The sequence below is a fragment of the Balaenoptera ricei genome, chromosome 8, assembly GCF_028023285.1.
Source record: "Balaenoptera ricei isolate mBalRic1 chromosome 8, mBalRic1.hap2, whole genome shotgun sequence".
Classification (NCBI taxonomy): Eukaryota; Metazoa; Chordata; class Mammalia; order Artiodactyla; family Balaenopteridae; genus Balaenoptera; species Balaenoptera ricei.
In genome coordinates this window covers 61,484,058-61,726,989 of record NC_082646.1, presented here as the reverse complement: position 1 = coordinate 61,726,989, position 242,932 = coordinate 61,484,058, and the positions used below count along the sequence as shown (strand labels likewise).

At 42.8% G+C, this 242,932-nt stretch overlaps 2 protein-coding genes across 4 annotated transcripts; one reads left to right on the top strand and one right to left on the bottom strand.

The window, feature by feature from the left end:
- Positions 1 to 9,562: 9,562 nt before the first annotated feature.
- On the top strand, positions 9,563 to 26,488 carry RELT (RELT TNF receptor). 2 transcript variants are annotated; one of them, XM_059929480.1, is made up of 11 exons: positions 9,563 to 9,644; positions 18,175 to 18,335; positions 20,783 to 20,857; positions 20,965 to 21,131; positions 21,341 to 21,420; positions 22,134 to 22,391; positions 23,676 to 23,756; positions 24,030 to 24,111; positions 24,287 to 24,541; positions 24,972 to 25,170; positions 25,313 to 26,488. In XM_059929480.1, the coding sequence occupies exons 2-11, from the start codon at positions 18,291 to 18,293 to the stop codon at positions 25,358 to 25,360; spliced, it is 1,290 nt and encodes a 429-aa protein (XP_059785463.1). In that variant the 5' UTR covers positions 9,563 to 9,644; positions 18,175 to 18,290; the 3' UTR covers positions 25,361 to 26,488. The 2 variants fall into 2 exon arrangements, with proteins under 2 accessions (XP_059785463.1, XP_059785462.1); XM_059929479.1 differs by lacking the exon at positions 9,563 to 9,644 and adding an exon at positions 17,472 to 17,565.
- Positions 26,489 to 35,769: 9,281 nt separating this feature from the next.
- Positions 35,770 to 239,336, bottom strand: FAM168A (family with sequence similarity 168 member A). Of its 2 annotated transcripts, XM_059930844.1 has the most exons (9): positions 239,059 to 239,336; positions 96,772 to 96,859; positions 55,796 to 55,876; positions 51,711 to 51,737; positions 46,468 to 46,593; positions 39,623 to 39,765; positions 38,588 to 38,762; positions 37,141 to 37,271; positions 35,770 to 36,405 (listed from the first exon to the last, which is right to left on the bottom strand). In XM_059930844.1, the coding sequence occupies exons 2-8, from the start codon at positions 96,839 to 96,841 to the stop codon at positions 37,159 to 37,161; spliced, it is 735 nt and encodes a 244-aa protein (XP_059786827.1). In that variant the 5' UTR covers positions 96,842 to 96,859; positions 239,059 to 239,336; the 3' UTR covers positions 35,770 to 36,405; positions 37,141 to 37,158. The 2 variants fall into 2 exon arrangements, with proteins under 2 accessions (XP_059786827.1, XP_059786828.1); XM_059930845.1 differs by lacking the exon at positions 51,711 to 51,737 and having other exon boundaries at positions 239,059 to 239,333.
- Between the last annotated feature and the right edge of the window lie 3,596 nt (positions 239,337 to 242,932).

Here is a 242,932-nt window from a genome sequence, read left to right as displayed (position 1 = left end):
AGTCAGATGCTTTATAACCAGGGCTGCATGTTAGAATCCCTTACAGGTTACATTGTAAACACAAAGCGTAATACATAAATTATACTTACATCTAAATACACATTCCCAGGCTCCCCCTAGCTCCTGAGTCAGTGGGTCTTGGATAAGGCTTGGGAATCTGAAGCTGACACATGCAGTAAGAGAAAAATGAAGCGAAGGTGAGCCTGTCTACAACTCCAGGAATTGGTGCTCTCCAGCAAAGCCTCATGAGGCTCGGAATCTGACGGAGGCCAAGGTGAGCAGGGGTAGAATCCAAGTCTGTCTGATTTCTGGTCATTAAATCAGACACAAGGATGTAAAGGCAAACAACGTGGGGCCATTCTTTGCAGGGGCAGAGAGCCCTTCCCACCAGGGTACACTGGCAAGACGCAAGGGGATGACTTCTAGAAAAGGACAAATTGTGCCTCAGCTCTCCTGAACACGTTTCAACATTTTCCAACCTAAACGATTAAGACTTTACAGAAATCAGTTGCTAAAGGGGAGTGCAGGCTTATGCTTTGCACACTGGTGTACACATATCTCGGGTCTGCCAGGCCCTTGATGCCATGGGACATGCATGAAACATCTCCTTGCAGCATCACTACTGGGACAGTCTGGAGGAAGGGATTACAGAAAACACAGAGTAGAAGGCCACATTCATGTGGTGGAATTTATGAAACAGCATAGAAGGAGCACAGGCTTTGAAGCTAAACAGAAACCTCAACTTTGCCACTAACTAGCCATGGGACTTTGGATGAGCTATATCCCTTCTGAGTCTCCATTTCCTCATCTGTAAATCGGGGCTGACAATCCTTTCCCCCATGGGACTCTTGCTTGGTGTGCACAGGTCTTCGGATTGCAAGGAAGAGATTCATTCTGCCCAGAAATAGAAGGGGAGCTAATTAGTGGAGACGTGAACTGGAAGCACATAGCTCTCAGCATGGTGGCCCAGCTATTGCTGCTCCATCTTGAGACCCCTGGCCTCTCCACCTTGAGTCTCTGGTCCCTGCCTCGCCGCCAGCCAGCTGCTGTTCTCTCTGCTTCCCAGCTTCTGCTGCCTTAGGCCCTCTTCCGCCTCTGGACAGACTTCACTTTCAGCACTGGTTACCCAAGGCTGAATCCTCATCATTTTTCCTCAAGTGCCTTGGTAGGAATGGGCCCGGCCCAGCCCACTCTTCTTAGGAGGTCACATCCCAGGGCATTGGGCAGCCTGTGGGGAGGTGCACAGCCCTGAGCAGGTCAGCTGTGGGCAGGGAGGTCCTGGGATGCACAGCCCAGGGGAGAGCCTGGAAGAACTAGCTTCTGGAAAGCAGTCCTTCTCAATCTTGGCTGTACATTCTAATCACCTGAGGGGCCCAGGCCACATTCCAGACCAATTAAATCAGAATGCTGAGAGTGGGACCCAGGTGTCAGTAATTTTTTTCAGGAAAACTTAATTGAAGTATAACATTTGTACAGAAAGGTATTCAAGTCATTAGTGGGCAGCTAGGTAAGTTTTCATAAACACACCCAGATCAAGAGAGAGAACCTTCTGGGACTTCCCTGGCAGTCGAGCATTTAAGACTCCACGCTTCCATTGCAGGAGGGGGCGCGGATTCAATCCCTGGTCAGGGAACTAAAATCCCACATGCCGCGCGGTGCGGCCAAAAAAAAAAGAACGTTCCACCGTGCAGAAGCTCCCTGCATGCCCCTTCCCAGTCTCCCCTTCTAGGGTAACTACCACCCTGGCTTCTGACACCATGGTTTAGTTTTGCTAGTGAGGTGGAGAACACTGCTTTAAAGGGCACGGCCAGGGACTTCACCAGCGGTCCAGTGGTTAGGACTCTGCACTTTCACAGCTGCGGGCCCGGGTTCAGTCCCTGATAGGGGAACTAAGATCCCGCTGGGTTTGATGTGAGAGGGAAGGAACAGCTTGAATCAAGGCAAGGAGGGGTGGGGGAGCCTGGAGCGAGGGGTCTGAGGTGTAGGCCCAGCTGGAGCAGAGGGGAAAGAGGAAAAGGCAGGGAAGCCAGAATGTGAGCTCCAGGAGGGGGCCATTTTGTTCATTGCTCCATCCCCAGGCCACCTGCAGTGCCTGACGCACAGCAGGTGCTCAATAAGTATTTAATTAAATCTAGAGAATTCAGTTGGGATCCCCCTCCAGGTCTTGAATGTCACAAAACAATAGCCCCAGCTCCCATTTATTGTTTGCTGCAAGCCAGGAGCATGGATCATCCGGTTTAATCCTCAGTGGTCCTGGGAGGTTGGTACCATTATTATCATCCTTTTCAGATGAGGAAACTGAGGTACAGAGAGGTTAAAAGCCTTCCTCAAGGTCACCTGCCTACTAAGCAGTAGAGCCTGGATTCACATGTGATCTGTCTACTCAGGTCTCTGTGCCTCATAGAAGAGAGGCAGGGCAGTCACGTGGGGTGGCTGAAGGACAGGACACAGAGTCTGAGCAGCCAGAGACACATCCAGTCACTCTTGAGGTATCTGGCTCACGTTCCTCAGACCAGTCCTGGGAAGGATGTCCTGACTTCAGAAGAGAGAGTCAGGGCCAAAAGCCATCTCCTCTCCAAGGGGGTTCTCCAGGTGTTTCCTTGGGCTAGGGACAAACAGCAGGGTTTAGGTAGACGTCTACCTCACAAGGAAGATGAGGCACAGAAAGGGATAGAGACTTACCTAATATCACACAGCAAGGCAGCATTGAGGCTGGGGTGGGTGTACAGGAGAACCAGGCAGGAAGATTTCCTGTGGTCAGAAAAGTAAGAAAGTTTACCCAGGTGACCTCTGAGAGCTCTTCACATCTTTTGCATGCCTGCCAAACACCAAGTCTCTCTTCTGTCCTCACAGACCTTAAGCCACAGGCCAGGTTGCAGGAAGCGGCAAGGGGAAGTGCTATTTTGGGCCCATTATGGCCAATGAGGAGCCCTGCCTGGAAAAGGCAAGTGAAGGGGCTGGGTCAGGGGCAGGATGCAGGGCTGAACGGGGAGGGGACACCGTGCAGGCCTCAGGGAGAAATGGGGGCAGAGCCCAGATGCTGGGCTGTGGAGAGACACAGGGCAAACACTTGAGGGTGGGGGACCAGAGGGAGCAGATGGGGGTTCTGAGCCCAGCAGCCTAGAATAAGCTGGTATCCCCCAAACGGAGTCTCAGCAGATCCTCACAACACCCTGGGCAGGTGAGCTTGCACTCAGAGAGGTGAAGTCACTAGCTTAAGGCCATACAACCTGACAATTGCAGAACTAGGACTTGACCTCTAACTGTGTGACACCAAAGCCCAACCCCAGTGAGATTCCAGACCCAAGCCAGGGTCTGGACCTAAATGTGGACAGAACCCAGCTCTCAGGCCTAGCAGCCCCAGCTCAGCTCCTGCCCCAAGCTGAGCCCCACCCTGGCCTCCCAACCCCAGTTTTTCCTTAAACCAAGCCCACCCTCCCCCTGGAGCTAAGGCACAAACACAGGAGGACAGCCCACCTTCTGAGGTAGAACTTGGCCAGTTGGGGGGTTAGCCAAGTGCAGAGTTTTGAAATTTAAATCTGAGCTGGGACATTTCCTCTTGCTTTGGACGTCCACGTTGGAATTTAAGGGTAGCCAGCAGAGGGCACCACCATTTCTGGTCCATAACCCCAGAGGCTGCCATCTGCTCAGATCCCCTGCAGACACCCCCCTTCCTCTAATCCTGTGGCCCAGGATCCCCACCCCACCTCGGGGAGAGTCTCAGTGGGACATGGAGTCCATGTCCCTGCCTCTGGATCACCACAGCTCATCCCAGCTTATTGTGCTGTGCCACCTAGGATGAGGTGTGGGCCTTCTCTGGGCTCACTTCTCTGGCTGCACTATGAGAGGTTCAATGAGATCGTCTCTGAGGTCCTTGAGCTCAGGGCTTGTAATGCTAAGATTCCGTAGATCCATCTGAGATGCCAGGAGTTTTAAAAGCCTGTGATTCTGAGAGTCCTTTGTTCTCGAGCCTGTGGTTCTCCAACCTCCATAAAAAGCTGATCTAAATCTCTCCCGCAGCCTCCACAACCCCTTCCCTGTCTCCTCACTGTAACGGCTAAATGTTCCCAGACTCTTGGGCAGGGTCCCAGCTGCAGCTTGCTGTGGTTCAGAGGACAGAAGGGACTGCCTCGGCCCCTCCATCCCTGGTCATTTCTTCTGTCTCTGGTGGCTGCTCACCCTTCCCACTTGGCCACGTCAGGCAGATCGCCTCCTCCCACAGAGAACTGGAATGACCTCCAGGCAACAAGTTTGGCAGCCTAATTTTCAGATGGGGAAGCTGAGTTGGGGAAGGATTTGAGAGCTGGTAGTAGAGACAGGCCTGGACCCTCTATAGGATGTCTGATTAATAGCCAGTGCTCCTTGACCAAAAAGCATATCCCCATTTGGTCTACTGGGTGCATGTGAAATGCCACCATTTGAACTCCAGTACTTGGAACTGGGGCATAGAAGGTCCCCTTACAAAGAAAACATTTGCAGGGATAGAGAGCATCCTGGCTGCTCTAGCCCCCTCAGCAGGTCCCCAGCATGGATCTTCTCTGGACTCCTTCTGTGGGCTCGGATGTGGGATATGTGACCCTGGGATCACCCCTGACCTAGCCCTGGGGGTGTCCGTTGACATACAAGGGGCCTGGCTGGTGCTATGATCCCAACATCAGTGACCTGGAGCTCTTTCTGCCCTTCCCGCACAACCTGGGCCTGGCCCAAGGAAATGGAAACTCTTCCCCTTTCCCCCTCCCTCTGCAGGTGTCCAGTTCTCCTGCTGGGATCTCCTGGACCCTGGAGACCTGACCTTTCCCACCCCCTCACCCCATGGCTCAGATGCTATGACAGTTTATTTAGAATTTTTCACCTCCCCTCATAATGTATCCCTAACAACTTATTTACCTTCCTCCACCTCTGCCATGAGCTGTGATTATCCTGATCCCAGCCAGGCCTCTGCCCCCCCAAGCATAAGGCCCTCCCTACTGTCTGCATCTCCTCCCAGCCCTGCTGTCCTGGGAGGGCCACCTGGGATCCCCTGAATGGTACTGAGTGGGGGAAACCCTGGCTCTTGAGCTGCTGCCTCCAGTTCTGGCCCACCATATGGCACAGCTCCAAGGGGCACGATTCACAGAGCTGGGAATACAATATGAATAGTGCCCTGGGGTCCTTAGTCACACCCTGCTGGGCACCCTGATGGCTGGCATTGGGAATCAGCAGGGTGGGACAGCTGGTGGTAGGGAAGGGACAGCAGTGTATCATCTGTCCTGCTGGAAGGAGGGACTAACTATCCTGGCAGAGAGGGGAGGGGCGGGGAATGGAGACAGGAAAGGCCTCCTGGAGGAAGGAGGTTTGGGCTGGGCCCTGAAGAATGGGCAGGAGACCACCAAGTGGGCCTCCATTATAGATTCACTTTCACCAGGCCTTTCTCAACAACTAGGTGGGGTTTCTGCGGGTGGACCTGGGCCTCTTCAACAAGGCAAAGTGAGGTCGTTGTCCCTGGCTGCCAATTTCCAGGAGGAAAACGAGACCCAGGGAGGGACAGTGGTGGCCCCGTTAGCACTGGCAATGGTGACAGGTCTCAGAGTAGCATCCAAGTCTCCAGTCTATCTTGCATCTTGCAACCCCTTCTTTATTGGTTTGGAGCCCAGAAGGGGCTGATCCGAGAGACCTTGTCCGGCGCAGCCACCTGCAGTTCCAGGGGAGCGCGAGAGATGGCGACACAGAGCAGCACGGCCTGGCTGCAGAGCGCCAGCCCCATGGCGGTCTCCAGGGGCAGGGGGCGGGGGTCGCGAACCTGGGCTCTGACGTTGGAGGCGGGGCCGGCGGCCGTGACGCGCGGGGGCGGGGCTGCGCGCCTTCCCGGACCAGGCGGCGATTCATTCAAAAGGCGCGCAAGCTGCGCGGCCGCCAGTGCGCTCGCCGAGCCGGGCTCGGGCACCGCGTCGGCCTGGGAGCTGGGCTGCTGGAGCTGCCTCGGGGCGGCCAGGTAAGGAGCACGCGCGGAGTCCCAGCCCGGAGTCCAATCCCGGAGGCCGGGGCCAGAGGGATGCGGGCCCGAGCGGCGCCCCCTGCCTCCCAGCGTCTCTGAGGAAGTTCGCCGGCGCGGCGGATGCCGCAGCCCGGGCCCCGCGCCCCCCCCGCCCCCGCGTCTTGTCCCGGCGCCTTCCGCGCACGGACCCCCGCCCGTCTCTGAGCCCCCTGCCCGGGGACCTGTGCGTCCTCCGGCCGCGGCTCCAGGCCCGGCCGTGCGTGAGGGGGAGGCGGCGGCGGAACTTGCAGTTTGAGGAGCCGGCGGGCCCCGGAGACGCCCCGGCCTGGGATACTTGGACTGAGACCAGGACGGGGTGCGGGGCGGGACGGCGGCTCCTCAGTGTGGCTGCGGCGCGGGGAGGCCGGAGGGGGGGTTCTAAACGGTGTCAGCCCGTGACTGTGGGTGACACGGCGCGTGAGGCGGCCCAGCCAGGGCGAACGTGTGGCCCGGACACTGGGCGGTGACGTCGGGCCGAGGGGGAGACACCGAGGGGCTGTGTGTGTCTGTGACAGGCAGAGTGTGTGCGTGTGACTGTGTGAGAGAGACACCCCGGGTCACTAAGGGTGACCGTGACCCCAGCCCACTGTGAGTGAGACCCCGGGTTACTGGGGTCACTGAGTGTGTGTGTAGCCTGGGGTGTGACCAGGGCAGGGTCAGGGCCCTCATGAACGTGAGTGAACATGGTATAGAGGAAGAGGAACCCCAAGTGACTGTGAGAACCAGCCCCTGAAGCACTGGAGTCATAGTGTGCTGTGGGGTCAAGTAGTGCAGTGTGTGTGTGTGTCCGCCCGTGTCCGCGTCTGCACCTCAGGGAAATGAGTAAGAGGCGGAAAGAGGAGGGACCTCAAACACCTACTAGCAGATGGGGGCTGGAAGGAGAGGGGCCAGGGAGGGGACAAAGGTCTCTCCAGGACTGTCCCCAAGAGGGCGTCCCTCAGGAGCTCAATTTAGTGAGGGGGGTGGACCCTGAGTGACTTGCCCTGGCAGAGGGAGAGGGGCCAAGGCTGAGGGGCATCTGGTGGGGTGATACGTCTGGCAGCAGCTGAGGGCCCCTGAGGTAACCTCAGGCTACACACACACACACACACACACACACACACACACACACACACACACACACACACACACACACACACACACACACACACATACTCCGAGAGGCCTGGCTAAGCTCTGTTCCTGGTAACCTGTATTCTCACTGGGCCCAGGCATATTCTTGCTCTCAGATCCCGCCCGCCCTCGCTGGGCCTCAGTTTCCCTGTTTGCACACTGAGGTGTTGGGCTGTGAATGGACTGTGAATCATCACTTCGGGATCCTGTGTTGTTTTGGGGTCAACTGTCTCTGTTCTCCCCTACCTCCCTTCAGGCAGAAAGACTGCAGTAGGGGGTGGGGGCAGGCTGTCTGCTGGGGACAAAGTGGCCCAGGGGCTGTGCCCAGGTGCTGGTGACAGGGTTGGAAGCACAGCTCCTCAGATCAAGCCGAAAATTCTGACCCATAGACATTGACTTCTCTGGTCCCCATCTCCTTTCTTCAGTTCCCTTCTTGGGGGGAGCGGGGGCATGTTCCTGGGGGCATGAGTCGTCTCTGCTTTGGAGAGCTGGAGCAGGGCCTCTTCACCATCTGGGCTAGACCCTCCTGAGGCCTCCACCCACACAAAAGGGTCTCTTGGGTTCATGCAAAGTGGAATGGAAATCAGGCTCCCTAGCCCAGGAGAGGTGAGGAGACACCTGCTAAAGGATCTGGAAGTTCTCTCCTGTCACCCTCTGAAAACGTTGATTGTATTCTGGGTCGGGGAGAGAGTTGGGGAGACAGTGCCAGGTGCTATGCTGAATGCTTTATGGTGTGCTCTTGTTGAATCCTCACAGTAGTTCTGGGATGTGATGACTGTTTTTCAGAGAAGGAAACAGAACCTCAGAGAAGCAAGGTGACTTGCCCAAGGTCACACAGAGTCAGGACAGTGCCAGGACTGGAATTCAGGTCTCCTGTGCCTGAAGCCCTGTAAAATGCTTGGAGAGGGCCACTCCCCTTCCTAATATCTGCTCATGGCTTATCTGGGCTTCCTTCTCTCAAATGCAGGCTGGCAACATGGCCTCGGCAGGGTGTGCCATTGTGAGTTCTGAGTATGGTGTATATATGTCTAGAACATTAGGGGTGGCTGGGTTACGTGGTCTTCCTGTTCCTCCTCCTCCTCCCTCCCCCTAGCTCTCACCTCCTAGACAGAGGTCACCAGAAAGTCCTGTCTCCTGCCTTCTAGAGCATGTAACTGGTTTTGGGAGCATCCATGTGGCTCTGAAGAATGTTGGGAGTCAGCAGCATAGCCCAGGCTCCAAGAGTGGCAGGAGAATTGAGAGTCCCACTTGACCTTCACCATAACTGAGAGGCCCTATGCCCCTGCTCAGAGTTGTTCTAGGGGTACTTTCCCCAATCCACCCACACACTGCAGGGGTCGAGGGACAGGCTAGGAGTGACCTTGAGCTTGTGCCTACCCTCTCAGGGCCTCAGTGTCCCCATTCTTCCCTGAGGCCCCTGCTAGCTCTGCCCACAGCTGCTGCTTTGCCGAGAGCTGGAGCTGGGGGTCCGGGTGTCCCTCTGTCCTCTCTGGAATGACTAGAGTTGTGCTTCTTTTTTTTTTTTTTTTTTTTAAAGGAGGCAATCTTAAACTTTTTTGCGGGGGGGGGGTTATTTATTTATTTATTTATTTATGGCTGTGTTGGGTCTTCGTTTCTGTGCGAGGGCTTTCTCTAATTGCGGCAAGTGGGGGCCACTCTTCATCGCGGTGCGCGGGCCTCTCATCATCGAGACCTCTCTTGTTGCGGAGCACAGGCTCCAGACGCGCAGGCTCAGTAGTTGTGGCTCACGGGCCTAGTTGCTCCGCGGCATGTGGGATCTTCCCAGACCAGGGCTATAACCCGTGTCCCCTGCATTGGCAGGTAGACTCCCAACCACTGCGCCACCAGGGAAGCCCGAGTTGTGCTTCTTGGGGCTGATCAGAATAGCTGTCTTGGTCTTCTGGGGCTGAGCCTGAGTTATTTCCATCCCCAGCAAAGAGGTGGAAATAGCTCAGGGCCCTGAAAGGGGAGGGAGAGGGGAAGGGTTAACCAAGGGTTAACCTCCTCTTCTGGTCTCAGCCCCACCCTGTGCCCTGCCCAAGCCAAACCTTTTTGGGAACTTGGGCCGCCTGGACCACAGGGATGGTGGTGGGGCCCGGCTGCATTTCCAATGTGGCCCCAGTTGGGACTCGTGTGACAGTTGCTGGAGGCAGGTGCCCATTTCTGGCCAAGGAGGGGAAGCTTTCAGCCCCCTTCCCCTGCTCATAGGGTCAGCCTCATTTTACAGAGGGAGAGACGAGGTTCTGAGAAGTGCTGGGACTTACCAAGGCCCCGCACAACCCTGATATTCTGCCTCTCACCCTCCAGACAGGGAACCTACCTTCTGTCCTGCCACACATCCCCCAGCAGACTGGACGTGGCCCAGGACTGGAAGCAGGCCCAAGACATGCCTTCGCAAAATCAGGGCGCCTCTTAGGTTCCAGCTCGGGCCTTGCTGTCCTTGCCCAGACTCCTGTGTTGGCCTCTCTGCCTCCGTTTCCAGTTCCCTCACACGCGGCGCCAGAGTGGCCTCCCTAAGGTAACTTGTACTGTTTGCCTGCAAAATATAGTCCAGACTCCTCATCCTAGCATCGAGGTTTTCCTTCTAGGACCCTTTTGAACTTTACATTTTCACCCTCATCCCTCCCTACCAGATGCCTTGGTTGTACTCTGCCTTTGCATTTGCTGTCTCCCCTTTCTAGAACCCTCCTGACCATTCAGGGTACAGCCCCAGCCTCACCGCCTCCCCCAGGAAGCCCTCCCAGCCCAGCGTTAGTCCTTCTTCATTGTGCGGTCCATGTGCCACATGTCCCCCCTCACCTCTGGGAATAGGCACAGGGGTGGGGTCCTCATGGGCACCGCACGCCCAGCTGGGTAGGGCCGGCCTGGCCAACAGCCTCTCCTCTCCTGCTGCCATATCTGTGTTGGCCAGGCCTCTTCCTGGGGAAGGGTAGCCATCGTAGGCTGAGGGCCTACTGTGTGCTAGGATGCACAGGGAGGTTGGTACCCAGGGTCTCCAGTGCTCCTGAGTGTGTGCTGGGGGTTAGGGGCAAAAACTCAAGGCCACTCCTGTGTGTAGGGGCCAGTTTGGTGCTTGCCCTGGGTTCCTCAGGCAAAGCTCTCATTCTGGGCCAGCAGAGGACGCTCCCCCCTGAGGCCCTAATGTGTGTTAGGCCCTGGGTGCAGGGCTCCTTGCAGCAGCACTAGCAGGGCATCCCCTTCTTTCCCAAGCTGCTCAATGGGGAGCCCAGACTCAGCGGGCAGAAGGGTCCAGTCCTAGTCTGAGTCACACAGTCACTGGTGCTGGACTCTGGCACTCAAGCTCGTGCCCAGCCCCCAGCCCCATCTCCGCCTCCCACCTGGTGCCTAGCGAGGGTTGTCTGACAACTCTGGCGTCAGTTTTCAAAGAAGGACCAGGCTGGCTACCTGCAGGGGGAGGAGGAAGTGGTGGTAGGGCTGCTCAGGCCCACTCCCTCCGTTATAGGGCCAGCCCTTCTGCCAGGTTAGGCAGGAGGGCTGGACCAGAGGGGGAGACATTTTGCCTGAGATCAGCCAGCAGCCCCCCACCCCCACCCCAACTCAGGATTGGGACATGACCTCTGGCAGACCTTAGCACCCAGCTGGGGTGGCAGGGAAGACGGAGGTGCCGATGCTGCATCCCTGCTCTGTGTTCAGCCCTGGGTAGGACCATGAGGCTCTCATCCTCAGCCTCATGCCCAGGTCATCAGCAGCCCCATCCAGGTACAGGCATTGAGAAGAGGGCCCAGAGATGGGTCAGGGACTTGCAAGACTCCAGTGTCACTGGGATCCTAACCCAGGTATGTTTGCCTGGAAGGCCAGAGCTTTTTCCCAGGCCACGCTGGGAAAGATGAGTGCTCTATAAATAAACTGCCCATGTGGCTATGAGTGTGTGCCCTGGCTACTTGGCACAGGAGAGGGATGGAGGGGCCTCTGCAGCCAGTTAGAGGCAGGGTCTGAGTGTGTGGGTGGAGAGAGAAGGAAGGAGGGCTTCTAGAAGGAGGGACCTAACTTGGACCTGGACACCCTCACGGTAAGAAGGAGCAGTGAGCGCAGGGATGGAGCCGTGCCCCACCTCCTGCGTGCACTTGCTGCCTCCCTCCCTGAGGGGGACCTCGAACAATGATGGCTGAAGGGGCCAGGAGAGGGGCGGGTCCACCCTGACAGGGAGACTGGGAAGGCTTCCTGCAGGAGGTGGCACCTGGGCTGAGGCCTGATTGTAAGAAGAGTCATTGTTCCCTGATGAACCATGGATCCTCCAGCCATGCCAGGAGGTCAGCTGGACAGGCACAGTTGTCCCAAATCACAGAGGCGGAAACAAGTTCAGGGATGTAGGGCTGGGTCCTGACTGCTCAGCACCCCTCGCCTTCCTGACTGTGGCTTCAGTTGGCGTGGGAGCAGGTGGACACAGGCCTGTGTAAGGGCTGGGGAATGGGCACCCAGGGTCCACCTGGCGAGTCCAAGACTCATCCACCCATGCTGTTGGGACCGATGTTGGGTTCCCCAAGCACTCTTGCCTGCTCCCGAGCCACTGGGTGACCTTGGTTGGATGCTGCTTGGTTCTGAGCTTGGCTCCTCCTCTGGCCCTTGTGGGCTGTTGAGGACTGGTGCTCAGGAGAGGCCTGGTCAGGCCAGGCCCTGACCAGTATTGCTTACAGTGGGCTCCGTTTATCCCCTCAGCATCCCTGGAGACAGGGACCAGAACCCCTGTTTGCAGGGGAGGACCCTGAAGCTCAGGGTGGGTAAGTAACTTGCCCAAGGTCACAGAGCTCCTAAGTGATGACCTAGAGCTTGAACCCAGGTGTGACTGCTCCGGGTCCAGCCTCCCCTTCAGGCTGACCTCCATCCTCAGGCTCTGTTGGTTAGGGCCTGACCTGGGATTGCTGGGGGCAGGGGAGTCTCTTTCCCCCAGCACCTTGAGTCTGGAGGAGTCGGAGAACAGGGCAGGCTGGGCCTGTGATCTCCCCTCAGTCTCTTTCAAAGCCTCCCCAAGTCAGCCTGGTCGGGGCTGAGCAACTCTGGGCGCCCTGGCACAGTGATTGGTACAGATGCACGGCTGGGGCAGGAGGCAAAGGTGGCTTCTCGGAGAAGAAGGTAGCAGTGGTGAGAGCTGGTGGGCAGTGGGGTGTCCTCCAGCCCTCATAGCGCTTTGCCATCCTGTCCTGGGAACTGGCGCAGCCTCCCTGCAGGAAGGCTCTGGTTCTGAGTGCTTGGGTGCTGGGCTGGAGCAGGGCGTGTGGGAGCAGCGGGAATGCCAGGTCTGGGGTGGCAAGAGCAGGGGCTGCCAGCTGCCTGTCCCCACTCTGCATGGGGAAACCTTGTCTCCTTTCAGACCAAGTGGTTACAGGGTACTACTCTGAATCTCAGTTTCCTCATTTGTGAAGCCTGGAACTCTGTCTTTGAGGCCTGGTAAGGGAATGGGCATGTAGTAGGTTCTTAGTGAGGGGTGTTGGGGAGCCCCAGCTCTGCCTCAGAGAGAACTGTCTAGTTTGGGCCCCTGCCACACCCCCCAGCCCCAGGCTTAGGCCAGGGAGGGGGCAGGGATTGCATCTGCACCCAGACTGGGAGGGGCTGGGTGGGCCCTGCCTGGCTGCCTCAGCCCTTTTCTTAGCCTCAAGGGCCAATTAGCCCCCTCAGCCCCACCTGCCCACCTCACACCCCTGAGCCTTCTAAGCCCAGGCCTGGTCGGGCGCCAGGGAGCAGCTGCTGCCTGGTGTGCCTGGAGTCCTCACCCCAGGGTTGTGACCTGGGAGATCTTGGCTGCCTGAGGCTGGGCTGGGGGTGGGAATGGGGGAGCCCTTCTCACTGAGTGGCCCTGAGGCAGCCTCTGCACATCTCTGGGCTCCCAGCCCCGCATTAGTCCCTAGGGAGCTGGGCTCTACCCTGGGATCTTCCTCTTCCTCCTTCCCTGGGCTTCCTGCTTCTCACAGGTCCCAGTGCCTTTTCCTACTGGAGCTGTGGTAGGCTAGGGCACTATGCAAATGAGTATGGATGCAGGAAACCTCAGAGGCCCCAGAGACCCCCATGGCGGCAGTACCTCCTTCCCTGGCGCCTGCCCGCGTGCTTTGTAATAGTTTTTCAGGTGAGCCGCCTCCTGTGTGCCGCCAGCTCCCTAGTCTCTGCCATCAGGTTGGCAAACGCTCAGAACATCTGTTTTGCGCCAGGCCCTGGGCCAGGCTCCTGGGTAGGAGGGGCCAGAGTGAGGTGGGAAGCTGTCAGGTAGGCCTGGGCTCCACCCCCGCTTTACCTCCCCCCCTCCCCCCTTCCCCCCCCCCCCCCCCCCCCCGGCTGGGTGACCTGCCACAACCTCAGTTACCCAAGGGTGAAGCAGGGACGCTCACCTCTCCTGTGAGGAGTGGAGGCAACCCAGGATGAGGGCCTGGCCCGAGGCGATGGGAGTCTGTTCCCTTCCCTGTGAGGGCGGAGGATGAAAAGGAGGCAATGCCTAGCTGTCCTCACTACTGCCCACTGTGGGCACTGCCCTACTTCAGCCCCAGTTGCCAAGGAACCACTGGCTTCCTTGCTAACCTGGATTTCTCTATTGATGGGCGGCCTTTGTCTTCCTGCCTAGGGTGCAGCCACTGCCGAGAAAGGCCTGTGTCCAGCTGTGTTTCCAGGCAACCCTAGCCCCTGGAGGCTGCAGGGAGGTCCCCAGGCCGTCAAGCCACTGGCTGGGAAACAGAAATACCTGCCCCCCACCCCCTGCTCCAGGTGGGTACCTGCTTCCCACCTCCGTCTCCCCAGCCCTGCCTCACTTGGCAGGCAGCCCAGCAAGCCCTCTGAGACAGAAGTTGTTCCTTACCTCTCCCTCCCCCGCTAACCCTTCAAGGCCCTGGGGGAAATGCAGGCTTCTCAGCTTGCAGCCTAAGCTTGGTGTGACCTGGGCTCTGCCCACCAACCTTTCCTCTCCCTTCCTACCCCTCCCACCCCCCAGATTGTCAGTGTGGCTCATCGGGCACCTCTCGTGTACCAGGCTCCACGCCAAGCATTGTACATAAACATAAGAGAATCTCGTTTGTACCTCGTACCTCCCATCGAGTGTGTGCCATAACCCCCTCCACGATTTACACATGGGGAATCTGAGGCACGGTGAATGCTTACTGAGGGCCTGCTCTGTGTCGGGCTCTGTGCTGAGCATTTAATGTGCGTTCTCTCGGCCTCACAACAGCCCTCTGAGGGATGGGGAATGGGGGTGGGGTCCACAGCCACAGAGCCAGTGAAGAGCAGAGCAAGGAAGGCTGGTTCTCCCCAAGTCAGGCAAGGGCTTCAGATCCGGGTTCAATCCCCCACCCCGAGCCCAGCCTCTAGGCTGTTAATCGTCAGCCTGCTCCCTGGCCCTCTTGACCTTGGGAGAAGGTGGACCCTCTCCTGAGTGCCTTTTCTGATCCCCCTGGTTCAGCACATACCTATTCACGTGCTGGGCACCCTGCACGGGGGCAGCACGTCAGTGGGGAAGGGCTGGGTGCGTAGCCTGGTCACACCCAGGGCGAGAACTGCACAAGTGAGGTGCTGGTTGGGGGCTTCCAGGAGGAAGTGACTTCAAGCTAAGCTCTGAAGGAAGGGTAGCTGTCAGTCGGGTGATGGGAGGGGTTTCTGGGCAGAGGAAACAGCAGGTACCAGTGCCAGGTGAGAGAGGCAAGTGTGGGGGACAGAAAGAAGCTCAGAGTGGCTGGAGTTGTGGGGAGGGACAGGGGTCAGATCTGGGTGTTGAGACGCCTAAGCTGCGGGGGGGCTGAAGTGGAGGCCAGGGAGGAGGCCAGGGGGCAGGCGAGGGGTGGGGTGAGCATGGAGCCGTGGGAGACCCTCGGAGGAGGCCACCACGGAGGCGGGTGAGGCTGGAGAGGGAATGCGTGGAGATGGGGCCCCAGGCTGGGGCTGGGTGACCCCATGAGCTTCAGTTCTGGGAAAGGGGAAGCTGCTGAGGCCTGAGGAGGCCCGGGTGGTGACACAGCTTCCTCTTTCTCTGAGGCCTCCGGGGGGGCTGCACCTCCCTGGGGCTCTGGCACCTCCCGCTGGGGCCCTGGTCACAGCTTTGTTAGTTGGCTTTCTTCCAGGGAATTTCTGGTTCTAATTGTTTGGGCAGTTTTTTTGGAGGGTGGGGATGGGCTGAGCGTGAGGAACCCCTCCCCCCACCCCACGCCCCCGTGAACCTGTTTTCTCAGAGGCCTCCTGCTCCAGACACCGGGGCAGGGTTTTGTGGTGGGTGAGACAGACATCCCTGCCCTAGCTGCTGTCTGGTGGAGGGGGGCGGGGGCAAGCAATAAACAAGTAAGCAAACAAACAGTTATAAGCCTTGGTGGGAGGTGGAGAGGGAAAGAAGGGGTGACAGGGAGGAAGTCACATGACCTATGTCAGGCTCGTTACCTCATTTAAACCTCATGACAGCCTTGCTCTGGGACATAAACATCCCCATCTTGCAGGTGAGGAAACTGAGACCCAGCAAGGTGAAGCAGGGTCTCAGGTCCCCCAGGGAGTTGGTGACAGTGGGAACAGGCCCCAGGCTGAGATTTCAGGGAGGAGTGGCCTCTAAGCTAACTTCCTTCTCTGCCCTTGGGGCCTTGAAGGGTGGTTCTCCTCTGCCAGGAGCCCTGAGGCCAGAGAAGACCGCCACCACTGCAGGCTGAGGGTCTGCCCATCTTTGACAGCCCTCCCCCAGGAAGCCCTCAGGAGGTGCCCCGAGGTGCAGGGCTTTGGAAGGTCACTGATTGCCCTGCCTTCTGGAAGGCAGAGGGGTGGGGATGGAGCCTTCTCAGACTCCCCTCCCCCAGCCAAGGGGCTTGATCTGAACTTGCTTTTCAGTCAGGGTTCCAGAGCTCAGAGCATAGGTGCCGGAGGCTGGGTGGGGAGAAGGCGCAGAGGGGAGTCAGAGCAGCAGGGGTCCACGTGCGTGCAGGGGTGTTCTGGGTGGAGGCCAGCGGCTGCCTGACTGGGCAGGTCCTCTGGGGGCTCAGGCTGATTGTGGGGGCCGGGGGAGCTGCTGTAAGCAGAGACTCGGGCAGCCAGACTGGAGTAAGTGCTGGTTTGGGGTAATTAGAAGGCACATAATTAGAAGGCGTCAGGGCGCTAGGCAGCAAGCGTCTGTGAATGTGCCTGAGTGGGCCCTCGCTGGCTTTGAGTCTGGGCCTTTGGACCCCATTTTCCTCCTCGAAGTCTTGAGATCATAGCTCCCTGTCTGTCTGGAGGTGAGCAGCTGCACAGCCCCTCCCTGTGGCCTCAGGTCACCCAGCAGGTGCCAGTCACGGCCAGGGGTGGGACTAGGGGGGAGTCTCTCCTCGGTGGCTGTTGGGTCTCTTACTTTCCACCCCTGCCCCAGCTCTCTGGCCCACCCTGGGGATATGGACGGGTGCTGGATCTGGGGGCTGGACAGGGCTATGGGGCCGGCCTGAGGTCTTGGGGCTCGTGGTCAAGTCTGTGGGTGAGCTCCCATGAAGAACCAAGGAAGGGGCCATGGAGAGATGGGCTTGAGTAGGAACTGGGCCTGGGCAGGGGGGGACACTTGTGACCATGTTGGAGGAGGGACCGGTGGAGGATGGGTCAGAGGATGCCACCTGTTGGGTGCTGACTGCCAGGGTGCAGCCTTCACTCTACTCTGTGGCTGGACCTTCTGTCCCAGGTTTTCCCCTGAGCTGGCCTTGGGCCGAGAGCCACTGCCAGTGACCTGGAGAGTCCCGAGGATAGTGTGACCACTGCCCCAGCCCCTCCCCTGGGTGTAATTCAAACCCCTGGCCCGCCAAGGTCTGTGCCAGGCCAGGCCCACGCGCAGCCGGATCAGTTTCCTCTGGCTCCTTTTCCTGGTGGGAAGTCCGGGCCGCCTGTAGGCCAAGGAGCTCTCGGCTCTTCCGTGACCTGGGGTTTACTTACTGCAGGCAGTGCTTCTCCTGCCAGGCTGGGCATCAGACAGCCCCGGGGTTCTAGGCAGGGCCCCCTCAACATGCTGGGCTTGGCTGCTCAAGGCTGCCCCTTGGGGGTCAGAGGCTGCCTGTGGCCTGTACCTGAGGCCCTCCATATACACCCCTCTCTCACCCTCCTGAGCCTGGAGACAGGCCTCCTGGAAAGAGGTCATTGAACTCCCTTTTTCTGCCACTATCCCTTTTGTGCAATCCAAATTTTTCTTCCTGCTCTTCCAACCTCATCTACTGGCTGGAGACTTTTCTACAGAGGAGGCCACACCCTTGAGCCTGGGGGCTCAGCCTCAGGCCCGTGCCCGTCACCCTCTGTGCCCTCACATGCCTTATTTGGTTTCTTGGCACTTCCCTCCATCTGGCACGGGACGCTCACTGTTTATCTGTTGGTCGTTGGTCTCCCCTGGGGTGTGAGCTCCCTGAGGACAGCGCCTGTCTTGTTCATACCTTTCCCCGTGCTGAGGGCAGTGCCCAGCACACAGCAGGTGCCCAAGAGAAGACAGAAGGCTTGAATGCTGGCTGCCACTCCCACCCCTACAGGTCTGCCCGCGGCTCAAGAGATGCAGTCAGACACATCCCAGATCTCTGGAGAAGTCTGCCGGGTGGGACCGTGGGACCCGTGGGAGGACTAGCACTGTGATGGGGTTGGGGGTGGGGGAGCTTTGGGGAAATGGAAGTCTAGAGAGGCTTCCACAACAAGAGGCCTTTGTGTTGGGCTTTGAAGTGTGACGGAAAAGGCCTTTCTTGGAGCAGAAACAGCAAGAGTGAAGGCAGAGAAGCAGGAGAGGCGGGCATGCTTGTGGGCCCCAAGGAGTTCTGAGAGGCAGGAGCCTGAGAGCTGGGGATGCAAGCGGGGAGGCCGGGCGTGGGGTCGCTGTCAGTGCTCTCGTTCCTCCCACCCTCGGGGCTGAGGCTGTAGGCTTCCTTCCTCCCCTGCTCCCCTGCCTGGGCCTAGGGCAGCTGGCTGTTTATGGAAGAGGCAGGAAGCCCTTCCTCCTCTGGGAAGCTGCCCTGGGAGGCTGGCCCCAGATAGGGTGCCCCCACCTCTGCTAGGACCTGCAGTGGACCAGAGGGCAGGGCCGGTGAGTGTAGGCCAAGCCGCCCCAGCATTCTGCCCGCCTGGTGACACCTCTCGATGTTCCTGTCCAGCCCCGTCCTGGAAGGAGCACTGGGAGGACGGCAGCTGCCTGCCTGCCTGCCTGTCCCGTCTCCGTCTGAGCCTCCCCTCCATCTGCCTGAGGCTGGCGACCCACTGGGGCTTGAGGATGAAGCTGAGCCCACCGCACTGGCCCCTATCCTGCCTCCTTGTGGTGAGTTGGGGATGGGACCGTGGGGAAGGTGAGTCCTGAGCCCTGCGCTCAGGAACCTCTTGCCCCGGTGGGTGCTGGGGTTGGTTACCTGGATCTTCTTTTTTTTTTTTTTTTTAAACATCTTTATTGGAGTATAATTGCTTTACAATGGTGTGTTAGTTTCTGCTTTATAACAAAGTGAATCAGTTATACATATGTTCCCATATCTCTTCCCTCTTGCATCTCCCTCCCTCCCACCCTCCCTATCCCACCCCTCTAGGTGGTCACAAACCACCGAGCTGATCTCCCTGTGCTATGCGACTGCTTCCCACTAGCTATCTGTTTTACATTTGGTAGTGTATATATGTCCATGCCACTCTCTCACCCTGTCACATCTTACCCCTCCCCCTCCCCCTCCCCATATCCTCAAGTCCATTCTCTAGTAGGTCTGTGTCTTTATTCCCGTCTTGCCACTAGGTTCTTCATGACCTTTTTTTTTTTTTTTCCTTAGATTCCATATATATGTGTTAGCATACTGTATTTGTTTTTCTCTTTCTGACTTTCTTCACTCTGTATGACAGACTCTAACTCCATCCACCTCACTACAAATACCTCCATTTCGTTTCTTTTTATGGCTGAGTAATATTCCATTGTATATATGTGCCACATCTTCTTTATCCATTCATCCGATGATGGACACTTAGGTTGCTTCCATGTCCTGGCTATTGTAAATAGAGCTGCAATGAACATTTTGGTACATGACTCTTTTTGAATTATGGTTTTCTCAGGGTATATGCCCAGTAGTGGGATTGCTGGGTCGTATGGTAGTTCTATTTTTAGTTTTTTAAGGAACCTCTATACTGTTCTCCATAGTGGCTGTATCAATTTACATTCCCACCAACAGTGCAAGAGTGTTCCCTTTTCTCCACACCCTCTCCAGCATTTATTGTTTCTAGATTTTTGATGATGGCCATTCTGACCGGTGTGAGATGATATCTCATTGTAGTTTTTTTTTTTTTTTTTAAGATTTTAATTACTTATTTTTATTTTTGGCTGTGTCGGGTCTTCGTTTCTGTGGGAGGGCTTTCTCTAGTTGCGGCGAGCGGGGGCCACTCTTCATCGCGGTGCACGGGCCTCTCACTGTCGCGGCCTCTCTTGTTGCGGAGCACAGGCTCCAGACGCACAGGCTCAGTAGCTGTGGCTCACGGGCCCAGTTGCTCCGCGGCATGTGGGATCCTCCCAGACCAGGGCTCGAACCCGTGTCCCCTGCATTGGCAGGCAGACTCTCAACCACTGCGCCACCAGGGAAGCCCCTCATTGTAGTTTTGATTTGCATTTCTCTAATGATTAATGATGTTGAGCATTCTTTCATGTGTCTGTTGGCAATCTGATATCTTCTTTGGAGAAATGTCTATTTAGGTCTTCTGCCCATTTTTGGACTGGGTTGTTTGTTTTTTTGTTATTGAGCTGCATGAGCTGCTTATAAATCTTGGAGATTAATCCTTTGTCAGTTGCTTCATTTGAAAATATTTTCTCCCATTCTGAGGGTTGTCTTTGTGGCTCTTCTTTTGAAGAATCGAGGCAGTCTGACCCTAGGAAGTGCCTCCTGCCCCACGTGCTCCTGGTGCCGTTGGCCTCTCAGTGTTTGGCACGTGCTGGAGCCGGGTCTAGGGCCTGAGGAGGTCTCTAGCACCTCCCGTGTGACACTCCCTCTGCCCTTCAGGGTAGCTGGCTCTACACTGTGCCTGCCCCAAACTGGGGCCCAACTGGAGGACTGGGGGATCTCCCCTGCGGGCAGGATTCAGGGCAGATAGTTCACACCTGGAATGGGAAGAGAGGGAGCTCCGAGAGGAATAGGGGGAGGACACAAATGGAGAAGATCCTTCCTTTGGGGCCTGTCATGCCCTGTGTGGGTCCCAGGGTGTGAACGGGCTGGCCTTGTGTTGTGGGAAGGTCACGGAGGAGGATGTGGTCCCAGAGACTCAGCCGAGGCCCCGAGGCACCATCTGCAGCCTCGGCCCCAGGGATGATGAACTGAGGCTGGTTAATGACATTTTCAGCTGTGGTGTGGGGACCAAGGCAGCAGGAAGGGGGGCGGAACCTGAGAGAGGAATTCGGAAGAATTTCCTCCTCATCATCCTGGTTAGCTAGAAGGGCGTGACTCACAGACCCAGGGGCTCAAGATCCTGATCTGGCCCTGTCTGAGGCGTTTCAGCACTTTCCAGAAGCAGATGTGGTTCTCCCCTTGCCTAGGCAATGGCAATGCAGCAGGTCTGGGACAGGCAGATTTTACTTGTAGCACAAGGGATTGAGGTTAGAGAGTGTCCCCAAAGCCTGGGGGTGGCCCTGTATATTGGTGGCCCTTGTGCCTGGGGTGACTGAAAGTGGGTGGGGGGTAGGTGGCCCCAGAGATGCCATGTCCCAGTGCTTTCCGCTCCCTCAGTGTGTCCTGCCCTCTTTTCTTCCAGCTGTTGCCCTGGCCTCTGGCCACTGCAACATCAACAACTCCTTGGCCGTGCCCACCTGGCGAGGAGCCCAACCTGGTGAGCTCGCCCTGCCCATCCACCTCTCCTGGGAAGACTGTTGAGGGCCAGGGGCAGGGACCTCAGGCCTGGCTCCTGGCTTTGTTCTCACTCTTTCCCTCCTGCAGGAACCAGGGCAGGGCACATTATGCAGGTCCTGCCCCCCAGGCACCTTCTCAGCTTCCTGGGGCTCTAGCCCTTGCCAGCCACACTCCCGCTGCAGCCCTCGAGGGAGGCTGGAGGCCCAGGTGGGCACGGCAACTCGAGACACACTATGTGGAAACTGCCAGCCTGGGTGAGCCATGGGGTGGGGTGTGGGTGTTCATGACCAGGTGACCAGGACTTGAGATCCTGGGATCCCAGCCTCACTCACCTCTTGAGTGGGCCGCGGTCTTCCCATCTGTGAAATGGGGTGGGTCAGGACCAGTGAGGGTGCCCAGTAGGAAGGTCCAGCCTCTCTTAAGGATAGTTTTTGGGCTTCAGTAACATCTTCCCTCCCTGCAGGTGGTTTGCCCCGTCAGAGGTCCCCCGTGTTCCCTGTCAGCCGTGCTCCTGGACACCCCTGGGTACTCGCGGCTGTTACGGTGAGTGGCAGGTGGTGGCTAGGACTGGCAGGGTATGTGTGGGCAGGGGTCTGGCGAGCTTGAGCCCAAGGGCCCCGCAGTGTCCGTCTGGGGCAGTGGGGTCCTCACTCCCCTAGCCCAGGGGAGGGTGTGCAGCCACAGGGTGTCCAGCAGGTCCACTGGCTGTGTCTTCTCACCCCGCCTTTGAGTGGCAGAGACTGTCCAGCAGGTGGCTGCCACAGCTGGGGGCTCACATCCCAACCGGTCTCCTGTCCTTATCCCCTCGAAACAACCCATGTAGCTGAGTGTGAGCACATACGCTTACACACATGCACCTCCTCTCACCTGTTGAGTTGGTCACCTTCTGAGGCAACTAACTCATGGGTCAGGCTGTGGGGAGGCGGGATCCGGTGTCGCTGTGCCCAGGCATGTGCACCGTTGCCTTTTGTTCACCCCTCTGACCCATCATGAGGGGTGGACAGAGGCCTCAGGGTCTGGCCATCCTGAGGGCTGAGGAGGCCTTGCTCAGGCTGGCTGACTGGTCAGATGGCCAAAAAGGAGGGGGTGAGTTGCCCTTTACTTCCCCACCATGGTGGAGAGTGGGTGCTCTGGACATGCCGGTACCACCCACCGTCCCGACCCCTGCCCACAGTAACCCGGGCCCTGGGCCTCTCTGAGTGTGTTTCTCTCTGCCTCTGTCTTTCCTCCATGCCTCCATCCTCCGTGGTGCTCAGAGCGGGGACGACGGGCCCGACGTGGCGTGGAGGTGGCAGCAGGGGCGAGCGGCGCAGGGGAGACGCGGCAGCCTGGGAACAGCACGCGGGCGGGCAGCCCTGAGGAGACGGCTGCCCAGTACGCGGTTGTTGCCATCGTGCCCATCTTCTGCCTCATGGGGCTGCTAGGCATCCTGGTGTGTAACCTGCTCAAGCGGAAGGGCTACCACTGCACGGCCCACAAGGAGGTCGGGCCTGGCCCTGGAGGCGGAGGCAGCGGTGAGGCCCAGCCTGGGGCTGGGTGGGGAGGCCAGAGGGCGCAGGCTGAGAACCTACTTGGTCTGGAGGGTCTGACGGGGAGGGGCCTGCAGAGGGCTACTCGGGAGAGTTTCCCAGAGGTGCCGCACGTGGGCCGCAGAGGAGACACTGCGGACTGACAAAGTGGAAGGAAGCGTGAGGTGGCCCGAGGTGGCAACTGGGGCGGAGCAGAGGCAGAGCGGAGGTCAAGTGGCTTTAGTGGGATTCCCTCCCTGTGTGAGGCCCTACCCAGGAGTAAGGGCCTGGACTCCTCAGGGGCTGCAGTTGTGTGTGTGGTTCAAGGGTTGGACTGCTTTCTGGGTACTCAGGGTGACCTCCGACCTCTGGCCTGAAGGGCTGGCAGGGCAGCTGTCCTGGACGGGGACCATGAGGGGCTCAGGTTTCAGCTCCAGGCTGTGGTTTGAGTTACGAGCCCTGGAACCAGAGGGAGAGACATGTTCCTCCTGCCCCTACCCCAGGGCCCTGGGTTCCTTTTCTTCTTCCCCTTACCCCACCGCGCTGTCCCCCGAGGGCCAGTAGGGCCAGGATCCCACATGCACATACACTGCTCACAGAACTTGGGGGCCAAGTCAAGATAGAATGGCACCTGCCATGCCAGCGCCATTTTCAACCTCTGACACTGCAGTCTGCAGGGGGCAGGAGGGGGACAGGCGCTTTAGGCAGGCAGGAAAGTGGCAACTCAGGCCATTTTGCCTGGAACTGCACTTGTTTTCCTGGCCTAGGACTCCCTTTAACTGTTGGCTACTGCCTGGGTGCGAGTCCTAGGAGTTCTGTTTGCTGCTGGCCCAGGAATGATTGCATGGCTCATTCTCATGCCCTTGAGGTTCGGGTCCTCAGTTAGTTATACCGACAGGGCGGTGTGCAGGGAGGTGATAGGCCTGGGATGGCAGAGTTTGCCGGGGCTGTCGGAGGTTCTGGGCAGAGAGGCAGCCCACAGCTCCCTGAGGCTAAAGAGAGGAGAGGGCAGGCCCTGAGAGAGGCTGGTTCCCTCATCCCACACACTCTGCAGGGACGGTGGAGTTCAGATGGCCCTGAAACCGCTAAGCCCCTGGTGCTGCTGGGTGCAGGGAGCAATGATGCTAAGTAGTGAAGGTGATAATGGGCTCAGAATCAGAGCTGAGGCCCTTAGGTACGCATACACCCAGGCCAGGGGCGCCCTCTGCTGCCATGTCCTGGTGTAGCCTGTGAGCCCAGAGTGTGCCCCTGCCTCCTTCCCTAGGATCATGGTTCTCTGCTCTTCCCCAGGGGTCAACCCTGCCTACCAGACTGAGGACGCCAATGAGGACACCATTGGGGTCCTGGTGCGCCTGATCACGGAGAAGAAAGGTGAGGGGGGAGGTCTGACCCCATCCCTCCCAGAGCTCTGCTCTGCCCCTCCCGCCGGGATACCTCAGGCCAGCGTGCCCCTCTCTGACCACTGTGGTTCATGAGGCTGCCGCCTCTCTGCCTGCTCTTGCCTGGTGAGAGGTGGAGGAAAAGGCACACAGCCTGGGCCAGCGAGGGGGTGGCGGGTAGGTAGGGGGATTTGTGCTGGGGCAGGAGGTTGGGGGGAGTGTCCCTCACAGCCCAGAGCCGGGTTCTGACTACAGCTGCCCACAGAGAATGCAGCGGCCCTGGAGGAGCTGCTGAAGGAGTATCACAGCAAACAGCTGGCGCAGACCAGCCACAGGCCTCTGCCCAGGTAAGTGGGCAGGTGGGCAAGGAGGGCCCCAAACCACAGGTAATCAGCCTGCCTCCTGGGGACTCACCACTTGGGTATGTTGCCCCTCCTGTCACCCCGCTTCCCCTTCACTACCTCCTGGGGTCTCCTGGGCCTGCCCTGCCCCAGTGACCGCTCCCACCTGTGTCTTCCACAGGCTGCCGCTGGGCCCACCCAGCATGCCGCACGTCTGCCCACATCGCCACCACCTCCACACTGTGCAGGGCCTGGCCTCACTCTCTGGCCCCTGCTGCTCCCGTTGTAGCCAGAAGTGGCCCGAGGTGCTGCTGTCCCCCGAGGCTGCAGCTGCCACCACTCCTACTCCCAGACTCCTGCCCAACCCAGCCAGGGCGCCCAAGGTCGGGGCCAAGGCAGGACGCCAGGGCGAGATCACCATCTTGTCTGTGGGCAGGTGAGGAGGGCATAGACACAGCAGGGTGCCACGACATGACATGACAGCTCTGGGGGAGGCAGGGCCCTAGCCTGATCCATGAACAGTGGTTCAGTGGTGGCCTCACCCTTCCTGGCCTCAGTGGGCCTCTTTGCAGTGGGGGTGGCCAGGGAAAAGCCAAGTCTTCCCAGCTATGCTCTCTCACATGGAGTCCTTGGGCCCCCAGGGCAGGGTCATAGCCCCCATCACACCTGCGCCGCCTCAGGCTAAGAGCCTGTCCACCTGCAGCCTAGTGTCGGGAGGTGTTGGGAGCTTGTCAGTGGGTGGGAAGGCGTGGGGAGGGCTCAGGCTCTGACCCATGAACTTGCTGTGTGACCCTGGCGGGTGCTGCGCCCTCCACACCTGGGGTCCCTCCTCTAATGGAGGATGATCGCACTACCTCTCCTCACAGGTTCCGTGTGGCCCGAATTCCTGAGCAGCGGACGAGTTCAGTGGCCTCGGAGGTGAAGACCATCACGGAGGCCGGGCCCTCAGGGGGTGATCTCCCTGACTCCCCACGATGTGGCCTCTCCAGTGAGCAGCGGGCACTGCTGGGAAGTGGTGGAAGCCACCCTAAATGGCTAAAGCCCCCAGCAGAGAACAAGGCCGAGGTGAGGACCAGAGGGGAAAGGTGTCTGTTGGCACCTGTGCCAACCCCAACTGCAGATGGGGCAGGGGTGGAGGTACAGAGGGCTACTTTCTTGGAGTCCAGAAGCCCCCTGACAGCTCTGACCCCTCACCCCTGCCCCCCAGGAGAACCGCTATGTGGTCCGGCTGAGTGAGAGCAACCTGGTCATCTGAGGGGCTGTCTCGTCTGAGGACACTGCAGCCCTGCCCTGGGAGGTTCCGAAGGCTTCCTGGAGGAGGTAGAGCTGCAGCTGAGCCAGTGAGGATCCAGAATGGCCCAGCAGACAGAACAGCCAAGGCCAAGGCCTGGAGGTGGGAGCGTCCACCCCAGTGAGGAGGCAGGCCAGCCGGCCGGCGGGTGCTGTGTGCAGGAGCCGGTTGAGAGCCCCTCCCGTCCCTGCCGCCCATTTCCTTCCCTGCAGGATGTCCCTGACGCCGTGCCCTGCCCTGGCTGGATCCTAGGAGCCCACAGGGTCCTCTGCACCACCGGGTGGCTAGGCCTCAGTGGTGGGGAGGGGCCCTCTACCTGGCCCCCCTGGCTCCACGCCTTAGTGATGAGCCACCCCTTGCCTCTATAGAGGGGACCTCCCCCTCCTTTCTGACAGGTCCTGCAAAGGGAGGGGTCAACAAAAAGCCATGAGCTAGGAACCGAGTTCCTGGGTTCTAATCCTGGGCAAGCCCCTGGCCATTACTGGGTCCCAATTCTTCTGACTGTGAAGCGGGGAGAGAGTGGCGTCTCGGTGCCTAGGGCCTTCCAGCATCTTGCAGGCTCTGGGCTGGATCGTGTAGATGGAGAGCTTGACCCCTTGCCACCCCTCCCACTAGTAGTTTTATCTGGCCCCGTTTTTGCTGCTTCAGGGCCACCACCTTCAAGGCTCCCATGGGGCTGCCCATCCATGGCTCTGCCTACAGAAGGGGCATAATGCACGTGCCTGCCCCTGCCCCTGCCATTTTTATTGAAATTGAAAAAACAGACTTGACCTGGGCAGGGCTGTGGTACAGAGCCCCAGCCTGCCCAGCCACCCACAAGATCTCAGGCGCTTTGGAGGGTAAGGGGTGAGGCTTCTGGCCTCGGTGGTTTCTGTGTCCCTGTGGTGTTGGTGTGTTCGTCCCCTGGCCTGGGCAGTGCGGGCGACTGCCCAGCCCGCGTCTCCACTGTGGCTCAGCAACCTCGTTATTTATGTGGGGCTGTGCAGGCATGGGCCCACTGCTGTCCGCATTTCTCTTATTTATTGAAACTTTGCTGTTGTCCCACCCTTGTGTCTCCACGCCCATCCATTTGTTGAATAATAAAAGGTGGGAAAGTAGTGTCATGAGGAGCTTCTTTTTCCCTGTGTCTCTTCTCAGGTCTGCCCATTCAGTGAATAGTTCTGTGTCGGGCTCCGTGTGTGGGACAGGCCATCCCTCCCCTGGCAGCGCCTGCTGTTTGGCAGGTGGACACCAGGCAGCAGCTGAAGTGGGGCCGGAGGAGGCCTCTCAGGTCACCTGGTTCTCACTGAAGGCCCTAGAAGCAGTGCTGTCCAACGGAAATAGAGTGTGCGCCACGTATGTAATTAAAATTTTTCTAAGAGCCACATTTTAACAAGTAAAAAGGAACAAGTGAACTTATTTTAAATGACATCGACAATGTATTTTACTTAAACCAGTATATATAAAATACTTTCATTTCAATATAAAATCAGTATAAAAATTATGAATGAACCATTTTTTTGCTTTGAAATGTGGTATGTAAAATACACTTAAAGCACATCTTAATATGAAGTAGCATATTTCAAGGGCTTGATAACCACATGTGGCTAGTGGCTCCTGTATTGGACAGCACACCTCTAGAGGAAGTGGAACCAGGCACATGGATGGGGTAAGTAAGGCATATTGAGGGCTGGAGAATGTGGGAAGGGGAGCTGTGTTCCACAGAGAGGGAACAGCATGTACAAAGGCCGGACGGCAATGAAAATATGAGGAGCTGGAGAAGCTGCAAGTACAGAGTGACTAAGGTGTGAAGGCTGGGCTGTGGGTGGCAGCAGAAGGCAGCCACATGGGCTCTTGGAAGCCACTGGCCCTATGCCAGGGATGCCCAAGAGCCTCTAGAGCATTCAGGAAGGGGAAAAAGTATGACTGGCCAGCTCATTCCTGACCACTGTGGAGGGTGGAGGAGCTGTGGGAGCAGGGATCCACAGGAGGCTGTTGCAGCCATCCAGACGAGACGGAGGAGCAGGGGTTTACGGGGGCGATGGAAAGACTCCTGGGACAGAGGACAGAACTGCTAGGGCTTGGTGCCGGGATGTGGCTCACGGGATTAGGGCCAGCTGGGTGGGGAGCAGTGATGCAGACCCACGGGATGTCCTGAGGCACCTGCATGTGAAGGCCCGCGGCGCTCGAGAGACAGACCTGGGCTACGAGGATACCTGGAAGCACTCAGATGGGCATTTGCACCAGGACTGGACTGGGAGGGAGCACGTTCCAGGGAGAGAGCTCAGGGAAGGCCCAAAAAGGTGGGAAGGAAAGCAAGCAGGAGTGTGCAGCATCCTGGAAGCCAGGGAAGGACGAGAGTGTGGGGAGCAGGGTGGGTCACAAGGCCAGGCGCTGCTGCAGGGTCAGGACTAGCGTCCCCTGGCTAGCCGACACAGGGATGTGGCGAGAGCAGAGCTGAGTCCCAGTGGGCTGAGCTTCCTGCAGAAGCCTGACTGTGCCAGGTACTAGCTGGTGGGCCCTCAGGCTCCAGGGAGAGAGGGATTTTAGTTAATTCCAGGTTCTTTTGGTGTTTTTGGTATGGTTTTAAAAGACAGAGGGTCTTCTCTGGTGGTCCAGTGGTTAAGACTCCACGCATCCACTGCAGGGGGAGCGGGTTCACTCCCTGGTCGAGGAACTAAGATCCCCGCGTGCTGCGTGGTGTGGCCAAAAAAGAAAAAAAAAAAAAAAAAAAAGATGGAAGGAAAGGACATATTTCAACACTAATGGGAAAGAGGCCCAAAGAGAGGCTGAAGAACCAAAAAGTGACGGTTCATGGAACTTGGGGAGGTGTGGAAAGGGACACCCTGCGGGAGGCCCAGGCTTCACACAGGGCAGAAGCCATGGCAAGGGGCCGGCCTAGCAGCTTCAGAGAAAAATCCCCGCCTGAGGGGAGGCTGAGCTTTGAGATTCGACCTCTCCCTTCCTCTCACCTCTCTTAGGGCACAGGCTTCTCTCTGGGGCTTCTCAGGTGGGCAGGAAAGGGAGGGCACCTCTGAGGACCCAGGAGGCAAAGCATCACCTGCTCTAGGAGAGGGGAGGGAAGGAGACAGGCTGGACATCAGGAGGAATTTTCCGGAGCACCAAAGGTTGTCAAAGTCTAGAATAGGGTGTCTGTTGTAGGGGACCAGTGGGCATCACCAGTGCACCCCGGGGAATGTTCCCTGGGGCCGCCGTGGTGCGACTGGTGTCCCTACTTGCCAGCTGTTCAGCTGCACCTCAGGGTGTGGCCTCTCAAATTTGGCTGTCCCCTCAGCCAACCCCACTTCACCGAGGACTTGTGTGACACACTGAGATGATGAGGACGAGACAGTGCCCTGGGGGAAAGGGGTGGGAGGCTGAGCCCTCCCACTCTCTGGCCTCCTTTCCCAGGGGGAAGTTGGACTCTGGTCTCTGGATGTCCTCTTGCCTGGGTGAGGCACATACAGATGCCAGCGATGGTGGAGGCTGAGGCTGGGTCTGGGCTTCCCAGGTTAGGTAACGCACACCCCATCTCAGTGCTGGGCCCTGGGGTAATAAGCACTGCTCCCCTCCAGACCACTCCCACCACCCCAATTTCCTGCTTGCTGGAAGGTAAGAGAAGGGATAGTCTCTTGTCCCTGGAGGATACTGAGGTGAGCTCCCAAAAGAGTGGGATGTGGAGCTGAGGGATCAGGTAGGGGTGTGTCTGATACTCTTGGCTTTTAGGGCCCCTACCCTCACGTGGAAGCTTTCTTGGCTCTAAATCCTGCTCTTGAGCTCAAGGTAGGCCCAGGCTGTTGGCAGGGCTGGGAGCTGGAGGACACGGTGGGGCCCTGGGCCAACCACTGAGGACAGTTCTCAGAGTGCCCTCTCTCACTCCATAACCCCTCCTCCATGGGCCAGAATGGTGGGTGCTGGGGCCCTGGTCTCTGCCTTCCACCTGCTCCTGGCCCCCAGCCCTGCCACTGACCTGGAGCTGAGTCCCTGGGAAAAATCCCCTTCCTGTGCAGGGGAAGAGAGCCCAGCAATGCCCTCCCCTACCACACCCGACAGAGCTTTGTGCCATCACAAGGGAGGGAGAATGAGTTTCATGTCAGGTGAGGACAGGAGAGCAAACTGGGGAAGGCGCTATGGAGGCCCTGGGTACCGTTTGGTAGAAAGGGCTCGAGAGTCAGGAGTCCTGAGTGTTAGCTACAGCCAGGTCACTTAGCCTCTTTGGGCCTCAAGTATTCTCTCCATTTGAGGAAGCTGAATACTTGGAGGCTGGGAGAGCGTGGACTGCAGGGGCCAGGCCCTAGGATGGGATGGTGGCTGTGATAACCAGGGAGAGAAGCCCAGGCCTGGACTAGGGCAGTGGCTTTGCCCAGCAGGGCGACAAGAGAGAGATGTTTAGGATGTAAATAAAACTGACAGCACTTGATGACCATTTGGATGGAGACCATATGACTGCCTTCAACTGTCCTTCTGGGACTACAAACCACACTAAGCCCTTCCCTTGGTTTCCCACCTGACCAATTTACCCTTGAAGTGAGTACAGGCATTGCCTCCTCCAGGGTGGGCAGGAGAACATGGGGCGTGGGGCTTGGGGCTTGGTGCCTGGGCTTTGGAGCCAGACCAAGTGTAAGTTCCAACTCCGCCCCTCACTAGCTCTGTAACCTTGGCCGAGGTACTTACTTAACCCTCCTTAGCTGCCCCCTACCAAGGACAGGGCTAACAACAGGGCTCACCTCCCATCCTGCTGTGAGGATTATGAGTTACGAAGCGTAAAGCACAGTGCCGGCCACATGGTGGGTACTCGGTATCACACACCTTAGTCCAGGTGCCGACGGCCACTTGCCAGGCCCCTCAACTGTGAGTCCCAGGGCCGCCCCGGAGATGCAGCGTAGGTGTTACCTGACTGGTGAAAACAAGTTTAGGATCAACTGGGGAGAAGCCCAGGGGACTCTCACTGGCCCAGGAGGTGTCTGTGTCCCCCTCCCCCAAGAACCACCAGTCTGGTCATCCCAGACTTTTTTTGGAAATTTTTTTAATAGTTATTGAATGTTCTACAGCTTACAGTAAATATCATAGTTACAAATTCTTGGCTTCAATCTTTCAGAGTGATCACTATCTGATCTTCAAAACAAAACGAAACAAAAACCCAAAAGAATCCAAAACAATAAAACAAAACCAGATTTACACTTCATACACACAAGCGAGGCCGTGGGGCTTTCCAATCTTTACACTCCAGGCTGTGTTTTGAAAACACCTATAAGTTCTTTGATCAAACTACTTGGAAGACACTGGTCAAAGGCTTATTATTATTATTTTAAATGTTTTTCTTTTTAAAATGTGAGTTCCAATAAAATTTAAAAATTAGATTCCAACCTGTAGCTTAAAATGAATTAAAAAATACAAAATCATATACAACGCTCTCTCACAGGGATGGTACATGTCACGAGAACAAGTTTTCTCTGTCGTGTGACATGAACAGGGATGCAGATACCTTTTAGTCAGGAGATGGGAACAGGCCCTTGGGCCTTTAAAGGTCACTACAGACAACTCCACATTGCTAGAGGCCTGGCCTTACATCCCCTTGGGTAAGGAAGAGCTGGAGTCCCACCACAGATCCAGATAATCTGGCTGACCCAAGAAGGTGGTCTTTGGGCAGTCCCACTCTTTCCCTGACTCTCAGGCATGAGGAGGAAGGCTGGAGCCTGGAGATGCTGGTCTTGCTGGGGTCAGGCCCAAAGATGACTTCACCCATTTGAGTCCTATGGGCTGGTACTTATCAGCAAAGCTGTTATATCTGTTCTCCTCAGAAAGGAAAATACCCCCTCTACCAGGAGCTGGACTGGGTACAGGGCCTCACTGCCACAGCAAGAATACCCAGGGACTACGCATGCAGCCACAGGGAAGCAAGAGTTCTAGTTTCCCTTTCTGGCTCTGTGACAACCAACCCCAATCACCTGGCCACTGGGCTGGACTCAACAGCACGCAAGATAGAAAATACCCATTGGAGAAAGTGAGGGAGTGAGACCCAAGTCTGGCTCAGGCAAGGTTGGTTATGGAATGTTGAAACTGGCCTGTCAGGAATTTTAAAGGCTGGGCCCTAGAACCATGTAATGCCTAATTTCAGAAACAAGCTGTCTAGGAGACGGGAACATGGACAGGTAAAGGACAAATCCTGCCACCAGCCTGGCACACCCATAGTAGGCTGAGCTCTCAGAGGCTCAGGTGTGGAATTAGATGTTAGCCTGGCTGGGTCTCCTCTGCTGTGATCCTGCTTTTGGAGGTAGGTCTGGCCTGGATTCCCCTGGGGCTGGACACCAGTATGGAGCCGCCTCCTCACCTGCCCCCTCCACTGCCCAACCTGCCCCTTCCGGATTCCCAAGCTTGGCAAGCAGCGGGGGACCACATATCCTATAGTGATGTGGAATACAGGAAAAGCAGAGCTTCCACATACTTTCACTCAACAGCAATTGAGGAGAAAATGCCATGGTGACATCTAAATGACTGCTCCAACCACAGTGCTGGGACCAAGAGCACTCCAAGACCCATGCCCTCTAGGCCCTCCCTCTCTGGCCACAGGGCAGAGCTGAGGATCTGATATGCAGGGCTCCAGGCCTGACTCAGCCAGAGTCCTGTCTGTACAATGAGGACACCAGAACTTGGTGACCAGAGGATCTGCACTACTTTTATGCTCCATGTGATTCATTTCTGAAGCCTACTCAGAACAAAGCCAGCCTCTCCAAAGAAGCACTCCCAGATCTCTGGGAGTGGGATACCTCAAAGTTGGAACACTTTGGGTGCGCAAGGGTAAGAGCTGGGATAAGGAGAAAGGACTGCACAGTGTCTCTCTAGATCCTGGTCCTCACCCATGGGAAAAACAAGCCCAGAAACTTGAGTCAGATGTGCTTTTGGCCATTCAGGGCTACACCAGGTCCCCTGGAAGTGCCACCTCGCCAGGTCTGGACAGTGGGCAGGCTCTCCAGGGTCAGAAAGTAAGGGTACGCAGGCTTCCCAGGGACATGGGTCTTTCAACAGACAGGTGCCTGGGGCTGCCCTTGAACATGTCTTCAGTCCTGGGCCTCATGACCCCAAAATGTTTTGCGCAAGTTAGGCCTTTTCTTGCAAATTCTCATCCTCTGGGTGCTGCCATCTGGATATGCCTCTGGGTTCCCAGGGCTCCTCATAAAAATCTGCTCAGCTGGGAGGACTGAGCTCCCTAGGTTTCCGTGGGGTCTTCCTCTGTTTGGGAGCAGACAGGTAGCCCATCACTTCTGCATGCCTGCCACCCAGACCCAGCAGGTGCCAGCAGAAAGAGCAGAGGATTTGAAGAGTTCAAATCTTGGCTCTTTCTCTTATGAGCTGTGTGACCTTTGGCAAGTCTCTTAAGCCTTCTGAGACTTAGTTTTTCCATCTACAAAATGGGGATTTTTGGCAATCAATGTTGAAGTACTTTGTACACAGACAAAAAACTCTGGACAGGTGCGAGTGTCCTTTTTCAAGATATAGGGATGGGATATGTACTTTTGGGTCACTGCCAGGAGAGAAAGAGGAACAGCAGCAACTGTCCTGTCTCATGGGGAAGAAATTAAATACATTTTTCCAAAACATGGCAGAAAGATAAATTCCAGGCTCTTAACCACTTGGGGGCACTCCAGCTTCCAGACTCCAGCTTCCTAGGCCCCAGGCTAATGAGAAGGAGCCAGGTAGAAGTGGTGGAAGCCAAGAGGGTTGGCTGGTGACTGGAACCACCTGTACCCCTGACCCTGGCCACCAAGCTTGTGGTACTGGGGAGAGGCAGTGGAGTGGGGTGGAGAGAGGGCTTTGCTGGTGCCACGCTGTAGCTTGCTATGTATGTGGGCACACCCCTTGTCCTTTCTGGCTTGCTGGTCTTCCTACAATGGCAGGGCCCTTCCAGCTCTGACCTCTGTCCAACTTGACCATTGGGCCATCCAGTATCTATGGATAACACCCATGGTACCTCCCAACAGACGCCTGTGATCCTACCAGGTGTACTCTCATCCTACCACAGGCACACTACTGCCCCTGTTCTCCTGGGCTCAGTCCCTCTGCAATGACTCCCCAAGCTTGGCCAGGCTTGTGGATCTCTGTCAAAGCAAAAGGGTGAGGCCAGCTGAACTGGGACTCCAGTGCTCAGGCTGAAAAAGGGGCGCTGGGCCTGGGCCCTTCCAGACCACAGCCTTTTCACACCTTGTTTTTGCCTTGGGGTCTGTCTTTGATCTTGAATTACATACTAGGGCTAAGAGAGGGTACTGAGCATCGATGTTTCAGTCCATGAGCCTGTGTGTGGATTCAGACTGGAGGGACAGAGGCCGCAGGCTGGGATTCAAATGGCTCTGCCACTTATGAGCAAGTCACTTTGCTTTTCCAAGTCTCAGTTTCCTCATGGATCAAATGAGAGAATAATCTATTTCACAGGGTTAAACCAGATGATGGATATGAAACTGCTTTGTGAACTGTGAGGTACTAGATGTTAGTTTTTACTTACTGATATAGAATGAACAAAGGTAAAAAGGTCATTCCTAGATCTCCTCCCTTTTTCCTCCTCTCTGTGGTCCTACCCTAGCCCATCTGGAGGCAGCAGGGTTCAGGGAAGCTTGTCAGGATACCAGCATTCTGCTCACTTTGGGCAAGTTCCCTTTCCTTCTAGAACCAGTTTCCTCATTTGTCAAATGGGTGTAATAACTCTGACCCTTTCTCTCAGGGTCAGTAAATTAAAGGCTGGGAAGTGCTCTGAAGTCTATGAGGCACCTGACAAATGCAAAGGTTTCCTATTATTATTATAATCATTATTATTATTTTGGCATTTTCTAAACATGTATGACATAATCTAAAACAACCTTCACCCACCCTTAGAAAACCAGAGAGTAGGAGGAGGTATTTGCAAAAAATGGATTAACACTGGAAAACTTTCTATTGTTTTAAGATGAAACCTCTTCAGCACCCCAGAACAGACCATTTAGGACAGCTGGGCTTCTCCTTACTGGTGCTGCATTTCCCAGGAAAGCCAAGAAGGTGGGCCCCTAACTCCTGGCTCTGGGTTGAGGATGCTGCTGGGCTTTGCCCTCCTGGGAACAGCCAGATAGCCTCTGAGGTCCTTCTGGCCCAAGGGCTTCCTGATTTTCTCCTCCTTTAGGGAGACATGGGAGGTAGGGGTAGGGATTACGTCCAAGTATGCATGAATTTAAAATGAAGAGAGTTATTTAAAAGTTATAAATGTTATCAATGATCCCATTCTGTACAGTAAAATGTTCCTCTCCCCGCATCCCCAAAGGGGCTGCTGGCCCAGCCAAGTGCTGGGTGCAGGGGGACAGTGCTAGACAACCGGGCTCCTGGCTGAGACCAGTGCGTCCCTCTTCTCCCAGGAGAGCCCATGTCTCCTTCTCCTCTCCTCTCAGGATGAGGGGCTACTGTCTTAAAAGCATGGACTCCTTTTCAGCCATCCCTAGGGCTGGAGTCAGGTATAGGATGAGAGTTCCACATGTCTTCACAGAATTTCCAAATGCTATTTCTTCATTTGCAATTTCTGTTCCTGCCATCTGCCCCCATGTGACCTCTGCCCAGTCTTCAATCCCCGCCTTTGGAATCCATGGAGGGAAAGAGCAGAAACAAAAGCCCAGAGACTGTTCCCGAGCTCACCAGGTGCGGGCACTGCTGACTTCATTTTTACAAAACCAAGCCAATCCATCCCTAGGTAAATTTTCATGGGCAACATGCCCCAGGCAGGAAAGCTGCATTTAATGCTAATTTACGGCAAGGTCTAGGGAAGTCCTTTCCGCTTCACTGGGCCTCAGCTTCCTCATCTGTCAAACAGGGGAATGGATGAGATGGTTGCTAAGGTCCCTTCAGTTCCATGAGTCTTATGAAATGTTTATTGCTATTGCTTTTCCTTCACTATCCTGACCTTCAGAGCCGCCAGCACCCGCCTGGAATGTGGTTCCTTCACTGTGGCCGTGAATGGCACAAGGTAACCAAGAACTTGGCCTGTCTGCCAGCGCCATGGACAGACAGGTGAGCCCTGGCAGTGGGAAGGGCAAAGGGAAGGGAGAGAAATGCCATAGGTTTCCACTCTAATCAGGAGCAAGCTCCTCATCAGAGTGGATCCATGAGGGCCCAGGGGCCAAGGTCTGGATTACACAGGGCACCTGGCCTTCCAAGGCTTTGGGAGGCTGGGATCCCACCACCCTGCAGCTGCTTGGTAGGTCTGAGGTCAAAATCACCTTCTGAGGAAGTGCCAGGTCAGTTAACATCACTGTGCAAGTTAGAGGGTCCAGGCCCAGACAATTTGGCCAGAGACCTTACCAACCAAAGCCAGCAGGCAAGTGCCTCTCGACCCTCTTCCCTCTTCCTTTCCATAGTGCCCTCCCTCCCCCCACCCTCCCCCAAGTTCTCCCAAAGAAAGAATCTGGTTTTCCCAGGTTCTGATCTGGGGTATTATTAAGCTGCTATGAACACTCCTACCTAATCAGGTGGTTTTGTTCTTGGTCTGTTGCGATGGTTCTCAGAAGAGATTTCATTTGTGTCAGGACATGGTAATGTCTTAAACTAATCCTGCTTGAGGAAAATCAAAAAAGAAACAATCCCCCAGAGATGTGGCCTGCTCAACAGCTCTGAGTTCCTACCCTGGACCTGAGGATCACATCTCTCATGCTCTTCAAAGGAAATTGCGCCTTCAGCTGAACCACTGCAACAGACCCCACTCTCTGCCTGCTGCTAGACTAGGCTCCCGGGACTGGATTCTTGGGGAAGAAAAGAAGAGCAGAGAGGATGTGCCTGGTCAGGTAGGAGGAGGGCTAGAGCTGGAAGGGCAGTGGCTAAAAGGGGGACAGTGGGGAGAGGCAGGAGATTAGAAAAAGCAGCTTTTACAAAAACCGAAAATAAAAACCAAAACCGTTAAAGATGCATAAAGTGACCCTTGCACTTCCGTTGTCTCTTCTTGCAAATAGAGGTGGTGCTGCTAGGGAGCTGCTCCAGCACCTGTGTAAGACTTGAGTAGTTGCATACAATGTGTGACTCCAGATCTGCGGGAGGAAGGGGAAGGCCGTTAGTGACAGTGATATCCCTGAGGCCACTTCAGGAAGCTCCTGGACCCCCTCCCCTCACGCTGGGAGCCCTAAATGGAGCCCTCTGTGCCTTCCCAGTGGAGCTGCCTGTTTCCCGTCCAGTGCCAAGAGCTCCTGGAGGAGGAGGGCGGGGGAGATGAGGAAGTAGGGCAGAGGATTTTCAAAGTGACATCCCTGGAGCCCTGCAGTTCACTGGCACTGCCTCAGCAGCTGCGGAGGGCAGCAAGGAATCTGGTGGTGGGGATGGCCCAGGGTTTCTGCCTGGCCCCAGTCAGAGCCAACGTCTGACTGAGGTAAAAGTTCATTGGAAGAATGGGGCCCACAGGTAGAAGACGTCTGAAGACTGTATGGTAAAGAGCACAGAATTTACTACTAGAGGATTGGAGTTCAAGTCCCAGCTTAGTTTTTACTGGTTAAGTGATGTTGGACTATGTATTTACCTGTAAAATAGAGCTAATGATCCTTATTTCACAGAGCTACTGTGAGGATCATGAGAGAGCATACGTTCAGTATCTAGAATATATATAAAGTGACAGCTATTATTAAGAGTGATATTACTGAACCTGGAGCAGGAAAGTAACTGGTAACTGTCACCTGCCCCTTGCTGACACCTGTGCTTCAGACCAAGACAGGGGCTTTGAAACAATTCTGCTTTGTGACCCTCCTACCTCTCCCACCCTGGGCCCCACTCACTTGGATGGGCTGCAGGCTTTACCAGTGCGGGGGCACATAGCTGTACGTAGGGGTCCCTTGGGCCCTGTATGCTGGCATGGAGACAGGGTGTGCCCCGATCGCGGTGTGCTGGGGTGCAGTCAGCAGGGTACCTGAGCATCCAGAGAGAGAAGAGTAAACTTGATGAGGCCGTCCCAGAGCGCTGGGATGAAGAGGATGAAGCCACAGTCTTTCACACAGCTGCTGCCCACCCTTCCGCATCTTGCCAGGGGAAGCTTTCCTCATGCTCCGGGACAGTCACTCACTCATCTTCAGTGGCCTCCTTTCACCCTTCTTTGTATGCTCCTCTCATTGCACTAACATCACACTGAGTGGTGATCGCTGGTTCACGTCGTTGTGTTCCCACTAACCTAGCTGTTCCTACGGGTAGGGTTCTGGTCTGATGTATCAGTATTTGGTCCCCAGGACCCAACCAGCAAGGCTGGCACCCAGCAGACATTCAATAGCTTGCTGACCTGATCTGGGGAGTGAGAGGCCTCAACAACGCCTACATTAGGGGGCAGAATAAAATCCCAACTCCCACCTCCTGCCCACTCAACCCCTCGTACTCTCTTCCCCCAGAAGGTGACCTAGCTGATTCTTTGAAAGTTGGATCTCTAAAGGTTATTCAGAGCCCTCTTTTCTTCTCATGCCTTTCTTTATAATGCCAGTTCATCCAAAGACTTCCCTAAACCTGCTCTTCCTCTGGCATCTCTCCCTGCCCCCATTCTCAAGGTTCCTGAAGGGCAGGGTTTCTGGAGTAAGCCAGAAATGAAGAAGGGGTCCTCTTGGACTCCTGCTTCTCCTAAGCCTCACAATTAATTATTGGACAGGTCCTTAAGCTCCTGCCTGCTAAATAACATTGCCCTATGCCCTCCTTTCTGGAACCCTGCTGCTACCAGAGTCCTAGCATCATCATGTCTCCTCTAAACCAGAGCTTCCCCCTGGCTAAGCCTGCCTCCACCTTGCAGCCAGAGAGAATGATTAAACCAAATTCCATCTCTCCTCTGCTTAAACCCCTTTTCTATCTCCCCATTACCTAAAGGTATTCAAGACATTCCACCACTTTATCTCTGACAACTATTCCAGCCACCCTTCCAACTCCATGCCCCTATTTTCTAAGTGATTTAGACCATTTCCATTCTGTGAATGTGCTTTACCCATGTTTTTTACCCCTGGACTGCCCTTCCCTTTTTTGTCTCTCTGGTTAGCCTCTGTTCACCCTTTAAGGCCTAGCTCAATATGTCCTCCTTGGTGAAATCTTCCCCATCCCTGTGGACAGAGTTAGAGGGTCCTCTTCTGTGTTCCTAGAACCCGCAGGCACAGAATTTTTCATGCTATGCTACAATCGATTCCATGACTGTGTTCTCCACTCTGTCGTGAGTTCCTGGAGGAAGGGAATGGACACCGACACAGATGCTGCCCTTACCTGCTGACATCGCCATGGTGGTGCCGGCCACCATGCCCATGGCCACGCCATTGGTCCTGGGAGCAGCGACAGGCGCCGGGTAGATGGCAGAGGGAATGCTGTTGGGCTGGACGACCGTGGTGTGGTGGATGACATGGGGCTGGGCAGCATACACCGGCTGTGTGTAGTAGGCTCCCTGGGGGAAAAGAGGCTGAGGTCACACAGGCTTCTGGAGAGGAGGGGAGAGGGGAGGGGAGCCTGTCCCAAACCCTAAGGGATGGGGTCAGAGAAGCTCTGGCCCAGGGACACAAGGTCTGGGGCTCTGCTTCTGTCTTCTACATGGCTGTGGACAGTTCAGTGCTGGGCTCAGCTTCTGGTCTGAAAAATAAGGCTTGAACCCTGTCCTACCTCGCTCCTAGAGCTGCTATGATGATCTACTATGTTTATCTTATTGCAATGTGCTTCTTCTTAGACTGCTTAAAATATAAAGGTAGGGACCATGATCAATGAGTGAAGAGGGCTGTGGACGAGGCTGGTGAACTTCGGAGCACTGTGCATGTGTACACATGAGGGATTACTGGTGGGAGTATCATACTGGTGTGAATGCTGCCATTTTACATACTGGAAAAATGTCATAAATGCAGAGCACTTCCCCAAATGTCTCTTACTATCTATTTCCCTCTAGGCAAAAAGGCTGAGGATGGAGACAATGGTCTGAGGTGACATCCCACTGCCTGGATCACATGACTGCTTTGTGCTGTCACAGCCCACAGGTCTGCTGACCTTTGGGCAGAGTAGACAGGGCGTCCTGGATCATCTTAATCCAGAGCTTCTCAAATGTTTTTGCTAAATAATAACAAGAGCCTCAGCCTGTGGATTGAGGTAGACTGGGGGAGTGTGTAGTCTGCAAGGTTATTGTTTGAATGACACAACAGTGACAGCTGATCAGAGCCACAAACTCTCTTTTCCTCTCTTCTTCACCTGCCTCCACCCCACCCAGGTTGGTGGCTCCTTTACCTGCAGAAGAAGTGGGCCCGGGCTTCTACATGTACCTACCTGGGCATACAGATTCTGCTGGGGGTAGGCACTTCTGATGGGATACATGGCCGTCTGATAGGGGTTGGGTGATGGGGAGTAGGGGGGCGGAGCAGTATTACTCTGGGTCGGTGGGACCTTGTATGGTGTCCCCGCAGTATATCCTGTACCAAGGCAATAAGAGAGACTTTCAATTAGTTGGCAGAACAGCATTGCTGGAAGGCAGCAGGTCCCAGTCACGACTCCCCAGACAAACATGGGCTGAATCCAGGCTGGAAACACAGATGAGGACAGACAGAGAACAGGGCTCCACCCAGAGAGCCCTGGCCCCAGAGGCAGCTCCCTCAGTGGCTGCATGTGTGGCATCTTTTATTTCTCTGTCTCAGGGCTCTGATCTATAAAATAAGAGGCTGGGACCAGATGATCTCTTAAGGGACCCTTGCAGCTCAGACAGTCTGGGACTCTGAGCCATGTGCCATGAGACAGGCAGGTGTGCACGGACGGGAGACCCTCAACCTGCTCGCTCTATACTGCACTCTCTTCTCGCTTTTCTGTCTCCGTACTCAGCACCTCAGGGCATCCTCTGCTGCTGCTTCTGTCTTGCTTTCTCCTGTACTCTCTCTTTTTCTCCTTGTATCTCTCTCCCTTTTTGGACTGCCCTCCACCATGTTCCCCTTCTTCCCTGCCAAGTTTTAAGGTGGAAACCCCACTGAAAACCCCATTCAGAGACCCTCATCTTCTGGGATGCTGAAAAACTTTGCTCTACACAGCTGGCCTTGCCTCCCCTCCTGGGGTTTGGGGGAGGGCCACCGCTGTCTGAAAGACTGAAGTCAGGGATCAAAAAGGTTCACATCGACCTGGAACCCAGGCCATGTGGGGTCAGCAGGGTGGACTGAAGCTGGGGTAGGGGCTGAGAAGTCAGGCCCCAGGAAGCTCACAATCAGCCATTCAAACATATTGTGCTGCCTTTGAATTTTCTGGAAAAGAGAGTCAGATCCTAAGTTCGCAGGAAAAACCTGAAACATGAATCACTCAGGAACAAGACTGTGTTCTTAGAGAATCACAAAATGGAATGATTCTTTGGAACCCAAGTGATCATCAAGTAGCCCCCACTCTCTTACTCTGTACTAGGGGATCCTGGGGTTCAGAAAGAGCAAGTCTTTTTAGGAACATCACCTTCTTTCTGAGTTGAAGGGACAATGCCAAGGGACCCTGGCTTTGGATCTCCAATGGGGTGCCGCTGGGGCTTCTTCCCTGTCCCCATCCTGGCTTGGTCTGGCTGACACATCATTGAACCTCTCTTGGCCTCAGGTCTTTCGCCTACAAGATGCTCACCGAGGACCCTTTCAGTAACATGGAGCTGTTTTTACAAGAAGGGACTGGGGCCAGAGTGAAAAGCGTGCTTTACTGGAAGAGAAGAGGTCCAGGCTTCAGGCCAGGATTTCCTCCAATTTGCTGTGACCACTGGCAAGTCTCTAGGCCTTAGTTTCCTATTTTGTAAAATTAGAAGGCTAAAAATGAAGATCTCTTCCTGAACTAAAATCCCATTTTTCTAAAGACGCTGGGTCTCTTCTACCCTAACCCCAAGTTAAAGCAAGCTGCCACACAGTCACAAATCTCTCTCAAGTCACACCACAGCTTTGGCATGGCGACCCCCTGCCCCTGATGAGGTACTCAGGATATGAGAGCTGCTATTTAGTCACCACCCAAGGTACCACCGAAAAGCTGTCCTGCCCTCTCCCCTGGAATCATGTCATTTATCTTTCCACCTGCAGACCCATAGTTTGTTCCATGAGAAACTGGAGAAACTGATTTTGTGGTCAAATATGCTTGGGAAATAAGTAGGAATGGGGCTGGAAAAATACATTAATGAGAAGGTAGCACTGATAAGAACTAGAAACTAACTGGAAGTGGAGGTACGAGTCAGTTGAGAAAGAAGTCTAGAGCAGGTTCCTCCAAGTTTCTAGATTGTGCAGCTAATTATGAAATTTGGTCACAGGAGGAGAAGCAGATACTGTGGGGAAGACAGGGAGTCTAGGTTTGCAGACATCTAGAAGGAGCCATTTGAGGTGTACTTCACCTTGGAAAAACAGTTTACTTGTCTGTAAAACAAAGGGGATTCTCAAGATGGGCATGTCCCAAGAGTATACAATGGACTATGATGCCAAGGGATCCTGTTATTTTGCCATCCCCCCCCCAAAAAACATAAGGACAAGGAGAAGGTGGGAGGGAAGGGGGAAGAGGGGGAGAAGGAGGAGAAATATAAAATAAGAGAGAAATAGGTTTTATTCCATGACACTGAGAAGTTTTAAAATGATAGGATGAACTGTGAATCTCCAAGATAGGGATATGCAGGAGACTATTTCCCAATTTGTTTTACCACAGGATCTTTTATTCATCCTATTCACATTTAAAACATGCAAACTACAATTTTTTATGTGTGACTGTAGCTTGTTTTGGTAAATCAAGTTTTACTGTAACACAGCCATGCCCATTCATTTACATACTGACTATGGCTGCTTTACTGGTAGAATGGTAGTTATGGCAGAGATCATAAGGCCCAAAAAGCCTAAGATATTTATTATCTGGCCCTTTACAGGAAAAGCCTGCTAACTCCTGATTTAAAGGAATAAAACAGGGTATGAGGAGTCCTGCCAGAGTGGAGAGCACCTCTCTTCCATGCAGGAGGGCAGGACACCCCTGAATCCTAAGATGCCTGTCTCTGAAAGCTACATAGCACAGGGTTGTGATTATGAGTAGTCTGGAGCCAGACTGACTGCCTGGGTCCAAACCCTAGCCCTCCTACTTAACAGCTGTAGAATACATCCGTCTCCTCATCTATAAAATGGGGATAATAATATCACTTACTTCATAGGCTTACTGTGATGAATACATTAACTAATAAGTGCAAAACCCTTAAAAGAATGCCTGACACATTAAAAGCAGTTCATAAAGGTTAGCTATTATTCTTTTCTCTCTCACTGTATAGAGAGATAGTAAGCTTCCTGTTCTAGGGGGTATACAAGCAGAGACTGGTCTGAAAGATGACAGTACATAGGAGGTTAAACTATTATGACTTCTATGGTGTGATCCAGCTTGGAACACAGACTCCAGGATTCTAAGATTCTAAAATTTTATTAAACCATTAAACTATTAATATTAAGTTAGTAGTTAATATTAATATTAAATTATTAATATTAAGTTAAACTATTAAGGTTAAACTATTATGACTTTCATGGTGATCCAGCTTGGAACATAGACTCCAGGATTCTAAGATTCTAAAATTTTATTCTAAAATTTTAAAATGCCATGATTTTAAGATTCTTTAAAGTTAACAGGCCAACAGTGCTGGTGACTTTCCTTTATGCTCCCGGAGAATGTGTGCTGAAGTTTTATCCCCTGAGGAAGCCTGCACTAACCCTCTCTGTCACAAGGACAACCATCTTACAAAGTGTTGAGATTATCCCTCTGAGGAAAATCAAAAGGTTCCAAGAGACTGCAGTAGAATTTGGTTTCCACATCCAAGAATAACCTTGTCTACAAATGTATCCTTTCTTCATGTTATGAAATGAGACACACACAAACTCAAAATACAAATCAGTAGCCAAAACACACTTGGTGGCCGAAAAGATGATGCTGGAGAAGAAGGCCTTGCCTATTTGTCCAGACAGGTTGAGAAGGGAGAAGCAGAACTGCAGAGCTAGAAAAGACCTTAGAGATCATCAAGATCAACACAAACGTTTCACAGATGAGACGAGAGCAAGTGAGCGACGGCTCATGAGGACCCAGGACTCAGTGCTCCCTCCTCTGACTACAGTGGTCCCAGTCCTGGGCTCTGTCAGTGATTCAGGTCAATTCTTCTCTCAAGGAATACCTTCACTGGACTAGATAATATCAGAGGACCTTTCTAGTGCTGATATTCTACGTTCTGAGTATTTCAGTGGGACTTTTATTAGAAAATCATTGCAGAGGACATTCCACAACTGACTGATGGTCCTGTCCATACCCTTAAGGATCACTGGAAATTCCCCTGGGGCTGTAGCCTGGGCTACCTTGGGTATCACAAAATTCAGGGTTTATTACTTTATGCACCTAAGTTAAAAAAAAAAAAAAAAGCCGTTGGATTTGATGGAAACAAAACCAAGTCAAAACAGAAACTCACTGATTTTGCTCAAATGAACTTAGATTCAACTCACTCACTCAGGGCCTGGGTCTCCTGAAAAGAGTTCTACCTCAGTCTGAAGGTTACAGAATTAGGACTTTGGAATGCTATACCTTAAGGACATTAGAGACTTGAATTCAATCCTCTCCAATTCAGATGAAGAACCTAGAGCCCAGGGGAGCAGCAACTTTCCCAAAACTGCACAGCAAATCAGTGCAGGGCTGGGCCCAGAGTTCAGGGCTTACCATGCCCTGGGCAGAGCTCCTTTCTGAAATTATACGTCTCTGCAGTCCAATCTTGGACATTTGGTATATTGGCCTTTGTGTCCTCATTTCATTAAAGGCAATATTGTGAGAGAAAAAAGGAATTTGATCACTAGCAGTCCCAGCCCTGACTTATGAAAGAGGCTTTGTTTATGGTACCCTATTCTTTCTCTCAGGTTGCTAACCATAACTTTAGACTCCATCAAATAGGGTAATAAAGAGAGTGTGTACATTAGCAAGATAAAACTTTTTCAGCCCTCTCTTCAATCCTTCTGCACTGTCATAAATCTTTTTCAGTTGTAGAGCACCTACCACCTTCAAACACATTGATCCTCACATCAAGGATGCCTTTTAGACTGATCAGTTTATTGACTATCAGATTTATATGTCTGGACAAAGCTCTATGTATGATTCTTGCCTTGACCCCCCAGTCTCCTTGTTGGCAGCTGAACAAGAGAGTGCTGAATAAGTAGGAGGGAGACCTAACTACAAACAGGCTTAGCAAGTGTTAGTGAAATTAAATTGAATTTGTCAAAGTGCCCTGAGTTTTCTGTGGTATTAGAAGCCACAAAATCTGTGTGCTGGGAGGAACTCTGGTGGGACATGGGAGGACCAGTCAATCCCACCTCTACTTACGGATTATAAGAAAGAGGGTACATCTTGGCCCTTTCTAGGGACTGTGATAGCCTGTGAGAGGACAGTGGGATATAGCTACTGGACTTTTCAGTGGAACTTCAGGAAGATGTCAACATAGTGGAAGGCAAGGCCTTCTAATACTCAGACTTTCTCATTGTGGAAAGGGTTGCTTCTGGAGGGAATGAATACTCCATACCTGGAGATGTGTGAGCAAAGGCTAGTTGGCCAACTACTGGTCTGGGCAGCTAGAGAGGAGGCCCCTGAAAGAGTGGAGGATATTGGGTATACAGCACCAAGGCGATAGAATCATGAGCCTAATAGCTAGAGAGAACCTTAAAGATGACCTAGTCCAACCCACTCATTTTACATTTGGAAAAAACAAGGTCCAAAGCACAGACATGAATTATCCAAGGTTACACAGAACCAAGTCTAGAATCCAACTCTTTTGGTTTTCCACTCCAGGCTTCTTTCTGCTACACTACAGCAGGTGTGTCTATATGCACCTACCTCCATATGTGCAGATACAAGACAGAATATGCATGTATATGCCCATTTACATATATAATATCATAGGTACCTAGAAAAATTCCCTACTGCTATCATCCCTCTCTTAAATAACAGTAAAATTAATCTCAAGAAAAAAAGTCAGTAATAGAAACTTAACTTGGGTGATACACTTTTCTAGTTGTGCTGCTTACCAGTTGGATGGCATTGGGCATATTACCTTTCTGAGCCTCAGCTTTCAAACTGGAATAAAAATCCACCCAAATAGGACTATAGTGTAGATTAAATGAGAGGGTGATCATGAAAACATATTCTGCAAAAGGTGAGAGTTATGTTGTATAAACATAAGTTGATGTTGACCTGAAGGGGCAATGATAGCTAAGGAGAAAATAACATTTTAAAGAAAAAATTTAAATACAATGTATTCTTCTAATTTACTTACTTAATAGATTAACACTTCACTGAACCCCAGACCATCGGGCCTAATCTGCAACATCCCTCCGAGGGCCTGTGCAGCCCTTGCTGGCACAACTTAAGAGACTGGCGCTCACCACATCCAAAGCCAGCCACTCCTCTTTTGGACAACTGCAACACGGCACAAAGCTCTTCCTCATACAGAGTCAAAATGCCACTCAGTCATTTCTAAACACTGGTCCTCATTTTACCCAGTGGAGCCATTTTGTGTTAAAAATCAGATGTGAAGGTGAAACCATCAGTCACTCTACTGAGCCTCAAGTGAACGTGACCAATCTGACGGGCCAGATGGTTTCCAACCTTCACGAGGACTTCCTGCACATACCTTGCTCTCACAGTGTAGCCTTCACGAGGGCAGTGTTTCTCAAGCAGGGGGCAATTTTGCCCCCGGGGATATGCACAGGACAGCGCTCCCCCCCCCCCCAACCAAGAATTATCTGCTCCCAATGTCCACAGTGCTGAGGTTGAAAAACCCTGTGGCTAGCTGGAGGAGCCCCCTCTGTCCAAAAGTCCACAAGACTTTAAAGTGCCCTCTGTCCTTCCCTTGAAATGCAGTAACAGTCCTTCCCTCATCAAACTCATTGGCCAGGTGAGTACTTCCTTCTCTCTCCCTCACTGCTTTGTGTCTCCTCAAAGCAGGGTGTGTGATCAAAGAGGATGACCGTTTCTATATGAGGAGGGCCAATTTTTTGGTGGGTAGGAGAGAGAACCTCTTAAAACAGTGTCCTATAAATGTCAGTTTTAAAAGTTCCCTTTCCTTTCTTCCTAAGAGACAAATCAGTCCCAACCAAGGGGAACAAGGAAAGGAGGAGACAGGCTGTATTTACTGAAAGCCGCAGAGGATGCTTGGTAAGTTCGGTTCTCGGTCCCGGTGTCCACTGGGAGGTGGAAGGTGCCTTCAGTGCCACAGGAAGACGAGTTCTGTGGCCAGGCCTGTTTCATCAGCAGAGTTGCTTAAGGGAAGACACAAGAATGGCATTAGGCAGAAATAAGAAGTGGGCACCACCAATCACAGACACAAAGCAAGGATCTTGTGCTGGACGGAAACATATAACCCAAGGGGCCCTGTTCAGACACACAGGATGGTTCAGCTTTCTGAGATGGGTGAGTGGTTGGGAGGAGTGCTGAAGTGACCTTCTAAACGATTTGAAATTGAGGAAACCTAAGCTTATACTAACTAGGAGAGTCAGGATTTTCTACCCACTACCAAACCCATGAAAATGCTTATGAATACTGCCTTCTACTGCCTGACATTCTAGCCTAAGACTCTGGGATACTCCTTAGCCACCTGCTCGTTAACGTGTAGCAACTCGGAGCCTTTGACTATGTACTGGGCCAGATCAACTGAGTACCCCTTTTTATGCCTGAAATCTGGAGGTGTATTTAACAAATTGTTTTCAAAGAGTGAGCCCAAAATACTAATAACCACATGACATGAACCTTGCTGGACTGCCATCTCCTCTAAAGGGACTGAGCTTTGGTGACTTAGAAGGCAAATGCTGTCCAGCGGGACAATCCCTGCAAACTTCTTCTCCTGTAGACCTAGCCAGGGCCAGACAAACCTCTTGCACACCTTTTATGTCTCCTGCTGAGGTGCTACTGGCACTCCACCTGAGATATCGCCTCATGAATTAGAGATGATCTTTTGGGCCACTAAGAAAGCAAATGTCAAACTTGGGGTAGGTGTGAAATAGAGATGAGGCTCAGTTTGAAAGAAATCTGCAGAGACTTCCCAGGCTGACTCAAAGCTCAGCTTGAGAAATTTGAAGGATGATGCTTCCTATGGAATAGAAGTGGGGAGTGACTCAAAAAACTTACCTTCATGTGTCCTGTAGGGAAGGAGAGAGGAAATAGGGTTTCAAAGGGGGGGAGGGGAGGGATTGCCTAACATTTTAGGTATCTCCCTTGATATATTTTCAAACAATAGATGGAAAAAAAATGTTTTTTTTTGGCCACACCGCGTGGCTTTTGGGATCCAAGTTCCCCGACCAGGGATTGACACGGGCCCTCGGCAGTGAAAGCGGGGAGTCCTAACCACAGGACCGCCAGGGAATTCCCGAGGAGAAATATTCTTGACCCAAATTTCTACTTATGGCTAAAGAATGATTTTAACAGTATCTTTTCCATTCAAATAAGGTCTTGGGAGACATGGATATGGGGTGTTTTAAAGTATATTAGCATTGGCAACAGTTGGATATACGTGAAACATTTTAACAAGGGGCTAGGTAAGACAGGGTGGTATGAGAAGCAAGTTTGCCTGTACCCTCTCATTCCATCAGGACAAGGATAGTCCACCTCCAGAGAGATCTCCATAAACCCCTCTGCCTGTCCAGGTAACAGGAAATGCCTCTGGTTCCTTCAGTCATGGAAGTACTGGGGTCAGAGGAGGAGGTTAAAGACTCTACAGTTTTTGCTGAACCAAGGATAGAAGTATCGCTGTTCTGGGCTGACTCTGCGCTTGCAACAATGGCTCGCAATATATACAGCAGATGCTGAGAAATGAGAAGGAAATCATGGGCAGGGAAGTGACACTAAAAGGAGAATTCTGGTAGAAGAAAATGGAGATCCAGCAGAATTCCAATGCAGAGTCCAGGGCCTTTGCTGGACATTACAACATGACTCTGCAGACAACACAGGAGGAGGGCAGTCAATTTAAACAATTATCATGGGTTTCTTTTCCTGGGGGGCGGGGATGGGTGGAGTGGTGGGAATTAATAAAGGACCCAATTAGTGTTGAAAAATCTTATTAAGATAGCTCCAAATTTAGAATCTGCCACTCCACGTGGCTGGAAAGCCCTGGCCACCTAAAACAACTCCCTAAAAAGTGAAACATGTAGCTCTGAGAAGTCAGATAGAGCAAGCCCAGGCCCTCAAGACCCCACAGGAATCCACCAGGGAGCAGGAGGCCTAAATTTGGCTGCTGAGAATTTGAAGGACCTGTTCTGGTCCAGTTTTTAACCCAAGTGGTGCATCTTTACCATAATTTTAATCATAAGCCAAAAGTCTGACATTAGCCTAAAGGACCGTGTGACAATTAAAGTAAGTAAATCAAAATTAACCAAAGAGTGACTGAGGCCTACACCGCACTCAGCACTGAGGGGAGCGCCACGGTGGACAGGAGCACACGTGGGTCATGGTCACCGCACACCAGGTATTTATGGTCTCGCTGGGGATGCAACACAGCCACACGCCAACCAGAGAGTGAACAAGACAGCATTACACACAGTAAAATAATGTTCCAGATTAACCAGGAAAGAAGCAAGTGTGACTGTGCCTTTGATTATGTGTTTCCCAACTGAGCAAGTGAACCAACCTATACATGTTCCTGAAGAAGTGGGTATTTTCTTCTGGTTTCATTATAAAGAAAACAAATACTAATATTTTCTATATTTTTCTGTATATATGAATACATAATAATTTAAATAACTGGATAAATATGAAGACTGAAAACAAAAAACAACAAATAACAGCTGTCGACTTGACTTCCTCATTAGTTAGCTATACGTCCATATACAATTCTAAAGAAACCCATTCTGCTGCTGGTAGTGATTCAGAGCTCAGCTCTGGGATGAAGACAATCCAACTGAAGCTTTTAGAGGCATGGTAATAGAGGACGCTGCTCTGACAGGTATGCCTGTTCTTGGGTGCCATGAAAGGTACCAACTCCTAGAAATGGTCTATATTTTGAATAAATACAAGTGTATATACGTCAAATATTATTGAGGTGTACGTTTGAGACTACGTACTTTTGCACTTTATGTAGTACTATATATGTACTATTCCTCAATTTAAAAAAAGAGAGAGAGAGAACCCATGGCAGTGAAGGGCCACGGCCCAGTCACAGCATGCGGCCCACGTCCAAGTGCTGGGTTGTTCACATCCCTGGACACGGGGCCCTCACGCCCTCTGACACTTGAACAATCTGTTAAGCACACTTACAAGGAGGAGAGGCAGCAAGGGACCATCATCCTGAACAATGTATTAAGTCAGGAAATCTGAGTTCTAGCCTGGGCTGTGCCACTTATTAGCTGTGGGACCTTGGGCAAGTCACTATACCTTTCTAAACTTCAGGTCTGTTGTCTCATAAAATGGCAATAATAACCACTCCTTGATTGCTTCATAGTATTGACTGTGAGGATCAAAAATCAAGTGTCAGCCAGTCTTACAGTTTTTAATTCTGGTGTCTGTCCACTCTTCCATCCCCACAGGTATGGACAGCTACAATGGAAGCTCTCATCAACCTGAATTATTGCAACTGCTTCCTCACTGTTCTGTTTGTTTTTAAACCTGCCAACTCCAATCTCCAAGTTGCAGTCAGAGTGATATTTCTAAGACCTAAACCTAATCACAAGAACTTCTTTCTTAAAAACATTCCATGGTTCTCCATTACCTAACTCCTTGTGTGGCCCTCAAGGCCCCTTGTGATCTACTCCTATGATCTCTCTAGACTCACTGTTCTCACTCTCAAACCCTACCCGACAGCCACACAAACTGTTCACCATTCCCAGACTATGCCAAGAAGCATCGCTTCTCTGTATTTTTGCTCACACTGCTCACTCTTCCTGGCATGTCCTTCCCCAAATGCCACCTGGTAGACATTTATTAATCCATCAACCAGGAGCTGAAGCCTCGCCTCTACTATGAAGTCCTTTCTTTTCCCCACTTCTTGATCACAGCCCCCTCATGTATCCCACTTGGTTCACTATCCCAGTTCCTGGGATTCTTAGAAGCCCCTGTACTTGCTAGTTTGTCCATCTCCCCCGCTAAATTTTGAGCTCCTTGAAAACAGGAACCCTGTCTTACTGAACTTTGTATCTTTAAAGGGCCAGCTTAGGGTCTGGGACAGACCATTTTGTGAAGAGAAGAGCTCCATACATACACTTTAGTATTTCTATTTCAGATGCTATAACAGGAGGGGTGAGGAAGCAGGAGAGCTTCCCTCACTTTTTATGGAGTCTTCTGTTCAAGTTCATATATCCTGAGGCAAACAAACACGACTCCTCATAAACAATAAGAGAAACGGGTCTGTGACTAGCAAAATTGAAAGAATAAGATAATAAGAGGGCAAGCTGTTAGCATTTAAAGGGACCTCAGAGATCATCTGGAATAAAACACTTTATCTATGGCCTGGAGACATTAGCAAATTGCCCAAGATCACGCAGCCCACAGCAGCAGCAAGAAGAGATTTTCACAGCTCATCTCCTAAAAGATGTGCCACACACAAATTCAATTTTCAACATCCAAATAATTCAAGGTTAAAAGTTGAGAAAGTGTGCAGAGACTTTACAAAAACATTGTCCTGAGCAGCCCAGGTGAGGGTGGTGAAAGCAGCAAGTCCCTCCTATGGTCCCTTCCTGTCTATGACAAAAAAGGACCTAGTCAAGTTACACTGCTGGGACCCTCACAGGTGCCCAGAAGTTCCCGTGGTGCCTTGGGCCTGGAGTCCACACTGCCCAGAGAATCCAGCTCTGGACCCTGGCTTATTAGCACACTTGACCCTCACCTCTCACCATCCAGGAAAATGCCCCCAAAATGAGCCAGAGCTCAAGATCTGGGCTAAGGGAATAGATTGTATCTAAAGTTAACCAGGTCTTCAAACATGTGAGACTGCCAATGGAGATGGAAAATCTGATCGTGGGGCAGACTGGTGTTTGGCATTCTTACAGGCATAATCCAGGTACTCCTCCGCAGGGGCTGCCATAAAGCCAACAGAGGAGCCATAGAGACCCAGGAATTTTTGTTCACTTGTTTGTTTGAATTCAGCAGCCATGTGAGGGTAAAGGTTTCCGACCTAGGTCAGATGGGACCCAGAGGTGAGGAAGGGGAGAGACGCCTTTTAGTGCCATGATCCTTCACTGCTGCCCTAGGGGACGGTTCATGTGTGTCTCCAACCCATGATTTTGCACCATCAGACATGTTCCTGCATGCTTCAGGAACTGCTGCTGAGCCACCTGGGGGAGCCCAAGCCTAGGGGATGGGATTTGGGGAGGGAAGGAGAGGGGATCTACTGTTGTTACGAGATAACACATTCATAGGCCATAATACAGATGAGGAAAAATAGCTCTCCTACCATAAGCTGAATGCAGGAACTGAAACTCTGTTGGATAGAAATGTTAGTTGAAATTACCACTAAGAATCTGTGCAAAGTAGTACATATTGCAGTTACAAAAACAAACTTTGTCTTAAAAAAGCAGTTTCCCCCAGGCTACACAAGAAACAGTGAACGCAGAGGGTGCAAAGTACCTCTACCCTGGAGAGGGTGACAGACTTGCCATCAGGAAAGCCCATTCATTGAGGAAGGGTACGTCCTTGGATGCCATGACATCTTCCAGGCAGCTGACCCAGAAGCTGCCTGGAAGTATGTCAGTCCAAGTTCCTGCTCTTTGCTTGTCCATGCTAAGAATAAATTTCAAGTCTCCCAAGCATTGCAAAGGGACTTCACACATGACAGAGGCTTTATGTGCTAGAGGAGGTAAAGTTTCAGGGACAAAACCATCATCTTTGGCCTCTGAAGAGCTCTGTTTAAAGTCCTAGAGGGCCAGGACCAATGCAGAGGCACTTAATTCCCTGAGACCTCTGGGAGAGCGTGGTGCTGTACAAGGGGCACAGACTGTGGGCAGACAGCTTGGCTTTGAATCTGAGCTCCACTGCTTTTTAGCTGTGCAACTTTGGACACGTTATTTAACCTCTCTGAGCAAAACTGAAGGCAAGAAGCTCTAACTCACAAGATTACGGGAAAAAAATTAACATTTGTGACAAGACTTGCATAGTGTCTGGAACACGGCAGGTGTTCCGAAAACTCAAATTCCTTTTCCCTCCCCTTCCCCAGGTTCATCATATGCAAAATGGGAGTAATTGTGCTTTACAATGCTGCTATGAAATCACGTGAGACAACAGATGACAATGACTGATAAACAGATTTTTTTTGTGAGGAGGTATTTCATTTTTATCTATATTAGTTATCCTGTTTATCCTTTCCCTTCATTTTCAAGTCAGATTACCATTAATATGACCCATCCTTTGGTCTCCAGATTTTGAAAACAAGTCTATTGGCTCTGCCTCCTGCGGGGCCAAACAGTTCTTAAGTAAGATCCCTGAAGTCGCTAAGAGCTTGGAAGAAAGCTTCAAGTACCCACATTGCTTTCAGAACCAATAAAGGAGTGAAATATTTCCTTGCATCCTGGATAGAGGACATCTTTGGGTATTCAGAGCTGCTAAAAATAGCTCTTTCTGAAGCAACTTCTTGGTCTTCTTGAAAAAGCTGAGAGGAATTTAAACCTGAGAGCCTGGCTCCTTTGCAGGCTTCTATCCCGCGGGCATCTCTCAGCATCACAAACGGCCAGCTCTGGCAGGAAGCTGAGAGTACGTACACTGTCCTCTCTGACCTTGAGTCAGGTCCTCCACTGCAGTCAGGAGACCTGGTAAAAGCAGAGGCCAGCCTCCCAACATATGACACAGACCAGCTGTGTGTATGTGTAACTCCAAAGGGAAAAGGATCTGCCCAAAGTCACATCAAAATCAGTAGCAGAGTTAGTGCTATAACTCCGGTCTTCCAACTCCCAGTTTGGGGCTTTCTGACACATGTGCTAATACCACCCTGTCTAGTGGACTGTGTGAGAAAATGGTCTGGGTTGGTTTAGCCACAGCTTAGAAATATGTTGACTTTTCAAAATGTAAAATTGGGGAAAATCAAGTTAGACGTGGGTTGATATTTTGTGTGCTTTAAAATTAAAACTTAATCAGTACTTTACACATGCCAGGAGCCTTCCAATCTCTCCCTTCCCCGTGTCCCCACAATCTCAGGCTCTTCCTGTCTGCTCTCTCTTTCCTCTCTAATCTGACTGCTCTAGTCTAACACCTCAATTTCTCTCTAGCCGACTTCAACTATAACGTTGTGGTTAAGAATGCATGCGGGGGGGCTTCCCTGGTGGCGCAGTGGTTAAGAATCCGCCTGCCAACGAAGGGGACACGGGTTCAAGCCCTGGTCTGGGAAGATCCCACATGCCGTGGAGCAACTAAGCCCGTGTGCCACAACTACTGAGCCTGTGCTCTAGAGGCCATGAGACACAACTACTGAAGCCTGCGCGCCTAGAGCCCTTGCCCCGCAACAAGAGAAGCCACCGCAATGGGAAGCCCGAACACCGCAACGAAGAGTAGCCCCCGCTCACTGCAACTAGAGAAAGCCTGCGCGCAGCAACAAAGACCCAACACAGCCAAATATAAAAATAAATTAAATAAATTTTTAAAAAAGGACCCAATGCAGCCAAAAATAAATAAATAAGTAAATAAATTAAAAAAAAAGAATGCATGCAGGGACTTCCCTGTTGGCACAGTGGTTAAGAATCCACCTGCCGATGCAGGGGACATGGGTTCGATACCTGGTGCGGGAAGAACCCACGTGCCGTGGAGCAACTAAGCCCATGTACCACAACTACTGAGCCTGCGCTCTAGAGCCCGCGAGCCACAACTACTGAGGCCACGCACCACAACTACTGTAGCCTGCACACCTAGAGCCCGTGCTCCACAACTAGAGAAGCCACCGCAATGAGAAGCACGCGCACGGCAACAAAGAGTAGCCCCCACTCGCTGCAACTACAGAAAGCCTGCGCAGCAACTAAGACCCAAAGCAGCCAAAAATAAATAAGATATAAATAAATTTATTTTAAAAAGTCACAATTGCCAAATAAAACAAATGGTATTTAAAAAAAAATTACTAAACAAGAAAATGAGGGTGTTATCGTGACATTCAAGGCCTTTCCAAATCTGGCCCTCGCACATCTGTAGTCCAGATTCCTTTATTACGCCGCCACCCTAGAGCCTATGCTTCAACCATTCTCACTACTTCAAGGTTCTTCAGTGTCATTCCTCACATCTCCATGCCTTTGCCCGGGCTCTACTCTGCCTGGAATGCCCAACTCTTCCTTTGTATGTTTAAAAGAATGCCTCTTAACAGCAACAACAAAAAAACAACCAACCAAACAAAAAAGAATGCCTCTTACTTCTCCCTCAAGTCTCCACTGCTAGGTCCTCTGTGAAGCCTCCCCTACACCCTCAACCCCAGGCAGAGGTTGCTCCCTCCTCCATTTCCTCTCCTCTTGTACGTATTCCTTTTACAATATTCATCACACCGTACAGCCATGAATTTGTTCACACGTCAGCTTCCAAATGGACTGTAAGCTACTTCAGGCAAAGACAGCATCCTTCCTTTTTTCTGTTCTAGTGTGGAGGACATTCAGCAAATAAATACTTGTTGAGTAAATGAAGAGGAACTTACATAAAACCATCTACAACCATGAGGTAGGTAGCACATTTCTCAGAGAGGTGAGGTAACTTGTCTAAGGACTCACAACTAGTGAGTTGAGTAATCAGGATTCAAACCCAGGACTTACTAACTGCAGAGCCCACACTCTTTCTCCTGCCCCTTGAGTATTAAAGCACCAGCTGAGAGTGGCTTGTTTTTTTGAGCGTGGGGGTCAAGATGGTGGTAAAACCTCTGCATTGCTCCCAAACTGAAACAAACTTCGATACTTTCAAATCTATTTCAACCTCTATCCAAGGAGTGTTGGGCCTTTATTATTTTTGAAAAACAAGTTCCTCGCTGCAGCTTGAAAATGTGGCAAGTCTCTCACTCTTTTCCAAATCCACGTCCAGGAAGGGGTGGGTGGGTGGGTGGTGTGTGTGTGTGTATATGTGTCAATGGCAGCCTCAGGGGAAACCGAGGATGTGTGTATGTGCGTGTGTGTGTGTGTGTGTGTGTCAATGGCAGCCTCAGGGGAAACTAAGGGGGTGTGTGTGTGTGTGTGTGTGTGTGTGTGTGTGTGTGTGTACGGCAGCCTCAGGGGAAACCGAGCAAAAACTGAGTGTGGATACTGGGAGAGCAGAAAAGGTTCTGTGAGGAGGATACACGTCTCAGATATTCCAGCAGAAGAGAGATGGGCCAACTTTAAGTCCCAAGGAGAATGGAAGAAATTCTATTCCCGGAGGCTGAACTGTCCCAGTTCCCAGAGGGGACTCCCTGGACAATCAAGCATGGACAGGCTGAGCCCAGAGCAATTAAGGACATGGAAAGGCCAGCAAGTGTTTCGGGCTTTTTTTTCCCAAATAGAGCCTCACCTCCCACTCCACTCACCACTGCTGTCTTCACTTTCTCCTTACCTGGAGCATAACTGGGGCTATTGGTGGGGTACAGGCTGGGATTGTAGGCAGGGGCTGCAGCTGGATAGGCTGTAGGGTAACCTATGAAGAGACAAAAAAGTTCCATTTAGTTGGGCAAGAAGAAAGCAGATTTCTGAGGAAATGGAATCCAAGTCCCAAGCTTGGCCTTCAGCCTCTTCATGGGCCACTTCAGGTAGTATATGTGACTGGTTTTAGCCTCTCAAGAAAAATCACCAATACCACAGTCCCAACATATACACATTTTTCTGTCTGTTTTTTAAAAGCAGTACAAGAAATATATGTCTATATGCTCACTGTAAAAAACCTTGAAACACTATGGAAGTATATATGGTAGAAAGTGTAAGTTTACTTTCACATTCCTGCCATAATACTACTCTCCTCCGCAGAGATAATAGCAGTTTGGCATCTATGTCTCCAGATAGTTTTCTATGCATTTTTATACACATATATTCAGTGGTGAGCTAGTAAATATTTAACGACTGGCTCAAGGGGATTGGGGTGGAGCCCTATTTGTAGCATTTGCTAAGTTCCATGGTGTAAGCACTCTCAACCATGGCCAATTTCAAGCTACCAACATCACTGAATAAGTAGTTGAGAAGCTCACAACTGGCTCTAGAGAGCCCACACAAGCCTGATCCAGCCCACCACTGCATATTATACACAGGGATTTAAAAAAATTTTTTTAATTGTGACAAAATATATATAAGATAAAATTTGTGATTTTAACCATTTAAGTGTACAATTCAGTGGCACTAATTACATCCACAATGTTGTGCAACCATCCCCACTATGTATTTCTAAAAGTTTTTAACCACCCCAAACAGAACTCTGTACCCATTAAGCAATAACACTCCATTCCCTCTTCCCATAACCCGTCTTAACTTTTTTTTTTTTAAATATCTTTATTGGAGTATAATTGCTTTACAATGGTGTGTTAGTTTCTGCTTTATAATAAAATTAATTAGCTATACATATACATATATCCCCATATCTCTTCCCTCTTGCGTCTCCCTCCCTCCCACCCTCCCTATCCCACCCCTCTAGGTGGTCACAAAGCACCGAGCTGATCTCCCTGTGCTATGTGGCTGCTTCCCACTAGCTATCTATTTTACGTTTGGTAGTGTATATATGTCCATGCCATTCTCTCACTTTGTCCCAGCTTACCCTTCCCCCTCCCCATGTCCTCAAGTCCATTCTCTAGTAGGTCTGCATCTTTATTCCTGTCCTGCCCCTAGGTTCTTCATGATTAACTTCTAATCTATTTTCTGTCTCTATGAATTTGCCTATTCTAGATATTTTATGTATTCTAACACATGGAATCAAACACTATTTATCCTTTTGTGCCTGGCTTCTTAGCATAATTTTTTCAGAGTTCATTCATGCATGTATCAGAACTTCGTTCCTTTTTATGACTAATATTCCACTGTATGTGTGTGTGTATATATATATATATATATATATATATATATATATATATATATATATATATATATATATATATATATACACACACACACACACACATACATACCACATTTTGTTTATCCATTCATCTGTTGATGGACACTTGGGTTGTTTCCACCTTTTGGATATTGTGAATAATGCTGCTGTGAACACTGATATACAAGTATCAGTTTGAGTCCCTGTTTTCAATTTTGGGGGGTATATACTGAGGAGCAGAATTGCTGGGTTATATGGTAATTTTATCTTTAGCTTTTTGAGGAACCACCAAACTGTTTTTCACAGTGGCTATACCATTTTACACTCCCACCAGCAATGCACGAGGGTTCCAATTTTTACACATCCTCACCAACACTTGTTATTTTCTATTTTTTTAAAATTATAGCCGTCCTAGCAGGTGTGAATCGGTATCTCTTTGTGGTTTTGATGCACATTTCCCTAATGATTAATGATGCTGAACGTCTTTTCATGTGCTTATTGGTCATTTGTACGTTTGTTTGGAGAAATGTCTATTCCAAACATTTGCCCATTTAAAAAGTTGGGTTGTTTTGTTGTTGAATTGTAGGACTTTTTAATATATTCTGGATATTAAACCTTTATCAGATTTGTCATACTGAGTGAAGTAAGCCAGACAAAGACAAATATATGATATCGCTTATATGTGGAATCTAAAAAAAAAAAATGGTACAAATGAACTTATTTACAAAACAGAAATAGAGTCACAGATGTAGAAAACAAACTTATGGTTACTGGGGGGGAAAGTGGGGGGAGGGGGATAAATTGGGAGATTGGGATTGACATATACAACACTACTATATATAAAATAGATAACTAATAAGGACCTACTGTATAGCATAGGTCAGTTCTCTGTAATGAACTATATGGAAGAAGAATCTAAAAACGAGTGGATATATGTATATGTATAACTGATTCACTTTGCTGTTCAGCAGAAACTAACAACATTGTAAATCAACTATACTCCATTAAAAACTAAAAAAAAAAAACTTTATCAGATTTAATTTTGATGAAGTCCAATTTATCTGTTTTTCCTTTGTTGCTCATGTTTTTGGTGTCATATCTTAGAATACACTTGCCAAATCCAAGGTCATGAAGATTTACCCTATATTTTCTTCTAAGAGTTTTAAGGCTTTGACACTCATATTTATATCATTGATCCTTTTTTTTTGGCTGTGCTGCACGGCTTGTAGTGATCTTAGTTCCCTGACCAGGGACTGAACCCGGGCCCTCGGCAGTGAAAGCACGAAGTCCTAACCACTGGACTGCTAGGGAATTCCCATCATTAATTCATTTTTGTATATGGTGTGAGATAAGGGTAAATGTTGTTTTAAATTCTATTTTTTAACTTTAACATTATAAGCATTTTCCCACATAATTTTCTTCAAAACATTTTTTAATATCTTGATAATATTCCATTATGTAGATATATCAAATTATTTACCATAACTCTGTTTTTATAGGTTTAGGTTGTTTGCAAATTTTCATTATTATAAATAAAGGTATGAGAACAACCCAAATAAATCTTTGGCTGCATTTCTGATTATTTTTTCAGGAATGAGTTCTAGAAGTGAGCTTTCTAGGTCAAAAGATAGTGCTATTTTTAAAGCCCATTCATTCAACAAACATTTCAGTATCTACTCTGTGCCAGACACTGTGATCCCTGCCCTTGTGGAGCTTATATTTTAAGAGGGTTGGAGAAGGCAGTGGATAAATAGTAAATATTAAAAAAACAGTCTTAAGTGCTATGGAAAAGAGAAAAAGGGCAGGGTAAAGGGCATCAAGACATGCCACGGTGTTGGGACTGCACTATTAAATAGGGTAACCAGTATAAGACACACTGAGAAAGTAAGGTTTCCACAAAGACTTGAAGGAAATAGAGTTAACCAAGCAAGATGGCTGAAGGAAGAGCATTTCACAGGAAGGAAACAGTCAGTTCAAAGGCCCTAAGTTGGGAGTATATGATATGGGACATGTCTGAGGAATAGCAAAGAGGCCAGTGTAGCTGAAGTGGAACAAGCGAGGGGGAAAGTAGTAGTAGAGCAGTCAGAGAGATAAAAGGCTGGTCAGTTCATGTAGGGCCTTCAGGCTACTGTAAGTACTTCAACTTTTACTCTGAGTGAAATGAGAAGCCATGATGGGGTCTTGAGCAGAATAATAACATGGTCTGACTTATGTTTGAAAAGAGTCACTCTGATTGCTGTGTGGAAAACAGACTATAATGGGGGAAGAGTAGAGAAGCGGAGAGACCAGTTAGGAGGCTACTGCAAACTCCTTGCAATAGATGATGGGGCTCAGATCAGGGAAGTAGCAGCAGAAATGATGAGAAGTGACATGCTAAGAGTCTTCACATACTTTGCCACACTGCTTTCTAGAAAGACTATCAATTTGTACTCACACTAGCAGTGTGTAAATGCCTGTCTCATTGCTCCCTGCAGTTTTTAAATGCTCATTGGTATTTTGACTGACAATGGAAAGCTGATTTTAAAAGTCAAAGATTAAATCCCTAAATCCCTAAAAGCTTCTTTGGGATTTATAAATATTGAGCTTTAATAGTGTATCTTTTTAATATACCTTTCCCTAAATCCTTTCCAATTCCAAAGAAAATGCATCTCTCTTTACTCCCAATCATTTTCTGATTTCAGAACCAAGGCAGCCAACTTGTTGTCACTTAATTAGCAATATGGAGGTCTGCCACTTCTCAAGCAGAAAGTCAAGGGTTTAATCTGGGAAGCGAAGTGACCTGGTCTCATGGCTGAAATCTGTATTCAGCTTCATGTGAGAGATTGTACAGCCAAGGGTAATCATACCCCTATTATGTCATTTCAGATGTCTTTTACTTTAGGGGCAATTACAGGATCTTCCTTCAGTGTTTCTAAGTAGAATTATTTTTCATTCACTTGAATTTGGCAGGTATCAAAGAATGGAAGCATTAGAAAGAGCCCTCTTCATTTTCTAGGTGACATCCTTAGGCTGAGAAAAAGGAAGGGATTAGGGTCACAGATTGCAGAGGTTAGAAGCACCTTCAAGGCCATTTGAGGCTAGGGCTACTCTGCAACACACTCACACATCATTCATCCCAGCTCTTACGCCTCTACTGACCATAATAAACTCTGTCCTTTCCTGAGACTCGGCAGCCCCCTCCACTGTGAAACTGCTCTGACTGTCTGAAAGGGACTTCTCATACTTCACCAAACTCTATCTGTACCTTCTACCCTGTAGAACAGAACAAATTTGAAGACACATGCATCCCCAATGACAGAACTTTTCACAATGTACTTCAATGGTTTGTTTACATTTCCTGTCCTCCCCCCCCCCCCCCGCCCCGTTCCCCAATCTGTAAGCTTCTTGAAGGCATAGCTATGTCTCATTTGCCTGTACACAACAGCTCTTGATCAGTTCCTATTTTCTACTCGCTGAACACACCACCACCTCCTCTTCCCCTCAGCCTGGACAGCAAACATCCAAGCTTCTCAAACACAGGGTGGTGATGAATAGTCTGTGTGGCCAGTAGAGACTATCGCTTCCCGACCATCAACTTCCCCTGTCCAAAAAGGGTATCATATGAAAGCTGGGCTTCCTTCCTACAACTTTTCTGGGTTTGTTTTATTTTGTTTCCTTGTCCCCAACTGATACTACTCATCCTGCTGCCTCTGTTGATGATGCTGGCATCTCTAGTGCCTAGCACAGATAACTGCAGAGAATAGGTACTCAATAAAGAGATTACCCAGGGCATTGTATTCTGGAGCTATGAAAGGTTTAAAAACAAAAGAAACAAATCCAAGAGGGTCCCTGGCTTAGAGAGTGTCACCAAGTAATGAGGGAGAAAAACAGTTGAGTGGACAGTTAGAATGCAGCCCTAAAAGTGCCATGACAAGGATGTAAAGTGAGCAGAGAAGGGGCCTTCATCAACCAACATTTATTTAGTACCTATTGTCTGCCAGGGATTATACTGGGCACTAGGTGTCCCTTGATGTGGACAAAAAAAGGGCAGGAAGAACATTCCAGGCAGAAGGATGAAGGGTAGCATTTTGGGGACATCCATAAGTGGCTTGGCTTGTACCTTCCTTGGCTCTACAAAGCAGGACTGATGGGTTAACCACACCTAAAAGGGTGGGTTGCCTTTTAGGTCTTGATCTCATCATTTTGTCTTCTTGTGACCATAGCTCCCTTTACAGTCATTGACCCTAACTTACCTTTTCAGTTTCATCTGTCCACTACCTATGCCCAAGTCTCATATTGCTAGACTGGACTGCTGTCCTGAACTCCAGACTCACAGTATCTAACTACCTACTTAACATCTCCACTTGGATGTTTGCTAGACATCAAGGCTATATGGGTAGAGTGGCTAAGAGTATGGTCTCTGGAGCTAGATCTAAGCTTAGGTTTGAATTCCAGCAACACCACTAATTATTTGTGTGACCTTGGGCCGCTTACTTAACCTCTCTGTGCTTTAGTTTTCCCATTTGTAAAGTGGGAATAATAATATTATTTACTTAATAGGTTGCTATAAGTATTAAATTAGTAAGACCTCAAAGTATTAGGAGCCAGGCAAACAGTTAAGACTTCAAAAAGTTAGCTATTATTATTTTAAACTTATGACATTCAAAATTAAATATTTACTTTTATCTTCCCATTCCCTTCCAAATCTGTTCTCTAAGCTTTTTCTCCACACCAGTAAATGACAACTCATTCTTCTAGCTCCTCAGGCCAAAAATCATCCTTGACTCTACTCTTTTTCTCCTATCCACATCTAATCCATCAGCAAATCCTTTCAGTTCCACCTTTAGAATATATTTAAAATCTGACCATATCTCATTGCCTACATACTTTCTATCCTAGTCCAAGTCATCATTATTTCTCACCTAGATTACTGCAATAGCTTCTTAACGGGTCTATTCTTCTACCTTTGATCCTATGCAGTCTGTTTACCACAGCAGCCAGAACAGATCCATTAAAACATTAAATCAGATCATGACACTCCTCTCTTTAAGCCCCACAGTAGCTTCCCAAGACAATTATGGTGAAATCCTTTCAGTGACCCACCTGGACTTCAGCTACCTCTCTAACTTCCTCTCCTACTACTTGCCCCCATGCTAATCTACTCCAGCCACAATGGCCTCCTTGCTGTTCTTCAAATGTGTCAAGCACTTTCCCATCTCAGAGCCTTTACCCTGTCTCTTTCTTCCCTTCTGGAACTCTGTTCAAAGGTCACCTTACATTCTTTCTAAAATACTACCTTCAACTTTCATTACTCTCTGTGCTCCTAATCATGCTTTGTTTTCCTTCACAGCAGTTAACAACCTGATATACTATATGTTTATGTATTTATGGGAGACTGCCTATCTCCCACTACTAGAATGTAAGCTTCAGGTCATAGTAACACTTTCTAGACTGTGGCTGTTACCTGCTGAAGTCTCCTCTCAGCACACTCCCAAGACTCTGGATAGGCTCTGCCCCACTAAAGTGAGTGGAGCGCACTCCAAGTCCCAGTTCCCCAAGACTGCCTGGATCTGTTGAAGTGCATTGGGGGTAAAGACATGGAGTTCAAATAATACACCATGGATATTTCACCCACCACTCAGACAAAAGATATTTTCATACATGCTATGTCATTCAAGCCTCAAAACAACACTAATGTTATTTTGCCCATTTTGTAGATAAGGAAATCAAGGCTCACAGAGGTAAAGTGATTTTTTTGGCTGAGATTATTCAGTAAATCAGTGGTGGGAACTGGCCTTTTCCACACTTACCAAATAACTATGACTTGCTCCTTGGAAACAAGTGTGCCCCTTCTGTATTTATATTCTTTGGAGGTCAAGAGTGAAGAGAATAAATGGACACAAATGAGCTTTTCTCCTCTGTACCTCAAAGGCTACAGTAGTGATCAGGTTTCCTGGGATTCTGATGCATACACTTTAACTGCTTTACAGATGTTAATACAGTCTAATCCCTTTTACTTGTTGTTACTAGGATTAGGACTGAAGAAATGTAAAGCTATTTTTTTGATTAATATGGAAATTAGAAATTACTTTCAAGAGAAATCAGAAACTATTTCTGAAACTACTTGATCTTTAGGAAGTAAAAATAGCAGAGTACCAAAAAGGTAGTGGAAGACTAACTCCTTGGGCCAGGAAGACAAAGAGGATTATTCCTTTGTGAGCAGGGGGAACACTTATGCAATGAAGACACTTTAGTTCTGAAGCTCACAATTAAAATGAAGAAAACTGTCCCCCAACCCTGGGGGTGACCAAAAAAACCAAACAAGCAAAACAAAAATCTTTAATTCTCTCAAAATAAAAAAGAAGAGGGCAAGAGGAAGGATATAGTTTTGAATCTGTAACGCATTCTGAGCACTGTGCCAGGCACTTCTTTATCTGACTTAATTTTTACCCTAACTCCATGAAATACATTATTAGTCCCATTTTATAGATGAGGATATTGAATCTTAGACTTATCTTACACAACTACTAAAAAGAGAGTGGAGACAGAACTGGGCCTGCTGAATGAGACAAAGTCCATTCTAACAACCTCCCTCAAAACATGAGTCTACTTCACGTAAACCTCTGGATTTGGCTGCCGTTTTCTTTGCCAACATTCTTTTATTTCAGATTCAAAACCTGAGATAACAGGAAATTACTCAGGAGAATCGATTTGGTCAAAGATGGTTCAGTTATTTAAAAAAAAAAAAAAAAAAAGCTATTCTGTTCCCACTCAGTATCCTAATATAGGTCATGCTCACGTTATTGAAAAGCGTCACACAGGCACTGAATTACACAGCTAGAAGAGGAATTAGAGATGATTGAGTCTAATTTGACACTCAGCACTGTAATATCTTCTATAGTGGTCCACATGGCTGGCCACATGGCCTCTGCCAGCACACTTTCTAATGATGGTGTGTTCAGAATCTCTTGAGGCAGTCAAAGCTCCTGTTGGAGAGCTCTGGAGGTTAAGAAATTCTTTACTCTGCGCTAAAAATCAACCTTGTAAGGAATCTAACCCTGAACAGCTTCTAAACTACTGGTCCTAGTTCCACCCTCACAGAACATGTCTGTTTCCTCTGCTCCAGCACAACTGTCCACAGATATGAAGATATCAGTTATTCTTCCTGAATTTTCTCTTGCTCAAATCCAGACTCAATTCCTTCAACTCTTCCCCATCCTGACTGTCCACCTTTGGTCAGACTTCAATTTACAAATCATCTTCCCTTAAAATAATTCCATTTTCTTCCTGCCTTGCTCACTCTTCTTTTTTTCCCTTGATTTAAAAAAAAAAAAAAAAAAAAGAACTGAATTGACACAACAAGACTGGTAATAAGTGGTCAATGAAGGCCTAAAGTGACTTAATCCAGATTTCTTCATCATTATCCATCAGCATAGTTAGCATCTAGCAGATGCTTACTGTGCCAAGCATCGTGCTAGGTTCTCTACATAGAGCTTACGGTCTAACAGGGAAGTAACATAGGTTATTTATATTAATCTATAGGCAATATATATGATATATAATCAGAGAATGTTGGGGTATTCTTGAAATGCTGAGGAAGGAGTGAAGAACAGGTCTGGGACAGTTGGGAATAGCTTTTCAGAAGAAGAAAGATTTTAGCTGGCCTTGAACAATGAATAAGAGGAGTTTGTCAGAGGTGTGTGAGGGTGGGGACAAAGAAATATATATTCATTTCATGCATGAAGGCATGAAAATGTATTCCATATCAGGCAAATGGCAAATAGTTCAGTGTGGTTGGAGGTTACAGTGAGTAGGGAAGAGTGGCAGGAAATGAAGGTTTAAAAAATACACTGGGGACAGATTGTAAAGAGATCTGAATGCCAGGCTAAGGCATGGAATTTAAGAATCCATTGGAGGATTTTAAACTGGGGAGTTTCAAATTTGTGTTTTATAAAAACGACTACAGTAGCAATGTAGAAAGGGGTTCAGAGTGGGTGAGATCAGAGAAGGAGGGACCAGATGGGAAGTTGGTGCAACAGCCCAAAGGCAAAGCTAAAACAGTAACAATGGGATAAAGAGAGTGGAACTACAAAGATGTTTAGGAGACAGAGCTCACAAAACTTCATCCTGATAGCAAAATCATTTTTATTGCACTGAGCTGAAAGGCTAAAAGTAAAGATGGGAAACATTCTAACGGCAAGGTTTGTGGGCTTTTTTCCCCCTTTTCTTTAAATAGGCAGAAGGAAAGAAAATAAATTAAATGGACCCTTGAATGTGTTCGCTCCAGATAAAAAGCCTAAATCTGAATTCCTCTTACTAGTTGGGAGGCCTGGCTGCTAAGAGAGCTATACTGGTGGGAATGTAGGTCAGCGGAGGCAGGCAGCAGTTCTGCAGTGCTGGCTCTGGACCAGCCCACCAGACCTGAATCTGAGGAAGCCTGTACACTGGATTCAAGGCCCACCCCCCCAGCCTCCCACTAGTGAGCCCCAGGGAAATATAAGGGTGTAAGTGAAGCATTGTTCTTAGTTGGGGCAAGGCAACTCCCCCTGAGGTAACAAGAAAGGGGGCACTATCCTGTAATCAACTGTGCTCTGAGTTATGTTGTTCCATCTTCTGGGAGAACTCATCCATTAGGTGAAAGGCCACCAACCTGCAGGTCATTCACCTTGGCTGGGCCCTAGAAGAGAAAGGCTGCTAAAACCAGAGCAGGCCTAGCTTGGTATGTCTTCAGTGTAAAAACAATATCACAACAAAAAAAGATAAGAAAATAGGCTATGTTAAAGCTGGTAATAAAATTGCTAAGTAAGTGTGTTCTATTCCTCAGGGGGAAACATTAAGGTAAGTGTGTTCTATTCCTCAGGGGGAAACATTCTTTTACAAATCTAAAAATATCGCCAAAGTTCCCTATCTGCCAAAATGGGAGAAATTTTAATGGAAAGCACATGACCTATTCTGTCTCAATCACCACTCCAGGAGCGTGCTGCTGCTACCCCTCCCGCCCCCCCCCCAGCCCCCCCCCCATCTATAAGACAGATGGGAGGTACTCAGCACTTTACAGACTGTTCGGTGAATGATTCCTGCCCTCCCTGCATTTATCTTTTGAAAGAGATAAAAAAGCAAGATGAAATTTTGCAAATTGATGATTTGGTCCATGAATCCCTTTCCCTCCCAGATCAACTCACTCTTTCATTTCATTATTCTGTTTAACAAGATTTGGTAAAGGAGAGAATCTTACTCAGATTCAATAAAATATACTGGGATACTTGGTTTTTCATGTGAAGAAAAAAAATTAGATTCCCACCTCTCACTTCTCCAATTCCAGAAAGACCAAAGACCTAAACTAAACAAAGAAACAAAAATTTTAAAACTATTAGAAAAAAAAAAAAAAAGGAGAATATCAGTTTGACCTTGGGATTAGAAAGTATCAATATTTCTTAGATGAGACCAAAAGGTTGATAAATTTAACTTATCAAAATTTAAATCTGTATGACAAGATGCTATAAACAGAGTTAAAAAGCAAGCCCAGAGTAAGAAAAGATATTTATCACACATTTAAAAAAGAACTAGTATCCAGAATAAAGAACTCATATTAATCAGTAAGAAAATGAAAATAAGGCAAGAGAATCTAATCATGCAATTCATGGAAGAAAAAACTCAAATGACTCGGGAGATGGAGGAGAAAAGAAAAAGATGTTCAACGACACTAGTAATCAGCAAAATGCAAGTAGATGGAATACAATATCATTTCACACCTATCAGACTGACAAATATTTTGAAGTCTGACAATATCAAGTGTTAGGAAGGATCTGAAACAATGGGAATTAGTAAAAGCATTCTGAAAGGCAATTTTGTAATACCAAATAAAGACATACAACCTAGCAGAATCTGTTTCTAAGTATATAAGCTTGGGGAACTGGAATTTGAGCTGGGCCTTGTGGAATAGGCAGGATTCTGACAGGCAAAGATCAAAGAACTGGCATTCCCAAATAAAAAGAACAGTATAAGCAAGGCCATAGACAGGAAACCATTTGAGGAATAGCCAGACTCTTTTCCAAAGTGGCTATACCATTTTTACACTCCTAGCATCAGTATATAAGAGTTTTAATTTCTCCATATCCTTGCCAACACTTGTTATTATCTGCCTTTTTAAATTATAGCCATTCTAAGGGTGTTAAATAGAACCTTACTGTGGTTTTGATCTGCATTTCCCTGATGACTAATTACGTTGAACACCTTCTCATGTGTTTATTAGCCATTTGTATATTTTCTTTGGAGAACTGTCTATTCAGATTTTTTGCATATTTCTTAATTGGGTTGTCTTTTTATTATTGACTTGTAAGAGTTCTTGACATATAAACATTGGTACAAGTCCCTTATCTGCCAGATGATTTGCAAATATTTTATCCCAAATATGTGGGCTGTCTTTTTGTTTTCTTGACGGTGTCCTTTGAAGTACAAAGGTTTTAAATTTTGATTAAGTCCAATTTACCTATTTTTTCTTTGGCTTCTTGTGCTACTGGTATCATATGTAAGAAACACTTGCCAAATCTAAGGTCACACAAAGATTTACCTCCAAGTTTTCTTAAGAGTTTTATAGTTCTAGGTCTTATATTTAGGTCTTTGAACCATTTTGAGTTAATTTTTGCATATGATGTGAAAGAGGGGTCCTATTTCATTCTTTCACATGTAGATATCTAGTTGTCCCAGCACCATATGTTGAAAAGACTGTTCTTTCCCCCAATGAATTGTTTTTGGTACCCTTGTTGAAAATCACTGACTGTAAATACGAGGGTTTATTTCTGGACACTCAATACTATTCCAGTGATCCATATGTCTACCCTTATGCCAAAAACACACTGTCTTGATTCCGTGTAGCTTTCTAATAAGTTTTGGGAAATTGGGAAGTGTGGGTCCTCTGAATTGTTCCTGTTCAAGATTGTTTTGGCCAATATGGGTCCTTTGAATTTCCATGTGAAGTTCAGGAACAGCTTGTCAAAATATGCAAACAAGTCAGCTGGGATTCTGATAGGGACTGTGTTGAATCTGTAGATCAATTTGGGGAGTATTACTATCTTAAAAATATTAAATCTTTCAATCCATGAACATGGGATATTTTTCTAATTATTTGGATCTTTAATTTCTTTCAAGAATGTTTTGTAGTTTTCAGAGTGTATGTTTTTATGCTTCTTTTGTTAAATTTATTCTTATTTTTTTTGTTTTGATGCTATTGTAAACAGAATTGTTTTCATAATTTCATTTTTGGATTATTACAACTGTACAGAAATATGATTGATTTTTATATATTGATCTTATATCCTGCAACCTTGCTGAACTCATTTACTAGTTCTAATAGTTTCTGCATGGATTCCTCAGAATTTTCTATATGCAAGATCGTGTCATCTGCAAAGACAGATCGTTTACTTCTTCCATTCCAATCTGGATGACTTTTATTTCATTTTCTTGCCCAACTGCCCTGGTTAGAACCTCCAGCACAATGTTCAATAGAAGTGGTGAGACCTGAAATCCTTGCCTGTTCACAATGTTATGGGAAAAGCATTTAGTCTTTTTCTATTAAGTATGATGACAGCCATGGGTTTTTCATAAATGTCCTTTATCAGGTTGAGGAAGTTCCTTCTATTCCTAGTTTGTTGGAGTTTTTGTTCATTTCTTTGTTTTTATAAATCATGAAAGGGTATTAAAGTTTGTCAAAAGCTTTTTCTGTGTCTATTGAGATGATTATGTGAGTTCTGTCCTTTAATGTTTTAATATGGTGTGTTGCATTGATTGATTTTCCTATGTTGAATGGATCCTCCCCCCTGGGATAAATCCCACTTGGTCATAGTGTATAATATAATCCTTTCTATACGTTATTGCTCATTTTGCTACTATTTTGTTGAGGACTTTTGCATTTATATTCAAGTGGGATATTAGTCTACAGTTTTCTTATGATGTCTTTGTCTGATTTTGGTATCAGGACAATATTTGCCTTATAGAATAAGTTAGAGAGTATTCCCCCCTCCTCTATTTTTTGGAAGAATCTGTGGAAGGTGAGTGTTAATTCTTATTTAAATATTTGTTAGAACTCACCAATGAAGCTGTCTGTCCTGGGCTTTTCTTTGTAGAAAGTTTGTTTGTTTTTTTACTAATTCTGTATGTTATAGGTCTATTCAGATTTTCTACTTTCACACCATTGCAAAGTTGAAAAATCCTACGTTGAATCATCATAAGTTGCGTACCATCTGTAGTTCGTCCACTTTGCCTAGATATCTGATTTGTTGGCATACAATTGTTCATAATATGCCCTTATAATCCTTTTTATTTCTGTAAAATCAGTAATAATACCCCCTGTATCATTCCTGATTTTAGTAATTTAAGTCTTCTCTCTTTTATTCTTAATCAGTCTAGATAAAAGTTTGTTAATTTTGTTGCTCTTTTCAAAGAACCAACTTTTGATTTACTGATTTTCTCTATTGTTCTTCTGTTTTTTAATTTCATTGATTTCTGCTCTAATCTTTATTATTTCCTTCCCTTTACTTGTTTTAGGTTTAGTTTACTCTTTTTTTCCCCCAGTGTGTTAAGGTGAAAGGTTAGGTTACTGAGTTGAGATCATTCTTCATTTTTTATTTTTATTTATTTTTTTATTTTTTATTTATTTTTATTTTTGGCTGCGTTGGATCTTTGTTGCTGCTCCTGGGCTTTCTCTAGTTGCTGCGAGCGGGGGCTACTCATTGCAGTGGCTTCTCTTGCTGTGGAGCACGGGCTCTAGGCATGCGGGCTTCAGTAGTTGTGGATCGCGGGCTCTAGACTGCAGGCTCAGCAGTTGTGGCGCACGGGCTTAGTTGCTCCGTGGCATGTGGGATCATCCCAGACCAGGGCTTGAACCCATGTCCCCTGCATTGGCAGGTGGATTCTTAACCACTGCACCACCAGGGAAGCCCCATTCTTCATTTTTAATGTTGGCATTTATAGCTATAAATTTCCTTCTAAGTATACTTCAGCTACATCCCATAAATTTTGGTATGGTGTGTTTTACTCATCTCCAAGTATTTTCTAATTTCCCTTGTGATTTCTTCTTTGACCCATTGATTATTCAGGAGTGTGTTATTTAATTTTAACTAAATTGTAAATTTCTCAAATTTCTTTTTATTATTAATTTATAATTTCATTCCATTGTGACTGGAGAACATACTCTGTATGAGTTCAATCCTTTAAATGTACTGAGAGTTGTTTTATGGTCCAGCATATTGACTATCCTGGAGAATGTTTCATGTGTACTGGAGAAAACTAAATTCTGTTGTTGGCATGTCCTACAGATATCCCTTAGGTATAGCTGGTATACAGTGCTGTTTAAGTCTTCTGTTCCTTTGCTGATCTTCTGCCTAGTTGTCCAATCCATTATTGAAAGAGGTAATGAAGTCTCCAACTACTATTGTTGAACTGTGTCTTTTGCCCTTCATTTCTGTCAGTTTTTGTTTCACGTATTTTGGGATTCTATTGCTAGGTGTATATATATTTACAATTGTTATACCTTCATGAATGATTGACTCTTTTATTATTATTATAAAATGTCCCTCTTTAACTCTAGCAACGTTTTTTGTTGTTGTTTTAAAGTCTATTCTGTCTGATAAGAGCATAGCCACCCTAGCTTTCTTAAGGTTGCTGTTACATGATCTTTTCCCATCCTTTTACTTTCAACCTTTTTTAACTTTTATTTTAATTAATTAATTAATTAATTTATTTATTTATTTATTTTGATTTGTATTTGGCTGCTTTGGATCTTCGTTGCTGTGTGCGGGCTTTCTCTACTTGTGGCAAGCAGGGGCTACTCCTCGTTGCAACCTTTTTGTATCTCTGAATCTAAACTGTATCTCCTGTTGATAGTATATAGTTGGATCTTTTTTTAAAAATTGAGCATGACAATATCTGCCTTTTAACTTGATATGGAGTAGATTTAATGAAGGCACTGGAACAGCAGGCTGTGTTAAAACATGAGTAAAGGGGCTTCCCTGGTGGCGCAGTGGTTGAGAATCTGCCTGCCAATGCAGGGGACACGGGTTCGAGCCCTGGTCTGGGAAGATCCCACATGCCACGGAGCGACTAGGCCCGTGAGCCACAGTTGCTGAGCCTGCGCGTCTGGAGCCTGTGCTCCATCCACAACAAGAGAGGCCGCGATAGTGAGAGGCCCGCGCACCGCGATGAAGAGTGGCCCCCACTTGCCGCAACTAGAGAAAGCCCTCGCACAGAAACGAAGACCCAACACAGCCATAAATTAATTAATTAATTAATTAATTAATTAAAAAAAAAACATGAGTAAAAATGTTGATACTAAGGGACTACCCTGGTGGTGCAGTGGTTAAGAATCTGCCTGCCAACGCAGGGGACACGGGTTTGATCCCTGGTCCAGGAAGATCCCACATGCCGTTCAGCAACTAAACCCGTGCACCACAACTACTGAGCCTGCGCTCTAGAGCCCACAAGCCACAACTACTGAGCCCGCGTGCCACAACTACTGAAGCCTGTGCGCCTAGAGCCCACGCTCCGCAACAAGAGAAGCCACCGCAATGAGAAGCCCGCACGCAGCAACGAAGACCCAACGCAGCCAAAAATAAATAAATAAATAAAATTTTTAAAAATGTTGATAGTAAAGGAAAAGAGTGGCTAAGACAGCTTGAGGAAGTAGGAGGATCCAGAGGAATGTTTTTTTTTTAAACAACTTTATTGGAGTATAACTGCTTTACAATGGTGTGTTAGTTTCTGCTTTATAACAAAGTGAATCAGTTATACATATACATATGTTCCCAAATCTCTTCCCTCTTGCATCTCCCTCCCTTCCACCCTCCCTATCCCACCCCTCTAGGTGGTCACAAACCACCGAGCTGATCTCCCTGTGCTATGCAGCTGCTTCCAACTAGCTATCTATTTTACGTTTGGTAGTGTATTTATGTCCATGCCACTCTCTCACTTTGTCTCAGCTTACCCTTCCCCCTCCCCATATCCTCAAGTCCATTCTCTAGTAGGTCTGTGTCTTTATTCCCGTCTTGCCACTAGGTTCTTCATGACCTTTTTTTTTTTTTTCTTAGATTCCATATATATGTGTTAGCATACGGTATTTGTTTTTCTCTTTCTGACTTACTTCACTCTGTATGACAGACTCTAGGTCCATCCACCTCACTACAAAGAACTCAATTTTGTTTCTTTTTATGGCTGAGTCATATTCCATTGTATATATGTGCCACATCTTCTTTATCCATTCATCCAATGATGGACACTTAGGTTGCTTCCATGTCCTGGCTATTGTAAATAGAGCTGCAATGAACATTGTGGTACATGACTCTTTTTGAATTATGGTTTTCTCAGGGTATATGCCCAGTAGTGGGACTGCTGGGTCGTATGGTAGTTCTATTTTTAGTTTTTTAAGGAACCTCCATACTGTTCTCCATAGTGGCTGTATCAATTTACATTCCCACCAACAGTGCAAGAGGGTTCCCTTTTCTCCACACCCTCTCCAGCATTTATTGTTTGTAGATTTTTTGATGAAGGCCATTCTGACTGGTGTGAGATGATATCTCATTGTAGTTTTGATTTGCATTTCTCTAATGATTAATGATGTTGAGCATTCTTTCATGTGATTGTTGGCAATCTGTATATCGTCTTTGGAGAAATGTCTATTTAGGTCTTCTGCCCATTTTTGGATTGGGTTGTTTGTTTTTTTGATATTGAGCTGCATGAGCTGCTTATAAATTTTGGAGATTAATCCTTTGTCAGTTGCTTCATTTGCAAATATTTTCTCCCATTCTGAGTGTTGTCTTTTGTTCTTGTTTATGGTTTCCTTTGCTGTGCAAAAGCTTTTAAGTTTCATTAGGTCCCATTTGTTTATTTTTGTTTTTATTTCCATTTCTCTAGGAGGTGGGTCAAAAAGGATCTTGCTGTGATTTATGTCATAGAGTGTCCTGCCTATGTTTTCCTCTAAGAGTTTTATAGTGTCTGGTCTTACATTTAGGTCTTTAATCCATTTTGAGTTTATTTTTGTGTATGGTATTAGGGAGTGTTCTAATTTCATAGTTTTACACGTACCTGTCCAATTTTCCCAGCATCACTTATTGAACAGTCTGTCTTTTCTCTACTGTATATTCTTGCCTCCTTTATCAAAGATAAGGTGACGATATGTGCGTGGGTTTATCTCTGGGCTTTCTATCCTGTTCCATTGATCTATATTTCTGTTTTTGTGCCAGTACCATACTGTCTTGATTACTGTAGCTTTGTAGGATAGTCTGAAGTCAGGGAGCCTGATTCCTCCAGCTCCATTTTTCGTTTTCAAGATTGCTTTGGCTATTCGGGGTCTTTTGTGTTTCCATACAAGTTGTGAAATTGTTTGTTCTAGTTCTGTGAAAAATGCCAGTGGTAGTTTGATAGGGATTGCACTGAATCTGTAGATTCCTTTGGGTAGTAGAGTCATTTTCACAATGTTGATTCTTCCAATCCAAGAACATGGTATATCTCTCCATCTGTTTGTATCATCTTTAATTTCTTTCATCAGTGTCTTATAATCTTCTGTATACAGGTCTTTTGTTTCCTTAGGTAGCTTTATTCCTAGATATTTTATTCTTTTTGTTGCAATGGTAAATGGGAGTGTTTTCTTTTTTTCTTTTTTTTTTTAAATTAATTAATTAATTTATTTTTGGCTGCGTGGGTCTTTGTTGCTGCATGCGGGCTTTCTCTAGTTGTGGCGAGCGGGGGCTACTCTTCGTTGTGGTGTGCGGGCTTCTCATTGTGGTGGCTTCTCTTGTTGAGGAGCATGGGCTCTAGGTGCGCAGGATTCAGTAGTTGTGGCACGCGGGCTCAGTAGTTGTGGCTCAAGGGCTCTAGAGCACAGGCTCAGTAGTTGTGGCGCACGGGCTTAGTTGCTCTGTGGTATGTGGGATCTTCCCAGACCAGGGCTCGAACCCCGCAGCCAACAATAAATAAATAAATAAATTTTTAAAAAATGTTGATAGTAAAGGAAAGGAGTGGCTATGACAGCTTGAGGAACTAGGACGATCCAGAGGAATTTTTTGTTTTGAATGAAGGAAAGACAGTTTTTTCCCCTTAAAAATGAAGGAAATTAGGGGCATTGATCTAAATGCATCTTTATTTATGCTCAGGCAGTTAACACTCTTACACTCATTTATTTTACCATTCTGAAGCCTGCATCCTTTTAGCCTTTCTCAGCTACCCTTCCCCAGTGCTAGAATTAGTTGTGGGCTGGAAGGCCAGAAATTCAACCTTTCTAGAACTGTGTATATATTAAAAATTAATACCTGAGTGACTGTCTTCAAAAGTGAGCTAATACACAAATGGTGGTCAATTCAATTAAATAAATATTTACTTGAACACTTAATATGTTCTAGGTGCTATAATAAATGCAAAATGAAAACACATAATCTTTGCTCTCTATAAATTCACCATCTAATGGGAAAGACAAACAAACACATAAGTAACCCTGGTATTAGGCATCCTGGAACAAAGGCTGTCAAAGAGGGAAATACAAAGTGCTATAGAACAGGGAAGAAGGACAAAAAGAATTTTAGCATCTAACTGGCTCCCTCTCCCTCCAATCCGGTCTGGCTTCCGGATTGGAGAGGCTGCTGCAACTCCAAGTTAGTTACAAGAGAGACTTTAAGTAGAGTGTTACTTTTGCTCAGGCCATGTACCTTCCCCTACTGTTGAGTCAAACAAGTAACACTGTTGTCGACATTTAGAGCAGGTGTCAAACTGAGACAAACTGTACAGTGTTATAGAAACAGCAGGAGCTTCATTTACAGGCAGACCTAGATTCAAATCCCAGCTCTTTTACTTCTTAGCTCTGTGACTTTGGGCAAATTTCTTCAACTCTCAGAGCCTCAGTTTTGATGTATTTTTAAAAAATAGACACAATAATGAATTTACTTGTTTGACATATATTTTCTGAGTACCTACTCTATGTCGGGACCAGTGCCTCTTTTTCCTTCTCCTGTGTCTGCACATAGGCTGGCTAGGGAAGAAAGCAGGGCAGTCATGAACTTGCTTTGTAGACACCCATCTAAATATTCCTACTGACAGTCAGGAGGAGGAGTTTCCTGCTCTGGCCATCCTATGGGAGCCATCATAGTTCAGTAGGGACAACAGGGGTTCTGAAGGAGGCAAGTGTGGATTCAAAAGTCAGAAGTACAACATACCAGATGTGAAATCTTAGGCAAGTCCCTTTACCTGAGCCTCAGGAGCACAGGAATATCCTATACTATAGATTAGAAAATTAAAGGAGGTAGCATGCAAAATACCTAGCATAAATACTTGGCACAGAGTAGTAAGTGTTTTAATAAATGTTAGTCCCCCACCCCTACCCCTTTCATTAAAAGTTCTCTTTTGGAAATGGTTGTGTTTGCCCGTGGATTTTAAGATTATTAAATGAGAATCTTAAATCTTAATTTTAAATCTTTAATCATATCCCTTACTCCTGCTTTTCCCTTCTCCTTACATGGCTCCAGGTGATTAAGCCTATTGCTATTTGGCCAAGCAGAGGCTGGACAAAAGCAATCTCCTAGTCAGTGTGGCTTTTTGTAGAAACATCGAACCAGTCATTATGCTTTGAATACAGGTAATTTTTTGTGTACTGTTGTGTGTATAATGTGTATTTACAACCTTTTGTGCATTTAAAAGCATTTTTTGTCCTTTCAAAAATGTGTAAATATCAGTGTCCCACACTTTTGCATTTTTATTTCTCAATCATTTTCAGTCTATTACTTTTGTTTTGTGCTACTCGTTAATAGTGAATGTTAAAGCAACCTCAATGTCTACTAACAGGGCATTATCTGAAACAAATCTAAATGACACAACTCATAATTCCTTAAACAAATTGAAGCGTTAGAGGACAGCACATAGCATATAATCTCATTTTAAAGGATCTAGAAAAAAAACAGATACCAAAGTGTTAATAGTGTATTGTCTCTGGATCAGGATTGGGTTTTCAAATAAACTAAAATATAGAACATGTCTTAGGTCAAAGAGCCCCAGAGAATGCTTCCATTTCAACACATTTTTTTTTGACTGCAGTGGGTCTTCGTTGCTGCGCACGGGCTTTCTCTAGTTGCAGCGAGTGGGAGCTACTCTTCGTTGCAGTGCGCGGGCTTCTCACTGCAGTGGCTTCTCTTGTTGAGGAGCACAGGCTCTAGGCGCGCGGGCTTTCAGTAGCTGCAGCACGCGGGCTTGGTAGTTGTGGCTCGGGGGCTCTAGAGCACAGGCTCAGCAGTGTGGCACATGGGCTTAGTTGCTCCGCAGCATGTGGGGTCTTCCTGGACCAGGCCTTGAACCCATGTCCCCTGCATTGGCAGGCAGATTCTTAACCACTGCGCCACCAGGGAAGTCCTCTCAACACATTTTTTGTTTAGAGCTGCCACTAAGTTACTATGTGACCTGGGCAAGACCCTTATAATCCTTATCAAATTCTGAATCTCTTATTGCATATGCAAAATAATAATAACAGCAACTATTAAATGAACATCTCCCATATTTTTACAGGTGAGAAAACTGAGGTTCTACAAAAATAACTGATTTGCTCATGGTAATGTTAGTGACAGTGAAGACTGAAACCAGATCTGATGAAGAATAAGGTGGACTCTTTCTATGAGTTATTTTATTTTTTCCTCTTAACACTAAGGAGGCATCAGTAGAACTTTCTTTTTATAATGCAAATGATACTGTACAGTCTATTGGACTGAATTAGAAGGTGCACTGAATTACGATTAACTCATGGCCTCATTGTAACAGCTGAGTAACTAGATCAATCTAATCTTTTAAAATGCTATGGCTTGTTTTATTTTTATTTATTTATTTTTGGCTGCACTGGGTCTTCATTGCTGTGCGTGGGCTTTCTCTAGTTGCGGCGAGTGGAGGCTATTCTTCGTTGCGTGCACGGGCTTCTCATTGCGGTGGTTTCTCTTGTTGCGGAGCAAGGGCTCTAGGCATGCGGTCTTCAGTAGTTGTGGCACGTGGCTCAGTAGTTGTGGCTCGTGGGCTCTAGAGCTCAGGCTCAGTAGTTGTGGTGCACAGTCTTAGTTGCTCCGCTGCATGTGGGATCTTCCCGGACCAGGGCTCAAACCCGTGTCCTCTGCACTGGCAGGCGGATTCTTAACTACTGCACCACCAGGGAAGTCCAAGTTATTTTATTACGGCCTATAATCAGTTGAAATTACAACGGGAAGTTCAAGAGCCTTACATGCTGTAGAGGAAAGAACATCTCCTAACTCTGAGTAGCTGAATGATCCCAGGCAAGTGAATTAACTACTCTGCACCTCAGTTTCCAAATCTGTAAAATGGGAATAGCATTATATCGCCACATAATCGCCAAGCTGTATTAAATTTAGAAATCCTAGCACTAAAAAAAAAAGTGGATTCCTCAAGTGTTATGAGAAAATTATCTGAGAAACATCTAAAAGGAAAGCTCCCTGACACACACTGGCCTCAGTACTCCCAAGAACTCAGTGAAAAAGGCATAACCATGCAACCTGTCATGTAAGCCAGAGGAAGCCTGAGATAAGTTCAGATTCCTCCTTCTCCCTTACTCCCCAAATCCAACATGCAGTCCTAACTTACTCATTCATATTCCACAAATACTGAATGTCTACTGAATGTCAGACACTGTTCTCTCTAAAAATGTCTCAAAGATGTTCTCTCCTCTCCATCCCAAATACCACTCCTTGTTCACATCTCTTGACTGAATTATTTTAAGGACCTCCTAACTTATCTTCTGACCTTTTTCTCTCTCTCCAATCCATCCTCCTCCATCCAGAGAGACCTTTCAAAATTGCCACTCTGGTGGCCAAGGATAAAGTGCCAAACAAGTATCCAAACAAGGATAAAGATTATTGCCAAGGAGTAAGTTCCAAATTTCTTAGCGCGGCATAAGGACCCTCTGTGTCTGGCTCCCATCCATCTGGATGTCCTATTATTTCCTCTTTTGCCAATCCTGGCCTAGCACTTTACACTACACCAATACCAAACACACAGCTATTCTAGCATACTCCATTCAACTGTTCTGTTTCCATGTCACTGTTCAGGCTATCCCTAATGCTTGGATTGTTCTTCCCTTGCCCTTCACTCATTCCCTTCTTCAGAAAGTTGCCCTTGACCTTACTCTCTCCAGGCCTGATTAGGGGGTCCCTTCTGGCTACTCTTATAACAGGCTATTCTTACAGTTTTTATCAAATTATATTTCCATTTTTCCCAAGCACTCATCCTCAATATGGTGGATCCTAGTATCAGTCCAGTGATGACCCACCCCTTCAGTCATGTTCCTCTTTGTCCTTATATGTCCTGGCCAGGGCTTCTGCTTGTACTCTCACTGTCCAGACCTACTCTTTTCAGTCTCCTTCCCTGCCTAATCATCCAGCCTACGGCTGATGCCATGGGTCTGGCCAACACAGACTCACCAGCTAACCACCATTTCTCTGCTGACTCAACTCCCACTCCAGAAAAAGGAGAATGGACTTTAGGTTCAGATATGGGTTCTAAGCTCAGTTTTGCCATTTCAGAGTATGTGAATTCAGGCAAACTTTTATCTCCACTCACTGAGCTTTGGCTTCCTCTTATGTAAAATGGAATAATAATAATAACTTTGCAGAGTTGAGATGATAATGCTAGCAATAAAGACAATATTACTACTTATTATGCATCAAGTATTAGCTAAGTACTTTACATTGATCTCATTTAATCCTCACAACCTGTTCATGAGGTAGGTTCTACTATTATCTTTATTTTATAGATGAGGAATCAACTAGAGAAGCTAATTTACTCACCCAGGTCATTTTGGTAGACCATGGACTGCCTAACCCAATGCTCATTTCCATCCCCCTCTGCGCTGCTGAGGCTGGAAAAGTTAAATACTCGCTTTCTCAGCCTTCCTAGTACTTAGGACTAGCCAGGTGGCCCAGTTCTGACCAATGAAATATACAAAGAAATCTCCTGGGGGAATTTTGGGAAAGCCTTTGCTTTCCTAGTAAAAGGACAAATATTACCGATGTTCCCCCACACCCCCTTTTTCCTTTCTTGATCACAGACGTGATGCCTACAGCTGTAGCAGTCATCTTAGATCAAGCAGGAAAAGCCAAAAGAGTCAGGGGATACTGGTCTTGAAATCACAGACCTAATAAATCAATGCCACCTGCCACTGACCTCCAGACTTCTTTTTTATATGAGAAAAATACACCTCCTATTTGTTTAAACTACCATTAGTCAAGCCTTCCAGTAGCATCTTCAGGCATTTATAATTGATACAGAGTAATCAAATGATACAGCTAATAAGATTCAAAATTAAGCAGTCTTAACCGCTAAGCTATATGAGAAACACCCAGCACTGGACTTGGTAGGGAATGGGTACTCAAATGATGAAAATGATTATAATAATATCAATCACTCAGCCTTCCTCCTCAAGGCTCCATGTTCCTCTGGAAACTCAGGATTGTCAGTAACCTAAATCACAACGGAGCTGCTCAGGAACACGCCAACCCTATCGGACACTGCCCAGCCCTCTTGTCTGCAGTTCTGAATTCAGTTCTCCCAGCTCAGGGGCCACCCTAAGGAGGGAAAAGGGAAGGAAGGTCTGGAGTCAGGTCTTGGCTGCTCACCCCTGCCTATCTCATGGTACCACAAAGATTCCAGTCCTCCTGCCATGCAGACATAAGACGAAAGAGTTCAAGGAACTCAGCATAAACTTACAATCGTAGCAGCACTTGTCGTGACAGTGATGGCTCAAGCTTCTCTCTCTGGCAGTCAGAGGCCTTTGGAGGTAACAAGAAGTGTGGTTCTGTAGCTTAAACAAGACCAAGGACTACTGATTTTTCTGTCTCTTTTCCTGCTAAGAGCAGTACTGGCAAAAATCTGATTTAGACCCTTAAATTCAAGTACCTTCCCCAACAACTAAGCAATTTTCAAGCAATCACACTTTTGACCTTACCCAACATGAGTCCTTTTAAAGCCAATTTTTTGGGCCAATTATTTAGTTTTCCTAAGATGTAGAGGGAAAAAGGTAGGATTGTTGGCTATCTTCCTAAAAACTGTAGCTTCTACTCCTCTGTCCAGGGTTTAGAACTGCCTGGTCACAGACCTCCCAATCTGTCTGAGAAGGGGCCAGCCACTCCTCTGTCACAGCTGACACGTCTCCAAGCTAACACATGGCCTCTGTTTCTAAAGCCGTTCTGAATCCAAAAGGTATTTCTCAGAGGAATTATGACATTTATGATGGCAAGATTCCTAGACAAGCTCACTGAATTGGGAAAGAAGAAAAAGCCTATTTATTGAACATTTATTAAATGGAAGATATGAGCATCAGAATCACCTGGGGAGCTTGTGAAAACACAGATTGCTGGGGAACCACCTCTGGAGTTTGTAATTCAGTAGATCTGGGGTAGGGCCCAAGAATTTGCATTTCTAACAAATTCCTAGGCCTGGGGACTACCCTTAGAAGCCACTGCTATAAGGTATAAATCAATCCGTCATAGAGACTTTGGAAACTCACAATTGGCCACCTTCAGATGTTGGAAAAGTCTCTCCAAGCCTAAGAAGAGATTCACTGTATCAGGATATTCATCTTGCTTATAGCTCCCCACTTCTTTTAAGCAAAAATAAAACAATCCTCCCCACCCCACCCCACCCCTAAATCCCCCTAAAAGCAAATACTAACAGGCTTCTACAGGTTTCTCTTTAACTAAGGACCAGATTCCAAATGCTTCAGAACACTGGGCAATGCCTGTGGGTTTTTAGAAGAGAAATTCCTCTAGGAGCTCCAAGCAATACACTCTGGAAGAAAGGATAAGTCAGCAGTGGAGGTTCACCAATCTCCCCAAATATGCACAGACTACTCACTACCAGCTGCTATTAAGACAACAACAATAATTTTAAGACAATGACTCTCAAGCTTTGTCCATAACACACCTGTGCTTGATAGTAATGATCAGGGGTGGATGGGTACATAGAAGGAGAAGAGAGAGACTGTGTGTGTGTGTGTGTGTGTGTGTGTGTGTGAGAGAGAGAGAGAGAGAGAGAGAGAGGGAGAGGGAGAGAGGGAGAGAGAGGGAGAGAGAGGGAGAGAGAGGGAGGGAGAGAGAGAGAGAGAGAGAGAGAGAGAGAGAGAGAGAGAGAGGGAGGGAGGGAGAGAGAGAGGGTGTATGGGGGCAGGGGGAGATAAGGAAACAAACAAAAAACCCACATAATTCTGAGATATCCTTCATGGTGGCTTAGGAGCTGTCAGTGAGATACAGGTGAACTGAGGTACCAATTCCTTAAGCTCTGTAGGAATGTCTGGGAAGGAGCTCCTGGGCAACCTTGTTTATCTAGCATTCTCTACAAATATTATTTTCTGTGTAGAAGCATTGGCTTAGCGTTAACTGTGAATCACTGCTTTAGAAGAGAGTCTCAGAACAAAAACACTTATTCCAAACTCTGAGGTCAATCTGCCAGAGACTTATGGATCTCTGAATAGGTTTCATATTGGGACTTGATTAGTCATTTTAGTCATTTATTCATTCAATCAATCAGTATTCACTGAGAGTTTACTTGGTTAGGCACTGTGTTAAACACTGAGGACAGAGTGATTGACTGCAAGAGCAATGAGTGTCACAGAAATATAAACAAGTATAAGGCAGTAAATAATATAGCTCAGTGGTTAAGAGCATGGAGCATCCAAACTTAGACTTGATTCTGGCTCTACCACTTTATGGCTCTGTGACAGGGACAAGTCTTTCCATCTTTCTTGACTTGTATCTACATCTATTAAAACTTAGATAATAAGGATTAAGTAAAATAATGACATAGTTCTCAAACTGGATAAAGGAGCCCCTGTGGGTACTCAATAATACGCTAGAGGGTACATGAAAGCACTGAATAAATCGGATGCACTTTCTTGGAATGTTAATTTTACCAAATACAAAAAAAATACCAAACAATTTAAAATATTTATTTTAAAGAAAACAAGTATGACTATATAAAGGTGACAAGGTAAAATTCATATGAATTTTGAAGATAAACTTCAAACAGACTTCAAATAAAGTTTAACCTTGGAGTACCTGCTCTGGGTTATCTCCAGGCTGAATTTGCTCTCCTCTGATGTCAGGTACATTAGGAAAGTTTCCAAACACTGTGCGTGGCGGATAATGGCTGCGCAACAAACAGCAACCATTACTGTTAATAAGAGATAGCTGTTATTACTAAGCCACCCACAGGAGAAACAACTTAGCTCTATAGTGTTTGAGGCATAAGAGGGTGTCATCTCTACCCAGGTATCTTTTTTCCTAAGCTCTGGACTTCCTCCATTCCTACCCCCAAACCTTATGATTATTTGAGAAGTACAAGTCTGGGAATTAGGCCAATTGTGCCCCCAAATGCCAGGGAGCTATCTTCAAAACACACACAAAAGAATGTTTCAGCACTAGTAAAGTTGCTACTCTCATCAATCTCCTGACCTCTCCTGAGGCCTCAGCCTGCCCAAGCAGTTAACCTCCAGGATAAGAACAGTCAGTGCACTCACTGACCCAGCTCCACTCCTGACTAGCTGTCTCCTCATTTGAAAAGTTCTTAGAGATTAATTATCTCCTTAAAGTCTCACAAACAAGTGACAGATAAGGTAGGCGTTATTTTTCCTACTTTACAGAGGAGGAAACTGAGGCCCTCGAAGTAAAATGAGTTGCAGTTTTTAGTTACAGACAGAGCCAGGATTCAAATTCAAGCCTTCTGACTTCAAACAGGGACTCTCCCCACTATATTAAGCAACAGAAATCATTCCAATGAGAATCTATACAGCATAGGAAAAAGTTCTTCCAGTCCTTTATCAAAGTCCACCCATTTTCAGTTGTATTCAGGGTTAATTATAATTTAAGATAAATACTATACTAAATACCATTCAGGGTTAAGTATAATTCAGTATAAGTACTAAATTATATTTCCATTAACTAAGAATCATAACTAATAGAAAATTAAATTAAATTGCATGAGCTTATTTAGCAGGAAAAGGGAACACACTCACTCGAGGTGGCTATGGCTTATCCCTAACTTTTCATAGGAGGATCCTTGTGAAAAGGTTTTCCATGGTTTCCTATTGATCTTGCCCAAGAATATCAGGAGCCCTAGGGCAAGAAGACCTGGGCTGACAGAAGCTACTGTCACTGTAGGAGAGGGTTCTGAGTAAGGGTACTGAGTTTACCTCACCTTCCTTGTTTCTGAACTTTTCATCAATACCAGGGGTTCCAAGAAGGGGCACAGAAAATTGTGTTCAAGAAGAGGCAAAAGAAATAGATTAAGGGAATGAGTTAGCCAGTAGTTTTATAATGAAAGAAATCTAATGAAAATGTATAGATTAATGCCCAGAATGTTAGAGCTGGAAGGGAAATTGCTAAATAACTCACGTAAGTCCCTCATAGCCTGGATGGGAAGTGAACGCAAGACTTGCCCAGTGTCTTGCAGTTATTAGTAGCAGAACCAGACCTGGAACTGAGAACTCCACCTCATGCTTCAAGACCTAGTTCCATGCTTGACTTCTCAGAACCCTTTCCTGATAACAACCTCTGACAGAGTTATGGCCCCTCCCCTACGCCCACTTTGTTTCCACAGCAATTTGTACATCTATTTATTATGTTAGGCTCTTGGAATATAGTGGCACATCCCTCTGAGACAGCATGTCTCACTGTACTGTAACTGTCTCCTTACATGTCTGTGTCTTTCCCCTTCTTACAGATCTGTGCTGGTTAAGGTAGCGAGTCCACGGAGAGGCAACATACACAAAGGACACAGAGTCATTGCATGTATGTGTCTTCACAAAATTGATAATCTTACAATTTGAAGAATAGAGGATATAAGAAACTGGAAGGTGAGAGCTCATCCTGACCAGTTCATTTAGCTCCCCCTTCCTGTGGCAAGAGAACCCTCTTGTCAAACAAAATCTCACCTGGAAGTTTACATATAAAATCGGCCTGAGCAGACATCTACTGGAGGGGAAGGGAGCACCTATGTTGCTTAACCCCGCCCTTTAATAGCTCCTAAGGCATCTTGAGGAGCAACTTCCTCATTTTTAAAAAATTTATTTATTATTCTTTTATTGAAGTATAGTTGGTGTACAATATTATATGTTACAAGTGTACAATATAGTGAGTCATAATTTTTAAAGGTTATAGTCCATTTATAGTTATTATAAAATATTGGTTATATTCCCCATGTTGTATAATATATCCCTAACCTCCTCATTTTTTGAATGAGCAAGCTGAGCCAAAATAAAGGAACCTTTAAGTTCTAGGCCTTCCCCTCATTCAGAATGGGATAGAAATCAGAGTAGAGTCTTTGGAGCCCAGCAAAACTGTACTGAAATCCTCTTTGACCTTGGAAAAGTCATTTAACCTCCCTGCATCAGTTTTTTCATCTATAAAACTGAATAATAGCATCTATCTTGTGGAATGTTAGGAAGATTAAATGAGATGAACTATATAAAGCACCCAGCTCATATCTGGTATAACTTCTTACTCAATGAATAGTCACTATAGAACTAATATTATTAGATTCAGGGCTGGAACCTGGTGTTCCCCAGTGCTCTGTTCAGCAAACCTGCTGCCTATCCAAGAAAGTATTTCCAGAGGAAAGACATGAGGGCTAGCACCCTGGAGGGTGGCAAAGCAAGTCTGAAATACCTTAAAGCAAAAAACCTTAAATGAAATCTCTTCAGGCATAAAAGCACCTAAATCTTGATTCAAAGCTCTCAGCATGCTAATGAATAAAGATTTTTTTTCACCAGGGTAGAAGACAGGAAACAAAGTGAGCTATAGGACAGTATTTCCATCATTTAATAGAAATATGCCAATGACTGAATACACTGTTGTTACTTCAGCTAATTCTGAAAATCTGTCTGTCACTGTGAACAAATACATGGAAAGCACATGTTTCCTACCATCAAGCAGGATGATAGCTATTCTTTATTTGCAAAAAATATTGGATGTATTAAAACCTTACCTGGAAAAGAAAAAAAAATCCTTGCCTTATATTTTCTTTTATGCAATGGTAACAAACCTTTATTTTATATGACACCATTTTTGTTTGTTTGTTTGTTTTTAGGATACCTATACTGGGAGTGATGTCCTGGAAGATGTCAGAATAGGAAGCTCCAAAAATCCGTCTCTCCACCAAACCCGAACTGGCAGAAACTGTCTGAAGTAACTATTTCAGAACAGGAGTCTAGTCAAAAAACATGCAGCATCCAGAGGGAGCTTGATGTAGAGGCTGGTAAATCTCAGTTAATTTCAGTCTTTTGCCCAGCAGCTACCATGCCCCTTCCCACAGGCAGGCAGCAGTTGGGGTGAAGGCCTGAGTTGCTGGCATGGCCTGCTGGAGCTAGAGCTGGCCATAATGACCTTGTCCTCTAAATACTGGGTTTGTTTATGTGTTTGATTGCTGATTGCTGCTTTTGCTGGCTGAGGGACCAGCACAGAGGCTAACAGCCACGGTTCAACCTCAAAGGGCTAAAGTTTATTCTAGGGGATTTAAGGAGACAAATGTTGAATGGATAAACAAAATGTGGCATAAATGGAATATTAACCAGCCATAAAAAGGAATGAATTTTTATATATGCTACAACATGGATGAAACTTGAAAACATTATGCTAAGTGAAATAAGCCAAATAAAAGGCAAATTGTATGATTCCACTCATGTGAGATATCTAAAGTAGGCAAATTCATAGAGGCAGAAAGTAGATTAGAGGTTACCAGGGGCTAGACGGAGGGGAAATGGAGAATTATTATTTCATGGATACAGAATTTCTGTTTGGGATGATGAAAAAGTTCTGGAAATAATGAGTATGTTTATACAACATTGTGGTGTACTTAATGCCACTAAATTATACACTTAAAAATGGTTAAAATGGTAAATTTTATGTATATTTTACCACAATAAATAAAGTAAAAAAAAATTTTTTACATATACTTATTTTCCACTTAAGGTAACACAAGCTATAAGACCTTGGGAAAGTTACTTAACATAGTTGAACCTTATTCCCTCATATGTAATAGCTCTTCCTTTGACAGTTATCATGAGAATTCACAACAATGTTTATAAAGTGCCTGGCACTCCATTTGACAGTCATTAATGGTAGTTATTACTATAAAATAATTACCTACAGCAACAGTAATTTATAATTAATATAAATATAATGATAATAACTTAATTCAATGAATATTTAATGAGTAACTAACTGCCTGCTCTCTTCCAGGCACAGGAGGTTCTTGACTTTTATACTTAAGGAGCTCACAGTCTAGAAAGACATGAAATTAATGAACAACTTCTTCAGAGAACAGGAACCAAGAGGAGCAGGGGCATAATAACCCAATGCCAACACTTCTTTCTTTGGGGGAAAACACTGCTTTCTTTCCTACCAAAGTGGGAAATCATTTTGTGATCCAGGCAAGTAAATCAGTCACAAGCAAAGAGCAAATCAGTTTAATGTGCCTGATTCTTGCCCAGACAAGATTTAACCCATTTGCTTTCTGTACTGACATCACACATAATGTATCAGAGGCAGACACACTGCTTGTGTTCCCTTTAAAACCCAGAGAGGCCTTGCCTGACAGCCTGGTGTAGTGGGAAGTACACTGGAATCGGATTTAGATTCCAGTAAACCTAAGCTCTAGTCTTGGCTTTGCCACTTACAAGCAGTAAAAACTTGTACACACTTTTGACCTTTCTTAGTCTTTCTTCATCTGTAAAATGAGTATTTTAATAAAAATTTCTACCTCATACAACTGTTATAAGGATTCAATGAAATTACAAATGGTAAAGTTATAAAGTATTTTACTTCTTATCTATTATTACATGGGGTTCTGCGGACCCTTGTTTTCTAAAGCTTCAGAGAAAATTTGGTATAGGCGAGTCAAATTTTTTTCTTCCGGTTTTATTGAGATATAATTGACATACAGCACTGTATAAGTTTAAGGTGTACAGCATAATGATTTGACTTACATACATCATGAAATGGTTATCACGATAAGTTTAGTGAGCATCCATAATCTCATATAGATACAAAATTAAAGAAATAGAAAAAAGTATTTTTTATTTGTGATGAGAACGCAGGATTTTCTCTTAATAAATTTCATATATAAAATACAGCAGTGTTAATTATATTTATCATGTTGTACATTACATCCCTAGTACTTATTTAACTTGTAACTGAAAGTTAATTTTGTTTTTAGAAGTCAAATCTGGCTTTGTTAGCAAAGAAGCTGAGACCCAAAGTAAGCCAGTCCAAAGCTGACTACATAGGTAATGTAGGAGGTTTGAGGATACCTCTTCCTTTCTAAGAAGCTCGAAGGAATTGTTAGACTTCAACTATCATTGTCCTAAAAAAGAAAATTTGCTATAAACCAAGTAGGCAAGGGGAGAAGATCCCTTTTGTTTTCTCTGAGGATCTCTGTTGTCTCTTCATAACTTATAAGGAGAAAAATCCCCCTGTTCCATCTGGTCCATCCAAAGGGTTGACCAGTCACAACAGATCATCCAAATTAAATTCTCTGAGCCTCTCAGTTCATTCACCCACAAAGCAAGAACAATCTCTCCCACACTGGCAACCTGTCCCAGACTCTTCCTGCCATGGCAGAGGGCTACTCATTAGAAAGGGCAGCCAGATCAAATGAGTCTTTCCCTCAACCCCATCTTATAATTCTCTGATGTGACCCCGTCCCCTCCCCTCCTCTTCTCTCTCCCTCCCTCCCTCTCTCCTTTCCTTCCTTCCTTTCTCTTCTCCTTCACTTCTCCCTTTGAAATTTACCGAGAATCTACTCTGTACCCATCTTTGTGCTAGGCTCTGGGGATATAATGATGACTAATAAAACAATGGCTACTAATGTTTTAGTACCTAATGAGAGCCTAACTACATACCAGATGTTTATATATACATATTCATTCTTGGAAATAAAGAAGCAGCATAAAGTAAGTAGAAAGAGAACTAGATTGGCTGCCAAAGTTTTGGTTTCTACTTCCAACTTTGATATTTGTCCATCCATCTATTTACCTAAAAAATATTTAGACAATATTCATGGTATGCCAGGGGCAAGCTGGGTACTAGTAAATCAGATACTGAATTCACTGTGAACTGTAATAAGTTCTTTCCTTAGGCACTTGTAAGACCTCAGATTCCTCATCTGAGAATAAGATTGTACTTGAGGACCTCTAATGAAATTATAGCTCTAAATGAAAACATAATGACAGCCACCATCTGGACTGAGAATATAGATAGATAAGATGAGCAGAAGACGGGCTGGAGAGATCTGAATGGTCAGGTCATAAAAATCTCCTATTGCAAGCTAAGAAGTTTCGACTTTATCCAAAGGACAGTGAAGAATCATTAAAGGGTTTTAAGCACTTGAGTGATGTGGTCAAATTTTCAAGTTAGAAAAATGATTTTAGTTGATTTGTAAAGAATGCACTGGGGAGAAGGTATGTGACAGGAGTCAGAAGGACCAGTTAGGGGGCAGTGTAAATAATCCAAGAAAGAGTAATAATGGCCTGAATGATAAAGGGTGGGAAGGATGGGGAAGAAAGATCTAATCTGAGAAACATAAAGGTATTTATTTATTTACTTATTTATTTATTTATTTTGAAAGGGAAAACTTGACTATTTAGTACTTTTTTTTTTTTTTTTGGCTGCATTGGGTCTTCGTCGTTGCGTGTGGGCTTTCTCTAGTTGCAGTGAGCGGGGGCTACTCTTCGTTGCGGTTGGCAGGCTTCTCATGGCGGTGGCTTCTCTTGTTGTGGAGCACGGGCTCTAGGCACGTGGGCTGCAGCAGTTGTGGCACACGGGCTCAGTAGTAGCATAACCTTGGGAAAGCTCATCCCCAGTCATTTTATCTGGAAAATAAGGGCTATCTCCCCAGACTTGTTATAAGAAATAAATAGGGAAAAAACCCACAAAAGTTCTTTGCTAAGAACAAAGTACAAATGTCAGTTAGTCTTAAAACCTCCACCAGGTGTTCCTTAACAGAGAAGGGTGAAAGGTACAGGGCCTGGGTCACTGCAGAGATTTTTTTTTTAAAACTTACTGATATATCAGATTATTCATTGTACTTGCAGGCTGTCAGCTTAATTATTAAGGTCCTCTAGTTGATAAACTGCCGTGTCAAATACAAATCTGCTTTTTTTTAACTTTTTTTTTAAAATTTATTTTTGGCTGCATTGGGTCTTCGTTGCTGCGCGAGGGCTTTCTCTAGTTGTGGCAAGTGGGGGCTACTCTTTGTTGTGGTGCATGGGCTTCTCATTGTGGTGGCTTCTCTTGTTGTGGCGCACGGGCTTCGGTAGTTACGGCACATGGGCTCAGTAGTTGCGGCACATGGGCTCAGTAGTTGCGGCATGTGGGCCCTAGAGCACATGGGCTTCAGTAGTTGTGGTGTGTGGGCTCAGCAGTTGTGGCTCGCAGGCTCTAGAGAGCAGGCTCAGTAGTTGTGGCGCACAGGCTTAGCTGCTCCGCAGCACGTGGCATTTTCCTGGGCCAGGGATGAAACCTGTGTCCCCTGCATTGGCAGGCGGATTCTTAACCACTGTGCCACCAGGGAAGTCCCCAAATCTGCTTCTTAAATTGACTTTATTTTTTTAAGTAAAGAAAGCATTCTAGGTGAAAACAAACTGGTGAAAAACGCTAGTGAAGTATTTGAACAGATCGATTTCCTAGCTTTGCAACCTTGAGGGTCATGTCTTTTGTGGGGGGTATATGAAGTATTTAACATGTTTGCTGCATGCTGAAGCCAGGAAATGCATTTAGGGCTCAAAACAGGAGTGGGGAGAGCATGTGAGCTGGTCTGGGCCAGCAGAAGATTGGGAAGTGGCCAGGACAGGATGTTGACAAGCAAGGTTTTCAAGGATAAAACCTTGGTTGTTACTTTGTGGTAGAGAGACAATGAATATACCGACCCAGAATGGGAAGACCTCGGTACAAGACCTAGCTCCAACACTTTCCTCAAACACTTCTCCATCTTCTCACCTATAAAATGATGGGTTAGTGTAAGGGGGTCCATCTGTTCTCACATTTCAGAATTCTTTTCTAATTGGGTTTTTGAAACTTCACTACAAGTCAATGGTTGGCCCTGTTACATTTATTACTCTCAGCTGTCTTGTAAAGAAGGCATTCCTAGTCCTTTTTCTTTTTGCAAAGGATATACCAAGGCCCAGAAAGTTTAATAATTTATCTGATGTCACATAGTTTTTAAGGGGCAGAATCAGGTCTGTAATCTAAGTCACTAACTCCATAGCCCATATTCTTTTCCCTACAGAGGTATACTCATTGCTGTGCATTGTGATAACCATTAACTGAGTGTCAACTATGAGCCTGCTGCCAGAGACTTTATAAACATGGACCCATGAACCAACCATCTGTATAGATCATTATCCCATTTCACAGTTGAGGAAACTGAGATTCAGAAAGGTTAAATAACTCACTCAAGCTCAAGCAGCTAATCAGTGGCAGAGCCTAGATTCTACTCCAGATCTGATAGGTTCCAAAACCTGTCCTCTCTTCAGCACATATACCAGACCTCTGGTGATCCTTGGACACTCTCACTATTAGAATATTTTAAGAAAAGAAGAGAAAAAGAAAGAAAAGAAAAATAGAGAATGTTTTGGTCTTGACTTCATTTCAAACTTCTAGCAGAGAAACATTTCTGAAGCCTTTCAGAAAAAGAAATGTCCAGTCTGTAAAAAGCCCATTGTCATGGTGAATCTATGTGACGCATATTCAAGTGTTCACTGTACTTACTATCTTTACTGTCAGCTGGAGCTGCCACAACAAAATACCATAGACTGGGTGGCTTAAACAACAGAAATTTCTTTCTCACAATTCTGGAGGCTGGAAGTATGCGATCCGGGTGCCAGCCTGGTTGAGTTATAGTGAGGGCTCTCTCCTCCTGGTTTGCTGATGGCAGCCTTCTTGCTGTGTCCTCCCACGGCAGAGAGAGCTGTGGTGTCTCTTCCTCTTCTTATAAGCATACTAATCCCACTATGAAGGCCCCACCCTCATGATCTCATCTAAACCTAATTATCTCCCAAAGGCCCCGTCTCCAAATACTATGACATTGCGGGTTAGAGCTTCAACATATGAATCTGGGGGGACATAAACATTCAGTCTACAACACTATCTACACGTTCAGTATTTGAAAGTATATGAACAGATTATATTCTCTAAATTCACTTTTCCAAGGTGTTCAAGGAGCTAGTTATAACCACTTCATAGGATTACTGCAAGTATAAAAATAGTCTGTAAAACACTGAGCTCAATTTTTGGCACACAGTAAGTGCTCAGTAAAAGAGCTTTTAAAAGGAGGGAGACAGAGAGAGAGAGAGAGAGAACACTGTCAATTGGCTAGAAGACAGCTGTTCACTGGAATACATTGTATTGCTGTGATATTGTGACATAATAAGTATATATTTGGTTTTCATCCCTGTTCTTGGCACAGGGTTCCTAAAAACCCTTGAAATTTCCTAAGTGATAACAGCAATAAAGATGTCTTTTTGTTGTTGTTTTTTGTCCACGCTGCATGGCATGCAGGATCCTATGGCCTGACCGGGGATCAAACCCCTGCCCCTGCATTGGAAGTGCAGAGTCCTAACCACTGGACTGCCAGGGGATTCCCAAAGGATGTCTTGATATTCATGACAAACCCCTTTCAACCACACCGGAGTTTATGTTAATAAGGTAACTTTTGGAAAGCACCTAAGGATGGGGGCTAGTTGCCAAGGAAACCAAGCATGTTATTGAAGATTTGAAACTTTCAGTCCCACCCCTCCTCTTGACCTCTGGGGAGAGGAGAGGGGCTACAGGTTGAATGAATCAGCAATGGCCAATCATACCTATGTACTGAAGCCAACATAAACACCAAGACGGACGAGAGCTTCTAGGTTGGTGAACATGTGGAGGTGCTGGGAGAGTGGCACCCTCTAGAGCAGCAGTCCCCAACCTTTTTGGCATGAGGGACAAGTTTGGAAGACATGGACATGCATGGAAGACAATTTTTCCACGGACGGGGGGTGGGGTGCTCAGGCAGTAATGCGAGCTATGGGGAGCGACAGATGAAGCTTTCGCTTGCTGGCCTGCAACTCACCTCCTGCTGTGCGGCCTGGTTCCTAACGGGCCTGGACCTGTAGTTGTCCATGGCCCGGGGGTTGGAGACCCCTGCTCTAGAGGATCCACATTCCTTTCTGCATACATTGCCCTATGCATCTCTTCCATCTGCCTGTTCCTGAGCTATATCCTTTTATAATAAACCAATAATCTAGTGAGTAAACTGGCTTCCTAAGTTCTGTGAGCTGCTCTGGCAAATTAATTGAACCCAAGGAGGGGGGTTATGGGAACCTCTGATTTATAGCCAATCAGTCAGAAGCACAGGTCACAACCTGGACTTGTGATTGGCATCCGAAATGAGGACAGTTTTGCGGGGCAGAGCTCTCAACCTCTGAAATGACATTATCTCCAGGTAGACAGTGTCAGAATTGAGTTGAACTGTAGGACACCCAGCTGGTGTCAAAGAACAGCTTGGTGTGGGGAAAGAACCCGCACATTGGAATTAGTGTCAGAATTATAACTGCAAAGCTGTATTTTATTTCCCTCTTACATTTCAGAGAGAATTTCAAATCAGGAATTTTCCCAACTTCTCTATTCCCTGTGTCCACCACCCCATTACCCCTGAAGCAGATGATAGCACAATGGACTTGACCCTCCACTTCTACTGCCCCCTTCCCAGTCTACCCCAAATTGCCGGCCAGGAGCAGGCTCCTAGCTCCTCAAAGGTGAGGCTCCCTAGTCCTAGAAACTGAAAAGACAACCCTCTCCCCTAGCCTATCACTGGAAGCAGTGAAAGAAGCACATATTTTAAGACAAATCACCTTGCTATAACAGAAAGCATATCACTTTAATATCATAAAGATCCAAGTTCAAATCTTTCCTTATCCTTCAGAAGCTACATACACTGGCCAAGTAATACAACCTGAATTAAACTACCAGTTACTTTGCTAAAAGAAGAGTACTATGGGGTTTATGATTAATAAGATTATAATTAATATATATAAAGTACCTAGTATGTGCTTGCCAAATGGTAATTAACACTCTTTAACATAACCATTATTGTTACTAACAATAATAACAAATGTTTACTCTAAAGCATCGTATTTGGCATTTGTTTACAGATTATCTCACTTGGGTCTTTATTTCTTGCAATGTGGAGGAAAAGATAACCTGAAAATCTGCCTACTCCGTAACACTTAGAAAAGCTGGATAAAAAGTAAAACAAACAGTTTATGTTATATAACAGACACACGCAGACTTGAGATTTTAGGAAAGAAAAAAATCTCCAGGGTCAAAAAATGAAATGAAAAATCAGGAACTCTCACAGTGAGCTGATATTGGGATGCTCTGGGAAGGTTTTTTGGTCTGGGCAATCAAAGGGCTTGCTTTTCATAGCTATGGCGGGGATGGGAGATGAGGCTCTGGGCCTTGGAGAAACCAACAGCTGGAACTCAAATTCCCCTGCATAAAGCTGAGAATTTAGAGAAGTCATAAGTCAGTTTAAAAGAAAAAAAATTTGTCTGAAAAGTAGAGAGACAACAGGAAGCTACGGGTAAAAAAGAAAGTTTCCCGAAGAATTTGAAACCTTGGCCTGTGTGAAGTTTGAATTTATTCTACTTATGTGGAGTTTATACTATCTGTGTAGTCTTAGAATCCCAGCAGAAAAATTAACTTAAAACATAGTTCCAGGGACTTCCCTGGTGGCACAGTGGTTAAAAATGTGCCTGCCAATGCAGGGGACACAGGTTCAATCCCTGGTCTGGGAAGATCCCACATGCAGCAGAGCAACTAAGCCCGCGAGCCACAACTACTGAGCCCACATGCTGCAACTACTGAAGGCCGCGCACCTAGAGTCCATACTCCACAACAAGAGAAGCCACTGCAATGAGAAGCCCATGCACCACAACGAAGAGTAGTTCCCGCTCGCCGCAACTAGAGAAAGCCTGAGCGTAGCAACGAAGACCCAACTCAGCCAAAAAACCCCATAGTTCCAGGCTGATAATGACCTTCAGTGATTAGTAGAAACAAAGACAATCCTCCCTCTCTCCCTATGGAGTACTAATTATCTCATTTAATTCTTACAACTATCCTGTGAAATAGATAATATTATCTCAATTTATAAAATAAATTTAAATTTAGGGAGGTTAAGCAACTTGTCCAAAGTCATCTAGCTATTATCTGAAAGAGCTGAGATTTGAACTTGATTGTTGTTCATTCAGTTGAAACACATTTATCAATATATCATACTGCCTAATCTTCTTTGTGCAAATCAATAGATAAATGCAACTGTTTCTTCTCAGGTTTAACAACTCAGTAAGAATGAATGCAGCCAGAATCACAGGAAACCTGAAGGATTCCCCTGGGCTCTGTCTGCCAAAGCAGCTCAGTCCCCTCTGGCAAAGGAACTTAGATTGCTGGATACTCTGAACCAGGAAGAGAAAAAGCAACGGGCTCCCTGAGCTAGTGGGGCATGGGATACTGCCCATGGATCCTGGTTAGTAAAATTAATTGTATTAGAATAAACATACAATAGAAGTCCAAAGAGAACATATTTACTATTAGGGTTAAATCAGGACAATAAAGCTGTTGTGATAAACACAAACATATGAAATTGAAAATCAGTGATGAGAGCTTAGTCATATCAGGCTCAATCTCCAATATATTTCTGAATGTTATTTGGGTTGCATAGCATTGAGAAAATCCTGATTTACAAGCATAAGTAGCTGCAAATGTTAGCAGTTTTTTTTTTTTAATAAACACACATTCTTAGAAGCTTAAGCTAACACACTGATCATCTTATGTGTATGCATGCTTTATAAAAATAGTTCTAAATATTTTTCAAAAATCAAATCAAATATTTGAGGATGTTCTGAAGCCACACACCTCCCCCCCCCCATGCCCCCCAGCCAGTGTTCCTATAGAACAAAATTTGGAACAACCAGACAAAAAGTTCTCTGAGATCCCTCCATTCTCAGTCTAGGAGGCTATTCAGCATACATGGTAAAGAGCAAATTTATAGAAAGGAACCAGTACATTCCACCCCCTGCTCTCTTCCAGGGTGAAACTCTCAACCCTCCCACCTCTAATCCTGCCACCAAGACCATTATTACTCTACTTTTTGAGCTCCAATTCCCATTTTTCCCCTTTTTCTACTCTTTACTCCAGCTGTACTGACTGTACCCTGACCATACCTTCTTACCTCCATGTGTTCATTCATACTGTTATCTTCACCTTGGATTTATATTTATTACATTTTTGAAGGCTCATGATACGCTAAGCACCATGCTAGACAATTTACATACATTTTCTCACTACCTTCCATTATGATACATCCTACCCATCTTTATTTATTTGTAAATAATAACCATTAAGTACTTACTTTATGCCATATATTATATGATGAGTGCCTTACACTAGCTCATTTAATCCTTGCAGCAGCCCATGAAACAGGGTAATACTATTGCCCTCATTTTATAATGAGAACACCGAGGCTCTGGAAGGTTAAAAAGCTTGGCCAAGGACTTCCCTGGTAATGCAGTGGTTAAGAATCCGCCTGTCAATGCAGGGGACAGGATTGAGCCCTGGTCCGGGAAGATCCCACATGCCCCATAGCAACTAAGTCCATGCGCCACAACTACTGAGCCTGCGCTCTAGAGCCCACAAGCCACAACTACTGAGCCCGCGTGCCTAGAGCCTGTGCTCCGCAACAAGAGAAGCCACCGAATGAGAAGCCTGCGCACTGCAACGAAGAGTAGCGCCCGCTCGCCGCACCTAGAGAAAGCCCGCACGCAGCAACGAAGACCCAACGCAGACAAAAATAAATCAATCAATAAATTAATTAATTAAAAAAAAAAACTTGCCCAAGGCCAAGTAAGGGAGAAGATTCTCCCCGGAAAAGTGCTGCCTGAGCTCAGAGCCGAGATCTTAAAGGATAAGGTGAAGTTGTCAGGGGACAGTGGCATTCTAGACAGAGGGACAACATACGCAAAGGCAGTGAGTAGTAAACAGCATGGTATGCAGTCATGAAAAAGATCAGCCTTCAGAATCAGCAGACCTGGGTTCAAATACCTATTTTTGTTTGTGGCCTCTTACTGCAACTGTTGTTTCTCATCTGTGCAATGGTGATAATAAACCACACCCTGTACAACTACTTCTAAGATTAAAGTTAAACATGATATGTAAAAGTGCCCAGCGCAGGGCTAGGCCCATGGTAGGTACTCAATAATAAATAAATGTTACCTCCCTTCCTTTCCCCTAGTTGGCAATTCAATAGACCATGACCTTAAGAATGTCATTTTCATCTGCACTAGACCCCAGACATGTCTCCCTTCTACAAGTTCCCAAGCTTTACTAGGGCTTTTGGAGGCGCAGTATACCAAAAGTCATTCACAATGTTATGAGATAACATCCTTAACCACCACTTCTCAAAATGAGAGCCATTCCCACACCACTCACCTGTGTAGGCCATGTTCTTAGGGTTGCCATAAGGAGCCCCAGGCTGCACGGGGCTATAAACAGGGTTCATTGTGGACAACTGAGAATCCTACGGAGACACAAACAAACAAACAAAAAAAACAGCGTTGATTAATGATTGCTCACTCTCCCTGACATCAACTTCCGATCTATAATCTTCAGGTTACACTCATAGAGAAGCAACACGGTATAGTAGAAAAGAGGACTACTAAAAAGGCATTTGTTTGTATTTGGCCCTATGCTAGACACTTTTCCCACTGTACACATGAAGACACTGAGAGGCAAAGAGGTGACACAATTTGCCTAATGTCAACCCCAGCCTTTTGATTCTCAGTTCAGTACTAGTCCCACTATCCCACAGATGCCTCTACCATGAGTGTACTGTGTGGCATTGGCCAAGTCCCGTCCCCTCTCTGGGCTTCAGTGTCCTGATGGAAAATCAATTACTTTAGGCTCTCTGAGGCCCTTTCTAATTCTAAGGATGCTAGCCTAGGAGCTGGGAAAGGATGCAATTCTACTCTTCACCAGGGGAGCCCGAGTACCTGGTGATAAACACACAGACTGCTGGAAGAGCAGCAAGTTTGTCACCCACCTTTTGCACTTACAGAGGACAGGATACTAGTTACTAGCAGTTTTGGGAAAAAATGGGAATTTACCGCCATTGATCATTTTAATGCAAGCAAGGAAACACAGCCAAGATCTCTTTCAAAGCTTATTCAAGGGAAAGAAACTTGGAAATTTGTGTGCAATAAGTATCACCTGCACAAGTGATCTGTTAATTATCTTAATGAAGCACATCCTCCATTCTGATTAATGGAAAATCTGTCATTAAGCTCTATTACCCAGCCAATTTGTCCCACCTTGTTTAGGGAACCAACTCTGACACACAGGCCAACACATGTTTGAAAATGTCTCCAAATATATTATTTACACTTCATAAAAATCAAACAATTCCCTCCTAACTAGGCTCACATGATAGATGGGCAATTTTTTAGGTCATTAACTTCTCCCATAGCACCTCAGGATAGGAAACAAGTCAAATGTTGAAGACAGGCAGCTGGCTTGATGACGATTGCTCTGAGATTAATTACTCTGTCCAGGGTTCTGGAATGAGAGGTGGAGGAAAGATGGGTTCCCAAAGAGAGGAAGGTGGGGCAGTCAAACAGGCAAAAAAGGAAATGATGTTGGTCAAATTCAGAGGATAGAACTTGAAATGTACCCAATGCACAGCCCTGCCAAATCACCCCAGGGCAAGAGGCCAGTTGACAAACTGAAACTAGAACAATTTGAGAATAAAAGTTACAGGAGATATACACATTCCAGCACAATTTAAGGAAAAAACACGCAACCAGAGTTGTCCAAGAATACAGCCAAGTACACTCTCTCTAAATATAAGCACTCTCCTGGCAAGGTGCTAAGAAAATTAAGAGAGTTCACAGATGTTAAAATATACTGCAAACTATAAAGTGGCATGCAGATGTAAATGATGACGGTGATTGCCTCGGATCTCTCTTCTACCCGATCGGTTCTCTGCTAAATAAGCCAGAGTAAGGAAGACTGTGCTAAGCAGCACAACGGGCCCTGTAAACATCTGAGCACTCTCCTACGGAGAAGGTACTCTGTGCTGCTGATTGGACAAAGTTAGAAATTGCTTTTCATAACCAAAGAAGCTCATCACTTTTGAAACTGGTCTCCTGCTGCTCCAAAATGAGGGCCACAGTCTCAGGAGACCATGCCTGAGTAGCACTTCACAACAGCATGGATTCCAGTCTCAACTAATGACTGGCAGAAATGAGATCTGCCAGGGGTTCACAATTTGGAATAAGAATAAGACAGCCACTTCTGGGGAGTGGCTCACAGGCAGACAGGGTTCCTGGCTTTCACGGGAAGGTCAGCCTTTTACAACAGAATCCACACACTGTTAATAGTTTCAGGGACAGGCTAAAAATGAGTAGGAAGATCACAAGCTCTATAATCAGGCAGATTTAGGTTAAAATCCTAGAACTGCCACATACCAAATGTGGGACCATAGGCAAGTCCACTAACTTTCCTGAGTATCAGTTTCCTCTAGCCTCAAAATGGAAAAGAATAACACATTCTTTGTAGAGTTGTTGTAAAGCTTTTGTGGTTTTTTTTTTAAAGCTAGGTTTACTGAGGCATAATATACATACAGTAAAATTTACTCCTTTTAGGTATACAGTTCTATGAGCCCTGAAAAATGTATATAGTTGTACAAACATCACCACAATTAAGATACAAAGTATCTTCACCACCCCCAAAAGTTCTCTCATCTTTGTGGTCAATACCCTGCCCACAACTCCCAGCTGTGGCAACCACTGATCTGTTTTGTGTACTCACATATAAACTTTTATTTTAACAGATGAAAAAAGTGAGGCTGAAAAAAGGCAAATGAACAGTCCAAGGTCACAAAGTAAGTAAGGGACAAGGCCAAGACTAGCACCCCAAATGGATCAAAGACCTAAATGAGAGAGCTAAAAACATAAAACTCTTAGAAGAAAGAAGAAAAGATAGCCTAAACCTTTGTGACCTCGGATTTGGCAATGGTAATTATGATACCAAGAGCACAAACAACAAAAGGAAAAAAATAGATAAAATGGACTCATCAAAACTAAAAACTTTTGGGACTTCCCTGGTGGCGCAGTGGTTAAGAATCCACCTGCCAATGCAGGGAACGTGGGTTTGAGCCCTGGTCCGGGAAGATCCCACATGCCGTGGAGCAACTAAGCCCGTGCGCCACAACTACTGATCCTGCACTCTAGAGCCCGTGAGCCACAACTACTGAGCCCGAGAGCCACAACTACTGAAGCCACGCACCTAGAGCCCATGCTCCGCAACAAGAGAAATGCACCGCAACGAAGATTAGCCCCCGTTCTCTGCAACTAGAGAAAGCCTGCGTGCAGCAACGAAGACCCAACGCAGCCAAAAATAAATACATAAATAGATAAATGTATTAAAAAAAACGGCAAGGAAAACTAAAAGCTTTCGTGTGTTAAAGGACACCATCGAGAAAGTGAAAGACAACCCACAGAATGACAGAAGATTTTTGCAGATCATTTACATAAGGGATTTGTATTTAAAATATATAAGGAACTCTTAGCTCAATAATAAAAAGGCCAATAACCCAATTTAAAAAATGGGAAAAGAATCTCAACATACATTTCTTCAAAGAAGTTATATACATGGCCAATAAGCACATGAAAAGATGCAAATTGAAACCACAAGATACCACTTCACATACACTAGGATGGCTATAATCAAAAAGATAATAAAATGTGTTGGCAAGGATGTGGAGAAATCTAGACCCTTATACAATGCTGGTGGGAATGTAAAACGATATGGCCACTTTGGGAAAACGTCTGACAGTTCCTCAAATAGTTAAACACAGAGTTACCACATGACCCAGCAATGCTGCTTCTAGATATATACCAAAAGAAATGAAAATGTATGAACACAAATGTTCATAGCAGCATTATCCATAATAGTCAAAAGGTGGAAACAATCCAAATGTTCATCTGATGAGTGGATAAATGAAATGTGGTATATCCATACAATGGAATATTTGGCAATAAAAAGGAATGAAGTATTGATACATACTACAACATGAATGAACCTTGAAAACATATTAAGTGAAAGAAACCCCTCACAAAAGGCCACATATTCTGTGATTCCATTTTTATGAAATGTCCAGAATAGGCAAATCTACAGAGACAGAAAATAGATTTGTAGTTGTCTAGATTAGTCCATGATATATGAAATTCACATCTCTCTTAAAATAATTATTATAATGCAGTACTCACCCACATCTACTTTCACACATACCTACTTCCTGAACGTTTCTTCCTGATAACTCCATAAGCAATTCAAACTCACAACGTTTAAAAGTAAACTCAACATTCTTCCCCAAGCCCATTCCATCCAGTATTGGCCGTCTCACAGTTACTGACAATCCATCCACCTGGCACTTTAAGCGAGAAACCCTGAAAGTCATCCTAAATTCCTCCCACTCTTTCACACCCAATCAATCACCAAGTCCTCATAAACCTACCTTTCTCATTGCTACTGCTCTCTGGTTCAAATTTCAATATCTCTTGTCTGAAATATTAAACAGTCCTAAGAGGACTCTTTTCCCCCATTCTAACCAACTCTAATTAATCCTTGATATTCTTTATTAAAGCATAGGTTGGATAAGGGCATTATTCACCTCAAAAGCTTTGGGAATAAAATCCCTACTCCTTCACATGGTATAGAAGATCCTCTATGCTCTATCTGGCATGGGGCTCAGGAATCTATGTATTTGTGTTTCCAAGAATATTTTGATGCCCAGTTTGAAGACACTGCTTGAGACTTTCTATGTCAAATGCCATTTGTCTTACATAAGCTTGATAGAGGAATTGAGATACAGCAGTGAATGAGACTAATAAAAATTCCTGCTTACATTCCAGTTGGGAGGGGGGAGGAAGACACAAAATTTTTTTAAAAAGTAAAATATACTGTATATCAGATGGCAGTTAATGCTAGAGAAATTCTCTGAAGGTGGATAGGGAGTACCAAGGGGAGGAGGTACAATTTTAAATAAGATGGTTAGAGAAAGTGTTATTGAGTGACATCTAAGCAGAGACCTGAAAAAGCTAAAGGAGCAAGCCATGCAGGTCTCTTGAGGAGAAACCGTCCAAGTAGAGAAAACAGCAAAGGCAAACGCCCTTAAGTGGAACCATGTCTGAGAAATAGCATGAAGGCCAGTTTAGCTGGAGCACACACAGTGAATGAAAGAGAAAAGAGTAGGCAGTGAGATCAGACAGGTGATGAAGGCCAAATCATGTACAGCCTTGTAGGCCAGTATAAGGATGTTGTTTTTTATTCTAAATGAGATTAGGAGTGTTTCAAGCAGAAGAGTGACTTGATTTGACTTCATTTTAAGAAGATTACTTTGACTGTTGAGCTGAGATCAGAGAGCAGGAAGGCAAGAGGAGAATCAGGGAGATGAGTTAGGATGCTATTAAAATGATCCACATGAAAGGTAATGGTGGCTTGAAATAGGGTGGTAGCAGTGGTGGTGGTGGTGGGAAGTAGTCATATTTTGGGTATAATCTGAAGATCAAGCTGATGGGAATTACTAACAGATTGACTATAGAGTATGAGAGGAAGAAAGACATCAAGGATGACTCCAAAGTTAACTTGAGAAACTGGAATAATAAAAATGCCACTTACTGGGATGAGAACTATGAAAGGAGTATGTTTTGGTGTGAAGGACAGAAATTTGGATTTGGACTTAAATTTGAGATGCCTAAGAATTCTGCTTAAAACAATGGTTGGTATACAATGAGCATTCTGTAAAGGTAAACAACCATTACTACTATTATAAATATTACCTCTACTACCAGCAGCTACTATTTATTGAAGATCTACCAGGTGACAAGTACTGTGCTAGCGACTTACCTTATTAGTCCCTATAAGTCTTATAAGATCACAATGATCTTGCAAAATAGGTATTATTTTCACTGTACTATAGATGGATAAACTTAAGTCCAGAGAAATGAAGCAACTTGCCCAAAGTCTCATAACTAAGAATTGAGAGAATAACCAGTTCTGATTCCAATGCCCAAGCTACTTCCACTGTGCTAGATGAGTTTGAGTTTCCCAGTCTCCCTGGTCTCCCAACCCAGCACTGGTTTCTCCTCTGGAATAGCAGGCCCCTCCCTAACCCTCCTTTAACTCGGGGCCCCTTGTGCTCTGTTTGGACCCTGATAGATCCCACCATGGAGGCAGTTCAAATCTACCTACTGGGTCCCTGCTGGACACACACAGGCAGTTATGAGAGAATAAAAGCACTGTCTGCCTGACTTCTATTCCTGCCAGCTGCCTAGGATCTTAGCTGCCATATGCTCCCGATCCAACCTGATTTTACTTCTTAAGTAAGACAAGTAAGATAAGTGCCTGCTGTGCAAGTCCCGTCTAGCTCCCTCTCCAGAGCCAAGTATGGAATTTCCCCTGTTCCCTGGGGTTGAACCACAGTAAGTCTACATTACTTGTGTCAGCAAACACAACTCTGCAGTAGCTTCCCATCTTATTCAGAATAAAATCCAAAGTCCTTATAAAGGTCTACAGGACCTTATATGATCTGGTCTCACATGCCCACCTCTCTAGTTGCAACTCCTACCACTATCCCTTGCTTTCTCCACTCCACTCACAATGACCTCCTTGTTCCCTGAACACACATGTATGCTTATGCCTCAGGGTCTTTGCACTTGAGCTTTCCCACACCTAAAACGCCCTTCCCCCAGATATTCAAATGGCATACTCCCTCACTTCATTCAGGTCTCTGCACAAATTTCACCTTGCCAGAAATTACTTCCTTAACCAACCTATCTAAAAATAACTACTACTGTTATTCCCTGTCCCCAATTCCTGCTTTACTTTTCCTATTGACACCAATCACTAACTGATGTATTTTCTTGCATATTTGTTTATTCTTTCCCCCATTAGAGTTATAAGTTCCATGAGAACAAGGATTCTGTTTATTTTGTCTCGTATCCCCAATACCCAGAATATGACCAGCACATAATGGGCACTAAATGCATAGTTGAATAAATAACAAACCATCCCTCATGCTACTCCAAAAAACAACTCTGGAAAAAGTTTCAAGGTGCTTGGCACTTCTTGGCATATCTCAGTCAACTACTTGGCTTCACATCTCTACAGCATTTACTTCCAATATTCAGAGAAGCCTCTACCGATAGCTCATCTTGGGCAGAACAAGCAATGGTGAGCCAGGTGGTGGCATGATGACTGAGGAAAACAGAGGTGCTAAAGACCTCCCTCCTAGTGGAGCTGGCTTTCATTCCCAGACCGTTTTGCAAATAGCCTGCTGCTGCCCTCAAAACCTCCTGAACTATTTCTTTCAAATCAACAGCAAAATCTATGAGCACAAAATGAAAAGAAAAAAGTTCCAGGGTTGAAGGATGAACACTTGGAAGTACCATATGCACAACAGGTTGCAGTGTTTAAAATTAGTGTTGTAGTTTACAAACTACTTAAAAATTTTTAAAGAACTTTACCATTTACAAAGCTTATACAGATGGTCCCCAAATCAGGATGGTTCGCTTAAGATTTTTCAACTTTACAATGGTATCAAAGCAATACGCATTCAGTAGGAACATACTTTGAATTCTGAATTTTGTTCTTTTCCTGAGCTAGTGGTATGCAGCACGAAACTCCCTTGTGATGCTGGGCAGCAGCAGCAGCAGTGAGCTGCAGCTCCAAGTCAGCCATGTGATCGAGGGTAATGAACCGATTTACACTTGCAACCATTCTGTAAAAATATAACCATCCTGTTTTTCACTTAAAATATAGTATTCAATAAATTACATGAGATATTCAACGTTACAAACTAGACTTTGTGTTAGACGATTTTGCCCAACTGTAGGCTGCTGTGTTCTGAGCATGTTTAAAGTAGGCTAGGCTAAACCATGATGTTTGGTAGGTTAGGTGTATTAAATGCATTTTCAGTTCACAATGGGTTTATTGGGATGTAACCCCATTGTAAGTTGAGGAAGATCTGTAGTTTACAATGAGATTTTAGCCACTATTTCACCTGATCCTTTGAAGTAAGCAACACAAGGATTATTAATTTCATCAGACAAAGAAATTAAAGTTTAAAGTTTTAATGCACATTAGGATGGACGCTGTAGGGAAAAGATATAGATAGTTTCTGCCCAAAGGAGGTTATGGTCTAGCTAGGGAATTTTAAAAGTTAAATAAAAATAAAGATGCCATAAGTAACACAAGGAGGTGGAACTTCTGGAATACCTAAACTGCTTAGCAAACTCTTTCCTAAAAGCAACAATAAAACTGAACAAGATTGTCAAAAATAACCATTTCGGGCCTCTGAAACTTAACCAAAGGTATACATCAACTTGAGAAATGTTTATTCAAGAAGAATTACTGAACCATATTAAGAACAGTGAGAATCTGTGGCATTTTAGCCTGAAGCTGCTCCTACCCCACAACTCCCAGCTCTCTGGGGGTAATTCCATCAGGCCAGGCCAAGAGGATGACTCTTGCCAGAGTGGGCTGATTTAATTTGAAGCTGAGTGTAGAAAATTTGCTCTGGATATTGCCCAGAGTCATTGTCAAAAACAATAGAGGGACAATCTGGGGAACAATAGTAAGCTATCCAGGAAGGCCACTACTACAGCTGGCCTAAGATCATAATGCTAGTTAGGGCAGGCAACAGGCCTGCAGATAAGCCAGAAATTTTAAAGGGAGTGCTGGGGAACAAAAGATAAGACCCACTATGGGATCCCTGGTGATCTATAAGGTTTCATACCTGCTAAAGAGAAACTGGAGAGGTCCTAACTACCTACTGATCCTATGTGAATGCAAGGTCTTGAACACACTGAAAGTAAAGGTTGGAGCAGAACTGCAAATTGCCTGGACTTTGAATGCATTCCCTGATCAACAAACAAATCCATCAACAAAGGGTAGAAGATTTCCTGGCCTAGGACTGAAGCCAGTCATTGTTGATCACTAATCTATGCTGACCCAGGGGTGACCTTTAAGAAGCCAAGTTTAAAAATTAAAACAATAATTTAAAAAATATGACCAGAATAAACTTGCATGTTAAATAAATAATTAAATAAATATGCATGGTTAAAAAGAGAGACATCAGCAGTCACACACTACAAAGGAGACAGATACTACAGAATTGTCTGAACAAGTCACTGAATAAACCAAAAAAAAAAAAAAAACACACAAAAAAACCCCAGCAACAACCCTCCCATCCGCTAGTGGTGGAAGAATCTGAATCAAGAGTTGCTATAATATATTATCTAAAACATAGTTTTTCAACAAAAAAAATCATAAAACATGCAAAGAAAGAGGGAAGTGTGACCCATTTACCGGGGGGGGGGGGGGGGGGGGAGAAAGGAGACTACGTATAGATATTGTCTCTATGGGGGCCCAGATGTTGGAATCAGCAGATAAATATTTCAAAGCAGCTATTATAAGTACTTTAAGAACTAAAGGAAGCCATATTTAAAGAATTAAATGAAAGTATGATGATAATTACTCATCAAATAGAGAATGTCAATAAATAGAAATTATAAAAAGAACCAAATGGAAATTGTTTGTTTTGTTTTTTCACTTTTGGCCATGCTGCATGGCATGTTGGAACTTAGTTCCCTGACTAGGGATCGAACCCATGCCCCCTGCAGTGGAAGTGCAGAGTCTTAAATGCTGGACCACCAGGGAAGTCCCTGGAAGTTGTATTCTGAAATGAAACATTCAAGAGGACTCAAAAACAAATCTGAGCTGGCAGAACAAAGAATCATCAAACTCAAAGAGAGATCAACATAGATAATGCAATCTAAAAAACAAAATTGAAAAATGAAGTCAGAGACCTGTGGGAAACTCTGGAGCAAACCAACATACAAGTAATGGGAGTTCTAGCAAGAAGAAAGAAAGGAGTAGAAAAAATATCTGAAGATATAATCATCAAAAGCTTCCCAAATTTGATTTTAAAAACAAACAAACAAACATTAAACTACACCCAAGACAGACAGTGAACTCCAAGTGGGCTAAACACAAAAAGAGCCACACCTGTACACATCATTAACTGTTGAAAGCCAAAGAGAAAATTTTGAAAGTGGCAAGAGAAAAAAACTTATCAGATAAAAGGGATCAACAATAAGATTAACAGCTCAATTCTCATTAGAAACAATGGAGGCCAGCAGCAGTGGAAATAATAAATGTGCTGAAAGAAAGAAAAAAAAGTACCAACCATGATTTCTGACCCCAGTAAAACTATCATTCAAAATTAAAGGTAAGGGACTTCCCTGGTGGCACAGTGGTTAAGAATCTGCCTGCCAGTGCAGGGGACACGGGTTCAAGCCCTGGTCCGGGAAGATCCCACGTGCCACGGAGCAACTAAGCCCGTGAGCCACAACTATTGAGCCTGTGCTCTAGAGCCCACAAGTCACAACTACTGAGCCCACATGCCACAACTACTGAAGCCTGCATGCCTAGAGCCTGTGGTCTGCAACAAGAGAAGCCACCGCAATGAGAAGCCCACGCACCACAACGAAGAGTAGCCCCCACTCTCCTCAACTAGAGAAAGGCCGTGGGGAGCCATGAAAACTCAATGCAGCCAAAAATTAAAATAAATAAATAAATAAATTTATTTTTTTAAAAATCCAAAATTAAAGGCATAAAGACATTCTCAAAAAGATAACAACTGAGATGATTCATTGCTAGCAACCTGCCTTTCAAAAACCCTAAAGACATACTAAAGCCTTCTGGCTGAGAGGAAATGGCACTACAGAGCAATTCAAATCCACATGAAAAGATAAAGAGCACCAGTAAAGGCGACTACATAGGTAAATATAAAGATAGTAAAAATATTTTTCTCTTAATACACTTAAAAGACAGTTATATACAATAACTTTAAAACTATATTGTTGGGTATATGAACATATAAAGATTTAATTTACAGAAGAACAAGGGCACAAAGTAAAAGACAGGGAAAATGGAGCTACACCTGAAAAAAGTTTCTAAATTTTATTCAAATTAAGTTAGTTTATATTTGAAGTAGATTGTATATGAAGTAGATTATAATCAATATGTAATTTGTAAAAAATGAAGATATATATTTAATCCCCAAAGCAACCACTAAGAAAACAACTTTTAAAATTTAACAAAAATATCAATGATATCAACAATAAAAAGGAACAAACCACTGACACATATCACAGCATGAATTAACCTTGAAAACATTGGGCTAAGTTTAAGAAGCCAGAGCAAAAGACAACACATTGTGTGATTCCATTTATACAAAATGTTCAGAAAGGGCAAATCTATAGAAGCAGATAGATAAGAAGCAAGAAGAACTACAATCCTGCAGCCTCTGGAATGAAAACCACATTCACAGACAGCAAAATGAAAAGGCAGAGGACTATGTACCACATGAAGGAACAAGATAAAACCCCAGAAAAACAATTAAATGAAGTGGAGATGGGCAATCTTCCAGAAAAAGAATCCAGAATAATGATAGTGAGATGATCCAAGATCTCGGAAAAATAATGGAGGCAAAGATTGAGAAGATACAAGAAATGTTTAACAAAGACCTAGAAGAATTAAAGAACAAACAAACAGAGATGAACAATACAATAACTGAAAAGAAAAATATACTAGAAGGAATCAATAGCAGAATAACTGAGGTAGAAGAATGGATAAGTGACATGGAAGACAGAACGGTGGAATTCATTGCCACAGAAAAGAATAAGGAAAAAAGAATGAAAAGAAATGAAGACAGCCTAAGAGACCTCTGGGACAACATTAAACGCAATAACATTCGCATTATAGGGGTCCCTGAAGGAGAAGAGAGAGAGAAAGAACCCAAGAAAATATTTGAAGAGATTATAGTCAAAAACTTCCCTAACATGGGAAAGGAAATGGGCACCCAAGTCCAAGAAGCGCAAAGAGTCCCAGGCAGGATAAACCCAAGGAGAAACACACCGAGACACATAGTAGTCAAACTGGCAAAAATTAAAGACAAAGAAAATTTATTGAAAGCAGCAAGGGAAAAACGACAAATAACGTACAAGGCAACTCCCATAAGGTTAACAGCTGATTTTTCAGCAGAAACTCTACAAGCCAGAAGGGAGTGGCACAATATATTTAAAGTGATGAAAGGGAAGAAACTACAACCAAGATGACTCTACCCAGCAAGGATCTCATTCAGATTCATGGAGAAATCAAAAGCTTTACAGACAAGCAAAAGCTAAGAGAATTCAGCACCACCAAACCAGCTCTATAGAAAATGCTAAAGGAACTTCTCTAAGTGGGAAACACAAGAGAAGAAAAGGACCTACAAAAACAAACCCATAACAATTAAGAAAATGGTAATAGGAACATACATATCGATAATTACCTGAAACGTGAATGGATTAAATGCTCCAACCAAAAGACACAGGCTCACTGAATGGATACAAAAACAAGACCCGTATATATGCTGTCTACAAGAGACCCACTTCAGACCTAGGGACACATACAGACTGAAAGTGAGGGGATGAAAAAAGATATTCCACGCAAATGGAAATCAAAAGAAAGGTGGAGTAGCAATACTCATATCAGATAAAATAAACTTTAAAATAAAGAATGTTACAAGAGACAAGGAAGGACACTACATAATGATCAAGGGATCAATCCAAGAAGAAGATATAACAATTATAAATATATATGCACCCAATATAGGAGCACTTCAATACATAAGGAAACTGCTAACAGGTATAAAAGAGGAAATCGACAGTAACACAATAATAGTGGGGGACTTCAACACCTCACTTACACCAACGGACAGATCATCCAGACAGAAAACTAATAACGAAACACAAGCTTTAAATGCCACAACAGACCAGATAGATTTAATTGATATTTATAGGACATTCCATCCCAAAACAGCAGATTACACTTTCTTCTCAAGTGCACATGGAACATTCTCCAGGACAGATCACATCTTGGGTCACAAATCAAGCCTCGGGAAACTGAAGCAAACTGAAATCATATCAAGAATCTTTTCCGACCACAATGCTATGAGATTAGAAATCAACTACAGGGAAAAAAAAACACATGGAGGCTAAACAATATGTTACTAAATAACCAAGAGATCACTGAAGAAATCAAAGAGGAAATCAAAAAATGCCTAGAGACAAATGACAATGAAAACACAACGATCCAAAACCTACGGAATACAGCAAAAGCAGTTTTAAGAGGGAAGTTTATAGCAATACAATCCTACCTCAAGAAACAAGAAAAATCTCAAATAAACAATCTAAACTTACACCTAAAGGAACTAGAGAAAGAAGAACAAACAAAACCCAAAGTTAGCAGAAGGAAAGAAATCATAAAGATCAGAGCAGAAATAAATGAAATAGAAACAAAGAAAACAATAGCAAAGATCAATAAAACTAAAACTTGTTCTTTGAGAAGATCAAAAAATTGATAAACCATTAGCCAGACTCAGCAAGAAAAAGAGGGAGAGGACTCAAATCAATAAAATTAGCAATAAAAAAGGAGAAGTTACAATGGACACCACAGAAATACAAAGCATCCTAAAAGACTACTACAAGCAACTCTATGCCAATAACATGGACAACCTGGAAGAAACAGACAAATTCTTAGAAAGGCATAACCTTCCAAGACTGAACCAGGAAGAAACAGAAAATATGAACACACCAATCACAAGTAATGAAATCGAAACTTTGATTAAAAATCTTCCAACAAACAAAAGTCCAGGACCAGATGGCTTCACAGGTGAATTCTATCAAACATTTAGAGAAGAGCTAACACTCATCCTTCCCAAACTCTTCCAAAAAATTGCAGAGGAAGGAACACTCCCAAACTTATTCTACAAGGCCACCATCACCCTGATACCAAAACCAGACAGAGATACTACAAAAAAAGAAAATTACAGACCAAAATCACTGATGAATATAGATGCAAAAATCCTCAACAAAATACTAGCAAACAGAATCCAACAACACATTAAAAGGATCATACACCATGATCAAGTGGGATTTATCCCAGGGATGAAAGGATTCTTCAATATATGCAAATCAATCAATGTGATACACCATATTAACAAATTGAAGAATAAAAACCATATGATCATCTCAATAGATGCAGAAATGGTGAAAAACTGAAAGCATTTCCTCTAAGATCAAGAACAAGACAAGGATGTCCACTCTCGCCACTATCATTCAACATAGTTTTGGAAGTCCTAGCCAAGGCAATCAGAGAAAAAAAAGAAATAAAAGGAATACAAATTGGAAAAGAAAAAGTAAAACTGTCAAAAAAAAATAAAATAAAATAAAATTAAAAAAAAAAAAAAAAAAGTAAAACTGTCACTGTCTGCAGATGACATACTACTATACATAGAGAATCCTAAAGACACCACCAGAAAACTACTAGAGCTAATCAATGAATCTGGTAAAGTTGCAGCATACAAAATGAATGCACAGAAATCTCTTGTATTCCTGTACACTAACAATGAAAGATCAGAAACAGAAATTAAGGAAACAATCCCATTCACCATTGCAACAAAAAGAATAAAATACCTAGGAATAAACCTACCTAAGGAGGTAAAAGACCTGTACTCAGAAAACTATAAGACATTGTTGAAAGAAATTAAAGATGATACAAACAGATGGAGAGATATACCATGTTCTTGAATTGGAAGAATCAATACTGTGAAAATGACTATACTACCCAATGCAATCTACAGATTCAATGCAATCCCTATCACATTATCAGTGGCATTTTTTACAGAACTAGAACAAAAAATCTTAAAATTTGTATGGAGACACAAAAGACCCCAAAGAGCCCAAGCAGTCTTGAGGGAAAAAAATGGAGCTGGAGGATCAGACTCCCTGACTTCAGATTATACTACAAAGCTACAGTAATCAAGACAATATGGTACTGGCACAGAAACAGAAATATAGATCAATGGAAGAGGATAGAAAGCCCAGAGATAAACCCATGCGCCTATGTCAACTAATCTATGACAAGGGAGGCAAGGATATATAATGGAGAAAAGACAGTCTCTTCAATAAGTGATGCTGGGAAAACTGGACAGCTACATGTAAAAGAATGAAATTAGAACACTCCCTAACACCATATACAAAAATAAACTTAAAATGGATTAAAGACCTAAATGTAAGACCAGACACTATAAAACTCTTAGAGGAAAACATAGGCAGAATACTCTTTGACATAAATCACAGCAAGATCCTTTTTGACCCACCTCCTAGAGTAATGGAAATAAAAACAAAAATAAACAAATGGGGCCTAATGAAACTTAAAAGCTGTTGCACAGCAAAGGAAACTATAAGCAAAACGAAAAGATAACCCTCAGAATGGGAGAAAATATTTGCAAATGAATCAATGGACAAAAGATTAATCTCCAAAATATATGAACTCATGCAGCTCAATATTAGAAAAACAAACAACCCAATCAAAAAATGGGCAGAAGACCTAAATAGACATCTCTCCAAAGAAGACATACAGATGGCCAAGAGGCACATGAAAAGCTGCTCAACATCACTAATCATTAGAGAAATGCAAATCAAAACTGCAATGAGGTAGTTCATTCACCTCACACCGGTTAGAATGGGCATCATCAGAAAATCTACAAACAACAAATGCTGGAGAGGATGTGGAGAAAAGGGAACCCTCTTGCACTGTTGGTGGGAATGTAAATTGATACAGCCACTAAGAAGAACAGTATGGAGGTTCCTTAAAAAACTAAAAATAGTATTATCGTATGACCCAGCAATCCCACTACTGGGCATATATCCAGAGAAAACCATAATTCAGAAAGTGCTGCATGTTCATTGAAGCACTATTTGTACAACAGCCAGGTCATGGAAGCAACCTAAATGCCCATCGACAGAGGAATGGATAAAGAAGATGTGGTACATACATACAATGAAATACTACTCAGCCATACAAAGGAACAAAATTGGGTCATCTGTAGAGACGTAGATGGACCTAGAGACTTTCATACAGAGTGAAGTAAGTCAGAAAGAGAAAAACAAATATTGTATATTAACGCATATATATGGAATCTAGAAAAATAGTACAGATGAACCAGTTTGCAAGACAGAAATAGAAACACAGATGTAAAGAACAAACATATGGACACCAAGGGGGGAAAGTTGGGGGGCGGGATGAATTGGGAGATTGGGATTGACATGTATACACTAATATGTATAAAACAGATAACTAATAAGAACCTACTGTATAAAAACTAAATAAATAAAATAAATAAAGGCAAAAAAAAGAAAAGAAAAAGGAGCAGATAGATATTTGGTTACCTGGGACCTGGAGAGGGAATGGGGACTGACATCACATGAGAGCAAGAGATCTCTTTGGGGTAACTAAAAATGGTCTAAAACTGGATTTTGGTGATAGTTGCACAACTCTGTAAATTCACTAAAAAGCACTGAATTGTACACTTAAAATGGTTGAGTTTCATCAAATATAAGTTATACCTCAATAAAGCTATTTAAAATAATACAAACTGGTAATTTTTGAATCAGCAAAGAACAAATACAGATTTTTAAAAATAAGCTGAAAGGAATTAAGTTATTTAATTCAATACCCTCATTTTATACAGGTGAACTGAAACCTCTTGTGCCAAGCTCTGAGCAAAGTGTTACTAAGTCAGATATAACAGGACATGATTTCTGTCCCTGGGGTGTTTATATGAGGGAGACAGACATGGTGAACTGAAACCTCTTGTGCCATTTTATACAGGTGAACTGAAACCTCTTGTGCCAAGCTCTGAGCAAAGTGTTACTAAGTCAGATATAACAGGACATGATTTCTGTCCCTGGGGTGTTTATATGAGGGAGATAGACATGGACTGAGAATTAATAGCAAAATTGTACTGTTATTATACTGAGTGCTAGAATTTAAAGAAAGAACAACTAATTTAAGGGGCGGGGGGAGAAATGCTCTAACTGCCACTAGATGGCAATATGCTCAGTTAAAGGATTCTATTTCCCACTCTCTCTTGTAGTTAAGTGTGGCTATGTGGTTAGTTCTGCTCAATGAGATATAACTGAAATATAGTATAGGACTTATGCTTAAAGCTTGCTTAAAGGGAACAGTGTTAGCTGGGGGAGGTGCCCTTCCTTCTCCCCTTACTCGTTCCTGCTATCTAGAATTAGGACATAATGACTGGAGCTCATCAGCCTTTTCCGTGAAGCGACCTTGAGAATGGAAGTCTCAAACCAAGGACGGCAGAAGGAGCCTGGATCCTTGATCATTTGAGCCCTGGACTACCTCTGTACTCTTTAACATGAGAAAATAAAACCCTATGTTTTTAAACCACTGTTATTTTAGATTTGTTATATGTAGCTGAACCTAATCCTATTTAATTGGGGAGAGATATATATACGATTTCAAAAGAATGTGTCATTTGATCTATGTTTTGAAGGATGACAGGAATTCTACAGGGAGAAGGGGAAGGAAAAGCCATTCGTGAAATTATACCATGAGAGAGCAAGGCACATTCAGAGAATACTGAATAGTTCTGAAAGGCTGGAACACAGAACCTGAGGGAAAACATGGCAGGAATATTATCATCCTGTCCCCATTTCTCAATTGTGTCCTCTCAGCTCTTATGAAGTATCTCAGAGAATTCCCTGGCGGTCCAGTGATTAGAACTCTGCACTTTCACTGCCAAGGGTGCAGGTTCAATCCCTGGTCAGGGAACTAAGATCCAGCAAGCCGTGCAGCACAGCGAAAAAAAAAAAAAGGATCTCAGAAAGCCAGATTGGGCATGGCTACAGGCCATTTTATGATCCCAGAGCTCTCTGAACTTGTCTGTTATAAATACTTGTTGCAGCTGTAATTTGCTTGCCCAATTCTTTTCTTCCTGCTACATTTTAAGCAACATAAGGTCAAGGGACCATATCTGTTTCATTCACTACTGAATTTCTAGTAAAGGGCCTGCTATAAAGCAGGGTGTTCAGTAAACATTTTTGACTAGATCAATGAAGTAACTAATGAGTAAGTTAAAAGAAAGCTTTATTGGAATTCAATAGTTTAATATCACATTAACTTCTTACCAAATTTAAGAAAACACAGTTTCGGCATTTTTTCCTCTTAATTCTATACACAAGGAAGCCCAGTTGTTTGTTTGTTTGTTTGTTTTAGTAGATCTTTATTGGAGTATAATTGCTTCACAATACTGTTATTTTCTGTTGTACAACAAAGTGACTCAGCCATATGCATACATATGTCCTCATATCCCCTCCCTCTTGAGCCTCCCTCCCATCCTCCCTATCCCACCCCTCTAGGTGGTCGCAAAGCACCAAGCTGATCTCCCTGTGCTATGCGGCTGAAGGAAGCCCAGTTCTTATAGCAGCTATCTACTCCTTCATACTGTCTGCCAAATGTAATCAGACTGCACATTATATTTCTGCATTTTACAGTTCTGTATATATCATTTCGTCTCAGAAAATATTTCAATTTAAAGATGAAGTGGAAGAGAACTCTGATTTCTAGGAATCTGCCAAGAGGATCTCAATATCAAAAAGGCTCCCACAGTTAACAGATCTTTCCATCTAAAGGCTCAATACCACCTCTTGTGCCTAACTGTAAATAAAATGCTTATCTGCAAAATGTCACATTCTAACAACTAAAGCATTCAGCCCATTGAAATAGCTTTAAGAAAATGGCTTTTTCCTAGTCAAAAACACAACAAAATTGTCTTTCAAGCCAAATGCTTGCAAATAATACAAAATTTCTTCTCAAGGTTTTTGTTTTGTTTTGTTTTGCTTTGTGTTTAAGGGCAAACAAATTTCAGAGAAAATCTCCCTTAATATAGAATCCAATTATTCATTAAACCTCACAAGTACTTGGGACTTAGTATGTGTCATTTCTCTGTCCTTAAAATAATTCATCTTTTAGTGGGGAAACAGTTTTGTAAAATAATGACTACAAGAAAAGTGTTATATTAAAACAAAGTGCTTAAAACAGAGAGAAGTCATTTTGTTTGGCAGAAGGGTCAAGGAAGGCTTTCATAGTGCAGCACTTTTATAGCTTATAAGGATGGTGCAAGAGTTAACAATTATCACTTCACAGATAAAGAAACAGAATCCGAAAAGATAAATGATTTAGTTCAAGATTCCAGAGGTGGTTAGTGGAAAGCCAGGGACTATAACCTAGGTCTTTAGATTCCAAGTCCTGTGCCCTTCCATGACATCACGCTGTTTAGGTATCATGCACAATCCAGGCATGATACCTAAAATGGCTGTAATTTCAAAATAACATTTTCTTGCCTTCACACTTTAGAATCCAGCAGATTTGATCTTCTCTGAGTTCCCCTGAACTCTTCTCTCTTGCCTCTGAGTCTTTACACATGCTATTCTCCCTATCTGAAATACCACCCTTCTCAATCACAGGTGTTTCTTCCTCAGTCTCCCTATCTTTTAGTCTGGACAATTCCTACTCTTCTTTTCAGGGCTCAATTAAATGCTACTTTCATTGAGAAGCTTCTGTAGTATTTACCACATTACACAGTTGACTCTCAAACAATGCAGGGATTAGGGGTGCAAACCAACTATGCAGTCGAAAATCCAAGTATAACTTTTATAGTCAGCCCTCTGTATCCATGGTTCAGCATCTGTGGATTCAACCTCCCATGGATTGTGTAGTACTGTAGTACGTATTTATTGCAAAAAATCCATGTGTAAGTGGAACCACGCAGCTCAATCTGTGTTGTTCAAGAATCAACTGTAGGGACTTCCCCAGTGGCGCCGTGGTTAAGAATCCGCCTGCCAATGCAGGGGACACAGGTTCGAGCCCTGGTTCGGGAAGGTCCCACAGGCTGCGGGGCAACTAAGCCTGTGCACCACAACTACTGAGCCTGCGCTCTGGAGCCCGCGAGCCACAACTACCAAAGCCCGCATGCCTAGAGCCCGTGCTCTGCAACAAGAGAAGCCACTGCAACGAGAAGCCTGCGCACCTCAATGAAGAGCAGCCCCCGCTCGCCACAACTAGAAAAAGTCCGCGCGCAGCAATGAAGACCCAAGGCAGCCAAAAATAAATAAATAAATAAATTAATTAATTTAAAAAGAGTCAACTGTAATGTAATTGTATCACACTCCTGCTTGTAAAGCACATGACAGCAGGGATCCCTGACACCTAGAACAAAGTCAGGCACAAAGTATGTGCTTTGAAAATATTTGCTGAAAAAACACAGTTTCACAACCACATAATACAATGACTGTAAATTATCACACAACTCTAAAGCAAAGTTATAATTTGCTGGAAATGGGTTGCTGCGGCCACACTTGCTATAACATCCCAAACTACAAGAAACAGTGAGTGATCAGGCATTTCTAGAGACTATGAATCAGCAATCCTGAGAGTCCCTCTTTAATGGTTACACACAAGAGGCTAGATTTGCAATGCAAAGATATAAACCATATTTTATCTTTTTAGATAAGGCCTGTGACACAGTATAAAAATAATGGTGCTCCTTTTGAAAAGTACAAGTGCCATATTATCCATCACATTCTAGTTGCAGAGAGCTAGTTGGAAGAGGACTATGGTCATGACACCCAATAGCTTTACTTATTTTTATTTAGAAGCGAAAACTGAAGCACAGAGAAGGGAAAGGACTACCGTAAAAATACATGGCAAGTCAGGGTTGTGGACAGTGCCCTGAACAAAACCCAGTTCTCCTGCCCTTAGACCGGAGGCTTTCCACTGTATCACCTTGCTACCATCCTCTGGGTGGACAGATGATCAAACAATTAAGTGGAAAGAGAAATGAACAAATAAGCTGTATGACAATACAGTTCCAGGAATGCCCCTCTGCCCTTTTGCTGGTCCTGTGTCTTTCTTGGCATTTCATTTTTTAAATATTTATTTATTTATTTGGCTGCACTGCGTCTTAGTTGCGGCATGTGGGATCTAGTTCCCTGACCAGGGATCGAATCCGGGCCCCCTGCATTGGGAGCGTGGAGTCTTAACCACTGGACCACCAGGTAAGTCCCTTTCTTGGCATTTTAGATCCATCTGTCATGAGACATAGGATACTAAGGGAATACAAAGAAATGCAGGTATTTGTTTGAAGAACCCATTCAGTCAAAGTGTAACCAGAATATGTTAGTTCTCTGAAGCAAACCCACGAAGCCCACTATATTGGGACTTCTCAACAGTAAGTTTATAGCACCCAAAGTCATCACCTTTCCTGGGGAAGTAACATGTACAAAGTGCTGCCTAGCAATTTCATATAATGAATGGTTAAGAACATAGGTTTTTTTTTGTGGTTTTTTTTTTTATAAATTTATTTATTTTTGGCTGTGTTGGGTCTTCATTTCTGTGCGAGGGCTTTCTCTAGTTGTGGCGATCGGGGGCCACTCTTCATCGCGGTGCGCAGGCCTCTCACTATCGTGGCCTCTCTTGTTGCGGAGCACAGGCTCCAGACGCACAGGCTCAGTAGTTGTGGCTCACGGGCCCAGTTGCTCCGCTGCATGTGGGATCTTCCCAGACCAGGGCTCGAACCCGTGTCCCCTGCATTGGCAGGCAGATTCTCAACCACTGCATCACCAGGGAAGCCCAAGAACATAGGTTTTTATTTATATTTATTTTTGGCTTTGTTCGGTCTTTGTTGCTGCACGCGGGCTTTCTCTAGCTGCGGCTAGCGGGGGCTACTCTTCGTTGCAGTGCACAGGCTTCTCATTGCGGTGGCTTCTCTTGTTGCAGAGCACAGGCTCGAGGCACATGGGCTTCAGTAGTTGTGGCACGCGGGCTCTAGAGTACAGGCTCAGTAGTTGTGGCACATGGGCTTAGTTGCTCCATGGCATGTGGGATCTTCCCGGACCAGGGCTTGAATCTGTGTCCCCTCCATTGGCAGGTGGATTCTTAACCACTGCATCACCAGGGAAGCCCAAGAACATAGGTTTTTAAGTCACCGCAGCTGTGAGGCCTTGGATAGCTTACTTAATTTCAGTTTCCTCTTCTGTACAGTGGAAATACCAGGGGTAACTACATCCTAGGATTGTTGAGACGATTAAATGAGACAATATATGTTTTGCCAGAGGACATGTAAAGACTTTACAAATGGTGGCTTTATCATTATTTCATCTGGGGAAGCATCCTCATCACATATGATTTCAATGGCCTGGGACCCGCAATGTCCATAGTGACACCCAGGACTGTGGACTATCCTCTTCCCAGGTCTATGGCTTTAGAAGGGTAATTAGAAAGCCTCAAAAGAGTAAGAGGGGTACTAGTCACCTTGAGGCTATCTGCTATAGGAAGGCAATTATCTCATCTATAAAATGGAAACACTACCATTTAATCCAAAGAATTGCTATGAAGATGAACAGGGAGCCATGAAGGATTAAAGTAACAAGGTGCCATAAACATATCTGTGTTTTAGAACAATATTTCATGAGAAGATGGAGGATGGTCTGGCAGAAGAGAAACAGAAGGTCTTAACTAAAAAAAAGGCAAAACAGAAAAGAAGGAAAGAATATAGGAAATATTTCAGAGTCAGAACTGACAGGATTTAGAAACTCTCTATATGCAGGGCTTGATGAGGGGAAAGTAAGGGGTTTCTAGGGTAAGCACTGAAAGATAGTGTTCATTTTTGAACAAGCAGAGGCAGAGATGTCCAATGAACAACTGGGAATCTGGAAATACTGATCTGAGAGACTATGACTGTTGCGAACTAACTACCCACCAACCATTATGTTCATTTGCTTAGAGCTTAGCAGAAGTGGACCAGGGAATTCTCTGGCTGTCCAATGGTTAGGACTCGGCGCTTTCACTGGCATGGCCCGGGTTCAATCCCTGGTCAGGGAACTAAGATCCCACAAGCCACATTGCGCGGCTGAAAAAAAAAAAAGTAGTAGTCCAGTAAGCGTATAAAAGCAGTAAGGAATGAAGAAACATGGAAGAAGAATAACAGCACAGGAGAATATGTTGTCAGATGTAATTCAGAGCCGAGTAGGGCTCCCTTAAAGCATGTCTTTAGAACTTTCTCAGTCACTAAAGAAGCAAGCCTGCTTGGCTCCCAATATGCTTGCTTGCTTCCTTCTTTCAGTCAATAAACCTCACTAGGTCTTTATTTTATACCAGGCCCAGTACCAGCATTAGGGATATGAAGATGAATAAGTTATGGAACATGCCCTTAAGGACCTTGGTGCTAGTAAAGAAGGGAAACAGGTAAAGAGTCAAACAAGGACACCCATGTGCTGTGGTAGAGATGAGCATGGAGGTCTAGAGAACCTAACTCCATGCACCCCTTCTCCAGGATGTCTTCCCTGAATATTATATTAGTTAACATTTATGAAATGTTTAGCTAGGAGAGGAATTTTTCTTAGATATTTACACGTTACCTCCTTTAATTTTCACATCTACCTTATGAAGTACTATTATTCCCAACTTACCAATGGGAAAACTGGACAGTTGGCCTACAAAGAACTCTCCTCTGAGCTCTCATTGTCCTCCCAAAGCATTTTATATCATCACACACTACTTTGTATCCTTGGTTTTTTAAAAATACCCCTTGAGGATAAAGCCGTAATTTATTCATGTCTTTATCTCCTACAGGACCAAATACACCAAAGGTATTCGGTATTTGCTGAACATCAAAATGACTGTTATGAAGTCACTTCTTTGTCCAAGTTTTACATCAGATCCTTAAAAAGCAATCATTTCTTATTCATTCAGTAGATCCATAGTAAGTATTCAGTCTAAGCCAATTACTGGTGCCAGGTATAGGCTAAACAGAAATAAACCAGACATAGACTCTACCATCAAGTTTATTGTGGCAACCACTAATGTCGTCTATTGTTTAAGATGAGCTCTATTTTCTTCAGATATTACACCCAGAGATCAGTGTGTGTGTCTTCTGACTATTCAAACACTTAAAAGGAATAAACTATCAGTTGAAAGAATAAATGAATAAATGCTGGATACTGTGAACCTTGGACCAGGCCTTGCTCTGGCCACTAGGAAGCTCAGGGTTGAACCAAACCTTAGCAATAAACAAGAACTTCTGGATTCACTTACTCTGTTTTCCTTATTTCCTCCTTCACTGTGAAACTCTTTATTTACTTTTGATCCTACTACATTATGCATATTTTAAAAACTAATTTCCTCTAGGGAAAAAACAAGTTGGGTATATAGTATTTAGTCAATCAAGCTTTGATGTGATGATGTGATATGATCATTCTCCTTTGTCCAGATGCTTTGCTGAAGGTCTGGAGACAAACCAGGCCCCATGTGCAAGTCAGCAGCGTAGAGCTCTACTGCCTCTGAGCTCTAATAAAGGAAGCCTTTGCTGGAGGAACTATATTGCTTCAAAGATGCCAAGGCTCTACTCTTGAAAAGCTCCCATTTTAAGTTTTCAGCCCCTGCATTTATGTATAGGGAGGTTCTGGAACTAGACAGACCATATTGGTCTAGACACTTATCTCTGTCCCTGACCTACAAATCTCTTAGAATCTCTTATCTATTCCTATCTACCTACTTCTTGTGGCTGTTCTGAAGATCCAAAGGGAAAGCAGGTAAGAAGACAGTTCCTAAACTGTAAAGTACTACACTAACGTAAGGTGTTGAAGAAAAAGGGGTTTATTATTTGTAATATGATGCAAGTACAGTTGACCAAAATTTGGCAAGCAGTCTTGTAGGCACTGGACACTTAAAATACTGGAAGTTTTTTTTGGTTTGTGGTGGTAAATACATACCATAAAATTTACCATTTTAACCATTTTTAAGTATACAATTCTGTGGCATTAAGTACATTTACACTGGTGTGCAAATCACCACCATCTATTTCCAGAACATTTCCATCCCTCCCATCTGAAACTTTGTACCCATTAAACACTAACTCCTCATTCTCTCCTCTCCCTAGCAACCATCATGCTACTTTCCATTTCAGTTAGTATAATGTTTTCAAGGTTTATCCATATTGTAGCATGAAAACATTAGTTCTTAAAACATTCCAGGGAACTCCCTGGCGGTCCAGTGGTTAGAACTCAGTGCTTTCACTGCCAGGGCCCGGGTTCAATCCCTGGTGGGGGAACTAAGATTCTGCAAGACGTGGCACAGCAAAAAAAAAAAAAAAAAAAAAAACAACCCCAAAAACAAACAAAAAAAATTCCAGACTTTCAATTTCAGATAAAGTTGATCACAAACTATAAGGCTGACCACTATTTACTTAGCTTTTCAAGATAAAATCAAAAGCTCACTGTAGGATTTTTTTTCCTTCTGGTTCTATTGAGATTTCCAAATTGATTTGCAATCTTGCACATCTATTTCCAACTATAGATCATTCAGATGGAGTAAACTGCTACTCTGAAAATAAATTCCAACGTGTTCATTAGGAAGCAAAATAACCCTCAATAAAAAAGACAATATGGTATCAATGTTTGAATAAAGAAGGTTAATGTTTAGAAGAAGATACTGATCTGCTTTGATATTACCAAACATTTTCTTGGAGGAGGACAAGTATGTATCTGTCTGGTTTTCATAATACACCTATAAGTGTTTCCTATTCCAAAGTAGCATGTTTTTAACATTTGCAAACAAATTTCTATTATCCACACTGATTTATATTATCCACATGGATTATTTTTTAACCAGCAAATCATATCTTTCCAAATGGCATTGGAAGACCAATGTGGATAATCTTACTACAAGCAATTAGAAAAGACCTCCTCCTCCTCTGTTGGGAGTGTCATTTGTTCCACACCCCACCTGCCCCCTGCCCCTGCCCCCAGGACACCCAGGCCATCCCTCATTTCCCAGACTTTAATCCTATGTGCCTCTATACATTACATGTTCTGATTCTCATCTCTCTCCCCTCTTCAACTCCTGACATTTTTTTTCCACTGTAACCTCTGGACCTCAAGGTTAGCTAAATTTCTGTATGTATCTTCAACCTCTTCTGTGAATGCCCCCTTCACCTTCCTGCTCTAAGTAAAACCTGGCAGTCCCTTATAATATTTCCTCTGCACCCCTCTCAAAGGGTGGCTGGTTTTCTCTCACTCCCTATCTACCAGTGGGCCTTGAACCTCATTGTCCTTTCCAGACCCTCCTGTATGTAAACAACCAGTTTTGAATCTGACATTATCAGATTCAACATCACTCTTCCTTGCAGCCACTTACCACCCCCAAGTTACTCCCTTTTAATGCTTAAAGACTGTGGCTCCCAGCAATCCACTCCAACACCATTCTTGTCATAATTCTTGGTAATTTTAATAACTATATAAATAATGGTTACAACATACTGCCCTCCCAGTTACTTGACTGCCTCTCCTCTGTTGATCTTGACTTCCACTCTATTTCAGCCTCTCATTCCTCTGGTTATACTCTTGACTTTGTCGTTACCAATAACTGCCAATCTTCTATAATCATAATCCCAAAGATTTCATTCTCCAACCACTATCTCTTATTTTTCCAGTTTTCTCACTGTAGTACCCCACCTCTAATAATCCTTTAGCCTATCAGGACATTTAATCTATTGATCCTACCTACCTATCCATCAGCTTCCTTACTCCTAACCCTGGCAGGTTTAAATTCCTCAGTCGATTTTTTTTTTAATATAAATTTATTTATTTATTTATTTTTGGCTGCATTGGGTCTTCGTTGCTGCAAGTGGGCTTTCTCTAGTTGTGGCGAGAGGGGGCTACTCTTTGTTGTGGTGCACGGGTTTCTCATTGTGGTGGCTTCTCTTGTTGCGCAGCACAGGCTCTAGGTGCACGGGCTTCAGTAGTTGCAGCACGCGGGCTTCAGTAGTTGTGGGTCGCAGGCTCTAGAGCGCGGGCTCAGTAGTTGTGGCGCACGGGCTTAGTTGCTCCGCTGCATGTGGGATCTTCCCGGACCAGGGCTCAAACCCGTGTCCCCTGCATTGGCAGGCGGATTCTTAAACCACTGCGCCACCAGGGAAGTCCCTCAGTCGATTTTTAAAATCACTCCCTTGGCCCTCTATCACCTGTATTAACACTAGTTTGATTAAACCAACAACCCTGGTTAAATCTAATTCACCATCTACTCTCTGCCTACATTGGCACAGGTCTTGGGAGGAGGAAAATATATACAACTATACTCACTAAAGTTAAACTTTAAATTCATGGCACTATTTTCATGTGGACTCTAAATGCAACCTGACAGTCATTCTATATTTGCCAAGACCATTTACTTTCCTAGACAATTTCATGCTTTCTCTGCTCCTAATCTCACTTTCACCTAGTGATTTAGCTTATTTGTCTACATAAAATCAATCATCCAGAAGAGCACTTTCACAAGTCCCCATCCTTTTACCTATCAAACTGCATCTGAGCACACTAACTAACTTCTCTCCTATTACTATGGATAACAGTCCATGTCCAACCCTTCACTGATACACTAGATTACATCCCTTCATCAAACGAGAGGCATTTCCCCCCCTTTTCCTCCCACGTCTTCAGGATTTTCCTTTTCTGCAGAATTATTCCTATTAACATACTGCTACTTGTCTTGTCTAAAAAATAAATAAGATAAACAAAAACTCTTTCTTTATTCCATCTAACACATCAGCTACCAATCCATTTCTCTCCTTCCCTTCACGTCAAAGCTTCTAGAAAGAGCTATATATATATATATATATATATATATATATATATATAATTTGCTTTCTCTCATCTTTCCTCCCATTCTTCTGAACTCACTCCAACCAGACTTTCATTCCCACTATACCACCACAACTGTTCTTATCAAAGTCACCAATGACCTCTCCACCATGCTACAATTAGTGATCTATTTTCAGCTCTCATTTTCCTGGATATGTCACAGCAGCATGTCACCCAGTTGACCACTCTCTCCTTCTTTTAAATACTTCTTTCATTTGGTTTCCAGACACTACAGTGAGTGAGTTTGGGGAGGGGGGAGTGTTTTGTTTTCCCCCCATTATTCTGACAGCTTATTCTCAATTTCTAAACTTTATGGTGACCTAGGCTCAAATCTTGAGTCTCTTTTCTATCGTCATGCACTCCCAAGGTCACCTCATCTAATCTCATGATCTAAATACCACCATATTTTTATATTCACTCATCCCCTCCCCTGAAATCTGTTTCTCCTGTCTTTTCCCAGTTCAGCCAATGACAACTCCATCCTTTCAATTGCACAGGTCAAAATTTTGGTGTCAGTCTTGACTTCTCTTTTTCTTATACCTCACAACTAGTCCATCAGCAAATCTTTTTCAGTTCTACCTTTAAAATCAATTCTCATTACCCCCAATTCCACCATCTTAACCTAAGCCACCATCATCTCTTACCAGGATTAATGCAATTGCTTCCTAACTAGTCTCCTGCTTTTGCATTTACCACTTCTTCTATTCTCAACACAGCAGTCAGAATGATTCTATGAAAACGTATGGAAAAGTCACTCTTCTGACCAAAATCCTCAATGACTTCCCATCTCACTCAACAGAAAAGCCAAGTTACTAGAATCTAGAAGACCCAAAAAGATGTGCTCCCATCACAATCTTCTGCTCTCTTCTATTGATCTCCCCTCTGACCACTTCACTTCAGCCATCCTTGTCTTCTGCCGTTCCTTGAAACATACCAGGTCTGGCTTCAGAGCCTTGGCACTTGCTGTTCCCTCTGCCTGGAATGTTCCTCCTCTAGTACATTCTCTCACCTTCTTCAGGTCTTAATCAAAGGTCACCTTCTCCAGTGAGGCCTTCCTTGGCTCCTTATTTAAAAGTTAAGTCTTCACCACCCCCCCATCACCCCATGGTTCTCCCTTCCTTGTTTTATTTTTCTTCTTTCCCACTTATCCACCATACTAAATATTTTACTTTTTACTTTGTTAATTATGTGTCTTTCTCAAAATTATAAGTCCCATGATGGTAGGGATTTTCAATATTTTGTTCACTGTTGTACCCTTAGTACCTAGACCAAGACCCAGAACATGGCAGTTAATTTGAGAGGCTGCCCTTGTTCTGTGACTTGGATGACACACAGATCATGGATAATGAAAGCTCCCATTAGTCACTGCCTACTGTGTATCAGATGATAATCCCAGCTGACCTCACTGGGATATTATTATATTTACTCCTTATAATAATCCAGAGCTTTCAGGGGCCAGCTGATCATAAAGAAAACACACACGCACGCACACACACACACACCCAGAGAGCTAGGCTAAGAGAGAGGATCTCAAACAGAAAGGAGATATGATGGGACATTACTTATGGTAATACCATTCCAGTGGGAAGCAGCCCTATGAACAACCATCCGTGGTGGAAGTCTTCATGTTTACAAAGCACTTACAATCAAAGGATGCTCTCACGTGGTTTCTGTTTCACACTCTAAATGGCACAATTCTTCCCACAGACAGAGTTCCTGGGAGACTATCCTTTCGCTCTCGCAACTTCAGAATCCAGCTAGCAGAGTAGACTCCCAAAAATGTTTGTTAAATTTAAGGCATTTATTCTCCATTTTTACTCATGATGAAGCTGAGCTTTCAGCAACATTACATGACACACTCAAGGATGCATATCCTCTAGGTGACAGACCAGAGATTTAAACTCAATTTCCCTATTCTTTTTCCTGTGCCACATTGTTATTGTTATACAAAACTAACTGATTGAACACTGACCCTCTCTCCAACTTCAGTTATACTCTGAGAAAAGATATCATAGATGGGATCTTCACAAGGCAAGCCAAGTGCCCAAACTGAACCCCATAAGCTGGCAAGTCCCACATTCAAGCATTTCCCCAATTATTTTCCCCTTTGTTCACTCCCTTGATTCCTTTGTGTTCATACCTACCTGTCCAATTAGTGTGTAAAGTCCTTGGAGGGCAAAGGCCATATCTGATTCTTCCTTCTACCCCTCTAGCACAGGACTTAGCACATAATATGTACTTTGTGAATGTCTGTTAAATTAAAAATGCCCAAAAAGCCAAAGAAATAAAAAGATCAATTTTTGACTTTCCAAAGCATTTCTGTAGCCATCCAACAACTCAATGGGGAATCAGGGCTGAGATCTACTTTACAGACGAGAAAAGCCTCAAAGAAGAGAAGCAACTTGCCCATATTTTACCCTGACTCTTCACACTCCAAGCCCAGTGTTCCTTCCAACATGTCATGATGTTCACTATACTTCTTAGAGCCAAGAAGATGGTTAAGGCAAGAAAGAAGGATCAAGAGTGACAAAAAGACTGTTACATGTTATAAATTAATCACTTAACAACATAAAAAGCACATCCTGAATAAATATGCAAATATGACATCCATATCAGAGCGAAGAGACTTGGTTTAAAATAAACAAACCTACATTTAATGACACTCTACTATGTAAATCACTTGGAAGAGGCATAGATGATGAGAGATTAAGATATACTGTTTGCCCTTATGGAGCTCACAATCTAGTAGCAAAAATGAGACCCAATTACTCAGAGCTGAAACTACTGGTAGCAGACAAAATGAGAGAAGCAGCTTGAACTCAGAGCTCCAAACAAGAAAAGACAGGCAAGACAATAATAGTTAAAGGAATTTTACAGGTAACCTATAAACTATTGCAGGAGTTTGGAGAAAGGAGGAGAGGATTTCTGTGACTGTGTGTCTTTAGTTTTTAGGTTTTTTGTTTTGTTTTGTTTTAGGCTTTTTGTTAGTTTTTGTTTTTTAAGGAGGAACATGATTTACCATGAAAACTGTGACAGAGTTTAGGAAGGGAATGGGCTTGGCTATTCATATGAGATGGGAGAAGAAAGAACAACAGAAGAGATGAAGACAAGACCAAAGGCTCAAACACTCCAACCTACATAAAGCTTCACATCTCCTTCCAACTGGAACTAATCACTCTGTTCCAAACACACTTGGTGATAGCCCCATTCTAGACTTGCTTCAAGTTAGACCAGGTTGTTTACATGACTACTTCTCTCCTGGGCTATGAGCTCTGTGAAAGCAGAGGTTATCTTGTTAACCTATGGAGTTCCTCACTGGCTAATACAGAGCCAAGCACACTATTAAGTAACTGAAATGAACCAGAGAAGTTAGAGCTTGGTAGGATCTCAAAGATCATTTAATTCAAGCCTTTCATTTTGCAACAGAGAAAACAGAGACCCAGTAACTTGCTCAGTCACAGAGCAAGTCAGTAACAGATCCAGGACTGGACCTCAGTCCTCCAGACTCCCAGCCAGAACAGTGGCAATGAGACCACTTTTCTACCCAAAGCACAAGAGATCTTCTCTGCTTACTGGTTAGTTCAAAGCCTACTGGGCCCTTGCAATGGGAGGTCTAAGACTGATCAGGAGCTTCTGCATTCCAAACAGTTGAGACTCTAAATATGAGGCCAAATCTTTTGTCTCAGGACAAAAAGGCTCAGAAAAACCTGGCAGAACCACCCTTGTTAGATGCAAAGACCCCAGGATGCTCTGGGCTACAGGCCTGGGCACAGGATCAGGAAGAGTTTTACTGTGATGAAGCTGAAGAAAAACTGAAAAAAAAGGGGGGGTGGGTGGGATGGGAGCAAAGGAGAGTTAGATTCCTGCCCAAAAGCACCAACACTAAGAAAGCACTCTTGATGAAAAGGAAAGAGATTGTATTAGAAGAGGCTAAAAGCTCAGAAAATGGAAGAGAGGGTAATTTCAGGACATGGTAAAGACTCCCCAGGGAAGCACCTGCCTAATTTGAACCTTAATGGTATAGACATCACACACAAAAAAATCAAACTGGAGACCACATGTGATGCCAAGAATAACCTAGTCAAGAATAATGCAGCTTGAGCGATCCAAGCCTCCTCACTCTCCAACACAGCTGCTGGCCCACTCACCACCACCCTCCATCAGAATCACCTGGGGTTCTTATTTACAACAGAGTTTTACAAATAACTTGATTTAAAATGGGCAAAGAACATCAACAGACATTTCTCCAGAGAAGACATGCGAATGGCCAACACACATACGAAAAGATGTTCAACATCACTAATCATCAGGGAAATGCAAATCAAATACCATTTCAAATCTGTGAGGATAGCCACTATTAAAAAAACAAAACAAACAAACAAAAAAAACAGAAAATAACAAGTGTTAGCATGGATGCAGAAAAACTGGAACCTTTGTGGACTATTTGTGGGAATGTAAAATGGTGCAGCCACTATGGAAAACCGTATGGAGGTTCCTCCAAAAAAGTAAAAATATAATTAGTATATGATCCAGCAATCCCACTTCTGGGTCTAGATTCAAAAGAATTGAAAATAGGATCTTGAAGAGATATGTGCACACCCATGTTCACTGCAGGATTATTCACAATATCCAAGAGGTGGAAGAAAATTAAATGTCCACTGACAGATGAATGGATAAAGAAAATGTGGTGTATATATACAAAATAATATTATTAAGCCTTAACAAAGAAGAAAATCCTGCAATATGCTACACTGTGAATAAGTGTATAATAGGCGAAATAAACCAGTCACAAAAAGACAAATACTACATGATTACACTTATATGAGGTATCTAAAGCAGACAAACCCTGAGAAACAGAAAAAATGGTGGTTGCCAGGGGCTGTTGGGGGATGGGGAATTGTTGTTTAATGGGTACAGTTTCAGTTTTGCCAGAGGAAAGTACTAGAGATCTGCTGAACAACAAGGTGCATATAGTTAATACTACTGTACTGCACAGTTAAAAATGGTTAGGATGGGGACTTCCCTCGTGGTCCAGTGGTTAAGAATCTGCCTTCCAATGCAGGGGACACTGGTTCGATCCCTGGTCGGGGAACTAAGATCCCACATGCTGCAGGGCAACTAAGCCCACGCACCACAACTACTGAGCCTGCACACTCTAGAGCCTGCGTGCCACAACTAGAGAGACTGCACGCTGCAACAAAAGATCCCGCATGCTGCAACAAAGATCCCACATGTCACAACTAAGACCCAATGCAGCCAAATAAATTAAAAAAAAAAAAAGACCACCTGGGAGTCAGAATTTTAGACAAGCTTCCCCAGGTTTTTCTACTATGTGGCCAAATTCAGGAACCACGGGCTTCAAAATAAAGTCCAAACTTTATGTTAGCATCCAAAGCCCTCCATGAGCCCATCCCTCTCTATCTCTCCATTCTCACCACTTGCTCCTCCTCAGGCCTCACTTTACTTGCCCTCTGGCTGATCCAAACAGAACTTTCTACAGTGATAGAAATGTTCTACATCTGTGCTGTTCAATATAGAAGCTATTAGCCACATGTGGCTACTGAGCACCTGAAATGTGGCTACTGGCTACTGTACTGAACAGCACAGGACTAGAGCAATAGTTAGGACCCCAGAAGATAAAGAGGGGCCATTTAACTTTTTTTCCCTCACATATTTTCACTACACATTCATTCATTCATTCATTCATTCAACAAATATTCATTGCTTACTATGTGCCAAGTACTATTCTAGGTCCTGGGGAAACAACAGTAAACCAAAAGACAAACATCCCTGCTCTCAGACTTCCCTGGTGGCGCAGTGGTTAAGAATCAGCCTGCCAATGCAGGGGACACAGGTTCCAGCCCTGGGCTGGTAAGATTCCACATGCTGCAGAGCAACTAAGCCCGTGTGCCACAACAACTGAGCCTGCGCACCACACCTACTGAAGCCCATGCGCCTAGAGCCCATGCTCTGCAACAAGAGAAGCCACCGCGATAAGCCTGCGCACCACAACAAAGAGTAGCCCCCGCTCGCCGCAACTGGAGAAGAGTTCGCGCAAAACAATGAAGACCAAATGTAGTCCCAAACAAACAAACAAACAAACAAACAAAACCCTGTTCTTAAAAAGCTTATGTTCTCGGGCTTCCCTGGTGGCGCAGTGGTTAAGAATCTGCCTGTTGGGGTTTCCCTGGTGGCGCAGTGGTTGAGAATCTGCCTGCTAATGCAGGGGACACGGGTTCGAGCCCTGGTCTGGGAAGATCCCATATGCCACGGAGCAACTAGGCCCGTGAGCCACAACTACTGAGCCTGCGCGTCTGGAGCCTGTGCTTCGCAACAAGAGAGGCCACGATAGTGAGAGGCCCACGCACCGCGATGAAGAGTGGCCCCCGCTTGCCACAACTAGAGAAAGCCCTCGCACAGAAACGAAGACCCAACACAGCCAAAAATAAATATAAAAATAAATAAATAAATAAAAGATTACTATTAAAAAAAAAAAAAAAAAGAATCTGCCTGTCAATGTAGGGGACACGGGTTCGAGCCCTGGTCTGGGAAGATCCCACATGCCGCGGAGCAACTAGGCCTGTGAGTCACAACTACTGAAGCCTGCGCACCTAGAGCCTGTGCTCAGCAACAAGAGAAGCCACGACAATGAGAGGCCCGCGCACCGCAACAAAGAGTAGCCCCCGCTCACTGCAACTAGAGAAAGCCCGCGCACAGCAACGAAGACCCAACACAGCCAAAAATAAATAAATAAATTTATATTAAAAAAAAAAAGATGCAGCAGCTTATGTTCTAATGAGGCAGTATAGGATAGTGGTCAAAGTAAGGACTTTGGAGCCAGAGAGCTTAGGTTCAGAGTCTGGCTCCACTGCTAACTACCTGTGTGCTCTCTGAAAATTACTTAACTTTTCCATGCCTCAGTTTTTCAATCTATCAAATGGGGATAATAATAGTACTGCCTAATAGGGTTTCTATAAGGATTAAATTAGTTAACATATGTAAAGTGCTTAGAACAGTGCCCCAAATATAAGAACTAGCTGTTACTATTATTACTGTATTTTGTTATTGTTATTAGTGGGAGCAAAGACAATCAACAAATAGTAACAAAAAATATGGCCATTTAGTGATATGGCAGAAAAATAAAGCAGGGTAAGGGAACAGGCAGTGCCAGGACAGGGACTGCAATTTTTAAGAGGATAGTTAGGGAAACCTTCACTGAGAAGGTGATACTTGAGAAAAGGTCCGAAAAGAGCAGTAAAGGAGCAAGCCACACAGATATCTGGGGAAGAACTGAATATTCTCTGAGGTACTTGATATTACTAACACCATTTTATAGATGGGAGACCTGAGGTTCAGACTAAGGAACCTGTCCAAGGTCATACGGCTTATAAATGACTGAGCTTAGAGTCAAATCTGGGACTACTGACTCCAATTTCTTCTCCACTTCTGGACCCTGTTTGACCTCCATTCCTTTCTGCAGTGAAACAAGACCAATGAATCCTTTTCACATCAGTTTCCCATTCTGGCACTGAGATTTACAGATTCACTATGATTAGACAAGTTCTCTGGATTAATGGATTAACCAAAGGAGTTAAAGGCCCAGGCTGCCTTTAACTGCCCACTCTCACATGCACTCTCACCCACCACTTCCTAAGCAGCTCCACACCAGGACCCCATGTTAACTGCATGTTGTGCATAGAAAACAGGTATTTATCAAGACCAACAAGCCTCAAACACCAGGAAGGAGAGGTAAATTATACATCAGAAATAAAGGCCACTGCTTCCAACCAGGCCTTTGAGGGGAAAAGCTCTGCTGTATTGGCACTGCCGGAGAACTATGATCAAGTTAGGTTCAACCTACTGAAACTTTCTAATCCAAACTTGGTACACAAGATCTACAGAAATAAGAAGAAAAGAACAAATCGCTATATCCTCACTTTATCTGTAAAGAAGTCAGCGAATCAAAATACTTTCAACAATATTTACTCTATACATTTTACCTGTGTTCATGAAACCTCTGTGAAAATATTGGCAATCTATTCCAGAAAACCATTAGTGCTGCCAGGAGCAGTGGATTCTAGTCCTCCTTTACAACTTATTAGAAAAGTCAGTTCCACTCCCTGGGTCCCACTTCTCTCATCAGTTAGAAGTAGAAGCTAGACTAGGTATTCTTTAAAGGTTCCATCCTCAACCCTTTATAGCACATTGTATTATAATAATGGCACAGTACCCTCGTACCTTCAGAGTCAGACCCAAAATTCATTCATTCAATAAAAATTTGTGTAAGCTAGGCACTGAAAACACAAATATACTAAATGATAAATTCATGAAAGTTTCACATATATTGCCTTTCCTATTCACAGAAACATTTCAGAGCTGTGTTCCTACTAAAAACAAAATGTGGCTCCAATTTTTTTTTTCCCCTAATCACACTTAAAGAGAGTTTTGGGTCTTTTATTATTATATACTATACTTCACCTCCCCCCCCAAAAAAACCCTCTCCCTATTAAATCACAGCTCACACTTGTATTTCCCTTCTTTAAATCACTCATAGTCCAAACTACTCAGTTAGGGTTTTTTCCCCACTTAATATATAGTGGGAGCACCTCTAATTCTGTACCTGTCTTTTTCTTTCTTTTTTAATGTTTTTTTTGTTTGTTTCTTTTTCTCTTTTAATTTTTCTTTATTTTTTTTCTTTTTAAATTTTTTTTTTTTTTTTTACGTTTTTTTATGAGCCTGGCAGAGTTCATTTCTGAGATTTAATTTCCTCATACATAATTTAATTTCCTTATACATAATTTAATTTCCTCATACATAAAATGGGTACAAAAATAGTGCCCACCTAATAGGATTCCTTGAGTACTAAATACAACAATCCATATAGCTAGAACTAAAAAAGTCACTTTAATTAGTTATTATTATTACTATATGCCAAGCTCCCTGCTACATCCTCTACTCCTATAACTTCATTTTTAAAAATTTTTTATTTTATATTAGAGTATAGCCGATTAACAACTGTGATAGTTTCAGGTGCACAGCAAAGGGACTCAGCCATACATATGCATGTATCCATTCTCCCCCAAACACCCCTCCCATCCAGCCTGCCACGTAACATTGAGCGGAGTTCCCTGTGCTATATAGTAGGTCCTTGTTGGTTATCCATTTTAAATATAGCAGTGTGTACATATCAATCCCAAACTCCCTGACTATCCCTTCCCCCCATCCTTCCCCTGCAACCCTGTAACCATAAGTTCTTTCTCTAAGTCTGTGAGTCTGTTTTGTAAATAGGTTCATTTGTATCATTTATATTTCTCTTTCTCTGTCTGACTTACTTCACTCAGTATGACAATCTCTAGGTCCATCCTTGTTGCTACAAATGGCATTATTTAATTCTTTTTAATGGCTGAGTAATATGCCATTGTGTGTGTGTATGTATACATATATATTTTAAAAATATTTATTTACTTATTTATTTATGTGCATTTCTTTTTCTTACAACCAACTATTAGTTCCTTGAAAACATCTTATTTTTCTTTGCATCCCAAGTAAGACCTTTTTATAATTTATTTATAATCCATACCAAGACTAATTCAAAAGGATGTTAAGTAGTTCATCTCATTAAGATATAAAAATAAGACAGTTAAAAATGAAAACAAATAAAAACCAGGGGCACAGATTTAAATCAAATGATCAAAATTCAGGTCCTATATCTACCATATACATGCCACATGATTATTAGCAAGTTATAACCTCTCTAGTAAGCAAGATACAACGCCACACTTCACAGTCTGTAAAACTCAGAAGTTAACAGAACCAGCAGCTGTGAAGCCAGGCACTGTTGGTTGGATTCAAATCATAACTCCATCACATATTAACTGTGTGAATTTGGGCACCTTACTTAACCCCTTTGGTTCCTAGTGTCTTCATCTGTTTCAATGGTGATAATACCACTTTTACAGCTGATATAAAAGTTAAATTAAATAATACATGTTAAGCACTCAGTACAGTGTCAGGCACATAGTAAGCACTCAATAAAAAGTAACTATACGGCTTCCCTGGTGGCGCAGTGGTTGAGAATCTGCCTGCCAATGCAGGGGACGCGGGTTCGAGCCCTGGTCTGGGAAGATCCCACATGCCGTGGAGCAACTCGGCCCGTGAGCCACAATTACTGAGCCTGCGCGTCTGGAGCCTGTGCTCGGCAACGAGAGGCCGCGATAGTGAGAGGCCCGCGCACCGCGATGAAGAGTGGCCCTTGCTTGCCACAACTAGAGAAAGCCCTCGTACAGAAACGAAGACCCAACACAGCCATAAATAAATTAAAAAAAAAAAAAATCAGTGCTTTTAACCATTATTCTATAGTGTCCTCAAGGAACTTAAAATCTAGAACTATCTAGTTACTATTACTTACCTATAATATAGATAGACAGATAGATATAGGCTATAGATTTTGGAAAGAAAACAAAGCCTGAAACTGCAGGTGTTCAATAATGTTTAATTGAATTGAACTTAAAAATTATCGAATTTATTAATTTAATTCCTGACCTTGAGGCACTCACAGTATAAAATGAGGCTCAGACATGTTAAACTATCCCTAACTTGCAAGCTAGAAGGAAACATGTTCTATGTAAAAATAATTTCCCTTGGGAAACATCTGGGTGAAGTGGTCTGGCCGGCCCCCACAGTTCCCAGACCTCTTGCAGTTAGTTAGCGTTAATGATCTGTGAACGAAGGTGACATGTCTCACTTTCAGGAAGAAGTATTCAAGATCTGGTATATGACCCTACAGCTCTGACATGCACTTCCTCCCTCCCTCCCTGCCTCCCTTTCTCTCTATTCTGCAAAGACATCTTGGAAGTCTTATGTTGAGATGGTGGCATCATAAGACAAAAGCAGCATAAATGCGCTAGTCATCACTTCCTGGAGGACAACTGCCCTCCAGGGTCACCTGGCCTGCAGTGGAATTCATATGAGCAAGAATTCAACAAATCTTTGTCATGTTAAGCCACTGAAATCTTGTGGCCAATTTGATACCACAGCATAATTCTGCATGTCCTAATATAAATGTTAACAAGAAACAAACGCAGAATATATGAATTCAGATCTATACTCTACCTCTTACTATTTTGGCTAAGTTATTTGAACTCACTGGTCCTTGATTTACTCAACTTTAAATGGAGGTAGTTAACACCATCCTCTCAGAGTTGTTATGATAATTAAGTGAAATATACAAAAACAGCTGGCATAATGTAATTGCTTTTGGGGGAAAAAATGCTACATTGAACCATCAAAAATGTGACATTGAACCTGATGGTTGACTGAGAAATTCTAATAGGAGTCTATGCTGTCAAAAGCAAGAAAAAACATACTGTTTGGGAGAAGAACTGTGCTTTAACTAGTTCAGAAAGAGCAGTTATTAATTTTCGAGGGGGATAAAAAACCATACTCCTGTCTGTATGGTACTTTATATGTCCAAATGACCTCTTATACACTGCTACATTTGATCTTCATGAGAATCCGGTAAAGATTCTTATTAAAGAAAGATTAATACAAGCCCCCAGAGCTTAATCTACACCTATCTAAGGATCAGTAGGAAAAGACAAGTGTTCTTTTAAAGTAACAGAATGAAAAAGTACTTCCCTGTCAGCAGCTTCCTCATCACTACCTCCAGGTGTGAAGGAAAGGTACCATAATTCACTCTGCCTTAAAAGAGCTTCCTCTGGCCAATTATAGTGCCTTCTATAAGATATTTATTCCAGGAAGGGGTAACACTTCAACAGTTATGTTACTTCTTATAAACCAAAGAAAACAACTATCTAATAAATAAAAGAAGGAAAAGAAAAAGTGCCACTCTCAATCTATTTAAATAACAAAAGAATTCTAGTGAAGGTATGAAAAACTATAACCATTCATGATATACAAATTATAAAAGCCCATGAACTAATACAGGGGCTCAATGAACATGTGCTGATTAATACAAAAATATCCAGAACAACTGTCTTGCCCTCAAGAGGACTATAAGTAGGAGAAATGATAAAAACTGGGCACACATAGCTAAAGTTAAAAAGTAAAAATGCCACAGAATATTAATAAATGGGAAATGAGGCTGAAGAAATCACTTCTCACAGGAAAGGCATCATGAAAGATGGCATTTTGGCTGAGTTCTAAGAATCAGAATCTTAGAAAACTCCTCAAAAGCACTAGGAACTCTGGCCCTTTGAGGGAACATTACAGAACTCTAGAAAATGAGCCTATAATAACAAGAGCTCTGAACTTGTTGCCATTAGTTCTCTGAAAGTACACTCCTAAACGCAAAAATAAATATTTCTGTCCCTCAAGGAGATCAGGGGAAAACATCTCACAAGTGTCTTTTATACTGCACACCTTGGTCTTGACTCAGGGATACCAATCACTTTTTGAAATACCTGATATGACCCTGGGTGTTATTTTAACATGAAGGCAGATACTGTACCTTTTCAACATAAGATGGGAAGCATAAGCCATTCAAGTTGGGGTCAATTACACAAGCAGAAGATTTGGAACCATTCCTTTCAGCATGGGTCGCAACTTGATAGTAAATGCCTATGAAAATGGCAGTGGGCCTTAGGAAACTAGAAAAAGAAGAGCAAATTAAATCCAAAATAAGCAGAAGAAAAAAACAATAAGAATTAGAGTAGAAATCACTAAAACTGAAAACAAAATCAATAGAGAAAAATCAACAAAACCAAAAGATCAATAAAATCAGTAAGCCTCTAACTAGGCTAAGAAAAAAAGAGAGAAGACACAAATAACTAATATCAGAAATGAAAAAGGGACATCACTACAGACCCCCTTGGAAATTAAAAGGATAATGAAGGAATATTATGAACAACTCTACATGATATAGACCAATTCTTTGAAAGACTATCTGCCAAAACACACAAAAAGAAACAATCTGAATAGACCAATATCTATTAAAGAAATTGAATCAATAATTAATAATCTTCTAAAAGAGAAAGCACCAGGCCCAGGTGGGTTCACTGGTAAATTCTACCACATATTTAAGGAAGAAATTATACCAATTCTCTACAATTTCTTTCAGAGTACAGAAGCAGAGGGAATATTTCCTAACTCATTCTATGAGTCCAGCATTACCCTAATACCGAAACCAGACAAAGACATTACAAGAAAAAAAAAATATTGGCCGATATCTCTCAAGAGCATAGATGCGAAAATCCTCAACAAAATATTAGCACATTGAATCTAAAAAAATATAAAAAGAATTATATATCATGACCAAGCGGGATTTATCCCAGCTATGCAAAGTTGGTTCAACATTCAACATCAATTAATGTAATCCATCACAATAGACGAAAAAAAAAGAAAAATCACATAACCATATTAATAGATGCAGGAAAAAGCATTTGACAAAATCTAACATGCATTCATGATAAAAATTCTTAGTACACTAGAAAGAGAGGAGAACTTTCTTAACTTGATAATGACTACAAGAAACCTACAGCTAGCATCATACTTAATGGTGAGAAACTCAAACTGTTCCCCACTAAGATCCCATACAAAGCAAGGAGGTCCCCTCTTACCACTCCTTTCAACACCATACTGGAAGTCCTTGCTAATGCAGTAAGGCAAGAAAAGGAAATAAAAGGTACACAGGTTGGGAAGGAAGATGTAAAACTGTATTTGTTCACAAATGAAATAATCGTCTACATAGAAAATTCAAAAGAATTGACAAAAAACTCCTAGAATTAATAAGCGATTATAGCAAGGTTGCAGGCTAAAAGGTTAATTATAAAAGTCAACTGCTTTTCTATATATTAACAATGAACAGGTTAATGTGAAATTAAAAACACAATACCATTTACAATAGCATCAAAGAAAATTAAATACTTCGGTATAAATCTAATGGAATATTATAAGATCTATATAAGGAAAAGTACAAAACTCTGATGAATGAAATAAAAGAAGAACTAAATAAAATGGAAAGCTATTCCATGTTTAGGGATAGAAAGACTCAATATTGTTAAGATGGCAGTTGTTCCCAACTTGATCTATGGATTCAATGCAATCCCAATAAAAATCCCAACAAATTATTTTATGGATATTGACAAGCTGATTCTAAAGTTTATATGGAGAGGAAAAAGACCCAGAATAGCCAACACAATATTGAATGAAAAGAACAAAGTTGGAGGACTGATGCTACCAACTTCAAGACTTACAGCAATCAAGACCAAAGACCTTAACAGACATCTGACCAAAGAAGATATACAGATGGAAAACAGCATATAAAAAGATGCTCCATATCACATGTCATAAGGGAGATGCAAATTAAAACAACAGAAGATGCCACTACACATCTATTAGAATGACCAAAATCTGGAATACTGACAACACCAAATGCTGGTGAGGATGTGGAGCAACAGGACACTTGTACATTGCTGGTGGGAATGCAAAATGGTACAGCCACTCTGGAAGACAGTCTGTTGGTTTCTTACAAAACTAAACGTATTCTTACCACATGAACCAGCAATCACACTCCTTGTTATTCATGTCCACACAAAAACCAGCACAAAGATATTTATAATAGCTTTATTCATAATTGTGAAAACTTTGAAGCAACCAAGATGTCCCTCAGCAGGTGAAAGGATAAATAAACTGTAGTACACCCAATGGAATATTATTCAGTTCTAAAAAGAAATAAGCTATCAAGCCATGAAAATACATGGAGAAAACTTAAATGTATATTACTAAATATATAATCTTAAAAGGCTACATATGTATGATTCCAACTATACGACACTCTGGAAAAGGCAAAAACTATGGAGATGGAATCTTTAAAAATGATATAAATGAACTTATTTACAAAACAGAAATAGACTCACAGACACAGAAAACAAATTTATGGTTACCAAAGGGGATAATGGGGGTGGGCAGGAAGGAAGATAAATTAGGAGGTTAGGATTAACATATACACACTGCTATATATAAAATAGGTAAAAGACAAGGACCTACTGTATAGCACAGGGAACTATACTCAATATCTTATAATAACCTATAATGGAAAAGAATCTGAAAAAAAAATATATATATATAAAACTGAATCACTCTGCTGTACTTGAAACTAACACAACGTTGTAAATTAACTATACTTCAATTTTAAAAGTTTTTAAAAAACTATGGAGACAATAAAAAGATCAGTGGTTGGTGGGGGTGCGGAGGGGAGAGTAGGATGAATAGACAGAAGATTTTCAGGGCAGTGAAATATTCTGTATGATATTATAATGATGTATATATGTCATTAAATATATGTCCAAACCCACAGGATGTATAACACCAGGAGTGAACCCTGAGGTAAACTATGGACTTCGGGTAATCTTGATGTGTCAATGTAAGCTAATCCTTGGTAAAAAATATATCATTCTGATGAGTGATATTGATAATGGGGGAGACTATGCACATGTGGGGGGGAGAGGTATATGGGAAATCTCTGTACCTCCCTCTCAATTTTGCTGTAAACCTAAAACTGCTCTAAGAAAATGGAGTCTTTTTATTATTTATTTATTTATTTTAATAGAGTCTTTTTTTAAAAAGAGGCAGTGGAGTTTAGGGGAAAGAGTGGGGAGTTCCAGTGATTCCATTTATTGACTGTGTGCTTTGAGGATAGTAGTAAAGGCTGTCTGGCTCACTACTGCATTCTCAGTGTCTAACACAATGTCCGAGTCTTGGCACACAGTACTCAAAATACACTTATTGAAAGCCTGAATGAATGAAGGAACCACTTACATTTTTTGATAGGTTTTTCTTTCTCTATCACTAGTAAGTGACAGAATCATGATCTGAACCTCTGCCTCTCTATACTCCAGGGGTGTCTGTCTAGGGATATCAGAGTAGTATAAATACCTATAATAGAGCTACATCCATTTCTTAGAGGTGATATCCAGTACCCAGCTTGGAATAATCTCTTGTGACAGATTGTATTTTCCAAAGATTGCCACAATCCCATGAAGAGGTAGAGCCTAACTCTCCTCCCAGTGAATCTGAGCTGGACTAGCCCGATCAATAGGATGCAGAGGAAGTAATGCTGTGTGACTTCCAAAGCTAAGTCAAAAATGAGCCATAAATATAGTCAACTATAGGCCATTCAGTTTTTGCCTGGTTCTTTTGGATGCTCCCCCAAAAGAAAGGGCTCCTTCATTCATTCAAGCTTTCAACAAATATTTGTTACAAATTCCTACTATGTGTCAGGCCCTAGACATTGTCTTAGGCACTGAGAATGCAATAGTAAACCACTCAGCCACTGTCCCTGTCCTCACAGAGTTTATACTCTAGAGCAAGAAAAAGATGAAGAGCAAATGAGAAAAACTAATATATCCTATAATTATAACATGTAAGAGATACTCATAAAGAAGCAAACACAGAGATTTTTTCAAGAATGACAAGTCAAGAAAGAACACTCCAAGGTGGTGACATTTAAATAAGCCATAACAGATGAGTAGTTAGTCATGCTGGAGGGAGGAGCAGGGAAACATTTCAGGAAAAGGAATAGCATGGGCAAAGGCACTGAAGCAGAAAAGAACTCGACATGCTTTTGGAGGAACTAAGAGACAATGAATATGGGCAGAACAGAGTGAACAAGGTGGAGAGTAGCAAAAGGACCAGAGAAGAGATTTTTGAAGCAACACTGTTGGGTTAATCATAGATCAGTGAGTGTAGCATATCAGTAGATTCACCTCTCAAAATTCTAATTTAAATATTATTTTAAAGCCAGGTTTACATAAGTTCAGATATAAAACAGAAGAACTCAAGTAGTAAGTGCTGATACTGATACTGTATGACTAGCTGTAGTCACATAACAAGCACATTATTCAAAAATGGGAATGTTTCCAAGACAAAGGACCATATGGTTTGAAGGACTTCCTGTAATTAACCTCTTCAGAATTTCAGGACACAGAAAGACAAAATTGACTTTCTCATTGCCTCGTTAATGGTACATTTCATAAATCATACCTGATTTGACCTAGTTTTCTTCAGCAGTCATTTCAAAATGTTTCACTGAAACCACAATCCTCTAATGGGGAGGATGATCAAGCCTGTCACCAAAGGATGCCCTGTCTAAAAAGAAACAGCTCCTTTATAGAATTCAGAACATCAAAGCAGCTCCCTAATAACCTGCCCAAAGGCTTACTCCGCCCAAAGCCTTTGTCCTCTTATCATGTGTCAAGCCCACGGGAGAAAAAAAAAAGAATGGTTTACACATTATTTCACACTACTGTCAAACATCTATCCCTGCACCCAAAGACAACTGAAATCATCAGCTGAAAAAATATTACTGTCAATTGTTCCCAGAAAACCAATTCATGGGCCTGGGACCTCCTAGCAAATGCTACTTTATAGCAAGGTCCTTTGGTCTAGAAGCCTATCTCTAACATTAGTTAAAACCAGCAAGTACCAAGTTATAAATGAGATGATAAAATTTTATTATAGAATAGTAGTTTCTGGAAATATATGTGCTATTATTTTAATAATGAGATTGATTTTAGAGTTATAATTTGAAAGGACTGATGGCTTTTCTTTGCATGTGCAACCTAGCCTATGAATGTTTATTGTGGCTCTCAAGTTAAGAGCCATAAAAGGAGCCCTTTGGCCCACTCTCCAGGACAGTCTGAATAACAGCACTCTACACTCTTGTCTGTACTGTTACTGCAACACCTGTGGAACCCTCCAAAGGGATCGCTCTTTGGGATAAGAGAGCTGAGACACACCTACCCCTACCCACCTTCTGGTCAAGAGCACTTGACCAGGCTAAGGGCCCCCCTCTTCCTCTCCACTGAGCCCAGGGGTGGCAGGTGATAAAAATGAAGCTCTGCTCTTGGTTGTGCTCATACCTGGTCATGACATTTTGCTCTGGTGGTGAATAACAGCTCTTATTTTCATCTTCACAATTAGGAAATTAGTCTTCAGCTGGATAAAACCACCACAGAGCAGCCTCATCAGTAAGCAAAGAAAACCAAGGGAGCTCGCGGCTAATGCCTGTGGACAAGAATGCTATAATGGTGACAACAGTTGTGAAGGGGATAACCTAATATTTGAAGTAAACCACTAGGGCGCTGGCTCATTCTCAAGCCTTCCCTCTGGGCTTGAATCTTATAGTTGGCACATGTGAGCAAAGAATGATTCTCCAGCACTAGACAATGGGGTTCCTCACTGAAAATAAAATTCTCGTGCATGATGGATGAGCAATAAATCATTTGCAGAAGTGACTCAAAGAACTATCAGGGGCACAGGAAATCTGGGAACACTAGAGTTAAACAAAGATGTCAAGGAGGGAATTCTCAAGGAAGCTTAAACTGTAGCTTAGAAAAGAAGGAATCCAACCTTGCTAAAGGAGAAACAAACACACACACACACACACACACACCCCCCACCAAAAAAAGCAAAGAGATTAGTGGAGCAGTAGATTGCATTCAAGTTCTCTGACTCCTAAGCCTAGGCTGTGACTTCCCTCTCTCATGACAGGGGTATTTTGTCAGGGGCCAGCAACCGATTTTCAAGCAAAAAACAAAACAAAACCAAAAAATGGGTCCATACAATTCCTATAAAAGAGCCATCCCTAGTTCATCAAAAGAAATGAAAATGGACATGGCTGTCAAGTTGGCCCTTCAAAAAGCAGTTTTATGGTAATTTGTTACCCCAGCATCAGCTACTTAGGAACTGAGTCATTAGGACTCGTGTTTGCTATGTCAGGTACTTTGCAGTGTCCCAAATGCAGAGGCTGTAACAACCAATATAAAAAATATTGAGAGAGCTCTGTTGGGAGCACAAGCTTTCACTCATATAAACATCAGCAAACATTCCAAGGCAGGGAGAGGCAGTAAGGGCACTGGTGAGAGTCAGAGAGCCTGAGCTGTAGGCTCAGCTTCTCTAGTTATACATTCTAAAACTTTGGGCCCCTAAGTCTCTGGGCCTTATTTTTAAGTATGGTAATAGTTGACTTCAGATGTATAACAAAAAGCAGCAGTCCCCTACCTCACTCTGAATTTCTGCTTCTCAAAGGCAATCACTTTCAACTTTTAGCTCTTTCTCTTAGTATTTATCTCTTTATTTCCAAAAAACAGGCTTATATTGGCACTTTTTTTTTTTTTTTAATTTATTTTATTTTTGGCTGTGTTGGGTCTTCATTTCTCTGCGAGGGCTTTCTCTAGCTGTGGCAAGCGGGGGCCACTCTTCATCGCGGTGCACGGGCCTCTCACTATCGCGGCCTCTCTTGTTGGGGAGCACAGGCTCCAGACGCGCAGGCTCAGTAATTGTGGCTCACGGGCCCAGTTGCTCCGCGGCATGTGGAATCTTCCCAGACCAGGGCTCGAACCCATGTCCCCTGCATTGGCAGGCAGATTCTCAACCACTGCGCCACCAGGGAAGCCCATATTGGCACTTCTGGGGTCAATTTTAGTCACTATTTATCATCTTTCTGTTTTGAAGATCTGCTCTTTCATATCATGATCATCACCCCCATGACCACCCATACATACACATGTACACACACTTCCCCTTCCACCAACATAGTCACATCACAATTTTTAGTTAAATTAATATTTAGGATATGCCCATTCCATGGAATACTACTCAGCAATCAAAAAGAATGAACTATTGATATACAACCACTTGTATGGGTCTCAAGTGCATTATGCTGAGTGAAAAAAAGGTCACATACTGTATGATTCCATTTATATATTTATCTTGAAATAACAAAATTATACAAATGTTAAATAAACTAGTGGTTTCCAGGAGTTAGGGATGGGGGTAGGGGGTGTTGTGCTGTGAATATAAAGGGGTAGAGTGAGGAAAATCTTTATAGTAATGGAATATTCTGCATCATGATTGCAGTGGTGGTTACACAAATCTACACATGTGATTAAATGGCACAGAACCATATATACACATTGCACCAATGTCATTTTCATGGTTTTGATACTGTACTACAGTTACACAAGATCTAACCATTGGAGGAAACTGGGTAAAAGATATACAGGGCCTCTCTGTTTATCTTTGCAACTTCCCGTCAATCTATAATTATTTCAAAATAAAATGTTTTCAAAATTAATATTCATAAATCAACTATACCCCAATAAAAATTAAATAAAACATTAATATCAAGGTCTATATTATTTTCAGGGGGAATCACAACATATTTATTTAGAGGGAATACAATTCAACCTACAACAGGTTGATTTCAAATTTTAGCTATTATAAACATTGTTTTTATGAAAATTTATACAAAAGCCTTTATGTGGCTATCTGCTTTCATTTCTCTTGGGAATACACCAAGGCGTGATTACCAAAGCTTTTTAATGTATTGTTATCTGGAGGAACAAGTATTCCAACACTTTCTTGTTTTTTTCAAGAATACTCGGGGTCTGTACAGTGATTTTCACAGCTAAACCACATAGTGTATTATGACTACATTGTCTTTCTTGGATAACTAGAATTCTGATTTTTCCTAGAATTAATAGTTGTCTCATTTTTAATTTGCTTGGTTTTAATGTCCTTTTCCCCAATTCATCTCCAAATTCTCCAAAATAACTTTAAGGTTCTTTTTTAAATGGTCAAACATGTCAGATAATTTACTGATGTCGTTTTGTATTTTCTTTAAAGTGGGGTTCCCAACCCCCACGCCCTGGACCACACAGCAGGAGGTAAGCGGCGAGCGAGGGAAGCTTCATCTGCTGCTCCCCATCGCTTGCATTACCGCCTGAACCATCCTCTCCCCCAACCCCCACCCCGTGTGTGGAAAAATTGTCTTCCAGGAAACCAGTCCCTGGTGCCAAAAAGGTTGGGGACTGCTGCTTTAAAGCATCTCTCATGGAATCTCCAACTTCTCGTTCAAATCTGGTAACTCTCCCTAGTCTGTAGGTCTCCTGCATAGCTGTGGTCCTGGAAAACCCCTTAATCATCATTCTGAGACTTATACTCACTTTTCTCTTCTATATTAGATTCCCTTGATTCCTGGGTCCATGCCTTCCTATTTCTTTCCTATCTCATTATGGTATATCAAACTACCAAGTTGTCTGAGATAGCATACATGGGAAATAAATCTTTTTGAGATGTCTGAAAATGTCTTTTTTCCCCCTACTTTCATATTTGATTGTTAGTTTTAACTGGGTATAGAATGCTAGGTTGGAAATGATTTCTTCTCAGAATGTAAGGCAATTCCTCCACTTTCTTCTAGCTGCCAATATTGCTTTTGAGAAGTCCAATGCCTTTGTATGCAACTTGTTAATTCTCTCTGGCAGCTTTTATGATATTCTCACTCTACTCAGTGTTCTGAAATTTCATGACGATGTGTTTCTTTTTTAAAATTCATTGTACTGAGTGCTTAATGGGGTTTTTTCAATATAAACATATGTGTACTTAAGTTCTGGGAAATTGCTATATTATTTCTTTGATGATTTCTTTCACTCTATGACCCCACATCTGACTATTAGGAGATCCAGAGATCTAAAGGAGAAAAACTAGAGGAATTGGAGAGAATAAAATCATCAAAAATAATTATATCAATTCTCTTAAATTTAAATAACTTTTATATTTAAATAAATCTTAAAACTGATCCTCTTATTTATTTTCTACTTCTTTGTTTTAAATTCTTTACTCTGATATATTTTTTAAGTGTCCAAAACTTCTTTCTTGTTCTCTATTCCTTTTTTTTTTTTTTTTAACAGAACCCTATTCTTGTTTCACTGAGCCAGCATCTTCTCTGATCTGAGTTTTCTTCAAATTTTCTTTTGCTCCCTACATTGTCTCTTGTGCTCTGTCTCTACCCACTGCTCTCTTTTGGAGGTATGGGGTCCTTATATCTGTCTGTTTTCATTTGTTATTCATGTTAGAGGTTTTTCTCAAACATCAGGTGATCTTTGCCTTTTCTTTCATATTTAAGAGTAAGGCACACAGAGAAACATTGTATGAGCAGCAGGGCATGTTAACTTCTAGGCTTCAATGTAACAAGAGAAAATGTCAAGCTGGTTTTTTACTGGGGAGGTCCCCAGATGTCTCTGAGTCAGTTTCTCAGTGAGGAATCCTCTAATCTCCCACCTGAGGAAAATAAACCTGACTACCTATTTCTGGGAGATAAGAACTAGATGGAGCCTTTCACTTAATCCCTGTTTTTAGAATGGCACCTCTCTTTTACTCCCAGCTAAATTTGGTATTCCCAAAGCCAGGGCCTCTCTGATTTTATTTCTCTGGAGGATAAACCTCCAATGTTCTGCTGAAACAGAGAAAAGATGTGATGGTTTAACTGTTCCTTATATACCTCTGAACTCCTGTTTTCAGCTCCACCTCTCATCCTAATATTCAAGATGCCAAGAACCTCCAATACCTAGGGCTGTCTAGAGTTCTGCATGACAAAATGCCTTTATACAGATTCACATCCCCTCTGTAGCTTTAGCTTTCTGCGTTCCCTCATCCACTAAATCATTCATTATCTGTGCCTCTTTCCCATCTTGTCTATTCTCTTAGTCTTTGTGAGTTAATACTAGTTTTACACCATTTCAATGGGGTTTTTAAAAGGAGATAAGGTAAGACGTACATGTTCAATCCAATTTATTTTAATCATAAGCCCCCTCATGAAGTTATTGAAAGGACAAAATACAGAATATGAAAGTTCTGGGGAAACTTATAAAGTAAAAGTTCAGTAATACTGTTAGTGGTAGCAGCAGTATTCTATTTTTTTCTTTTTTTATCTTTTTTATTTGTTTGTTTTTATTTTGGTATGCTATTTTTTTTTTAATAGCTATTCCAATATAAAGGATTTTTCTCTTTGGGGGCTCTAGGGAAGCACCAAGTTCCATAAATAAAACATCAAAAATATTTACAGCATATATATCAAAAGGTGAATACCCTTAATATACAAAGAGCCTCCCCACCCTGCAAAATTGATAAGAGACAAAGAACCTAGCAGAGAGGGAGCTTCAAGCTGGTGGAAGAGTAAGACGTGGAGATCACCTTCCTCCCCACAAATACATCAGAAATACATCTACACGTGGAATAACTCCTACAGAACACCTACTGAACGCTGGCAGAAGACCTCAGACCTCCCAAAAGGCAATAAACTCCCCATGTACCTGGGTAGGGCAAAAGAAAAAAGAAAAAAGAGACAAAAGAATAGGGACGGGACCTGCATCAGTGGGAGGGAGCTGTGAAGGAGGAAAGCTTTCCACACACTAGAAAGGCTCTTCTCGGGCGGAGACTGCAGGTGGTGGAGGGGGGATGCTTCCGGGCCACGGAGGAGAGCACAGCAACAGGGGTGCGGAGGGCAAAGAGGAGAGATTCCCGCACAGAGGATCGGTGCTGACCAGCACTCACCAGCCCAAGAGGCCTGTCTGCTCACCGGCCGGGACGGGTGGGGTCTGGGAGCTGAGGCTCGGGCTTCGGTCGGATCCCAAGGAGAGGACTCGGGTTGGCTGTGTGAACACAGCCTGAAAGGGGCTAGTGTGCCACAGCTAGCCGGGAGGGTGTCCGGGAAAAAGTCTGAAGCTGCCGAAGAGGCAAGAGACTTTTTCTTGCCTCTTTGTTTCCTGGTGCGCAAGGAGAGGGGATTAAGAGCGCCGCTTAAAGGAGCGCCAGAGATGGGCGCGAGCCACGGCTATCAGCGTGGACCCCAGAGATGGGCATGAGACACTAAGGCTGTTGCTGCAGCAGCCACTAAGAAGCCTGTGTGCAAGCACAGGTCACTCTCCACACCGCCCCTCCCGGGAACCTGTGCAGCCCGCCACTGCCAGGGTCCCGTGATCCAGGGACAACTTCCCCAGGAGAACACACGGCGCACCTCAGGCTACTGCAATGTCACGCTGGGCTCTGCCGCCGCAGGCTCGCCCCGCCTCCTCTGTACCCCTCCCTCCCCCCGGCCTGAGTGAGCCAGAGCCCCCGAAGCAGCTGCTCCTTTAACCCCGTCAAGTCTGAGCAAAGAACAGATGCCCTCAGGCGACCTACAGGCAGAGGCGGGGCCAAATCCAAAGCTGAACCCCAGGAGCTGTGCGAACAAAGACGAGAAAGGGAAATCTCTCCCAGCAGCCTCAGGAGCAGCGGATTAAATCTCCACAATCAACTTGATGTACCCTGCATCTGTGGAATACCTGAATAGACAACGAATCATCCCAAATTGAGGTGGTGGACTTTGGGAGCAATGATATATATATTTTTTTCACTTTTTCTCTTTTTGTGAGTGTGTATGTGTATGCTTCTCTGTGTGATTTTGTCTGTATAGCTTTGCTTTTACCATTTGTCCTAGGGTTCTGTCTGTCCGTTGTTTTTCTTTTTTTTTTTTTGTATAGTTTTTACTGCTAGTTATCATTGGTGGATTTGTTTTTTGGTTTGGTTGCTCTCTTCTTTCTTTCTTTTTCTTTTTTAATTACTTTTTAAAAAATTTTTTTAATAATTATTTTTTACTTTTTATTTTAATAACTTTATTTTATCTTCTTCTTTCTTTCTTTTCTCCCTTTTATTCTGAGCCGTGTGGATGACAGGCTCTTGGTGCTCCAGCCAGGTGTCAGGGCCATGCCTCTGAGACGGGAGAGCCAAGTTCAGGACATTGGTCCACAAGACACCTCCCAGCTCCACGTATTATCAAATGGCGAAACTCTCCCAGAGATCTCCATCTCAACGCCAAGACCCAGCTCCACTCAACGACCAGCAAGCTACAGGGCTGGACACCCTATGCCAAACAACTAGCAAGACAGGAACACAACCCCACCCATTAGCAGAGAGGCTGCCTAAAATCATAATAAGGCCACAGACACCCCAAAACACACCATCAGACGTGGACCTGCCCACCAGAAGGACAAGATCCAGCCTCATCCACCAGAACACAGGCACTAGTCGCCTCCACCAGGAAGCCCACAATCCACTGAACCAACCTTAGCCACTGGGGGCAGACACCAAAAACATCGGGAACTATGAACCTGCAGCCTGCGAAAAGGAGACCCCAAACACAGTAAGTTAAGCAAAATCAGAAGACAGAAAAACACACAGCAGATGAAGGAGCAAGGCAAAAACCCACCAGACCTAACAAATGAAAAGGAAATAGGCAGTCTACCTGAAAAAGAATTCAGAATAATGATAGTAAAGATGACCCAAAATCTTGGAAATAAAATGCAGAAAACACAAGAAACATTTAACAAGGACCTAGAAGAACTAAAGAGCAAACAAACAGTGATGAACAACACAATAAATGAAATTAAAAATTCTCTAGAAGGGATCAATAGCAGAACAACTGAGGCAGAAGAATGGATACATGACGTGGAAGATAAAATAGTGGAAATAACTACTGCAGAGCAGAATAAAGAAAAAAGAATGAAAGAATTGAGGACAGTCTCAGAGACCTCTGGGACAACGGTAAACACACCAACATTCAAATTATAGGGGTCCCAGAAGAAGAAGAGAAAAAGAAAGGGACTGAGAAAATATTTGAAGAGATTATAGTTGAAAACTTCCCTAACATGGGAAAGGAAATAGTTAATTAAATCCAGGAAGCACAGAGAGTCCCATACAGGATAAATCCAAGGAGAAACACGCCAAGACACATATTAATCAAACTATCAAAAATTAAACACAAAGAAAAACTATTAAAAGCAGCAAGGGAAAAACAACAAATAACATACAAGGGAATCCCCATAAGGTTAACATCTGATCTTTCAGCAGAAACTCTGCAAGCCAGAAGCGAGTGGCAGGACATATTTAAAGTGATGAAGGGGAAAAACCTACAACCAAGATTACTCTACCCAGCAAGGATCTCAATCAGATTTGACGGAGAAATTAAAACCTTTACAGACAAGCAAAAGCTAAGAGAATTCAGCATCACCAAACCAGCTTTACAACAAATGCTAAAGGAACTTCTCTAGGCAGGAAACACAAGAGAAGGAAAAGACCTACAATAAAAAACCCAAAACAATTAAGAAAATGGTCATAGGAACATACATATCAATAATTACCTTAAATGTAAATGGATTAAATGCTCCAACCAAAAGACACAGACTGGCTGAACGGATACAAAAACAAGACCCATATATATGCTGTCTACAAGAGATCCACTTCAGACCTAGGGACACATACAGACTGAAAGTGAGGGTATGGAAAAAGATATCCCATGCAAATGGAAATCAAAAGAAAGCTGGAGTAGCAATTCTCATATCAGACAAAATAGACTTTAAAACAAAGACTATTACAAGAGACAAAGAAGGACACTACATAATGATCAAGGGATCAATCCAAGAAGAAGATATAACAATTGTAAATATTTATGCACCCAACATAGGAGCACCTCAATACATAAGGCAAATGCTAACAGCCATAAAAGGGGAAATCGACAGTAACACAATCATAGTAGGGGACTTTAACACCCCACTTTCACCAATGGACAGATCATCCAAAATGAAAATAAATAAGGAAACACAAGCTTTAAATGACACATTAAACAAGATGGACTTAATTGATATTTATAGGACATGCCATGCAAAAACAACAGAATACACTTCTTCTCAAGTGCTCCTGGAACATTCTCCAGTATACATCATATCTTGGGTCACAAATCAAGCCTTGGTAAAGTTAAGAAAATTGAAATCGTATCAAGTATCTTTTCCGACCTCAACGCTATGAGACTAGATGTCAATTACAGGAAAAAATCTGTAAAAAATACAAACACATGGAGGCTAAACAATACACTACTTAATAACCAAGAGATCACTAAAGAAATCAAAGAGGAAATCAAAAAATACCTAGAAACAATTGACAATGAAAACACGACGACCCAAAACCTATGGGATGCAGCGAAAGCAGTTCTAAGAGGGAAGTTTATAGCAATAGAATCCTACCTTAAGAAACAAAAAACATCTCAAATAAACAACCTAACCTTACACCTAAAGCAATTAGAGAAAGAAGAACAAAAAAACCCCAAAGTTAGCAGAAGGAAAGATATCATAAAGATCAGATCAGAAATAAATGAAAAAGAAATGAAGGAAATAGCAAAGATCAATAAAACTATAAGCTGGTTCTTTGAGAAGATAAACAAAATTGATAAACCATTAGCCAGATTCATCAAGAAAAAAAAGGAGAAGACTCAAATCAATAGAATTAGAAATGAAAAAGAAGAAGTAACAACTGACACTGCAGAAATACAAAGGATCATGAGAGATTACTATAAGCAACTATATGCCAATAAAATGGAGAACCTGGAAGAAATGGACAAATTTTTAGAAATGCACAACCATCTGAAACTGAACCAGGAAGAAATAGAAAATATGAACTGAACAATCACAAGCACTGAAATTGAAACTGTGATTAAAAATCTTCCAACAAACAAAAGCCCAGGACCAGATGGTTTCACAGGTGAATTCTATCAAGCATTTAGAGAAGAGCTAACATCTATCCTTCTCAAACTCTTCCAAAATATAGCAGAGGGAGGAACACTCCCAAACTCAGTCTACGAGGCCACCATCACCCTGATACCGAAACCAGACAAAGATGTCACAAAGAAAGAAAACTACAGGCCAATATAACTGATGAACACAGATGCAAAAATCCTCAACAAAATACTAGCAAACAGAATCCAACAGCACATTAAAAGGATCATACACCATGATCTAGTGGGGTTTATCCCAGGAATGCAAGAATTCTTCAATATATGCAAATCAGTCAATGTGAAACACCCTATTAAGAAATTGAAGGAGAAAAACCATACGATCATCTCAAGAGATGCAGAGAAGGCTTTCGACAAAATTCAACACCCATTTATGATAGAAACCCTCCAGAAAGTAGGCATAGAGGCAACTTACCTCAACATAATAAAGGCCATACATGACAAACCCACAGCCAACATCATCCTCAATGGTGAAAAACTGAAACCATTTCCACTAAGATCAGGAACAAGACAAGGTTGCACACTCTCACCACTATTATTCAACATAGTTTTGGAAGTTTTAGCCACAGCAATCAGAGAAGAAAAAGAAATAAAAGGAATCCAAATCGGAAAGGAAGAAGTAAAGCTGTCACTGTTTGTAGATGACATGATAGTACACACAGAAAAGCCTAAAGATGCTACCAGAAAACTACTAGAGCTAATCAATGAATTTGGAAAAGTAGCAGGATACAAAATTAATGCACAGAAATCTCTTGCATTCCTATACACTAATGATGAAAAATCTGAAAGTGAAGTTAAGAAAACACTCCCAAGACTTCCCTTGTGGCGCAGTGGTTAAGAATCCGCCTGCCAATGCAGGGGACACGAGTTCGAGCCCTGGTCTGGGAAGATCCCACATACCATGGAGCCACTAAGCCCTTGCGCCACAACTACTGAGCCTGTGCTCTAGAGCCCATGAGCCACAATTACTGAGCCCGCATGCCACAACTACTGAATCCTGCGTGCCTAGAGCCCATGCTCTGCAACAGGAGAAGCCACTACAATGAGAAGCCCGCACACCACAATGAAGAGTAGCCCCCGCTTGCCACAACTAGAGAAAGCCCACATGCAGCAACAAAGACCCAACACAGCCAAAAATAAATAAATTAATTAATTTAAAAAAAAAAAAGAAAGAAAGAAAAAAAAAAGAAAACACTCCCATTTACCATTGCAACAAAAAGAATAAAATATCTAGGAATAAAGCTACCTAAGGAGACAAAAGACCTGTATACAGAAGATTATAAGACACTGATGAGGGCTTCCCTGGTGGCGCAGTGGTTGAGAATCTGCCTGCCAATGCAGGAGACACAGGTTCGAGCCCTGGTCTGGGAAGATCCCACATGCCGCGGAGCAAATGGGCCCGTGAGCCACAACGACTAAGCCTGCGCGTTTGGAGCTTGTGCTCCGCAACAAGAGAGGACGTGATAGTGAGAGGCCCGCGCACCGCGATGAAGAGTGGCCCCCGCTTGCCACAACTAGAGAAAGTCCTCGCACAGAAACGAAGATCCAACACAGCCATAAATAAATTAATTAATTAATTTAAAAAAAAAGACACTGATGAAAGAAATTAAAGATGATACAAACAGATGGAGAGATATACCATGTTCTTGGATTGGAAGAATCAACATTGTGAAAATGACTCTACTACCCAAAGGAATCTACAGATTCAATGCAATCCCTATCAAACTACCACTGGCATTTTTCACAGTACTAGAACAAACAATTTCACAATTTGTATGGAAACACAAAAGACCCCGAATATCCAAAGCAATCTTGAGAAAGAAAAACGAAGCTGGAGGAATCAGGCTCCCTGACTTCAGACTATATTACAAAGCTACAGTCATCAAGACAGTATGGTACTGGCACAAAAACAGAAATACAGATCAATGGAACAGGATAGAAAACCCAGAAATAAACCCACACACATATGGTCACCTTACCTTTGATAAAGGAGGCAAGTATATATAGTGGGGAAAATACAGCCTCTTCAATAAGTCATGCTGGGAAAACTGGACAGCTACATGTAAAAGAACGAAATCAGAACACTCCCTAACACCACACACAAAAATAAACTCAAAATAGATTAAAGACCTAAATGTAAGGCCAGACACTATCAAACTCTTAGGGGAAAACATAGGCAGAACACTCTATGACATAAATCACAGCAAGATCCTTTTTGACCCACCTCCTAGAGAAATGGAAATAAAAACAAAAATAAACAAATGGGACCTAATGAAACTTAAAAGGTTTTGCACAGCAGAGGAAACCATAAACAAGAACAAAAGACAACGCTCAGAATGGGAGAAAATATTTGCAAATGAAGCAACTGACAAAGGATTAATCTCCAAAATTTATAAGCAGCTCATGCAGCTCAATATCAAAAAAACAAACAACCCAATCCAAAAATGGGCAGAAGACCTAAATAGACATTTCTCCAAAGAAGATATACAGAGTGCCAACAAACACATGAAAGAATGCTCAACATCATGAATCATTAGAGAAATGCAAGTCAAAACTACAATGAGATATCATCTCACACCAGTCAGAATGGCCATCATCAAAAAATCTACAAACAATAAATTCTGGAGAGGGTGTGGAGAAAAGGGAACACTCTTGCACTGTTGGTGGGAATGTAAATTGATACAGCCACTATGGAGAACAGTATGGAGGTTCCTTAAAAAACTAAAAATAGAACTACCATACAACCCAGCAATCCCACTACTGGGCATATACCCTGAGAAAACCATAATTCAAAAAGAGTCATGTACCAAAATGTTCATTGCAGCTCTATTTACAATAGCCAGGACATGGAAGCAACCTAAGTGTCCATCAACAGATGAATGGATAAAGAAGAAGTGGCACATATATACAATGGAATATTACTCAGCCATAAAAAGAAACAAAATTGAGTTATTTGTAGTGAGGTGGATGGACCTAGAGTCTGTCATACGGAGTGAAGTAAGTCAGAAAGAGAAAAACAAATACCATATGCTAACACATATATATGGAATCTAAAAAAAAAAAAAAAAATGGTCATGAAGAACCTAGGGGCAAGACGGGAATAAAGACGCAGACCTACTAGAGAATGGACTTGAGGATATGGGGAGGGGGAAGGGTAAGCTGGGACAAAGTGAGAGAGTGGCATGGACATATATACACTACCAAATGTAAAATAGATAGCTAGTGGGAAGCAGCCGCATAGCACAGGGAGATCAGCTCGGTGCTTTGTGACCACCTAGAGGGGTGGGATGGGGGGGTGGGAGGGAGGGAGACGCAAGAGGAAAGAGATATGGGGATATATGTATATGTAGAACTGATTCACTTTGTTATAAAGCAGAAACTAACACACCATTGTAAAGCAATTATACTCCAATAAAGATGTTAAAAAAAAAAAAAAGAACCTAGCAGAAAATGTGCAATAAAAGACATAAAATTCACAGAACAACTACAAATGGCCAATAAACATGAAAAAATATTTAACTTCACTAGGGAGATGAAAATTAAAATTAAAAGGTATTTTTCTCTCAACAGACATGCAAAAATTGTAGAGAGTAATAATATCCAGTGATGACAAGGTATGACAATGTTCCCAGGGATAATCAAAAACCTAAAAATAAAATGGCCTTCTTGCTAATACTAACCCTACCATTCACTCACTGTGTGACTCTGAACAAGTCACCTCCCCTCTCTGGGCCTCAATTTTCTCATCAGTTTAAAAAAAAAAAAAAAAAGAAGAAGAAAAACTCAAATCATTAAGAGTATTTGACTTGCTTATGGCACAAAGATGTGTAAAGAAAAGCAACACTGGCCATGAAAGAAACCTGTAAACTTTACAGCTCAATACAATCCTGTAGCATTCATAAGAAGGAAAATCAGAGTATTCTCAAAAATAACCTGCTTATTGTTGGCTAGACATTCTATGAAATAAACCGCTAATTTTCAAAAAAACTACAGGAAGAGAGTTAAAAGGAAGAAATCTAGGTTCTGGTTTTACCACATGACTTAAGCCCTCTAATCTCTGTGTTTCAGCTTCTGAAGATCTCTAAGGATTCTATAATTCTGTGACAAAAAGAGAAATGAAACCCTGTACTAAAACAGTTGGAATTTACACTCGCCAGAGTCTCTTGCCTGAAGAGGTTAAGTAGATCACAGGCCAGCTTTACACAGATATCTAGTTTTACTGGTCCATAAAACATTTTTTTACTGGCCAGCCCTCCTTCTTGGTATATACCAAAGAAATAGCAAAATAACAGCATGATCACATCTCCTTAAAGACCTCTGACAATCCCGCCTCGATCTTATATACAAAACACTGACCCAGAAATACACACTACTAGGTTTTGAAGCACAACTCAGACTTTGTACCCCACTTTCTCTATAGAGAGCAACTTGGAACAACAAAATCAGGACTATAGCTTGGGAAGGAAACTCTCAGGGGAAACAACTCCATAGCTCTGTCTGGAGAAATGACGGTAGGAGAAAGAACACCAGCCGATCAAGTAAAACTGTCCTTAAAGGAAATGACAAGAGCTCCCTACTGAAAGAATTAATCAATGAATATTTATTAAGCCCTGACCCATCCCACAGGAACTATGCTAACCTCAGGAATCTTTTCCTTCATACCTCCTAAGAACAGTCATAGCCATTTATTTAGCACTTAGCTTTCACAAATACTACGTGCCAGGCACTCCACTAGACACTTCCATTTAGGTTAGCCAGTTTCTTTCTCAAACCAAACCTATTACTGAGGAATTACTGCCTCCGTTTTACAGATAAATAAATAGAGGTTCACAGAAATTCACTTACCCAAAATTGTGGATCACTATTATTGTTGTTATTATGTATTACTATTCTCATTTTAATGATAAGGAAACTGAGGCTCAGACAGTATAAATAACTATTAAGTTATTAAGTAGCAGAATAGGGTTTTGCCAGGTGGTTCTGCTATTAAAGCCCATACTAGTTCTACTACATCCCCTTTCTTGTTTGATACTAAACCACAAAATGAAAGTAAGACTTCAACTCCAATGAGTATGCAGTTAAAAATAAATGACATGTATAGACTCCTTCTTCAGCTCCTTCCAAAGTATAAATGTCATCATTTCGGAAAAGCAGTTAAGCAGCAGCATTTACTCCCAGGAAAGTCAAAGGGGAAGGTGACTATCCTAAGATTCCCTAGTCTATGGTAGTACAAAAGAAACCAAGGATAGATGACATTGGTCCAAGGGCTTTTCACTTTCATGATGAAATCACACTCCCACATTAGCCAATCGCAGTGGGCATCCCAATGGATAATCACAAAATAACCAGATGAATAATTCGATTAGCAAATCCTGACATCACCAGCCTCTTCCAGTGCTTTTAATGGAAAGTTTTTCTTGTAACAGTATCTCTCCCAGGCCATTTGCAATATTCTGACCCTTCAAGCAATGAGACAGGCATCAGGGTCCCCAACTCTGCCTGGCTGATGACCTGAGAAAGGAACAACTGACACTCAACCCTAAATAACTTACTTAAAGGCTTTGTGTGTGCTGACCCAGAAGCAAGAAACACTACCAGCCTCATAAATTTTGCTTCCTAATAATAATTAAGCGGTCTATCTAGTTTCAGGCCCCAGAAAAGGGAAGAAACCTGGAAGAGCAAGAGAAAAGAAGCTTAATGTTGCAAGGAATGCATCAGAACTCTTTTGTGAGCTGCTAGGGTGGGATTTAAAAAAAAAAAAAAAGAGGAAGAAGAAGAATACCCTGCTGCCAGATAACAACTGCTTCACAAATCAGGTGTCTGAAGCACAGGCTCAAACTGGCTTTTTAAAAGGCCAATTACTAGCAAACACTATGATTGCAGCCTTGCAAGTGCTGCTATTTCGTTCTGTTGTTACTTGCTCAACCCCAAACAGCCAGAAACAGAAATCAATTCCACAGGTTTCTATTGCCATCAGCTAACAAGAACTCTGTGCTTGCCCTCGTAAGCTGGGGAAAAGAGAGAGAGTACCACCCTGTTCAAATTTTAAAACAGTCAAGCCTGGACTAGCTTTGCCACTTACTAGCTGTATAACTTTGGTCAAGTCCCTCAGCATCAGTTTCTTTTTTTTTTTTTTAATTAATTAATTAATTTATTTATTTATTTTTGGCTGTGTTGGGTCTTCGTTGCTGTGCGCGGGCTTTCTCTAGTTGTGGCAAGAGGGGGCTACTCTTCATAGCGGTGCACGGGCTTCTCATTGTCGTGGCTTCTCTTGTTGCGGAGCATGGGCTCAAGGTGCGCAGGCTTCGGTAGTTGTGGCACGTGGGCTCAGTAGTTGTGGCTTGCGAGCTCTAGAGCTAAGGCTCAGTAGTTGTGATGCATGGGCTTAGTTGCTCCACGGCATGTGGGATCTTCCTTGGCCAGGGCTTGAACCCATGTCCCTTGCATTGGCAGGCAGATTCTTAACCACTGCGCCACCAGGGAAGCCCAGCATCAGTTTCTCTCTCTGTATATGAGGATTTTTTTTTTTTTTTTTGGCCTCACGGCACATGGGATCTTAGTTCCCTGACCAGGGATCAAACCTGCACCCCCTGCAGTGGAAGTGCAGAGTCTTAACCACCGGACCACCAGGGAAATCCCTCTGTCTGTAAAATGGGCATAATACAATGGGCTGTAGGGATGAAATGGACTAAATTGTACATGACTCTCTTAGTCTCCTTGCCCTTCTGAGGAATACACTTAGGTGCAAAGTACCTAACTTAGATTTCAGATTGTTACCCTTTAGAAAAGGGAATATGTTTAATTTCATAGAATATACGAATATTAACTGCAGAATGCTTTCACTGTCCTTACTCTAGAATCTAATGCAACTATGCACATGATAGGCCCAAGACAATAGCATTCAATAAGGTTTTAACTGCTGAGGAGGATGCCTAGCCCCAATCCCTTTCAAGATAATAAGACTTAAGCCAACCTAGAGGAACACCTAATTTTCCCTATCTTACAGAGACTTTCCTTCATTCAAACAGTATTTACTGAGCAACTCTGAGGTGCCAGGCCCATTCTGGGTCAATGCAGAGACAAATATGACAACATTCCAGCCACTACCGAGCTCATGATGCAATGAGGAAGACAAATATCGAAACAGATTATTACAATATAGAAATTGTTAATTTTTGCCTTACAGCTCCAAACCAGTTCTTCATTGCCCTACTCTGACTGGATTCTGCAGACTACATTCCTCCTTCCCCAGCTGGTTCACATCAGGTTATGCCAATAGAAGGTACTGGAAGGAGACTACAAGGCTAAGGGAGAAAGAAAGGACTTTTTCCAGTGTTTGGTTTTTCTATAAGGCAGCAAGCAGATCAGCCCACAGGGGGACATGGTAGATTTCAAGACAGTGGCTCTCCAGGTTCTGAGGCAAGCGCCCTCTAGGCAGTTTCTTTACCACAGCAATAAGCAGCACATTCCTATGAGTGTATTCCATGCACTCTCCTCAGAATCTTGGCCTTGTGGAGCTCTCTTTTCTTAAGCTTGTAAGTTCCTTCCTTGTTTACTTTTCCCTCAGCCTTAGGGATAGTAGTCATTTTCTGCAGTCACCACCTCTATTATACCTTAGAGTTCTCTTTTTATCTCTCTTAGTAGTTAACTACTTTTTACCTAGTTAACAATTCTTTATATTAAATTTTACCTGTTTCAAATTAATGGTGTGACTTCTATCACTTCAACTGGACCCTGACTGCTATAAGTAGGATAAATGCTATGATACTGCCCATGGAGTCCAGCCTCCGTATTTTACAGATAAGAAAACTGCAGTTTCAAAGATTGAAAGTAATCTGCTCAAGGTCACACACTTGTAGAACTGAAACTATAACTCCTATATCCTGACTCTCAATAAATAATAAACATGTATCAAACACTTGATAATAAACATGTATAATAATAATTAATAATAATTAATAATTAAACATGTATAATAATAATTAATAATTAAACATGTATCAAACACACTTCTTCTGTGTCCAGGTTCTATGTTGGCTGTTGAAAACACAAGAGATGAACTATAATAAATCCCTGCTCTCAGATGGTCCACTATCTAGACGGGAAGACAGACACTAAAAAAAAGAGAAAGTTCTAGGGAGGGGTGACAAACACCAAGACAAAAAGAAATTACTAGTTCTTTGAGGCTAGTAAGAGATGCTTCCTAGGTGGTCTCATTTTACCACACTTTACTCTCTAAGCTGAAGGATTCCTGAGTTGAATAGAAGGTTAACTTGAAAATAAATCTATAACCAAGGCTCAAGAAATGCAAGTAACCAAACAATAAACCTCCACTCTGGGCATAATCAGAAATATCACTAATGGAAAATCCTTCTAGAATAGGAAGCGACACAGAAACAAATCATGGATGAACACTTGTCGGTACTAACTTAGGAGGGAATTGCATTGGCTTCAAAGGGCAACAGGAGTTTGGAGAAGAGAGGTAATTATACTAAATAAGCTCTGAAGAAAGGCAAGCAAGAATAGAGAAGAGATGCAGGCTGCTTCAGAGAACACTTGCATATTAGGAAGGATACGCCTATGGTGAGCAGATGCTGGCACAACATGATAGAAAGGGACCCTGGAGCCCTAGACCAGAGAAGAGGCCTGGTTTACCTTACTCTCTAGTTCTAGCTGAATCAAGCTGCCCACTGCTTCCCTCAAAACAACAAGCTCCTTCATCTTTCTGGGATTTTGCACATACTGTTCCCTCTGCCTACAATGCCCTTCATTTCTTATCTATCTAAAGATCTGACCCTTCTTGCAAAGCACAAATCAATCATCATCTTCACTGTAAAGTTTTCTCCAATCATTCCCTGTACCCTTGATCTGGGCAAAATGAATCATCCTCTGTTCAGCACTTGTTGTATATCTCTCAATTATAGTACTTTCTTTTGCCTTGGTTGGTTGATTCGTTGGTTGGTTGGTTGGTTATTTATTTATTCATTTATGTATGTATTTATTTATGGCTGTGTTGGGTCTTCGTTTCTGTGCAAGGGCTTTCTCTAGTTGCGGCAAGTGGGGGCCACTCTTCATCGCGGTGTGTGGGCCTCTCACTATCGTGGCCTCTCTTGTTGCGGAGCACAGGCTCCAGACGCGCAGGCTCAGTAGTTGTGGCTCACGGGCTTAGTTGCTCCATGGCATGTGGGATCCTCCCAGACCAGGGCTCGAACCCGTGTCCCCTGCATTAGCAGGCAGACTCTCAACCACTGCGCCACCAGGGAAGCCCCTCAATTATAGTACTTTCTTACACTTAATTTCTTACAAATAATGTAATTATTTGTTTGTGTGTCTCTTCCCAACTGGACCATGAGATTCCTAAGCAAGATATTTCCCAGTGTCTATTATTGCTCCTAGTAAGCAGGAGCTCAAAAAGGTATACAGAATTATTCTACTGAATTGTGCAGACAAACTCATCCTTCAATCCCAAGAATGAATGGATCTTAGATCCTTAACATTCCCGGATTCACGATGAATCCCTCCTGGAGTCCAGAACATTTAAGCTGTACTAGAAACTCTGTTATTTCTACTTGAGAGCTTAAGTATTTCCTTGTGCCAAACTGGCAATGCAACTGTGTATCTTTAGTGCTTCCACTAAAGAAATTAAAGTTTGTTGCAAGTCCGAACACAACAGTTCTTTATCCTCCTCCTTTACATAAATTGGAAAAACAGACTGAGAACTCTAATCAGCTGAAATCTTCCCAGGGAAGAGGACTTGGCTGTTCACTAACAGTTCAAACTACTGCTGTCTAATACCCATGTGGCTGGCATATTTTCTCTTTTGGCAGCCCATTCATATTGAGGGAGGAAGTATCATGCACTGCAATCAGAGAGTAGGATTTCGAGTCAAAGGAAGAGAATGAGTCCCAGCTCTGCCACTCTTTATTTTGCCAAGTGACCTTGGACAAGTCATTTAATCTCAGTGAGCTTCAATTTCCCTGGGGGCGGAAATAGGAAAAATATTACCTGTCCCACTGGGCTACCATAAGGATCAAATGAGGACTATTCCTTATTGCACTGAACTCTCATCTTAGGAATTAACCTTGTCTTTCTGGAACACACAGAGAACTAGGAAGTAAGTAAAAAAAGCATCTTCAAAACCAAAATAACTGCCTCTAATTCTTCACACTTTACTACCAGTAGAGTCCCTGGGGCCTCACTCTTCCTTTAAAAACATATCTAATAAACTCATAATGTGGGAGCACCACAGTTGAAGGCAAGGTTACTATACTGAAAATAATAGTGTTAAGTGAACTGAACATTGAGGGCCTCCCCACAGCCTTCCCCTGCAGCGCCCCCCACCCCCCAGCTTCCAGACCACTGGCAGCCAGGCCTATAACCTCTAGGAAGGAGACTAGAAGATCCTTCAAGAGAATCTGACCAGCCCTAGTAAAAAGACCTAAAGATACTGACATTGCAGTTGCCCCACAAATAGCCCAGGCAGATCACCATTACAGTTGAGGTCCATAATCAGTAAGCTCCACCCAAGTACTTAAAATTTCCAATCAGCTTTTTAGTATCCCATTTTAAAATACGAACAATCAAGGATTACCAGACATCTGGGGAAAGCTCCAGCATGAAAAGCAGAATTCAGATCCTATTTATATCAGAAGAAATTTGAGGATGCAAGTGAAAAGTTACTTGAAAGAAAGCATAAGTATAATAATTATACTTATCTTGGCCAAAGTTTACCAATGATTAAAAAATCAGATCAGGAATGGAACAGGACAGAAAGCCCAGAGATAAACCCACGCACATATGGTCACCTTATTTTTGATAAAGGAGGCAAGAATATACAATGGAGAAAAGACAGCCTCTTCAATAAGTCGTGCTGGGAAAACTGGACAGCTACATGTAAAAGAACGAAATCAGAACACTCCCTAACACCATACACAAAAATAAACTCAAAATGGATTAAAGACCTAAATGTAAGGCCAGACACTATCAAACTCTTAGAGGAAAACATAGGCAGAACACTCTATGACATAAATCACAGCAAGATCCTTTTTGACCCAGCTCCTAGAGAAATGGAAACAAAAACAAAAATAAACAAATGGGACCTAATGAAACTTAAAAGCTTTTGCACAGCAAAGGAAACCATAAACAAGAACAAAAGACAACGCTCAGAATGGGAGAAAATATTTGCAAACGAAGCAACTGACAAAGGATTAATCTCTAAAATTTACAAGCAGCTCATACAGCTCAATATCAAAAAAACAAACAACCCAATCCAAAAATGGGCAGAAGACCTAAACAGACATTTCTCCAAAGAAGATATACAGATTGCCAACAAACACATGAAAGAATGTTCAACATCATTAATCATTAGAGAAATGCAAATCAAAACTACAATGAGGTAACACCTCACACCAGTCAGAATGGCATCATCAAAAAATCTACAAACAATAAATGCTGGAGAGGGTATGGAGAAAAGGGAACCCTCTTGCATTGTTGGTGGGAATGTAAATTGATACAGCCACTATGGAGAATAGTATGGAGGTTCCTTAAAAAACTAAAAATAGAACTACCATACAACCCAGCAATCCCACTACTAGGCATATACCCCGAGAAAACCATAACTCAAAAAGAGTTATGTACCATAATGTTCATTGCAGCTCTATTTACAATAGCCAGGACATGGAAGCAACCTAAGTGTCCATCGACAGATGAATGGATAAAGAAGATGTGGCACATATATACAATGGAATATTACTCAGCCATAAAAAGAAATGAAATTGAGTTATTTGTAGTGAGGTGGATGGACCTAGAGACTGTCATACAGAGTGAAGTAAGTCAGAAAGAGAAAAATAAATACCATATGCTAACACATATATGGAATCTAAAAAAAAAAAAATGGTTCTGAAGAACCTAGGGGCAGGACAGGAATAAAAATTCAGACATAAAGAATGGACTTGAGGACACAGGGAGGGGGAAGGGTAAGCTGGGATGAAGTGAGAGAGTGGCATGGACTTATATATACTACCAAATGTAAAATAGATAGTGGGAAGCAGCCGCATAGCACAGGGAGATCAGCTCGGTGCTTTGTGACCACCTAGAGGGGTGGGATGGGGAGGGTGGGAGGGAGACACAAGAGGGAGGAGATATGGGGATATATGTATATGTACAGCTGATTCACTTTGTTATAAAGCAGAAACTAACACACCATTGTACAGCAATTATACTCCAATAAAGATGTTAAAAAAAATAATAAAAATAAAATAAAATAAAAAGGTGGAGCAATCAAAAAAATAAAATAAAATATACAATAGTCTATTTTTTTAAAAAAATCAGATCAGGGAATTCCCTGGCAGTCCAGTGATTAGGACTCTGCACTTCTACTGCAGGGGGCCCGGGTTTGATCCCTGGTCGGGGAACTAAGATCCCGCAAGCTGCGCAGCATGGCCAAAAAAAAAAAAAAATCAGATCAGATGGACTTATGCCATCAACCTGATAATAAATAGCTCCTCCAAACTTAATGGTTCATTTTACTGATGGCTATTCACTTCATCAGGGGTAAGAGGCATATAATAAAATAGAGTTTGCTAAGTCTGGCAAGGAGCTATATTGTATCTGCATTTATTTTTCTAATTCTAAAGATATCTGTTGTGTATAGATCTACATAGGGATGGACTGGGTGTCCCAATGAAGGCACTAAAATAAAGAAACCAATGGGTCATAAAAGCATTAAGAGACATCACTGTGCCTACTAATCACTGATGCTACATGTAGTTAGACATCTGTATGTACAAAATTCTAGATGAACCTAGAGAAGGGAAGTCTCTCATCCCATGGCACCTCACCTTCAGAAGTCAGGGAAGACTTCACAGAAAACACAGTAGTTGAGAAGAGTTTTAAAGAAAGAGTAGAGATTGTCAAGTAAAACAGAAGAACAGGAAAGAGTACAGCACAGCAGAAAGACTGTCATGGGCCACAACGTACATGAGGATGGAGAGGTTAAGAAGCTGCAAATAATGCAGTGTCACTAGAGCACAGGCAAGAGCAGTAGGAGATGAGCAGAAATCAGATCAAGGAAGACCCTGTATGTTATACAAGGAATTTAGACTCTAACCTGAAGGCAACTTGGAGCCAATGAAGAGTTTTAAAAGCAAATAAAGATGATTAGATTTGAATCTAGGAAAGATCATTCTGATGATGATATAACAGATTTTGGGGGTGGGAAAGGGAAGGTTGGTGGCTACAACCTTCCAAGCTATGTACTAACTGTTCCTAAAAGGCAATTCTCACACTTACAAACGCTCAGCTTACTGTGAAGCAGATTATTCTACCTCTAAGAGACCAGTAGCTACCAGAGACACTCTAATGATCCCCCTGAGGAAAGTAGCATCCCAAGGCCTCCACCACCAGGTTCTTTCTTTTTCTCCCCTAAGATCTTCTTTAAAGGCACAAAGATTGTTTTATGTTACCTTGTATCAGAGTATGTCTCTCAGCCTGGTTTTAAGGAAGATATGCATCAACCCCAAGCCCTCACCTCCCAATTCCCAAGCCCTCACCTCCCAATTCCCAATGACTATGGCAATTTTCTGCCATTTCTCAGAGCTATATTAAACTAACACATAGATACATGTGAACACACACACACTCATACACACTCATTTGTATACATGTCTGATTTTCCCATGTACACTCCTTAAGGAGATGGGAGGAAAGATGGAAAGGAATATTTAACAAGCACCAACTTAATGCTTGACTATTTCCTCATTTCTCTCATTTAATCTCTCATTTAATCCTCACCACAACCTTGAACAAAGCAGATATTTATATTCCCATTTTTAGAGATGAAGATACTATGTCTCAAAGAGAACAAATGATTTACCCAAGATCACAGAGCAGGTATAAGGCAAAGCTGAGATTTGAAGCCACATGTCTATGGGTTCACCAATGCTTTTCTACTACACCTCACACTAGGTTTCCCTGTACCTTATTTTAGTCATTACTAAATCTCCACTTAGTCATTGAATTGCATTATACTGAGCCACTCATTGAACAGATCAACAACCTAGAAAAACAACCAAACAGAAGAACCAGGTGCAAATGGAAAACTTGGACAATAGACACAGGTAGCAAAAAGACAGAAAAGAAAAAAGAAAAGACGAGAAGAGGAAAAGGAAAAAGAAAATAAGCAGAAGCATCAACATCGACTCCAACAAGCTCTTTGGAGCCCTAGCTGATACTGGCAAGTACAGAAATAGCCGAAACTCATGTTGACAGATCTCCATTTCTAAATCTCGTCTCCTCCTCAGCCAGCCCCAGCAGAGTGCCTGGTAAAATACTGCCTAGTCGGGCACACATCACAAATGAATTCCATTAAGCAGATGCAACCTCTCCCTGAGGCCTTCCCACTCTTACAGAACCACCAGGAACTGGAGAAAGCTTTTGTTCTCCATCTGAACTACTGTCTACAAGCCCTTGATGGTAAAGGGAAATTGGATTTGAGAAGCAGATGGCTTGTCAAAGAGCCTAAAACCTAAGGTGGAAAAGGAAGCAATTCACTAAAACCAAGCATTCCGAAAGACAAACTTTCTCTGAGGTGACAAAGAGTGCTGTCATAGTTATGACTTGCCCTCTAAACACAGGGTCCCCAAAGCACCTTGTAGGAGGGGCAGAAGCCAAGACTCATAGACTAGCTCTAGCTGCACAGATATCATCACAGGTTCATACTAACACTCTAGATTTTTCTAAAAGCAAGAATCACTTGTTTGCAACAACTGTGCTCGGTTACGGAGATTTCACTATAGAAGGATTTTGTTATGGAAAAAGAGTACTATTGTATCAATTAGACCCTAAATATCATAAGGGGAGAAAGAAAGGAACCTGAAGGTTAAATAAGATAATGTGGGACTTCCCTGGTGGAGCAGTGGTTAAGAATCACCTGCCAATGCAGGGGACAAGGGTTCAAGCCCTGGTCCAGGAGGATCCCACATGCCACACAGCAACTAGGCTCGTGTGCCACAACTACTGAGCCTGCACTCTAGAGCCCTCAAGCCACAGTTACTGAGCCCACGTGCCACAACTACTGAAGCCCGCACGCCTACAGCCCGTTCTCCGCAACAAGAGAAGCCACCGCAATGAGAAGCCCGTGCACCGCAACGAAGATTAGCCCCCGCTTGCCGCAGCTAGAGAAAGCCTGTGCTCAGCAAAGAAGACCCCACGCAGCCAAACATAAATAAATAAATTTATTTCTAAAAAAAGAAAAAAATAATGTAAGTAAAGAGTCTAGAAACTGAGCTGGCACAAAGTAGATGTTTAACCAGTGTCTGCTCAAGTGAACTGAAAAAGAGAAATTAGCATTTGTTTAGTATCTGCTGATTAATAAAAATGACCTAAACAGCTTTTGTATACTTTACCTTGCTTAATCCATAAAATAATTCAGAACAAGTGTTAATTATCCTCATTTTATATATAAGAAGAGAGGTTCAAAAAAATTAGCAACTCACTTGGTCATTTAGTTATTAAGGGACAAAAGTTGTGATTTGTTCACAGTATCAGAAAGTTATAAACTGAGCAAAAAAATAATAATGCCATCTCATATTTGCTTTAAAGTTTTTCACTGCACAGTGAAACATGTGGAGGTAAACAGTGGGCTGGGAATTGGAATACCTGAGTTCTAGACTTAACTGTGCCAAACTGGTATGCAGCTTAAATTAAGTCTCTTCCCCTTTCTGGATTTTAATTTTCTCACCTAACTCAACAGCGGTACAACATTTAACTTAAAGATGAGTTAAATTATCTTGAAATTCCAGGAATATTGTATATACAATCCAGACTCTTTACTGGACAAGAAATGCTCCCTTACTGCCCAGTGTTTACTCTACTCTCCCTGGCCACACGTTCAGGACTAACAGCTTACCTCTACCTGTCCATCAGCCATTAGTAAGCCAGAAGCATCCTTTATGGTACAGCTCCCCACCTGTGCTGGATGCTTCATTAAGTGTAAAGCTGATACTATAGTTTGCTGGAAGCCTGGTGCACAAATGTTACCTGGAGATGAATAAATCATTCCAGTTGTGTTGGGTTGCAATTGTAAGGGTAGCAGCTGTGGCTCTGAAAACAGATGGTCTTATAAGGATGGAGGACTTGGCTCCTATCTGATTTTCCTAAGGCAAGCAGGTTTGGGTCAGCAGGAAGCCTGGCTGGGAAGTGCCAGAGTAGAGCTAGCATTCAGTGATGAGGAAAGATGACAGAAATGCACGTGCAGTTTCTTTCCATAATAAATGAATATATCAGAGGCTGCAATTACCAGAATCCCAAGCCCTTACTTTTGTACCTACTCATCAACTTCTAAATCATTTTCTTTTCAGTCCAACACTTTCTTCCTTGATTTTTCAATACAAAGGTGAGTTCAGGGAGAATGCCTAGCAGAGCCCAGGCACAAGAATAGAACTTTAAGATCTGCTGACTAGAACAACTTGAAAAAACAGAGTAAAACAACTTGAAAAAACAGAGAAAAACAAACTGAATTTACCAGATGATAGTGGAATGAGTGACTAATGACACAGCTGATAATAGTAGATGTGCAGTAAACATATATTTAATAAAGTAATGTGCCAGGCAACATTCTAGGTGTTGTACATATATTGTCTCTTTTAATTCTCAAGACAGCCTTTCTTTTATCTCCATTTTGTATATAAGGAAATTAAAACTCAGAAAAGTCAGGTACTCTGCCCAGTCACACAGCAAATTAAGTGACAGGAGTCAGAAATGACCCCCCAGGGCTAAATGATTCCAAAGCTCTATGCATTGTTTGTCAACCTCCTGTCCAACCAATAATGGCCTTCTTGCGGTTCCTCAAACACAGCTAGCAGATTCCTACCTATGGACCTTTCTGCTTGCTATTTCCTCTACCTTCACATCTTCTCAATGTTTTCTACTTTAGATCATTCAGGGCTCTGCTCAAACACCATCTCTTCAGAGAAGCTTTTCTTGATCATCCCCCCAACATATACTATTCCCTTACTTTGCTTTATTTTTTTATTATGACACTAACATTGTATTATTTATTAGTTTATTTGTTTGTTTACTGTCAGTCTCTCCCACTAGAATGAAAGATTTTTGAGGACAAGGACTTTTTCTTGGTCACAACTGTATCCCCTGTGCTTAGAACAGTGACTAGTACATTGCAGGTGCTCAACAAATATTCAATGAATCAATGAATGAATTCTGTGATCAAAATCACAGAGCTCTAGAATATTAGTGTAAAAAAGTACTTGTTACATAGCATAAGGAGCACAGGCTTTGCAATCAGGCAGATGTGGGTTCAAGTCTCTGACTATGACTGTGTGACTTTGGACAAGTCTCTAAACTTCTTTAATTTTATCTGTAAAGTGGGTATAAAAAAATAAGGCCCATAGATCTATTATGATGATTAAATGCAATAAACACATGAAAATGTTTTGTGCAAACTATAATATGTTATATAAACATATGATGAGAAATTATGACAATGAGAAAAAGTTTAGAGACAGTCTAGTCACGGCTTTCACTTTAGAGATCACTCTAAGGCCCAAAAAGGTAAGTGAACTGTCCAATGTCCCACAGTTATTTAGAACCGAACAATAATTAGACTCTAGGTCTCCAGGCAACCAAGCTGGGACACCTGCCATTACCCCCACAAACTAGTTGACCTCTGGTACTCCACTTTCTCTTGATTCTTCTTGTACTTCACTGGCTGCTCCTTTGATCTTCTCAACCCCACCCCCGCCCCACCACCACCTAGGTCAGCGTGTCCAGAGCTCAAATGTCAGATCTCTTCTCTGCTCTATCTATACACATTTCTTGGGTGATCACATCTACTCCATGACTTTACATATACTAATGATATCCATTTCTGACCTGGACTTCCCTGAATTCCAGGCTTGTATATCCAACTGCCTACCCAACATCTCCTTTTGGTTGTCTTACAGCCATCTGAAATGTAATATGTCTAAAATCAAACACTTGACTCCCCCCTACAAACCTGCACCTGCCAGTCTTTCCCATCTCTGTAAACAGCAACTCCAATCTTATAGTCACTCAAGTCAAAAACCTTGCACTGACTTTTCTTAATCTCATAATCCTCAATCTATCAGCAAATTCTGTCAGCTCTACTTTCAAAACATATCCTGATTCCAACAATTTCTTACCACCTCTACTGCTACCACACTGTCTCAAGCTTCCTTTATCTCATTCCCTAACTCTTGTTACAGCTTCCTATCTGATTCCCCTGCTTTTGCCCTTGCCCTATTCATCCCCTATCCCTCTCTCTTCAGAAGCCAAAATGATCCTTTTAAATTCAATTAGAGCATGTCACTCTACTCTGTTTGAAATCCTGCAATGGTTTCTCATCTCAACCAGAATAAAATAAAGGTTATTACCATGGGCTACAAGACACCATGTAATCTGGATCCATTCTACCTATCTGATCTTACCCACTACCACTGTCCTCTTTGCTCATTACACTTCAGCCACACTGCAGTAAAATTACATTTTAACACCAACATTCATGTTGTTTGGGAACCACTCTGAAGTGGCCAAAAGCAAAGACCAAGAATATGCAAGCCTTGGACTCCTTAATGTGAACAGCAGGAACATTCTTTCCCTCCTTGTTGTTCATTGATAAAACTGAGCACAACCCCACCTCAGGGATTTAATGCTTACAGTTCTCTCTGCCTAAAGCATTCTTCCCTCAAACTATTAATATGACGTGTTCCTTTATTTCATAACATCTCTTCTCAAACTTCACCTCACCAAAAAGGCCTAGGTCAACCAATCATATCTAAAAAAGACCCCTCCTGGGAATTCCCTGGCGGTTCAGTGGTTAGGACTTGGCACTCTTATTGCCAGAGGCCCAGGTTCAATCCTGGTTGGGGAACTAAAATCCTGCAAGCTGTGCAGCGCAGCCAAAAATAAAATAAAATAATAAAAGTAAAACAGACTCCTTTTCAATAACTCCCTTTCCCCATACACTGCCTAATTTTTCATATCTCTGCCCACTAGAGTGCCATTGAAATCAGGGACTTTAACTTATTCACTGTTATATCCCCAGTGCCAAGATTGTATGAGCTCTATAATCCATAACAGTAATCAATTTAGCCATTAATTATTTTGTAATTACTATCTTATGTCCTCAATCTAGTCTTCCCCTAAACAGACTAAATATTACTTTCAAATGAAACTCTCTCAATTCTGGATATCCTCTCTGAGAACTTTCAATTCAACTAGTGATAATGTGGAAGTAATTAAAAAAGGAGAGAATGGTAAAATGAAGCCATATTTTTCTTCTTCTGGGATCCTCTTATAATCAGCCAACAAATCAGTAAGTATTAATAAGCACCTTTAGGTACAGAGCACCATCTTATTAAAGAAGGATATTACCTAGCTAGGTAGTAAAACATAGAGAGGCACATAAAAATAGTAATAAGATGGATAATAAACACATGAAAAGATACTCAGCATCATTAGCCATCAAGGAAATACAAACCAAATCACAGTGAAATACCATTCAATTCACATTCACTAGGATGACCAAAATAAAAAAGACAAGTGGTGGAGAGGATGTGGAGAAACCAGAACCGTCATACACTGCTGGGGGGAATAAAATGGTGCAGCCACTACAGAAAACAGTCTGGAGTTCCTCAAAGGGTTAAACATAAAGTTACCATGTGATCCAGCAATTTCACTCCTAGAACTCATTTCCTCTATCTAAGGGAAATGAAAACATATAACACATATCCACACAAAAACTTCATATACAAATGTTCACATCAGCATTATTCATAATAGCTAAAAAGCAGAAACTACCCAAATGTCTATTAACTGATGAATAGATAAATAAATGTGGTATATCCATACAATGGAATATTTTGCAGTAAAAAGGAATGAAGTATTGATACATGCTACAACATAGATGAACCTTGAAAACATTATACTAAATGAAAGAAGTCTGGTCATAAAAAGCCAACTACTGTATGATAACTTTTATATGAAATATCCAGAATAGGCAAACCTACTGTAGAAGATAGATTAGTGGACTTCCCTGGTGGCACAGTGGTTAAGAATCCCCCTGCCGGGCTTCCCTGGTGGCGCAGTGGTTGAGAATCTGCCTGCCAATGCAGGGGACACGGGTTCAAGCCCTGGTCTGGGAGGATCCCACATGCCGCGGAGCAACTAGGCCCGTGAGCCACAATTGCTGAGCCTGCGCGTCTGGAGCCTGTGCTCCGCAACAAGAGAGGCCGCTACAGTCAGAGGCCCACTCACCGCGATGAAGCGTGGCCCCCACTTGCCGCAACTAGAGAAAGCCCTCGCACAGGAACGAAGACCCAACACAGCCATAAATGAATGAATAAATAAATAAATGAATAAATAAAAATTAAAAAAAAAAAAAAGAATCCCCCTGCCAATGCAGGGGACACGGGTTTGAGCCCTAGTCCAGGAAGATCCCACATGCCGCGGAGCAACTAAGCCCATGCGCCACAACTACTGAGCCTGCGCTCTAAATCCCACAAGCCACAACTACTGAGCCCACGTGACACAACTGCTGAAGCCCGTGTGCCCAGAGCCTGTGCTCCACAACAAGAGAAGCCACCGCAATGAGAAGCCCACGCACCACAACGAAGAACAGCCCCCACTCGCCGCAACTAGAGAGAGCCTGCGCGCAGCAACAAAGACCCAACACAGCCATAAATAAATAAATAAATAAATCTATTTATTTTTGAAAAAAAGAAGATAGATTACTGGTTGCCTAGGGCTGGTGGAGATGAGAGAAGTATGGGGTGGAATAAATAAATAAACAAATTTATTTTTAAAAAAAGGAAGATAGATTACTGGTTGCCTAGGGCTAGTGGAGATGGGAGAAGTTATGGGTGGCTGCTAAAGGGCACATGTTTCTTTTTGGGGTAATGAAAATGTTCTAAAATTGATTGTGACAATGGCTGCACAATTCTGTGAATAAAAAAGCACTGAACTGTACACTTTAAATGGGCAAAGTGTATGGTACGTGGATTATAGCTCAATAAAGCTGTTATTAAAAAAAAAAAACTTTAAAAATGTAATCTGGAGGTGCCCGGTGCAGCCATCTTGAACTGAGGTGCCCCAAGCAGCTCTTCGGCACAGGGTCCACGGAGTTGGGGTGTCGATGTGGTAGTTCTGCCCTGTGAGCTCTAGTCTGACGTGTTAGGTATAAGGCCTCTGCACATGGCTCCCTAGAGGTACCCAGTGTTCTGCCTGTGCCTCTGGATGGTCTCAAGCTCAGCAGTGCATCTCCTCATTCAGTTGTCTCACTATCCCCATTGGTGTTCAAGTGCATTTGTGGATTCTTTGGAGACACCTCATAGCTGCCGTGTGGATGAAAGGCTCTTGGTGCTCCAGCCAGGCATCAGGGCTGTGCCTCGGAGGTGGGAGAGCCAACTTCAGGACACTGGTCCACAAGAGACCTCCCAGCTCCACCTAATACCAAACGGCAAAAATCTCTCAGAGATCTCCATCTCAACATCAAGACCCAGCCTCACTCAATGACCAGCAAGCTACAGTGCTGGACACCCTATACCAAACAACTAGCAAGACAGGAACACAGCCCCATCCATTAGCAGAGAGGCTGCCTAAAATCATAATAAGGCCACAGACACCCCAAAATACACCACCAGACGTGGACGTGCCCACCAGAAAGACAAGATCCAGCCTCATCCACCAGAACTCAGGCACTAGTTCCCTCCACCAGGAAGCCTACACAACCCACTGAACCAACCTTAGCCACTGGGGACAGATACCAAAAACAACAGGAACTACGAACCTGCAGCCTGTGAAAAGGAGGCCCCAAACACAGTAAGATAAGCAAAATGAGATGACAGAAAAACACACAGCAGATGAAGGAGCAGGGTCAAAACACACCAGACCTAACAAATGAAGAGGAAATAGGTAGTCTACCTGAAAAAGAATTCAGAATAATGATAGTAAGGATGATCCAAAATCTTGGAAATAGAATAGACAAAATGCAGGAAACATTTAACAAGGACGTAGAAGAACTAAAGAGGAACCAAGCAATGATGAAAAACACAATAAATGAAATTAAAAATACTCTAGATGGGATCAATAGCAGAATAACTGAGGCAGAAGAAAGGATAAGTGACTTGGAAGATAAAATGGTGGAAATAACTACTGCAGAGCAGGATAAAGAAAAAAGAATGAAAAGAACTGAGGACAGTCTCAGAGACCTCTGGGACAACATTAAACGCACCAACATTCGAATTATAGGGGTCCCAGAAGAAGAAGAGAAAAAGAAAGGGACTGAGAAAATATTTGAAGAGATTATAGTTGAAAACTTCCCTAATATGGGAAAGGAAATAGTTAATCAAGTCCAGGAAGCACAGAGAGTCCCATACAGGATAAACCCAAGGAGAAACACGCCAAGACACATATTAATCAAACTGTCAAAAATTAAATATAAAGAAAACATATTAAAAGCAGCAAGGGAAAAACAACAAATAACACACAAGGGAATCCCCATAAGGTTAACATCTGATCTTTCAGCAGAAACTCTGCAAGCCAGAAGCGAGTGGCAGGACATATTTAAAGTGATGAAGGGGAAAAACCTACAACCAAGATTACTCTACCCAGCAAGGATCTCATTCAGATGTGATGGAGAAATTAAAACCTTTACAGACAAGCAAAAACTGAGAGAGTTCAGCACCACCAAACCAGCTTTACAACAAATGCTAAAGGAACTTCTCTAGGCAAGAAACACAAGAGAAGGAAAACACCTACAATAACAAACCCAAAACATTTAAGAAAATGGGAATAGGAACATACATATCGATAATTACCTTGAATGTAAATGGATTAAATGCTCCCACCAAAAGACACAGACTGGCTGAATGGATACAAAAACAAGACCCATATATATGCTGTCTACAAGAGACCCACTTCAGACCTAGAGACACATACAGACTGAAAGTGAGGGGACGGAAAAAGATATTCCATGCAAATGGAAATCAAAAGAAAGCTGGAGTAGCAATTCTCATATCAGACAAAATACACTTTAAAATAAAGAATATTACAAGAGACAAAGAAGGACACTATATAATGATCAAGGGATCGATCCAAGAGGAAGGTATAACAATTGTAAATATTTATGCACCCAACATAGGAGCACCTCAATACATAAGGCAAATACTAACAGCCATAAAAGAGGAAATTGACAGCAACACAATCATAGTAGGGGACTTTAACACCCCACTTTCACCAATGGACAGATCATCCAAAATGAAAATAAATAAGGAAACACAAGCTTTAAATGATACATTAAACAAGATGGACTTAATTGATATTTATAGGACATTCCACCCAAAAACAACAGAATACACATTTTTCTCAAGTGCTCATGGAACATTCTCCAGGACAGATCATATCTTGGGTCACAAATCAAGCCTTGGTAAATTTAAGAAAATTGAAATCGTATCAAGTATCTTTTCCGACCACAACGTTATGAGACTAGATATCAATTACAGGAAAAGATGTGTAAAAAATACAAACACATGGAGGCTACACAATACACTACTTAATAAAGAAGTGATCACTGAAGAAATCAAAGGGGAAATCAAAAAATACCTAGAAACAAATGACAATGGAGACACGACGACCCAAAACCTATGGGACGCAGCAAAAGCAGTGCTAAGAGGGAAGTTTATAGCAATACAAGCCTACCTCAAGAAACAGGAAACATCTCGAATAAACAACCTAACCTTGCACCTAAAGCAATTAGAGAAAGAAGAACAAAAAACCCCCAAAGCTAGCAGAAGGAAAGAAATCATAAAGATCAGGTCAGAAATAAATGAAAAAGAAATGAAGGAAACAATAGCAAAAATCAATGAAACTAAAAGCTGGTTCTTTGAGAAGATAAACAAAATTGATAAACCATTAGCCAGACTCATCAAGAGAAAAAGGGAGAAGACTCAAATCAATAGAATTAGAAATGAAAAAGGAGAAGTAACCACTGACACTGCAGAAATACAAAAGATCATGAGAGATTACTACAAGCAACTCTATGCCAATAAAATGGACAACCTGGAAGAAATGGACAGATTCTTAGAAATGCACAAACTGCCGAGACTGAACCAGGATGAAATAGAAAATATGAACAGACCAATCACAAGCACTGAAATTGAAACTGTGATTAAAAACCTTCCAATAAACAAAAGCCCAGGACCAGATGGCTTCACAGACGAATTCTATCAAACATTTAGAGAAGAGCTAACACCTATCCTTCTCAAACTCTTCCAAAATATTGCAGAGGGAGGAACACTCCCAAACTCAGTCTACGAGGCCACCATCACCCTGATACCAAAACCAGACAAAGATGTCACAAAGAAAGAAAACTACAGGCCAATATCACTGATGAACACAGATGCAAAAATCCTCAACAAAATACTAGCAAACAGAATCCAACAGCACATTAAAAGGATCATACACCATGATCTAGTGGGGTTTATCCCAGGAATGCAAGGATTCTTCAATATACGCAAATCAATCAATGTGATACACCATATTAACAAATTGAAGGAGAAAAACCATATGATCATCTCAATAGATGCAGAGAAAGCTTTCGACAAAATTCAACACCCATTTATGATAAAAGCCCTGCAGAAAGTAGGCATAGAGGGAACTTTCCTCAACATAATAAAGGCCATATATGACAAACCCACAGCCAACATTGTCCTCAATGGTGAAAAACTGAAACCATTTGCACTAAGATCAGGAACAAGACAAGGTTGCCCACTCTCACCACTATTATTCAACATAGTTTTGGAAGTGTTAGCCACAGCAATCAGAGAAGAAAAAGAAATAAAAGGAATCCAAATCGGAAAAGAAGAAGTAAAGCTGTCACTGTTTGCAGATGACATGATACTATACATAGAGAATCCTAAAGATGCTACCAGAAAACTCCTAGAGCTAATCAATGAATTTGGTAAAGTAGCAGGATACAAAATTAATGCACAGAAATCTCTTGCATTTCTATACACTAATGACGAAAAATCTGAAAGTGAAATTAAGAAAACACTCCCGTTTACCACTGCAACAAAAAGAATAAAATATCTAGGAATAAACCTACCTAAGGAGACAAAAGACCTGTATGCAGAAAATTATAAGACACTGATGAAAGAAATTAAAGATGATACAAATAGATGGAGAGATATACCATGTTCCTGGATTGGAAGAATCAACATTGTGAAAATGACTCTACTACTCAAAGCAATCTACAGATTCAATGCAATCCCTATCAAACTACCACTGGCATTTTTCACAGAACCAGAACAAAAAATTTCACAATTTGTATGGAGACACAAAAGACCCTGAATAGCCAAAGCAATCTTGAGAACGAAAAATGGAGCTGGGGGAATCAGGCTCCCTGACTTCAGACTATATTACAAAGCTACAGTAATCAAGACAGTTTGGTACTGGCACAAAAACAGAAATATAGATCAATGGAACAGGATAGAAAGCCCAGAGATAAACCCACGCACATATGGTCACCTTATATTTGATAAAGGAGGCAAGCATATACAGTGGAGAAAAGACAGCCTCTTCAATAAGTGGTGCTGGGAAAATTGGACAGGTACATGTAAAAGTATGAAATTAGAACACTCCCTGACACCATGCACAAAAATAAACTCAAAATGGATTAAAGACCTAAGTGTAAGGCCAGACACTATCAAACTCTTAGAGGAAAACATAGGCAGAACACTCTATGACATACATCACAGCAAGATTCTTTTTGACCCAGTTCCCAGAGAAATGGAAATAAGAACACAAATAAACAAATGGGACCTAATGAAACTTAAAAGCTTTTGCACAACAAAGGAAACCATAAACAAGACCAAAAGACAACCATCAGAATGGGAGAAAATATTTGCAAATGAAGCAACTGACAAAGGATTAATCTCCAAGATTTACAAGCAGCTCATGCAGCTCAATAACAAAAAAACGAACTACCCAATCCAAAAATGGGCAGAAGACCTAAACAGACATTTCTCCAAAGAAGATATACAGATTGCCAACAGACACATGAAAGAATGCTCAACATCATTAATGATTAGAGAAATGCAAATCAAAACTACAATGGGATATCATCTCACACCGGTCAGAATGGCCATCATCAAAAAATCTAGCAACAATAAATGCTGGAGAGGGTGTGGAGGAAAGGGAACACTCTTGCACTGTTGGTGGGAATGTAAATTGATACAGCCACTATGGAAAACAGTATGGAGGTTCCTTAAAAAACTAAAAATAGAACTACCATACGACCCAGCAATCCCACTACTGGGCATATACCCTGAGAAAACCATAGTTCAAAAAGAGTCATGTACCAAAATGTTCATTGCAGCTCTATTTACAATACCCAGGACATGGAAGCAACCTAAATGTCCATCGACAGATGAATGGATAAAGAAGATGTGGCACATATATACAATGGAATATTACTCAGCCATAAAAAGAAATGAAATGGAGGTATTTGTAATGAGGTGGATGGAGTTAGAGTCTGTCATACAGAGTGAAGTAAGTCAGAAAGAGAAAAACAAATACAGTATGCTAACACATATATACGGAATCTAAGGAAAAAAAAAAAAAAAAAACAAAGGCCATGAAGAACCTAGTGGCAAGACGGGAATAAAGACACAGACCTACTAGAGAATGGACGTGAGGATATGGGGAGGGGGTGGGGTGAGAGGTGACAGGGTGAGAGAGTGTCATGGACATATATACACTACCAAATGTAAAATAGATAGCTAGTGGGAAGCAGCCGCATAGCACAGGGAGATCAGCTCGGTGCTTTGCGACCACCTAGAGGGGTGGGATGGGGAGGGTGGGAGGGAGGGAGATGCAAGAGGGAAGAGATATGGGAACATATTGTATATGTATAACTGATTCACTTTGTTATAAAGCAGAAGCTAACACACCATTGTAAGGCAATTATACTTCAATAAAGATATTTTTAAAAAAAAATGTAATCTGGGGTTTATTTCAGGTTCCATTTATCAACATTCTTACCATTCACATTCAAATTAACATTTATTCAGGGTAGGATTTTCATCTCACAGCAGCAGCTATCAAATTGCTCACCAGAGCTCATCTTCAGACAGACTTTGAACAGGTCCTTGGCATTAGAAGATAAAATAAGAGCTTATAAAAGCCAAGCACAGATGAGACTGGCCTCGGCTGTGGTTGCCAAATATATGGAATTTCTAAAAACTAAAATAGTTTTTGTAAAACAGTAAATAAAAAAAATTTTTAAGGAAAAAGAAAAGTTAACATTTATTGAAGGCTAGATAACCCTCACTTTATTTTACTCAATACAACCAAAAAGGCTGTGAGACAGGAGTTATCAACTCATCCATTTTGCAGGTAAGAAATCCATAGCTCATAAAAGTTAAATGATTTAGGGACTTCCCTGATGGTCCCGTGGTGAAGACTCCACACTTCCAATGCAGGGGGCACAGGTTCAATCCCTGGTCGGGGAACTAAGATCCCGCATGCCGCATGGTGCGGCCAAATAAATAAATGATTTCAGACCTATAGTAAATTATCAGAGCCAGGAGTTGGTCCTGCATTCACTATCTCCAAATCTAGGGCTCTTTCTCACCGCTCATCCCCAACTTCTTGCTAGTAAGCATAATTAAGACCTAGCTGTAGCACTTACTCATAAAAGTAAGTACTAAGAACTAAGAGATCATAAGAACACAGATTTATAATCACAGATTAACAGAATGGTGATCAAAACTGTATAACACAAAATCCAATATCCCTGCGTTTAACTACTGGGTCAGCAGTGCTATGCTACATGAAAAGAGAGTTGGCTGGATCTGATTCCCAAGGTCACCTATGTGGGGGAAAAAAAGAAAGAGAGAAAGACAAAAAAAGTCCACAGCATTCCCCAGCAAACCAATCAAGAACCATACACACTTTGGACGGGTTTGTAACTGACCTTGGTAATTCCTGAAACAAGACATCTTAATGATACCACCAAAAGCACTTATTAAAAAGCTAGGCTGTGACAAGGAAGTTTTTTGGGGTGATGGAACTATTCTGTACCTTGGCTATGGTAGTGATTACACAAATCTATGCATTATTAAATTCTGACACAAAAAGGTCAACTCTATTGTTAACTTAAAAGTAAAATTTAAGGGGCTTCCTTGGTGGCGCAGGGGTTAAGAATCTGCCTGCCAAGGCAGGGGACAAGGGTTTGAACCCTGGTCCGGGAAGATCCCACGTGCCGCGGAGCAACTAAGCCCGTGCGCCATCAACTACTGAGCCTGCACTCTAGAGCCCGTGAGCCACAACTACTGAGCCCGGCTGCCACAATTACTGAAGCCCGCGCACCTATAGCCCATGCTCTGCAACAAGAGAAGCCACCGCAGTGAGAAGCCGGCACGCCACAACGAAGAGTAGCCCCCCCTCACCGCAACTAGAGAAAGCCCACACGCAGCAACGAAGACCCAACGCAGCCAAAAATAAATAAATAAATGTATAAAAAATAAAAGTAAAATTTAAGAAAACCTGCATACATATTAAAAAGTAAGCTGTTGTGCATCAAAAGACATTATCAACAGAGTAAAAAGGCAACCCATAGAATGGAAGAAAATATTTGCAAATCATACATTGATAAGGGATTAATATCCAGAATATATAGATAACTCCTAAAACTCACAATAACAACAACAAAAACCTGATTCAAAAATGGGCAAAGGACCTGAACAGACATTTCTCCAAAGAAGATATACAAATGCTCAATAAGCACTGAAATGATGCTCAATATCACTAATCATTAAAGAAACACAAATTAAAACCACAATGAGACACCACCTCACACTCATTAGGATGGCTATTATCAAAAAAAAAAAAAGAAAACCAGAAAATAACAAGTGTTGGTGAGGATGTGGAGAAACTGGAATCCTTGTGCACCACTGGTGGGAATGTAAAATGGTATTGCTGCTGTGGAAAACACTATAGTGTTTCCTCAAAAAATTAAACAAAGAATAGCCATATGATCTAGCAGTTCCATTTCTGGGCATATACTCAAAAAACTAAAAGCAGGGTCTCAAAGAGATGTTTGTACACCTGTGTTCATAGCAGCATTATTCACAATAGCTAAAATGTGGAAGCAACCTAAGTATCCATTAACAGTGAAGGGATAAGCAAAATCTGGTGTATATATACAATTATTCAGCCTTAAAAAGGAAGGAAATTCTGTCATATGCTACAACATGGATGAACCTTGAGGACATTATGCTAAGTGAAATAAGCCAGTCACAAAAGACAAATACTGGATGCTTCCACTTATATGAGGTACTCCGAGTAGTCAAAATCACAGGGACAGGAAGTAGAATGGTGGTTGCCAGGAGTTGGGGGAGGGGACAATGGGGGGTGGTTGTTCAATAGGTGCAGAGTTTTACTTCTGCAAGATGAAGAGAGTTCTGGAGATGGATGGTGGGAAGGTTGCACAAGAATATTAATGTGCTTAATATCACTGAACTGTATAGTTAAAAAAAACGGTAAATTTTATGAGCCACAATTTATTTATGAATAAATAAATAAATAAATAAGCTAGGCATATGTGGTAATGTTACTTCAAGTAAAATTATAATAATATCTAATGTTTATGAGTGTTTACTATGAGCGAGCACATTATTTCACTTGACCCTGACCATAACCCCAACTATTAGACCTCTCTTTCACAAATGAGAAGGCTGAGCCTAGTAAGGCCAACCCACTTGCTCAAGATCACATAGCTAGTTAACTCAGACTGAATTCAAACTCAGGCAGTCTAACTCTATAGCCCAGGCCCTTAAACACTATACTACAACATAAAATACTATATTAAATATTGCAGATAGAAGTTGACAAAGATAACTACTCCGGCTAGTCGTGACGACCTAAGCTTTCAACCGAACAGAACCACATTAGAAGCAGACATACTATACAACCAATATAGCAGATTAAAAGCATTGTGGAAACATCAAGAGCATTCTTGTAAAAAAAAGTACATAATTAAATGTAGCTGGCTCCACAGTCACTCCCTTCGGAACCATGCCCCAATGCAGCCCATAAAAGAAAAAGCAAAATAATGACAGTTCTAGATCATCACAGGCAGGAAACACACACACACACAATCTACTAAGACCCCCTCTGCCCGAGACTCCAGCATCCCAATTTCAATACTGCCCTCCAATACTGTCAGATTCAAAGCGCCACCATCCTACTTTGCGGTACTTTGTACTTTTGAGTAGTTTTTATATTTGCTCTGGGCAAAGGACTGTCCCCTTTAGCCCAAGGCTCTGCAGAACAAACATCACACTCTGTATCCCCATCCCACAAATGGATGCTATAACTTAACTCCATGTCCAACACTAAGCAAATATCCCTTGTTTCTACTTAAGTTCTTTATTCCCTCATACCTCATAGTTTATGGCTTATGTGTCAGTGCTTATTTATCTGAAAAGCAGAAACTTTAAAAAAGAAAAAAAAAGCAGCACAATCAGCCAAACTAAAGTGCCAACAGCATGAATGGGGACCTAAGGAGGAGCTTGATAATGGAAGAGAGAGCACGTGGAACTAACTTTCTAACTTTCTGCATAATCAGACCTTATTATTCAAGGAAGGTCAGTGAAGCCTCCTCAGCACATGAGTTCCTTTCTCTCCTGTTGCTTCTATCAAATAAACATAATACACCAAATAATAAATATACCTGTTAGCTGTATTTATTAAACACTAGACTGCATTTAATTCTCCATGTTTCTTTGTAAAAACATCTTAGTCCTTCTAGGAATTTTAGTCTGTTCCTTAAAAGGAATCACTGATTAAACGAAGTGTCAAGAGGTTCACATTCAACCAAACTTAATTGAGCACCTACTATGTTTCTGAATTAGACTTTTTCAGAGGAGGTTTTTCATTTAATCCTAAAAAAGAATCCTTTGACTTAAGTATTACTGGCTGCCACCCTTCCTTTTTTTTTTTTTAACCACCAAGTAAAGTGAGAATAAGGCAGTTAAGTAACTTGCAAAGATCTCACAGCTAAAAAGCAAAGGGAAAGAGGTAAAGGAGCCAGGATTCAAACTCAGACCTTCTATTTCACCTCTCTAAACTTTAATTTTCTCATCAGCAAGAAATATTACCTATCTTCAAGAGTTGATGTAGGGGGGCTTTCCCTGGTGGCGCAGTGGTTAAGAATCCGCCTGCCAATGCAGGGGACACGGGTTCGAGCCCTGGTCCGGGAAGATCCCACATGCCGCAGAGCAACTAAGCCCATGAGCCACAACTACTGAGCCTGTGCCCTAGAGCCCACGAGCCACAACTACTGAAGCCTGCACGCTCTAGAGCCCATGCTCTGCAACAAGAGAAGCCACCACAATGAGAAGCCCGCGCACCGCAACGAAGACCTAACGCAGCCAATAAATAAATAAATAAATAAATAAATAAAATTGTTTAAAAAAAAGAGTTGATGTAGGAATTACATGCAAAGCACTTAGATCAGGGGCTGCTCCTCAATAAATGTTAGCTTTATTCCTTTTTTCCTTCATGCTTGAAATGTCTGGTTTGTTGGCTTATTCCAAACAAATAGCAATTTTTAAAGTTTACACTGTGTTTTTCTTAGCTATCTTATTAACTGGTTTTGTCTTGGTCCTCACAAGGACGTTCATAATCCTGGGATATCTTGGGACCACTTCTGGCTCACCTAGCAGCTGGGATGCTTGCAGCAAAGCTCTTTTTGCTCAGAAACTTGCATAGAGACTACTTCCTCTCCTCTATTCTCCCTTAGACAAACAGACACATACGCAGGTGGAAAATTTTTTTAAGCCACAATTAGCTTAATTAACATAAAGTGACAGAAATAGAAAAAGCCACAGTGTTCTAGCCAGGCAGCAGGCTGCAGGGGAAGCAAGAATTCTCTGGCTGGCAAAGTGAGAGGAGAAATAAGCATCTACTGGGGAGGAAAAGGAGTCACTGCCATGTGGTGGGAACTAGGGAATATCTAAAATGGATGGTCAGCACCACACACTGGGGCCCTCATCCCTAGTCCTCAGGATGGGTCAGATGCCCCTGATTTATCAAACAAAAACTCACGCCAGATGAAAATGTGATTATGAGCTCCTTGAGGGCAGAAATTATAACTTACATCTAGATCCCCAGGCACAGAACCTGGCACAGAGAAGCACTCGTATTTGAATATATAAATGATTGCGTAAATGATTAAAGTCAGATTAAAAGAAAGAGCTTATCCATCTTTTCCAGTGTACTAGTACTACACAAGGAGGGTTCCTATAAGCAACCATGATGCAATCCATAATTCCTCATAAATACCCACACACACAAAAGTATGGTGCATCTGCAGGCCATCTCCCCAAGAGTTCTAGATAACCCACAACTGCTTCTGGAAAAAAAAAAAATGACAGCAAATCCCTAATAAAACCTACCAGCAGCTCCCCACTACCTTCAGAATAAACTCTATACACCTTAATTAGCATGTAAGGCCCTTTTGTAAACAGGCTCTTGCCTTTCTTTCCAGATACACCTTTTCAAGAACTCTGAGCACCTGCCAAACATGAAGCCCTCTGCCCCTCAAGTATGCCCTGAAAATCTGCTTCAGCACCTTTGTTGCTGCAGTTCCCATAAGACTCATCACCACCAAAATTTGGTTTACCTAAGTTCAATTCACCTTTCATGAAACAACTCAGTTCCCAACCATTTTTACAAAATCTGTTATAATTGTCCCAGACCATAGTGTTCATCTCCTTTCCTGACTTAAGGTAGTACTATCCATAGCTCTCATCCCATATTCAACAATACTATGTTGTTATCTTTACATAGAGGACATATATCCACACATAGATCAATACAAGGGTATGGGGACTTCCCTGGTGGTCCAGTGGTAAAGAATCCACCTTACAATGCAGGGGACACAGGTTCGATCCCTGGTCAGGGAACTAAGATCCCATATGCCATGGGGCAATCAAGCCTGCACGCCACAATTACCGAGCTCGTGTGCCTCAACTAGAGAGCCCACGTGCCGCAAACTACAGAGCCCACGCACTCTGGAACCCACACGCCACAACTACAGAGCTCACGTGCCCTGGAGCCTGTGTGCCACAACTAGAGAGAGAAAACCCGCACGCCACAACTAGAGAGATGCCTGCGTACCACAACAAAAGATCCCACATGCCTCAATGAAGATCCCGTGTGCCGCAACTAAGATCCTACACAGCCAAAAAAAAAAAAAAAATTAATTAAAAAAAATACAAGGGTATGGTGTGCTCCTCCGACCAGTAACTCTCATAATAGCAAGAACATACCTGTGTTACTCTATTGCCAGTGGCTAGAAAACTAGCCTATCTCTAGTAAATGCTGTTTGTTCATGCAAAAATTGAACACTTTTTTCCATTTTAAAGTGCAAGTGCCAACTAATATAAGTTATTATATTATTATATAATAAAGGGATTACCAATTTACCAGCTTTCTCATCAATTTTATACAATAAATGCTCTAATAATAATGATCTATCTCCAAATTTCTTTTTGAATCAAAGATAAGATTACATTGTGTACAGCGAGGTTTCAAGAGTAACTATGTTTTACTATGTCTTGATTCTTGGAAAACTAGCAACCTGTGAATGCTCTAAGACAGTGGTTACTGTTCAAGCTAGCATGTGACAATCAGGTATACCCATTCATCTTTTAAGACTCATAAAGGTATGAAACTTTTCTTAAATCCCTCTCTCCACTGCCAGAATTGACTAATTTACTTCTTCCTTTGGGTTCCACTTTACCCCAGATATTATCTGACCGAACCCTAGATATATTTCTATCATAGCACCTATTACATACACTTAATTATACTTCCTTATTTACATGTCTGTCTACCTACCTATTTGCCCTTCTGGATGTTTGCTTTCCCATACATTAGCCACACGTACCTTCTTAAATTCAAATTTATGTTAACTAAAACTAAATAAAATTTAAAATTCAGTTCCTCAGCCTCACTAGCTATATTTCAAGCACTCAACAGCCACATATGGCTGGTGACTACCACACTGGACAACCCAGATATAGAATATTTTCATCACTGCAGAAAATTCAATTGGCCAGGGCTGTGTCTAGATTGTGTATGTTTTCTGAGGAACACAGTCTAGTGGGCAGTTTGGCAGGAGCTATGCCTGATTCACTTCTGTATCGCAGCACCTAGCACTTACTAAATTCCCAGTAAATGTCTCTTAGGAATGACACTGGGTAACAGAGAGCTTGTTCCACCTTTCGTATTATCACAGACCACCAGAGTCTCTGCTCCATAAGTTCAATGTTCCTTATAGGCTAGAATCAGTATAATTACCCACCAACATCCCAACTTGTGGAAAGAGGTAGGAACCACGATAGCTAGAGGTAATCAGAAAGCCTTTGTTCAGTCCCTCTCCCCAAACCAAGGCTCCACTATTTAATGTAAGACTTGATGAAGAAGAAGCTTATTTCTTGTTTCAAGTTTGGCATGTAATTAAACTGCAGTTGATTCTAAAAGGAATTTCTTTCAAATACTGGAACAATCTTACAACTCGGCAGAAATAAAAACAGAGACACTGTTCAAAATTTATCACACTTTTGGGGACTCAAATTAATATATCCTCTCTATATAAAAAATATAAAGTACGCTCTTTATATTAAAAAATAGTCATTTGGCACATTTTCCGAACATCTATAAGGGCTAGGGGCTAAAGAAAGAGAAATAAATAAGTTCTAGTTTAGGCAGATAGAAATTTAAATTGGAATAATACAAAGCGCTAAGTGCTCTATGATAAGGGGAAATACCAGAAACTATGAAGAACACAAAGGACAGGCTCAGAATCCAGTGGTGTAATGTGGCAAAGGGTGGGGGAACCACAAGGGAAGCTGCTTAGAAATGAGCCCAAGCTACATTTTGAAAGGAAATTAAAAGGTTGGGAGATGAAGAAAGGGCGAGAGGGTGTCACAAATAGCGACAACGTCATTGATGAAGGTACAGGAATTTGACTTGACAGTAAATGTCAAGTAGTTCAGGTTGGCTGGAACAACATGAGAAAGACAATTTGAGGCTAATGAGGCAAGCAGAGGCCGAATCATGAAAAAGATCTGCAAGCTAAACTAAGGAGTTTGAATGTTATCCTCAAAGCTATGGGAAACCTCCGAAAGTTTTAAAGCAGGAAAGAGGAGTGAAAGCTACATTAAAGCTCACAGGGCAGCAGTACAGAGGATGATTTGGGGGAGGTGAGACAGAAGCAGGGAGACCAGTCAGGAAGTTGCTGCAAAAAGTGAAGAGACAGTATATTTTACCACAATTTTTTTTCAAAAATGGAAAAAAAAAAAAAAAAGTGATGAGACAGGGCCCATCTGATGCAAATAGTTTTAAAAACAACCTATTTTAAATGGGTCTCTCTCCATTAGTCTATGCCACCCAAAGCTGTAACACCATGATTCAATTATATAGCACAACTACAAAAGCAACTATTAAAGTCAGTTACATAAACTCTAAAAAATTACACTCACTCTTTTTATTCAATAGCCATTCTGGACATCAGACTAAAACTGTACATTTTTCTCTTTTTCACCGCACACAATCTTGGAAAACCACATCAGCCAGCTGAGCGCATCTGTGCAGTGTGCAACAAGTGTGAACAATTTAACAGGAGTTTAACGAAACATTGCCTATTCTTTATTGGAGAAAAAAACAATTTAATTCTAACATGGCAACATCAGGTTGCAAATTGACATTTTTTAATTAGCTTTAAAAAATATGAACATGTCAATTTAAAATCCCGTCTGGTTACATGGTGCAGCTGTCCTGAATGAATATAACATTTTCAGTTATTAGGCACTTGGCTAAAGCATTCAGAACTGCCATGTGCCATCAACAAACAGCAAGAGCCACAAGTACAGTACTTTAAAACTACCTACATGCTCACACTGGTATGAGAGGATTACTTAGCCTGTCCTGGAAAGGTGGGTATATATGGGGAAATGGGAGGCACAATCTCACAATTTTAAGAAAGTATCTTTCAGTTTACCTCCAATTCTCTTAAAAGGCAATGGACTCTGATATCTTTGACCCCAGAATTCCTTAGCCTAGAGAGCTTTACCTACCCTCCTGCCTTGAACCAATAAAATCTTAAGAACCAAGGCTTTGGAACTGGACTAAAAGTGGGTTCAATTCCAACTCTACCTCTTACCACACTGTATGAACTTAACACATTTCTTAATCTTCCTGAGACTCTACTTTCTCAGGTGTAAAATGATAATACCTAAACCTGCAGAGTCGTGGTGAGGATGAAAGAAAATGTACATAAACTATCTATAGAATATTTGGCTCATGTGGGCATTCACTAAACGGTTAACTATTTTTACATTCTCCTTTGTACCTTACTATAATTTGTATAGAACAGTAATTATGCATGTACCTTAAAAGTTTATTGTGACAATTAAATGAATTAATATAGGTAAAGGGCTTAGAATAGTGCCTGGCACATAGTAGGCAATCATTAACTGTTAGTTGCTGTTGTTGTTACTACCAACACTGAATTACAACTTATTTGCTGTCTTCCTCCCCACTTAATATTTAGCATAAAACCTCAATAAACATCTGCTGACCAGCTGAATAAATAATGGATGACTGGTTGAATGAATGAACTGAAGATATCATAGTTCTGTGACAAGAGGAACACCTCTCTGAATTTATCACACAATCTTCACACGGCAGCCATTCAATAAGAATGTATTGTGAAAAAAAAAAAATTAGAAGTTAACTTGTATAAAACGAATCAAGAGAGATGATTCTTTTCTGTCCAGTAAATAAGTGTAGAAATAAAAATCAACACTGAGGGCTTCCCTGGTGGCACAGTGGTTGAGAATCTGCCTGCCGATGCAGGGGACACGGGTTCGAGCCCTGGTCTGGGAGGATCCCACATGCTGCGGAGCGACTAGGCCCGTGAGCCACAACTGCTGAGCCTGCGCGTCTGGAGCCTGTGCTCCGCAACAAGAGAGGTCGCGATGGTGAGAGGCCCGCGCACCGTGATGAAGAGTGGTCCCCGCTTGCTGCAACTAGAGAAAGCCCTTGCACAGAAACGAAGACCCAACACAGCCAAAAATAAATAAATAAATTAAGTAAAAAAAAAAAAATTAAAAAAAAAAAAAATCAACACTGATACATTCCTTTAAAAAAAAAAAAAGAATGTACTGTGAATTGATTAATCACACCAAGAACTGGTTAATCCAACCAAGCCTATGTGGTAAATAGGGAAAGTATTCTTGTAGGTTTGTCTCACAGATAAGAAACAGTCCTAGAGTGAGTAAAGGTTAAGATCACTCAGCTAGGGCTTCCCTGGTGGTGCAGTGATTGAGAGTCTGCCTGCCAATGCAGGGGACACGGGTTCGAGCCCTGGTCTGGGAAGATCCCACATGCCGCGGAGCACCTAAGCCCGTGCGCCACAGCTACTGAGCCTGCGCATCTGGAGCCTGTGCTCCGCAACAGGAGAGGCCGCGATAGCGAGAGGCCCGCGCACCGCGATGAAGAGTGGCTCCCGCTTGCCGCAACTAGAGAAAGCCCTCGCACAGAAACGAAGACCCAACACGGCCATAAATAAATAAATAAATAAAAGTGAAATTCTTTAAAAAAAAAAAAAAAAAAGATCACTCAGCTAGGACAGAAACAAGAATCCCCTTTGGTCTCTCAGAAACTAGTACTAGATTTTCTTCTACTAGGGCTTACTCTCTTTCCGTATTTTAAACATTACCTATGAGACTGGTCAAGTTTTTCCATACTCTGTGGTTACAGGAAGAGACCGCTGAGTCAGAAGATACTACCAATGAATGATGGAAGGGTGAAGGAACATGACCAAATAAGGAGAAAGTCAGTGTCTCTTCTTTGAGAGAGGAGGAGCAAAGACCTGATTTTACATGACCTCAAAATAGACAAAGCAACTAAATCTGAAACTAACAAGAAAATAAAGCCCTAACTATGAACAAATAAGGACAGAGGGTGCTTATAGGGTCAAATATGAAAGGCAGTATGAGGGTTACAGGTACTCATTCCCTCCTGTTGAAAGCATGACTAGGTACAGTCTTTTGGGGGAGTATTTATTCTTTCCTTTAACAAATATTATATTTATTGAGTCCCTGCAATGAACTAGGAGAACAACCTGACAGTATGTAGCAAGAGCCTTAAAAATAGTATACCTTTATCCCAATTATTGTATTCCTAAATTTTTATCTGAATAAAGCCAACAAAACATACAGACCAAAATTTACAAAGATGCTTATCACAGTATTATAATATCCAAAAATAGAAAGTAACCTAGATGTCCAACAATAAGGTTATGAGTAAATAAATCACATCATGCAATGCATAGTCATAGATGCTGAACAAAAAAATTTGACACTGAAAAATGCTTATAACCTAATATTAAATTAAAAAGCACTCCACAAACAGTATATATAATATGATCTTTATATAAAATAGGAAAAAAACTTTTAAAAATGCTGAAAATTTTAAAAGTTTATTTCTGCATGGTAGGATGTAGGAAGAATAGGCTATAGGGAGATGTTGCCAAGTTTTCTAATTTTCCATAATAAGCATTTTTCAAAAAACCACAGGGTGGAGGAGATTTACAGAAGAAAAGTAAGAATATTAAATGCCATCAGGATTGATCAAGATCTTTGGACTCTCTGCCAGGTGAGAAGAATATAAAAGGCATATTTCTATACAGAAGGATTACATTAATCCTAGTGAGAACTGACAGAACTACAAGGGTGAAACACAATGGGAGAGCAATAAGAAGGAAATCCATGACTCTTTTTTTTTTTTTAATTTTATTTATTTATTCATTTATGGCTGTGATGGGTCTTCGTTTCTGTGCGAGGGCTTTCTCTAGTTGCGGCAAGCGGGGGCCACGCTTCATCGCGGTGCAGGGACCACTCTTCATCGCGGTGCACGGGCCTCTATCGCGGCCGCTCTTGTTGCGGGGCACAGGCTCCAGACGCGCAGGCTCAGTAGTTGTGGCTCACGGGCCCAGTTGCTCCGCGGCATGTGGGATCTTCCCAGACCAGGGCTCGAACCCGTGTCCCCTGCATTAGCAGGCAGATTCTCAACCACTGCGCCACCAGGGAAGCCCTGTTTGTAGATTTTTTGATGATGGCCATTCTGACCGGTGTGAGATGATATCTCATTGTAGTTTTGATTTGCATTTCTCTAATGATTCATGATGTTGAGCATTCTTTCATGTGTTTGTTGGCAATCTGTATATCTTCTTTGGAGAAATGTCTATTTAGGTCTTCTGCCCATTTTTGGATTGGGTTGTTTGTTTTTTTGTTATTGAGCTGCATGAGCTGCTTGTAAATTTTGGAGATTAATCTTTTCTCAGTTGCTTCATTTGCAAATATTTTCTCCCATTCTGAGGGTTGTCTTTTGGTCTTGTTTATGGTTTCCTTTGTTGTGCAAAAGCTTTTAAGTTTCATTAGGTCCCATTTGTTTATTTTTGTTTTTATTTCCATTTCTCTAGGAGGTGGGTCAAAAACGATCTTGCTGTGATTTATGTCATAGAGTGTTCTGCCTATGTTTTCCTCTAAGAGTTTGATAGTGTCTGGCCTTACATTTAGGTCTTGATTCCATTTTGAGTTTATTTTTGTGTATGGTGTTAGGGAGTGTTCTAATTTCATACTTTTACATGTAGCTGTCCAGTTTTCCCAGCACCACTTATTGAAGAGGGAAGCAGCCGCATAGCACAAGGAGATCAGCTCGGTGCTTTGTGATCACCTAGATGGGTGGGATAGGGAGGGTGGGAGGGAGGGAGATGCAAGAGGGAAGAGATATGGGAACATATGTATATGTATAACTGATTCACTTTGTTATAAAGCAGAAACTAACACACCATTGTAAAGCAATTATACTCCAATAAAGATTTAAAAAAAAAAAAAAAAAAAAGAAGGAAATCCAATCAGATTCCCAGGAGGTCACTTTCATTCCAGAATGTCTGTCAACAGCAAAGTCAAGTTCAATGAGTGAGGTGAGGACTGAAGCTTGATGACTGGAAGAATATGGCAGAAATCCAGCTAATACCTAGTGCTAAAATCTGTGAGTTCCTTGATGGCATGAAACCAGTCAATTACCATACAGTGTTTTAAAGACCATGACAGAAGCCAGCAACAAGAATGTGGCAAAATAGTCTAGAGAGGGTCCACAAAGGCTTTCTGAAAGACGACTCATTTAAAGGAAAAAGGCGTGAACCTGAAGAAGGGGAGAAGGGCATTCTAGGAAAAAGGCACAGTCCAGAGAATAGAAACAATTTAACAATTTATCTGGGGAAATGACATTCATTTCAGTGTTGCTAGAGTACAAAGTGCAAGGCGGGCAGTGATGAAAGACATGGTTGCAGAAGTCATCAGGGGCCTGTCCCAAAGGACCTGAATGCCTGATGTACTATAGCCAAGCAGCTGCACATGAACCAATCAACAAGGGTGCCAGTCCAGTAGGAGATAACTCCAGCAGAAGAGACAGTTAGGTAGCATTATGGTAAAGATAAGTGAAAGGTGGTTAGCACAGAGTAGGAGCAAACAATTCAGCCTGGGGACTCATATAAGGCCTCTGAGAGAAGGTGCCAAAGTTGAGACACAAAGGAAAAATGGGTCTAAGGGCACCAACATTCAAGATGGTAGCACACTATTGATACAAACTCTGGCCTGACACAAACTCTGCAAATCAGAGCACCAGCCCCTGCAAGACTTCCAAAGGGGGACCCATTCTCATCAGCAGAATGTAAGCTCCAAACACTCTGTCTTGTTCACTGCCATGTCTCCCATACTAAAAACAGTGAGCATGAAAAAGGTGCTCTATAAATATTTGTGAAGAAAAAGAAAAAGAGAGAGGGGGACTTGCTGTTATATTAAAAAGCAATGAGGGGACTTCCCTGGTGGCGCAATGGTTAAGAATCTGCCTGCCAATGCAGGGGACACGGGTTCGAGCCCTGGTCCGGGAAGATCCCACGTGCCACAGAGCAACTCAACCCGTGCACCACAACTACTGAGCCTGCGCTCTAGAGCCCGCGAGTCACAACTACTGAGCCTGCACGCTGCAACTACTGAAGCCTGCACACCTAGAGCCCATGCTCCACAACAAGAGAAGCCACTGCAATGAGAAGCCCGCGCGCCACACCTAGAGAAAGCCCGCGCGCAGCAGCAAAGACCCAACACAGCCACAAAAAAAAAAAAAAAAAAAAAAAAAGCAATGGGGGTACTTCCCTGGTGGCACAGTGGTTAAAAATCCACCTGCCAATGCAGGGCACGTGGGTTCAATCCCTGGTCTGGGAAGATCCCACATGCTATGGAGCAACTAAGCCCATGTGCCACAACTACTGAGCCCGCATGCCACAACTACTGAAGCCTGCTCTCCTAGAGCCCGTGCTCCACAACAAGAGAAGCCACTGCAATGAGAAGCCCACATACCACACTGAAGAGGAGTCCCCACTCGCCGCAACTAGAGAAAGCCCATGCGCAGCAACGAAGACCCCATGCAGCCGGAAACAGATAGATAGATAAATAAATAAGCAGGCAAGCAATGGGAAATTCACAATAGTCAAAAGGTAGAGGCAATCTAAGTGTTCACTGACAGATGAATAGATTTTTTTAAATGGTATATACATATAATGGAATATTATTCAGCCCTAAAAAGGAAGGAAATTCTGACACATGATACAACATGGATGAACCTTGAAGACATTATGCTAAGTGAAAGCCACTCATAAAATGACAAAAACTGTATGATTCCACAGTGACAGAAAGTAGAATAGTTGTTGCTGAGGGCTGGAAGGAGAGGAAAATGGGGAGTTACTGTTTAATGAGTTTCAGTTGTGCAACAGGAAAAATGTTCTGGAGATAGATGGTAGGATGGTTGCATAACAATGTGAAAGTACTTAAATGTCACTGAATTGTACACTTTAAAATGGTTAAAACGGTAAATTTTACATGTGTATATAAATATTTCACCACAATTTTTCAAAAATTACAAAATGCAAAAAAAAGTTACTTAAGGATAAAATATGGGGAAAATAAAAGAAATGGAAAAAAGGATAAAGAAGTAAAACTCTGAAGACTAAGGCCAACCCTTAGGAGCTTGGAGCCAAATGAAAACAGCAATGTCTCCCCCATCCCTCCCTTCAATTGCCATTTCCATCCACATCCAATTTAGTAATTTTACATGCAATTGAGTCCTAATTAAAACAAATACTAAGCATAGAACCCCCAAGGGGCCACAAACAAGCAAATCCATGGGTAATCTGAGAGATGTGTTATGAAAGCAGTCTCATTGACTTAACCTTGTTAATTGTTAGTAACAGCAAAACAACTATCATTTACTTGAACACCTAATATGCATGGGGCCCTATGGTTGGAGCTTTATAAACATTATCTCTAATCATAACAGTAACCCTGAAAGGTAAACGTTACAATTTTGTTTTCATAGTGACTTATCTAGGATGATATAAATGGTAAAGATGCAATTTCAATCTAGGTCAATCCGATTCCAAAACCCTTGAGGAGTGATCAACTGTTGTCTCAAAAACAAACAAACAAACAAACAACAACAACAACAAAAACATTACCTTCTTCCCAAGCAGGTACCTCTCCTGTGTTAGAACCGGGGCCTAGGCCCCTGACCTGTCCTCCCCTCCAGCTCTGCTAGAAGTTACCAGCTAGGAGTACCTAGATTGAGTCATTACCAAGTACTTTTCTAGGTAATCCCCAGTGGCCAGAGATGGGGATGCTCTCAACACTGAGCCACTATAGGAGAAAAGAGGAGTGGCTCACCACAGGTCTTTCAGACCCCAAACTGACCAAGCAGGACAAAGACACTTAGGACATTTATTTACAGTGTTTCCTCCAGGAGCACAAAAACACTCCACTGGCACTGCCCAAGATATTGCTACTGCTTAACAATGCTTCACTGATTAATAACCCTCACTCCCTTTCCTCCCCAAGACCAGCCCTAGAAATCATTACCAGTTCCAGTCTCCTTCTGGCCGGTTTCCCTCATCCTCTCCCACTCCCAGCACCACCAAGTTCAAGGGTAATTTAAATAAGATCTTTTATTCCTCCATATACTTTAAAAACATTCCAATCCTGTGGCCCATTCCTCTACCTAGCTTTACTGGGTGATCTACAATACTATCCAATGAACAAACAGTTCTCAGAGATTTCCAAATGCATTAAATAATTTACTCCTACAGCAACTCTGAGAGATAAGTATTAATATCTCCATTTGACCAGGACTTCCCTGGTAGCACAGTGGTTAAGAATCTGCCTTCCAATGCAGGGGACGTGGGTTCCATCCCTCGTCAGGGAACTAGATCCCACATGCATGCCGCAACTAACAGTTTGCATGCCACAACTAAGGAGCTCACAAGCTGCAAATAAGGAGCCTACCGGCCGCAACTAAGGAGCCCACCAGCCGCAAATAAGGAGCCAACATGCCAAAACTAAGCAGCTGGCGAGCCGCAACTAAGGAGCCCACGAGCTGCAACTATGATCCGGCGCAACCAAAATAAATAAATAAAATAAAAAATTTTTTTAATTCACTTAAAAAAAAAAAATCTCCATTTGACCGAACTGACTCAGTTTATTCTAAAAAATTAAGTAGCAGAAAATATCCACCAGAAAAAAAGGTCACATTTCAGGTATCTTTTTCTGTTTGTTTTTTTTAAGCCAAGAACCTTTCTCAAAAGTTTCTAGTAGCATTCCTGTCATGTCTCCCTAGCCAGACTTTGGGCACATACTCGTTCCTAAGTCATTCACTGGCAAGAGGCAAGGGATTACCATGACCACTTGACAAATTAATTCTTTGAGTTGTAATGAAAGTTGGCAAACACACAACCACCACAGTGCCCATCACCTCAAGGACACATATATGAAACAATGAGGGAAGCAGGCTGCCTCCAGACCCCTCTTAGTACGTTTTCTTCATGTCACAGGGACCCTGAAGACTCAAGGGGTCAGAACTGCTGGCCTGGGGAAAAGAGAACAGACATTCCACTAGAGTCCAGAGTCTGTGGAGCATGCTCTGGAAGAGGATCTAGAGTCTCTAGTTTTAGTAAAAGTACTATACTAATACTAGTTCTAAACTTAAAGGGACTACCTCTCCCCAACCCTCAGTTTCCCCTTTAGTAATAAGAGACCACCTAGATAAGTGTTTTCAAACTGGTCTTCAGAGAATTAAGGGTTATGAAAAGGTATCCAGGACCAGAAGTAAATAGAAGGGGGATACAAAGGAGTAGTGTTTTAAATCCCACTTAAACTAGAATAGCTCTCATTCGATCTCTTTGTATTGAACCTCATGTAATAATTGGTAGAAAAAGGGTTCTAGAGCTCAAAAAAAAATTTTTTTTTTAATTCACTAAACTAGATGACCTTCCTTCTAGGTTAACATTCTATTTTTCAATGAAACAGGTTATTAGCTAAACAATCCCCCATTAATCACTTCACCATATTTCACTAAAGTTATGAATGACCTTCACACTGATAAATCCAATGAACAGTCCTTATTTTTATTTGATTTCTCAGCATCATTTAGCACTGTTGTTCATTTCCTCCTAATTGAAACCCTTGGCTTCTGAACATTACATTCTCCTAATTTTCCTCCCACCTCTCTATCTGCCCCATCTCTGCCTGCTTTCCAAGGTTATCCTCTTCTGCCCACTGGTTAAATGTTAAAGACTATACTATTCTCTATTCTTTTCTCACTCTATTCTCTCTCCCTAGACAATCTAATCCACGTCCATGACTTTACTTACCATCTAACTGCCAAACATACAACCAATTTTCCTCTGGCCCTTACCCTTCTCTAAGTTCCAGGCACATTTATCTAGCTGCCTACTCAACATCATCCCTTGGATGTCTTAAAGTCACCTCAAATTCAACATGTCCAAAACTGAATTCATAATACTCCATTCCCAAGCCAGTCCCTTTCCAGTGTCCTCATTTCAGTGAAAGGTACTACCATCTACCTCCTAGTGATTAAGCCAGGCACTGGGAGCCATCCTTATCACTTCCTTCTCCTTTATCCCCAATATATAATCCATCACACAGTTCTAGCAATTCAACCTACTAAATACATCTCTTACATTTCTCCTCATCTCTGCCTACCATCCTCCTCATTCAACCTACCATCTGGTCTCTTACATGGACCATATCTGTGCAAGAGCATCGCTGCACTGACTGATACTCCTCTATAATCTTTTCTCTACATCTCAGTCATAGTGCTGTTTTCCAAGTTCAGATCTTGCAATTCTCCCTTGCATAAAACCCTTTAATGTGAAGATCTAGACACAGCCATCAGACAAGAAAAATAATAAAAGGAATCCAAATTGGAAAGGAAGGAGTAAAATTGTCACTGCCTGCAGATGACATGATACCATACATAGAAAATATCCCAAAGACAGCACCAAAAAACTACTAGAGTGCATCAACAAATTTGGTAAAGTTGCAGGATACAAAACTAATATACAACAATGAATTATCAGAAAGAGAAATTAAAGTAACAATCCCATTTACCTTCACATCAAAAAGAATAAAATACTTATAAATAAATCTCACTAAGGAGGTAAAAGACCTGTACTCGGAAAACTATAAGACACAGATGAAAGAAACTGAAGACAACACAAAGAAAGAAACCGTGTTCATGGATTCGAAGAATTTATATTGTTAAAATGACCATACTATCCAAGGCACTCTACAGATTCAATGAAATCCCTATCAAAATACCAATGGCATTATTCACAGAACTAGAAAAAATAATTCTAAAATTCATATGGAAACATAAAAGATTCCGAATAGCCAAAGCAATCTTGAGAAAGAAGAAGAGAGGTGGAAGTATCACACTCTCTAGCTTCAGACTATACTATAAAGCTACAGTCATCAAAACAGTACAGTACTGGTACAAAAAAAGACACATAGCTCAAAGGAACAGAATAGAGAACCCAGAAATAAACCAACACACTATGGTCAACTAATCTATGACAAAGGAGGCAAGAATATACAATGGGGGAAAGACAGTCTCTTCAATAAGTGGTGCTGGGAAAATTGACAGCTACATGTAAAAGAATAAAATTAGGACATTTTCTCACACTTTGTATTTACAAAAATAAACTCAAAATGGATTAAAGACCTAAATGTAAGGCCAGAAGACTCCTAGAAGAAAACATAGGCAGAACACTCCTTGACATAAATTGGAGAAATATTTTTTTGGATCTGCCTCCTAAGGCAAAGGAAACAAAGCAAAAAAACCTTAATGTGACCTAATTAAACTTAAAAGCTTTTGCACAGCAAAGGGAACCATCAACAAAATGAAAAGACAACCTACTGAATGGGAGAAAATATTTGCAAATGATATAAACAATAAGGGGTTAGTATCCAAAATATATAAACAGCTGATAACAATTCAATATCAGAAAAAAAACCTGACTTAAAAATGGGCAAAAGAACTGAACAGACATGAAAAGATGCTCAGCATCGCTAATCATTAGAGAAATGCAATCAAAACCACAGTGAGATATCACCTCACATCTATCAGAATAGCTATCATAAAAAGACCACAAACAACAAACGTTGGCAAGGATGTGGAGAAAGGGGAACGCTTGTACACTGTTCGTGGGAATGTAAATTGGTGCAGCCACTGTGGAAAACAGTACGGAGGTTCCTCCAAAAACTAAAAATAGAAGTACCATGTGATCCAGCAATTCCACTCCTGGGTATATATCTGAAAAAACAGAAACACTAATTTGATAAGATTCATGCACTCCAACGTTCACAGCAGCATTATCTACAACTGCCAAAATATGAAAGCAACCTAAGTGTCCATCAACAGAGGAATGGATAAAGAAGATGTGAGATAGATAGATAGATAGATAGATAGATAGATAGATAGATAGATACATACATATATATACACAATGGAATACTACTCAGCCATAAAAAAGAATTATGCCATTTGCAGCAACATGGATGGATGTGAAAGGCATTATGCTTAGTGAAATAAGTCAGACAGAGAAAGACAAATACTGAATGTTATCACTTATATGTGGGATCTAAAAAATAAAACAAACAAATGAATATAACAAAACAGAAACAGACTCACAGATATAGAGAACAAACTAGTGGTTACCAGTGGGGAGACAGAAACGGGGAGGGGTAAGATAAGAGTAGGGGATTAAGAGGTACAAACTACTATGTATAAAATAAATAAGCTACAAGGATGTATTGTACAGCACATGGAATATAGCCAATATTTTATAATAACTTTTTTAAAAAAACCCTTTAATGGCTTCCACTTATTCTTAGTATAAAGAAAAACATCAGGGACTTCCCTGGCGGTCCAGTGGTTAAGATGCTGCACTTCCACTGCAGGAGGCATGGGTTCAATCCCTGGTCAGGGAACTAAGATCCTGCATGCTGCGTGGCGCAGCCAAAACCAAAAACCAAACAAACACAAAAAAACAAAGAAAAACGTCAGGTCCTGTATGTTTTTTATTTATGTCCCCCCTCTAGCTCTATACTTTGTAGATAGGCAATCCTTATTTCATTTTCTCAAATACACCAAGCTCTTTTCTGTCACAGAGGCTTTATATATGCTGTTCCCTTTACCTAGAAGACTCTACTCACCATCCCCACCTTGTCTTTTCCTAAAAAACTCCAACTCATCCTTCAGACTTCACATCCAATATCACTTCTTTAGAGAAGTCTTCACAGAACTTCCAGACTAGGTCAGATTCCCATATGATATTTACCCAGAGCAACACAAAGCACTAATTGGTAGTACTTACCTCAGTTATAATTTTATACATTGTGTGTGTATGATCATTTGATCAATGTCTCATCCACTAGACTGTAAGCTCCATAAGTTTATGGGAACTATAATCTATTTTTGCTCACCACAGTATCTGTACTGCACAATGTTATACAATCTGAGCCAAGATTGGAGCCCAGATCTATCTGATCACAAAATTCAAGGTATTTCCAGTATATGCCACTGAGGATACTGAACCACTAAGATTATTAGATTAAGCAGTTTTAACTAAAAACTAAGAAGGGGGATGAACTTGATGCTTCATGAATGTCTGTAAATCTCCAAGACTCCAAAAAGTGGATTTTCCACATTATTAAAGAAGGTGGATTCTTCTTTCAAAACGTGATTCACAGGGGAGGCTGGAAAAGTGAAGACCTTAAAATTGAGTTATTACTGAAAAGACATCCCATGTTCACGGACTGGAAGACTTAACACTGTTAAGATGTCAATATTACCCAAAGAGATTTACAAATTCAATGCAATCTCTATCAAAATTCCAAAAGCCTTGGGACTTCCCTGGCAATCCAGTGGTTAAGACTCCATGCTTCCAATGCAGGGGACGTGGGTTCTATCCCTGGTCAGGGAACTATAAGATCCCACATGCTGTGCAGCGTGGCCAAAAAATTTTTTTTTAATTATTAAAAAAAAAAAATTAAAAACAAAATTTCAACAGCCTTTTTTTGTAGAAATGGAAGAGCCAATGCTCAAATTCATAAGGAATTACAAGGAGCTCCAAATAGCCAAAACAATCTTGAAAAGGAAGAAGAAAGTTGGAACACTCTAAGTCTCAATTTCAAAATTGACTATAAAACTACAGTAAGCAAAACAGCATGGTACTGGTGTAAGGGGAAACATATAGATCAATGGAATAGAATTGAGTCCATAAGTAAACCCATACATCTATGGCCACCTGATTTTTGGCAAGCGTGTCAAGATCAATCAATGGGGAAAGACTAGTGTCTTCAACAAATGGTGCCAGGACAACTGCATATTTACATGCAAATGAATAAAGCTAGACCCTTACCTCATACCATATATAAAAATTAATTCAAAATAGATCAGTGACCTAATATAAGAGCCAAAACCATAAAACTCTTAGAAGAAAACACAGGGGTAAATCTTCATGACCCTAGATTTGGCAATGGATCTTAGATATGACACCAAAAGCATGAGCAACAAAAGAAATGGATAAACTGGACTTCATTAAATTTAAAAACTTTTGTGCAAAAAAGGATATGATCAAGAAAGTGGGGCTTCCCTGGTGGCGCAGTGGTTGAGAGTCTGCCTGCCAATGCAGGGGACACGGGTTCGAGTCCTGGTCTGGGAGGATCCCACATGCCGCGGAGCAAATGGGCCCGTGAGCCACAACTGCTGAGCCTGCGCGTCTGGAGCCTGTGCTCCGCAACAAGAGAGGCCGCGATGGTGAGAGGCCCGCGCACCGTGATGAAGAGTGGCCCCCGCTTGCCGCAACTAGAGAAGGCCCCCGCTTGCCGCAACTAGAGAAAGCCCTCGCACAGAAACGAAGACCCAACACAGCCATAGATAAATAAATAAATAAATAAAATTTAAAAAAAAAAAAAAGTGAAATGACAACCTACAGAATGGGAGAAAATATTTGGAAATCATATATCTGACAAAGATCTGGTATCCAGAATATATAAAGAATGTTTACAATTCAACAACCAAAATGCAAACCCAATTTAAAAATGGATTAAGAACTTGAATAGTTACTTCTCTAAAGATACATAAATGGCCAACAAGCACATGAAAAGATGCTTAACATCATTAGTCAATAAGAAAATGCAGGACTTCCCTGGCAGTCCAGTGGTTAAGACTCCATGCTTCCACTGTATGGGGCACAGATTCGATCCCTGGTTGGGGAACTAAGATCCCGCATGCCGCATAGCCCGGCCAAAAAAAAAGAAAAAAGAAAAAAAACCTAATAAGAAAATACAAATTAAAACCATGAGATACCACGTCACACCCACTAAAATGGTCATTAAAAAAAAAAAAAGGAGAATATAAAATGTGTTGGCAAGGATGTGGAAAAATATGAACCCTCATACATTGCTGGTGGGAATGTTAAATGGTGCAACTGTTACGAAAAATAGTTTGGCAGCTCAACAACTTAAGCAATTATTGTATGACCCAGCAATTCTACTCCTAGATATAGACCCCAAAGAATTGAAAATAGGTACTCAAACAATACATGTACCCACATGTTCACAGCAGTACTACTCACAATAATCAAAAGGTAGAACCAACCTAAATGTCCATCAACAGGAGAATGGATAAACAAAATGTGACATATCCATTCAGTGTAACATTATTCAACTATAAAAAGGAATGAAGCACCAATACATGCTACAATGTGGATGAACCTCAAAAACACTATCTTAAGTGAAAGAAGCCAGACACAAAAGGCCACATATGGTATGATTTCATTTACATGAAGTATCCAGAATAGGTAAATCCACTGAGACAGAATTGGACTGGTGGTTGCCAGCAGCTGGGGGAAGGGAAGGATGAGGAATGACTACTTAATGGGTACAGGATTTCTGTTTGAGGTGATGAAAATGTTTTGGAACTAGACAGATATAGTTGTCAACATTGTGAATGTACTAAATACCACTGGATTGTTCACTTTAAAATGGTTAATTTCATGTTATGTGAATTTCACTTCAGTCAGTCAATAAGAGAACCCTCCCCTTACAAACACATCCCCAAAACTTGAGTTATTGCCTTTTCTTCCCATGGCCAAATTATAGCAACAGACAGAAGGCATTTCTTGATTCTCATCAGGAAAGAAAACAAGTTCTCTAGGGAGCTGCCGCAAATGAGAATATAAACAAAATTCTCAATTGCACTACACTAACATTAAATAAGTCCAGGTGGCTGTATCCATAGAATTAGTCTCACTCAGGAAAGCCCAGCAGAGGCACTTTTGCTAATACTCCTGTTGCTGGGATCCAGGATACAGGTAGAGACAAAGAGAAAACTAAAATACTGAAAAAGTTTTAAATAGCCTTGTAGACCTACATTTTCTAAAAAATGTAAAGCATTGGGAATTCCCTGGCTGTCCAGTGGTTAGGACTCCAAGCTTCCACTGCAGGGGGCCTGGGTTCAATCCCTGGATCCCGCAAGCCGCGACGCATGGCCAAAAAAAAAAGTAAAGTACATTTAAAAAAAAAAAAATTAAGTGCAATGGGTACAAACAACAAATCTGAAAAGCTGGTCTTAAGGCTATCAACCCACCATGTGCTAAAGACAAATGTATCTTTAATCAAAGAAAAACTGAAAGAAGTACTGCATATCTATTAAAATAGCTGAAATAAAACACAATGATAATACTAAATGCTGGCAAGGATGCAGAGAAACTGGGTTTCTCATACACTGCTGGTGGGAATGTAAAATTGCACAGCCACCCTAGAAAACAGTTTGGCAGTTTCTTATAAAACAAAACATGCACTTACTCTACAACCCAGCAATCACACTCTTCGGCATTTATCCCAGAGAAATAAAAACACAAAAGCCTGTATACAAATGCTCACAACAGCTTTATTTGTAATAGCAAAAGCCTGGAAACAACCCAAATGTCCTTCAACAGGTGAATGGTTAAATAAAAGCCGGTACATCCATACAATGGAATTCTATTCAGCAAAAAAGGACAATATAATATGATACACAAAACAATCTAGATGACTCTCAAGGGCATTATGATTACTGATGTCAATCTCATAAGGTTATACACTATATGATTCCATTTATATATCATTCTCAAAATTACAAAACTAGTTTACAGATGAAGAACACATTAGTGGTTGCCAGAGGACAGCAGTAGGAATAGGCTGGGGGAGAGAAGGAGGTTTGTGCGCAAATATAAAGGGGGCAGTACGAGGAGTTCCTTTGCGGTGATAGAACAGCTCTGTATCTTGACTGCGGCAGCTGTTACACAAGTCTATACATGAGATAGACCTATACACACACACACAAACACACAAAGCAATGCATGTAAAAAAAATGGTAAAATGAATGAATGAGGTCTGTAGTCTAGTAAATATATTGCATCAATGTCAATTACCTGGTTTTGACATTCTCTTCATTATATAAGATGTCACCACCGGGGAAAGTTGGAAGGTTACACAGGACTCTATGTCTAGTTTTGTAACTTCCGGCTAGTCTACATTTATTTCAAAATAAAAAGTTTTTTGTTTTTTTTTAAGTAATACAATTCAACAAACATTTACTGGGCTTCCCTGGTGGCGCAGTGGTTAAGAATCCGCCTGCCAATGCAGGGGACTGGGGTTTGAGCCCTGGTCCGGGAAGATCCCACATGCCACGGAGCAACTAAGCCCGTGCGCCACAACTACTGAACCTGCGCTCTAGAGCCCGTGAGCCACAACTACTGAGCCTGCGTGCCACAACTACTGAAGCCCGTGCGCCTAGAGCCCGTGCTCTGCAACAAGAGAAGCCACTGCAATGAAAGGCCAGTGCACTGCAACCAAGAGTAGCCCCCGCTCACCACTATTAGAGAAAGCCCGTGCACAGCAATGAAGACCCACCCAATGCAGCCAAAAACTAAAATTAAAAAAAAAAATTTACTGAATATCTACAATATGTCAAGTACTAAGTAAAGACATTCTGTAATGTAATGTAATTCATTAAAAAACTTATCTAGTATGATGTTGTCTAAAACCAAATTTTTTTCAATTTTGATATCCCTGGTTTATCCACTTTAAAATTAAGGTACTTTTTGCTGAGACTAATCTATTGATTTTCTTTAATATGGAAACTTCCTAACCTTAATTTATTATTAACATACTTAAGAAGTATGTTATTACCTCTACATGCCAAAGCACTTTTTTTTACACCATTAACAAATATATCAGGAGCTCACAAATGTATCACCAGCTCTCCTTTTTCCAGTGAGAAGGGCCTGAAACGTGCAAAAAACATGTAAGCTGGGGAAAAAGTCATTTCAGGAAAAAAAAAAAAAAGAAAGAAGAGCAAGCATGTTTGAACATATAGGAGGTAAAGTAGCTTATTCGAGTATATCCATCCTGGGAAACTGGGGTAAACCAGACCACAAAGGAGGGCCTTGGCAGAAGATGCAACTGGTATAGAGAAATGAGGAGCCTCTGAGTCCTGAAAAGGGGGAAGAGGTTGAAACCTATCCTGCAACAGGAGTGTCTGAATACCTATGTGTTTGGATGGCCTGGGCTCCTACACGAAGTCCCCATCCCAGCCAGACACGTCTACCTGCTGGACTCCCAACATACCCACTGCTCTGCTGAGAAGTCTTTCCTGGTTACCCCAGCCAAAAGTGGCCTCCCCCTCCTCGGAGCTCCTATAATCACAGAAGTGCAGATTAATCCCACCTCTGGGAACTTACCCTATACTACTTTAAACTATAGCTTGCACATTTATATATATATATATAAACACATATTATATATACATATACACATATACATAAACATATATAAACGTGTGTGTGTGTGTGTGTGTGTGTGTGTGTATATATGTATATATATATATATATATATATATATATATATATATATTTTTTTTTTTTTTTTTTTTTGTCCGCTCCGTGCAGCTTGAGGGATCTTAGTTCCCCAACCAGGGATCGAACCCAGGCCCACGGCAATGAAAGCGCCGAGTCCTAACCACTGGACCTCCAGGCAACTCCCTTGTTTTCTCCTTTTAAAAGTCATCCTTCTCTCCTAGGTTTCTAGGAAATTCCGAAGTAAATTTGTAGCTCACCTACAGCAAGTAGAGAGTCATATATTATTCCATTTTCATTAGTACTGAATAACTTTCTTTTTTATATTAAGTTACTATTGTAAACTATTCTAAATTCTTTGTCGAATGAATACACCAAAGACCACACCAATTTGGTAATAATATATCCCTAATAAGGATATTAAAATGATGGCATATAAGACCGGAAATGGCAGAGCCATACACTTAAAAGAAAAATCCATAAACCAAGGTCTTTATCAGGCCTCCTTCCATTACTGAAATGACTTTATTTTCATATCCATATAATTTAACCAAGGGGGAAAAAGTGACACTTTCACTAATATGTATAAAGTAGATAACTGATGAGAACCTGCCATATAGCACAGGGAACTCCACTTTGCTGTACAGTAGAAACTAACACAACATTGTAAAACAACTAGGCCCCAATTTTTAAAAAAAGTGACACTTCACTCACTTTGGACAATAAAAATACTTTTTTTAATGATAATTTAAGTATCCTCTTCTCTTTTGTGATTCTTGCTTTGAGGTTCAATGCTGCAATCCTGGGAAGGACTATGATTCAAAACACTAAAGGGGGGCTTCCCTGGTGGCGCAGTGGTTGAGAATCTGCCTGCCAATGCAGGGGACACGGGTTCGAGCCCTGGTCTGGGAAGATCCCACATGCCACAGAGCAACTAAGCCCGTGTGCCACAACTACTGAGCCTGTGCTCTAGAGCCCATGAGCCACAACTACTGAGCCCATGGACCACAACTACTGAGCCCATGGACCACAACTACTGAGCCCATGTGCCACAACTACTGAAGCCCACGCGCCTAGAGCCCATGCTCCGCAACAAGAGAGGCCACTGCAATGAGAAGACTGAGCACCGCAACGAAGAGTAGCCCCCACTCACCACAACTAGAGAAAGCCCACAAGCAGCAACGAAGACCCAATGTGGCCAAAAATAAATAATAAAATAAAATAATAAATAAATTTTTAAAAAACCAAAAAACAATTAAAGGTTTCAGGACTTCCCTGGTGGTGCAGTGGATAAGACTCCGCGCTCCCAATGCAGGGGGCCCGGGTTCAATCCCTGGTCAGGAAACTAGATCCCACACACATGCTGCAACTAAGAGTTCACATGCCACAACTAAGGAGCCTGCATGCCGCAACTAAGGAGCCCATCTGTCACAACTAAGAGCCGGCACAACCAAATAAAATAAATAAATATTTAAAAAAAAAACACACTAAAGGTTTCACAATTAAGACCCGATGCAGCCAAATAAATAAATATTAAAAAAAACCAAAACCAAAAAAAATTAAAGGTTACCTACTAGCAAGGTAGTTCTGCCAGAACCTGAGCAAAACATTCCCTGGGCACCAGTTAAGCCCATTTGCTAAGGCATTAATTCACAAAGGACCCAGGAAGCGGGCATTTACTGAGCTATTCAATGGGGCATCACCACCATACTATAAACTACACTCACAACCGGAATTGCCAATGTCTCTACTCTCTATATCTTACATTATTTAATACTGATAAAATTGGGGAAATCAATGAAATTATGCCAAGAAGAGACTCGACGGTGGCTTCTGAAGCAATTCCAGGCCTGTCAGGTATTTACTTGACGTTCATCTCTATCGTTCAACTAAGCCAGACCCCTCAAACATTCCTAGTATATGCTCTGGAAGGCTCAGTCACATTTATTTCCCATCATAGCTCAACCAACAATTTCAGCTTTCTCACTTGTTAACTACATGACCTAACTTCTGAAGACAACACTACGTACCTAATAGCTACCTAACAGGTAGTGCTATTAGCTAAGTAACTTTTAAAGGTAATTTACGTAGAATCTCTACATAATGTCTGGCCTAAAGAAAGTGTGTGGGGACTTCCCTGGTGGCGCAGTGGTTAAGACTCTGTGCTCCCAATGCAGGGGGCCCGGGTTCCATCCCTGGTCAGGGAACTAGATCCCACATGCATGCCGCAACTAAGAGTTCACATGCCACAACTAAGGAGCCCATGTACTGCAACTAAGGAGCCAGTGAGCCACAACTAAGGAGCCTGCCTGCCACAACTAAGACCCAGCACAATCAAATAAATATTTTAAAAAAGAAAGTATACAATAAATTATAGCTGTTATTGCCATCATTAATAAGCATTCATGAATGCCCACTATTCTCCCAACATTGTGCTGAGCACTAGAGTGAAACAATAGGTATAGATGCAGTCCCACTTTTAGAGGGTCTCTCAACAATCTAGTTGAGAGAAAACAAGTTAACCATTATATATAATTATATAATTAAATGGTAAATTGTTTGGCATAGACTAAGTGCTGAAGGAGACTAGAAAGCTTCTCCTTCTATTAATTCACAAAAACTCTTTGAATCACACAGGCAGAAATTATTATTCTCATTTTATTAAAAAAAAAAGAAACAGACTGAGAAAGAAAAAATTCCTGTTCATGTTCATAGAGATCATTTATGCATGTAACAAATTCTAGGCCATGAACTATGCTAGGTGCAGAAGAGAAATAGATCAGTTAAAACTCTTTCCATTGTAAATGACAGAAAATTTAATCAAAACTAGTTTAAGCAAAAGGTCTAATTACTGGCTTAATTAAGTGAAGCCCAGGATTAGGGAAGACTAGGTAAGAGCCTCTAATTCAGAGCTCAAGTCATCATCTCCATCTCTTTAGCCTTGCTTCCTCAATGTTGGTTCTATCATGAGCCAGAGTCCCCTCTTATGGTGGCCAAACAGCTTAGCACCTTCTAGTCCTTCTAGAAGCTAGCACCATTCTAGTTCAGCAGGATTGAGAGAGGGTTTTCTATAGTATCTCCCACAAAAGTCTTGAACATCCAGTTTATAGAGGTTTAGAACATATTTTTATCCCTAAATCAATCACTGTGGCTAGAGGAATGTAATGTGCTGGTTAGCTTGGGCCTAGTTCAGGTACACCAGGGCTAAGAAGTTCCTACCCAAACCACAAAATAATGGGGAGGTTGGGTTGCTAAAACCAACATCTGAGGCCATTATCAAGCTAAAGAAGCAAATTACAAATGTCCTCCACAAGCAACCCTGTGACTGCGCTCTCAAGGAATTTAGAATTTAGGGCAATGATTCATAAGTGCAAATGTCTGGTAGAAAAATGCGTTAGAGTTATGGTTCCAATGGAAAAGAAAGAAACATAACTGCAGTACAAAGCAGTAAGTGCTACAGCAGCTAAGTGTCACAGGATACAGAAACAAAAGGCATTAAGGCCACCAAGGGACTCAGGGAAGTCTTCATAAAGGTGGTACTAACCAAACTTAGTCCAGGTCAGGTAGCAAATCACTCAGCTACAAGAGTAGAACAAAGGTTTCCTGATTCCCTGTCAAGAGCTCCTTCCACTACTAGGTCCTAATGGTAGGAGAGGAAGATGGGTACTGGGTTATCAACGGAGGTGACTGCCACAGAAGCTCACTTAAATTAGCTGTCAAAACTGCTCAGCACTTAAATATACTGCAAAAACCTTGTCCACATAAGCAGCTGGACTGCAAAGACCATGCCAACCCTACAGAAAGATGTTTCCGCTAGATACAGTCATGGTCCAAACATGGAACTAAACAATCCATCATTTCCCAGCATTTTAGCTTCCTTACCTACTACCACGCTGCCTCTTTCCACTATATGTATAAGGGTTGAAAGCTCAAAGAGAAAAGTACAAAACACACTAAGCTGAGACCACATTATCATATGACAAAACAGAATTAAAATTAAAACCCACAAAACTGACACTTCCACACATGCACTTTATGCTCATTGAGACAGCATGAGGTACCAAAAGGGAGGTAGGATTTGGGGTCTACAACAGTCCCCACCAGTTACTAATTGTGTAACATCAGGCAAGTCACTTTTCTGACCCTCAGTTTCCTCACCTGTAAAATGGGAAACATGAGTATATTCTTTGTTCATGAAGCTGTTATAGGAAAAAAACAACACAGAGCAAGGGAAAGCACATGATCAAATTGTAAACCATCGTGTAAACATTAGTTATTATGTTTTTTAACTCTTTGTGGAAAGATGTTTCAAAGTATTATATCACTTCTATAAAGACCAGAATCCTCAATGCTTCAAAATATAGGGACTACATTTCCTTCTGGACTTGAAGATCAAAACTGTTTCCAGGAAAGGCTTATAAAAACAATACCACGTTAAACATTGGTGATTTGTTTTAAGAGCTGGTATGCAATTAAGAGGATTCCACTGTTTCACCAGGCTCTAGTGGCATCCAATTAAGTAATAATATGAGAGAGGAGCTTTAATTACAGAGGAAAACTTCCACAAGCCAGTGACAGGTGTGCAGGGCTCAAGCTGAGATCAAAATAGTTGATTACAGCATTAATTCCTCCCTTTCCTTTTTCCCAAAGACACTTAAGTTTGCATGCAATTAGTTGAAAAGTAAACCAGACCAAATGACTACCATCTTTCAAGCTTTATTACCCTTTATCATGTTAACATCCACCAATTGAGTTTTAAAGGATTAACACCAAAACAGATGGTTTCAATCCACAATAAGTAAGCTTCAGTGATCAGAAATGATAATGACCAAGTTGAATTTACACTCATCGCTAAGATGTTACCATGTTTCCCTAAATTGTGCCTATTGTAAATTGAAGTTATTTATTTTTCATTTTCATTTACTTTGTAAATAACCTCAAGAATAAAACCACATTTAAGGGGATGCATTTTTTTCTAACTTGTCTACTCTTCCTCCAAAATGTATAGCAAACCTCTTTTGTCCCTTGATTTAATCAATAAAAATTAAGCCCAAACATCCAACATTTATTTTGCAGGTCACGGACAATCGTTATTAGCAGCACCTGCATTAAAAGCCAAATAAACAAAACCCAAAAATGGAAAAATAATTTTCCCACAAGTTTGATTATTCTAAGGTCCTTTCGAAGAGATGGACTCTTACAAGTTAAACTGTTTATGTGAACTCTAAACATGTGACAGGGCAATGATGATACCACAATGGCACCTATTTGTTGAAATAGCCCTGTTCAAGCAGAGTTTGCTCCTGACTGCCAAAGAAAAGAGCTCCCAGAAGGTCAGAGCTCCAGATTCAGTGCTGGGAAGCAATTCCCGAGAAATATGTACACACTCACGTAAGATGAGTCATGATGATAAGAAAAACACAGAATTTGGATTTAAGTACCTGTCATATACTCCATTCATTCAAGCAATTAGTAAGTGTTGATGGTTCAAGGAAGACACATAAATGAATACAACAAAGTATTACAGGTTCTATGACAGGCATCAACACAGGAGAAACATGAAGAAAAACAGTCAATTCTACCTGGAAAAGAAAGCAACAGCTTTATAGAGGAAGTGACATTGGTGCTAGATTTTTTAAAATACAACAAGGCTGTGTGTTGCCAGGGTAAGAAGAGAAGGACCACTTGAACAGAAGTAACAACATGAGTAATGGTTTGACGGTATAACAGCATATGGTAAATCCCAGGGATTGCAAGTAATTTGGCAAGGTCAGGCTGAGAAGGGTGGGGGGGGTCACTGGAGGTGACCCTGGCAGCAAAGGGAAGAATGGAAGCTACTGTCTGGACAAGAGATACTGAGAGTCTGAGCTGAGGCAACAGATATGGGGAGGAGAGAAAGGCATAGATTTGGGAAATATCAAGGTTATAATATCCATACAGTTTAGGGCTTCCCTGGTGGCACGGTGGTTAAGAATCCGCCTGCCAATGCAGGGAACACGGGTTAGAGCTCTGGTCCAGGAAGATCCCACATGCCGCGGAGCAACTAAGCCCGTGCGCCACAACTACTGAGCCTGCGCTCTAGAGCCCACGAGCCACAACTACTGAAGTCTGTGCACCTAGAGCCCGTGCTCCGCAACAAGAGAAGCCATCGAATGAGAAGCCCGCGAACCACAACGAAGAGTAGCCGCCACTCGCCGCAACTAGAGAAAGCCCAGGCGCAGCAATGAAGACCCAATGCAGCCAAAAATAAATAAATAAAATAAATTTAAACTAATAATAATAATATCCATATAGCTTAGTGACTGCAGGAGTATGGGAAGATAAGGAAATCCCAAATTTCCAGCTCGAGTGACTGAGAGAATGGTGGTGGCATTAGTTAAGACAAGAAACACTAGAGAAGAAGGTTTGGGGAAGAAGATAATGGGTTCAGGTTTTGAGCCAACCATGTGATTTTAAATCAGTCACTTAATACCTCAAAATCAGTTTCCTAGTTAGCAAAATGGTTATAATACCACTTACCTCAAAGGTTGTGGTGAGTACTGAAGAGAATAATGGATGGGGGAAGGGCTACATTATTATTACCCTCTACCTATGACTCTGTGGAAGAAGCTGCTAAGAGTATCCATTTTCCCTTTCTTCCTTTTAGTATAGACACTCCCCTACCCGCACTCTCTGCCAAGATTTAACTGAGGCACATGCAACCCAGCTGTAAGAGATAAATGTCTCTTGTTTGAGCCACTGACTTTTTGAGTGTCTGTTTCAGCAGCTACCCTGTACTCTAATTATATACCCTCTAAACTTGTAAAACCTGCAAGGAACTATGCAAGACAAATCTCAGGGCCCTACTATATATTGGTAATACCTTTAAGATTTGAGGGGAACATTCATGATGTATGCACATGTGCACTCACAGACATAAAATGAGAAAACAGCTGGATTGATGTATGCCAAGTGACAGAGTAGGACCAGGACTGTAGCCAAGTAATCAAGATTGAAAATTCAAATTTTTTGATCTCATACAGTTTCCACAATAAAACAACTAACTCTTAAAAGATAAAGTAATATGTAGAATACTACCTGACACTCAAATCTACAATCTGGAACAAAGGAATCAATTATGACATTCCTAGGTAAGGGGTAATTTACATGAACATAACAACCATGTCAGACTAAAATAAGAGGGGCTTAGGAATCCTCAAACATGTTGCACTATAATCATACACAAAAAATAATGCAGGGAAACGTACCCAGAAAATCAAGTAGCCAGGCTATGTCATGACCATATTTGAATGTGATATTGCCTAGAAGCTAAATGAAACAAAACCAGCTTCTTCTCAAAGACCTGGAAGAAGGCTATTAATGGAACTTGCTCCTTGATGTTTGTTGCTACCAGGATGTTCCTATCAAAAGCCACACAATCTATCTATATTTATCTATTTACTTATTTACAGGACAGATGAACCAAAACTCCTGAGCTTGTGATTTTGGCCATATGATGTCACCTTAAAGGCAATATTTGGCTTCAAAATTGCCAAAGTAAGAAAATAGTTTTCAAAGGAAAAAAAGTGTGGAGAAAACAGAGAAACTTAGGTTCTAGTCCCAGGTTATCCATTTTCAAACTGTACGACCTTGGACAAATAACTGATTTTCCTGGGCTTCCAGTCCTCATTTGAAATGTAGGACAGTGTGAGGGTGGAGCAGATGATGATCTCATCCAGCTCTACGAAGTTCCAAAGTTCATAAATATTCTAAGGATATACTACTGAGTTAGCCTTCTATTATTTTAATATTAATATTTCAATGTAAAAAAAGGAAGTCACAATAGAGCATTACTTCAATTTATTTAAAATGCATATTTAAGCAAAAAAAAAAACTGGAAAACTAATTTGCCACTGTCATATCTTCTTCATAGAAATACAAAAAGGAAATCTGACAAGGCAATCAGAAAGAGTTCAGTACAATTAAGTTCCCCTAGACATTAGAAAAATTGCTTCTTCAAGTATTACAAATGCATAACAGCAATCCCTCTCTCATATGAAGGCTCTCTTATAGATAGTGACCATATACTGGCTCAAATATATATTAAATGCCATTATAATTAGTGTTACTGTAATTTTCAAACATAATCAGTGACCAAGAATGAAGCAATCAGGAGAAAGCAGAGGATATAAAAGTAATCTAGCAATTTTAGCATCATCACTCTTTAATAGTACTAGACTTAGCATGAACTCTTTCAATCATGCAGTCCGTCAGCAACCTTTCTTCACAGAAAACATACTCCATGTCAGGTACTAGGAAAATAGAGATCCTCTCTCTCTCTCTCTCTCTCTCTCTCCCCCCCCCCCTCTCTCACTCTCTCTCACACACACACACACACACACACACACACTCACACAGCTGTCCTATCTACTCTCAAGGAGCTTTCATAGTCTATCTACCGGGGAATTTTGTCCCTTGGATTTGAAAAAGAAGGGAGTACAGAAAGATTCTTTAAACCTGCCTCTTATCTCCAGATAGTCTAGATAAAGAAATTTATTTCCATACCTAAAAAGATTATTCCTAAAATAGATGTATAGCTCTAACCAATGGCTATAGTAATGATAGAGGGGAAAAAATATGGGAGTTGGAGTCCGGAAGCCAGGGAGTTGGACTCCAGATTCTGCCACTCAACAAATGCATAACTTTGTATAATTAACTTACTTCACTTTTCCTCATCTATAAAGTGGATACAGCATATCTGCTTCACAGAGTTTTAAGGTGCAAATAAGATACATTTTATATATACCTATATATGCTTACAAGCAGTTTCTGAGAAAATATAGGGTAGAGGTTAAGTACGTAGGCTCTGAAGTCAGACTGCTTGGGTTCTTTTTTTTGGGGGGGAAGGGGTGCCCCACACCCCTCTGACCAAGGATCGAACCCGTGCCCCCTGCAGTGGGAAGCTTGGAGTCTCAACCACCGGACCGCCAGGGAAGTCCCAGACTACTTGGGTTCTAATCACAGCTGCATCCCTTCGTTATATGTGAGACTGAGCAAGTTACTTCCTTTCTCCAAGTCTCAGTTTTTTCTTCTATAAAATGGGGATAATGAGGATTGAAACAAATATTGCCCTTGGAACAATGTCAGACATATAGTACAGTGCAGCTAGCATCATCATTATTAGATCTGTGCTGAATACAGTGAATACAAAGATTAAGAAATACATGGTCCTGCCCCAAAAGAGCTACCAATTTAGTGCAAGAAACAGGTCAGAAGAAAGAAAAAATTTCAATAATACCTACCTAAAAAAATTATGCAAATATCAGTTGACATTATTATATAAGAGTTAATATGATAAAATAACTCAGACTGGTTCTGAGTGGAGCCTATAGAAATCCATCTCCTACCTAATCACTGCAACACCTTCAAACTAATAGACAAGGGAGGTAGAAGACAGAAGCCTAAATGTGTTCTGATAATCAAATAAAATGGAGACTTTGAAACTATCCTATACAACAACTATTCTACCTCAATACTCAAAAGAGAAGGCAATGATGCAGAAAGCATAATGCAGGCACTTGTAGTAAAGAAAAAAACAACATCCCCCTGAGAGAAAAATGAAAAAACTGGTGTAGTACCAAACTTCAGAGCCAGAAGGCTTTCTTCATATGAAAAAATCTTTATCTTAACCAATACACTGCACCATTCAGACACATCAATAATTAAACACATTAAAAATTTTGGTTGATGTTCCACTTAGGAAAAATACCATCTGCATTACTGAAATGCTGTAAACAGAACCAATTTTCAGGGAAGAGATAACCTGAATAAGACTGCATAAAATTAAGCTTTCTAGTCTGTAAAAGCAGATCCCTCACTTGCCAGCCACCTGCACCTCTTTAAATGAAAATATGCCAATGTGCCCACCTGAGAGCCACCAAGTGATTCATGCACAATAAGCACAAGCTTCACTTGGAACGTCTCCCCCACAAAATGGACACACAGCTGTTGTGGGGTAGGAGGAGCTAGGAATGAAACAAAATCTATTTTACTTTTGTATGTATTCCTAGAAGACTTAAAACTGGGATTTCAACTTGAGTGTCCTCATGAGAGACGCTAAAACTGTTAGCTTCTCTCATCCCTACTCTTTCAACCATCCCTACTCTTTCAACCAGTTCTCCACACACTGCTGTGTTCTAAGATTTTCTAATCAAGGAGCCTCCCTCTTCTTTGCTCTATGGATCAAGACTAGACCAAGATCCAAACTTCATGGCTTAACTATTCTCTAAATTCCCTTGGCCTGCCTCACAGCTGTACTCCCACCCCACCCCATTCTCACCTCTACCATCCAATTATAGTCACTCAATACTTTCTCTACCCAGGACCTCATTCTGGCCTGTTCTCTTCAGCTGTCCCCAAGAGCTAACATAAAACTCATCAAAATGTTTCCTTTATACAGTTCAAGTGAAATTTAAAATTTCTCTCTTAAAACAGTAGTGGATTCTCACTAAGCCCCACCTGGTCTAACTATGAAAGTCATATAATGATTACTATCTCACCTAGCATTTTTCAATTTAAAAGGCATCTTCACATCCATTCTCATTTGATACTCACAACAAAACAGGTCAGTTATTATTATTCCTCCTCCAAGTCTCAGCTAGAGAAAGTCAGTTGTCCCAAGCAACTCAGCTAGTAAGCAGTAAAGTTAGAACTTTAACCAAGTTTGTATAATCACAAATCCAATGCCCTTTCCATATATGCACTCACTCTCCTAACTAAGAGAGTATAAACAATGAACCAGATGTCTAAATGTCCCTTAAACAAATTACCTAGTTTGGGCAGCAAGTTCCTAGAGAAAAATGAACTCTATCAGTTTAACAGCATCAACATGAAATGTAACAAAATAGCACTAGAAGTTGGCCATCTTTTAATAAATCCTGTGGCCAATGATGAAAGCATCAAATTATCCCAATAGTTCAGTAATAGAGTAAGTCAAGAAGGAAGGAAGCCAGCACTTATTGAGCCCCTACTATGTTACAGGCTTATTATACTAGGCACTAACCCTAAAATCCTTTTAATGTGGGTATCATATCCCTATTCTGCAGATGAGCAAAACGAGGCTTATGCAAGGAGTAACGGTTAGCCAATGATGGTTAAAAGGTTTATCCAAAACCATCCAATAAGTGGCAGTGCCCAGATTTTAAAACCCAGTTCCCAAACTACAAGTCTGAGGTTATTTCCAGTGACTATATCATGTTTTGGCACATGATATAGTGCCAAAATTTTAAAGAATTCCTAAAACAGAGTATGTCTGGAAGGCCTTTAATTTTGGTAAGATAATCAAAATACTCCATGAATCTTAACTGCTGTAATAATATAAGATTAGATGACACACATAACACTACTATATATAAAATAGATAACCAACAAGGATCTACAGTATAGCACAGAGAACTTTACTCAATACTCTGTAATAACCTATATGGGAAAAGAATCTGAAAAAGAATGGATGTATGTGTATGTACAACTGAATTACTTTGCTGTACACCTGAAACTAACACAACATTGTAAATCAACTATACTCCAATATAAAATAAAAATTAGGGCTTCCCTGGTGGCACAGTGGTTGAGAATCCGCCTGCCAATGCAGGGGACACGGGTTCGAGCCCTGGTCTGGGAAGATCCCACATGCCGCGGAGCGGCTGGGCCCGTGAGCCACAACTACTGAGCCTGCGCATCTGGAGCCTGTGCTCCGCAACATGAGAGGCCGCGATAGTGAGAGGCCCGCACACCGCGATGAAGAGTGGCCCCCACTTGCCGCAACTAGAGAAAGCCCTCGCACAGAAACGAAGACCCAACACAGCCATAAATAAATAAATAAATAAATAAATAAATTTTAAAAAATAATAATAAAAATAAAAATTAAATTTTAAAAAATTAGATGACAGGAAGAACAATCAGATATACATCTGATGACAGGTACTAATTCATGTACAATATATTACTGAGCCAATCACTGTAATATCTAAGAGCTGAAGAGAAACTTTAATGTATCTTCAGAATATCTTATGCTATAATTGAAAACCTAACATGAGGTTTGAGTCCGGTAAACTGCCCACCACTTATTAACTGAGATACCTTAATTTGGTTACTTAAATTCTCTGAATTTAGGTTTCTGCATATGTAAAATGGAAGAAACAATACCTACCTCTCAGGGTTCCAATTAAGATTTAGAGATAATGTGTGTATCACCTAGGACAATGTCTAGCACATGGTAGCTAGTCTCATCCTTTGCCCTCTGTGAATACTCCCAGAAAAAAACATGTAGATGAAAATTAAAAACTCAACTATATGATTTTCCAAACAGAATGGGATGTTTGGTACCATGGAAAGTAAATATTCAGGTGATTGAAAAAAAATTTTTTTTTCTTTCAGATATTTTGCCGTTGGATAGACAAAACCTTAAAAAAAAAATTCCATATGACAATCAAAAACAAACTCAGCTTTTTTGCCTTGAATCCCTAAGCAGAATTTCTTGCCTGTTCAGAAGATCCTCTAGTTACCTAGTAACCACCTGCCAGCCTCAAACTAAAGAAAATTGGCCCTGCACTGGTCTAATTACCCAACCAGCCTGAACAATCTAAAACGAAGTGTGGAATAAAGAGAATTGTCAGCCAGAATGTTAGTGAAATTATCCACAACAGGAGACCTGAGAATCCAAATACCACCGGGCAGTATTTCCATGAGAATAAAATCACAATTTATGAGCCCCGCAAATTATACCATTATTAAAACAAACATGCCATTGAGGCTACAGCTATCAGATAAATGGCTTTATTGTCCCCATTGTTTCATCTACTGCAGCAAAGAGGTGCAAACTGAATGAGCGGTTACCAGAAGCTGCAATTTCTAGGAAATTACAATGCAGACCTCCATCTTAAAGCTCCCTTTGTGTTGGGCTGTAAACGCTCTGGAGGGGAAGAGGGGAACGGAGAAACAACTCTTCTCCACTGCCCCCAAACAAAAAGTTGCTGACAACTTTACAAGCAGAACTCACCAATTACCCCCACATTTTCCTATTTGTTTTTCCCCCCACTAGGTCGTTCCTGGGCTCACCCAGGAAGGAAGAATCTGAACTTAGCAATCTACTTTATTCACTAAGAAGCCTTTAGACAATTCTCCAACCCAAATAAACACAGACAGAAGAGACAAGGAAAATGGACACCGGTTTCCCTGGCTCCCACAATACAAAGTACCTCCAGCTACAGCATTGAGAATTAATGAGAAAGTACAAAAACATGGCATCAGTTCCTCCATTAGGAAAAAGAAAATCCCTTTACAATAACTGCTGGCATCATAAACCTCGAGCTGCATTTTCAGACTTAAATGGGAAATCTGAGACACCACCTAATGGCTATCCTGGGCCAAACTGTATCATGGAATGGGGAAGACAAAAGTAATCCCTTCAGTAATAGTTCACTGAACTCCACAAATCTACCAATTTTGGAAATGGAAGGAAAGAAACTAGCATCACTGGCTATCTGCTATTTGCCAACCACTGTACACACATTATTTCTAATCCTCACAACAACCCTCAGAGGAAGACCAGATATCCCTTATTGACAGGTGAGAATTTAAGGCTCAGAGAAAATAAATAACTTGCCCAAGGTCACACAGCTACTAAACCAAAATTTGAATTAACGTTTCTCTGACTTTAAATTCTAAGCACTTTTAACCTTTGGTTTTTGCTTTTTTGTGCTACCTATTAGTAAAACCTAATAAAATATACTTTAAAAAAAACACAAACAAACCTCTAGGATATCAAATTTAAATGCTACCTGAACCTTTCACAGAGTTCTAACACAGCAAGGCAGTCACGGGACAATGCAGATGAACTATGACGTCATCATACAATTCATTTTCAAAATTCTCCTTTAATCCTCCCAACAAATTTGTGTGGTATGATCCGCCCCAACTTTACTTTTATTTATTTATTTATTTATTTATTTATTGTCTGTGTTGGGTCTTTGCTGCTGCATGCGGGCTTTCTCTAGTTGGGGCGAGCAGGGGTTACCCTTTGTTGTGGTGCGCAGGCTTCTCATTGCGGTGGCTTCTCTTGTTGCGGAGCACGGGCTCTAGAGCGCAGGCTCAGTAGTTGTGCTGCACGGGCTTAGCTGCTCCGTGGCATGTGGGATCTTCCTGGACCAGGGCTCAAACCCGTGTCCCCTGCATTGGCAGGCGGATTCTTAACCACTGTGCCACCAGGGAAGCCCAGCCCCAGCTTTATATCTGAGAAAACTGAGGCTCAGAAAGATTTTACAATTTGCCCAAGGCAGCATGGAAACTAAAACCCAGAACTTTGACTACAAGCTCATTGCTCATGCAGCTTTATCACAATGCCAGACTTAAACATAGGCATAAAGAACTCAAAAATCTGTGGTGGAGTTCTTTGCTTATTTATGAAGAACATCTGTTCATAATTAATAGCATCTGGAACATTGGGCATGGAGGAGGGAAGGAAGGAGTATCGGAAAGCCCTTTAGGTCCTCAAGCTGCCTAATCTAAACTTTCCTATTTCAAGAAAGCTCATTCAGTAAGAGGGAACACAGGGTCTAGGTGATAGAAAAGCATTTTGGAGCTCTGACTCCTAAATGTACTCTGGGCCGGCGACTTCCAGGGACTGAAGGCCAGCTATGAGTCAGGCACCACGCTAGGCTCTTTCTACACACTGTTCCTCATGGTCCTTTGGGCCGGTGATAGAAATCCCTATTTTACATGTGAGTAAACCAGGCTGAGAGATAAAATGACTTCTCCAAAGTCACCCAACTAACACAGTGGCAGACTGGGGATCTAAGTCCTGATTGCTCTGACTTCAAAACCATTGTTTAATCTATAATAATAATAGAAGTAAAAAGTTATAAAAGGCAGACCAATGTTTGCTTGGATGAGGGATCAGAGAGAGCAGGAAGAAGGGACTGCATAGGGGTTCCAGGAAACTTTTGGGAGGCGATAGATATATTCACTATTTGAATTGCAGTGATGGTTTCACAGATGTACACACATGCTAAAACTTAGCAAACTACATTAAATTTGTGTCATTTACTATTTGTCAGTTTTACCTCAATAAACCTGTTCAGGAAGGAAAAAACACATTGTTCTTTTTACTAATCACTGACCATGACCCCAGAATATCTGCCCTTAAATTGTGTCTAATCACAGGAAAACCAGGCCAAAGAGTTCTTTCCCTAACCAATTTAGTTGAGTTTATATAAACTATTAGTAAAACATCACAGAAAGGAAGTTTTAGATACCTAATAGTAATAGATTATTTCCAAACACACTCTACAGCACTTCAGAATACGTATCCAAACAAATAAAATGTTAATTACAAAATGCAGCCTGGTAAAAGGATAAAGAGTAATGGCATTGCACAAACCTGGATTGAATCCCAGGTTTCAAGTGAATCTATTCAGGGTGCTAAATCTGTATCCAGTTCCTCATTTATAAAATGAAAGTGATAATAAGAATGCTACCATTTATTGAAATCGTACCATGTGCCAAACACCAATCTAAGCACTTTATGTAATTATCTCATTTAATCCTCCCAACAACTATACATTGTAAATACCACTATATCCCCATCTCATAGATGGATAAAATAAGTTACAGAAAGATTAAGTAACTTTGAGGTCATACAGCCAGTGAGTGCAAGAGCTGGGATTTAAACTCACCTTGCAAAATTATTCTGAGGAATGAACTTGAAGAAAGAAGTAAAATACTGTAAGTCTTAGTATAGTACAAATGATAGAAAGTCCCCTCTATTCTTTAAGCAAGTTTCTCTAAAAGAAGTCTCTTGTATTGAAAGAGGAGAAAATTTGTTTTAAAATTCTACAAATTAAACTTTTAACTGATTATGGCTAATAGTATGCACTTTACCCATTTTATCCCTAATTCTCAGTCTGCAAATTACTATTATTTTTCTCTGTTTTATTGATGGGAAAAATGCAATTCTGAAATGTTAAATAACCTTTAATAGTGGCACAGATATAAGTCTCCTGACAAGAAATGGAGCTCTTTCCAGTTTTGCTTATTGCCATCTAAGTCACTCAGAACCACACTCAGTACTTTTTCAGAGACCACTCCTTAAGCATCTTAAGCAGTATCTTCCATAGCAGCACAGAACCAAAGTTTCATGGATTCTGGACTTAAAAACTCTTTGCTCTAAATCATGATGTTTATACAGTGTTAATGCTTTATAAACGACATCTATACACTAACATACCCAATCTTTTTCTTTTTCTCATTTCTGGTTTGAGTAAGAAAACTTATGCTCCAATCTGTCAAAATACTATTATCAATGAATAAATAAAACACAAAAACCAAGATATAGGGACTTCCCTAGTGGCGCAGTGGTTAAGAATCCACCCGCCAATGAAGGGGACACAGGTTTGAGCCCTGGTCTGGGAAGATCCTACATGCAGCGGAGCAACTAAGCCCGTGTGCCACAACTACTGAGCCTGCACTCTACAGCCCGCAAGCCACAACTACTGAGCCTCTGTGCCACAACTACTGAAGCCCATGCACCTAGAGCCCATGCTCCACAACAAAGAGAAGCCACCGCAATCAGAAGCCCACGCACCACAACGAAGAGTATCCCCCGCTCACCACAACTAGAGAAAGCCCGCGCGCAGCAATGAAGACCCAACGCAGCCATAAATAAATAAATAAATAAATAAATTTATTAAAAAAGGAAAACAAGCAGGATATAATATTTGTTGAGCACATTTATGAAGTTCTTTCACATATATTAAATCCTCACAACTTTCAAAAGCAGATACAGACATCGTCATCCTCACTTTACAGGGGAAAAAAACTGAGATTCAGAGTGCTTAAACAACTTGCGCCAAGTCAGACAGCTAGTAAGTGGCAGAGCTGGGGTTCAAATCCAGATTTTATGACCATATATCCAGAATCTTCCACACACAAGACCTAATGTTCTTTCAGAAATAAGCTCAGGTGTCTATTCCTCCAAGAACTCTTCCCTGAAAAAGTCATTAACACCTCCCTCTCTGCTACTTATTCTACAGCATGTACCATACACTGAACTGTAGCTACTTATTCTACAGCATGTACCATACACTGAACTGTAATGTATTTATTTATAGCTTCTCCCTTGCACCTGGGAGTTCCTTGGAGACAGAGACCACATCTTACTCATCTCTGTGTATCATCAGAACCTACCTAGCACAGAGCCTGATATCCATGTTAACTAAATGAATGCAAGCATAAATGATTATTTCTGCCTGCTACTAAGACTCTAATCAACAAAATCTTTTTTGCAAGCCATAATTTAAATCACGTGTCAGGAACTATGAAGGGCTTAATAAGGCTTAAAAACCCTACATTTCTTAAAGTCTCAGTCATCCCACCACCATAAAAGTCAAATCCTATATTTAGGCTCAAAAAAATCAAATGCATAAGCAGAGTACTTGTGGTTTGTTTCATAACATTCATTTTATGTTACCTAAAAGTCAAAATTGACAAAGAAATTAATAAAGAGGAAACTTGGAAGCGGAGAAAAGAACTAAGAGTTAGAAAAGCAATCATAAGGTCCCAACTTCTCCATTTACCAATGTGATTTCATTCATTCCAAGTGAGATTCCAGGATCTGTCACAAATCAAGTTCTTTATGAAGATATACATGTCTAGTGTGTAGTGTACACCATTCTACTGACCCAGCTATGGGCAAAGAATAGAGGATGAGTGTGAGCTGAAGTATAGTGGACACAACACAAGGGGAGGCAGGGGAAGGTGCAATGGCCACAAAAGAAAAGTCATTCTACTAAAACTCAGCCTAGAACAACATGGTTGGGAAGTTACAGTGCTAACAGACCAGGCTGAAACTATGGATTCACTCAACAAGACCTTACTGGTGCCTATTCTGTGTAAGGTCCAAAAATGAGCTCTTGAGGATAAAAGGATGATTAGATGCAATCCCTGCTCACTGCAAGTAGAGGAGACCAATAAATAATAAATGGATAATTACAACCCAGAGATAGGGCAACCCAGAGACGGGGCACCCAATCCCAACCCGGAAAAGTCAAGGAAAGCTTTCTGGAAAAGGTTAACTCCTAGGCTGAGTAGGAGTTAGACAAGTTAAAAGTTAAAAGGAGATGTCCAGGCCCAGAGAGGAGGATGTGCAAAGACATTAAAGCAAGAAGCTTGGCACGTCTGGAGAACTGCAAACACCAAACAATATACACATCATTAGTACTAAAGGTAAAACATGCAAGCTGGGAGGAGAGGCAAACAACGAATGACACTGGAGAGAGTTCGGGAGAGAACACTGAGCTAACTCTCTTACTAAAAACCATACTAGGGAACCCCATCTAGGAGACAGTGACACTTGATTGAAGGGCAGGCAGGCTTTCAGATATGCTCATTTAGAATGGATAGTTGGTTTTCTCCTCCATAACTCCACAGCCTGATCAAAATGTACTGTCAACTATACTTCAAAAAAAAAAAAAAAAAGTTCTGTCAAAGCCATAAACCTCAAAAGTATGGATAAAATTACCACCAACAAAAATAAATGCAGAAAAATTCAAAAAGCACCCTCCTCCTTTGGTTCTGGGGCAGAGTACTATGGAGAAATATTTGATCCCCTCAGTAATGAGTGGTATAGTTAGAAAAAAAATTTAGAAAGGGGCATTTCTCACATTCACTGACATTTTTAATTTAGAAAGAACTATCAACATCAGTGAACTCTCCAAAACAATTCAAACTGTTTCAACTAGACTAAAAAGTTTAAAAAGTTGATGGAGAGCCAAAAGCCATACTATACCTGCATTGGTTCACCAACAAACCCAGGCAAACAGCCAAAATTATAGACCTTCGCTGCCAGGAAGACCAAGTAAACTACACTCAGAAAACAAATTCCAAAAAAAAAAACCCAATAAATTCAGTGCTTTATTTCTCTAATAAAAATGCTTTAAAAGCCAAAATACTGTTCCTTCTTCACATGCTAAAAGTCACACTAAATCCATGCTTCATTCTAGAAGAATAATATGAATAACAGCTCCAATTTATTGACAGTAATATATACCAAGCACTGTGCTAAGTTCTCTATATGAATTGTCTCATTCAATCCTCACAACTACCTAGGAATTATGTACTATTATTGCTGTCCTTCCCTTTATAAAGATTAAAAAAATGAGGTACAGTAAAGTAACTTGCCCAAGGTCTCACAGCTAATATGGGGGAAAACAAGGGCAGCATAGATATATTACCTATTTCTGAAGAGATTATTGACAATCTAAGGAAAATTCATCCCATTAGATCTCTTCAATTCCTAAATATCCAAATTATTTAAATAGTTTCACAGAGTCTATCATTAAGAAGATTGACCCTTTCCCCACAACAACAAACGGTGACCAGACCCTACCATGCACCAATCTACACAGTAGCCCAGGGGTGTTAGGTTACATCCTACTCTGTGAAAACTGGTTCACTCATTTAGCACCAACTCAATTATTCAACAAAAATGTACTAAACCCTACTAGGTTCCAGGTATCAAGGATACAGAAATAATCAGTGACACACTGTCCTTTGAAGATAGCACAGAATATAGGAAAGACCATTCATAGGCTATGGAGGTAGCAAAGTCTGCGAATAAATCCCACCCTAGTCACTTACTGGCTGGTGGGCCTGAGTAGGCTCTACATCTCTGAGCCTAAGCTTTCTCATGTGTAAAATAAAATAATTATGGCCACCCTACAGTCTAATGGTGAGTTTAAATAAGTTACCACACATAAAGGGCCTAGCACAATGCAGGCACACAATGAATGTTAATTCTCCTCCCCCTAGAACTAAGGTTCCAGGCTGTTATAGGGGTGTTGGCTGAAAGGTAAAACAATGCTCATTATTATGACTTATTTAGCCAACCTCCTCCATCCCCCTCTGCCCAATCATAGTGAAAAACCAAAGTCATTACACAACAAGATCACCTGGCTGTGGCTTCATCTGCATCTTTTTCTTTTTCTACTGCAAATGCTCCAGGTTAAGGGTAGGAAGACACAGAATCACTTTTATACACAGCTATATGCACAGTTCTCTAAAGACCACTTCATGCCTTTCTTTCAACACAAGTGGTGGGACTTCCCTGGTGGTCCAGCGGGTAAGACTCCGTGCTCCCAATACAGGGGGCCCGGATTCGATCCCTGATAGGGGAACTAGATCCCGCATGCATGCCGCAACTAAAGATCCCGCACACCACAACAAAGGATCCCGCATGCTGCAACTAAGACCCGGCGCAGACAAAATAAATAAATAAATATTAAAACACACGCGCACGCGCGCGCACGTGCACACACAAGTGGTAAAGAATAAGCATCAAGGGCTTCCCTGGTGGCGCAGTGGTTGAGAATCTGCCTGCCAATGCAGGGGACACGGGTTCGAGCCCTGGTCTGGGAAGATCCCACATGCCGCGGAGCAACTAGGCCCGTGAGCCACAGCTACTGAGCCTGCGCGTCTGGAGCTCGTGCTCCGCAACCAGAGAGGCCGCGATAGTGAGAGGCCCGCGCACCGCGATGAAGAGTGGCCCCCGCTTGCCGCAACTAGAGAAAGCCCTCGCACAGAAACGAAGACCCAACACAGCCAAAAATAAATATAAATAAATAAATTTATTTAAAAAAAAAAAAAAAAAAAAAAAAAAAAAAAGAATAAGCATCAAGCCCAATGATTTTTTTCTTTTTTTTTTTTATGTCGACCATTTTTAAAGTCTTTATTGAATTTGTTACAACACTGCTTCTGTTTTATGTTTTGGTTTTTTGGCCACAAGGCATGTGGGATCTTAGTTCCCCAACCAGGGATCGAAACCGCACACCCTGCACTGGAAGGCGAAGTCTTAACCACTGGACCGCCAGGGAAGTCCCAAGCCCAATGATTTTCTAACATCCTGACAAAGCTGTAAAACTGCTCAACTCTAAAGTTCTACTAAGTGAAAGACCAACTGCACTCATGCTAGCTTTCAAAGCAGTACTTTTAGTAAAGTTTTAACAAATCCACCTATTCCTTCAATAAGAAATCAGTAAAGCCTGGAAACATAATTATACTAATAAATAAAACTATATCATCTTGTATTGAATTAAGGCAGTGACATCAAACTGTAATAGTGTCATTGCATTCTACATAGCCAGGCCAAAAAAAAAAGAACTATTTTGAGGTCTTGCTGAAGCCACAAAAATCTCAGTCCTTAACTACACATCTTTCTGCATAGCAAAGTAAAAGAGTTATCTCAAGGAAAAGCACTAAGGCAACTTGTGCAATTAAGTTGCAAGCTGAACTACCTGCTTTTTTTCATGAAACACCATTTTTACTTGAAAGAACAACTGCCAGACAAACTGATTATTCAGACTTGGATGTTTGGCAGACATTTTTTCAAAAATGAACAATGTGAGACTGTCACTTCAAGGAAAACAACTGTCAGTATTTGTTGCCAATGATAGAATTTAGGCTTTCAAGCAAAAACTAGAGAAGACTTGTCTGATGAAATGGGTAGAGATATTAACAAATGTGATTTTTTGATACTGTATAATAAAATACGTCAACATTTTAGAAGATCTGCATAACTCAATGAACCAATGTTTTCAAAATGACCAAAGCATGATGACACAAAATTATGCATGAGTAGAAAATCCATTCAAAGTACACAACAGACCAACGGACTTTAGTGTAACAGAGTATGAAAGGCTCACTGATATGGTTTCAGATTCCACAAGATAATGGACCTCTAAAGAAACTACCAACTGACAAGTTTTGGTGTAGTATCTAAAAAAAGAATATCCATAGTTATCTAAAAAGTCAGTCAAGGGAATTCCCTGGCAGCCCAGTGGTTAGGACTCTGTGCTTCCACTGCCAGGGGCTTGGGTTCGATCCCTGGTAGGGGAACTAGGATCCCACAAGCCTCTCGGTGCAGCCAAAAAAAAAAAAGCCAATTAAAACATTCCTCCTGGAACTTCCCTGGTGGCGAAGTGGTTAAGAATCTGCCTGTCAGGGCTTCCCTGGTGGCACAGTGGTTAAGAATCCGCCTGCCAATGCAGGGGACACGGGTTCGAGCCCCGGTCCAGAAAGATCCCACATGCCGCGGAGCAGCTAAGCCCATGTGCCACAACTACTGAGCCTGCACTCTAGAGCCCTCGTACCACAAATACTAAAGCCTGCACGCCTAGAGCCGGTGCTCTGCAGCAAGAGAAGCCACCGCAATGAGAAGCCCGCACACTGCAACGAAGAGTAGCCTCCACTCGCCGCAACTAGAGAAAGCCCGCACACAGCAACGAAGACCCAACACAGCCATAAATAAATAAATAAATAAATAGATAGATAGATTTATTTATTAAAAAAAAAAATTCCTCCTTTTTCTAGCCACATATATGTGGGACTGGATTTTCTTTATATACCACCAACAAAACAACCAGTTGCAGCAAACTGAATGTAGAAGCAGATATGTATCCAGTCAGACAGTGAAGAGATTTGGAAAAATTTTAAATATTATTCTATTTTGGTGGAATATAGCTATTTTCATTAAAATATGTTAACATTTAATAAGTTTATTATTTTTAAATGCACAGGTTTAATTTTTAACACAGTAAATACTGGTAGACACAACCCACAAACAAAAGCTCTTTGGGGTCTTTAATAGGAAAAGTGAAGACGCCAAAATGTTTGAGAACTATTGCTATATAGCAATGAGAAGGATAAACTATTGCTACATACAAGAACATAAATGAACCTCACAAACAAAGTTGAGTGCAAAAGCCAGTCATACCTTATAAAAGTTCATAAGTAGGCAAAAATAATCTATGGTATTGGAAGGCAGCATATTCGTTACCCAACCAGGGACTGAATCCAGGCCACAGCAGTGAAAGCACCGAGTCCCAACCACTGCACTGCCAGGGAATTCCCAACGTTCCCTTTCTTGATCTGAGTGCTGGTTACACGTTCTGTGCACTTTTTCTTATATATATACCTCAATACAATTTCTTTTTAATCTCTATTTTCTAAAAAAAAATACACCCATACACACACCTGCTTTAGGCTCGTGTGAAGAAATTTTGTTAGCACTGGTCAGGGTAGAAGTAGGGCATTTTTTTTTTAGACAGGTTTTCAGGTGATTCTAATGTGTAGCCAAGCTACTGCTCACCTAAGTAGGTTGAAAAATACTGATCTAAGAATTTAAAACCAGGGAACTTTTACATACAACACAGTAAAAAGAACAAGGAGTTTGGAGCAAGGCAGATCAGGTTTTTAATACAAGCTTCTCTTCTTTTACTATGTAACCAAATGCAAGCAAGCTACTTAATCCCTATAGGCCTCAGTTGCTTCAGCTTCCTCTTCTGTAAAATGGGCACAATACCCTAAACAGGGTAAATATGAGGATTAAATTATATAAGGGAGAGAAAGCACCCAGCATATTGCCTACCACAGATATTCAAATATTAAGTCCTTTCTGTCTTTCCACCTTCATCTCCTACTAGTCCTAAGGCCAAAAATAAATTACCCTCTTGACTCTTGATTTCATCCTTAAAATGAAAATAATGCTACATGACCAACCTATGCACTGTAGATCAAATAAAATAGTATAATTATATTTGCAGAAGTATAAATTGTGTAACTATATTTACAGACAGGGATTTCTGCTACCAACTCAAAAGAGAGAGGACAACACATTAGAAAACTAAGATAGGGAGTTCCTTGGTGGCCTAGTGGTTAGGATTCTGGGCTTTCACTCCCATGGTCTGGATTCAATCCCTGGTCAGGGAGCTGAGATCCCACAAACCGCGTGGTGCGGCCAAAAAAAAACAAAAACAAAAACACAATGCTTAAAAAAAAAAAAAAAAAAGAAAAGAAAACTAGGACATGTATATAAAGCTATAAGACAGAAGCTAGAAAATATGAGCATCAGCAGAAACTATCAAGCCTGAAGGACATGATCAGAAGCCAAATCAAGATTATAATCTCTAGTCAGCCAGGGATTGAAGCTTACTGTGAAAAATATATCAGCCCAGGGTTGCTTCAAAATGTCTGTATCTAAGAAAAAGCACAATCTATAACATCATAAAAATAGGCATATTCTGAAAGTACCCAGACACCTGCCTAAAAGGAAAAAGGCGGGGGAGTTGTATTGGAGCTTTATAAACCAAGGTGTTTCCATAGCATCTTTATACAGAAATCGATGGCCTAGGGACTTCCCTGGTGGTGCAGTGGTTAAGACTCCACGCTCCCAATGCAGGGGGCCCAGGTTCAATCCCTGGTCAAGGAACTAGATTCCACATGCATGCCACAACAGAGGAGTCGGCGAGCCACAACTGAGGAGCCTGCCTGCCGCAACTAAGACCCAGCACAACCAAATAAATAAATAAATAAATATTAAAAAAAAAAAAAAGAAATCGATGGCCTATTTAACAAAATATACTTTTAGATAAACAGAGCAGTTTGACAAAAAAGATTCTGTACAATTATTTTCAGTACTAAAGATGTGCATAATTTCCTAAGGAACTAAATTTTATAATAAATAAAACAAGAAAAATGAATTTGCTTTAGTCTCTTTGCTCTTCACTAGGCTACAACTTTAAGGGACTTCCCTGGCAGTTCAGTGGTTAAGATGCAGTGCTTCCACTGCAGGGGGCTCGGTTCAGGGAACTAAGATCCGCAGGCCTCGCAGCAGAGGGGGGTGGGGGAGGGACGACAAAAAAAGTCTACAACTTTAAGTCTGATTTCTGATAACATACCAGTGATTGTCAAGCTATGGCACACCCATGGCCTGTTTTTGTATGGCTTGTGAGCTAAGAATGAAACATAGGAGGAGGGAAGAAGGGAGAAGATGGGGAGGGGAAAGAGAAGGAGAAAAAAATAATAGAGACTGTATGTGATCCACAAATCCTAATATATTTTTTTTACAGAAAGCATTTGCCAACCCCTGAGCACACCATCTTGTTGTCTTCTACTTTTGAACCTTGTGCTATACACCATCATCATCAAAAGCCTTTATCGATCCAATTAAATTCTAAATTCCATTCTAAATAAATAAAAACCTACATCTGGAAAAACACCTATCACCTTACTCCTCGTTAGAATATCATACTACTGGTTTGTCATCTCTCCTTACTATGTTCAGTTCAAAAACTAATCATTCACTACCTGCAAGGCACCCTCCAGGACCTAGGACTTTATAAGATGACTAGAACACAGCCCCTGCCCCCAAGAAACTTACAGTTAAGTGAAGGAGCAGACAGAAACAGTCAATTTTCCTAAAACAGGGCAAGTATCAATATTATGACAGAGGCACACACTGGATACTCCCTGTGAACAAAATGGGGGCACTTATGACAACCTTAAGGATTCTGTAAGGTTCCTTAGGGGAGATGCACTTAACCCAGGGGGATGAATAAAAGGAGAAACAGCATGAGCAAAGGTGTGAAACTGTAAAATATCTGTAGAAACTACATGCTACTCAGTATTACCAGTGATGGGAGATCAGGCAGAAGGAGTACATAAGGACAGGTCACAGAAGGCCTAATATGTCATGCTAAGGAGCTTAAGACTTTAGAGCCAATGAAGGGATTTAAGCAAGGGAGTGATGTGGACATACACACCACTGGGTAGATGTTCTGGCTGCTGGGTGGAAGACAGGTTTACTGCATGGGTGATATACAAACTAGTTAGGAGGCTACTGCCCTTGTCTAGGTAAGATTAGGGCCTGAACTAAGGGGATAACAGTAGGAAAGGGGAGATGAGTTTCAGAAATATCTAGAAGGATTTATTTTTGGCTATCGAGATAAGGGAGAAGAAAAGACTAAGAGCACAGATTCATATCTTGAATGACTGGATGAACAGCAGTGCCTTTAAGTTAGGACAAAACTACAGGAAGAGATGATTTTAATTTTTGGGGGAGATACAAAAGGGGAGAGGTCAGAAGAAGGAGATGGGGAAAATGAGTTGTTCTGGACCTACTGAATTTAAAGACCATCAAAATGGATGTATGCAGGTTGCCAGTAGACAGTGAGATATACAAGTCTAGAGCTCAGGAAAGAGGTCTGAGCTGGAGATAGAGATTTTGAGAGTCATCACCATACAGCAGCAGTTAAAGCCAAGACTACTCAAAGAAAGAATCTTAAAAAGTCCAGTGAGTCAAGGAGCCAACACTAAGGAATATCAACATTTACTGAGAAAGCAGAAACAATAAAGATGTCTTCTTAAATATCAGGTAGTTTCAAAAGCTTCAAAAATCTCTTCCTGGGCTTCCCTGGTGGCACAGCGGTTGAGAGTCTGCCTGCCAATGCAGGGGACACAGGTTCGAGCCCTGGTCTGGGAAGATCCCACATGCCGCGGAGCAATTAGGCCCGTGAGCCACAACTACTGAGCCTGCGCGTCTGGAGCCTGTGCTCCGCAACGAGAGAGGCCACGACAGTGAGAGGCCCGCGCACCACGACGAAGAGTGGCCCCCGCTCACCGCGACTAGAGAAAGCCCTCGCACAGAAACGAAGACCCAACACAGCCAAAAATAAATAAGTAAATAAATTTATTAAAAAATATATATATATATCCCTCTTCTAAAAAAAAAAAAATCTCTTCCTGCTAAACAACAGACTGGAAAGAACAACCATGAAATAGATTCATTAGTACAGCTCATCTAATGGACAAAGTAAAGATTAAGGAACTCAGTAGGGGGAGGGCTTTCCAGGTGGAAGGCACAACATATGGAAAGAATAAGGGCATAATAGTACAGCATGTCTGGGAATTTGCTTATTTGGTTTGTTTTTTTTTTAAAGGGAGGGGAGAATCTCTCCCCTTATTTTTTTCTTTTTAATTCATTTATTTTATTTATTTATTTTTGGCTGCATTGGGTCTTTGTTGCTATGCATGGGCTTTCTCTAGTTGCGGCGAGCAGGGACTAACTCTTCGTTGTGGTGCCCAGGCTTCTCATTGCAGTGGCTTCTCTTGTTGCAGAGCACGGGCTCTAGGCGTGCGGGCTTCAGTAGTTGTGGCACACGGCTCAGTAGTTGTGGTTCACGGGCTCTAGAGCGCAGGCTCAGTAGTTGTGGCGCACAGGCTTAGCTGCTCCGCAACATGTGGGATCTTCCCAGACCAGGACTCAAACCCGTGTCCCCGGGCTTCCCTGGTGGCGCAGTGGTTGAGAATCTGCCTGCCAATGCAGGAGACACGGGTTCGAGTCCTGGTCTGGGAAGATCACACATGCCGCGGAGCAACTAGGCCCGTGAGCCACAATTACTGAGCCTGCGCGTCTGGAGCCTGTGCTCCGCAACAAGAGAGGCCGCGATAGTGAGAGGCCCGCGCACCGCGATGAAGAGTGGCCCCCGCTTGCCACAACTAGAGAAAGCCCTCACACAGAAACAAAGACCCAACACAGCCATAAATAAATAAAATAAATAAAGATACATGAAATTGCTAAAATTAAAAAAAACAAAAAAACAAAAAAAAACCCGTGTCCCCTGCATTGGCAGGTGGATTCTTAACCACTGCGCCACCAGCGGTTAAGCCCCTGTTTATTTGGTTTTACAGTAGGCATACATGCTAGAAAGCCCGTAAAAAGAGGTACAAAGTAAGGCGTACAAGAACACTGGGAGGGAAAAATCAAGGAAGATTGTGCTGTTGACATCATGAAACATTCGTAACCTCTACTTCCCCAGTACATCCACATATCCTTCAGGTCTCAGCTCAAGCATTAACTCCCCCAAGCATCTCTCTCTTCCTTGCTCCCTCAGGCAGGTCAGGCCATGTCAACCTCCATCCTCCCCACGGCCCTTGCCCAGGTCCCCACTGTAGCAATTATTCCATTATGCTACAGTTATGTGTGACATGTCTGTCTCCACACTAGATTAACTATAAGCTCCTTAAGAGGAGGGAATTTTAATTTTTGTATCCCATACTCCCAGCACTCCCTGACTGTCATCTAATAACCACTCAATAGATACTTGTTGAACAGATGTCTTAAACATATCTGTCACACACCCAACTACTAGCTCCTTGGCCTTGGAACGCGTTGAGGATTTACATCCTTTGTTTTGCTTTACTTATGATAATTTTAAAATAAATTTATATTCCAAATGTAAAATGAGTGAGGGGAGATACAGCAGCAGGAAAACACTGATTAATAAAAGAATAGCCTGGAGGAAAAGTTAGCTCTAAACAATTCATAAGTAAAATAAAAATAACAGTAGTATTTACCATATTAAGCACCAACTACGTATGTGCCATTCAGTGTTCCGGGTTCTTTGTCCTTCTTATCTCATATAATCCATTAACAACCCAACAATTGAGTATTATCTCTCTTTTACATATGCATAAATAATCCATCTCACTGTACTACTCTACCCTGTAATATGTTACAGGTAGAAAACTAAGAGGGTAATGACTGTATTTGTCAGGATAGTGAAGAGCAAACATTGTATACTGCATTCTCCACTTCAAAAAGCGTCAATTGTTTCATTTTGAGCAAGCCAGCACAGTCAATGTAGAACCAGGTCTCATAAATTCACTAGGAGAAAGTCCTCTAGCACCCTCTCTGTCCCACTATATCCAACAATCTTCAAGTTAAGGGAGAAACTGTGAACTGATCTTCATGTATTCCTCCTCCACTGGGAGAAGAACCCTTTGGAAAGGCAATAAACCAAATATGACAAGCTTTTCACCTCTGTGTGGGGTGCCCTGATTTCATTTTTGTAAACTAGAGAGGAAAAAACAAAAACAAAAAAAAACCCCAACTTTTATATAGTCCTTTACAGTTTAAAGAGTATTTTCACATTTATTACCTCATTTGAGCCCCACTTTACAGGAGAGTAAACTGAAACTCCAACAGATTATTAATGCATTTGGATTTCACATCTCTTAGACAAAAAATTCTTGGGGTTTAGGTTGCTAAGCTTCTGATATGCATAACTAATGATTTCCTATTCATGGTACACTCTGTACATCAGAGAACAGACCCTCCTGTACAATCAGGTCAGGACCAATGTACCAGGCTGCCTTTATGCAAAAAGAAAGATGCACAGAAATTCTGATCAGAAGAGTTAAGTGACTTGCCAAAACATGACATGAAGCTGTAAGCTGGTATTACAAAGAATCAGTATCTAGTAAATAAAAAATCCGCCAATAAGAAAAAACTCTTAAGATGCTGTTCTTTCACAGCTCACAAAGGCTGCTACTACCCTCCCCCATTCCTATTTCCAAGTATGATTGATCCACATCTGGATAATCTGATCATCCATAAATGCAAACTGGCTTCCTCTTGCCATCTAGAATACCCATATATGTATGTACATGCATACTTACAGACATATACTAAAGAATATATTTTTATATGTGTATATATAATATACATACAAATAAGAAGTGCTGCTGAGTAATGGGACTATAGACAATAATATTGCTTCCTTTTACTTTTTCTGTAAGTTTCAATTTCTGCTATGAGCATGTTATTTTAATTAATGGTGGAAGAAATAAAGCTCTTTTAAAATTAAAAAATAAGGATAATAAATAAGAAAAAAGCAAGTCACAGAAAAATACTTACACTATGATTCTATGTATATAAAGTTATAAAGGTACAAAATATATTGTTTAGGATACATACTTGTTTGGTAAAACTATTTTTAAAAGCAAGGGAATGATTCACACAAAATTCAGCAAAGTGGTTACTTCTGAGGGAGAAGGACAGAGATTCAATCAGGTGGGGAATCACAAGAAGCTTTAAAGGTACTAAAAATCTCCTTTTTGTTAAACTGGGTAGCAAAAACATAGGCCTTCAATTTGCTATCATTCTTTAAATTGAAGATTTATATTATATGCACTTTTATACGTATGGTTTATCTCACAATTTAAAAAGAAGATATAAACAGGGTTGAAGAATCAGAATTTCAGGGCTGTAACCCAAACTCTTCCACTCACTGTGTAATCTTAAGCAAGTCATTTTACCTCTCAGCAGTTTTTCTTCTTATTTTATAGATGAGGAAACTAACAGCTAATATATGTTTAGTACTTTACTGTTTGAAGTTCCTAGACTAGGGACTTCCCTGGTGGCGCAGTGGTTAAGACTCTGCGCTCCCAATGCAGGGGGCCTGGGTTGATCCCTGGTCAGGGAACTAGATCCCACATGCATGCCACAACTAAGAGTTCGCATGCCTCAATTAAGGCGCATGGGCTTAGTTGCAAGCTGCAACTAAGACCCGGCACAACCAAATAAATAAATAAATAATTTTTTTTTTTAAAGTTCCTAGACTATAGTACCAACATACAAATATGCAGATAAACTGTGAGATAATAATACAAAGTAATACCTCCTTACTAAATAATAGATCATAATACTAAGAACTCAATGGTAGGACATACAAGGCTATTCACATTCTAGTCTCTTCTATCTAATAATAATATCTAATATTTTTTAATGTGTACTATGTAACACACTGTATTAAATGCTTACCATGGATTCTTTTGTTTAATCCTCAAAACAACCCTATGAGATTAGTTATCTTATGCCCATTTTACAGATGAGACCATTGTGCCCAAGGTCACATAGCTAGTAGTAAATGGTGGACAGACTTCAGAACCCACACTCCTGACCACTACGTTAGTTTTGCCTCACTTTTCTCACGACATTTAAATCATCTATCTCTCCCATGACACTGAAAGCTCCGTGACAACTGTTTTTTGTTCATTTTTTTACAATTTTAACTGTATTTAATCGTACAATTTAGCGGAAGTAAGTACATTCACAATGTTATGCAACCATTACCACTAAGTATGAAAGGTTTTTAATGACTTTACTAAAATCACTAGGTTATCAAGTGGTAGAAAGGGGATTTGAACTCAGGACTCTCAACCTCTAAATTAACAAGCTATTCATTCTACCAAGGTACCTGTCTACCAATACCTCCACTGCTCTCCCCTTGTCACCAGAATACTGGAAGAATCTAATGAGGTGAAGATACTAAAACACTTTATATACATTTCTACTGCACAGGTGGACACAGCTGTGAGGGGGAAAAAGAAAATCCACCAAGACATTTCTCCCAAGCGATTACTTTTCATTCTGAGCTCTCAAAAGCTAGGGCTTTTATATAAATATCCCACCTCTAGATCAAGCCTGTAGATCCACAAAAGCAACGTCTCGACCCCGGAGTAAAGTTATGAGGAGAAATGCTTGCATTAGTTAGATTACTCTCTCATCAAATTATGGGTAACTGCTCACACCGGATTTTTATTGCAATACAGAAAGCTTCCTCATAACAAAACACTTTCAATTCCAAGGATAAGTCCAACCTTCGACCATTCTGCCCATTTTGGAGCTACAAAAAAAAAAAAAGATTCTTAATATTGGGTATTTTCATGTGTTCAATTGTGAAAACCAAGGAAAATGGTTTGTTTACAAGCTGAACCCTGAAGCTTGAACAAAAAAAGAATTATTTTGATCCCGTTGGTGCCTTACATCCCTCTTTACATCCCTCCCCATATTTTCCCCAGTCTAAGCTCTAATCAACAGCCACTTCATGTTTAACATATCACAGTTAATGCAATTAAGTCCAGAAAACTATTTTCCTAAAGATGTTTCCTCCATCAACACCCTTCTCTACCTTCCAGCATCACTCTTCTGCCATGAGAATGACCATATCATTAAGCTTTAAATAAAATTTCTGATGAATAGATGGAGGTATTGTTTTTGTAGTTAATGGAATACACTTACATCTCCTAAAAAAAATAAAATAAAAATGATTCTTTATGTTTTTATCCACATCTGACAGAATTCTAACCACCTGAATTCCTTTAGAAGAAAATTCAATCTACAGAAATATAGTCCAATTATTTTAAATCTTATCAGGTAATGTCAAAAGAGAATCAAATGAAAATACCAAACTATCGGGGCTTCCCTGGTGGCGCAGTGGTTGAGAGTCCGCCTGCCGATGCGGGGGACACGGGTTCGAGCCCCGGTCTGGGAGGATCCCACATGCCGCGGAGCAGCTGGGCCCGTGGGCCACAATTGCTGAGCCTGCGCGTCTGGAGCCTGTGCTCCGCAGCGGGGGAGGCCGCGATGGTGAGAGGCCCGCGCACCGCAATGAAGATGAAGAGTGGCCCCCGCTCGCCGCAGCTGGAGAGGGCCCTCCCACAGAAGCGAGGACCCAGCACAGCCATAAATAAATAAATAAATAAATAAATTTAAAAAAAAAAAAAAAAAAAAAAAAAATACCAAACTATCTCACCAATGAATATTTATGACATTTCCATATTTTCTGTCTTCTCTCTGTTTACATAAAACGGTGGTACCAAGATTCATCTCTGGATTATTAGCCTGCAATACAATGATGGGCCTAATTGCCTTGCAAACCAGGACACCAATAAATGGAGTCTTCAAGCAATCAATTTTAAGAGGAGGGGAAAAAAAAGGCCTAAGCTCTTTCTGAATACATGCACGTTGCCTGACTGGGAAATAAATTCAGCCTTGTATTTTTCAGTCTCATTCATCAGTTCTCAAGCAAGGAATGCTCCCTTAACCACCTCAAGCTCATCAAATCTATTTAATACCAAATTCCAGGACTAATTTTTAAATGCACCTGGAGGAGAGAGGAAAGGAGAAGGCAGAGACATCAAATAGAAAGACATCTATCACATTCCAGTTTCATCTTCTTCACCTTTAGTTACTGGAGTGGGTTTTTCTCCCCCAACTTTCTTTTTATAATACATGAATAACAGAAGATACTTTCTCCTCCTCAAAAAAAAAGAAGATACTTTCCCCTCCTCTATTCTACCTTAACTGAAGCCCCTCTCAACTTTACCCTTTGTGTTGGTTTACTTCCAAATATGATACTAATACAAGTGAAACAAACAAAAACTAACAGCTTAAGAAGTCCTCTAGAAAAGTCTTTTATGTACCTTCTCTCTCCCCAACCACAGCCTCCAAAGCTGTCCATTTAAGTCCAACCCCCAACCCTCTTGTGTCTCTTGGAGGCCATCTCAATCCTTCTTCTCCAGAATCATCCAATCCGCCTCTTCCCAGCACTGCTCACTGCCCCTCTCCATCCTCCCTGCCCCCTCCATACTAACAAGCCCAGGTTTCCCACTCCTTAATTAGCCCCATCTGCTACCTCACTATCAGCAACCACCTCTCCAGTCCTACCAGTTCATCTCAGACATTCTTTCTCCAAAACTCCCTCTGCCACCTTGGCCAAGGGACATTTTCTTCAAGATACCATCCCCCAACCTTGCTCACCACCAGCCACTATTCTTTCAGTGAGTCCAGCCCAGAAGCATCTTCTGTGCCCTCTGCCTTCACCCTGTACCCAGGGAGCCACCAGTGGTTCTAAGATCACTCTAAATCCCATCCCACTGTGCTCCCCCCGCTTCCCCTCCCCGCCCAATTTCAATCCTTGTCCGCCCATTTGGGGCCTAACTTCTACTTTACCCCCTCCTGCCAGCTCACCCTCACACTCCCCTCATTCAAAGTCCCACCCCCACCAGCTCCTATTCCAACCTCTATGAGCACTCCCCAGGAAAACCCCGAATTCTACCTCCTCTGCTCTCCTAACCCACGCTATTCCATAAAATCTCAACAAATTCCACCACCCCCAGATGGCAAGCGCCCACTTCAAGCTCAGGTCTCAGCCCATGCCAAGCCCCTCCTCACCCCCGGCTCCTACCACCTCTATCAGCCTGCCCTAGGTCCACCCCAAATTCCACCCTCCTGAATTAGTCACCCCCCAGGGTCCTATCCAACTCTGCAGTCGCACTCTCTGTTACAATCAACCCCTTACCCCGCAACCCGGCCCAGATCCCAAGCTGTCAATTGCTCCAGGCCAACCCCAAATCCACCACCCTCAGTCAGTCCCCTCCCCCATTAAAAGCCATCCCACTCCAGTCTCAACATCCATTTCGCCCAAAACCATCCAAATTCCACCCCAACCCTACAGCCCCACGCTCCTGTCCCAGGTCGTTCCCATTAAAAGTCCCCTTCCCTTGTCTCTCCCCCCCCAACCTGCTTGTGTCCCACCCTCACCCCACCCCCAGCCCGCGCCTGGACAAGTCTCCCCAGCCAGCCCGCCGTTCCATCGCGACCTCAACCCCCTTCCCCCAACCCGCGAAGGGGTTCCGCAGCCCCCACTCTCATTCTCCCCAGTACCACCGACCCAGGCTCAGGGAGAGCGGACCGGGGTAGGGTTGGGGGGGGGGGGGGGAGGTGATCTCCTCACCGGCGAGCCGCTGCAGGCGAAAACGGCGGCGGCGGCAGCTGAAGCGGCGATGCCCTTGTCTTCTCTGAAGGCTACAGAGGCGACGCTCTCGCTCCCTCACCCGTGTCCAGTAAGGTGGCGGATGGCGCGCAGGGACTGGGAGCCTCCTCCTCCTCAGCGACTCGGCTCTGAATCCTCTGCAGTAGCCGCCGAGGAGCCCGACGGGTGGGGGGAGGGGACGCTGGGCTGCGGGCGAGGGAGGAGGAGGCTGGGGGAAGGGGCGGGGGACCGCTGAGAAGGGCTGGGAAGGAGGAGCCAGCGCAGCGCCGCGACACGTCCCACAGCCTCAGCCCGCAGGGACCACAACTCCCGGCATGCCCCACTCCGGCCCGCGCGCAGCCTGCGCCTCCCGGCGCGCGCCCGATGCGGAGGGACCATTCCCTCCTTGGTCTCAGACAATGGGATAAAGCCAACCATCCGCGGGTGGCTTTTGTAGACTCAAAGACCACATAGGAGGCAAGTTAGGCACCACAGCGGCCCCATCCCCCAAGGGACAGTGATAGCGGCGTCTCCGACTTCTTTACGCGCGCGCACACACACCCACACGGAGCCCCGCCACCACCTCCCGCTGGACTACGTTTCCCAGCATGCCCACAGATCTCGCCCTCCTTCCGGACCCTTCTCAGACCCGGTACTACAGTTCCCAGGGAGTGTGGTCCTTGCGAAATGCTGGGAGATGCAGTTCTCAGTTCTTCCTCCATGTTAAGAAAAAGAAGTGAAAGAGAGGAAAAAAGGAAGGAAATATGTCAACCCACCGAGAACAGGCCTAGATTGGCTAGATCACCTGGAAGTCTGTACTTTCTTCGCAATACCCGTTGCCACTGTCTCGCACCAGAACTAATGCAGCAGCCTCCTTCTGCTCTCCCTGCAAAACTGTAGACGATTTGGCAGCTTGAACCCAAATATAAAAAGAGCGTACTTCTTGACCCAGCTCCGCTACTTTTAAGAATTTACCTTAGAAAGATAATCAAACAATTTGGAAAAGATGAATGGACAAGGTTGTTATCTGAGATTGTTGATTATAGTGAGGTAAACGTAAATGTCCTTCAACAGGAGCTGGTTAAATTATATATACAAACAATGCATTACTAAGCAGCCGTTTAAAATAATGATATGGATCTTTTTCTTGACATCAAAAGCTATTCACAATTTATTCTCGAGGGAAAAAAATTGATAATAGAATAGCAAGTTTAGAATGATCTAATTTATATGGAGCTTGAGACAATGTTCTATAAGCATAGAAAGATTTCAGGAAAGAGGTTCCCCAAAATAACATCTGTGATTATCTTGGAGTAAAGAGTGTCAGATTTCAAGTAACTTTCATTTTCATATTGCCTGAATTGTTTAAAAAGAGCACATAACTTTTTAAGCTATAGAAGTATTTTCAAAAAATATAATTTTCAAATCCAACAACAACCTGTCTTTGCTACCTAGAAGCTTTTCATGGCTTTCTATTGCCCTCAGTGGTGCTCCAAAACGAGGTCTGTCTGGTTTTCCTGGGAGCTCAAAATTTCCACTAATTAAAACAAATAATGGTGGGGACTTCCCTGGTGGTCCAGTGGCTAAGACTCCGAGCTCCCAGTGCTGGGGGCCTGGGTTCAATCCCTGGTCAGGGAACTAGAGCCTGCATGCGGAAACTAAAAGATCCTGCATGCTGCAATTAAAAGTCTTGCGCTCAGCAACAAAGATCCCACGTGCCACAACTAAGACCCGGCACAGCCAAATAAATAAATAAATAAATAAATATTTTAAAAATAAATAAGTAAAACAAATAATGGTGGTCACTTACAATTCACAAAAGAACATTAAGTTAGTAGGGAGGATTTTCTCAATTTTCATTGTCTCTTCTCAAATTTTTCCTTCTTCTGGTCTTTCCACACCCATTTCCTCCTTTTCTCCTACTCATTCTTGAAACTCAAGCCAAAGTCCTACCTTCCCTAGAACATATATTTTAGGCATACTGATTTTCCTTGTGTCTGAATTCTTCTAGCAATGGTTTCTAATCTGTGAGCCAGAGATCACTGTGGGGAAGAGGAATGAAGAGGGAGAAATAAAGTTATTGTAAAGGGTCTACAAAGCAATATTTAAACGAAGCATTGTCTATAGACTGAAGAAATAAGTCTTACACTTAAAAATTGTTTCCATCTGGGACTTCCCTGGAGGCCCAGTGGTTAAGACCCCGCGCTTCCACTGCACAAGGCACAGGTTCCATCCCTGGTGGGGGAACTAAGATCCCACATGGCACGGGGAAAAAAAAAAAAAAAGAAAATTTGTTTCCTTCTGTGTCCAGCTCTTCTAGAATATGGAATATAGTATCAGATGATCTGTGACTTAACATAAATCTGGTATTCAATTACAGTATTTTAGATTTTATGTAATTATTCCTCACCGTTCTGCAAGAAAACACCAGAACATTTGAGCTCCACTAGCCAGCCTGCTGGAGAAACACAGGCCTATCAGAGAAAGCCCAGATTGCCTGAATCAAAGGTTAACTTGGTCCATAGTCCTGCTGCAATCTCTTCAGCAGCTTCACCCCACCTAAATCTAATTACACTCCTATGCCTTATGACTCATTTTCCCCAAATACATCAGGCACTGTCTTTTTCAGACTACCTCATTTTTCATCCTATTCTCCCAGCCTTAAAATTCCAGGTCCCCTCCCCCCCCCAAAAAATCCTATATCCTCTGCTCCCTTCTCTGAGAATAATGAGAAATGTGCCTATGAAATGTGGGCTATGTCCCTTCCCCTCTCTGAGTGTTGCACTGACCATCCCATCTTCTAAACCCACTTCACTCCTTCTCCTCCTCCTTTTCTCCACTTCTCCAACTGGCAGACAGTGGGGGATGGGCAATCAAAATTAAAAGGGACGGATCTGTCCAGCAAGGAAAGCATATCTGAGCTAGGGGAATAGGTATGAGGAAGCTTACCAGACTAGGAATCTGGTAATCAGATCCTAAATTAGACTTTGCCATGAACATCCTGGGTGACCTTTAGTAAGTCCCTTAATTTTTTTTTTTTTTCTGAACCTCATGTTTACGTCTGTAAAATGAAAGGATGATTCCTGGCGTGTCACCTCATAACGTTATTAGGAGAGTCCAATAAAACAGTGGATATGAAAGTGCTTTGAAGACTGCAAATTGCCACTTACAATCCAACCCTTCATCTAATTTGAGAATTCTCTCTCCAAATCCCTGCATCTAATTCTTGGCATGTAAACTTTTTACTTTTTACTCAGAATTACATTATTATTAATGAATTTATTAAAGTATTTAAGGAATTTGCTCTATTAAGCCAATTTAATTTCTTGATAAATTTTCTATATAGCACAGTTAAACAATTTCTGACTTTCCTAGATTTTTTTCTAAATTGAAATTGCGTAAGATATATCCTTTTCTCTATCAGTTTTATAAGAAGATTTGATTCATCTGTTATCTTTTATCTTTATCGATTTTTACTGATTATTGCTTCAGCTGTCATGAAATTTCTAGTCATTATTTCCACAAAGTCCACCTTTTCTTGGAAGCAATTTGAGCCATTGGCAGTTTTATTTTGTGTTGATTATTTCTACCAAGTGGAATTTTCCCAGGGGTCAACTTTGCAATGTTCAATGTTACCAACAAAGATGGGATCATTCAGTTTGCTTTTCCATCCATAAGAAATTTTTACCACGTGTAGTTTTAGCCATTGTCAGTTTTATTTTGTGTTATTTCTACCCGTCCAATTTTTTTTCTGCAACCCAACAAAAACAAACTCAGGGACAAAATGACAGTGTCAAAACACTATCCTTTGCCTGTTACTATCTGATTGACTCAGACTGTGAAATGGTTTTGTCCC

Bases quoted from the DNA above. Each gene is read 5' to 3' on its own strand.
- RELT (XM_059929479.1), top strand. From the start codon at position 17,538: ATGCTGGCTGCCACTCCCACCCCTACAG. The intron at 20,858-20,964 runs GTGAGCTCGCCC...TCCCTCCTGCAG, and splicing joins CTGGCGAGGAGCCCAACCTG to GAACCAGGGCAGGGCACATT. The intron at 21,421-22,133 runs GTGAGTGGCAGG...CGTGGTGCTCAG, and splicing joins GGGTACTCGCGGCTGTTACG to AGCGGGGACGACGGGCCCGA.
- FAM168A (XM_059930844.1), bottom strand. From the start codon at position 96,841: ATGAACCCTGTTTATAGCCCCGTGCAGCCTGGGGCTCCTTATGGCAAC. The intron at 46,594-51,710 runs GTAGGAGAGCTA...TCTTCCCTTAAG, and splicing joins GTTCCTGCATTCAGCTTATG to CAACTCTGCTGATGAAACAG. The intron at 39,766-46,467 runs GTAAATACAGCC...GCCTTGGTACAG, and splicing joins AGCATCCTCTGCGGCTTTCA to GATATACTGCGGGGACACCA.